The following is a 288358-nucleotide window of genomic DNA, read 5'->3' on the forward strand; positions in this document are numbered from 1 at the left end:
CAGCTGTTTGGAGCACAGGTACAGCAGATATCCATTGCAAGGAAGATGGAGCTATGGCAGAGAATCGTGGACAGGGTGAACTCCGTGGGACAGCATCCAAGAAAAAGGGACGACATCAGGAAGTGGTGGAACGACCCACGGGGAAAGGTACGTTCCGTGGCAGCAAGGCACCAGCTTGCCATAAAGAGGACTGGCGGTGGACCCCCACCTTCTTCCCCACAGCTCACAGCATGGGAGGAGCAAGTCTTGACATTACTGCATCCAGAGGGACTCACTGGAGTAGCTGGAGGACTGGACACTGGTAAGTCAACATTTACCCCCATACCTGCATGCCATCTCACACCCTCACCCTCACTCCCATCACTCCACTCCATCTCACACACTGCACCAACGCAGATGACTAACCCCATTGCCAAGCCCTGCATGCCATTTCAATGCATGGACAGCCTCCCAGCCCTGCATGGACACCCATCACCAAAACATGCACAGCATAGGGGTACTAAAAATCCCACAATACATCAACATACACATTCAAAGGTGGCAGAGCAACAGCAACAATAGAGGGGAAGATAGGGATATACAATATGTCACAGGCATGAAGAATACATCACTTACATCCCCACAGGTGCCCCAGCTAATCTCAGCGGAGAGGAGGTGCCACGACTATCCAGTCCCCCAACAGAAGATGCACCCACTGATGACAGTAGCTCTAGACTTCAGGATCTCGATCAACAACCTGGCCCATCAGGGACCACTGGTCAGTTGGTCACCCCAGCCCACACACAGTCCACCACAGAGCCTCCCCCATCAGTATCCAACACCACAGCACCCACCCACCCACACCTCCGTCCCCAGGACACGTCAATCAGCAGTGTTGCCACCTGTACAGGGACCCCAGTCCACACCTCGCCCTCAAGACAATCAGGGACTTCACTGATCAGAATTAGCTTTCACTACAGAAAAGGCTCTAAACCCCTGTCATAAGAGGCCCATGTCACAAGAGACCCCTTTTGTAACAGATCCATATCATAAGAGACCATGTCACAACACAGCCATGTCACAAGAGACCCCTTTCATATGACACCCATATCACAAGAGGCCCCTTTTGTAACAGACTAATATCATAAGAGGCCATGTCACGAGACAGCCAAGTCACAAGAGACCCCTTTCATAATACACCCATGTCACAAGAGACCTCTGTAATAAGAGACTCTTTTCATAAGAGACCATGTCACAAGAGGCTCATGTCATAAGACACCCTGGAATTAATTATAAAACACAGTGCACTCACTGGGTCGCAGTATGCACTCCAGTGAAGGAGCTTTAGTGTTCTGGCATAAAATAGGACCCAGTGCAACCTGCCCAAGTGCCACCAAAGAAAGGCGTTTGCCTGGTGTTCTGGCCAAAGGACACACCCCTCGTAAAAGGACTGGGCTGGTGCCCCACCTCTGCATCCTGTGGTTTGTGCTAGCAACAGGCACTGTCTACCTGCTGGATACAAGGAGTAGAACAGTTAAACCCAAAAGGTTGCCATAGGGTTGTGGCTACCTGGAAGAAGAAATGAACTCCTGATAATTGGTTGCTGTCAATGTTTTGGCATGAACAATGAATTAGATTGGACATTTGGAGCATGCCAACTGCCTCCTGGGACTGGATATATGGACGCCCTTGTTGTCTATCCGGTGTTGACATATTTAACTGGACCGGACACAGAATCCCTGACAGTCTTTATGGGACAAAATCCCGAAGACTGAGAAGGAGGCAGGCTGCCTTGTGTGCTTAAAACCAGTCTTGCACCACTAAACACCAGAGCCTGAGACCCCATGCTGCACTGAGGTGCATTACACTAAGTGACACCGAGACAGGATGCTGTGTTCTACGCCCTCGTCCATCTCTCACGCGAACATCACACTGACCAAGTACTGCAGGCATAAGGTGCCCTGTGAGGTAGCATGTCACCACTGTGTGCTCCTGCATCCTTTAGGCTACACTCGTTACTTCGGCATGACACTCGTTCCTTCGGGATAGAGACAATGTCACCCTGCGAAAGGCACCCTGTGATGTCTCCAGCGCTAGCCCCTGCTTCATTCAGGATAGAAACAGCATGCCACCCTCTGATGTCACCAGTGTGAGCCCCTGCATCCTTCAGGATAGAAACAGCATGCCACCCTCTGATGTCACCAGTGTGAGCCCCTGCATCCTTCAGGATAGAAACAGCATGCCACCCTCTGACGTCACCAGTGTGAGCCCCTGCATTCTTACAATACCTCAGCCTGCGAGAGGCACCCTGTGACATCCACAGCACTAGTCCCTGCATCCTTCAGGATAGAGAACAGCAGGTCACCCTGAGAGAGGTACCCTGTGACATCACCAGTATGACCCCCTGCATCCTACAGATAAAGAACAGCAGGTCACCTGCAAGAGGCACCCTAACATGTCTCCAGTGTGAGCCCCTGCAGCCTTCAGAATAGAGACAGCATGTCACTCTCTGCCGTCACCAGTGTGAGCCCTTGCATTCTTGAGGAAAGAGACAATATGTCATCCTGTGAAAGGCACCCTATGACGTCACCAGTGTAAGTCCCTTCATCTTTCAGATAGAGACACCATGTCACCTGTGCGAGGCATCCGGTGGTCCATCACTACTGTCAGCCCCTGTGACCGGTCTCGCAGCTTACCTTAGAACTGGCAACAACAAACTGATAATCAGAGACTGACTTACCACCACACCCAGGGTCATCACATCCCTCCCTTTGCAAACATGACATTCTGGTGCACGTGCGCGCGCACACACACACACACACACACATGCACGCGCACACACACACCTGCCATTTCAGAGACTAGTAAAAGCTATGAATATTCCTCTGCCTTTGAGGTGACTCCACACTCTGCCTGAATCACAACTAGACATGTACCGAGCAAACACTGATGTGAAAATAACTATTGTATATTCAGTGAATGAGAGCCAAGCTGCGTTGTGCCTCCTTGCTTGTGCGTCAGCCACTATAATGCCATTTAATGCCAGTCCTGCCACATGTTGTACACACCTTCCAACCAATCTACCTTAGGTCACTATTGCAAACAGTGGCTCTGGCTGTAACCTCAGGTGCGACAGATCACATCCTTTTAATATCTTGAGATGTGGCTTCAGTTTCTTGGAGAACAAAGTAATTTAGGAGCTGATCAACATGTTTACGAACATGTTGCTCAGCTGGCCCACTGAACTAAATATCTAGCCACATTGGTAATCATGCTTTTGCTCACTTGCCAATGTTCTTCCTCACATAAGACTATAGCCTTTCTTCAGCACCTATTAACATTGTGCTGGAGCACACCCCTACATCCACTCATTCCCCCACAGTACACACCCACTGTGCTATGTGCTGCCAGATTTTTTCTACTTTCTGCCTTCTAATAACTACAGCTCAAACAAATAAATATCACACAAATGTCTGCAGAGCAGGGTCACCGCCAATAACAATTATGAAGAGGAGGAGAACCAATCATCAGGAGAGGGAAGAAATTGAAAACGTAATGAATAAGTTACCAAATATATCAGACATTACAATGTTATAAAACACAGGGGGAGACAGGACAAAGCTTGAATGTATCTCTTACCCTGGCAGCTCCACACCCATCAGTAACATCCTTCTAAATGACTATAGCTCTTTTCTGGCAAATCATGTGCACACCAACATTTTGCTGTAAATCAAAACCTTCAGCAAGCGGGTACTCCAAAGACCTTGATAGCAACAAGTAGTTCATAAGCAGAAAGGAAAGAGAATTAAAGAGAATTAAAAAGGAAAAAAGAACCCCGAATGACCTCACCCTTCTGAAATGTTGGTGTCTAAACAATGAAGGAATTTCCTAATGACTGTGGTATTAAACACATAACTACTACTATATATATGACCCCCAGACTAACGGGCTGGCTGAGAGATTTAAGCATGTAAATAAAGATAGTATTGTGCGGGATCTGACAAAAGGGTAAGACTGGAAAAAAACATCAAGGAGCGAGAATTTGGTTGTACGCCATTACTCCTCACATTATCACAAAAGTTAGTCCATCTAGGTTGCTGAAGGGAAAGGAACATTCTTCTAGGATAGGCCTTTGGTCGTTCAAAAAAGATTAATACAGAAATGAGGAACTGAGTATTATTGTGAGAGGGGGCTGCTGGTCATATTGAACAAGGTATGATAAGACTCAGACAAGTCAATAAAAAGAATGTGTGTACAAAAGATATCACGGGTGGTCACATGCAGATTTTTTATACACATCTTTTTATTGATTTTAGTGGATTAGGCATATAACAACCACAAAAGGTCACGTGAAAGCATCTGTTGATAGTATTGACAGCAGTTACATCAAGCATCAAACCCAATCAACCCTTAGAAAAGATCAAGAAAATAAACAATGTAGCTCAAAAAAAAGAGTTGCATTGGTAAACATCTTACAGAGAGTCGGAGTCCAGAGGCCCCAGATCTTCAGGTATTTTTTGGCACAGCAATGATATTTATGTATTTCTCTTTTGACTTGTCAGCAGAAGTCCATTCCCCTGACCAACGTGGATGTGGAGGGAGGGACCTGGGACCTCTCCAGTTGGCAGTGTCTTTCCTGGAAATCGAGTAGCCTATACACATCCTTTCGTATCCATGGTTAGCCCAGCCTTCCATGATCCCCAGGAGCGCCACCTTGGGGTTCAGCTCTGCAGATGTTTGTAACAACTGTGTAATTGTGGCATGAATCGAGGTCCAGCAGTTCAGGATGGCGGGTCAGGACCATATAATGTGAGAGAAGAACCTGTTGGGCTCTCCACAGGGAATGCAGCATAGCGAGCTTGATCGGCCCATTCTACATAGCCTGTCAGTACTAATACACTCAGTGAAAGTAATGGAATTGTTCAAATCTAAGATTAGAGAGGATAGCAATGATTTCTGAGGCCACTTTTGCCTTTTCATCAAGCTCCCCCATATGAACTGCCCAACTCATTTGGGCTTTGAGAGGGGGTATGGGGCACTGATTAGAAGGGACCTATAGAGACAGGAGATCCCCTGTCGACCAAATGCCCCATAGCCAGTTTTACCTCCAGTTGGTTAAATTCGGGGACTCACTCCAGTGCCTCACCAAGGGCATGACGCACCTGGAGGTAGTCCAAGATCTGTGAGTTATGGAGGTTGTATTTGGCTTTGAGGTGTTCAAAAGAGACAAAGTAGTCTTCATCCCACAGGCCGCTCAGTGTTGACATCCCTATGAGGACCCATCCGCGAAAGCCCTTCAGTCGAACCTCCTGTCCTAACCACGTCCCCTCCCGCAAAGGAATCAGAGCCATCGGTCTCCCAATCATTTAATGTGTGTTAGGGCTGCTCACCAGCAATGCAAAGGGATCTTGGAGACCTATCAAGGAAGGTGGGGAGGCAGTTCCTATAAGTAGAAGATGAATACCCCACTGCCTTAGGATGGCCAACTCCAGGTGGCAAGAGGAATCTTGGCGGTCTCAAAATATCCAATCTCCCATGGACACCATTTGGGTGGCCAGGAAAGTGAAGGTTTGGCATGGCTAGTCCCCCCCCCACTTTTGAATTGGGGTGCTGCGCATTTAGCATAGGATACTATGGATGCCTTGTCTGTCCAGTAAATCCTTGTTGAAGCCGACTGCAAATGCAGGAAGAATGGGATGAGAAGAGAGTATGTCTGGGTAATTCTGTAGCATATATAGAAACTTGGAAAGGATTGGCAACTTACACAGAGTAACTCGTCCATGGAGATTCAAGGAAAGGGCAGCCCAAGAGTCTAGATAAACCTGCATGCGTTTCGAAAGAAAAGCCATGTTTAGCTCCCAGGCAGTCTGTGGGTCATGAGCAATAGTGATGCCCAGATATCTAAACAGCCCCTATTTGACTCACAGTCTGGCATCTGGAAAAGGTGAGGGGATAAGTTCCCTTATGTGTACGTATCAGGACTTCTCTCAGTTGACCCGTAGCCCTGCGGCATCACCATCAATGTCCAGCATCTGAGGATGGCAAAACTCACTTTCATGCGCCAACTTGCCATCCTGGAGCCACACTTGAGAAACAAAAAGTCAGCCATGAGGTAACGCGTAGTTGCCAAAATTTCACCATTTCCGCCAGTAGAACAGAATAATTTGCACACCCCTACTTAGAAAATTGTAAAAAAATCCAATCAATGCCATTGTAACCAAGAAGCACATTTCAAGATGGCCATCAAGTGGGTGGCATCTAGCCCCAAATTTTAGCACTCTACCCCAGAACAGCACAAGGTGTGGGCAGCATCCCATGCTCATTTAGGGATTTGAGTGTGCAGCCAAAGATCTAAGATAACTCTGTTTTTTTTAATAAAGAGGCGGGAACAGTGCAAAAAGCAGGGAAGGAGCTACAGAGATATAAGTATCCCCTTGTGCACTACTGTGCAGTGCCGCATGAAAGCAGTGGGAAAAAAACACGATGCAATCAAAACAAGGTGAGACTAAACCACAACAACAGGGATGAAAGCTATTCAGTCAGGAGGAAGGGAAAAAAAGGCAAGCCATCCAATCATGTGCAAGTCGCTGACCCAAACCCACCTGTATGGGAAAAAATAGATCTGGCCACAAGATGGCTAAAGCTGTTTGCAGACGATATCTAAACATATTAGCCAATGTACACTTTTTGTTAATCTGCAAGGGCCATGGAACCAGCCATGTTGCACCTCTACATCAGGGTTTAGAAGAGAGAGTTGGCATTAGATTTTCTTGGCAGTGTTTTACCTGAGAACTACATCAGTGTTATTGATGAATCCCAGTGAGTTGGCATTGGGTGAAAGTTGGTATTCAAATTCATCTAAGTTCATGTTGTGGAGACAGGTAGCTTGTTGTTCTTGGTGAATGACAAGAATTCTGTTTTGGGATTAGGGTTTGGTGGGGTTAAGCTTCAAGTAAGTGCTGAACATCCAGGGTGGATGTGGTGCAGTCAGTGCTGTAGGCATTGGATGTCTCTGACATAGAAGAATGTCAAATATAGTTGTGTGTTAGGATGTTGGTGAGTGTTGATGCTGTTGGGACTAAGTAGAGATAAGAGGCTGAGAAGATGGAACCATGGGGGGCTCTGAAGGTGACCGGCAGCTTAAGGGACCCAAAGGTGGCTAGGTGAATAAACCAACGTGTAGTAGGAGAAGCAGTTAAAGATTTTGCCAGTGAATATCATTTAATACTCCAGGGTGGGATGGTTAACAGTGTTGAGGTCAGCGGAGAAGTGCAGTAATATCAGGCAAAAGGGGTAATCTTTACCTTTGGGCATGATGGGGTTGTCTGGATTATTGGTTGGGTGTTTCCCTCCTTGATGGGATCCCCTGCATGACTATAGATAGAACACCCCTATAGGCACTATGTTTTTTTTTTTTTGTATTCCCACCTCAACCCACGTGATCATCAGGGGTGTGTGCAGAGGCCTTTCCATGATACAGAGCAGGGCTTTCAGCTTAAGAGGGCACGCCATGTGCAATTTCCTATTTACACAGTGTGACTACTGTCATCCCACCAGGCTGTACAGGACTGACATTGGTGACAGCAAAGTGATTATAATTGCAGGACACAGCTTTTTTCCTTGTTGTCTGCTTGTGAAAGCGAGTGACCGTCCTCTCCTGCTTTTTCAACTTGTTCTGCCTGACCCTCTAACCAGGTTCTTTGCATATCCATGCAGAGAGTGAATGTTGTGCGTGCACATGTTACTTGTGTGCAGATGTTGCATGTGGACGCGCTTCTTGTGTTTGGAGGATGGCTTGGATACACCTAAAAATGTATCAGAGGCCAGGAGAAAGCTTCTCCAGCTTCACGAGACAAACAGGATCCAGTTCAATTGCATTAATATCCTCCTCCATTGCAGAGGTGTGGACTGAATCCTCCTCTAGCCATTTCTATCACATGGCTGTTCTCGTAAGTCCTTTATTCCCTTGGCTGCTGAATGTGAGCAGATCAGTGCCAGAAGAGGCAAGGACGCAACGTTCACCGAACAAATTCACTCACTTCCACAAGACAACTTCAGGCTACATGTAAGGACCTCCTTCCAATATCAAATCCCTCTCAAACCCCCACGGCCACAAACAGATGGCAAAATGAACCCTGGGGTTCAAACCATTAGATAGTCTTCAGAAATGAAGAACAGATTCTTGACTTTGGGAGTTAATTTCCAGGCATCCATCTACCACGATGAGTAAACACAAAAGTAGCGCTAACTAAACTCATCCTCAACTATTCAAGATAGAGAAAGTCCTAAATAGACAACTGGCTTCAGAGTCTACTATAACACTTTGGGCCAGATGTATGAAAAATGTTTGCACTCGCAAACAGTGCAAATCCCAAAATTCGGCCGTTTGCGAGTGCAAAAAAGTGGTCTGCGATGCATGAAAGGCATTCGCAGACCACAAATAAGAAATCGCAAAAATGTCGATTTCTTGCGTTGCGACCTGGTTTTGCGAGTCGCAATTTGCATTTTGCAAAATCCACATCGTAAGGAGTTGCTGCAAAAAATTGCAAATTGCGATTTTTCGCAGAATGGCATTTTGCACATGCAAAATACCATGAAAAGAAACCAGGTGGTAACCTGGTGCAAAATTTAAAAATGCATTTAAAATGCATTTTTAAATTGAACATGTAAAGCACACATGCCCTTTTGGCATTTGTGCACCTTACATGTCCCCCAAAACATTGTTGGGGTGCAGCAGAGGGGGCCTTAAGCCCCCAGCACCCTGGGCTTTTGCATTCCCAAAATTGCAATTTCTGGTTCAGAAATCGCTATTTTGGAAATGCAAAAAAATCACACATATGGGCCAACAGGCCCATAGCTGCGAATGGGGCCGGTATCGCAATTTGCGATTCGGTAATAGCATTTGCGATTTTTAAGAAATCGCTATTACCGAATTGCAAATGTGATACATGGCACTTTGCGAGTCGGAAATAGCGATTTCTTAAAAATCGCTATTTCCGACTCACAAAGGGCTGTGATGATACATCTGGCCCTTTATCTTTTGAGAGGAGTGGTGTTGATAGAGTGCATTAACTATGACCAGAAAGGAGCAGATACAAGAAGGCTACAATACAAGATCCAATTACTGACAGATAAGCTTAAAATATACTGACAATATGAAATAATTTAATTAACTATAAAGTATTTAACCCAGTGCCTAATTTGAGCCTGTGGTTTCCAGTGCTGGGCATCGGCACTTGTTTTTCTGCCTCAAGCATTTACTGCGAGCAAAAGACACATATGGGAAAGACCGAGGAAGAGAGAAAACAAAATCTGTCACAAAGGGAGAAAGCAGAAAGCTGCAAGAGTGAGCTGAAGGGACAGTGAGTGGCTGTAAATGAATTAAAGGGGCCGAAGATGAATTCAGGATTACCCTGCCTTAGTATTCTGTGCTCGCACATTTAACTGCAGCAGCCGCATGTTTCAGAAGAGAGCTTTGGGCACTGGCACATTTTTATTTACAAATTAAGCACTGATTTAAACCCTCCTATGTCAACCTAGGCAGACTCCTTACCACACATGAGTGACTTCTACCGCTTTGATACCTCTTTACAACTCCTCCTGTAAATGTGACCAAATAGATTCTCCTTGGCCCTTTTTGCACAGTTTTTGACCAACTTACCAGCTTTAGCAGGAGAAACAGACAGCCTGTACCCCATGTATTTTCCACGACATCCCTGGAGATAGTTTGTATTGGGTAACAATCAAATCGTACACGGGATCAAGAATACATTTTATAGGAGTGTGGGTTACTGGAACACCTTTACCCAAAGGAGGAAGATACACCAGAAATCCAAATTACATTATAATAGGCTTTATTAATGTACAAAAGCCCAGTTTTAGTGCAGACTACATAAAGAATTCTGAACTGTTATGGTGAATAAAATAAAGGCAATACATGTAAATAACGAATAATATTGGTAATTTATATCATAACAGATTCAAATCTTTAGATGAAATCTCTCTGTCGGTAGCTTCAGGTAATGTCCACATTAACACCAACATTTGTTGAAAAATAGGAGCTTCCCAAATGGAAACATTCATACCTGCTTATATATTGTTATCCTGAAGCCTGTCCTGAGCCAAGGCCAAACTTCTATATTTTATTGATATTCTTACGAAAAGAAGATGGCGAGTGCCAGAGTGTGGCAGGACACAGATTGTTTGTAACAGATCCTTCCTCTGCCGTGCCTGAGGCTTCACTCTCCAGAAAGGCTCCTGTATGGACTTGATATATTATTTCTCATTATTCTGAGAATAAATGAGCTGTGTGGTGTGTGAATAGAAAGGTGTGGATTCCCTTGCACATCTGGCTACAACTAATGCCTTTCTCCCTGAATATCCCACTATATGAACATATATCAAATTAAATACTGATACACTATAGTCTGTAGGAATACAGCATCATACTGTGAATACATGTCAACAGAATGGCAAGCAGCAAATTATTACAAGCAAATTAATAAATGTGCATTGTAGGGGGCTCAGAAACAAGGCACGACATACAAGGACATAGGGGCTCGTTACTCCGCCATGACCCCAAGGCTGTCTGGTACTGTGAAACTATAAAGATTACATAAATTCTAACGGATAAGCGAGATAATCTGTGGTATCTGCTGGTTTTACAGTCTTCAGTTAGCAGTTGACAGGCAGAAACTAGTATAAGAGACTCTATCCAAAACCTACCCAATGTGTACATTTTATTTATACGCAGCGGTTTACTTGTCACTCATGGTCAACATGAAATTCCGCTAGATTTATGCAACCTCCAACCGGCATCTGTCTCTTGGTCCAGTTTCTCAAGTTGTTGCAATTCTTGTTCTGCTGCTTCCACCTTGGATTGAATGAAGGTCTGTTGTGTCTTCTGTTCTGGGGACTGCTTGCCCATGTCTGATGGTGGGAAGTGGAGTTTTGCCTCTGTTTTACATACTGTAGTGCCTTCTGTACATCTGGGGTTTTTGATAGTGACATATACATCTTTAGGACCATTACATGAGGACCTGTAGGTACAGTTTACTTCAAGGAAGCCCATGTTACCCACTGCTCACTGAATGTATCTGGGAATAACATGGTTCTTTTTCACTAATTGACAGATATGTAAGTCTTGTTTTGACATTAGGTTGATTTATTTTAAGCTGTGGCCAGTCTGTGATTTCAAATCTACATTGTGCCACAGGTCTGCTGAGTTTATTTGTTGACTGTCTTGTGTTAGGTGCTGTGAGAGAACTGTTCACAATAACGTTTACTCTTCCGTATCCTTTTATGATCTTTGCTGTCATAGCTGTAAGTATACGCACTGAACGTTGGTATATCACACAGTTTTTGTATGTTCCTCTATGTTGAATTACATTGCTTTTAAATATCTGCAGTGTTTCTGGCACTCAGAGCACTGGCAAGGCTTTTCCCCAGTGTGGATCTTCTTACGTGCCTTGGGAAAGTTTTTCTGACTGAAGCTTTTCGTACATTCAGAGCACGAATAAGGATATCCCCAGTGTTGGGTCTCTCATGGTCTTATTTAGGGCTGACATTTTTCTGGTAATCAAAGCACTGATAAGGTTTTTCCCCAGTGTGGCCAGGATACAAGTCAAACAGTGCGATATCCCCGGGCAGGATACCTCTCCACCCGATCGTGCCGGCCTGTCGTTCGTGTTTGAACGAACACCAGAACTTTTCGTTTTACCAGGAGTTAAAATCACACGAGGCTTTGACCGCAATAGCAGCAAAGCATCTGTCTCTGTACTAACATTTTTTGGCAACGTAGGAACACCTAGTGCTCCCCCGACAGGGCACCTTTCCCCCTTCCCATCCTCACAACACCCCACCCTCCACCCCTACCCAGCATCTTCCCCAACTCACGTTTACGACCTGCCTTAAATCCTCTGAACAGGGAAAACTGTGGATTCGAACCAGTGAGACCAGGTCCGTACAATTTTTCCACATTCAGTGGGGATAAGAGGGGATTAACTTGTAATTGCACGGTGTGCAGATTTTGAACCCCGCCAGTACAGTGCGACTCGTAATGAAGGCCTGTGTTTCCTCTTATGGTGAGTGAGACTAGCTCTAAAGGTGAACCTTATCTGGCATTCTGAGCATTGATAGGGTTTTTCTCCAGTGTGTGTCCTCTTATGTAGATTAAGGCTAGCTCTTAAATTGAACCTTTTCTGGCACACAGAGCACTGATAAGGTTTTTCTCCAGTGTGTGTCCTCTCGTGGGCAATGAGGTTGGGTTTTTGATTGAAGGGCTTCTGGCATACGGAGCAATGAAAGGGCGTTTCCCCAGTGTGAGTTCTCTCATGTTGGATGAGAATAGCTTTAATACGGAAACTTTTTTCGCATGCTGAACACTTATAAGGTTTCACACCAGTGTGGATCCGCTCATGTTGAATAAGATTGGACTCATGACTGAAGCTTTTCTCGCATCCGGAGCACTGATAAGGTTTTTCCCCGGTGTGGATCCTCTCGTGCTTACTGAGACTGAATTTAAGCTTAAAGCTTTTCTCACACTGGGAGCACTGATAGGGTTTCTCCTCCGAATGGGTTATGGCATGTCTAAGAAGATTGCATTTAAGACTGAAGCTTCTCTGGCATTCCGAGCACGTATAAGGTTTTTCCCCAGTGTGGGTTTTCTTGTGCTGAGTAAGGTTATATTTCGAACTGAATCCGTTCTTACATTCAGTGCACGTATAAGACTTCTTCCTAGGGACAGTGTCTCCAAGTTGTTTTTTGTCCTGCCCAGAAGCCATTGCAAGAATGAGCCTGATTTCTGTATTAGGATTGTTCAAATCAGGTTCAGCATTAGTCTCTAAAATAAAATAAGCTACCAGCGCTTTTATTACCATTTACAGTTGTATTCCTTCTGCGACAGAAGCTGTTCTTACATGTATTTATTTGGGATTTTATAAGACAATGACAAGCCTTTAACTCGGGTCTAGTAGGCAGACTTTAGGTTCATTTTTACATCCATGAAGCAGGAGAATGTTACGTTATGGCAGGATTATATTATTCCTTATTCAGCAGAAGAATTTTCTTTCATATTTAGCATGGACTGGTTGCGTAAGACCCCAGCAAGAATGTCAAAGCTGTAAATTACATGGATCTACCCCCAGCATGTAGCTGGTGGTGTAAATCGTTTACATCCTAGATGGTGATCCAGTGTCTCTCCTATGCTGGGATCTGCGAAAGACCGCTTACAATGAAATTCTTGTATACAACATGTGTCCTTTCTTCTTCAATCAGATGAGACTTCAGAATGAAGCTTGTTCTCACATACAGAGGTGACGGATTTTCCCAGGATACGTTTTCACACACTGTACAGTTTAGCTCAGGGGTAGCTGCTCCTTACCAAGCAACAGACTTAAATTCACAACAGAGGCTATTGTTGTTTGCAGTGCAGGGATGTTGTTTTTGCCAATCTGTATTTGTAAATAAATGTTAAAATGCCCGCCTCAAGTGAAAGTACTCCTCCAATTAGGACTTTCATTCTGCTTTCTGTTTCACCTTTCAAAGGACTCTTAACCCCAACAACTCAATCCTGTTACATGTTCTGGTTATTTTACTGCGGAGGTGTGTCGAGGTGTAATTTCTTTCTCCATTCCCAGTTCCACACCTCTCCAGCTCCTTTAAATTGCTTCCTTCTTGGAGCTCAGGGGCCTCTTCACTTCCACAAAATCACACCTTTGGTTGTGTTGATTTTTATTCCATGCCACTGAGCGGCATTTGGCTTCTTCTGTCCATGCTTCAGAAATCTGCAAAATTAAAATCAAAGGCTGTTAATAAATGTAAACTGGCGCAAGCATATCATTTTAATAGCAGATTCAATGCTGACTGCTTGAGAAGTGAGGGGGGAATAAAACTCCGAGTAGCTTGCTGGATGAATTTAAAAGGGTCGTGGGCATTGTATCACATATACCCTGAGACTACTGGAACATGGCTAGAGGATAACGTTGTGAGTTATGTCACAGCAGATACAAGCTACGCCTTCCTTGAGAAGCTGTGGCACAAACTCTTGGAAAGAATTATTCTGGGATGCTGGTAACTCGCTGCTTCAAACTCCACAACCTGCATATTTAGAGGTTCTGGTCTTGGCCACCAGCGTTCAGCTGTTCCATTCATTCAGATGGGAAGGTTGGCTCCAAACTAGAAGTGACAATGAGGGCACGTTGTACTCAACAAAGAGAAGGGCTCTTGTTGGACAAGCTGAGTGGTATTTTGCATTTCCCTGAGGGCTCCTTGCAAAAGAAAACAAACGGTGACCATGCAGCGCTGGTCAGTAAATAAGCCCTGCTCTTTTCCTATGGCGATACTGAGGGAGCCCTCACTGACATGGAAGCATGAGAGGATGGGAACCAATAATCATGGCTACCCAGTGTGAAACCCATGTTTGGGACCTGAGATGCTGAACTTTGCGAAACTCTTTCACTTACAGTGACACTAGAGAACGACCTGGGAACACTTTGGGCTTGATTCACAAACGGCACTTTGTGGTCTGTTTCGTAGTACTGAAAATGTATTACAAAACATACTATGAAGTGTAGGTTTCGCCTTGACTTGTAAACGCAGAGTTCTCCGCCTCAACTGCGCGGTCTCCACGCATGTAGGTAAAGATTCTAGTAGTACATGTGAGAAAGACACATAAAAGGCGCAGACGTATTACTAAAGAGGATGGAATTTGACAGGTGTAAAAGAGGTTTATGAAGGGGTTTAGGGAGGGGCGTCACGCACCCACACAAGAGTATGCTAAGTGCATTACTTTAGTGGTGGAGATATGTAACTTACACTTTTGTAGTTTCATAATCATCATAAAAAACTTTATTCATCTACTTAAAGTCATAAAAGCACACAATCAATACGTAAAAAGACATAATAATATAACAATCTCATATTAGATAAAAACAGATAAAAAAAAAAAAAAAAAGCAAAATAAAAAAAAACATGACCACCGCCTGTAACAAGGGACCACCGTTTGATCTGGGCAAATACTTCCTAATCCTGTGGGCCCCCATCAAAAAACCTGCGACATTAAAACAAATAAAATAGCTGCTTAACGTTTGCAAGTACAGCAGCGCGGGTTTGACCTGTTCAAATAAATGTTCCCTGAGCAAAGGCAAAATGTACTCATTCCGCAGAGCTCTATAGTACTCACAAAAGAAAACAAAGTGCACCGGGTCTTGTGGGCAGAAGTGATCACCAGGGCCTCTCTCTTCCACCCTATGTTCGCCCTGAGGAACCGCAAGTGACCAGTGTAAAAGATAAAATATAAAAGTCATCAATAATGAGGGATGCTGCAACAAGGGACCAGTAAACAGATAGGGATCTAGCAAGGGGGTGGTTCTTACCATAACATAAGAATGAAAAGTAAATTTAGAAGTTCTTGTGCCTCCGTTTCTGACTGCAACACCGAAATAAAATGCAGCCCTGTCCAAATCAGATCTCTCTCTGGTATAACAAGCAGGTACTCAAATAATTCAGCTTCCCAATTTCCGAGTGACATCCTTTATATATTTAAACTTAGGAATATGTAGAACCTTTCCTAATGTCAAGCAGTCCTTGACAATGGCCCGGTTAAGATCAAGCACTGGATTTCACCATACCCTAATCCCCCAAAGCAGAGGAGCAACAGCTAAGTGATCACAAATATATCCAAACCCCAGCTCCTCGTGCATGATGTACATCGGGACAGACTGTAGAACCATCAACAATTTCCTTAAGAATTTATTTCCCACTGTCTGAGTTTCCTTCATATTTAAAAAACCCCAGATGTCCCTACTGTAAGTCGTGATTGGCACACATTTGCCCTAACAGACCTTGATAAGGGCTCAAGTTGGTTTTGCACCCAGCTGCTTGGCAAAATCCAAGGTTGCTGCTGTCCCTCTTGAGAAGGCATTTATTTGTTGTCTCATTTGACGACCCCGTGACCCTTTCTCATTGAACAAAACAGGTATGAAAAGGTCAGGACACTAACCAATTCTTTACCCCTCCTTACCACCAAAAACATTTTTCTGGGGTTTCCTAGTTCTACAACCATAGTATGAGTTTTGGAGTAGTTGGTACTCAAATCAAGCGCACTCATGAAGGCCACAAACGAGACGACCAGCTGTTGCAAGCCCTTCCCGGTCCCAGCAATTAGTACTGCATCGTCCGCATAAAGAAGGGCGGGAACTAATTCTGAGTCCACCTTTGATAGGTCTTTACAATCCCACTGATTTAATAAATTACAAAAGAGGACACAATACAGCCTTGCCTAACCCGCTATTAAGATTCACAGATTCTGATAAGTGCTCCTCCTGGTCATATCTTATGCTGGGGGGAAGATCCTGGTGCAGGTCAGATAGAAAAAAAACACTACATTTCTCTCCACCCCAAAATCAATCAGCATCCCTCACAATTTTGCTCTATTTACACAATCAAACGCAGTGGTAAGGTCCATAAATGCCACATACAGCGAACACTTCCTTGACACTGTGTATTTCCTAACGATCAGTTGTAAGTTCAAACACTGATCCAGAGCACCTTTCCCGGCCACGAATCCCAGAAATCACAAGGTTTTGATCATCCCACTCCATTAACCTAGATAAAATAACTTTACCTGACCTTTTTGGGTCCGATCTTAACCCCCTCTTAAATACAGGAACGATAATGGCTTTAGACCAGGATTGCAGAACACCTTGGCTGCAAGCCGCATTACCTACACATATTAAGATTTTAGCCCAGATTTGAGGCTCTGCGTTAAACACATCAGCAGGCATCCCATCAGGAGCAGGGGCTTTCCCATTGGGAATTGTTACAATTGCTTCAAATACCTCCTCTTCACACAGTCCAAGTGTATAAGTCACTGGCCAACCACCCTGGTCCAAGAGCTGGGTGTCCTCCCCAAGTTTGTCATACATACTCTGAAAGTGCAATTAGGCAATCCATTAGGTCATTTCTACAATCCTTAAAGAAAGGTCTACTGAGCACATTCCAAAACTGCACACAGTCATTCAGTATACTAACCTGTAACAAATTCTCCCAGGCTCTTTTTTTAATCTCTGCTTTCCTGTCAACCAGAGTTTGTTTGTATATTTTTCTCCTCTTTGCAATCTCGATACCATCCGATGGGATCTTACTCAAAGCCCTCCTTAGGTCCCTATGGGCTCGTGAACATTTTCGATCAAACCACCTACACCCCTCTTTAACCCTCTTGCCCATGGTCCCACTAAGATCATTGGCCACCTGCCTACAAGCACGTTGAAACATAAATAAAACGTCCCCGGACAGATCCTGGCTTAAACAAATATTAAAATCAGAGGCATGCAATCTATAAAGATTGCTGATAACATTTTCAGGTATTATTTTATCCCACTTAGTACGGCGGCCTTGGTCCTTAAGTTGCAGCTCCTTCCCTCCACACCCCACTCCTGCTCTATCTGTGACCCCTACGTCCCAATCTAGCTCAAAGACAAAAGGGTTATGATCAATATACTGACTTTTCTTGACAGCAACATTTCTTATCCTATCATAAACATTACCAGAAGTTAAGATATTGTCAATTGTTGTTGGTACAGTCACTTCCTGTAAAGGAGGGAATAGGGACCTCCACACACTCGTTATTAAGACACTGCAAGTTACACTCACCTAGAATGACCTCAAGTAATTCCTCTTGTGAAGTGTGTTCAAAATGGGCAGACTCTAAGTGCTCAATACAATAGTCATCATAAATTACACAGCCCAAATGACATTTATGCGCAATAAAATCACCAAGAACGATCAATGATTATGGACTATAGTGCCCTTCACTATATAATTCAAGAAAATGTTTTAAGTCATCAAGATGTTCATTTGCATATATTTGCACAAAGGAATTATACAAATTAATAACTATGAGGTTAGGTGCTGTTTTAAAATCTAGCTTTACCACTAGCAGGTTCCCAGAACCTGTGTCGATTAAACTAGGGGAGCATGGGATGTTTAAAAAAAAACAGAGTAAGCAACCCCACAACATTATGGGTTCCAAGTGAACTACCAATACTGACTCTAGCCGCTTGAAAATAACCTCCTAGCTTCTTTTCCGGCCGCAAGGGAAGGCAGGATGTGGCCTCCTGCCACTAATGCTCCTGGGGGATGAGGTGCTGGTGTACAAACACAGTGTCCCGCGCAGCGGGCTAAAGAAAGTAGCTTTATGTGCGTCCAGGGGCAAGGGAAGGTGGGATGCGGCCTCTTGCCACGAATGCTCCTGGGAGATGTGTTCCTGCCTTCCCCGGGGCCCCGGCATACAAACACAGCGTCCCACGCAGCGGGGTTATGAAAGTAGCTTAATGCGCCTCTAGGTGCAAGGGAAGGCATGATGAGGCCTCCTGTCGCAAATGCTCCTGGGGTATGTGGTCCTGGGTGCCCCCGGGCTCCGGCGTACAAAAACACGGTGTGTAGTTTACACATGGAGTTTCTGAATACCGAAAGTAGTAAACTTCCTCAAAAGTGGTATAGCCATCAGACTCCTGAGAATGAACCAAGATATATGAACAGTACGCTGTCTGTCTGGTTCTGGTCTATTTGGCATATGGTTGAAAGAGCTGGTCTTGAATACCCCTACTGCCACCACCTGCCATTGTCAGACAGCCTCCGTCTCCCCACAACTTTGGATACAAAGGTGAGGAGTAGACTTCAGAGGGCTGGTCTGCTGAATCTAGGGCAGCTCCCTGTGAATGGTGTGTTCAGTAAGTTAGAGCAGATTGGGCAGGTAGACCCACCACACCTGTAACATTTTTTTACTTTAAGCACTTGTGACATAAGGCAGCATCTGCCTGGTCCAACGCTCCTCACAAACCCCATGTGCTCCCACCCCTCACCCAGCTCCTCCAGAGATCGGAATACCGAGGTTGGGCCTCTGCACTATATACAACGTGCACTATACACAACGTACACAGAAACATACACTACTACGGATCTTACGGCGCTGGAGAAGTGGAAGATGGACCTCACCCAAGACATCAATATGGAGACTTGGAAACATTGCTGTAGTCAAATTAAACCTGTCCCAATTAATTACAACCATATGCTACTGAATCTGAAATGTATTAATAAGGTTATATGGCACACCACAATATCTGCACAAGCGGGCCCAGAGCAGGTGACACAACGCCCCTGCTGCCTCCGTGACCCAGCTGGTTTGTAATACCTCGCGTGGAAATGCCAACCTGTACAACAGTACTGGACAGAGGTAGGTCACACTAGAGCAAGCATAGCAGCCACGAGCATTGAGTGCACCCCGCAGACTGTATTACTGGGATACACCAAACACGTCTAGAGTCCAACTAGATGATTGGTGGGAGGGCTGCTGCTGCTCGCCAACAAGCAACAAGCTTTCTGCTGGATGAAACCCTACCCCTGCCCTCGCTTCCATGATTGCCTACTGACTTAAAGACATCCCCCTATCACAGATACGTGCCTACAGTTATGCAGAGCTGCTGCGCCCCTAAGCCTGGGCTGGCAAACTGATAGTAACATGGCCTAGACAGACCTTGCAGTAGCTGTAGCATGCCTAACTTAGCATGACCTAGATGGACCATTATGGATCTAGACTCCACTAGAGTAAGAACTGCAGCGAGAGAAGTAGTGCCGAGACCCCAGAAGGCGGCACGGGTGCATTTAGGTCTGGGGGACAGGCGGGTCTCCTGGAGGAAGGCCACCTTAACCCCGTGACCATTGAGGTACATGAAGACCTGCCTCCCTTTCCTGAGGGTATTAAGGCCTCTAATGTCCCCTGTCATGCAGGAGAGTGTAATTGCTGTCCTCGTTAGTGTTTACAACCATAACACCAAGGAATACAATGGCATGTGTGATGGCACAAGGCTCTGGAGGACCACACAACACATTAAAGGTGCAGCTCCGCTAATCAAAAGAACAGCATAACAAGTGTCCCTACACCACACACAAAAAGTGTCCCTACACCACACACAAACGGCCAGAGAACCCTAAACGCCACAGAACAAACCAATAATACAAACACAGTGGTATACACCTTTTGGGGGGTGGGGTGACAACTCTCGGAGGAGCAAGGTTCTAATAAACGGTAAAGTCATAATTAATAGAAGGTCATCGAGTTATCTGTTGGAGAGAAAGGATGCTAATTACAAGAGGGCCATTAAACACCAGTGGAGATGGGGTGCACTAGGGTGCAGCGAGATCCTCGCGGTGGCAACCAACAGTACATCTGGGATACAAAGCACAGGTAGGTCGTGTGAGCAGTCGGAGGGTCAGGTGTGGAGTCAGTGGGGGCGCTGCTTCCAGAGGCTCCACCGGGTGTTTGCTGCTTGCAGAACTGCAGGGCATCAGCAGGGGTGTTGAAAACCGTGGTGACCATCTACCTGCACACACCTCCATAGGGTAAAGCATCCCAAATTTAAGGCCTCGCTTTTAGAGAATGTGTTTGACATCAGCAAATTTACGACATGGCACCCCAAGGGGGTGGGAGCGTGCAGGTCTCATGGGACCCATCCCGCTCAGTAACCACAGCCACCTTCCCCCTTACTGCAGTCAGATGTGGAAAATGGTTGGCAATGAAGCCGCAATCAGAGGAAGCATGCAGGTGCAGTTCAGGAATGGTCCAGGGCCCCCTAGCACTGCTCAACCCCACAGCCCAGATGTCAAAGGCTGGAGCACGTCTCAAGGGGCAGGGAGGTCTGAAGGGCGTGCACCGCAAAGCCAGGCCCAGGGAGAGCTCCCGTAGCAGTGCCGCCCCATTCTCAGGCGCAGGCTGTGGATCTCAGGGTGCCACCCCATCGAATTGGGCTACAATCGATGTGTATGCAGGGTCGTCCAGACCACTGAAGACGATGGGGATGTGATCAGTAGCCTTGCCAGTAAGCCACGCCGCACCCCACCCTCAGGCATATCCGTGGAACCTGTCCCCCTTGAGCCTCCAAAGGCGGTGTCTTGCCACGGCAGGCAGCTCACTCGGCGGCAACCATTTCGCCGGCTCATCCCGGATCGGTGGCAGCAACTGTGCACTCAGTGCGACCGTGTCATCTGGGGCGGTGCGTGGATTAGGCCTTATGGCCTGCAAATGCTCAATGAGGCAGATTTGTCAGGCGATGATTGATGGAGCTTCAATGTCATGCATCCATCTTGGTCACCGGCTTGGCCACGCCCCCCCCGACTGGACCCGCATCCTTAATCCCAGGTTGAATTGAATCCAAGGGTCAGCTGACTGACCTACTGTTCTGAGCTACACGGACATAAAAAGCCCCAGAGACTTCCCTGCATCTGCCCAGCTGACCTGCTGCCTGAACCTACTACTGGAACAGCCTGAGCCCTGCTGACCTTTGCTCTGCTGGAGCGAGTTCATGATCCCAAGAGGTTCTCCTCGAGTCCTGAACCCTTAGTGTGGTATCAGTTGAGCTCCCCTCCAAGAAAAGGAGAATTCCTGAAGTATTGAGAGCTCTACCCAACAGCAAATGGGCCCTAGGTCAACAGGCCCAGTCATGGAAAAACTTTGCTGCCCACAATGACCGCCTATGCAAAGCTCAGGTGAGACTGACTCTTCATGCTATAGCGACTGCCAACAACAACTGACAACAAGAGATCTGCACTTCACACTACAGCACTGACAGCCAATGTGGACCGCCAACACAAACCTCTAGTAGCGGCCATCTGCGACGCCCCACAGGATCTTAGCATTACAGCGATGACTGTCTATGTTGCCCAGCCTGCTCTTCACACTACAGCGACGACCATACAACATCCTCTCACTGCCCCTTGTGGCCTCTTCCACCACAAACCGAACCCTTGGAGGTGGACTCTAGAAGATGACTCTTTCGTTGGGACTAACCTGGTCCTTGTACCCAGCCCATGCTCCATTGCAGACAGCCTGAAATTGTGACTTTCTCCTGGTCCCGCATGACCAGATAACAGCAAGAGGCACTTTGTGCTTTTAGGCGCTATACTTTACTTAAATCTTTGGAAATGCAGACCTCTAGTTCTACTGATTGGATTTTTGTCATTTTGGTGTCAAATAAGTCATTACATTTTACTCTATTTTTCTATATTGGTGTGGGATTTTTCTTTTATTGTGTTTCACTTTATTACTGTTTGAAGTGCGGCATAAATACTTTACACATCAACTCTAATTAAGCCCGACTGCTTTTTTGCCAAGCAACCAGGGGGTTAAGCATATGTTAATGTGGGGTTTGCTTGTGTTTCACCCTGGCAGGAAATTGGGTGCTGCTTGAGTTGCTCTTCCACATCAATGAGTAGCCTAATTTTCTACAGCATGTTTATTAATAAACACTTTATAACACTTACCAATACTGAATACTTACATGGCACCAACGCAAACCCTTTTAAGATATCAACGCCTCAATCGCAAATGAAAAAATGCCCAACTATACCAGATGAACCGCCTCAATGGCAGCTTGCCCCCCCAAGAACCTCCAGTTGATAATGCGCATGTACAACTGCATTGTGAATGGTTTAAATGGCAGTAAATTGAATATGAAGGACAAATAGGAGCAGAATGACGACAAACACAAACTGCTGGAGATACAATCCTCCAGATGGAGACTTCTTTCATATAGTGTGGGCCGTCCTGCAGATGTACACCTACTGGCTGAGGCTCTTGGGTAAAGTCATGACTACTCAGGGAGCCTGGTGAGATAGGTAAAGGCAATACCTAACCCCTTCCAGGAATTTGTTGCCCTAGCACTCTTATTAGGTGCACAAAGAATTGCTATACGCTGGAGAGGTGGGGTGGCTCCAAGCAGTGTGAATTGGTTGAATGATCTCACCACCTGCTGCGACATCGCGGAGACATTTTTTTAAATATATTTATTAGCATTTTCAGATAGAAAGCAAAATACAGCCAGCAAGCTGTCAGGACACATTGCGATTTACAAAGAAAAACATGCATTTACAGCCAGAGTCGACAGTAACACCCACTATGCATGCAACGTTTGTTTGGCTAGAAGTTGAGACCGAAGTAGAATAGAACTATCAGCAAACTTATAAAAGTGTAAATAAGAACTCAGGTCCCCCTTCCCCTCCCTCGTACACACTTAATCCAGTGCCTTCCTGCAGCAGCGTCCATCCTTTGTAACACAAGTTTCCAGAAGTGCAGAAACAACTCTTATTTAAGGCAGCAAGGTGTTGCTATCCAAAAATCTCAAAATATTCCACTCTCCAAATCTGCACCTCAGGGGGCCAGACACTTAGCAAGTGAATTGCTATGTGTTGCTTGGCCACCACTAGGGCCAAATGCACAAGCTTGCTACTCAACTTCTTTTTGGACGTACTGGGCAAAAGGGTTTCAATCACTCACTCTGAAATAGTTGTGATGTGCGCCAGGACTGTCGACCAGTATGTTTTAATGATTAGACAGATCCACACCGCGCCAGGCCCGGTATAGGCATGTAATTAATATGCGACCCCTGGCCAAGGCCAACATGTGTTTGCACGGCCTGCATGGGTTCTGGGGCACCTAGAAATGAAAGCCAAAGTCCTTTAGCAGTAGTGGATATCTTTGCGTACTGCAAAAATTGCCCATGGCCCAGTCCGAAGGCGCCTATGGCATCTTCCATAGTTATGAACCCCCACCCCCCAGATAGAGGTCAGAGAGTAATGATCCAAAGACACAGATCTGGGACACAGGGAGCACAAGGGAATACTCGACGCACTGCTCTTTCCCATAGCCTACCTAACAGTCGGATGAGGTGTGGAAGCATATCAGGGATGCACCGTGCATTAACAAGTCACACAGTAGATATCCATCATGTGTGCCTGCAAGCAAGTCCTGTTCCCAGCTATCTTTAATATCCAGCCAATGCACTGCGCACTGGAGATGTGCCACCAAACAGTACAATTCTAAATCTGGGAGCTCCATTCCTCCCTTATCCCACGTTCTCCACAGCATTCCGAGACCTATTTTACACCTTTTACCCGCCCACGGATGTCACTCCAGGAGCTTGTCCAAGTCCTTAAACAATTTATGGGGTATTTTGTGGATAGAACTTTGTAGGACGTATAAGCATGTGGGCAAGACTACCATTTTTATTAAGGCAATCTTTCCCATAAGTGACAGACGCAATGACTTCCAGAAATTGAAAGACGTGATAAATTAGCAATCAATCGGGCCATGTTTAACTCATAGGCCCTCTGGCAATCACATGCAACATGTATACCCAGATATATAACACGGTTGGTGGTCCACGGCAGTCGCACGTCTGGCAGGTGTTCTGTAGCAACAGTTCAGAGTGACCCTTTGGGGAAGAGTACTGACTTTGAGCGGTTGACATACATTCTCCAAACTCTTCCATTAGTTTGAGGAGGATGGGTACCGAATATTCCGGTTGGCGAAGGTAGACCATGGCATCACCTGCATACATTGAGACGATGTGCTCAGTATGGCCCACCCGGATGCCCCATCCATTCATTACCCATCTAATACGGCAGGCCAAAGGCTCCATTGCAATGGCAAAGATCAGTGGTGACAGGGGGCATCCCGGTCTTGTACCATGTTGCAAAAGTATGGCCACTGAGACATATCGTCCCGACCTGACTCTTGCACCCGGACGGGTGTACAGTATTTGCACTCATTGAATAAACTCCACACCCAGTCCCATCTTTTCTAATACTTTCTAAACATAGTCCCATCCCACCGCATAAAAAGCCTGTTGTACATCAAGGAAGGTGAACACATGATGATCAATAGTTACTTTCGGGGCATTTAGTCCGTGAGTTAAACTCTGATATTGCACAGGGTATTTCTACATTCTATACATTTTTGATCGGAGTTTCCATACCCGCTGCAGAAACCTAGAGACCGCAAGTGTAGTAACTTCTCATGTTTCAGTTTTCTCAGCCTCCCAATAGTGTCTCGTACCCATAACTTTACATAATGGTAGTATCCATTCCTTCCGCGGCTGCTCGTACAAAGAAGAAAAGAAGAAGAAGTGCACTTCAGTCTCGCTTTTGTAAGAGCAATGAGAGCACTGAGCAGACATATTTATGGCTTTGTCCCATTTAACCATATAGGATCTAAGTGGCAATACCCCACATCTGAACCAGAAGTGAAGCCGCTTCGCCTGGGAGGGCAGTACTCCTGCATGGTAGGACTCAAGAGTACGGAATACATTTGTGCAATACAAACTGAGCTGATGTACTCCCTTCCTCCACTCCAGGACCACAGACTTATATGCTCCCAGTATTCTTTTTTCAGTATCTGACTGACGCCTCTTCTAATTGAGCCAGGGTCATCCCACAGTTCGCCCATATTGACTCATTTGCTTAGATTTTTAAAATGTTTTTTTAAGGGCGTTCCAATCTAACCCCACCTATTTTCATATTGCCTCTAAATGATCGATGCAGGTTTATAGCCATAAACTTTGATTTTGTTGGATTAAGCTCTAAGCCCCTTTCTATACAAAAGTCAGTGAAGGAGCCCAACTCTCGCTGAAGGCCCTTTGGCGTTCTCGATATGAGGAGAGTATCATCTCCAAATATTAGAAGTGAGACAGGTGATCCTGCAAGTTTAGGTGCATCGTGCCCACATTTTAATAGCCATTTCACTGCTCCATTTATGTAGAGGCTAAACAGTGTAGGCGTAAGAACACATCCTTGTCTAACTCCCCTATTAATGTTAGTTGTAAGATCCCTTCCCCTGTTCCATCTGACCCTGGCATAAGTAGCTTAGGTCTCCCATATGATTCTAGAACCTCCAAAAGTTTATCCCTCTGGACCAGATCAAAAGCCGCTCGGAGATCTAGAAAAGCTATGTAAAGATGATCCTGCTTCAATGTGATATATTTCCAACATAATATCATAAAACAAAAAACCTGGTCTAATGTATTAACACTTACCCTAAAGCCCACCTGGACATCTTCAAGAATTAAGTTATCGTTAAACTAGGACTGGAGCCTCACCAGTACCTGTTTACAGAATATTTTCTGGCTTGTGTCTGTTAGACGTATGGGTCTATAGTTGGTTGGTTCGTCTCTGTTCCCCTTTTTATATATGGGGATTATAACTGCTCCTTGCCAAGATGGTGGGATCCCCTCTCCCTTCAATATGGCATTGCTCGGAGTGTTTATATACGGCGCCCAAACTTCAGGCTGGGAAAGGTAAAGATGGCCAGGAATACCATCTAGCCCAGGTGCCTTTTCTATTTTTAACCTGCTTCATGGCATTATATGTTTCAGCCAGAGTAAAGCTCACTGCCCCTTTTTCTGTACCCTACAATGTGCTCCTCACTGCCCCTTTTTCTGTACACTCCAATGTGTTATCACATGGAGCTATGTCATCACTACTTTCATCCAAGCCTTTATCATGAATCGCAGGGGTTTCCCTTATTCCCTTTTCCTTCACTGTATACAGACCCTCGAAATGGATTGCCCATTTTTCAGGTGGGACAGTCAGTTCCATGTGGTTGTCGATGGTGCGACATCTCAGTGATACAAGCTTCCAGTAAGCTTTCGCATCCCCTCGATGTTCAGCATCTGCTAATTCCGCCCACTTCTCAGTTGCCCAACCTTTTTTGCCTTTAGCAGAACAGCTTTATAGTTCTTCCTGCCATTTCTTATTTGCACCTGGCCTCCCTCCTTGACTGCATTCAACAGACTGCCTTTGGTAGATCTACATTCTCTGGTATGCCAGGCAGGTGGATGTTTTCCCTTGCTATCTACTCTTTTCACTTCTTTCACAAAAAACTCGCTTAACTGTTCCATCAAATAGGTATAGAGATTCAAGAAGTTTCTCCTCATCACTCCCTCACTGACTGCTTTAGATAATATTTCCTCAAAGAGGTTATAGATGTGTGTTAAGGACATACCATCATTCATTAACAAACACAATAAGCCATAAACCAACATAAATAATTGTCACATGATCTCTGGTGGGTGCCTAGTCATCTCGCATAAACCCCAGGGGCTCACTGGCAGCGAGCATCACGAAGGAGGGAGAGTGCACAGACACTTTGTTGGCCGGGGTCGGGCCCAGTGCAGCGGCCCTCTCCTCTCCTCTCCTGGGGGGTCGCCCCTCCCTCGGCCCCCTTCCCCCTGGGGGTTGGATGCCAGGCCTCACCCTGACTCACCTCAGGGCTGGGGGTTGGAGCAACCTGGCGCGGGCTCAGAGACAGGTACACTGGACCATGTGTGGATTGCTGCACCCTCTCCCTCTCCTTCTCCCCCCCCCCCCCGGCCCTTCCCCTGCCTCCCCCCACCCCCCGCGCGTGCTCGGCCTGTTCCTGATCCTATGCTCGCTATCTTCTATTTTAATCACAATATCTCGCTTAACTGTCAGTTTTCTTTTTTTCTTATTTATCTCTGCTTGTATGATATGCTAATTTTTGTGCTCCAACGGTATATTATCCCTTCAACCTCTTCTCTCGGGTGTGTGTGGGCTCTCCAGTAGCTGCGCGTGCAGGGGAGGTGCGGATTTCGCGGGGGAATAGCAAAGGTTGCAAACAAAGGGAATTTGTATTACCCCTTACCCTGGAGCACAATTGTAACTATTTGTATCTTTTTTCTGCCTGGCTTGTTGGCTGAGATAACAATAAAAATATATAAAAAAAAAAAAAAAACATTAATTACAGGATTCAGGTTTTGGTTCTCAAAGGGTATCGATTCCATCTTAACTTAGACTTAGAGCATGATAGTCGCTATCCGTTCTTAACACAATTTCCACATCTACTAGAAAAGGCCATAAGAGCTGATCTATAAAAATATAATCTATATTATTTGTTATCGAGCCCCTTTGAAAGGTCCGGTATTAGAAAATGGCAGATTTTGTGTTGCCATTTACTGCTCTCAGGTTGTGGGCCAAAATCCAATCGGCCATTAATAAGGCTACGTCCTATGTCTTTTTTCCTTTAACCTTAAGAGGACTGGATCTTGCCACTATAGCAGGTGAGTGGGTCTCCATTCTTTCCCTTTCCATCTCCATTGTTATTGTAGTGTTACAATTCCCTGCTATTATTTTTTGCGAATTTCCATGGAGCTTATATAGCAAATTCGATAATTGCTCCACCAAGGGGGAGAAGCTACTTGGCGATACAGATCTTAGATATATATTCACAATAGCTATAATTTTTGTTTCAAAGTGGGTGGAGCTTCTTATATCAAGGCCTAATAGGTCTCTGTTCTCTGAGGCAATAACTTTAACATCAGGGAACAAATCCAGCCGCAGCCATACCAGTAGACCACCAGAAGCCTGTAGTGATGTATTGGTTTGTATGTAAAAGAAGAATGCTATGACATCAGGGGCAGTGGAATGTTGGGGCAGTGGAATGTTGGGGAAGGCTGTGACTGGGGATTGGAATGTTTTCATATGAAAGGTCAGAGTTGTGCCGGTTTGGGGATGGCAAGCTCATGTATCTCTGTCTGTACATTATAACTGGAAATAAACTTTTAAGGAAAGAACAAGAAGAGCCAGTGTACTTACTTCACATGGCGACGAGGATGGGATCGTAAAGCAGCAAGCATTGGACTGAGAAAACTGCAATTATTGGAAGGCAATGCTACAGACATCAGACTGAGGATTGGAGAGCAGCTATTTTCGGACCTGCTTTGTTAAAGGCAACTTATTTTAAGCAAGTGAGGGAAGTTTTTTTTAAAATTATTTATTTATTTTTCTCTTTCTCTAATACAGTTGCCGTTTGTTTACTTTGTTTGAGGCGCGTGTGTACTGCTCAAACGTTAGATTTTTCATCGCCTCGGTCCTCGCGTGCACCCCCGCTTTGTTACTGGTTGCCTGGACAACATAATGCTTAATAACAATGTCTTGTGAACGTGCTGGTTCTTGCGCTGGAAGTTACATGGGAGCAGGAACAGCGCCCTTTTAATGTTAATTAGTACCAAGTACATGGTATTATTTTTACTATTCTTAATTTTTTAGCAACTTCATTGTTGAAGTTTATCCGGCACAAAGGAAAACTAACAGAAATTATTATAACAGAGATACATGTCTTGCTGAAGAAGTAAGCTAAAGAGTTATATTTTACAGCTATAATTTTTAGTACACCATGTCTTCGAGTGGAGATTCTTCTGGTACAGGGACGTCGCTTTCTTTGCAGTTGAGTACACCAAAGGAATTTTTAGCGTCTCCTGGTGAACCAGCTGTACAATGGAAGGAGTGGAAGGAATATTTTTTGAATTACATCGCAAACTTAGAAGATTGCAATGGTTTAATCTCTGCTGAAAGAAAAAAAAGGATCTTAATGCACTGTTTAGGCCCTGAAGGTCTTCGTATTTACAATCAACTACAAAAACACGATAGAGGCGATGAAGATGTGTTTCAAAGTGCTATTTTGGATTTAAATGATCATTTTTCTCCTGCTGTTTGCATTGCGGTTACTCGTCACGCATTTTTCCACAGGAAACAAGAGAAACATGAGGACATAGAGAGCTACGTTTCTGCTTTAAAACATTTAGCTAGCTCATGTAGGTTTGCTGGTCTACATGATGAACTGGTACGGGACCAGATTGTAATGTATACTAAAAACAAATCTATTCAAGAGAGGTTGTGGATTGAAGGCGAATCCAGTCTAAAGGATATTATTGCTTTAGTAAAGAAAGCAGAATTATCCGAAAGATGTGCGAAAATCACTTTGGCACAGGATAAGAACTTTGAAGAAGTTGTTGCCAAAGTTAGTGATCGCAAGCACAACAAATGGTCCATGGATAAGCGGGATAATGACTTTAAAAAAGAGAAAAATCTAACTTTTGCAAAAAATCTAAAATCTAACATACCTGATCGATCCAGAAATGAGTGTTTCCTTTGCGGGAGTTCCTTTCATTCTGCAAAATTTGATGGGTGTCCAGCTAAAAATGCTAAGTGTTTGGAATGTGGAATTGTAGGCCATTTTGCTAGGGTGTGCAGGAAGAAACAACTGAAGAAGGTGATCAGTAAAGTGGCCTGCATTAAGGAAGTGGTGGAAGACTGTTCTGATGACAGTGATGAAGACGTAAAGTATAAACTGAGGGGTCACAAAACTGTGGTTTTGAACATTTCAGGACAAACGTCAAACAAACCCTTGTGTTGGATATCATTTGGGGGAGTTATGTTGCAGGTGGCAGCAGACTCTGGTTCCCCATACAGTATTGTTTCAGAATGCACATGGCAAAAGCATTTTGTACATAGTTTAGGGGAACATTTAGAAACCTCTGACATTTCGCCTGAAAGTTACACTGGTGATAGAATAGATATTATTGGTTTTAGATTGCTGGTATTCAAATTTAAGCAAAGACAAGCCGTATGTATATTATATGTGGCTAAGGATGGTCCGTCGGTATTAGGCTGGAAAGACCAAAAGAAACTGCATATTGTGCTTGATCCTAACAGTGTAGAGCAAGTCTTAGTAATGTGTGATGAAGAAGACACAAAGAAATGGGTCACACAAGAATTTCCAGGAGTGTTCAATGGGCAAGTAGGTCAACTGAAAGGCTTTATACATCAGATTAGACTAAAAAAGGATGCCAAACCAAAAATTCATAAGGTACGGAATATTCCGTTTATTGTCAGGGAAGAGGTAAAAAAAGAGTTGGACAGGTTACAAAATTCACAGATTATAGAACCAGTTGAAGCTTCTGAATGGGTTTCACCTTTGGTTGTTGCGCGTAAAGCTAATGGCAAAGTGCGTTTGTGTGTGGATTTGAGAGGTTTGAACAATAATATCATAGTAGATCAGTTTCCTTTGCCTCGTATTGATGAGATGTTGTCTGCCACGAGAGATGCTAAATGGTTTTCCACTTTGGACTTGTCGTCTGCTTACCACCAGGTTAGGTTGGACTATCATAGCAGACATCTTACAACTTTTTGTACACCATGGGGTTGTTTTCGTTTCAAACGTATGCCATTTGGTTTGGCGTCGGCGGCTGCCGTCTTTCAAAGGTTGATGGCGCAGTTATTTGGACATTTGCCTAATGTTACATTCTTTCAGGATGATATTTTAGTTATGGGAAGTAGCAAGAAACATCATGATAAGGAATTGAGGAATGTTTTGAACATCTTACAAGAAAAAGGTTTGACCGCAGAGATCAGTAAATGTAGATTTGCACAGAGAAAAGTAACGTATTTAGGACATGAGATTGATCATGAAGGCATAAGACCTAAAAAAAAGTTGGTGGAAGCTATTAAGAATGCCCCATGCCCCACATCTAAAGATGATTTGAGATCCTTTTTAGGTCTAGCCGAGTTTTATTCTAAATTTGTAGAACATTTTTCAGCTAAAACCTACCAAATGAGACTGTTACTAAAAAACAAAGTGAAATTTGAATGGAATGTAAGTTGTCAGAAGGCTTTTCAGGAAATTAAGAATGCAATTGTGAGTGCTCCAATGTTGCATGGGTACGATCCAAAAGCTTGTTCTATTATCACTACGGATGCGAGTGGTAAGGGCCTTGGTAGTGTATTAACACAAAGTGACAATGGGGGTAAAGAATATGTGGTTGCATTTGCATCCCGTTCTTTGTCTCCCACAGAAGAAAAATACTCTGTAATAGAGAGAGAAACTTTGGCATGTGTATGGGCATTAGAACACTTTCGGAAATTTGTTTGGGGGCAAAAATGCATCATACGGACGGACCATAAGCCTCTTACTAAATTGTTAACTACAGAAGGTTTATGTAGAGCATCTGCGAGAATAGCTAGACTATCTATGAGACTACAAGATTTCTTATATGAAGTGCAGTATGTTCCTGGGGTAAAAAATGTTACTGCAGATTTTTTAAGTAGAATGTCCTTACCTTTAAGAGAGTTGGATCAACATCCATGGAATGACTGGTGTGTAGCTGGTGTGTTTGATAAGAATACTTTAAGCTCATTGCAAAAAGAAGAATGGATCATGGAGTATGAGAAAGACGAAGTGTTGAAAGAAGTTAAAAACAAAGTGATGTTCGGCTGGTATAATGACAAGAAAGTCAAAAGCAGTGATATGTTAAGAGCTTTTTGGGAAGTGAGAGATGAATTGAGCATTGAAGGTGATTTTGTGTGTAGAGGTGGGAAGATTATTCCCCCCTGTGGTATGAGAAATAAACTTATTGCTATTGGACATGAAGGTCATTCAGGAATATCTCGCACCAAAAGAGGTATTAAAGTACTTTATTGGTGGCCAAAAATTGATGTAGAAATTGAGAGATATGTACGTGACTGCATGGAGTGTGAGAATAGTGACAAATCTCAAAAGACACTTAACCCGCCAATTTCTTCTTCAAGTTGTCCTAATATACCATGGGAAGAAGTTGCTTTAGACATTATGGGTCCTATTACGTGGCATGATGGGACTTCAAAGTTTATTGTGGTTTTAGTTGATTTGTTTTCAAGGTGGATTGAATTTTCTGTGTTACAAAAAATTGATACCAAGGCAGTGATTAATTTTTTGGAGGAAATATTTTTGAGGGAAGGATTTCCCAGAATTTTATTGATGGACAATGGTGTTCAATTTAAATCTGAGGAAATTAAAACTTTTGCTAAAATGACTGGTATTCAACAAAGGTTTACAGCTTTATATCATCCCAGGGGGAATGCTGTAGTGGAACGTATAAATAGGATTTTCAAGGGCATCATTCAAATTGCAAAGCATGGAAACAAAAGTAATATAGATTCTGAGTTAAGGAAAATGTTATGGGCTTATAGAGTGACACCTCATGAGACAATAGGTCAAAGTCCGTTTGATATAATGCGAGGTAGAATTCCATTTTCGAAGATTAACCCTGGTTGGATGCAAAGAAGCAGACAAGTACTTTGGAGCAAGGAACATGTAAGAAAGTGCATAAAGAATTCACAAGAAAAGAACAAGGAATATTTTAATAATAAATATGGCACTAAAGAAGCACATTTGAATGTGGGAGATTGGGTGAGAGTGAAATCCGTAAGGAAAGTGGGTAAAGGTGAGAGCAAGTTTGGCGAACCTATAAGAATTAAGAAAGTGATGAGAAATACTGTCATTTTGGATGATGGCAGTGTATGTCACATGAGTCGTGTTGCTATTGCTAAGCCTTGCAAACAACAATTTGTGCAGTATGATTTGCTGGAAGGTAATAATAACAAATATTGGTGGTTGGAGTGTGATATTGATGGTAACAAAGATTCTAGAGTTATTGGGGAATTGGGAGCTAGGGGCTGTCAGGAAGGTGTCCAGACTCGTATTAATATGGGAGAATTTGAATGTAATGTGAATGAGCGTGAACAGAATAAAAATGTAGTTTGTGGTGAAGTGAAGAAAAGTTGTTTCGGCAGGGTTTTGAGAAAACCTAAGGTATTAGAAAATTTTGTGTGTGATTAAATATATATATTTATTTATATACATATTATTATTTTATTTTTTTTCTTGTTTTTTTGGTGTTTTTTTTTAAGGGAAGGGGATGTGTAGTGATGTATTGGTTTGTATGTAAAAGAAGAATGCTATGACATCAGGGGCAGTGGAATGTTGGGGCAGTGGAATGTTGGGGCAGGCTGTGACTGGGGATTGGAATGTTTTCATATGAAAGGTCAGAGTTGTGCCGGTTTGGGGATGGCAAGCTCATGTATCTCTGTCTGTACATTATAACTGGAAATAAACTTTTAAGGAAAGAACAAGAAGAGCCAGTGTACTTACTTCAAAGCCCTCCCCACAAGTGAGAGGGTAGCTTCTTCACTATATGTTATAAACCCTGATCTGTGCACCATTTCAGTTGTCCATGTCTCCTGCAAGAGTACTACGAGGTGTTGATCTATGAAACATCCACATTCGGGGTCTGAGAGCTTAGCTCTTAGTCCGGCTACATTTCAAGACAATAGTCTTATGGGATCCCTGGATGTCATGTCCCTCTCTGGTCTTTGCAATAAGTTGTTTATAGCCTGTTCTTCCATAGTTGTTAGCCCCCCTCCGCCCCACTGGGACTTGCAAGTATTACTCTCAGGATTATCGGCTGGCCCTATCAAAGTTATCCCTTCTGTGCAATCCCGGTGTTCATCTATATTCATATTATGGAGCACTATATCCCTCCAGCTTCTCTTTAGTCAGTCTTTCTCATTCAGGTCAACTTCCTGGTCCATACGGGGGCAATTTGTACCGGGGGAGTGGGATCACACAGTTTCTAACATTGTTTGAGTATCCACTCTCATTTGGGTTGTGTAGTTTGAAACTTATTTGGGAAGGTGTAGCAGGTTGGGATCTTTGATCAAGAGATATTAAGCCTTTCACTAAATATTTCGACCTTAACCCCAGCTTTATTGTATCACAGTAATTGTTAATACTGAGGTGATTAGCAGAAACTATGGCTTATCTAATAACGGACCTAAAGTTTTTCGTGTGTCTTATCCAGTGTATTGCTTTCTTACTGCGCATGTCTTGCATTTCCCTTCTACCACTTATCAATATGGGCGCTTTAACCATAAAAATATCATATTGCTTTCTATGTATATCATTCAGGCGTCTTCCTCTATTCATAGCGACCACACTAGTTGCAGGTCCTGCTCTCTGGATCTTCAAAGTATTTGAATGGGACACGGGCTCTAGTGCTGTACACTGCTCTTGATGCCATCTATATCCTTAATTAGTCGTAGAACAGAGAGGGGGCGTTTCTACTCTTGCCTGATTAGCATTAGTAGTACAGTTGGTTACAATCACGCGAGGGGGCTGTCTTGGGGCAACAGGCTGTTGTGCACCTTCTGAGCCAGATCTTCTTTTTAATTCTTCTAGGGCGTTATTTATTACCCCTACCATTACTGCGACTTATCCAGTTTGTCGTTTAAGTCTTTAGCCAACCGCCCCATACATTCTTGAAGACTTGCAACTTAGTCCTTAAGAGAGTGCAATTGTTCACCTAAGATGTTGCTACCTTCACTAGACGGGCCATTGGATATCTGAAATACCTGAACCAATTTAGCTTCTAACACCACAGTACCCAATACTGAATATCTGTTTGAGCAACCTTCAGACTGTTCAATAGGTACAATCTCGGGCATAGGGAGAGGCTGAGTGCTAACTGCACCATATTTATTGTTAGAAGATGGAGCTCTAACCCTATTGAATTGTTTAAGGAATGGTCTAATGCCCTTATGGACATGTTCATTTGCCTTCCTTTCCATACCTTTAGCCGTCTTATCTGTATGTGTATCTGTATGGACAAGCAACCCTTAAACTTTTTCAATTAACTCATCTATTTCAGCTAGATTACAGTTCTCTGCCGAATCCCTCAGGATCTTCTTCTTGACATGCCCTGTTCCGGGGGGTCCATCTATCGCCTTTTGTTTCACCATAATGCCAACCCTCAGTAAGCCCAGAGACCTTTAACTTATTGCTACAACCTTTAGTAAAAGCCAACAAATTAAAAGAAGCCAACTAGGGATAGTAAATATGCTACAACTAGATTGTAACCGCCCAGACTACATCAACATGGAGGCCATTTATAGTTCCGGTACTCCTGATGGTTCCAAAAGGGCAAGGATATAGAAACTCATAAATTATCAGGCAGCTTTCATAGTATTACCCTTTCAGGAGTCAGTCATCAGCTCAAGCTCTTGCTTGTAAAAAAAAAAAAAGAAACCTGAATGCAACAGCTATAGCTGTCACTTAGGACAGTCTAGTCCAGATTAAATGGAGGAGGATGATAAAAGTAGAAGGAACCAAGGGGGGTGGCCCTGCCGCTTCCTGGTACTGAGGGGCAAGGAATGGGCTTGCCCTTGGCCCGGGCTTTGCCCAGGCACGGCCCGCGTGCATTCCGCACAGCGGGAGGTTAGAAGCAGCTTTATGTGCTCGATGGTGCGGACAGAATGACAGCGGCTCCTGCAACAAAGTTACCTGGGCCTTGTGGTTCCGGCCCCCTTATATCCCGCACAGCGGGAGGTTACAAGCAGCTTTATGCGCCTGATGGCGCAGAAAGAACAACAGCGGCTCCTGCCGCAAAGTTACCTGGGCCTTGAGGTCCAGGCCCCCTCGTTGTTGGTCCATTATCCCTATCCAAAGGGAGGCCTGCTTCAAGAAGAAGAGAATTATGGTTGCTCCACTGAGTTTCGATCACTGCGCTATTTGTACACACCGTAGGCACTTTTTAGAGCCAAATATATGGTCAATGATTGATCTATGGCCCCCTCCTCTATACGCTGGCTTATCTGTACAAGAACCCTGAAAATAATAACTAGGTCTACCAGGCCTTGCCGCGCCACAAGGCCCCTCAAATTCAATCCCCTCAGATCCTAAGGGGCTACTTCCGAGGCCATGCTCCTTGTACCGAACTCAATGTTGGCAATACCCATTTTAGTGTTAAAATCCCCATAGATTAAAAATCTCGGTTATGAAGTAGTGCTCTTTCCATGAGACTTTAAAGCTGCAATAAAACAAAATAAATGCTCGAAAAGATTACTATAAGTATTTGAGAAATTATTATTATAAAAATTCACTAAATATAAACTAAAAGAACGCTTACAGTCCCGGATAAACAAGGCCTGATAAGCGAGACTGCCCGTATCTATAACAGAAACATTTATTATGAGATTAAGCTTAATCCAGATGGCAAGACCTCCGCTAGCTCTCCCATATGGGGAGGCAACAGCTGGACAGGAATAGCAAGAAAAACCATTACAAACCACTGGTGTAACATCCCAGGAAATCATAGTTATCAATAAAAGAAAGCCAGTCTGGGTTGGAAATTTTACTTTTACGTCCGGCCACATTCCAACTTATCAAAGTGAATCGCTTATCCTCACTAGGACTATTGGTATACACCTCTCTTACTTGAGCCCTACCACAAGAAAGATGGAAGATGAAAAAATGCAAAGGGTATCCGGCTCAGAGATAGACACAGCAGGGTACACAACAGTGCAGAATAAGCAACAGACCTACTAAAAGGGCCCCAATTCAATTCCCTATCCCTGGTGCTTAGAGTTAGCTTCTGATAACCCATTTACTGGCAGTCTAACCAGTTAAGGTCCGATAATGGTTCAAAATGGTTATTAAACACAACAATAAAAACGTCTGGGGTATGCAATGCTGAAAGAGCTGAATAGGGAGCTATGTGCTGTCGAGAGTCAAAGGGCCCATAAAAAAAGCCAAGAGGTAAAATTCTAACATCACCACGCCTACCAAAGGTCTGAAAAACCAGGGGAAAACTTTTTTCTGCAATTTCAGGATACCTAATATTGACGATAATAAAGTCACCTGGAATACACTTGATAGAAGGTCCAACCCAGGCAACACAACAGGCCAACAAAATGTTTCAGTGATCTCACACATCAAAGTTAGAATGGTTAACTAACCAATGACACACTTTGTTACGAAGCTGAAGGGTTGACTTTTTTGGAGGCGACATCTGCTGTTCCTGGCATACTGCCAGGCTTTTCCCAACTGCTATCTCCAATTTGTCCAGTCTCTCTCTCAAAGGGATCAGACACTCTTTCAGAGAAGCTGTAAATTTTTGAAAGTCTATAAGACCAAGGGCCAGATGTAGGTAGCTAAAAAATTGCGAGTCGGAAATTGCGAGTCGTTGCGACTCGCAATTTCCGACTCGCAAAATGGTAACCAACAAGAAAAAGCGACTTCGTTTTGCGACTCGCAAATGAAGTCGCACCGCAGATTGCGAGTCCGCTGTTTGCGAGGACGCTTTTTGCGACCTCGCTAAAAACGAACACGCAAATTGCGAGTGGGTGTCGCAAATTGCGACTGTGCCGCAAATTGCATGCAGGTGCAGCAGAACACTCTGGAAAACACCTCCTGGCTCTTGATGATGACATCACAGCCAGGAAGTTTACTAATACACCTGGGAGGAGGGAGGACCACACCCATTTCCAACTGCTGAACAGCCAAAGGAGGAAAAGCAGCAAACATGGAGGAATCAGCCAGAAAGAGAAAGATCAGTTCTTTTTCAGAAAATGTGGAGGTGCTGACGGATGAATTCTGCCAGCACCATGATCAACTCTTTGGGAGAGCAGCCCTCAGTGTGCCAGAGCTGGAGAAAAGGAGGATTTGGACTGAAATCCAAGACAAAGTGAATTCAATGGGTGTGAGCCACAGGAGCATTGATGAACTTAAAAAAAGGTGGTATGACCTGCGCTCCCGGACCAAGGAGAGGGTGGCAGAGCGCCTCCGGGAGATGAGGGGCACTGGAGGAGGACCACCTATGTGAAGTTATAATCCAAAGTAGGTTGTTTTAATGGGATTTTATTAAGTCCAAAGTAATTATCTCATCCACAATAAACGATCCAGCAGCTCACAACACCTCCCACTATCTTCCTCCTCTCAACCAGTTCTCCTCCCACCTTCCAGAATCCCCACAAGACTCCAACAACCCTTTACATAATAGCATTCTACAGATAGAGATGAGATGCCCAGTACATGAAGATACCACACATCTTTCCCCCCAAAACAAACAGAATAAACAAAAACATGTAACAGCAGAAACTTTGTACAATATCATAATACTAAGATAAAAAAAAACGCATATAGAGAAGTAGAATAATAAACAAGGAAAAGATTCAACATGGAATCTTTACACACACGTTTTTTTTTTAGACACAACAATGCGATTGAAATTCCAAATTCTTCCATCACACACTTTTACAGCATTTCGAAACAACTTTATAACAGTAAATGGTCCCCAAAACCTGCTCCCACTTTTACCAAAGGTTGGTCTCTTAATCAGAACCTTGTCCCCAACTTCCACATTCACATCACAAGTACGTTTCGTCATATCAAAATAATCCTTCCTCCTATCCGCCGCCTTCTCCTCATGTATTCTACCAGACCAAGACACGGCATCATTCTTCCCTCCACCAACCCAACCAGGGACCAGCATTGTATTAGCCTTCCTTCCCCTAAACAACTCAAACGGAACAACCCCTGTGGAAGTATGTGGAGTAAAACGATAAGCCATCAAAAATCTCTTCAATCCTTCCTTCCAACATCTTCCTGCTGCCATTTCTAATTGAATACACTCTTTGACACATTTGTTAAATCTTTCAACAATTCCATTTCCCTCAGGATGATAGAGGGAACACAACTTGTGTTTAATTCCCAACTTCATGAGATACTCTTCCATTTCTTTGGAAACAAATTGTGGTCCGTTGTCCGTGAGAATAGCATTGGGAAAACCCTCCCGAGCAAAGATTTCCTCCAGAAGAACTATAACCCTCTTGGTTTCGACACTATGCACAATACCGATCTCCACCCACCTGGAGAAATGATCGACCAAAACCAAAATATAGCTAATCCCACCTCTACCATAAATAGGACCCACGATATCCATGCCAACAATATCCCACGGTCTTTTAGCCGGACTTCTGATACACATCGATGGTACTCTCATTCTATAGATCTTGTCACTGTTACAACAGTCAGGACAATCCCTGACCACCCTTTCTATACCCACATCCATTCCTGGCCACCAATAATTCAAGCGAATTCTTGATTTGGTTTTACTTATTCCTTGATGACCAGAATGTCCAAGTTGAATGATCCTATCCACCAAAGTACCAGGAACTACTAGTCTTTCACCACGTAGTAACACACCATCAGAAATTGACAATTCATCTCTTATCATCCAAAACCCTTTTAATTTTTCAGAGTTCCTTAAATTTGCAAATATCCATTTGCTCTTTATGAAATCACATACACTCTGTAGAATAGGATCATTAGCAACCTCACGTACCCATTCATCATGACTAATAACTCCCTCCGTAATGCTACACACACTAAACTTATCCTCCTGTTCCTCAGAACTGTCCTCCTCTGAAACCAACGTAAGTCTTGATAAGCAATCAGCTGTGTTATTGCATGCCCCTGGAACGTAAAATACCTTGAAATCAAAATCTTGCAAATTTACTACCCATCTACTAATCCTGGATGAAATTTGATCCAGGCCCTTTTTCATGAACACCTCAACTAATGGTTTGTGATCCGTGTACACATTGAAGGATCTTCCCCATACAAAATTTCTCAATTTCCCTATCGCCCAAGCAACACCCAGAGCTTCCTTTTCAATAGTTGAGTAATTCTGTTCTGAACCTCTTAAAGTCCTTGAACAATATGCCACAGGTTTTAAATCATGTACATCACCTTTTTGTAGAAGCACAGCACCCAAACCTTTAGTACTAGCATCAGTCATAACAACACACGGTTCATTAGGATTAAAAGATTTCAAACACCCTACCTTAGATAAGCAATTCTTAACCTCAATAAATTCCCTTTCACAACCTTCACACCAGTTGAAACTAACACCTTTCTTTAGCAATTTACGCATACTTTCAGTTTTGGCAGCAAGATTTGGAAGAAATTTCCCATGAAATTCCACCATACCAAAGAAAGCCTGAAGCTCTTCTTTGCTCTCAGGCGGTCGCAGATTCAAAATACTCTCTACCAGCTCTCTTTTGGGATACAACCCCAAAGAAGTAATTCTATGTCCCAAATATTCTATCTCCTCCTTCGCAAAATGGCATTTGTTCAGTTTCAAGGTAAGACCATGATCACCCAACACTCTAAGAACTCCCTTAACCCTCACATCATGTTCCTCTTTTGTCCGACCAAAATATCATCCTGAAAATACTTCACTCCTTCCACTGAGCCAAACAAATCATGCATCACACGTTGAAATACCGAGGAAGCTGAAACCAACCCAAAAGGCATCCTCACAAACCTGAAAGTGCCAAAAGGTGTAATAAAGGTCGTGAGATCCCTAGAATCCACATGGAGCATAATCTGATGGTATGCCGAAGCTAAATCTAATGTACTAAAATATTTAGCTCCATGCAACAAAGTTACCATCTCAGAGATATTGGGAAGAGGAAATATATCACTAACAACAGCTTTATTGAGATTCCTCAAATCCACACAGAGACGAATCTCACCAGATGGTTTACGTGCCACCACTACCGGTGAAACCCATTCCGAGGCTTCAACAGGTTTTATGATACCACACTGACACAACCTGTGCAGTTCTTTCTGAACATCCTCCCTAACAGAAATTGGTATGGGTCGCACCTTGCACACGATTGGTACTGCATTTTCTTTAAGCTTTATACGGTGTACATACTTAGTAAGGCATCCCAATGTATCAGTGAACACGCTCTTGAATTCGTTCACAAAATCTGGAAAAACACTGTCACTAACCACATCAGATATCTTACATATTCTGTTAACATCATTTTTAAAATCTTTTTTCAACATCACAGGCGTAGGATTATTAGGATCCAAAATAACTGCAAGATCCTTCTGATGTGGCCAGCTAATAACACTATCACCTTTTACTGGTACATATATTTTACCCACAATAGAATTAGATTTAAACTCTATTTTAGATTCGAAATATCCCCTCAGATCTATAGCTTGGCCACCATAACCCCCTGGAACCACATCGGGATTTTTTAGTTTCACTGAATGACTCAAATATTTATCAAATGTTTAGTTAGACATAAGAGTTAACCAAGCTCCTGAATCAAAAAGGACTTCACACATAACACCCCCCAGGTTTACAATGTCCTTAGGATATTTCTTCTCAGTGACACGATCCTCCACCATCAAGATACGGTCTTGCACCACCTTAATAGAAGTAGAAGGTAATTCCTTTGGCGATCTACAGCATTTTGCAAAGTGTCCACGTTTTCCACATAATTTGCACACAGCAGCAATTGCAGGACATTTTTTATAAGATGCAAAATGACCCAGGTTTCCACATCGAAAACATTTTGTATCTTTAAACTTAGATTTCTGTATCTGTGATAACTTAAGTTCATCCTTCTTTCCATCAACCTCTAAAATATTGTTCTCTTGTGATTCATTCTTCGGACCAATTTTATTCACAGAAGGATACTTATTTTTCTCTAATTCACCAACACACGCCAACGTGTGCTCAACACCTTTAGCAATAGTTATCACTTCATGAAGCGTAGGATCATCCTTACTCCAAAGTTCTTGTCTAATTTTGTCACTGGAGCACTTCAACATAAACTGATCCCTTATGCGTTCTTCAAGAGTCACCCCAAATTTGCAAGTTGCAGCCAATTTCCTCAAGGCTGTTATATATTCCTCTATAGACTCATTCTGTCCTTGTTCTCTCATACCAAAATGGTAGCGTTCCAAAATTGTACTAATCTTTGGAAGATAATGAAGATCCAGTTTCTTTATGCAAAGTTCAAATTCATTTAATTCTGCCCCTTCATCCTCAGGCTCAGGTAACGTTTCAAAGACTTCCAAGCCTTCACATCCCAAACAATGCATGAGGAGTGAGACTTTCCTTTCATTAGATATAGATGAACCACAAACTCTTGTGTAATGAAGAAATGACTTTTTCCATTTCGACCAAATTATAGGAGCATCTCCAGGTACAGTTAAGAAAAAAGGAGGAGGTGGTATATTCTGCATGTTTGAACTAAAATGTAAAATGTAGTCTAATGTACAGCTCCTTCACTTTATAGTCTTCCCCAAATTCAGTCTAAAATACAAGCAAACATTTAGTACCTTTGAGTCCTCAATGTGATACACAAAACGAAGAGGCTATTTTCTACGTTGAGTTTGTCTTGTTTTATGAAAATGAGGCTGTAATAAATACTCGTGAATGTATTTCTTGTGTTTATACACTGAGAAAATGCCCAAGGAACATTTTAAACATCTGCACTGAAAATCCGGGAGGCGCAGTGAATCGTAGCAGTTCGTCTTTGTTTGTTTATAAATCGGCAAGCGCACGCGATGAAGGAAGAAGCGCGTGCGCTCGTGCTCCACTTCACAAGACACACACGCGGCAGTTCCTGTTTGTTTATTTAGGAAATCGGTGAGCGCACGAGATGGAACGCAGCTTCAGAGGAAGCGCGAGCGCTCGCATCAATCACAGAACAAGGCAATTGAAAACGACGCGTGCCAGCTTCACACGGTGAGCAAAATATTCAAAAATATACCGGCGTCGTGCAGCAACTGTTGGTAAGGCTAACACATCAAGTCCATAGAGTATTATTCAACTTGATGAAATTGTACAGCAAACCTGACCTTAGTCAATTAAGCCCTCTGCATAGACTGTAAATCACAGTTATTAATTCCAAGTCATTTCTTTTATGAGACAGGGCTTAAGTCAGACAATCCAAAGAACGAATTATGGAAATAAATCCTTACAAGTCCTCCTATTTTTGCCACATACCTTGTTGTTTCAATTGTTGGATCCAAAATAAAGTCATCCAATATAAGAGCTCCTGTTCTGTGTTCAAAGTAGAAGTTCCAATATCTGTGTTGAGATAATTTCACCAACGCATCCCACCCTCGTCGCCAATGTGAAGTTATAATCCAAAGTAGGTTGTTTTAATGGGATTTTATTAAGTCCAAAGTAATTATCTCATCCACAATAAACGATCCAGCAGCTCACAACACCTCCCACTATCTTCCTCCTCTCAACCAGTTCTCCTCCCACCTTCCAGAATCCCCACAAGACTCCAACAACCCTTTACATAATAGCATTCTACAGATAGAGATGAGATGCCCAGTACATGAAGATACCACAACCTACCATACCACCACCCACACCCTTGGAGGAAAGAGTGGAAGAGACCCTGGAGCCAGAGGCAGTGCCTGGAATAGGAGAGCTGGACACGTCAGTGCCAGGACCATCAACCAGTGAGTACCATGAAACATGCATGTACACCAATATCTGCCATACCCCCACCCACCTAGTACACAGCAGCATGCATAACCAAAATAGCTCCATTTCAGAGTAGCAACCACCAGAATGGTGCATTATGGGCAATGTAGTCAAGTAGGCAGCTGATAGGCAACAGTTTATTAGGAAGCATACAACAAATGGTAGATACTGACAGTGTGTTCCCTATGTCCCAAAGGTCTCCCACAAGACACCACCTCCAGCCACACCGTCCAGGGGCCAGAGGTCAGCCACCAGGCAGCACAGGACCCAGGAGCAGCCACCACAGGGACCTGCACCACCCAACCACAGTCCCCTCCAGATGAACCAGTGGCCATAGTGGAGATAGAGGCAGCACCCGGTCCCAGCCACAGTGCCAGTGTACAGGACACAGATCCACCACCGCGTCGCAGGCGACGTGTCCTTGTCCCTACAGTGTCACAGGGAGAAGTAGGGGACGCCTCCATTTCCACCACCGAGGCTGCACTCATCCATGGTCAGCGCCTGCAGACAAGGCAAATGAGACTGATTTCAGGGGCGAATGGAAAGGAATCAAACAACAGGGCTGCAACAGGTCCACACAGAGCTACAACACCTGAACAGCAATGTAGGTGACCTTGCGCTCTCAATCAGACAACTAGTGGCTGAACTTGTCACGGAGAGAGAGGGTGCAAGGCGCCGTGACCAGCAACTAATCCACCGCCTAGACCGCATGGCTGCCTCCATCGTCCGCCTAGCTGTAAATACCACAGGGCTGTCACGCCGCACAGTCAGCCTACAGGTGGACATGGGCCACTTTGCCAGCGATGTGGCTTGTGGGCTGGGACGCATAAGCCACGCAGTGGACATGATGGAGGCACGACAGGTGGCAAGGGGTGCGGCAGACACGCCGCAAAACAGTGAGGAGGGCTCTACTATAAGTAGTGCATCTGCCACAGACACCAGGGTGTTGCGTAGTGGAAGTGCACGCCAGGGAACTGCAGACGCTCCAGGAACCAGCCATGCTGGGCGTCCCAGGCGTAGGGTGTGAGCTACGCACTGACATACTATGGAGGCACATGAGGTTAATGTGTCCTCATAGCAAGTGGACTTTTACAGCCCCTGATCAATAGTTCATTTAAATAGTTTATTGGTTCACATCTTTAAAGTTCTTGTTTGTTCCACTTCACACCTGGGCTCTTTGTGTGTGACATTCGTGTGTGTGGTGACAGTTACCACGTACCTTCCAAAGTATTGGTTTGCAATGTGGTCCCGTCTCTGTCTGCCTTGATTTGCAATGCTTCTATCCCCATGATGGCGATGTGGTAGCTCTTGCTCGTCATCCTCCGAATCTGGGTCTTCAGGGGTGAGATGTAGCCCACGTCTGGTGGCAATGTTGTGCAGTATAGCGCATGCGCCAACTATCTTGAATGCTGTTATTAGGGCATACTGGAGGGCACCTCCACTTCTGTGGAGGCATCTGAATCTTGCCTTCAACAGTCCAAAGGTCCTCTCTATAATATTTCGGGTCCTCCTATGTGCAGTGTTGTATCGCCTCTCTGTCTCATTGCTGGGTGTTAAGTACGGGTAAGTATCCATGGTCGTAGTGCATATGCACTGTCACCTGTTTGGCACAAAATTAACAATGTTAGCTGGGCATAGATGGGTTCCACATTGACCTGTGCGTATGTCTGCAAGGTGTATTCAGCTATACCTAGGAGGTATCCGTCTCCAAACTCCCCACGTTCTAGGCGTTGGTGTATCCCACTGTGCCTGAAAATGTATGAGTCATGTGTACTCCCTGGAAATTTGGCTACCATGTCAGTGATAACATAATGGGCGTCACATACCACCTGGATGTTCAGTGAGTGGGTACACTTCCGGTTGCGGAACAGATATTCCAGATTTGCAGGAGGGCATATTTGTATATGTGTCCCATCTACACACCTATTACATGCAGGAAGTTGGCAATCCTGTAGAATTCCAACTTGGTGCTGTTGATTTCTGCCTCTTTCCTGGGTAGGTATATGTATCTGGACATGTTTGTGAGTATGGCATCTAGGAATGCTCTGAAGAACCGTGAGAGTGCACTTTGAGATACCCCACCTGCCACTGCAATGACCCCCTGATAGCTACCCGAGGCCAAGAGGTGCAGTGAGCATAGCACTTGCACATGTGTGGGGATGGCGCTGCCGCGCACAGTCTGGCGTTGAAGCTGCGGATTGAGTAGATCTATTAATTCTAATATTGCTGCACTGCTGAATCTGTATTTATCATAGATCTCCTCCTCTGTTTGTTGGAAAAGTGTCTGCCTGGTTCTGTATATCTTCTCCTGTCTCTGGCTCCTCCTCCTCATCTGCTGTGCGGTGTGGACTCTCCTCCTCACTGCTATCACATATATCTCCTCCATCTTGAGTCACCCAGATGCCTTCTGGGTCTCCTTTTATACTTTGGTTCTGGTTACCACCTGCTCTGAGTTAGTGGTAAATTGGAAGTGCAAAATGGGCTTTTTGCGACTAGTCGCAATTTGCAAGTGGCTATTTCATATGGTTTGCGACTCGCAATGGGGTCACAATTTTTGCGAGTCGGTACTGGCTCGCGTCACAATTTGTGATTCGGAAATGGGGTTTTTGCATCCCATTTCCGATTTTGCGGGGTCGCAAATTGCGATTCGGGCCATTTGCGACTCGCAAAAGTTTGCTACATCTGGCCCCAAATCTCAACCCGGGTTCTGTGCAATACTCAAATTACCAGTTTAAAGGAGATAGTGGAACATCAGAAAGCCTAGTCTTCCTCTTGCGCTTGGGGGCTGGTAAGGATATGGGTAGAGCACAGGCAAGCCGCTCCTCGCTGGGCTTGGGTATAATCCTCCCGGCGATAGGCTCTCCTTGGCTAAGAGTAGAAGCGGGGCAACTCAGATCAATAGTGTCATACCCTCTGTCCTCAACTTCTGCGCTGGGAATACCAGTAATAGTAGAAGGAGAGGGGCCGGAGCAACCTAAGGACAAGCGCCTCTCCGCCAGATCAGTCTCTTTAGAGGCAACACTATCTGCTTGTGCCAGAAAAGATCAATTGTTATTGAATTACTCCCTAATGGAGCTTTGCTGCAGACTGTCTTCTTCTTGCCCGTGGTTTCTACTGTCCAAATTAAATCCCTGAGGAGATTACAGGTTAAACACAGCCCCAAATTGACCTTTGTTACATGTCCCTCACAGCATACCACTTACTATACAGAATGAGTCATCATGGAATAGTTACGAATAGTGGCATAAAGTGCTACGCCAAGAGATGGGCCCGGCCTCTTCCAGTCGCTGATGGGTGTGGATGCGCCTACCCTTGGCCCGGGCACAGCTCGCGCTGCGGGATGGCAAGAGCCTTATGACTGCATCGTCAGGGAGGCCCCGCCCCAGAGAAGACCAGTTCTGCAGCTGCGCCTCCGGACCTGCTGCACCTGGCCGGAATTGTGCTGATGTGGTCCCAGTGATCCAAGAGATCAGGCCACACAGCTGATGAACTTCATAAATGTCTGGCGCTGCAGGAATGCAAGGGTGCTTACGAGCACGTCGTCGGGGAGGGCCCCGTCCCCAGAGAAGAACAGCTCTGCAACTGTGCCTCCTGACGTGCTGCACCTTGCCGGAATTGTGCCGATGTGGTCCAAGAGGTCAGCCGATGAACTTCAAAAATGTTTCCAGTCCTCTTCCCTTACACATGGGCGTAGGAAGAGCGGGGGACGTGGGAGATGCACCCCCCCCCCCCCCCAGATTTGGGGGGGGGATACGGGGGACAAGGGGACAAAATAATTTCCCCTCTCACTGCTATGATTTGCAGGGCCATATCGTCCCAATGTATTTTGACATTTTTAGACGTGCTTTCATTCCTTCTGGGCAGCATGGGAGAGGGTTTCTGATTTTAAATTGCTGCTGGCACAGGACAAAGGTTGAAATTAAGGGGCCATCAGGTCTCCTTTTGTTTGATTATTCTAGCTGGAAGCTGTTTGGAGCCTCACACCTAGCTGCTATTTAGGAAACAAAAGCACACAGCTTGGTATTAATTCAGAGGTATCCAAGAGAGACATGGTTTTTACTTTGTTCAGTCCCTGCATATAAGAGATAGGTATGTAATGTAAGAATGTCAGATGTGCTGGTCTGCCCCAGTATTTACACAAATAACAATTGACCACTGTTTTGTTTTATTTCTTTAATAGCACTACTTAATCCAATGCAGGGTGTCCAAGCACTTTACATCATACACATTATTATTATTCCCTGAGATATACTAGGCACACAAAGATCTCTTCAGCGGAACCTAACCCCCACAAGATATTTTAAAATGCAGACTTTGCACCAATTAAGCAGAACTTATTTACTGCCACATTTCTCCCTTATGCCAATTTCTTGGTGGCAGAGCCTCTAAAAAATAGATGTATTAATTGAGGCCCAGATTTTGTGTCAAGGTTGCCTAACTTTTTTGGCACAACCCCAAAGCAAAATCTCATTTGTTAAATATAGTAAAGTGCTCAAATGTACTCCTGATAGACCTGCTAAACATGTGTCTTGAGGTGTTAAGATCTGATGCCACCTTCTTTGAGGCCATGGGTTGTGATGCCAAGTGCAATGTCACACACCATGATGTCACGCGTTGTGATGTCACTTGCATACTGCCTAACTTGGTTAGTCCCCCCACTTCTTTTTTTTTAGGACTTGTGCCCTGGGTATTGGTAGTTGCCTAGGATCACACCATTTAGTGAAACAGGGAAGGCGAGAATTTATTTTTTCACACTATACAATTTAGCTACTAGAAGGGTATCTCTTTCTAACATTTACACGTAAAGGCGATCCGCCCCAAGTGCAGAATTAAGATACTACTTGTAAATGCCCTTTGTGAATTACCCCAAATTCTAAAATTAGACATTTGGTCTAAATTTAGACTAAACGTATAAGTTGACTTTTGTGAATCAGGCCAAATGTTTTTTTATCTAAGTAATAAAGGGTTGAATTACAGGGTGTCTAACAGGGAGAAGCCACATTTCATTTTAGGCAGTTTGCCTGCGGCTATTAGTTATGTTGTTGTTATTGTCACACACTTAAGCATATTGAAGTATATTATCTTGTCTGTATTTAACATTCTCATTTGACTTGTATTATAATTCTTTTAATTAATTTTCAATTTTTATGAGTAGAGACAGAAAAATGTCAAATAAAGAATAACAGTTATATGAAGATACATTGGTGATAGGGCCACTAGAATTATGCAGCATGGGAAGGCCAAATTATGTGACAGGGTTGACTAAATTATGCAGGCAGAAGAGGCAAATTATGTGATATAATGTGATAGTATTTCATTCTTTTGTCATTTTTACACTTGTTACACTCTCTGGGCTTAGGTTTCACCTCATTAGTACCAGTTTAACACCTAAATATTGCTACAAGCAAAAGAAAGGCTAGCAGTCAATGTTTGCAAAGGGGCCTTCCACTGTGCACCAACACGTGTTGCTGCGTTTGCAAAGGAGCCTTCCACTGTGCGCCAACACGTGTTGCTGCGTTTGCAACGGGGCCTCCACTGTGCACAAACACTTGTTGCTGCGTTTGCAACGGGACCTCTACTGTGCATCAACGCATGTACCTGCGTTTGCAAAGGGCCTCCACTGTGCGCCAACACGTGTTGCTGCGTTTGCAACGGGGCCTCCACTGTGCACAAACACTTGTTGCTGCGTTTGCAACAGGGCCTTCCACTGTGCACCAACACGTGTTGCTGCGTTTGCAACAGGGCCTTCCACTGTGCACCAACACGTGTTGCTGCGTTTGCAACAGGGCCTTCCACTGTGCACCAACACGTGTTGCTGCGTTTGCAACAGGGCCTTCCACTGTGCACCAACACGTGTTGCTGCGTTTGCAACAGGGCCTTCCACTGTGCACCAACACATGTTGCTGCGTTTGCAACGGGGCCTTCACTGTGCACCAACACATGTTGTTGCGTTTGCAAAGGGCCTCCACTGTGCGCCAACACGTGTTGCTGCACTTGCAACGGGGCCTTCACTGTGCACCAACACGTGTTGCTGCACTTTTAGTAACTTTTGAACCGTTTTTGTTTAAATCTGCAGATTATGCAGCAGATGTTAGATTTTGTGGCAAATCCATAACTGTGTGAAAAAAAACTGCAGTACACAATCGCATAATTCCAGTGGCCCTGGTTATAGCCAACCGAAGCATCAGAAATACAGTGTTCATATCAATGCATTTGCATAAATCTTCACACATTTCATAATGTTACAGGACAATACAGCAGTCCTGGCCCAAAAGAGCGTGTGTAAAAGGCCCTGAATAGCAAGATACAGATTGACTGTCGCAGTCACAGAGGAGTTCCATAAAAATATATAGGAACTAGGCTGAAGGCTGAGTTCATTACTTCAAAGCTGTCTGGTTTGCTAAAGTCATTTAGAGGACATTTGGAAAGCCTCCCTGGGAATGTATTCCACCCATTACTTCCCTTTGGTTTTGCAACTTACATTTGTTTGATTCCTATTTTCTAACTGTATTTGATTTAGGCTGTCCAGCTTGAGTTTGTCCCTCCAGTAGAGCATCTCTTGTATACTGTATCCTTCCACCAGTGTTCAATGTCTGTAAACAGGCCTTTGAATATTGTTCTTATCTTGTCTTACTTGCTGTGCATTTAAAGACCAAGGTCAAATTACAGGCTCCGTCTTTCCATGGAGCTTGGCGTTTATCTTTCTTTCTCTGACTTCAAAGTGAGAAAACTTATATGACAATCATGCTAGCTACTGGGGGTGTGGCGGAGCAAGGCTTTAGGATGCTATTTTTGTCTGCCACCCAACAAACTTCAAATGGTTGTGAATGAAATGTGCTGATACTTAAAAATATAAGTGTAGTGGAAACAAATATTTTAAGATGATCGAAACAAATCAATGCACTAGGTGATGACACTTCCACACATAAAAACATCCAGCACACAAATGTTTATCAGTAAAACTGTATGTCTTTGCAAATGTAAAGGTCATTTCAGTTGAAGATGTGTTGCCTGTAATGCAATGTGCTAGCACACTATGCATACTCCACGTTATGTCACTCCACTCTACTCTGGATCACTCCATGCAACTGCAATCTACTCTGCACCACTCCATTCTGCACCTCTCTACTCTATGCCAATGCACTCTATCCCACTCTAGTCTAGGCCACTCCACTCTATACCACTGTAGACTACGTCAATGCACTCTACACCACTCTACTATACACCACTGTACTTTACTACAGCACTTTATGCCACTCTATTCTACTCTGCACCGCTGCACTCAACACCACTGCTCTCGACATCACCCTACACCACTGCACTCTATGATCCCCTTTGCACTGCAACACTGCATATTACGCCAATCTATTCTTACCGGTCCCGTGCGTGGCTACTAGAAATTTGGGAGTGATCTTGGATGACTCATTGAGCTTTAAACCACAGGTTAGTGCTATAGTCAAATCTAGTTATTGGACACTGAAACTCCTGAGAACATTTTTACCGTTTTTGAAGCAGGAGGAAAGAGACACTGTTATTCTAGCATTGATTATGTCCAGATTTGATTACTGCAACTCTTTGTTGCTGGATATCGATGAGGGTTCCTTGAGGAAACTGCAGCTAATTCAGAACAATGCAGCTCGTATGATTTTGGAACTTCCACGCTTAGCCTCAGCTTCTCATAGCTTAAAGTATCTTCATTGGCTTCCGGTTGACAAGAGGATTATTTTTAAAGCCCTCTGCCTAACCTTTAAAGCGCTATATGGGGACGGCGCTGAACAACTGGCTGATAGACTCAGGTGGTATCGTCCAGGGTGCGTCCTAAGATTGGGCAATTCCTACCTGATTCAGGTTTGTCGAACTCGTAGAGTCAGGTGGGGAGACAAAGCTTTTACAGTGGCAGCTGCCAGATATTGGAATGCTTTACCGTTAGACATCAGGAAAGAACACAACTTCATGATATTTAGGAAGCGAGTGAAAACTTGGCTGTTTCCACGGTAGGGTTACTGGTCTCGGTCGTCCCCTCTCTATTCATGTCCTTGAGCGCTTCAATGCTAAGGCCGGAACGCGCTATATAAATCTCCGTATACATACATACATACTCTGCACCACTGTACTCTAGGCCACTCTATGCGACAGCACTCTACGCCAATGCACTCTATGCCACTCTACTCTACACCACTGCCCTTTATGACACTCTGCTCTGTAACAGTGCACACTTTGCCACTGAACTCTACACCACTGTACTCTGCACCACTGCACTCTACTTGCCACCGCTCAACTCTGTGCCACTCTACTGCACTCTATTCCACTACACTCTACACCCCTCTATGCTGCATCACAGCACCCTACGCCACTCTCTTGTAGAACTCCTCTCTACCATGCACCACATCACCCTATGACACAACACTCTGCACCACTGCAATCTATGCTGTACCACTCCACTCTACAGCTGTACTCTTCACCACTAGAGTAGTGTACTATAGACCACTTTACTAAAAACCAGTGCACTCAATGCCAATCTACTCTGCACCACTTCACTCTAGACCACTCTACAACACTTCACTCTACGACATTACACTCCATAATACTCCATTCCAACACTCTACTCCATTAAACTTTACTCCACCAGGTGCCACTATATAACACTTTACTCCACTCTGTGACTCTCTACACAATTGCCTCTACACCACTCCATGCCACTTTACTCCACTCTATTCTATGACATACTACTCCACTCTATGCCACTCCATGACATTCTATTCCACTTCAATCTACGGTACTCCACTCCACTCCACTCTATGACACTCCGTGCTACTGCACTATACCACAATGTACTATGCTCAATGACACCCCATGCAACTCTCTCTATGGCACTCCACATTACTTTACTCCACTCTATGACACTGCACTCTTCTTTATTCCTCTGCACTCTACTCCTCTAACACTTCTCCACTCTATGACACTCTACTCACTCCTCGACACTCTATGCCACACCAATTGACAACACTTTATGACATGTCATTCTCATTTATGCCATGAACCTATAGCCATGCTGAGCAGCAGCCATGCTTGTTTACAACATGGCTAAAACACACTAGCAAAGCCAATAGCTCTACATAGGTGAGACCTATTGGCTTTGCCAATGCTAATTTATAAAGTATGGAACTCCAAGATGATTTTCTGTATCCTTATCATCTACGCCAAGGGGTACAATAGCCCATATAATACATGATCACACCATCAACGTACCCACAAGCCACTTGAAACCTTAGTGAAGCAGTTCCCAACCTGTGGTCAGAGGCCCCCCCCAAGGGTCCGTGACACATTCCTAGGGAATCCGCACACCTGGGCCAGAAGGAAAGGCACTTCTCCAGCTGGGGCATCTAGAAACATCTGTTTTTATATTTATTACTTCCTTTGTGCAGCAGTTTTAAAAGCACTGCAAAGTTCCTTGTACATCCAGCAGCGGCGGCTTCTCCCCTAAGCACAGTGAGCCATGAACTACCATCAAAGAGCTGCATGCAAACTGCATGGCACAAATTAGAAAGTTATATTTGGTTTTCCCAGTCTTTCATTTTTCTTATGCTGCAAATAATGGTTTGCTTGTGTAGAAATATATTCTTATTATTTAAGTCAAAGCTAACCATTGTGTTACGTTCTGAATCCCGAGTTTGTGCTTCTCCACGCCAAGCACTCTTAGAAAATGCCTACCAGTGTGGATGACATGTGAATCCTACACCTTGTAGTCCCCTGTTAAGTGCTCCAACACCTTACACTGGTATGAGAGGTGCGATTAAACAAATACATTATCCGTAATAGAGAGGCTATGGAGAGATGTGAGACCCTTAGGGTTTACTTACTTTCCCCACCACATATTTATGTGAAAAAGCCTTTTCAGATCTTACTCACCTGAAAAATAAAAACAGAAAAACAGAAATGTAGAATCTGACCTGAGGATTTAGCTTTCCTAAATAAGACCAAACATTGACAAGTTAGTCACCTGAGATACAGCGCCAAACCTTCCCAGTAACATTTTTCGATTCTTGGATATATTTTCAATATAAAATAATCAGATCTTTAGTAATTTGAGTATTTGTTTGGTGTGAACTTGCTTGTCTATATTTTGCAAATTACTGTTTTAATGTTTGAAATTTCAATTATACAAATTGCTAGGGGGTCCCCGGCTTCCATTAGTGATTCAGTGGAGGTCCTCAGGAGTCAAAAAGTTGGGAATCACTGCCTTAGTGCATAGCTTCTGTAATTTTAAGCTATTAAATAGAGCAGAAGAAAGAAAAGCAAAGTTCAATTTGTTGCTTTAAACAGCTGCTTTAATTATGTTCCATGTCCTGACCTGCCTTTCACCTTGGCTGCTGGCTCTGGCAGAAGGCAAGTCAAAACTGGACTGTAATAACCTTAGAATAGTCGAGTTCTGACGGCTTTTCTTTATAATCGATGACTTGATGCATCAGAAGTAGCCGATTATATAGAAATTAATTACTGCTGTTTATACAGGGATCACAGAATCCCATGTATTAAATAGGCTGTAACACCAAGAGTTTTTCAGTGTAAATTCTCCCTTTTTTGACTGATGTGGAGCTGACCTGCCCAAGATCGCACAGAGGAGCAGAAGTGTTATTAGAACTACGGTTTCAGAGCACAGTTTACAATTATTGTACCTGATCGCTTTTGATATCTCTAGTGCGGTTTCAATTTGCATGAGGTGAGAGGCATGATCAGTGCGGGGCACAAAAGATATGTTCTTTTTTTTCTCCCCCCTACCTTTATTTGCTTGGTGCATGAAGATGCAGGGTTAATCAACATTTTTTTTTCACATTTGGTCTAAGTACTTTATGAATGTAAATAACAATAACACATATCTTGAAACTGACAACATGCCTTCTTTTCTCCCTATTTCAGGTCCAAACTATATGATTGCGCACATTTATCAGAGCCTGCATTTCACAAACAATGGGCAGTTTGCATAGGGTCAATTGAGAAGTCCCCAAGGCTGTCGCTGCCCCCCCAAGAAATTTATTGTCTCCTACGTCCCTTCCTTCCCAGGTCAAACAGGATGACTCTAGAAGCCATCCCAGAGTGATTGGATGATCATCCAACTACTGTAGAAGTCATTTTCACATCATCAGGCATCATCAAGCTCTTGAAGTCATCAGCAGAGTTTAGAAAAGTGAGCCTGATGATTTGAGAATGACTTGAAAATGAGTGTGTGATGACTACACAAGTCGTGATTATTTGTGATGACAAGGGGATAAGCAGCTGATGACTTTTCGTGCTGAGGTTGTTGCTGATGATTTGATGATGCTTTGAAGATGATTATCTAATTACTTCATTGGCAGTAACAAGATTAAAGTGGGTCTGACGATTTGAGGAGGACCTGCTCATTGCTTTAATAGCCTTTGTCTGTTTTGGTTTCATTTTTGTTACAAAAAATATCCCTTATGGATAATTTCAGATTTATTTGCTGATTGGTGGAAAAAAACACCATTTCGTTATTTTATAAGTTTTTGTTTACATACAAATAAGCACCCAATGTTATTCTGAGACGTGTTATAAGGTCATCCACAGGATAATACTTTTCTCCTTTTCATCTAATTTCATAATGGGTAAAAACAAGCATCCAGTGTTAAAATGAGCAATACATAACATTAATAAAGATGTAAATTGAGTAGTATAGGTAGGGCCATTAGACTTGAGGGATCATCCTAGATTTCTTTCTTGCTCAAATTGTGTGATCGGAGGCAAATATTTTTTTTTCCAGAGCTTCCTGTCTGTTCATTATTGCATTCCTTCCAATACAATACTTTAGTATGTGCGCTGTACAAAAACCTCTCTTGTTCTCATTTAATAGCTTACAATGTTCCATTTGTAATAAGAATCCGGCCACATACAGGATACCCATGACCTCTGACTTCTCTCTTAGTGAAGGGGCAGAATTGTTTCTCGGTTTATGTTTTAAAACGTGCACTTTTAATTAATAACAAAAGATCTGATTTACTCGGGAGAAACGCTTGTGTGTAAAATAAATACACTTACTTGAATTTTGAAGCCACCTCATTTTATGCGCGCATTATCTTTGTTGCATGCTAACATTCAAAATATTTTCAAGACTCTGCTTGTGTACTGGCTCTTACAGTCTGAACAACCCGTAACTCAGAGCTCTTTGTTACTTTCATTGGCTCGCCTTCCTTTACATTGTATGAGGCAAGTTAGGACATCTGTTGTCGTTGCCAATGATTGATGACTGCAAGTTAATAAGGTGATAGTTTGCAGTCCCTTTTCTGTTTCCGGTATCACGCGGTATCGCCTCTGCTTTGGGCGGAAGTGGAAGTTGAGGTGCAGGCTGCAGGAACCTCTGGAGAAGGGAGGAAGTTCTGCACCGTCGAACAGTGTGCATATTCTGGGAGAGTTTACTTGAGAGGAAAAGAAGAAAGCGTTCCTCCGTTTCTGTGGTATTTTTGGCTCGGGGACCGTGGGAAGAGGCAGAAAGTGAGCGCGCTTGTTCCAAAGGCAGGAGTTCGCTACTCTTTACTATCTGGCGCCAAAATGTAGTGCTTTGTTTGTGAGAGGTGGTGGATGCAGGATTCCAGCTCTCCTCTGAGCTTTACTTATTGTGGCTTTCTTATTGGAAAGCCGGGAATAGACCCACCTGTGAGCTAGATTGCATGTTGGGGATTTGTTTGAGACAACAGCAAATGTGGGGGCGGGGGGGGGGGGGAGGGGGGGTTAACGAGGGATGTACACTCACATCTCATCGACAGTGGAGCAGACGCATTTGTATATTATGCTTTATTATTTCAAAAGTGTGTGTGGAAACCTGTCGGAATAATTGTTTGACTTGATTTTGCAAGAGGTGTCAGCCGGAATTTTATGTAATTTACCCTAATGTAATATAACTAATTGAAGCATCACAGCCGATCTCCACCCAAGCTTGATCCCAATGGCATTACTGACACTTTATTATCTTGTTATCAGCAATTCATGGTGCAGCATTTTCATCTCTACACCTTACATATTTAATTACTGACTGTTTAATAAAACATTGCTCCTCTTTTTTTCCCCTCATCTTCACTATCAGCTGTTCTTCTTCCCCTTCTCACCTCACTTTCCTTCTCGCCGTTCATGTTCTGTTCTATGTCTGTTTCCCCTTTCTCTCTGCTACCCCCTCACCAACCATTTTCAGCTTTGCGTCTGTCCCTTACACTCCTTTCATGCCCTCCCCTCTCGGACTGCTCTTCTTCTCTTGCCTCTCGCTCCTTTCTTATCCGCTTTCCACTTTTTACTCTCATGTTCCATGCCAATCTTGCACTCCTTTCTCTGTCTTCCCCAGTTCTCTTCAAATTCTTTGTCTACCTTTGCATTCAGAGTTCTTCTCCTTCCTCACTCTCCCTTTTATGTTTTTCCTTTTTGCACATATCTTTCATGGCTTCCACTTGTCTGCTTCATTCCTTCTTCACCACTCTTCTTCCCTACTCCCCCACCTTAGAAAGTGTTTACACATTGCCATCCAGTCCTGGTGCGTTAGTGCAATGAAGATACCTTCTACATTTTTGTGCAGTACTGCTATTACCAGAACTGCTTGTTGAGGACTCGGACTCCTGTCAAGGAGCAGCATGCAATCTTCTCTATGTAGTGCAAATAGGATCTGAAAGCTACCACAAATTGCCCCCACTCTGCCAGCGCTCATCCCTGGGGCTGCTTGATCACTAAACTGAAGGCCTCAGCCAGCACAGCCCAAAAACCTCAATCACTTGGCAATGGTCACAGATATACCGCAAACTGAAAGGGCTGGGTTTGAATGTTCTGAAATATAGAAAAAGAGGTGGCTTAGCTACGAGTGTTGGCACTGACGGCCTGACTTTTGGCTTTTTTTCTTTTATCATGTGTTTGTTGCAAAACGTGGTTAGGAAACCTGTCAGGCCCACATTAATCTAAAACAGTTGGTTAAAAGCAAAACTGTTCTTGGTATTAAAAAGCACGCAGTGCCATATTAGTTCCTAGCTTTTTAAGAAAATGCTTTGTGTGGATGTGTTCCTTCTCAAAGGCAAGATTGCCACCACTCAAAGCAAAGTTAACCAATGTGTGAAGGGTACTGCGCCATGGTGTATGGTGTAGTGGATTGATTAAACATGATGGACCTATGGATGTAAGTAGGTATATTGCACATACAAGTAGAGCTATGAGTCTTGGAGGCTCCGCAAGGTGCACTGAGATCATATTGTGATATGCAGGGAGTCCTATTAGAGTCAAGTACTCTGTCATGAACGCAAATGATCCTGCAGTGAGGTTCGAGGGCCCTTTTGGTACGTTTCCTAGATTAAAGTTCTGCTATCACCAAGCACGACACTTGAAGAACTGGTGGCCATCTAATCAGCTGTTCCAAAGCCTCTTCCTTAAACAAGTTTTCTGAGAGTTTGTCAGGTTTCAAAACAGCTAAATGGCATTCTGTTTACATTATTTGAAATTCCACTATAGCATTTGACTTAAAAATTATGTCACAGAAATTCACATAAAATTGGATTGACATAAAAAAAGTGAAACTGTGGCTTATGATCCAGATATTATCACATGATTTAAGTACCAATAATAAGTAACTTTTGATTATTGTGGGTGATGATCGGGGCCAGAGTGTAACAGGTGATAAGATGATTTTTATACTATTCTTCTTTTTTTATAAGCATTGACAATTAGAGTTATGTTACATTCTTTCATCATATTTCATCCACCAGTCACAGAAGGATGGAAGACTGAGTTTGCATTCAAGAGGTTTTAATTTGACCCCTCTCGATTATTAGAAGTCCATAAGAGTATTTACCTCACTGGGCCATTTTGTGGATTTCAGAAGAGAAAATTGGCAGGCCGAAGGAAAAAAAGCTGTAGGGAAAGCACAATGAGTGTGACAACAATAGAATGAAGGGATTATGACAGAAGAGGACAGGTATGAATGTCTTGGAGGAGGATGGGATTGGAGGATTTTGGTACTGAATGAATGGTGTCAGACCATAGCCTAAACAGGTGACCGCATGTATGTATATGGTATTTCTAGCCAAAAGGCTGCGTAGCACTATACATGGTCAAAGATTAGCATAAAGTCAATAAATCAGCGGGCTGTGGCATGTGAAGGTGGGAGTTTGGTGACACAGGATAAGGGGTACAAGAAGGGATGGCTAACAGGTGGAGACAAGGATGCTTTGAAAAGAAAAGTATGTTTTGCTGCCAAGATAGGATCACAGGATGGTGACGGGCTGGTGCCATGACAGGAGGGAAAAGAGATTGGCTACAAATAGGGGACAGACTGAGGTAGGAGTGGAGCCTCGCCGTAATTCTCCACCAAAAATTCTGATGGGAACACTGACACTTTATCAGAGTACCTATACTAATGACAGGAAAACATCCTTTGATGACAGAAAACCCTAGCAGCCTAGGAATTTCCTAAGAATCACTATTGCGTGCCTTGTAAAGCAGAGCTACGCATTAGGCGAGGAAGGCCCGGGAATGATACAGCCATGTCATTCTTTAGCTTTACATATTTTATTACTGTATGTATTATGAAGCAGAGATATACACACTTTCTCGCTCTCCCACACTATCTCCTTTTTTTCCTCCGCTTCTCACCTCACTCCTTTAATACTATCTAGTCTCCTTTAAAGCTCTGCTTTTGCTCTCCCCTCACTAACTGCTTTTCACTTTTCAATCTTTCCCTTCCACTCTCCTTTCTGTCCTCATTAATGCTCTTCTTTCTAGGTCCCCTTTTCTTCCTTTCCCTGCCCCTTCTCCTTTCTACTCTTCTCATTCTCATCGTGTTCCTTTCTTCCACTCCAGGCTCTGCTTTCCCCAGTTTTCTTTCCTCTTGTCATTATCTCTGACTCACCCTCCAGTCTCTTCCCCTTCCTCACTCTCCCTTTTATCAGATTTTCCTTCTCACCTATACTTGATGGTTTCCATCTATTTCTGTTTCCTTCCTTCCTTATCCACAGTTCTTCCATACTCCTTCACCTGAGAACCTGTTTGCACATTGTAATCCAGGCCTGATCTGTGAGTGCAATGATCAGAGGATAAAGCTATTGCTTTACAATGGTCACAGCTGGGCCACGAAGTGACAGGTCGGGCGGAATTTCATGTGGTCTTGCCCTGTCCTGATATTTACAAAAATCCTGTGGGAGACCTACTATCTGTGCCCAGCTCAGCCTTAACTCTGTGAGCTAGTGACAGTGTTTCTAGTATCACCCTCATTTTGATTGTTAATTATTAACATGTATCTAACTTTCTGAGTGAAGTTTGTGTTCCTGGCTGGGTTTGAATGTTCTAAAATATGAAACAGCAAGAGTAAGGCCTGACAGCCAGGCCTTCTGTCATCATGCTTCCACCACACATGAAGAAGCTCCCTTGCCAAGTATCTATTTCATGGGTTCACTCACCAGTCCCTGTAGGCAGATGTTTTGTCTATCTCAGGACTCGGGAGAAGGTGGCGACAGTTGCCAATTATTCCCTGGCTGGACACACTGATTTAGTAGCTGATTGGATACTAAGGTAGGTGTTAGTCTCACATAGCCTCTATATTGGGATCTACTAGGCCTTGCTTTTAATGTTTTCAGTGCATGAATTTCAGAATTGGCAAGGCCTGTTCTGTTCTCAAGAAAAGCATACGTTTGGAACGGTAAAATCTGTAAGCAATAGAGAAAATGAAAAGCAGTAGCCTACTGCATAAATTAGTAGATGTCACATGTACTATTTGCTGCTCGCTGAATATTGGTTTCAAATTTAAGCCAGTATTTTTGCGAACAGTAAATAATTTTTGGAACTGATCTATGCACAAATAAGTTGGTTTAAAAATTTAGATTCAGAGTGGAACGCAATCTGATCTGTTACTTCAATATTCATGATTGGAGACCATCACTGGGATGGTGGCCTACTGCAGTCAGGAGGCTACCATGTCTGGGACTGCCTTTTTTAAGCAAGCATTGGCAAAGACAATAGGTCTTGCCTTTGCAAGAGCTATTGGTTTTGCCAATTTGTTTGAGCCATATTGTAGCTTTTGCAAGTATGCACGTAGGTAGTTCAAGTGGTGATTTGCTGCAGAGGCGTGTGGTGTCCACCCCCCACCTATTGTTCTAAAGTCTACTTTAAATTGGCTATGCAACCACTGTAAGATCCAGTGATGAAAAACTGGTTTTGTTTTCCCAAAAAGTATTGCATCAGAAGTATATCAATCCTGCAACATCCTTGGTGTATACACCTTGCTCTATACACCTCCATCACTCATACCTACACAAAGCAATGCATTGTCCTTTCGTAGCAAGCCCCTATCCTCTTACCACACTCCTCTATCTCGCTGGTTCTCTTTCAGCCTACTCCCTGCATCTTTTGCACACCATTTACACCCACCACCTACGCTCCCCAGCCAATTTTATTTCTCACTGATAATGAGTCAACTTTCACAACACAAAAGTATTATCGGTGCCCATTGCAGGAAGAGTGTGAAACAGCATGATATCATTCACAGCGTCTCAATCATTACCCAATTCATCCACACACATTCCCAGTAGTTACAACACCCCTCACAGACTGAAGCGCAACCACTCACACCACACACTCAAAATGCTATAACTAACCGTGCAGTGCTTACCATGTCATGTGATGAACCACAGCCTTGTAACCTACTCAATCCACAGTTCACTTAGTACATGCTCACAATTTTACACGACACCCCTGTTCACCCACATTCACTTGAAACATTACTTGCCTAAAGTCACCCACTTACATCATCCCTCACTCACCATCACTGAAACTATTAGACTTCATTTGCGCACACCTCCAACTCAACATTTGTTCACCCTTGACACTGCTCACTGTCACCAGTTAATTGGTTATATCTCCTACATAGACTCGTAATCTACCTGTTACAACATCCATACCATTTGCTTGCCTTTCATCACTCAATACAGTTTAGAACTCACTGGCCATGCCATCTTTTCACACAGAACCACTAGTACCACAACTCTGCTTCATGTAGCACAACTAGGCAAGATTGTGTTCCCACACTACCATCAGCGCACACCTCTTTTCACAATTTTCATTTATCAGTCTTCTACAACAACCCTCCATTATAACTGTACATGCAACCACCTGTTTAAAGCATCCAGCCCCTAAAGTAATTTAGCCATGTGCAGCAAAACGCAGTCATCCACATGCTAACAGCACATTCCACTCACTTATAACACTAATCGCTCATCTCACCAAAACATCCTCACAAAGCACCATTCAATCACTTTGAATACTACGCAGCAACATCAGCAAAACTGATAACCCACGCACAGCACTGATTTACACCACTGACTCCCCATCATCTACTTACACAAGTTTGAGACACTAAACACGTACAAGATGCAAAAGCACCTTCCTCCATTACCCTTTCACTGACCCCTCACAACACACATTATGTTGCACCTAACACCATTTATCCTTTCAGAACACCACTGACACGTGCTTCTGGCACCACTTCCTACACCAGTCACTCACTCCATTCACTTCCCTTTAGGCAGTTGCAACAGCACTTTCTTTCAGCACCAATCAGTTAGACTATCACCCAAACACAGAGTAACAACTCCAACAACTATCTCATCTCCGCCACTAACTTTAACCACTCACCACACTATGATGTTCATATCCCTTGACAAAACCCCTTTCACTACACACTTCTCCAGTAGCCAGTCGCCTCTGTCACTTTACTGCTCAGTCACTACCCCCTCATCAGAAGAACCACTTGCCTTCAGCCACACGCATCAACCATTCTCGGCTAGTCTGAGACACCAGTCATTCACACCACCACCACATGCCACAATCACATGCTTTGCTCACAGCAACAGTAAACTACATCCACTCAAGCAATGTCTAACTTGCTCACACCATTCACCCATCTCAGCTATCATTCACCAATGTAATCATTCACATGAGCCACTCGGTCACATCTTACCCATAGCTCTGCGTAACCGTATTTGCCTCACATAGCATTACCAAGCCACTCACAGCTTTTTTTCACATCACAACTTGCAGTCTCATGCATGCACAATTTCACACTCAACACCACTTCTGCACTAATGGTGCTAACCCCTGCACTTACAGTGACTGTTGAACATCTTTAGTAAAAAAAAATAATAATACTTGATTAGAGTGACAAAGATCAAAATGAAATAATAGAGGTGAGACAGGATTAAAAGGAGTGAAATAATATTAGTGGTTCTCCAATTTGTGCAATAGCTTAACACACCCGTGCAATTAAGTTGATCACAAAACACTCATAAAGTGGTAATCGTCAAATTGCCCCGTAGTAACCTAAACATATCTTGAAGTCCCCATAGGTAAGGCTGGGTACATTTTCTGTGGTAAGCTGAATTGAATTCCAAGAAAAGTTGCCTTTTCCTGTTTCTTCTTCTGTTTTCTGTGCACACATAACATAGTGAACAACTAAAAATATCCCATGGTGATCCATGTAATGCTGAGGGAATACCTGCCCATTCCGCCAATCACAATCTGTAACTGGTGAGCAAGGCCAGTGCTAGGGTGAATGTCTTCCTACAGGTCAATCAGAAGAGACTAACCACATCCTTTTCTTACATTAATTCTCAATTTCTGCTTTTAGACAATCAGGATCGTTCTCTCGGGTTAGAGCCTTCTGATTGGATGCAAGGTACACGTTCAGAGTTACAAGGGGCAGTGCATGCTCCATGGAGCAGTTTCAATGGTTTTCTCGTATTCAGACTACGAGTCCACTCTCTTTTTTATTTGGGGACAGCCCATGAAGCAGTTACTTGTATTTTTTGTAGCCATGATCCGCTTTGCAGACAAAATTAATAAAAAATATGGACTTTTTAACTTCCACAGTATGTCAGACAAGGTTTAGCCATTAATATTCAAGATCATTTTAGAGCAGTGGTTCTTACCCTGTGTTCGGGAGGGGGGGGGGGGGGACCTTACTCAGGGGGACTGCAACTACTTTTAAAAAATAAAATAATATTAACAGACTAATAAAATGTATTAAAATAAAGAAGCAAAATGTACAGCTGTAAATCCTCCGATTTATTTGTGGGAGCATTGCAAGTGCATCAAATAGAATATAGTATCGTATGGACGATGAGGGACCTAAATTAATTTGGAAAAGCACCAATATTCCTATTAAAATGTTGATTTTTGTTTATTTGTGAATGAATAAAACATTTTATCATTTGTGTGTTTGTTTGATTATTGCCTGTTTCTGGCTTTGCTGTGCTTTGTTTTGCTGTTCAAATCGTAAATGCTTAGCTGTGGACCGTGGTTTCCAGTGATGACTCATCAGGGGCCCCCAGACTCCAGCAATAATGCAGTGGGTTCCCCGAGTTCCAGTAATGATTAAAAGGGGGTCCACAGAAGTAAAAAGGTTGAGAACAACTGTTGTAAAGTAATACATCCCGATCTTGAAATCATCATGGAGTAATACAGCCAGATGCTATCTTGGGGCAATACATCTCCATCATTACGGCATCATAGGGCCTCATTCTAAAGTTATCCTGGTGCCATCCTTGAGTAATGCAACCTCATTTTTATGCCATTACAACACAAATCTGTGATAATACAGCCCCATCCTGGAATACTGCTATCATCCTGAACTAATCCAGCCTAATCCTGAAATCATCCTGCAGTAGTAAATGATCATCACATGTTTTCCACTGAAGTAATCAGGAACCCATCCTTGAGTAATCCAGCCTAATCCAGAAATCATCCTGGGGTCATCCTGCAGTAGTACATGATCATCACGTTTTTCACTGAAGTAATCAGGAATCCATCCTGGAGTAGTTTCTGTAATGACTCTAGAATCATCTCATTTAAATATTTCGCCCTATAGGCATACTTCAGGATGGTTTGGGATGACTTCCCCAGATAATTACAGGAATAGCCCAGCTGAAGTCATCAGATGACTTCAGAATGACTCCAGGATGATCTTCCTTTTTGACTTGGGTTACAAGTTTACCGAACTCTTAGTTTGCAGATTTCTCACTTTTCTCTGTAATGTGAATTTTGATGTCCCAATGCATTCTGGGAGTTGTCCTGCTTTGCTTCACACGCCTTAAACTGTTTTGTAGGTGAAAGATTCACAGCTGCAGTACAGGTAAGCCTAAGAGTGTGTGGGGGGTCGGATTCAAATCACACTTTTGCAGCGCGGCTTTACCCAAACAGGCGCTGGAAACAGAGGGGTAATAGGAAAGGGAAGAAACAACGATGAGTGAATGTGTGAATGCTGCGCAGAGTGCGGGTGAGTCTTGCGTCTGAACATTCTACATAGCACAGAGCTGGCACCACCGACTGGCAGGACACAGCTGGTATCTGTCCCCGGGCACAGCGCAGCCCCTGCCTTAGAAGCCCAATGCTCGTTTTAAGGGTTTACACGGGAGGCTGCAGTGAGCTGGGCCTCTGACGCTATGGTGACGCCACAGTTTGAGTGACGTCAGTGTGCAGCTCTGAGTGTGTGACGTCACAGTGTGCCAGCTCTGGGCTTTGCTGATGTCACAGTTCGCGCGCTCTAAGGATGTGCTGACGTCACAGCGTGCGAAATCCGAGGCTGTGCTGGCGTCACAACATCTGGGCTCTCAGGTTGTGCTGACATCTCAAGGTGTGCGCTCTGACGATGTGGTGACGTCACAGTGTGTGCTCGGAGGCTGTGCTGACGCCACAGTGTATGAGGGCGGAAGCTTTGCCGACGTCACAATGTGTACTGCGCCTGTGCTGACGTCACAGTGAGTGAGCTGGGGGCTCTTCTGACGTCACAATCTGTGAGCTCGGAGGGGCCACGAATGCGTGGGGAGCTAGTAGATGGGAGAGCAGCCCCTGGAAACTAGTTCCCATATCTAAAAACTCAGTGGCGCTGTCAGGGTCACCCCCGGTGCAGGACTCACCTCATATGAATTTTTCGGAGTCACTCCTCCCCAGAGAGGACGAATGATGTCCTCTCTGGCAGGGATCCAGGTAATCCTTTCCTCTCAGGGGATCTCTGGCAGGGATCCAGGCCACATGTCAGATCCTCTGTAGATCCCGAGAGCAGAGAGAAGCAGCACTGCAGAAGTACTTCCCGAAACACGGAATCCTCCAAGTGAGGGATGTACTACTGTATACTGCGCACGCTCTAATCATTAGACACGACTCATAAACCATGTTCTGCGCATGCCCACAAAAGAAGGTGGAACTCCGCACACTCAGGAAACTAGTCTGACATCATCTATTCTGCTGCGCATGCTCAAAATCAGAGACACTATTTCCCTCTCTAGTGCCCATGCTAGTCTGACAGACACTGCTCACTTAATGCTCTACTGTTCCTGTCTGGAAGAAGAGACAGCACAGCTTACTACTGCACAGAGCAGGCATGGACGGCAATTCACTTAATTGCCGAGCGTAACGGAATTAACATCACACACCATTTGACCTCCAATTTCACTCAGATACACATATACTTATACATACACACAAATTCACATTTACATACACTCTCTCACAAACACACTCTCACCTGCAAGCATGCACAGAGCTTGCATTAAAACGCATTTTTATATACCTTAGCTGCTATGGAATGGCATATTCCAGCTAATTGTACTCTAATAGTGAATAGTATATTATTATTATTCACTTTAGTGTAATAACAAATTGACAGAAAAGAGTAGAGCCCCAACTGACATCCATAAGTGTTAGAAATGGGGTGGGGAAGGAGAACATGGGGGGCCGGCTGAGGAGCCGGGCGCGGAGGGCTCAGCAGGGCTCGGAGTAAAGAAATGTTAGAGTGACATTAGCTGCTTACCAGGGGTCGGAGGAGGCGGCGCGAAGGTGAAAGCGTTCGAGGGGTGGTTTTCTTCCTTTTTGAAGAGGCGCCGCGGTGGCGGGAGCGCGGAGCACTCGTGAGCAGAAGCGGGCAGCACCCCTGTTGAGAGATGGCCCGGAGGTTCTTCGAGGAAGGGAGGCGGTGGCAATGATTTCATTCCGGGGGAGATGTGGCAGAGTCAGCACTGGCAGCACCGGTAGAGGAAAAGGCTCAGGAGAAGGTGACAAGGCGTTTACTATACTTGTTGCTGCAAGAGTCGAGCAAGAACGCCGAAAAAGTGTTGGAGGTACCTTTTGTGCTTCAAACATTAGACTACAATTAAGGGACAGCGTTCTTTCTCTGGCATCCCCAGGTCTCATGGTGGATAAGGCAGAGGGGGTGGCTCTGAGTCGGGCCAGAAGGGGAGAGGGGAAGATAGGAGCTAGGAGTGGTAGCAGTGGGGTTGCCTATTCCCTGCACAGTGTGAAGGCGGCTAAAAAGTGGATAGAAGTAGAAACTTACGAGAATCTTCAGAATCAGATCACGGGGAGGAGTAAGGAAGAGCAAATTAATAATACCTGTGAGAGGAAAACTACTCTGAGTAATTTAGGTTCCGCCACAATTAGGAAAATAAGGGTCACCCCCTCACTAAGGACTTATTTTAGAGTGTTACCTGGAACCCCTAAAATGTCAATAGTGCAAGGGACAGAGGCAGTATTGCCCTTGCCGGGAAGCAGAGATATAACTATCCCGACAGACAATGGGGACATAACGCATCAAAGTATCTCCGGAATCTGTTTTAGGAAAGCCGGATCTGCTGAAGGAGGACAGGGGGTCCGTCAATCCGACGTGCAGGCTGCAGGGGGAATAGATCCTCTGAATGGGGGTGAGCACGCAAATCTGTCAAGTGACTCCATCACAGGTATGTTAAAGGCTTTAGCCATGGAATTGAAGGGAGGCTTTAAGACTTCTAAAACAAATCTTTCTGAAGATCTCAGCAAAAAAATAGACGATCTGGCAGGTCAGGCAGCCGTCCTGGAGGAAGAGGTTGGTGATCTGAGTGCTACTGTGGAGGAAAATAAAGAGCAGATAAGGGGTTTGAAAGCAGGAGAAGCAGGGGTGCTGGCTAAGTTGGAATCCTTGGAAAACAATCAAAGGAGAAATAACCTGAGGTTTCTCAGAGTCCCCGAGGGATTGGAGAGAGATGACTTGAAGGGATTTGTAGTAAGATTAATAAAACAAAAATTTGAGGATGCAGAGGTCGACATTGCAAAAGATATTCAAAGGGTACATAGGGTCCCTGCAAAAATGGCTCCCAATAAGGACAGGCCAAGAAAAAATGTGGTTTACTTTCATACATATGGGCTTAAGGAACGTATTTTGGAGATGGCATTGAAGAAAAAATCACTCTCGGTGGATGGCGCTTCATTTGAGGTTAGGTCGGATCTTGCATCTATTACCTTAAATAAACAATGCAAGCTGGGGAAAAGAATCAATATATTGAGAAGACCAGGGGCAACGGCCCAATTAAGGTTCCCGGCATCCTTAAGAGTAATGGCGAATAATAAGATGTATGATTTCAGTGATTGTAATGATGTTGATGACCTGATTAAGAAATTAGAGCAAGATTCTGGTGCGGTGTAGGCCTCCTCCGCTACGGTCGGCTGGTTATGGTGATAGGAGGCTCCGAGTTCTGCATGATGACCGTTCATAGGCGGCAACGCCGGTATATGAAGATAGGGAGGGTTCTCCTGGGGCTGGTATGAAGGGGATGCAAGAGGTGGAAGACACCTTTTTAAAAACTTTTTCAAGGAATTATACACAGAGGATTTAGAAGTTTCAGCAGGGTCGGTGAAGGGATGGTTAGAATGATTGGAACTGGCATCTCTAAGTGAGGAGGAGAACAAGGTGATTAATGAGCCAATTAATATGGTAGAACTCAAGCAAGCGATAAAATCAGTTAAATTAGGCAAGGTGGCAGGACCAGATGGGCTGCCTGCTGAAGTCTATAGCGTATTGGGTAGTAGTATTATGGTTTTTCTGAGAGAACTCTTACAGAATTCCTTGACTATTCTGAAGAGTTTTTTAGTGTGGTTGGCTGCTGTGTCGATGCAGGCCGTGATGACTGTTCTCTTTGGTTCCTTGATGAGCTGGTGGTAGGTGATGAGTAATGCTTTGTAAGCGGTGCTATTGGAGGGGTTCCTTGTAGAGCATCATTGTTTCTTGAGTCAGTAACAGTGGTATTTGGTGATTCTGAGCTCTGGCGTTTACCAGCTGACCTGCATTGAAGTTTTGTTGGTTTCATTGTAGCAACTCTGTCGGTACTTCTGGTGATCCATGCAGAAAAGTTCTGGATGGACTGGTTGAGGTCTGACAAAGCTTCGGGTTGGGTAGTGCTGAGGGCCTGGGTCCATTGTGTCTCCGTTACCTTGCCCAGCTGTTATGGAGCAGCTGTGATGCTTGAGGGTGGTGGTGTGCTGAGCTTCAGAGATGGTGAAGTGAATGATTGTGTGATCAATCCAGGCGAGCTTTGCTGGAGGTGAAAATTGAGTTGGATGTGTGTCCGGCCTGGTGCATGGATTCTGTCACCAGTTGGGTAAGGCTGAGGTTGTTCAGGTTTTCCAGGGGGGAGGTGGAGGTGGACTTGCTAGGGTCACTGATGTGAAAATTGAGGTAGCCGAGTAGGACGTGGTGGTGGGAGTCGATGACTAGGTGAGCAATGAGGTGGGAGATTGTATTGCAGAAAGCCAGTCAGGGATCCGGGGGTCTGTATACAAGTGTGCCTCTTATTGTGGTCTTGGTGTCGGTCTGGAGCTAGAAGTGTTCCATGGAGGTTTTGTGTCATCATTGGTGGTGATGCATAGGATGGTTTCCTTGAAGATGATGGCTGTTAGAAATGGGGTCTTTGGTTGGCATTCAGGTTACCCTCTGTCCAAGCAAGGACCCTCACTTTAGTCAGGGTAGGGGGGAAACACACCTGGTTAATCCCCTCTCACTCCCTTGGTAGCTTGGCACGAGCGGGCAGGGTTAACTCAGAAGCAATGTGTAAAGTATTTGTACCAACACACACAGTAATACATTGAAAACACGACAACATTACCACCACACAAGTTTAAAAAAATAAGTAATATTTATCTAAATCAAACAAAACCAAAAGGACAGAAAGCCAACATACACAAGTTAAAATATGAATTTTCAAAAGAATAAGAGTCTTACTTCATAGAAAACAATGGACACGATGATTGTGCACAAAGTACCTGGTTAGTGCAAAAAATAAAGCTACACAGGGGAGCGTGCGTCCAAAAAGGCAATGATGCGTCAATTCTTTACTCACAAGGGAGGTCGTGCGTCGTTTCTTCTCCGGTCGGGTCGGCGATGCATCATTTTTCTCCCTCACAAGACAGTGATGCATCGATTTGCAGACGGGGCACCTCAGACCAGCGCAGTCGGGTTGACTTTGATGCCCAGGGACGATGCATGGAAAATCCCGTTGCACGGAGTTAGAAAACCTCGCTGCATGGAGTTTGCGCCATTATCAGAAGCCGCAAGTGGGGCTTGCCAACTTTTCTCCAGCCGCGATGCGTCGTTGTCCCAGCCATGATGCAGGTGGAGCAGCTGTTTTAGCCACGAAGCCGGCAGTGCGTCGTTTATCAGCTGCGTTGCAAATGTTGCATTGAAAATTTCCCCGCACCGCGTTCGGTGCGTGGATTTTCAGCTCTTCTTCTGCCAACTTCACCTTTCAAGGGCTGAGGGACTGGATAGAACACCACTTGGCAGGGCAGGAGTCTCAGCAGAGAGTCCAGGTGCTGGCAGAGGAAATCTTTGATGGCCCTGAGACTTCTACACAGGAGACAAGCTCAATTCAAGCCCTTGGAGATTCTTCACAGGCAGGCATATACCACAAAGTTCAGTCATTGTCCCCTTTCACAGGCAGAAGCAGCAACTGCAGGATAGCCCAACAAAGCCCAGTCACTGGCAGGGGCAGCACTTCTCCTCAGCTCTTCTCCTTGGTAGAGGCTCCTCTTGGTTCCAGAAGTGATCTTGAAGAAATCTAAAGTCTGGGGTCTTGAGTCCACTACTTATACCGCTTTCTGCCTTTGATGTAGGCAAACTCCAAAGGAAAGCCTCTGTTGTTCACAAGATCCTGCCTTGCTGAGGCCAGGCCCCAGATACACACCAGGGGGTTGGAGACTGCACTGTGAGAGGGCAGGCACAGCCCCTTCAGGTGTATGTAACCACTCCTCCCTCCACAGGTGGTTCATCGGGATATGCAGGCTACACCCCAGTTCTCTTTGTCTCACTGTCTAGAGTGGATTCACAAACAGTCCAACTGTCAAACTGACCCAGACAGGGAATCCACAAACAGGCAGATTCACAGAATGGTTTAAGCAAGAAAATGTCTACTTTCTAAAAGTGGCATTTTCAAACTAACAATTCAAAAAACAACTTTACTAACAGATGTATTTTTAAATTGTGAGTTCAGAGACCCCAAACTCCATATTTCTATCTGTTTTCGAAGGGAATCTGCACTTTAATAATATTTAAAGGTAGCCCACATGTTAACCTATGAGAGAGATAGGCCTCAATTTAGCAGTATTTCACTGTCAGGGCATGTAACCCACATCAGTACATGTCCAATTGTTAACATACACTGCACCCTGCCCATGGGGCTACCTAGAGCCTACCTTAAGGATGCCTTACATGTATAAAAAGAGAAGGTTTAGGCCTGGCAAGTGGGTACACTTGCCAAGTCGAATTGGCAGTTTAAAACTGCACAAACAGACACTGCAGTGGCAGGTCTGTGCTATGTTTACAGGGATACTAATGTGGGTGGCACAACCAGTGCTGCAGGCCCACTAGTAGCATTTGATTTACAGGGTCAGGACACCTCTAGTGTACTTTACTAGGGACTTACTAGTAGATCAAATATGCCAATCATGGATAAACCAATCAACAATACAGTTTACACAGAAAGCATACGCACTTTAGCACCTGTTAGCTGTGCTAAAGTGCCCAGAGTCTTAAAGCCAACAAAAACAGGTCAGAGAAAATAGGAGAAAGGAGGCAAAAGGTTTAGGGATGGCCCTGTAAAAATGGGCCATTTCCAACAATGGCAATGCCCCCACTGTGTTTGATGGTATTGTTGTGGTGTATCCTCTTGTAGCCGTTGAGTGTTGCGGTGGGGACGTCAGGGTTCGAGGTGAGGTTGAGCCATGTTTCAGTGATGAAGGCAACGTCAGGGGAGAGGGTAGTGATGGTGTCCCAGATTTTAGTGGTGTGCTTACAGAGGGATCTGGAGTTGAATATGGTGCACTGGAGTGGTTCCGGGTTGTTTATGGTCCCCTGGGTGGGAGCAGCAGGCTGGCGGTCCTATGTTGCAGGAGAAGCGGCAATGGCAGTAGGTGAAAGGTCCTTTGGTTGAATGAGGGGATGTTGTTGTGGTGTCTGTGGTCCAGGGCCAGAAGTTTCTTAGTGCTGTAGCAGTGGGTGGCGAGAGGCCAGAGGTCTTAGCATTGAGTGCAGTCCGGGCACAGGCAGGTTTGCCTTTGATGTACTCTTGGCACGTCAGCAACACGGCCGCACTGCAGCCTCCATTAAGTAGGTCTGGGGGGGAGGTTGGGTGGTGGGAAGAATGAAGAAAGATAGAAGGCAAAAAAGAGTTGCAGGAGAGGAACAGAAAAAGCAGCAGAAAAGAGGTAGGAGGTGCAGAAAACAATCAGGAAAGGAACAAAAAAAAAGCAGAGGAACAAGCTGAAAGGAGGCAGAAGGTGCAGAAAACGAGCAGGAAAGGAACAGAAAATGCAGGGGAACAAACAGAAAAGAGGGCAGAAGGTGCAGAAAATAAGCAGGAAAGGAACAGAAAAAGCAGAGGAACGAGCAGAAAAGAGGGAGAAAGTGCAGAAAAATTAGACGAAACAACTGAAAAATGAGTGGAATCAAGCTGAAAAGAGGCAGAAAGAGCAGGAAAACAAGAAGAAATGGAACAGAAAGGCAGAGGAATGATCAGAAAAGAAGCAGAAAGCGCGCAGGGGAGTGCTAGCATAGGGCAGCTGTCCTGTGCGAGCCACTCACCTGAATTTCTGGCATTCTGAATGGGGTGATGACAATTCCCCAATCCCTGTGAAGACTAACGTGACCGCGAAAAGTACATTGCCCTATCGCAAGTCCTCAAGGGAGTTTTGGTAAGAGAAAAAGAGCAAATACCAGCTTGTGCTTCATGGACTGCAAAATCAGACTGCTGGACCCTGGACTGCGTTTCGTGTTGGGCGTCATTACTTCTGATATCTCAAAATACTGGGTTCTTGGTGTTGTAGGATTCTGGGCTGCAAAATAATTACTTCACCAATACATTGAACTTGCATAAACTATTGTATATTGCATAATGTCAGTTACTGTTGACACATTGTGCATACATTTCTATTAGGCTGAACAAGTCTCTTCCTCTTTTTACAATACTTTCAGTCTCTCTGAATCAATGTCCAAACTCAAAAACAATCAACTTGACTAAAGGGCTTCTTTGTGTTCAGCTGTAATCTCTTTCCAATAATAGTTTTGATAAACTTTTCCTATTTCCAACGTCCTCATTCTCAGGGGAGCTTGTTACAGGAAATACGTCTTTACTTAATGTCTGTTTAGTGGTATCTTGGATTCCCACCCGAACGATAAATCATGCTAGTTATTATTGTCATAAATTATTTGAAGGACGGAGCTCTGTTTTGTTTCATTTAAGCAAATAATCTTTCTTTACCTTGAAATGAAGTTACTTGCTTGAAAAGTTCAGAAGAACCCAAACTGGGCTTTTTCCCCTTTCTTATTTTCTCTCTTTTACAGGAAACATGGGATTGTCGGCAGAAAACGGAAGAGGAGAGCCAAGACTCTGCAGGACGGCAACCGGAGGGTGAGGATCACCGAAACGTGATTGGAGGCTGTCTGGAGGACGAGAAATGCTGGAACTCAACTGGAAGCTGGTTGGAGAATGAGGAACACTGGAACTCGACTGGAGGCAGACTGCAGGACAAGGAACTTGACTTGACTGGAAACAGGTGAGCAGAGCAATAGGTACGAAGCCAAGCAAGGCCTCTGACTCATAAGCATCCTTAAATAATCAAATGTTCACATGCCTTTTGGCAATTGATTGCTTGTTAAGGAAATGAGCATTTATCCTCCTGATTGTGGCACATGTTCAATACAGATCACAATGTGAAAAGCATATGTTTTGGCAGTTACAGGTGGAGAAGGTGGAATACAATATGCATAATCAACAAGCATTGGTTATAATAAATGAGACATTTAACAAGCACTGGTTATTGCAAACGTAATATTCGAGGATGTAGTGAATATACCCAAATAAGTCTGTAAGTTGCAAGCAACAGCATTTTACTGTAATTGAGCTCTTAGATGTGCTAGTGTACCCACAACAGTTCTCCCCCCAAAAGGCCAACGTGCTGGGCGTAGTTTCATAGAATTTAACAGATTAAATTGTTGCACCAAACGAGGAGCATGAACGAAAGATGCGGGTTCCCAAAAACACTCAGAAGGATCATATCCTTTCCAGTCTATCAGATAATGCAACTTACCATAGATTCGCTTAGCATCTGAAATGCGACATACCTCATATTCCTGATGCCCACTGACAATGATTGGAGGCGGTGGTGAGTCAGGTCTGGTGCTTGGGTGGTAGGGTTTCAACAGAGATATATGAAATACTAGGTGTATCATATATTAGGGAGGTAGTTGCAGCTTCGTTGTAACTGGTCCTAAGACCCGTGTGATCTTGAAGGGTCCTAGATAATGTGGTTGCAGTTTTCTGGGACCTGCTAGGGTACTGTTACGAGTAGAGAGCCATACTAAATCTCCAATTTGGTAAGTGGGTTCAGGGCTTCTGTTTGTCAGCTTGTAATTTCATTTGGGTTTTGTGTTTAGCTAGCTTGTTTTTCGCTTTCCATTGGATGTCCTGTGAAATCTATAATCGTTCAGTGACGGAGGGAACTGATGGGGTAAAGTCTGGAAGTGTTACCGGGCGATTACGGGGATGGATGCCGGTGAGCAAATAAAATGGTGAGCACCCTAACCTTGAGTGGATCGAGTTATTATATGTGAATTCTGCCAAAGGTAAGGCTTGGTCCCAAGTCCCTGTTAGTGAGGACTTGAGGCACCTGAGCATTTTTTCTAATGTCTGGTTAACTTTCTCTGTTTGACCATCTGTTTGAGGGTGGTAAGCAATGGATAGGGCTATTTCTATGCAAGTGAAGAAAAAAAGGCCTTCCAGAAAAGAATATTGATGTGATTTGACTTCCACGATCAGAGATAATTTTCGTGGGCAAGCCATGTAGTTTGACTATATTGTGAAGGAACATAGGTGGTCATTATGACCCTGGCGGTATTATAACCGCAGGGCCAAAACGACGGGAGCACCGCCAACAGGCTGGTGGTGCCTCCCGGCGTATTTTGACCGCAGCGGTAGCGCTGCGGTCGCACCGCCGGGGCCGGTGGTTTACCACCACAATGGCCCCGGCGGATGTAATCCGCCAGGGCAGCGCTGCTTGCAGCGCTGCCCAGGGGATTACGAGTCCCCGACCGCCAGCCTTTTTCTGGCGGTCTGAACCGCCAGGAAAAGGCTGGCGGTACGGGGAGTCGTGGGGCCTCTGGGGGCCCCATGCGGCTAAGCGCGACGGGTGAAACTGCACCCGTCACACGGCCGCAACACCGCTGGCTCCATTTGGAGCTGGCTCCTATGTTGCGGCCGTGATCCCCGCTGGGCCAGCGGGCGGAAACCAGGTTTCCGCCCGCCGGCCCAGCGGGGATCTCCAAATGGCCGCGGCGGGGGTGCGGCCGCATGGCGGTCAGATCTTGGCGGGCGGCTGATGCCGCCCGCCAAGGTCGTAAAGACCCCCATAGTGCTAAGTTCAGCAGCCATTGGCAATTTCTTTAGTGGCACGAAATGTGCCATTTGTGACAGGTGGTCTACTACAATTAACACAGTATTATGTTTGTTAGATTCTGGGACATCTGTAATAAAATCCATGCCGACTGTGTGACATGGTTTAGGGGGAATTGACAATGGCTGGAGAAGACTAGCGGGAGCGAGGTGTGAGGATTTATTATGAGCACAGGTTGAGCATGAATTTACAAGGACATAAACACATTGGAGCATGATTTTCCACCAAAATGTTTGTGAACAGTTTTCTAAAGTCTTTTGTATACCTGGGTATCCAGCCTGAGCGGAATCATGATTTCAGACTAGTACTTGATGTTCAATTCCTGCATTGGAATGATTTCAGATGCTAAAGAATAAAAAAAAAATCTGGAAGCCTCCACTGCGGAATTTAAATATATTAAAAAAGAAAGACAAGTTTCAGAAAGACATTAGAAAGTACAATAAAGAACATACTTATCCTTATTTGAGAAAAGACTTCTATCAACAAGGTCCAAATAATGGGGGATTCCAACACCAAAGGCTTACATTTTCTGAAAGTAGTTTGTCAGGCTCTGACAGTGATAATACTTCAGGGAATGCTACAAGCCTTGGATTAGGCACTGGTCCATTCACATCCAATCAGTCTTTTTTACCCTGGGGCCAGAGACCCCAAAGGGGCGGAGTAAAGAACACAAGACAAGGATGGTACAGGAATCAGTACACTCCGGGCCAAACACGGAACCATTAATATGAATGGTAGATGCATAGTTATCTACTTCAGGATTCTGAAATGGTAGAGGCTCAGTTTTCTATTAAAGATTCTGAAACAGTCCCCATTATCAATTTATCATCACATGATCTTAGCTGTACTGAAATTGAAGTTTTAAGTTTGGGCTTATTCTTTGTTCCTACCAGACAGAATGATCCTTTTACAACACAAATTGAATTGTATAAATTCTTCAGAGATGTGAGACTGAAATATTTTTTTCACGCTACACTGATTAATAAACATCAAGATTTTACAGGTTTGCACTGTCCTTCGGCTTTTTATCCACCAACGAACCGCATGCCTAAAGAATTGATAACCTTTGAAAATGTAGTCTTGACTGAAGTGGAACAGGTTTTGAAACAAAATAGATATGCAAAATACATTTTCTCCAAAATACAGCAAGCTACCTTGGACTCGCTGGCTTGTGAAAAAGATATCGTAAAAAAAGCCAGCAGACAAAGAGGATATTATTATTGTGCAAGATTTGAAGGATTATGATTCAGAAATAATGAGACAACTACTGAATCCTAGTCATTATCAGATATTACCTGGGAATCCTACTTCATCTATCAGAAAATAAATATTGACACTCAACTTGACAGGGTTACCTGGACACTAGTTGAGTCAAAAATAATTTGACTACTTGAATAGAGATGATTATACAATACTGGCTTTTTATACACTTCCTAAGATTCATTAAGTTGAGAAAAAAAAAAAAGAAAACCTATTGTGGTGGGCTGCCAATCTGTTCTACAAACTCTAACTGAATATGTGGATTTTTTCATTAAACTATTAGTTACATCTACAAGATTTTATACACAAGATAGCTAGGCAGTCATTACAAAAATAGAGGGACAGGAATTCGACCCTTTAAATGATATTTTGGTTACTATGGACATTGAAAGTCTTTACACCAACATTCCACAAACAGATGCTTTAGCAGTCATTACCACAACATTAGATATGAGACCATGTCCCCATAATGTGCCTACTGACTTAATCAAAAATTGTGCCAGGATGGCAAAATTTCTTTATGTTTAATGGGGAATTTTTGGGCCAGATTAAGGGTGTGCCTATGGGGCTATTTTTACCCCAGATATTGCAAACCTGTATGTAGCTGAATTTGAAGAAAACGTTATGTACAGTGGAACCAATCCTTATTTGAGCAACATAAAACACTGGCTAAGATACATAGATACATAGATGATATGTTATTAATATAGCATGGATCTATGAGCCATCTTTTGGAATTCCATAGGTGGCTTAATGTCAAGAATACTAATCTTCATTTTACAATAGATTAAAATCATTGTTCTAATAATTTTCTTGACTTGAAAATCTTTCATGAAGATGGTTATTTGTTTCTAAGTTTATATACAAAACCAACTTCAAGTAATACTCTTCTCAATACACTAGCCATCACCCTCATAATTTGAGAGATAATCCCCCATTTGGGCAGTTTTTACATATTAGACCAGTGGTTCTCAACCTTTAGACTTCTGTGGACCCCCACTTTATCATTACTGGAACCTGGGGACCCCCACTGAATCCTTATTGGAATCCTGGCACCCCCACCAATGAGTCATTACTGAACGCTAGGGACCTAATCTGTTAAGATTATATAATTTTCTAACCAGTTGCGGCCCACCTGAGAAGGCTTCACGGACTCCCAGGGTGCCCCGGACCACAAGTTGGGAACCACTGTACTAGACAGAACTGTACCAAAAAAGATTATTTCAATGAAGCACAGGTTTTGTGTTCTAAATTGCTCACTAGAGGGTATCCCTACCGATTGGTGAAAAGATCATTGAAAAGACAGTGTTATTATGACCGTGAGGCTCTACTGCAAGTGAAGGACAAACAGGTTCAGTCTAAGATCACATGTGTAACAACCTTTGGTATAGTGTTTAATATGATCAAACTAATTATCCTCAAAAATTGGCACTTGCTAAGTACAATTTAGATTTATTATGACAGGCCCTTATTTCCTTCTAAAAAAAAAGCAAGAATTTAAGGGATAGACTGGTCCGACCCCACAATGATCCTGAACCAGTTTCACTGCACCAATTATGGGGTTTGGAACCCGCTATTGAGCATTACACATGTGGTAATTGCAATGCATGTGGTAGTAGTGAAAACATATAAGATTAATGATGGTAAATGGACTATCAAACATCATTCTAATTGTGGTTCTAAAAATATGGTGTATTGTGCTAAAGGTAAGGAAACGTATTACGTAACATCAGTCGTGTATTCAATGCAAAGTACAGAGTGTTCCCCTTGTTGAACACTATTTGAAAATGTCCCATGCATCGAATGCAATGCAAAGGTTTTTGTCAGAAGTTGTGAAATGTCCTAAACGCAGACATGAGTGTATTTGTGGAATCTGGTTAATGGATTGTCATTTATTTTGTCTTCATGTAGATTACATCGGCCTTTCTTTATATTGGAGTAACTGACTAGCGGTAAGCATGGTCCTTTGGGAGTCCTGGTACTGTAGATTGGATGTTAGAACTTTACTCTTGATTTGGTATATTTTTGTTTAGTTGGATGTGCTGGACGAAAAGGATTAAGCAGTGCTTTTCTAGCAAGTTGATGTTGAAGCAAGTATTAATATGCTGTGTTGCTTTATTTTTGGAATTGGTTTTGGGCATTAGTTGGTACACTTTGCTTGGGGGTATTTAACTTTTGTCAGTTATTTGAGGAGCACTGGTGGGTTATTTTATTTTGATATAATATACGTAGCAGTGACTCCACATAGTCAGAAGTCAGATCAATGACTGGATAGGCAGACGGATTCATGGAGCAGAAGTGCGCAGAAGCCTCATGTGCAGGATCGCTGGTGAAGGTAACATCATGGAGCTAAATAGTTGACCAGAGGTGGCCCATAAGGGGCTTCGTGACTCAGCCTCAGTCTCATGGGGCACGACCGTGAATGAACCCTCATCCGGAATATCTGCAATTTCTTGTCCACAGGAGGCACTGGCAGAACAGCAAGGCACACCTCTAGTAGACACTCGAAGAGGCACCAGGTGCAATAAAATACAGGTTGCACACACCAGAGGATTGGCCGGAATGAAGTGACCAATCATGCTCCAATTTCTCCAGCAAAAGAGCACCAAGGAACTGCACCATGCGATCAAGGCACAGCTGGGCTGGTGGTAGTAGCTTCATCACTCCGCTTAGCTGAGAAGGCACAATCACTGCATATTAGGAACATCAGCAGCAGTATTCCGCCAATCAATGCCAAAGTCACAGGAAAGCTGCCAAACAAACTTCAAAAGAGTGAATGGATAGCTGATGGAATGACTCTGAAGACAGTCTGGAAGATGGAAATTAATCCAGACCTAACAGCCCTAAAGAAGTGCGCAATCTCCATTGTGCTTGATGTGCTAAATATTCTGGAAACCAGCTCTCCTCTGCTTGGGGAAGTTGGTATTTAAAAGGGATTGTATCTCGGTTGATGATCTCCCTATCTGGAGAGCATACGTCTCTCTAGCCAATGCCAACGCTACTTGATTTTGGAACAGTAGCACCTTTAGTCTGCTAAGCTTGTCATAATTTGCATTAGTAGTATCAATGTGAGGCCACATTTCTGCTACTCTTATCTCATGTGTGGGGGGGGAACAGAACATGTCCACAATAAGTTACAATTTGAGAGACTTAAATTGCGTAGGCAATTCCTGGTCTCATCTCGCATCAGCTATGTTCATTCAGGATCACTTAACTTCCATTTGAAAGTAAATACAATACCGGACCAATCAAAGGAGTACCCTTCAAAAAATCAGGCCAAGTTTGCGACCCATGCATTGCAAAGCCCATGAAGGGAAATTGGCAGATTTATACGAGCCATACTGTTGATGATGTTTCTGCTTCAGTGAAAGGCAGCTTTTCTTAATTTTCAATATTGAGCATTGTGTAACTTGCTTCCTTTTTTAGCCATTATCTGTGGTTCCCTGGATAAATTAAAAGCAGCAAACAAGTCACTGCTGTTTATGTATTTCCAGGGGACACGGCCATTTTTCAGAATCAGTAATGTCCAACCTAACTGCACGATGGAACGCAGTTGATTTTGTCCATGGTGTAGAAGGGACATGTCATTCTGAATGATGTCAATTACAGATGACACTATGTTAGACAGAGTATTCATTCCATTATCGACAACAGCTACAGCCTTTTCCAATGTTCCATATCTATCTGCATTAAATGTGCTATTGCTTCCATTTGCAAAAGATTCTAGATCTCATTGTATACGGCACACAGGAATCTCTTAGAGCGGGGCTTTCTGGGACCTAGCTAGAAAGCTCGTAAGTCTATGTCGTCAGATAGCATATTCAGATGTTCTTTAACTGCTGCTAAGGTGTTAGTCTGTAACCATTGTTCACACTGTATGTGGTAACTATACCACTGCTGACCTGAGACAAAATGAGGGTCCGGCCAGCTAATCTTGAAACTCCCCTGAGGAATTAACAAAATGCGCCTGACACCCAGTCATGTCTTTTGGCCACAATAACCATCCACTGGGACTGGAAAGTGATGAATTATAGTTACCATCCTGAACCTTAGCATTTAATTCTTCCCTGGTGACATTGAGGAATAATTGCCAATTGGTGAATTTGCCTGGTGTAGGGATACTGGGCTCATTCAGTTATTTTATTTTTGCTAATGCTAGACAGAATGTCTGTTGAACTGTGTCATTTAAAAAGATCCTTTGGAAAGGAATAAGGCATGCTCTAAACAAATATTCTGTACTCTGAATTTGCCAATCTTGTGTTCCCCAACCACTCTACACATGAATAGTGCTTTTCCACTACTCATAACCTTCAACAGCAAGTCAGGAAACAAATGAATCTGAAAAGATCAATTTGGTGTCAGTTAGCAAAACCCTTTGTGGCTTTGAAGGTGGTAATTTGAAATAATATGACTCTGCATTTGTAGTGTTATGCACAGAAAAATATGCAAATGTGCCTATGTTTTGGGGCTCCCTACTGGAGGTGTTGAACATTGTTCCCACTGTGTATAGTTAAATATTGATCGATGTCTAGCTGCTCTGTGCAGGTAGTAATGTACCCAATGATTATTACAGAACGTTTTCCCATAATTTGCTGTGTTAATGTACACATCATCACTTTCAAATACAGTGTAACCTTGCAGCTCAGCAAGCATTGGATCAACTGTTTGAACATTCCAGTCAAGAGAAACAACACCAGGTGTAATTACATCAGTCATTTAAATTTTTAATACATATAGAATTTGGATAACCTCAAGAGGCCAGTATATATCAAACGGAACTTTATCTCAAACAATCCCATCTGGAATTTGTGCTATTGAAATGGTCACAGGGGACAAGTCTCTTCGGACCTTATGTGAGGAAAGATAAGGTGTTAAAACTGCATCTACTGGCTCGACAGAGGAGCGTTCAGGAAGATAATGACCATTTATCAAGAAAAAGAATACAGTCACAAAACCAATCCACAATAGAAAGGCTAGCAATGTCAATAATATCCACAGATAATATCATGGATAGACACAATGGTTATTTGTAAGCCATATTTACAGCTTGTGTGTCTTTGAAACTGTTTCAGTAGCAGGTGCAGATGAAGATGAAAAAAAGTCAGTCCCTACAAACACAGGAGCCGGTGCATTACTGGTAGATAGAAGACAGCCACATCTTAGACAGTACTTTCTGTGAAGTTGTAGCAGAAATAAGCAGAAGCAATAAGCATAAGACCCTCCCCATGCTCTAGGAGGAATTTGTAGCATTGTTATACATGCTGACATGTTCAGAAGTGTTGTCGTTTCTTCTTTGGAGAGGTATGACCTGTTGGGTAGTGAAAGGGAACCCGGGGACTACCCAAGGGACCACTGGGTCTACTGTGCTGGAACTCCCACATGGTGTACTTTGAAGTTGTCAATTGAGACAGATCTGTTTACTTTAGAACCTGCCAGCAGTGGTAGAATGATAGTTCTGGTGCTTTGTATTCCCAGGACTGGAATTGGTGCTCTGTAGGATGGGCCAAATTCCTTCTTCACAGCAATCTTCTCACGAACCAAATTCCCAACTTTAAGAATCCATCCTGAGAAGTTGTTGGCAAATCCCTTATTCCCAAGGTGGCAGTATTGATGGATGAATTATCATCGCAAAATTGCTGAAGCTCCTATAAGATAGTTAGACGCTCATTTATGTCAAAAGGTGTGTCTGCCGTCACCATACCAGGGCCATCTGTATCTGGGACATACATAGGTATCCCAAAGTGGCCCTCATAAGGAGTGCATCCTCCCAAGGACTGTCTTGGTAGATTATTCTGTGCTCTCTGGACACCATATAGGTAATGAAGCCAACTGCAGCATGAACCTAATACTCTAGCTGTTAAGGAATGCTTCAGATCACGGTTCCTTCCGTCCACAACCGAATTACCCTCAGGATGGTAGGGTGAGGAGTAATGGGGGTGCAACTCCATTATCCTCATGGTGTCCCTGAATGCCTTAGAGGCAAAAGCAAAGCCCTGGTCCGAGTGGAATGCTGCAACTGCATATATACCAATAACAATCAGCAGGTCTTTTATAATAGTTTGAGCATCAGTCAATGGCTGTGGCCATACCCACAGGAATCTAGAACAAGAATCAACAGTGACTAAGATGCATTTGTATGCACCATCAGGTTGTAAAGGACCGCAGTAGTCCAGGTACACACATTGTAGTCGCCTGTTGGACACTAAGAGGGATATCTGCAAGGGGCGTTTGATGTTTGAGCCCTTGATTTGCTGGCAAATGTCACAGCAAAGGACACATTGCTTGGTCTGCTTGTATAGAACTATCCACCTGAAGCATTTCTGCAAGAGTGTTATTGCAGCCGCAACACCAGCATGGGTAGATGCAACCCCATCAAGCACTGCTTTGATGAGATCTAATCTCTGGTCTTGGTTGGGCATCACTTGATCTCCAACCACAGGAATTGTTGCATAGGCAACATTCTGTGCACTGATATGGTAGGAATATTTAGTAGGGTATGCTTTTGGAAGAGGCTTGCCCTCAGCCAAAGTTTTCACTGCAGCCTGAATTTCATTATCCAATCTCATGTGGGAACAAGTCACTGTAGCAACAGAATATTGCAGATTTTGCCGCTTCATCAGCCAAGGTGTTACCAATAACGTGTACACGTTGGTGGCCCAATGTATGTACTACATGAGCATCTGGCAGCTTATCCTTAAGATGATTCACCCTCATCCACAGGGATTTGTGTTTGATGGTGTTCCCCTTTGAGGCTCTGAACCCGTTCAACCGCCAATGATTGAGGTAATCATTGTAGGACTGGACACAGTAGTATGAATCACACTATCAATGTGAAGTGTCTTGGATCCGTACATATGCCAAGATGAGACCTTCAAGCTCAGCCAATTATGATGTGCAGTCCCCTAGGGCTGCGTGTCGGTATTGTGAGGGTGGACTACACCATCCTTCATCACTCCTCTTATGGCTGCGTATCCCAGGAAAATGACAGAACAAGCCCATCAGATTGTACAGTCCTCTAAACATGTTTACTGCGCTACCAAACATCAGTCCATCTAATGCTTTACAACAATTCTCCACAAACTCCCCCTAAGACTGGTTAGACAGTCTCCTACTGACCCTGAATCTCAACCTATACTCTTCAGGGGTGACTCCCTAATAAGCAATCAGGGCTTCCTTCAGGGGGGTGTAACTCTTCCTGTCTCTCCCGTCTAGGGCCAATAAGGAACCCCTCCCATCATCAGGAATATAACTCCCCAGGGCACTTCCCCAATCTTCCTCAGGGACTGCACTGTCAGAATCATCTCATACTCCTGCAGCCATGGACGTATGTCATTCCCCCTCCTTGAAGCTACCTCAAGTCTACCATAAGTCTGTGGGTACGTGGATGGTGTTCTTAACACTAAACTCCAAATTGTTGCCACCACTGGACTGCACCTGCAGCAACAGTGAGTCCAGAACTCTACAACTCTGCTCAAGGGTCAGCTTCCTTTCCCCAAAGGCAAGCTTTTCCCATTCAAAGGCCCTTTCAACCTCTGCCATTTTCTACTGAGGTAAAACCTTCTCCGCCTCTACCCTTCTGTGCTCCACAGTCAGCCTCAACCTCAGGTCCCTCTCAGTCTGCCTATCCTTGAGTTCCTCAGGGGGAGGGGATGGTAGGCGACACTGCTCCTGGTGTCTATGGGGTCCTCACTCTCTACTGGCGTCCCTGTCTGGTCATTTTCTCCCTCCTCATCTTTTATCAGGTCACTGCCCTTTGGGGCTGTGGATGGGGAACTCTTTAACTCAGAGTCCTCACCATTCTCTGGGTCCTCCACAGGGTCTCCCTCAGAACCATCCCCCCTCCTGGTCCTCTTCCTCAGCTGCTTTTCCACCGCCAATTTCAAAATAATACAGGGTTTTCAAAGGTCCCTACCCACTGGTAGTCTCCTCTCCCTGTAGAAAACCTTTAACTCCCCCTCAGTCTAATACAACAGGTGGTCTAGGTGAAATATTAACCCCATTTTTGTAAGGTAACAACACTGGTATAAGCAACAGGAGTCCTAAATGCAAGGAAACAGAGCAGGAGTAAACAGTAAAGTAACAAATATGAAAGAACAGGAAAATCACAAAACAAGTAATGGTCTAAGTGCAGAGTTTGTGGTGCAACACTGAGTCACTAAGGTGTCACGCAAACATAAGTCCTATCCTTACTGTTAAACACCAATGTTAGAAATGTGGTTTCTGGTTGGCTAGGGAATGCACCTAAGCAAGGCAACCCATCACCCCCTGGTAGCTTGGCACAGAGCAGTCAGGCTTATCTCCAGAGGTAATTACTGTAGCACGGCTCAATCCTGATAATGCCAAAGCCATAAGGTCACACGCTATCCTGAAGGTGTAGGAATCAAAAACAATAACTCAGGACATGAGGGCATGAAATACAGCAGTAATGCTAATGAGTCCTCACGTTAGATCGCAAATCAGGTTATGAGAATGTACATGAATTACCAACGGTCATCATAATTCACCAATACCAGCTAACTTACTGTGAGCTTATCAGTAATGGACACCCAGTAGCCCAGCGCACATACCATCATGGAATTCTAGGGCATGGCGTGCCTGTGCTCCTATCACAGGGATGTGTAATTCCTATAGCCCGATAACAGGGACATATTGTTTGGGGTCAAGGGCAACAAGTTTCATGTTTATTTTGTCCTTTGCACAAGTAGGCCCACCCCCTGCAGCACAAACGCTTTGGCTGTCAGTTTACAGAGAAGGTAACTGTCTGCTGTTGAGGGAATATGTGTGTCCATATGTTAATGCTGTTCGAATTTGTATTTATAGTTCATTATTGAAAAGTCTTCATTATTAGGGTGAGCACTGTAAATAAAAGTTTTAAGGTCACACTGCACTAATGACAGTAGTTCCAGTAAAAATAAAAGTAGACACACATTTGAAAAGTTTTACAATATGAGGCTAAATATATTGCTCCCAGATTGCTCTCTGATTAAATGTTTGCAGAAGCTTGTAAGCAAGAGTGATGATTCTTTGCTTTTAATAGTAGTTGAAGCGTCAGTTAGTAAAATGTGTTGATGCATGCTAGTATTTCCAAAAAATATTCCTAATGGAAAATCAGTGTAACCATTTTAAACAAGATTATGGGAAGCATGAAAATAAACAAGCATGGCAAAGCCAACCTGTAAGGAAATGCCTCCTTGGCATGGTTGCCCCCTGACTTTTTGCCTTTGCTGATGCTATGTTTACAATTGAAAGTGTGCTGAGGCCTGCTAACCAGGCCCCAGCACCAGTGTTCTTTCCCTAACCTGTACTTTTGTATCCACAATTGGCAGACCCTGGCATCCAGATAAGTCCCTTGTAACTGGTACTTCTAGTACCAAGGGCCCTGGTGCCAAGGAAGGTCTCTAAGGGCTGCAGCATGTCTTATGCCACCCTGGAGACCTCTCACTCAGCACAGACACACTGCTTGCCAGCTTGTGTGTGCTAGTGAGAACAAAACGAGTAAGTCGACATGGCACTCCCCTCAGGGTGCCATGCCAGCCTCTCACTGCCTATGCAAGTATAGGTCAGTCACCCCTCTAGCAGGCCTTACAGCCCCAAGGCAGGGTGCACTATACCATAGGTGAGGGTACCAGTGCATGAGCATGGTACCCCCTACAGTGTCTAAACAAAACCTTAGACATTGTAAGTGCAGGGTAGCCATAAGAGTATATGGTCTGGGAGTCTGTCAAACACGAACTCCACAGCACCATAATGGCTACACTGAAAACTGGGAAGTTTGGTATCAAACTTCTCAGCACAATAAATGCACACTGATGCCAGTGTACATTTTATTGCAAAATACACCCCAGAGGGCACCTTAGAGGTGCCCCCTGAAACTTAACCGACTGTCTGTGTAGGCTGACTAGTTCCAGCAGCCTGCCACACTAGAGACATGTTGCTGGCCCCATGGGGAGAGTGCCTTTGTCACTCTGAGGCCAGTAACAAAGCCTGCACTGGGTGGAGATGCTAACACCTCCCCCAGGCAGGAGCTGTGACACCTGGCGGTGAGCCTCAAAGGCTCACCCCTTTGTCACAGCCCAGCAGGGCACTCCAGCTTAGTGGAGTTGCCCGCCCCCTCCGGCCACGGCCCCCACTTTTGGCGGCAAGGCTGGAGGGAACAAAGAAAGCAACAAGGAGGAGTCACTGGCCAGTCAGGACAGCCCCTAAGGTGTCCTGAGCTGAAGTGACTCTGACTTTTAGAAATCCTCCATCTTGCAGATGGAGGATTCCCCCAATAGGGTTAGGATTGTGACCCCCTCCCCTTGGGAGGAGGCACAAAGAGGGTGTACCCACCCTCAGGGCTAGTAGCCATTGGCTACTAACCCCCCAGACCTAAACACGCCCTTAAATTTAGTATTTAAGGGCTACCCTGAACCCTAGAAAATGAGATTCCTGCAAACTACAAGAAGAAGGACTGCCTAGCTGAAAACCCCTGCAGAGGAAGACCAGAAGACGACAACTGCCTTGGCTCCAGAAACTCACCGGCCTGTCTCCTGCCTTCCAAAGAACTCTGCTCCAGCGACGCCTTCCAAGGGACCAGCGACCTCTGAATCCTCTGAGGACTGCCCTGCTTCAAAAAAGACAAGAAACTCCCGAGGACAGCGGACCTGCTCCAAAAAGACTGCTACTTTGTTTCAAGGAGCAGCTTTAAAGACCCTGCAATCTCCCCGCAAGAAGCGTGAGACTTGCAACACTGCACCCGGCGACCCCGACTCGGCTGGTGGAGAACCAACACCTCAGGGAGGACCCCCGGACTACTCTACGACTGTGAGTACCAAAACCTGTCCCCCCTGAGCCCCCACAGCGCCGCCTGCAGAGGGAATCCCGAGGCTTCCCCTGACCGCGACTCTCTGAAACCTAAGTCCCGACGCCTGGAAAAGACCCTGCACCCGCAGCCCCCAGGACCTGAAGGACCGAACTTTCACTGGAGAAGTGACCCCCAGGAGTCCCTCTCCCTTGCCCAAGTGGAGGTTTCCCCGAGGAAGCCCCCCCTTGCCTGCCTGCAGCGCTGAAGAGATCCGTTGATCTCTCATAGACTAACATTGCAAACCCGACGCTTGTTTCTACACTGCACCCGGCCCCCCCCGCGCTGCTGAGGGTGACATTTCTGTGTGGGCTTGTGTCCCCCCCGGTGCCCTACAAAACCCCCCTGGTCTGCCCTCCGAAGACGCGGGTACTTACCTGCAAGCAGACCGGAACCGGGGCACCCCCTTCTCTCCATTCTAGCCTATGCGTTTTGGGCACCACTTTGAACTCTGCACCTGACCGGCCCTGAGCTGCTGGTGTGGTGACTTTGGGGTTGCTCTGAACCCCCAACGGTGGGCTACCTTGGACCAAGAACTGAACCCTGTAAGTGTCTTACTTACCTGGTAAAACTAACAAAAACTTACCTCCCCCAGGAACTGTGAAAATTGCACTAAGTGTCCACTTTTAAAGTAGCTATTTGTCAATAACTTGAAAAGTATACATGCAATTGAAATGATTCAAAGTTCCTAATGTACTTACCTGCAATTCCTTTCAAACAAGATATTACATGTTAAATTTGAACATGTGGTTCTTAAAATAAACTAAGAAAAGATATTTTTCTATAACAAAACCTATTGGCTGGATTTGTCTCTGAGTGTGTGTACCTCATTTATTGTCTATGTGTATGTACAACAAATGCTTAACACTACTCCTTGGATAAGCCTACTGCTCGACCACACTACCACAAAATAGAGCATTAGTATTATCTATTTTTACCACTATTTTACCTCTAAGGGGAACCCTTGGACTCTGTGCATGCTATTCCTTACTTTGAAATAGCACATACAGAGCCAACTTCCTACACAACCGATCCAACATTTTTTGTGAGTCTTTTGGTTTTGTGAATGCGTATCTTGTATTGACATGGCTTTTGTAACACTTTATTGTTGTGGGAGTTGCCAGGCTCTCACCATTGTAACAAACACTGGCAAAAAGAAAAAAAAAAATTGGCCTCAAAAAGCACACCTTACCACCAGTGGTGTAACAAAGGCCCCGCAGCACCCCACCAGTGGCGTAACAAAGGCCCTGCATCATCTGCCCTGAGTGAATCTGTGAATATCAGTGAATTGTATTTTAGCATAAGGAAATATGCATGTGTAGATTTGCTCATGTGAAAATCTATTGAGCGTTTTACAACCCTGGAAGACCACCTACTTCTGCCATAGTCAGGGGTAAATTTCTAACCTTTCTCATTATGTGGAAAGATTAGAGAGGAGGTGGTGAAAATCCTTAAAACATGCAAGTTAGTAGGTTTGCAGACTCAAAGGCATTCCAGTCCCAGAACTATTGCTTACTGCTTCCTCCAGCCCCAGTATGGAGATCTGCGGAAAGGTGGCACATTAAAGAAATTGCTATAGTAGGGATTGAAATTACAAGTATTCAAGACCTACTACAGTAGTAGCCCTGGCATAATCAGAGAGGTTTTTATCAAAGCTCTTACATAATGAGATTGCTGCCATGATATGTCACCGCACTACATGGCACCAAAGGGACAAGTAGATGTTTTTACAGAACAAGTAGATATAAGAAGCAACCTGTCTCATGGACAAGTTTATTTTATTAAATTCCACACCCCTGTATCAGATTGAGAAATCAGTAGTAGGATGTGCCACGTAGGGCACTGGAAATGAACTTAGCACATCACAGGCATGAACCTCTGCAAGACTGCAGAGCACACTGTACCTGCGCTCTTACTAGAGATGATACAATACTCAAGGATCCCATATAGGCTCAGAGGCACCTGCACACCTATAAAAGGTATTATGGTGCTTCCACTCGAGTCCATGAGTGGTGTTACTCCTAGATACGATGCCATGGTGTTCTCGGAGTCTTCTTTTCAGGGGCCTCACCCCAGTTTCCCCGGAAGGGACCATGCCCTTAAGATAACCACCAAAATGCCAGGGCTGCTAGTGTAATGCTGCTGTGCTCCCTTTAGCAAGAACATAATAAAGTTCCTCAGTGGTGTGCAGGGTGTGAGTTCCAGTCTGGGAATTCTGTTGTGGCTGTACGCCGCCAGCGGGAGACACTACAGACAGTGGGGACACCAGCGGACCTGGTGGGGCCCAACACAGCCACACAGCACTTCTCTCTCAAGGCAGCCGTTGTGCCCCCGTGGTCAGACACCACTGGTGAGGGGGCTATCGGGTGTCCACTCCAGAAAGGCACAGATGAGTCGACGGTGGAATAGCCAAAGCACTCCAAACACACTTGTCACAGTGGGTTGGGTGCATGGAGCTCAACTGGCATATGTGCTCACCCAGTTTTGGGGGAGGGAGTCAAGGGGAGCAAATAACAGCACTCGTCCCGTGCTGTCCGGGCAGCCATGGAGGTGCACAGAACGAGCTGGTCAGCATGATTTGGAGCAGTACAAATTACGAAAGTGCTCACCAGGTGCTAGTGATGGGCAGACAGGGTGTGTGGAACTGCAGTTCCTGGAGAACACTTGTGGTACAGGGACCAGCAGGCACACAGGCCAGCACACAGTCGCTTGCCAAAATAGCAGTTCCTCCAGGAATATAGCCCGAAGCAGGTGAGCCCAACAAAGCAAGTTCTTCAAAATGGAGGTTCCTCCTGGCAGCCCAATAGAACCTAGGGACACCATGTTCAGGGTGCAGCTGGCAGCAGGGCAACAAGCAGAAAAGCAATCCAGTGAGTCCTTTATACCATCCAGCAGGCATCAGGGTACAAACAGAAGAGCAGTCCAGATGAGTCTTTTGTGCATTCCAGCAGTCTTTCCGACAGAGGTTCAGTCCCAGTTCCAAAAGTGCTCTAACATTGTGGAGTCAGAGCCCGTGTACTTATACTCAAAAATGTCTTTGTTCAGGGGGTGACTAAAAAGGAACCATTTTCAAGTGAAACACAACCCTCTTTTAACCCAGCCCTGTCTCCAGACATCAGTAGGAGGTAATCAGCCCATTGTGTGAGGGCAGGACACAGCTTTTTGCCACGTAAGGAGTAAATAGCCCTCCATCACCCTAGCTCACGATGACTATCAATATGTATGCCTCTTCTGTCACACCTAGCCCCTCCTGGGTTATGGCTGTCTGGAAAGTATGCACCAAGTGTAGCTCTCACTGTGCCCTAGACGTGGATCGGAGTCAGGCTGCAAAGCACTAGAGTTATAAGCACAGAGAAATGCCCACTTTCTAAAAGCGGCATTTCTAACACAGTAATGTACAATCTACCTATACCAGCAGGATTTCTCACTACCACTCCCAAACATATGCATGCTACTCCTCACAGATAAAAAAAATACTACTTAGACATATATAGGGAATTCCTAATGCAAACCTATGAGAGGAGGAACACTCACAGTAGTGAAAAACAAAATAGACTGTCACTACTAGGACTTGTAACACATAAAAGCATATGCCCTACCTTTTACATACACAGCACCCGGCCTACCCTACGGGTGACTTAGGTGTAGTGAAAAGGGAGTTTAGGCCATGGCAATTAGTTTGACTTGCAAAGTCAGTGTCGCAGTAAAATGCATATGCAGGCACTGCAGTGAGAGCCCTGACACAAGTTTGAAAGGCTCCTTTTGAGGGTGGTGCAATAAGCACTGCAGGCCCACCAGTAGCATTAAATTACAGGCTCTGGGTATATGGTATACCTCTTTATAAGGGTCTTACAGGTAAATTAATTATGCCAAACAGGTGAAGGTCAATTACACCAAGTATTAGGATAGACAGCACATGTATTTTAGCACTGATTAGCAGTGGTAAAGTGCTCAGAGTCCTAAACCCAACAAAAAGAGGGTCAGAAAAATAGGAGGAGGAAAGCAAAAGGTTTAGGGATAACTCTGCAGGAAGGGCGATTTCCAACAATAAACAACTAATCTAACCATAAAGCATTTACATAGTCAGTGGTGAGACAACAAATCTTCCAAGGACCCAGCTCGATGTTAGACACCTCTGTGGTAGTGCGACTATGGTTTGAGCATTTACAGATGCAAGTGATGATGGAAAAGAGCTTCATTTCTCCTCTGTCAGGGCCTCAGAAGTCAATGCCAAGCATTAACTCAGAGTTACAGGTATGATGTTCCTACTTTTACTTCTGCTGCCTTCGAACATTGTTCTTTAGCAGCTGTCACTAAACTATCTATGTTGTACAAAACGATCAAACACCAAAATCATCTATAAATATTCTCCAGCCTGTGTTTGTTAAATAGATTCAAGTGTGTTGTGATTATAGGTTTTACCACAAATCCCTAAAGGTTGCTGAAAATCCTTTCCACAATTACTTCCACATTAACTCCAAAGGTATGGTTTCTCCCCTGTATGTATTTGATGATGTCTTCGTAGGACCGATAATCGACAAAAGCTCTTCATACATTCTGTGCACTTGAATGGCTTTTCCCCTGTGTGTGTTCGCTGATGACTTTGCAGGCTTGATAAATGACTGAAGCTCTTCACACATTCAGTGCAACGGTATGGTTTTTCCCCTGAGTGTGTTTGCTGATGATCCCTTAAGGTCCAAGAGTAACTAAAACTACTTCCACATTCACTGCAATGGTATGGTTTTTCCCCTGTGTGAGTGCGCTGATGTCTTTGGAGAGCTGATAATTGACTAAAGCTCTTGACACATTCAGTGCAATGATGTCGTTTCTCCCCGGAGTGTATTCGTTGATGACGCTCTAATTTTGAGGGGTGACTAAAATTACTTCCACATGCACTACAATGGTATGGTTTTATCCTCGTGTGTGTTCGCTGATGAGTCCTTAATGCTGAGGAGTACCTAAAACTACTACCACATTCGCTGCAATGGTAAGGTTTTTCCCCTGTGTGCGAACGCTGATGTTTTTGGAGATCTGATAACCGACTGAAGCTCTTCACACAGTTATTACAGTGGTATGGTTTTTCCCCAGTGTGTGTTCGCTGATGTAATTGTAAGGTTGATAATTGACTAAAGCTCTTCACACATTCACTGCAATGATATGGTTTTTCCCCTGTGTGTGTTCGCTGATGACTATGGAGGCTTGATAATTGACTGAAGCTCTTCACACATTCAGTGCAATAGTATGGTTTTTCCCCAGTGTGTGTTCGCTGATGTTTTTGTAAGATTGATAAGCGACTAAAGCTCTTCACACATTCACCGCAATGGTATGGTTTTTCCCCTGTGTGTGTACGCTTATGTCTTTGGAAATCTGATAAGTAACTAAAGCTCTTCACACATTCAGTGCAATTGTATGGTTTTTCCCCTGTGTGTGTTCGCTGATGTTTTTGTAGGATTGATAAGTGACTAAAGCTCTTCACACATTCACTGCAGTGATATGGTTTTTCCCCTGTATGTGTACGCTGATGTGTCCGGAGAGCTGATAACTGACTAAAGCTCTTCAAACATTCAGTGCAATGATATGGTTTTTCCCCAGTGTGTGTTCGTTGATGTACTTGGAGGTGTGATAACCAACTGAAGCTCTTCACACATTCACTGCAATTATATGGTTTTTCCTCCATGTGTGTTTGCTGATGCTCTTTTAGGAGTGCTAACTGATTAAACTTCTTCACACATTCAGTGCAATTGCATGTTTTTTCTCCTGTGTGTGTTTGCTGATGGGGCTTTAGTAAAGATGACAAATTAAAGCTCTCATTGAATGTGTATGATTTTTCTTTCTTGTTTAGCATCTGTGAGTGGAGTATATATTTGTCTTCATCCCATGACTGTGTTTCCTGATGGGCCAACATGGCTGAGACAGCACGTTTGTTATTCTCACAATATCTGACTGTGTGTGGTATTGGGCGCTTGATTTACAATTTCACAATAAAATACAAGACTTACTGAATACCTGCCATTCATAATATGAGTAAGGCTCCTTTGTAGAGGACTGTGTCCTTAGATTGGATAATAGTTTTGTATGCTTGCAGGCAAAGATTGGTCTTCCTTCTGGTTGGTGCAAATTGGGACAGTATTCTGTATTTTAGACAGCTCCGTTGTATTATTCTCTGGTTCCTGTGGTTTGGCCATAAAGACTGTACACTACACATACAGCACTGAATGATGGTTGTTATCAATTTGGGAAGCAGAGCACTGCTGTAACCACATCATGCCGATCTCATGATCAACCCTGGTGTTGGTCACCTGTTTACATTGGAGGTGGTTTGTCAGTGTTGTTGCCTTAATTTTCTAGAGGTCATTTCTTCGTCTTGTTCCGTGGGGGTGCACAGCTCAGACTCTTACATTCATTGAATTATTCTTGACTGCATCTTCGTGAATCTGTCAATTTACGTTCAGGTTGCTCTGTTTCAGAATGCACTGAGGTTTTCCGCAATATTGGAGCTCATTATTTCTGACATTGTTTTTGCAGATTTATAGTATTATTGTCATTATTCATAATCATTTTGTGCATCCAAGGCTTGTTTCCTGTTGGATTTAAAGAGATTTAAAATCAATTAATCGAAATGTAACAGAATGTGAAATCACAATATTTAACTGGTTGTAGAATACATTTCTTCTTTACCATATTTGTAAGTTACCAAGTGATGTTTCACGATACACAGATATTTAACTAAACATTCTGATGAACATTACATCTTAGTTACTTCAGAAAAGGCGTGATTTACCAGTGTTTACCGAGTAACTTAGTAAAGAAAGGGCTCTCACGCAGCACCCACATGCTAGAGGTACAGCTTTAGGAAGATACATATGGTTAAGAGTTCATATAAACAAGAACGGACTGTGGAAAAAAAGAGATGGATCAGGATGTGCTGCTGTTACTTCAATTTCAGGATGTGTATAACAAAGGTAACTCTTCAGGAAGTACAAAATAAAGCTAACTCTTCAGGAAGTATATAACAAAGGTAACTCTTCAAGAAGTACATAACAAAGGTAACTCCTCAGGAATTATATATATATATATAAAAGCTAACTCTTCAGGGTGTATGCAACAGGGTAACTCCATTCACACTCTTTTTCACATTATTTTTCTTTTCACACTGGATTAGCTGAAGCTCCAACTCCTATCTTTACCTTGCCGTTCGTTAAGTTATCTTTGCCACTTTCCACAACCTTCCTGGGGCTGGTTCAAGCATTTTGTGGAAGATTGGTGTATTATCATGGGTGGTGGTTGATGTTCTCTTGCAGTACTATTTGTGTCCCTAACACTAGGGCAACTTGCAGGGTGTGGCCCTGATACTTAAACAAGAGACTCTTTCCTTCTTCCTAAAGTTAATAAGGTTTGGATCCTGATGCAATTTAAGCTACAACTCCTTCCAGGTCTTGTATGTAAAAGAGAATAAGAGGTTCACCATAATGGCCCGTCCTTACAGTCTGCGAGCTAATAAGGCAAATAAATGTTGATTCATATAATTTAATATTCAACGATATAAGCCATTTAGTCCTTATTACAGATAATCTATCACAAACAATAATTTACCGGACATATCCCCGCAGCCAGCACAGATCTGTGCATAGTATTCATTTTCTTGGTTGTTCTCCCTCACAATGGTATCTGACTTAATGTTGGCAGTTTGGTGGCAGGACACTATGTTGTGGCAAGATGGGGCATTGCAGGGTGGGTCGAGGTGTCTACTGCTTGCAGATGAGTGCAGTATTTACACTTTTGAGCATTTCTTAAATCCAGGTTTACCTCATTTCCTGTTCATCATTTCCCCTACTCCCCTTATGTCTGCGTACTTGATCTACAGGGTTCATTGCTAACTAAAGCAGGGGAGTGACTTGTTACATGCACACAGCAGAAATCAGGTAATGGTCTGATAGTCCATGGTTGGCAGTACAAGGATCACAAGCGTCATTAGAGAAGCTCACCTGGGACATATACGAACAGAGTAGGTGCACAGGTAGCTACTTATGAGGTACAAACACAAAAAGGTGAACATGTAGGTAAGCTAACCTTTCTGGGTCTGGTTCAGGACTTCATTGGGCTGGGTACTGGTGTACACTGTATCTTACATTATACACACAACACATTATAGATGATGAGGGCAACCACACAATCTTGAAGGGCAGTCTAGATGGGGGAGACCTTATACTGGCAAGTATCTATGCACTCAATGCTACTCAGACACAGTTATATGAGACATTGACTCTGAAAGTGATACAACACTGAGCTCTGCCAAGCTTATGGAAAGGCGACTATAAGGCATTACAGTTATACACATGAAAAGGTCAAGCCCACTACTGCAGGGACCTGCTGTCTTGACAGTATTGCAAAAATTCTTCTCTTGGGTAGGACTGTGTTGCTTATTAGATATATGGAGAGAACAACACCCAGGAACAACAGAATACTCCTTTTATCTCCCTTTCCATGGGCTGCACACAAGACTAGCTGAGTGCCAAATAGACAAGGGAACGGTAGACTGGGTGGGACATACTAAATATTTAGGACATACTATTTTGGACCCTTAACCACTTTGGATGAAAGTGGACTGGGGTAGGCGACTCTTGGTGATACCGACTTTGAGACTTCCAGTGGATGCACTGGAGGACACGATCTGTCAGACCACAGTGAGCGAACAACAGATGATTACTTGAAGGTAAATGACGATACAGCACAAAATGAAGCTAATGAATGGAACATCTTTAAGGTGGTCATTTAAGGGGTGTGTCTAAAACTCACATATGCTATGTTAAGTTATGTGTATTTGTACAGCACACGTCTCACCCAGGGGGTATCCTGGTGCTGAAAGCAGGAGCTGCCTGGACAGACAGGGCCGGGGCTAGGTAAAGAGCCAGGACTTCAGTTTCTGTTTTTGACAGGCCTCAGTGTACACACACATTTGATGTGTGTGCTTACTAGGGCATTCAAAACACTGCTGGTTGCCGTGGTGAAGTCGATGGAGGGGTGCATGCTCTTCAAAGCCTTGCAGGAGATCTCTCTCCATCCCAACAGAAATATTATTACATATGTTGTTGACAGTTACTAACATGAGGACTCCTGCAGTAAGGACCCCACTCATGCTACTGTTCCAGATCCCACTCTTTAGAGAGGCCAGGCTCTACACCCAATGTAAGGAGGACAGACCTGGTGAGGCCAAACTCTGCACTCTGAGAGATGGTGTAGAATCCAAGGGAGGCCAGGCCTGCCCTCTCTGTGAAAGGGTGAAGAGACATGGACAGGCCAGGCACTGTATCCAGGGTGACAGAAGGCCTTAGAAAGGACAGGATCTTCCCCAAGTTTAACAGAGGAGAGACCTGAAGAGACCAAGCTCTACAGTCTGTGTGACGGTGGAGAGGACAAGAGATTTCAGGCTCTGCATCCAGTGCGATAGAAGAGGAAATGAAAGAGGTCCAGCTTTGCATTCAGTAAGAGTTCAGAAAGACCAGGCTCTTCACTTAGCAGAAAAATAGGAGCAAAGAGAAATTTTCTCTGTGACTGCACATGGTACTCTGATATCAAAGAACATACTTTCTGAAAGTGTGAGAGCAGTTAGAAGACTTGGCAAGAAGATGTGCAGAAATACTGCACCTCTTCACAGGAGAAAAGTGAGATATGTAAGATATATTATGTCATCTGACTCGGTTTGATATGTGCCCCTTTTCACTCATTATTACCCTTCTGTTCCACGGAGTGCGGAGGGGTATAGGTCCATGTCACCAGCAGAGACACAGCACTTGACACAACCTGCGATAGTAAAGAGATTCCAAGGTGTGAATAGTGTACAGTGTTCCAAGTGAGGTGCACCCCAACAATAAGTGATGGTTCCAACTGGTGTTTTAACCATCCAGACCTGCACAAAAAAATCTGATTCTTTATTAAGAGATAAGCAAAGACATGTAGGGTGTGTATAGGGTCGAAGGTCATTGCACCTGTGGCCATGTGACAGCCTGTATTCTAGCAGACAGTCAAGGATATCCTGAAAAGTGCCCTATTTGATGCTAGCCTGTTGTTCACCGGCAGAGTTTAGGCTCTGGGCAGTAGTTTGGGTGCACTCAAAGCGGTACTCCTCTTAAACACCAGTGACACCGGTGATAACTGTTCCCATCACCAGGCCAAGACATAACAGATGGTTGGTGGCAGCTGTTGATAGTAGTGGGGTACAGCCCTTTGTACATGAACCCTGGCATGGAGATTGCCTCTTGGCATGGTGGGATAAAATAGAAGTCTGCTGTCAAACAGATTTCCTCCTGCAAATCTAAACATTGCTTCTAGCGCAGTTAAAAAACAGCACAGTGTGCAGATCACCTTTTCTGTAAGACTCTCTCATAATGCAGTAAAGAATAAGATTATCTCTTCTGAAATCGCTCCACATAGTGTAGTAAAAAGCAGAGCGTAATGGACAGAACACAGATTTCTCAGAGTCAGTAAAAAGTAGTGAAGCAGTCACAGATTTTCTCTTGTACTGTTGTACAAACGTAATGCAGTAGTGCAGAGTTCCTATGTGATGTAAACACCCATTTTACTGTAATAAAAAAGCAGTGCTGTGGACACATTTCTTCTTCTGACAATGCCCATTACAGAGTAGGAGAAAGCAGTGCAGGGTACAGATTACTGGGTAAATGTTTCACACAGTGTAGTACACAGCAGTGCAGTGGCACAGACACCTCATAGTACAGTAAGACGCAGTGCAGTGCCCATAGATTTCTCGCACTGCTGTAAGATGCAGTACAGTGTGCAGATTCCTCCTAGTGCAGTAAGACGCATAGCAGCATGCACAGACACCTCATAGTACAGTAAGACGCAGTGCAGTGCCCATAGATTTCTCTCACTGCTGTAAGATGCAGTGCAGTGTGCACAGATTCCTCCTAGTGCAGTAAGACGCATAGCAGCATGCACAGACACCTCACAGTATAGTAAGGCGTAGTGCAGCGCCCACAGTAAAATGCAATACGCACAGATTCATCAAAGTGCAGTAGGTTGCAGTGAAGTGTGGAAACATGTCTCATGGTGCAGGAAGGTGCAGTGCAGTGTACAGATATTTCTCATAGTGCAATGAGATACTGTGCAGCATGTACGGATCCCATCTAACACAAATGATGACAACAAACACAGCCTGGGCTGGTAGGAAAGCCCCCCCAGAGGTTCCCAGATAGAGGAGCCTAGCTCAATCCGGCTCCTGGCAGAGATTTCCTCCAGGATTATTCAACCCTGCCATGTGCCTCGCTTCTTGGGTTCGATCAAATCATGTTAGTAATTTTCTTGCAACTCCGCAGGGACCTGAGATTGTCATGCAGTGTTGCACTTGGCAGGGCTGAACTAGATGAAGAAATTAATTTAACCATAGCACATGTCCTGCTCTGGTTTTGACAGGTATGTAAAACTGTGGTGGGGCCCTGTTAATACATGAACTTGTGGCATGATTATCTCCCTCCCAGCACTTAATTCCTGCAGTTGCTTTTGTCAGTGGTTGAGCTGCCTGCAGGACCTTCTCTATGCATTTTAATGTAATCTTACTACCCCCTTGAGCTGCACAGCCCACCTACCCCTCAACAGACTTCAGTGGTGAAGCTACATTTAATGGACAAATTTTGAACCGAGCACAGCGTCTGCAAGCATGAACCCAACACTGCAGTGTTTGAATAATTAAAAAACCGTAAGGTTTCACCAACAGTTCTATAGTTGCAAAAACACAAACATTTCACCTTGTCTTTACTATATATTTTTTTCAACCTATCTACTTGGTCCTACCTTGTCCAATGTGAAGTGTTATTAAATTTAACCACACACAGTTAGGCCACAGGATCTCACTCAAGGCACTTGGTGTCAGAGTAGGATCCCGGACATTTCATGACAAATTTGAAGCAGCAGCTTTGTGAAATTGAAATAGTCTCGTCTTCCCGAGCCCCAGACTCAACCTGCACATTTGTGATACTTGGCTCAGCTGTGTACATTCTTATCAAGCGCCTAGAATCTCAGACACCTGGAGATCCCTGGTCAGCAACTGGACACAGACTGGACATGGCAAAGAAGCATCAGTTCAGGCCAGGAGAGCTCTCGGCCAGTCTCAGAGTGGAGCAGTACAATGCAGGCCCAAGAGGAGAGGAGTCACCGGGAACCCCCCTCTGTACTGGAGAATGAATGTGGGTGTTAGGGAGGGGCCATCCCTGGGGGGGGGGGGCACAGCTCACTCCAGTGGAAACAGCAGAGGTACGGGCACAGGACACACCTGCACCACTCGTGATAAAGTGTCAAATCTAAGTCACTGAAATGTCACACAAATTGACAATGAGCACAAAAATGTCACACAATGAGGACTTGGCAGGGAAGCTCCAGGATTATTCAGTCTATTTCTACAAACACAGCAGCAGGTGCTGACAATCTCCTACCTGAGCAGAAACCGGTGCAGACATTTCCAGGCTCCCTCCTCCTCCTGGAGTTTGGGGTGGGGGGGGGGGGGCGCAAGCTGCAGATTTTGGGTCTGGGGGGGTCTGAAGATGGAGATAACTGCACAGGCAGACAGGGGATCCGTCTTCTTCAGCAGCAAGCTGCACACGGAAGGAGAGACAGGAAATGATAACAGCATCCACTGCTGGGCTGTCTCTGCCGCCGCTGACCCGGAAGAGGAAACTTTTTTTCTTTCCATATAAATGTGTTGCTCAGTATAGTTCATCAGTTTGAGAGGAGCGCCCTCTGATGGCCGCTGAGGAGTCGTTGGAAATGACTTGTATTTAACTAAACACATTAAACTGTAGGCAGCTGCTGCAATTAAACTGGGCAGTGTCTTACTAACGTTCCTGTGAGTTTTTCTTTATACTTAAGCCTCAAACAACACTCTGCCGTTTTGGCTTGAATTAGATTTTGCTTTTTTTGGTTTTAGGGCATAATTGCTTCGTTAAACATTAGGGCAGACTAAGCAACCAAAAGGCACGTCTTGGAAAATGATGCAGCGTCACTTCATATGAGCAACTTCCAACTACTGATCTGGAGGATAAGAGAGTATTTACAGAAAGGTGTCAATTGGAAGTAAACGTTTTGTAGTCCATTAAATATATGAAAATGTAGTCAACCGCTACATTTAAACTGGAGAAATGTTTTTCTCATTTTCCTGTTTCTGTGGGATATTCTTTATAATTAAAACTGGTTACTTTCAAACAATACTCTGAAGTTTTGGCTTAAATTAAGTTCTGAATTGCGGGTTAAAGATCATTATTTCCTCTTAAAGTATTAATCTAGAGGCCTCTGTCAGGCTTTGATACCGGGTACTTTCGACCTTTGTTTGATCCTCTGTTGATCACACTCCTCTCCCAAGAAAAACATTGGTTAAAAACAAGGAAATATGTTGCAGGCGCAATATATTCATAGAACACTCACTCAATTGTAATCCCCGTAGACTTGACAAGTCAGGACCTCAGTCAGGGTGGCGATCTCACTATAGTAATACATACAGAATTTTTTAAAAAAAGTGTATTAAAGTTTATAATAAATTGGCAAAACATGTTGTATGTTAACTATTGATGTAAATTAGTTTTATAAGTTCATATTAAATGTAGAACAAAATAAAAAGTGCTATAGCACTAGTAATTTAATTTGCAGTTAAATCTTCAAACAATTTAAAATATGTTAAATTAACCAAAAACATATTTTAAGATTAATTAAAAATATGTATTCCCACCTAAAATATTATGCAACTATAATTAACTGTGATGTATAGAATTAAAAGTAATGTAATCATATTTTATTTAAAATATTGTTACATAAACGTACACATTCAAAACAAGTTGTTATAGTAAATTTTAATTAAATAATAAGTTATATGTTTTGATAATACATTATATATTTTTTCATATTTTTTACAATTTTAGATAATTAAATTTAACATTATGTTCTGTACTGTTTTATTTTCAGTCCAGCCTCCATTATTTTCTATGTGCGAGTGTTGCAGTGTCAGTGGTTGGCTATGTGTGGTACTGGGCTTACTACGGTTTCTTTTTTCACACTTTTTTCACATACACTTTTTAATTTGGCTCCACTCCCTTCAGTGGGGCTGGACACATGTACGTCTACACTTTTGAGTATGTTTACACTCAGATTTTGTGAATAGCCAAAAGTGGGAGAGTAAATTACACATGTAAATTACTTGCAAGTGTAAGTTAGCTTCGTGAATATCCTGGACAGACTCCTGAACTGACAAAAGATCTGGTTCTGATGTAGTGTCTTTGATGAACACAATGTCTTAAATTAAATCCTGACACAGTGGAAGTTCTCGTCTTCACCTCTCTGAAAGAAGTCTGGTCACACAGCGGTGGCCAAATAAGTTGGGTCAACAGTCCTGGCATCTATTCAGACAATTCCCTCATGTGCAATCTGTAAGTCAATCAGGTTAGGTCCCCCTGTTTTTCCCCCTAAGATATCCTCTCTGCTGTCTTTTGCCTCTCACAAGCTTATCTTCCAAGCCCCATTAATGTTGAGATCAGACTATTGCAATGGCTGCTACCCTGGTTGCCATAAGGTATTGATCTCTAGGCTACCGTTGATTCAGAACTTGGCTGTAAGACAGTGCTTTGTGTCCATGCAGAAGAAAGCACATTTCCCTCATATAGATGTCAATGACACAGACCCTACCCTGCTCAGACCTTACCAACTAGAAAACCTACCAGCACATCTACTTACTGGCATCCCCCAGGCCCTAACCACCCACTTCATCCCAAAACACGACCTGCCCAGATGCAACCATGTTCAGACCCTACCCTCACAGATGTCCTACTTACTAGTACCCACCCCAGGCCATACCTCTCAACAACCACCCTATGCTCTACCTACTAACATCCCCAGATCCTACCTAGCACCTATTGCAGACCTTATTGACTAACAGTTACATAGACCATACACACTAACACTTTTTTCTGAGGCTACCCACTTACACCCCCAGACCCTACACACTAGCATCCGCCTTGGACACTGCACAGTTGCACCCACTGAAAGCACTATCCACCTCAGACCCTACCCTATTTAGACTAAACTGGGAATTCAAAACTCCCATAGTTGTGACCAGGCAAGGCAGGGTTTGCCAAGCTCAGCTCATTACTAAAGGTTTTACTGATTAACCCCCTAGCAGGTGTCCATGTCCTTTTGGGTTCTTGGTGGAAGACGCCACAGGTGGTGACGAGAATGTACCATGGACCCCAGGTTTCAGGCGTGCGATACTAGAAGCACCTTCTATTGGAAGAATTGGCACAGGCAGAGCCGTGGCAGCTGGCAGTTTGGAGCCCCTCAAAGCAGCATGGCCCTGCCTGCATGCCAGCGTTTCTGCATGCTTATGAGTATAGAGAGGTCTGCCATTCCGGTGCCAAGCAGGAAGTGCCCAAGAAGTCGCTGAGCACTCCAGCGGCCTGCGCAGGAAAGCCAAACCACCCGGAAGCACCCCAGAAGACTTGCCACGATGCATGGCTGCCTCTGGCCACTCAGGAAGGCAGACAGGAGGCCTACGAATACCTCACCAGTGAGACAGCCAGTGGCTGCAGTAAACGGCTAGTACCTGCACTGCACACAATTCACAAGTGGTGCCATCTTAGATTGAGAAGCTGCTGATCCAGCAAAGCAACCCAGCGGTCATCTTGAACATTGAACTAGGCAAGGAGATTCAAGGTGATAACCAGGTGCACCAAATCATAAGGTACTGCCAGTTTTCAACACCCACAGTAGCTGTGAATACTGCTGGCTCCCATCACAAGGAATAAGTACTGGCAGTGAGGAGCAGCCACAAGCCAGCCATTATCATCACAAGTCCTCTCCCAAGCAGCCAACAAAAATGTGCCACAGATGCGGGATGTCATTTCCCTATGAATGAAGGTGCCCAGCACTGGGGCAAATATGCAAAGGGTGCAGGAAAGGGAATCATTTCAAAGCAGTCTGCCGAACGAAAGACATGAAAGGAAAGCACGACCGCCTCTTGGGATGAGTCAGTCCTTCAGAAACCAGTGCAGCCGGTTACAAGACAAAAGAAAACATCAAATGAGAAACATTGAGTCCACTCTTAAATGGCGGCCACCCCGTCACCGTCCGCGGGTCATCAGTAGCAGCATCTAGTGAAAGTGAAGACGACAAAGTCCTCATGATGAAGGAGGTGGACGCATCTGAGATGCCAGTGGGCACAATCCACGTAAAGTTGGGGGACCAATTAGTCCCATTCAATGTAGACAGTGGAGCATCTGCTGTGGGGAAAGAAGAAGTACCCCGCATGCCACACCTGATTAAATTAAAGGAATCCAGATGGAAAAATTACACAAACTCAAGATGACCTTACAATGCGAGGGTCGAGAGATACTCACAACCATCTACGTGGGTGCAAATGCCTTCTCCCAAAATCCTGTGCCTCGACACAGCAGCAAAGTTGGGTATCTCTAGTTTCCAAAACTTGGTGACAGGGTAGAAGAAGAGTTGAAAGCATGTCACATCTGCATGTGCCTATCCTCAACAGACAAACAACACCCCCTATAATGTCTGACCTACCTAAGAATGCGTGGGAGCGCATAGCTGTCGACTTCTTTGGTTCCCTCACCACTGACCAATATTTCTTAGTGGATGAGCACTCTTGTTTTCCGTTGGTCAAAATACTCCATCAAGGTTGAGAAAGTAATCCATGCATTAGATGACATATATACAAAAACACTGAAATCAGACAACAGCCCTCCATTCACCAGCAAAGTGTTCATACATGTTCTAAAGCAGTCAGATATCGACAACCTTCGGATCACACCACTGTGAGCCCAAGCCAATGGGCATCCTGGAAAGAACTGAACAGAGGGTGACAGCTGAATAAATAACAATCGACCAGGCACTGAGTGCCTACAGAACAACACCACACTCGACCATGGGAGAAAGCCCCGCACTATCATGCTTGGAAGTGCCCTCAGGACCAGACTTCCCCCATGGACTGCAAAGTAAGAAGCGGATCCCCTCCGTCTTCAGGCCACTGATAAGATGAAAAAAGAAAAGATGAAGAGGTATGCCGAGAGTGTCGGGCGCAGGAGGCCATACCCAACAAGGGAGACCACAATGCAAGGCAGACACTCCATTTAACCCAGAGTTTCAGGTGCTCAACGAAAAGGAAGCATGGCCACCCCAACTTGTGGTGGGAAATCCATCACCCAGAATGTGTCTCATGTCAGCAGATTATGACTGTCTCAAGGGATGAGCAGCCTGAGGGAGACACCCACCAGACCGGAATCTGCTCATGACACAATCAGGGCAGAAGGAGGTTCCAAGTTGACCCCTTAGTCGGGTGAACAGATGTGCCAACCTAGTGACTGCTGAAGGAGATGTAAGCACTGGAGCAGAATCTGAGATGTGTTCCAAAAGGGGGATTGGGCACTAGGGCCCTGACTGGAAGTGGTGAGCCCTGGGGTAAGGTAAGGACCGTGGGGCTGGGGCCCGAAGTCAGTGGTGCGTAGTTCCAAGGGCGTACGAGTAAGAGGGGCAGGCCAGGGTTTGTTAAGCACCGCTCGGTGTAGGAAACTACCATCTTGCCTGGCATGTTACCCCCATATTTCACTGTATATATGTTGTTTTAGTTGTATGTGTCACTGGGACCCTTCCAGCCAGGGCCCCAGTGCTCCTAAGTGTGCCCTGTATGTGTTCCCTGTGTTATGACTAACTGTCTCACTGAGGCTCTGCTAATCAGAACCTCAGTGGTTATGCTCTCTCATTTCTTTCCAAATTGTCACTAACAGGCTAGTGACCAATTTTACCAATTTACATTGGCATACTGGAACACCCTTATAATTCCCTAGTATATGGTACTGAGGTACTGTAGGAGGCTGGACTGGCTTGTAGTGAGTACCAAGGGGTACTTACACCTTGCACCAGGCCCAGGTATCCCTTATTAGTGTATAGGGTGTCTAGCAGCTTAGGCTGATAGAAAAGGTAGCTTAGCAGAGCAGCTTAGGCTGAACTAGGAGACGAGTGAAACTCCTACAGTACCACTAGTGTCATATGCACAATATCATAAGAAACACAATACACAGATATACTAAAAATAAAGGTACTTTATTTTTATGACAATATGCCAAAAGTATCTCAGTGAGTACCCTCAGTATGAGGATAGCAAATATACACAAGATATATGTACACAATACCAAAAATATGCAGTATAGTATTAGAAAACAGTGCAAACAATGTATAGTTACAATAGGATGCAATGGGGACACATAGGGATAGGGGCAACACAAACCATATACTCCAAAAGTGGAATGCGAACCACAAATGAACCCCAAACCTATGTGACCTTGTAGAGGGTCGCTGGGACTGTAAGAAAACAGTTAGGGTTAGAAAAATAGCCCACCCCAAGACCCTGAAAAGTGAGTGCAAAGTGCACTAAAGTTCCCCAAAGGACATAGAAGTCGTGATAGGGGATTTCTGCAGGAAAGACACAAATCAGCAATGCAACAACGATGGATTTCCAAACGAGGGTACCTGTGGAATAAGGGGACCAAGTCCAAAAGTCACAAGCAAGTCGGAGATGGGCAGATGCCCAGGAAATGCCAGCTGTGGGTGCAAAGAAGCTGCTACTGGACAGTAGAAGCTGAAGATTCTGCAGGAACGGCAAGGGCTAGGAACTTACCCTTTGGAGGACGGATCCCTCACGCCGTGGACAGTCGTGCAGAAGTGTTTTCCTGAAGAAAGACCGCCAACAAGCCTTGCTAGCTGCAAATCGTGCGGTTATGGTTTTTGGATGCTGCTGTGGCCCAGGAGGGACCAGGATGTCGTCAATTGCGTCTGGGGACAGAGGGGCGTCGAGCAAGACAAGGAGCCCTCTCAGAAGCAGGCAGCACCCGCAGAAGTGCCGGAACAGGCACGACGAAGTGGAGTGAAACGGTGCTCACCCGAAGTTGCACAAAGGAGTCCCACGCCGCCAGAGGACAACTTAGGAGGTCGTGCAATGCAGGTTAGAGTGCCGTGGACCCAGGCTGGACTGTGCACAAAGGATTTCCGCCGGAAGTGCATGGAGGCCGGAGTAGCTGCAAAAGTCGCGGTTCCCAGCAATGCAGTCTGGCGTGGGGAGGCAAGGACTTACCTCCACCAAACTTGGACTGAAGAGTCACTGGACTGTGGGAGTCACTTGGACAGAGTTGCTGGATTCAAGGGCCCTCGCTCGTCGTGCTGAGAGGAGACCCAGGGTACCGGTGATGCAGTTCTTTGGTGCCTGCGGTTGCAGGGGGACGATTCCGTCGACCCACGGGAGATTTCTTCGGAGCTTCTAGTGCAGAGAGGAGGCAGACTACCCCCACAGCATGCACCACCAGGAAAGCAGTCGAGAAGGCGGCAGGATCAGCGTTACAGAGTTGCAGTAGTCGTCTTTGCTACTTTGTTGCCGTTTTGCAGGCTTCCAGCGCGGTCAGCAGTCGATTCCTTGGCAGAAGGTGAAGAGAGAGATGCAGAGGAACTCGGATGAGCTCTTGCATTCGTTATCTAAGGAATTCCCCAAAGCAGAGACCCTAAATAGCCAGAAAAGAGGGTTTGGCTACCTAGGCGAGAGGATAGGCTAGCAACACCTGAAGGAGCCTATCAGAAGGAGTCTCTGACGTCACCTGCTGGCACTGGCCACTCAGAGCAGTCCAGTGTGCCAGCAGCACCTCTGTTTCCAAGATGGCAGAGGTCTGGAGCACACTGGAGGAGCTCTGGGCACCTCCCAGGGGAGGTGCAGGTCAGGGGAGTGGTCACTCCCCTTTCCTTTGTCCAGTTTCGCGCCAGAGCAGGGCTGAGGGGTCCCTGAACCGGTGTAGACTGGCTTATGCAGAAATGGGCACCATGTGTGCCCATGAAAGCATTTCCAGAGGCTGGGGGAGGCTACTCCTCCCCTGCCTTCACACCATTTTCCAAAGGGAGAGGGTGTAACACCCTCTCTCTGAGGAAGTCCTTTGTTCTGCCATCCTGGGCCAAGCCTGGCTGGACCCCAGGAGGGCAGAAACCTGTCTGAGGGGTTGGCAGCAGCAGCAGCTGCAGTGAAACCCCTGAAAAGGCAGTTTGGCAGTACCCGGGTCTGTGCTACAGACCCGTGGGATCATGGGATTGTACCAACAATGCCAGGATGGCATAGAGGGGGCAATTCCATGATCTTAGACATGTTACATGGCCATATTCGGAGTTACCATTGTGAAGCCACACATAGGTAGTGACCTATATGTAGTGCACGCATGTAATGGTGTCTCCGCACTCACAAAGTCCGGGGAATTGGCCCTGAACAATGTGGGGGCACCTTGGCTAGTGCCAGGGTGCCCACACACTAAGTAACTTAGCACCCAACCTTTAGAAGGTAAAGGTTAGACATATAGGTGACTTATAAGTTACTTAAGTGCAGTGTAAAATGGCTGTGAAATAACGTGGACGTTATTTCACTCAGGCTGCAGTGGCAGGCCTGTGTAAGAATTGTCAGAGCTCCCTATGGGTGGCAAAAGAAATGCTGCAGCCTATAGGGATCTCCTGGAACCCCACGCCAGCCAGAGGAAGGGTCCAGCACACAACAGCCAGAGGAAGGGTCCAGCACACGCCAGACAGAGGAAGGGTCCAGCACACGCCAGCCAGAGGAAGGCTCCGGAACACACCAGCCAGAGGAAGGCTCCGGAACACGCCAGCCAGAGGAAGGGTCCAACACACACCAGCCAGAGAAAGGGTCCAACAGAACTAGCCAGAGAAAGGCTCCAGCACACGCCAGCCAGAGGAAGAGTCCAGCACACGCCAGCCACAGGAAGGCTCCAGCACACGCCAGCCAGAGGAAGAGTCCAGCACACGCCAGCCAGAGGAAGGCTCCAGCACACGCCAGCCAGAGGAAGGCTCCAGCACACGCCAGCCAGAGGAAGGCTCCAGCACACGCCAGCCAGAGGAAGTGTCCAACACACACCAGCCAGAGAAAGGGTCCAACTCAACCAGCCAGAGAAAGGCTCCAGCACATGCCAGCCAGAGACAGGGTCCAACTCAACCAGCCAGAGAAAGGCTCCAGCACACGCCAGCCAGAGGAAGGGTCCAACACACACCAGCCAGACAAAGGGTCCAACACACACCAGCCAGACAAAGGGTCCAACACACACCAGCCAGACAAAGGCTCCAGCACACGCCAGCCAGAGGAAGGGTCCAACACACACCAGCCAGAGAAAGGCTCCAACACACGCCAGCCAGAGGAAGGCTCCAGCACACGCCAGCCAGAGGAAGGGTCCAACACACGCCAGCCAGAGAAAGGCTCCAGCACACGCCAGCCAGAGGAAGGCTCCAGCACACGCCAGCCAGAGGAAGGCTCCAGCACACGCCAGCCAGAGGAAGGCTCCAGCACATGCCAGCCAGAGGAAGGGTCCAACACACAACAGCCAGAGGAAGGGTCCAGCACACGCCAGCCAGAGGAAGGGTCCAGCACACAACAGCCAGAGGAAGGGTCCAGCACACGCCACCAGAGGAAGGCTCCAGCACACGCTGCCAGAGGAAGGCTGCAGCACACGCCAGCCAGAGGAAGGCTCCAGCACACGCCAGCCAGAGGAAGGCTCCTGCACACGCTGCCAGAGGAAGGCTCCAGCACACGCCAGCCAGAGGAAGGCTCCAGCACACGCCAGCCAGAGTAAGGCTGCAGCTGACAGATTGGAAATTACACCCTGAGGTTCTGAAGTGAGACCAGGTGATATAATACCAGCATGTAAAAGACGGAGCCCCAGTTAACTGGGCTGGAGATGAAAAGGGAAATACATCACACATGTAGAGAATGGAACCATAGCTACCTCAGCTGGGAAGAAAGGAAAATAAAAGACAATCTCATTCATTTCTTTTTTGTCTTTTATGTTAATCATATATAGTTTTTTGAAGGAGTAGCTTCCTAAAGCAATCTCTTCATCCATTAATCAATGTGTTATGTTGGTTTTGGTAGGTGCACCATCTGTGGTACATAACCTTGGGGTAAAGGTCGATAACAGAATGTCCTTTGGTCCCCAGGTGGACAGTGTGGTGAACGTCTATTTTGGTCTACTGAGATCTTTGAAGAAGTTCTGTTTTTGCTACTCATGCACAGCCAGAGGCTGATGATATATGCCCTCATCACTTCTCAGTTTGATTAAACCAATTTGCTGTATTGGGACTTACCAGTTTATCAACTTAGAAGACTCCAGCTGGTACAGAATGCCGCAGCTCGGCTTCTGTTAAAAATCCGGAGAGGGCACCATATCTGCAATTATCTTAAAGAGCTGCACTGGCTGCAGGTAAACGAGAGAGTGCAGTTCAAAGGACTTATGCTGGCCCACAGAGCCTTCCACCAGACTGGGCCACGTTATCTGGCTAGAAGTCTTTCACCCTGCCTTCCTGCAAGAATCCGGCATTCCTCAGATGTCATGCCGGTGGCTGTTCCTAAAATTAAAAGGAAAACATGGGGTGGCTCTTCCTTCACGTTTCCTGCTGCCACTGCATGGAGTGCTCTTCCCTTTCATCTGTGGGCCATGAAGGACGAGGGCTCCTGGGACATTCCTGGAGAAGCCATGCGCTCAATAAAACCTTAATTGATCGATTGATCTGAAGGTGACTGCAGATATATGCTTTTTTGTAGAGAACTATGAAGGGTGAATGTATGTTTAAAAAATAACTTTCCGATTTGCTTGTTTGGGGGCATCCACCAATGGACTTCAGGCCCACTGTGATACTGTCTGCTGGTCACACATCGGTCTCCCACAGGACCTGTTGGGGAGGGAGTAGGATAGGTTGGGTTTGTGATGTTATACGGTTCCTACAAATTAAGTAGGACTGTGTATTAGGCCAATATGAACTTGCCCTAATTTTGTAGAGGTAATTTCTTAGTCTTGTGGAGTGGATGTTTACAGCACAGACTCTTTTGTTCACTGAATTGCTCTTTTCTGTGTCTTCCAGGATCTGTCAGTTTACATTCAGGTTCCTCTGTCTCCAACAGCTCTGATGTTTTCCTGAATAATGGAGCTCAATTTTTCATTTTTATTTTTGCTGATTTACAATAGCATGTTCAATATCCATAATCATTTCATGGATCCAAGGTTTATTCTCTTTTGGATGTAAAGAGATATAAAATTACTAAATATAAACACGAGGAAATGTCACTACACATTTTTTGCTCGTTGTAAAGTAGATCTCTTCTGTACCGTATCTGAAACTTAGCAACGGATATTTCACCACATGCAGATATTTAAGTAGAAGCTCTGTTGAACACCTCACACCTAATTTACTTCAGAAAAAGAAGTGATTTACCAGTGTTCACAGAGTAACTTAGTAAAGAAAGTGAGCTCATAGAGCACCCACATGCTAGAGGTAAAGCTTTAGGAAGATGCATATGGTCAGGATTGCATTTAAGCAAGAACAGATTGTAGAAAAAGGGATGAAGCAGGAGGCGCTGCTGATACTGACGTTTCCGGAAGTGTATAACAAAGCTAACTCTTCAGGAAGTACATAACAAAACTAAATCTTCAGGAAATGTATAACAAAGGTAACTCACTGTGCATTGTTAGCCAAAGCAGTGGAGCGACTCAGTGCATGCTCTGTCTAGCAGTTACATTTACTTGAGGGAACCAATGCACTTTTGACTCAGGAAGGGACGGTCATTTGAACCCTAACCCTTTACTCAAGCATATTTTGATCACTTTTGTAAGACCCCTCCTTGATATCACTACATTACCTTGTGAACATGTGCAAGGAGGCTGTACTTTGGCACTTTTGTTTTCTCAGTCCCCCCACATCTTGCACTTTGCACATTTTGCACTTAAATTTATTGCGCAAAGAACAGTTGATACTAGATGCTGGCATGTCATTCCATTTCCAGCCAATTTGTTTTTACTAATGTGCTTTGTACTTTTATGCAGTGACCCGGTTTTAGCTTGTCTAGCTGCTGCAACTACTTGAAGGAACCAGTGCACTATTTTAATTGATGTGTAGTCTTGGTTTTACTGCTTGAGGTATCTTATTGCAATGGTTTTCAGTAACTATGAAAATAAAATAAACTTGAAAGCCATGGATGCACACAGGAGAAGCCAGGTAACTGCCTAACAGTCAAGCGGCCCTGGGTTGCAGCACAGGTGTCACAAGCGTCATTACAGAAGCTCCCCTTATAGGTAAAAACAGAGGCGGTACAAAGGTAGGTGCGCAGGAAGTATAAACAGAGGAGGTGCACAGGTAGGTGCTTATGAGGTACAAACAGAGGAGGTGCGCAGGTAGGTGCTTATGAGGTACAAATAGGGGAGTGCACAGGTAGGTGCTTATGAGGTACAAATAGGGGAGTGCACAGGTAGGTGCATGTTACTTTCTTGGTCTGTTACATCTGTACTATGCAGGGTATTGGTGTAAATTGTGTCCTATTCCAACTGCCTCAAAATGGCACTTCCTGCGTGGGTGTTGCCACTTTGACCCTTTTCTTGAGGGAAGAAAAGCATCAGAAAACACAACACATGGACGCTGCTTCCCTTAAGGGGGAGATCCAAATTAGGGTCCAGGTTTTGGACAAGAGCTTGGGAGACAAAAGAATCCTAAGAAATACTGTTTCTCAGGGCGTTACCACAGCAGATTCAAGTGTTCATTTGCTATCAGTCCACTCTCTCAAACTCAGATTCCTTTGGTAGTGCCTCTGGTACTACACCTGCCTCTAGGCCCTGTAATACTGATTCATTCTCCTTCTATGAAAGACTGTTGCAGACTTGAGGCCTGATTTAGGGTTTGTCAGACAGGTAACTCCTTCACAAATTTGACACATATCCCGTCTGCTCATCATATTACAACTGCCACGTGACATAATGAACTTTTAATCAGGCGGGCGGGATATCTGTCATGTTTTGTGACCAAGTAACCGGTCTGCCAAACTCTAAATCAGGCTCTTGGTGCACATTCTGTCTGGTGTTTTTCCAGTGTCAGAAAGTCTCAAGTTTATAAAACATACAGTATTATCTGACCACGGCTGTGAGTTGTAGTCATAATGCCACTCCTGCTGTGTTTCTTTTTTCTTCTCTCAGCTCCAGTCACCTATGCTCATGAACTGTCCAGAGACTAGTTTACTATTGGTTCACTCTGATGTTTCCAGTGATGGACGCTCTTCACTTTGCTGAATGTGCATCGAAAGAGAAGAGGACCAGCTGCAAGCGTGGGAGACTTAACTGTAATCAAGAGACCTAGGAAAGAAGACTTCTGTTTTCATGCATTCCAATGGGTTCTGGGAATTGCAGTCTTTTTGTGACTGCATTTAACTAGGCTGCTGTATGGATAAGGCAAAGAAAGTAATGCATAATGCTCTGCTCTCTACACTGAATAAAGTTGAGACATTCCGACAGTTTACATTTAGGAAACTCTAAACTCTGAGCATGCTTCCAACATATCTCATTAGAAGTGTATATTGGGACAAGAACATAATCAGAGGACAGAGAAGACAGGAAGTGAGATGAGAAAAGGCGGAAGGAAGGAAAAGAACCCAGAATATCTAAGGTGTCAACTTAAAAAAAAAAAAAAAAAAAAAAACTTAGTTCAGAGCTCTTATGAGCTCTAATCTGAACACTTTTAGGGAGGGAGCGGATCTGATATGAACTGGTACTGGGTTCCAAATATCTATGGCATTGCCGCATGAGGGCCTATTGAGGGTAGATGTTTGTCAAATGAGGGTACTTGAGATTAAGACCCACTTTCGATAGTTTTCTTCTTCATCGATAGCCCAAGCCTTCAATTTAATGCATCAAAATTGTTTCACTGCATTCAAAGGTATTTATTAAAAGTGAAAGTAAACCCACTGAGTTGCTGATACGCCAATGGTTTATAGATTGTGCTGCTACCCTTTTTCTCACCGCATCAATGAACTTGCTTTCTTTGTTAGGCGGAGGGGTGTTGCCTCTAACTTGTGAATGATCACACTTAGAGCAGTGGTGATCACTAGCAAATCTAGTGGTACTTGTCCCCTAATGTATATGGGAGCTGATGCAGAGGCCCTATATTTTTTTTAATCGGACCTGGGTGTTATTATGCTACCCCGAACATGGTCCTTGAAAATGTCCTCAGTATGGCGTAACATGAGTGGCCTTATGGGTAGATGACAGGGTCTCAAAGAGGAAATCTTCTTCTAAGGGTTCTTTATGAAAAGTAGCAGCCCTACCTATTAGCTCCTGATATGCAGTAGAATTGTCATGAGGGGATGGACGGACAGGAAATAAATCTGGACCAGAGTCCCCTCATGGGTCTATATCATAACAGTCCCAGGCGTAAGTGTGTAGTGGTGTTCCAAAGGTGTCATCCCCTGCACCATGTCCACTTGTAACATTATCCGGGGATCCCTGAGGTGAGATATCTAGGGGATCTTCAAAAGACTGTGGTGGAGATGGGGAGTCCGTTGCGGTGATTATGGTGGTAGAAGAAGCAAAGGACTGGTGACCTTGTCCATTTCCTTCTTTTTAAGTGGAGTGGGTAAGTCAAATGGCTCTTGGAAAGACAGCGGTCTTTTTGATGGTGGCGGAATTGGAGCTGAAGGCTTTGTCAGGGCATGTCAGGTATGAGGCTGAATGAGGCTCTGCTTTTGTCAAGCGTCCAGCTTTTCCTTCAGTTTATGGAAGATAGGCTCCACTGACTTTCCAGTATCTGCTTTCGGAGCCAGCTTTGAAGATTTTGGTTCCAAGCCGTGCTTGTGTTTCAACACCAATGTTCCATTCTGTGTCAAAGTGGTGGATGTGGATGGTCGGCTCAGCAGCAAAGGGCGGCGAGGTATTGGGGTGGTTGACACTGACGTTTTCGGCTTTGGCTGGTGTTTTTTGCTGGTGCCATGCCAAAGGGAGAAGAATCCTGACCAGTCACTCGGTGCCAACCGTGGACAAGAGGCAGTAGTGGACTGCGGGCCTCTTGTTCAAGAGGGGCTGTGTGTTTTCTGCCATGTTCAACGAGGGGTTGAGGGTCAGGGGGTACCGTACTCACATGAGGTGCCAGTAAAACATCCGTCATCTCGAAGTTGAGTTCGGGTTCAGAGGGGCAACTGCCCTTAATTGAGAACACCACTTCTTCTGCTATAGAAGCTTCAGGGTGTTCTTTTTCACCACGTCTTTATGCCCCACGATGTTGGGAGTGTCCTCAAAACTCCTATGCTGCATTTCGAGCTGACGTGCTTAACAGTCTTGGAGGGTCTTCTGCAAGTGGGAAAAGCAGCCGGCCTCGAAATACACTTCCCCTGTGTTTCGGTGGCAAACACAGGTTATAGACCTGATGTGAGTCAGTCCATGGATATTCCGCGTGGCAGCGAAGGCAGAAAATAAATGGCGTCCGTTCCATAACCAGCAGGGCATTCTCTGGAGAACCTGGTGGAGACTGAGTATGATGGCCATGAAGGGTGAGGCCCTGTAGGAGCCGCGGTTAAAGCGTATCAACTCTATGAGCAATGAAGACCTCGATATGCAAGATAGCAAAGCGCTATCAAAACATTACCGAAGAGGGTTAGTGTATCAGGAACCAAAGAGAGCATTCTAATGGTCCAGGAGCACAAGCACAAACATCCAAACCCCACAGAGGAAAGAAAACAATCTAACAATGCCCATGAGCATTATCACCAAGAGGAGTCACTCAAACTCGTGACTCCAAAGACTTCTTTGAAGAAAAACAACTTGCACACTTCCAGATCCAACAGAAGATGGCAGGAATATGCAAAGCATGTGTAGCTACAGCTACACATGGCTCAAACATATAGGCCCTCATTATGACCTTGGTGGTAAATCCCACTTACCGCCATGCTGACTGCCGCCAACATACTGCCGCGCAGCAGATTACCGCTACCAATATTATGACCCACACATAGTAATCCGTCACTATACAGCCACGCACACAAATCCGCCAGCCCAAAGGTCAGTGATAAACTGGCGGTACCAAAACCCACACCGTTACGCCAACAGAACTACGCCCACAGCATTATGACCCACGAATCACCGCGGCGGACATTCAATGGTGCTAAACCGTTAGCGGTACATACCGCAGCGCTCAAAATACACACACACATACAAAACACCACCACATTGGACAATTCAAACTACACACACCTGACACACATGCACACACCACACCCACATCACTATAAAACACACACACATTACCCACAACCCTTTACCGTTACAACCAAGTGCCACAAGAGAGATAGCAAAACCACAGGCAAGACCACAGACACACACCATTCACGCACCCCAACACAGCACCCCACACACCCTCACCCACACCACTCACACTACACCCATGGCACTGCAACGACACCCCAGGTTCTCTGAGGAGGAGCTAAGGGTCATGGTGGAGGAAATCATCCGGGTAGAGCCACAGCTATTCGGATCACAGGTGCAGCAGACGTTCATTGCAAGGAAGATGGAGCTATGGCGGAGAATCGTGGACAGGGTCAACTCCGTGGGACAGCACCCCAGAACAAGGGATGACATCAGGAAGAGGTGGAACGACCTACGGGGGAAGGTACGTTCCACATCAGCAAGATACCAAATAGCTGTACAGAGGTTTGGCGGAGGACCCCCACCTCCTCCCCCACAACTAGCAACATGGGAGGAGCAAGTCTTGGCGATCATGCATCCTGAGGGCCTGGCAGGAGTAGGAGGAAGACTGGACTCTGGTAAGTCAAATCTCTATTACTATCACCCCCCCCCCCACCTGCATGCCATCACAAACCCCTACCTTTACCATCACTCCACCACCTCACACACAACCCACCATCGCAACCCACATCTCCCAATACCAAGCCCTGCATGTAACACCAATGCATGGACCCCCATCACAGACCTGCATGGACACCCATTTCTAAAGCATGCACACTAGAGTGAATCACCTAGCCCACAAAATCACTACTCACACAAGGCAAACCTGCCAGGGCAATAACAACCATACAGGGCAACACACCCATGCACAAGATGGCACAAACAGAAACAATAACACTGCATTTACATCCGCACAGGTCCCCCACCCAACGTCACCAGAGAGGAGGTGCCAGCAACTTCCAGTCCACCCCCAGAAGAGGCCCACAGTGATGACAGCAGCTCTGGACACCTGGATCTGGTTGACCAACCTGGACCATCAGGGATCTCCGGACAGTCGGTTACCCAAGCACAGTCCCATACCACCACAGAGCCTCCCCACTCAGGAAACACCAGCACAGTACCCACCCAGCGGGCCCATACCTCTGCCCCCAGGACACGTCAATCAGCAGTGTGTCCACCACTACAGGGACCCCAGGCCACTCCACAAACAAAGGACGATCAGGGACCTGGGGTCAGTGGCAGTGGGCACATGGTTCAGGGGACAGAGGCACAGGACAACAGGAAAGCTGGGAGGACTGCTGTGCGACAGGGGGAGTACATGCCCAGGGAACCGACTCTCTAGGACAGTGTTTTTCAACCACTGTTCCGCGGCACACTAGTGTGCCGCGAGAGGTTGCCTGGTGTGCCGTGGGAGGGGGCGCCGGACTGTAGGACATTGTGAACGGGTCGTTACGACCACGTCCACGCCAGCGCCAGCGCCAACCAGCTTCTCGCCAGGAAAGTCAGTTGCGCGTTCCCATGTCTCCATGGGAACGCTCCGGGCGTCGATGACGCGTTTCCCTGTTTCCAGGGAAACGCTTGAGGAATTCCGGGGCAGCGATGGTGAAAAGGCGCCAGAGCCGAAAGACGCGGAGAGGGAGAGCGCGACGAGGTCAGGGATTGATTTTTCTGGCTATCCAGTTTGGAGTGCACCAGTACTGTGATCCTGTGACACCAGTGGTAAGTGACATGAGCCACAAAGGGTAATATCCTTTAATCTCTGACTGTCCCAGGGCCATAAGCCCTGCAACTAATGGTACAGCTGGTCCTGCTTGTGGTTGAGGCAGTATTGTTTTAAAGATGATTAAGAAATCATTATGTTGAAGAATAGCTTCAATGTTCCATGTAATCACTGCCCAGTTGTTGACCTCCCTGAATGTTACTATAACTTCCCCCATGTAAATCTGGTTTCGAAGCATGTGTGAAGTTTTAGGGAAATATGTGTACCCAACCGAAGTCAGACATTGTAGCATTTACCAAGGAGGAACAGCCGAAGTCGTATGTCGTGGCCATTATTTTGCTGGTTTTGTCTGAGGCAAGAACCCTTGGGGCTTTTCCCACTAGCGCACTTTACAAATTCTTTGATTGATTGATTGACTACTAGTCTGTTTCTGTATGGGATGCTCTGCTTGGGTCTGTGCCGATGCTCCTGTCTGGGGAAGTTCTCCTTTCAGCAACCATTTTAGTGTCTCTGTGCCCAAGCCTGTCACACCTTTGTATTGTGCATTGTGAAAGAAATGGTATTACAGGTGATGGAAGGTTACACATATCTGTGGTCTAGTCGGAACTGGTTACTAAAATTTTTGAATCCCACCACTGATGTTAAGGACTATAAATAGCTCCGGTGTCACTGTTACACTAACAGGAGGAGGACAGGAGGAGACATCGCCGATGAGCAGAAGAGCGCCAATGGATCTGGATTTGGAGGAAACATGAGCAGAAGAGCAGAAGAGCGCTGACTGATGGATCTGGATGGAGACATACGCAGAAGAGTGCTGAGTGTGACGGACAGCGGCTATCTGGAGGAGACAAGCGCAGTAAGTACTGAGTGACAGTGAGATACTGCAGTGATGGACAAGTTTTTGAAAAGGAAAGAACTGGACTCTGAACAAAATTTGGAGCCAGATGAGAGCCCAAGTACGAGTGGGGATCAAAAGAAAGCAAAGATGGTTAGCTCAAGCAAATTCTCTGGCACAAGGCAATATAGCGAAAGCTATATTTCATTTGGATTTACTTTCACCGGAGATGCAAACAAACCAACTCCACTGTGCGTGGTGTGTGGTGAAAAGCTAGCTAACAGTGCTATGGTCCCAAGCAAACTTAAACGCCATCTCCAAACGAAACACCCTTCGCTTCAAAACAAGAATGCGGACTATTTTGTTCGCCTGCGTCAAAACACGGAGAAAGAGGCAACTTTCATGAGAAAAACCACAAAGGTAAATGAAAGAGCTCTTAAAGCTAGCTATCAAGTTGCTGAACTTATAGCCAAGTCAAAAAAGTCGCACACTGTGGCAGAGACATTAATACTTCCCGCCTGCAAAGCTATTGTAGAGGAGATGCTCGGACCTGAAGCAGCTAAGGAAATAGCCAAAGTCCCTCTCTCAGACAACACAATTTCCAGACGTATTAATGACATGTCTGCAGACATCGAAAGTGTGGTTTTGGAAAAGATCCGTATCAGTGAGAAATTTGCATTGCAACTTGACGAGTCTACTGATATCAGTGGACATGCTCAACTCTTGGCCAATGTGCGTTTTGTTGATGGTGATGCAATTAGAGAAAACTTCTTTTTTTGCAAGGCATTGCCAGAAAAAACTACAGGAGAAGAAATTTTTCGGGTCACATCAGAATACCTTGAACAAGGAGGACTTAAGTGGGAAAACTGCACAAGTGTCTGCACCGATGGAGCTGCAGCCATGGTCGGGCGCACCAAAGGCTTTGTAAGCAGAGTGAAGGAAAGAAATCCAGATGTTATTGTTACGCATTGTTTTTTACACCGTGAGGCCCTCGTAGCCAAGACTTTACCAGCAGACCTAGTTCATGTGTTGGATGATGTTGTGCGCATGGTAAACTTTGTAAAGTCACGACCCATGAAAACTCGCATATTTGCAGCTTTGTGTGAGGAGATCGGAGCGAAGCATAAAACCTTGCTGTTTCATACGGAGGTCCGGTGGTTGTCGCGTGGCAAGGTCTTGGTTCGTGTGTATGAGCTGCGGGAGGAACTTAAAGTGTTTCTGACAAATGAGAGGTCAGATTACGCAAAGCTGCTTGCAAGTGATGAGTGGTGTGCAAGGCTGGCATACCTGGCAGATATATTTCATCATCTGAATGAACTGAACACACGAATGCAAGGCCGAAATGAAAACCTGCTTACAAGTACAGATAAAATAAATGGATTCCGTTCAAAGGTGCAACTCTGGCATCAACACGTGGAAAGTGGCAATCTTGAAATGTTCACACTCACCAAGCAATGGCAAGGTGTTCACACTGCTGCACTGTGTGAGATAATAGTTAAACATTTAAAAACTCTCGAGGAGAAGTTGTCATTTTATTTCTCTTCAGTCTCCACTGAATGCCTTGACTGGGTTAGGGACCCTTATAGCTCAGTATCAGTTGGTGGAAAGGACATGACTTTACAGGAGCAGGAGGAACTAACTGAACTGAGACAAAATCGTGGTTTCAAGCTAAGATTTGCTGATCTACCTTTGGACAGTTTTTGGTTGGATACTGCCAAGGAGTTCCCCCTTCTGGCAAACAAAGCTATTTTGACATTGCTCCCATTTTCCACTACATATCTGTGTGAGATGAGCTTTTCAAGCATGATTGCTATAAAAACTAAATACAGAGAGAGACTGAGAGCCGTTGACGAAGAGCTACGTGTGTGTCTTTCTTCGATTCCAGCCAGAATATCAGCTTTGTGTTCAGCCAAACAGGCCCAGGTTGCGCACTGAATAAAGTATTTTATAATTTTTCATATTTCTGTTTACTTACTATTTCATAATAAAGTAATTATAAAATACTTTCTTTGTGTTTATTTGATTCCTATTCAAGAGAATTACTTTATATATAGTCAATATAGGCACAGAGTTAAATTTTTTAACATTTTCTAATGGTGGTGTGCCTCGTGATTTTTTTCATGAAACAAGTGTGCCTTTGCCCAAAAAAGGTTGAAAAACACTGCTCTAGGAGGCACTTACCAACAGTCCCTGCGATCCAGGCAGAAGCCAGAGAACATTGCCAAGACCCCCGCCAGGAAATAAGACTCTCCTGTATGTCACCCTTGTGTCCCACTCTGTCACCATGTTTACCTTGAACTGCCAATGCACCTGTGATACAAATAGACTGGACTCTATCCTGGACTTTCCTCCATCATCACCCCAGCCCATTGCATATCGCCCTCTAATCATTAGCACTTAAATAAACACCATTTGAAAAAATACATGTATTGAGTCTGTCAAATCATTTAACCATGTATTCGTTTAACAAGCTTTAAACACTGCAATATAACTGTACAGTATTGTATACATAGGAATGACCTGTAGTTGGCTGCACAACACACCAGGAGCGACAGTGGGGCACAAATATCTGAAATTAGGAGATGCCAAAGGGTACAGTAAGTGGGCATAGAAGTTGGAAAATCAGCCTGACAAAGACAATGTCGAATACAAAACTGTCAATGTAAAGTGTAATTACAGTGTCTTACCTGTGTGTCATTGGAAGTACTGTCTTATAATAGCACTTCTGTTGTCCTCATCCTCATCCTCTGCCTCCTCATCTTCACTGTCCACAGGGTCCACTGCTGCCACACGGGCATCTCCATCCTCATCCTCCTGTAGAAAAGGCACCTGGCGACGTAAGGCAAGGTTGTGCAACATACAGCATGCCACGATGATCTGGCACACCTTCTTGGGTGAGTAGTACAGGGATCCACCTGTTAGATGGAGGCAACGGAACCTGGCCTTCGGGAGGCCAAATGTCCTTTCTATTATTCTTCTTGTTCGCCCTTGTGCCTCATTGTAACGTTCCTCTGCCCTTGTCCTGGGATTCCTCACTGGGGTCAGTAGCCATGAGAGGTTGGGGTAACCAGAGTCATCTGCAAATATCGAGGGACAACTGTTAGACACACACTAACCCTTAGGGCCCACCCCATACCCATACACCAACATCCACTGGATGGAACCAGGGCTCACCTATTAGCCACACCGGGTGCCTCTGGAGTTGAGCCATCACATATGGGGTGCTGCTATTCCTCAGGATAAAGGCATCAAGTACAGACCCAGGATACTTTGCATTGACATGGGAGATGTACTGGTCCGCCAGGCACACTATCTGCACATTCATGGACTGAAAGCTCTTTCGATTTCTGAACACCTGTTCATTTCTCCGGGGAGTGGGGGAAACAAATGCAACATGTGTACCATCAATGGCCCCAATAATGTTGGGGATATTTCCCATTGCATAGAAATCAGCTTTCACTGTGGCCAAATCCTCCACCTGGGGGAAAATGATGTAGCTATGCATGTGTTTGATCAGGGCAGACAACACTCTGGTCAGCACTATTGAGAACATTGGCTGAGACATTCCTGCTGCCAAGCCCACTGTCACTTGGAAGGAGCCACTTGCCAGGAAATGGAGCACAGATAGGACTTGCTCAAGAGGGGGGATCCCGGTGGGCTGACGGATAGCAGATATCAGATCAGGCTCCAACTGGGCACACAGCTCTGTGATTGTGGCCCTGTCCAGTCTAGAGGTGAGGATAATGTGCCTGTCCTCCATTGTTGCCAAGTCCACCAGGGGCCTGTACACGGGGGATGTCTCCATCTCCGATTCATCTGCAGTGGTTGCAATCTAGGGGGCAAACGGCGAGTAGCTGGTCAGTATCCCATATTTCAAAACACTACACTGCATTGCATGTTGTGACTGTAACACAAGATTGTTGTATAGGCCCAAATGGTGCATCTGTGTACTGTGATGCAGTTAGGTGCCACGGCCTGCCCTCCCCCCTGAAATGGTGTCCGCCTGTCCTGTATGGAGGGACATGTGGAAATGAGGTCATTCCGCTGACGTGCGCCGTTGCGGGAGGCGGTCGAAAACCGCTGTGCAACTCCTCATTGGGTCCCATTGGGCCCTATGGGTTACAGTGGCCAATGGTGATGTACGCCGGCAGTGACGGTATGCACCGCCGTGGACGTGACCGCCATTTTCTATCTGTTAACCCACTTGCTACCTGACCTTCAATAGGAGAGGACTTACACTGCAAGCGCTGCTGTGACCTGTGTCTGGGACCAACCATGGCTCGTGTGACTGGGGAAAAGGCCCCTGCTTTCACCGCTGCGGAGTTGGAGAGACTGGTGGATAGGGTCCTACCCCAGTACCGAATGCTGTATGGGCCTCCAGACCAACAGGTAAGTACACTGTGAGCATGATGCATGGAGTGCTGTGTGTGAGGGCCTTGTGTAAGGGGGGGTTGGTGGACGGGTCCTGGGCAGCGTGCTGCATGTATGGTGTGCAATGTCTGTGCGTAAGGCGATGGTGGGACATGAGTGTAACAGGCTGGACGGTCTGACTGATACCTTTTTTCTTTGTGTATTTTTCGGCAGGTCAGCGCTTATCAGAAAAAGGGTATATGGCGTGCCATCGCCAAGGACGTGCGGACCCTGGGAGTCTATGGCAGGCGGAGCACCCACTGTCGGAAACGGTGGGAGTACCTGAGACGCTGGGCAAGGAAGACAGTGGAGGCCCAGCTGGGGATGGCCTCCCAGCGAGGAAGGGGTGCCCGTCGAACCCTGAACCACCTGATTGCCCACATACTGGCAGTGGCCTATCAGGAGCTGGATGGGCGCTTGGGGGCATCACAGCAGCCACAAGGGGGTGAGTACATTTTCCAAATATACTACTTGCGCGTGGTGGGGTGGTCTCCGGGTGGGGTATGTGGGCCTGTGGGTGCCCCTAGGCCAGGCCGGACATTGCAGCGTAGGTCCCATGTTGGGCAGGGTATGATGTGAACCACCTCCAACCAAGCTAGTAGGCATCCACTACTGGGCAGGGGGTCTGTGGGTCTCAGGTATGCTGTTAGTGGCGTTAGGTATTACTGTCCATGGGCTGGTGACTAGCATTGTGACTGCATTGCCTAATGTGTAGGGCTGTTCCCTGTGTGTGTGTCGTGTACGCCAACAGTGGTGTTGTAGCAGCCACTGACCAAGTGTATCCTTTGTCTCCCCCCCCCCCTTTTTGTTTTGTCACCATGTCCTTCTGTGCATTAGCATCATCTGGCGGAGGAGCTGAGGCACGGGCGACGGAGGGAACTGCATCCCACTGGGCCGGGAGGCGAATCCACAGATGGTGAGGGCACCAGTGGGACGGAGGGTGAGGGGAGCACCACGGCCGAGACAGGAGTGGACAGTTCCGACAGTGATAACTCCTCCGATAGAAGCTCCCTGGTGGTGGCGGACACCTCTGTGGCCACCCCAACTACAGGTACAACCGCCACCCCCGTACCAGCACTGCCCTCCCAGAAGCCCCTCAGTGAGTTTCCCGTGCCCGCTCACCCAGGAGGGTGGGTATCTCCTTTGCCCTAGGCACCTCAGGCCCTTCCCCAGTTGCCCAGCTGCCCTGAGTGAGGAGGCTATCGACCTCCTGCGATCCATCTCTGTTGGGCAGTCAACCATTGTGAATGCCATACAGGGGCTGGCAGCCCATTTGCAACAAACAAATCCATTCCTGGAGGGCATTTACTCTGGCATGGCGGCCCAACAGAGATCAATCCAGGCTCTGTCCTCCTCTCTGATGGCAGCCTTTGTCCCTGTTTCTATCCTCCCCCCTCCAACTTCCTCTACCCAGTCCCATTCCCCTCAACCTATCCCAAGCACACAGGCAGACCAGCATGCACCCAGGACAACACACAGGAGTGGTTCAGGCAAACACAAGCACCACACATCATCCCACAGGCACTCACACAAACACCATCCAGATGCAGACATGCCAACATCCACTGCCTCCAGTGTGTCCCCCTCCTCCTCCTCCTCGTCCATCTACCTCCCAGTAGCGTCTACACACACAACTGCATGCCTCCTCCATCACCAGCACCCCTATCACTACACGCCCCTCACTTGCAATCACCACCCCCACATCCATGCACACGTCCCCTGTGTCTTCTCCCACTGTGTCTGCCCCCCTCCTCCCAAAGTACACAAACGCAAGCACTCAGACACCCAACAGCAATCCACCTCACAACAGCATCCAGCCCACGCACCCAAACACAGCAGACAGACACCTCCTACAACCACTTCCTCTTTCTCCACTCCTAAACCTTCACCCTCATCCCGCCCCAATGTCCCTAAGAAGCTTTTCCTCTCCACCGTTGACCTCTTTCCTACCCCTTCCCTCCCCTTTCCCCCCAATCCTTCACGTCGGGCCAGGGTGGTCAGAACCCAGGCGAGCACCTCAGCCACCCAGTCTACGGCCACAGTAGTGTCAACAGCTACTGCAGGTGAGAAAGGATCCTGGGAACCACCCAACAGTACTGGAAATGTGCATGCACCAGGTGCATCAACAAAGGGCAAGGAGGCACCACCAGCTGCGAAAGGAAGGGCAAGGAGGCACCACCAGCTGCGAAAGGGAAGGGCAAGGAGGCACCACCAGCTGCGAAAGGGAAGGGCAAGGAGGCACCACCAGCTGCGAAAGGGAAGGGCAAGGAGGCACCACCATCTGCAAAAGTGAAGGGCAAGGGGCCAGCACCAGCAGGCAGGAAGGACAGGAGGCCTGGTGCTGGGACTCATTTGGAGCCCCCACCACCAACCATGGCGGTTCAGCCGTCCGAGGCTACAGGGGATGGGCTGGAGCCTCCCCCCACCACTGCCAGCACCGCCACCAGCACCACTGCCAGCAGCAGCAGCCCCTGTGGGCAGCCGTCCGAGGCTGCAGGGGATGGGCTGGAGCCTCCCCCCACCACTGCCAGCACTGCCACCAGCACCACTACTAACAGCAGCAGCCCCAGCAGGCAGCCGTCCGAGGCTGCAGGGGATGGCTGGAGCCTCCCCCCACCACTGCCAACACCGCCGCCAGCACCACTGCCACCACTGAGCAGCCGTCACTGCCGGCGGGCAGTGTGTAGTCCTGCCTCCATGGGCTGTAGTGCGTCCTGGACCCTGCTAATCCTGTAGGTGTGACACCCAGGTGAGAGACTGTGACCTTGAACTCCACAAGATCTGCATCACATGGCACAATGCCCCCTCCAGAACCAGTGGAAGAAGCCATCCACTCACCCCATCCCTCCCAGGATGAAGCACACTGGGCACAATGCCCCCTCCAGAACCAGTGGAAGAAGCCATCCACTCCCCCCATCCTTCCCGGGATGAAGCACACTGGGCACAATGCCCCCTCCAGGACCAGTGGAAAAAGCCATCCACTCACCCCATCCATTCCAGGATGAAGCAAACTGGGCACAAGGCCCCATCCAGAACCAGTCGGTAATCCACCCACTTGAGAGGATGTGGCCTTGCACTCCCCAGGACCAAGCAGTGGGTAATCCACCCACTTGAGAGACTATGGCCTTGCACTCCCCAGGACCAAGCAGTGGGCAATCCACCCACTTGAGAGAATGTGGCCTTGCACTCCCCAGGACCAAGCAGTGGGCAATCCACCCACTTGAGAGACTGTGGCCTTGCACTCCCCAGGACCAAGCAGTGGGCAATCCACCCACCTGAGAGACTGTGGCCTTGCACTCCCCAGGACCAAGCAGTGGGCAATCCATCCACTTGAGAGACTGTGGCCTTGCACTCCCCAGGACCAAGCAGTGGGAAAATAACCCACTTGAGAGACTGTGGCCTTGCACTCCCCAGGACCAAGCAGTGGGCAAATCACCCACTTGAGAGACTGTGGCCTTACACTCCCCAGGACAGCGCACAGGGCATGTAGCCCCCTCCAGGACCATTGGCATTGTACCATCTTCCGGCTGAGGTGCCCCCCCCATCCCCTGTCCCCCTGAAGTGCCTGTTTATTATTGACCTGATGCCCCTGCAGTGTTATCTCCGTGTTGTTGCAGGAGTGAGGTGGGGCCTTGGCCTATGTGTTATGGCCCACGGACATTGAGGACTGGGCAGTGTCCCTCCATTTGTAAATATGTATATACGTGTTAGAAATGGGGTCTTTGGTTGACGGTCAGGTTACCCCCTGTTCAAGCAAGGACCCTCACTCTAGTCAGGGTAAAAGAGAATCACCCTCAGCTAACCCCTGCTTACCCCCTTGGTAGCTTGGCAGAGCAGTAGGCTTAACTTCAGAGTGCTAGGTGTAAAGTATTTGTACCAACACACACAGTAACTTAAGGAAAACACTACAAAATGACACAACACCGGTTTAGAAAAATAGGAAATATTTATCTAAACAAAACAAGACCAAAACGACAAAAATCCGACATACACAAGTCAAGTTATGAATTTTTAAAGATTAAACTAAAAAATAGCGCTTAGAAACAAAAATGCTTCGATGAGATGTTAACACGGCGTCGTGACGGAGTCGTTACCAACAAGCCAACACCAGCGGCGCCGGACACAGAGTCGTGTAGACCCCCAAGTACAGTACCTTTGGTGAAGAGTGAAAACAAGCCGATGCGCGAAGTCGGGGATCGCGGCGTCTGTGCGAAACGTTGAATCCGTGCACTTCGAGCGGCGTCGGTCACGACGTGGTGCGGCGACTTCCACGGAGTCGCGGACTTCAGCTGGGCTGCAGCGGCGTCGGGCCTGCGAAGAGCGTCGTGTTCCAGTGAAGGTCACGGCGTCGGGTGAAGGCGGCGTCACCGGATTCAGCAGCGGCGTCGGTCCGGAGTCGTCCGAAGTCGATTTCCTTGGATTTCCACCAGCTTTCCTTTCAAGGGCCCAGGGACTGGATAGGGCACCACTTGTCAGAGCAGGAGTCTCTCCAGAGACTCCAGGTGCTGGCAGAGAGAAGTCTTTGCTGTCCCTGACACTTCAAACAACAGGAGGCAAGCTCTAACTCAAGCCCTTGGAGATTTCTTCACAAGATGGAAGGCACACAAAGTCCAGTCTTTGCCCTCTTACTCTGGCAGAAGCAGCACTGCAGGAAAGCTCCACAAAGCACAGTCACAGGCAGGGCAGCACTTCTTCCTCAGCTATCAGCTCTTCTCCAGGCAGAGGTTCCTCTTGGTTCCAGAAGTGTTTCTAAACTCTGTAGATTTGGGTGCCCTTCTTGTACCCATTTTAGTCTTTGAAGTCACCTTTCTTCAAAGGGGACTCACACCTACTTGTGAAATCCTGCCTTGCCCAGGCAAGGCCTCAGACACACACCAGGGGGTTGGAGTCTGCATTGTCAGAGGCAAGAACAGTCCTTTCAGATGAGAGTGACCACTCCACCCCTCCCTCCTAGCAGAGATGGCTAATCAGGAAATGCAGGTTACACCCCAGCTCCCTTTGTGTCACTGTCTAGTATGAGGTGAAAAACAACCCAACTGTCAAACTGACCTAGACAGGGAATCCACAAACAAGGCAGAGTCACAGAATGGTTTAAGCAAGAAAATGCTCACTTTCTAAAAGTGGCATTTTCAAACGCACAATCTTAAAATCAACTTTACTAAAAGATGTATTTTTAAATTGTGAGTTCAGGGACCCCAAACTCCACTTGTCCATCTACTCTCTAGGGGAATCTATACTTTAATCATATTTAAAGGTAGCCCCATATTATCCTATGAGAGAGACAGGCCTTGCAACAGTGAAAAACGAAGTTGGCCGTATTTCACTGTCAGGACATATAAACCACATTACTATATGTCCTACCTTATCCATACACTGCACCCTGCCCTTGGGGCTACCTAGGGCCTACCTTAGGGGTGCCTTACATGTAAGAAAAGGGAAGGTTTAGGCCTAGCAAGTGGGTACACTTGCCAAGTCGAATTTACAGTGTAAAAATACACACACAGACACTGCAGTGGCAGGTCTGAGACATGATTACAGAGCTACTTATGTGGGTGGCAAAACCAGTGCTGCAGGCCCACTAGTAGCATTTGATTTACAGGCCCTGGCACCTCTAGTGCACCTTACTAGGGACTTACTAGTAAATCAAATATGCCAATCATGGATAAACCAATTACATACAATTTATACGGAGAGCATATGCACTTTAGCACTGGTTAGCAATGGTAAAGTGCTCAGAGTTGAAAAGCCAACAGCAACAGGTCAGAAAAAAATAGGAGGCAGGAGGCAAAAAGACTGGGGATGACCCTGCATAAGCAAAGTCCAACACGTTTGTATTTTGATGCACTTATGTTATTTTATCGTATTACGCTCACTTTCTTCCAATCTTTTTGTCCTTGCATTATTCCTGTGGGGTAGGGGGTGAATATGTAATGTTACTGCATCTGGTTGTGTGTATGGTGTTGGGGGTGGGAGTGGGGGTGTTGCGTGTGTGTGTGTGTCACTCTTTTTCCTCCCCCATCCCTTGTGTGCTAGTCGGCAGTACTCACCGTTGTCGTCTTCGCCGGCGTTAATGTTCGTAGTGCAGGAAGAGGTAGACGAGCATTGGGAAAATGTGCAACTCGGGCTCCATGGCATCGTGGTTGTTCCTTGAGTGTCCAGAGGTGAGTCCTTTGACTTCTGTGTTCTGTGTCCACCGTGCTTTTGATGTAGTTGGTACCGCCCCGGAAAAGGTGGCGGATAGGCCTGTCTTAATACAGTGGGTGGTACATTGTCTTCCGCCTGGCTGTTGGCGGTTACCGCTGTGCAGCTTGTTGCTACCGCCATGGCAGTCAGTGTGTTAAAGTGGCTGTCTGTCTGAGCAGTTTCTGCCGTGGTCATATTTCCTTTTTTTTTTTTTACTGCCGGCCTGTTAGCGGTATTACCGCGCTTTATCACCGACCGCCAGAGTTGTAATGAGGGCCAATAGTATCTCGATCTTTCCAAGTAAGATCACCCAGTTACAGAATCAAATTTCAGGATCCTCTCTTAAATTAGGGAAATCTTTGGTAAAAGTGTATACATTATTGTCCATGGAGTATACACATAATAAAACTATTTGGGACTCTCTCCCAGGACTTCCTTCATAGAATGTATATGACTCATCATGGGGATCCCTCTGGGTTCCCCGTGATCCATAGAAAATGTAATTCTTGTCCCAGTAGAAGTAAAAGTAAGAGTGGTGGAATGCTTTGGACCACCCTCCTTAGTTTTGTCTAACGCAGTTTGTCACTGTGTCATTTTATCAATCCAGAGCTCTTTCAGCTTTAAAATCTTTCTAATAAATAACTTTTTTCCAAAGAGAACTGCATGTGATCTGCGTCTTTGGTCACATTTTCTAAGTCAGCAGGCCAGTCATCCTTCTCAAAAAGTTGTATGGGGGGGATGGTCCTGTGCCATAGTTGATTAGATATTTCCACACAAATGGAGACTGAATTCATACACAATTTTGTTAATCAGTTTCTGATCTGTAATTTGCTCTGTCTCGGTTAAATTGCCACTTACAAATCTTTCAAGAAGTTGATTAGCTGGTTGTAATTGTGAATGAAAAATACTGAGTCTCTGCCACACCTTTCTCTGTTATGTCACTTCCATCTGTCCTTCCCACACCTACTGTACATGGAGTATAAGGGGGTGGTTTCCCTTCTAAAATTTGAATAACCTCATTCACTTTCCCTTCTACCAGCGGAGCTGACTGCCATGCTTCAAAAGCCCTACTTTCACACCAGCATTCCTTACTCTTCTGCAAACTCTGAGCCTGTCTAGATTCCTCTTGTTTCTTTGTATTACACACTATCCCTTTCATTTGTGTTGCACACTTTAACTGCCGGGCATGTCTCCCATTCGTTCAGACGACAAACTGTGGCATCTAATCTTCTGGTTCCGAAGTCTTTTCACCATACCGTGTCTTAAAATGGTATGATTTCACTAAATCAAAAGTTCCCTCCAAGGGAAATCTTTGCTGTTATTTCATGGGCTGGAGACCCTTTGGATGGCAAAAGATGACTTTGGTCTAACCAGTTATATTTACTAAATGTCTTACCCATTATTGAAAGTTATCTTTAGCCACTCTGAAAATTCTAGCAAACCCTGGGAACTGCAAATATCCTAACATGGGGGACCCACCCTCCTGATCTGAGGAAGAACCAGCTTCCCCAGGGAAACCAATCCCCTGTGTTATCTTTACCTGTGCCTCTCTTTCTCCTTTATCATTCCTGACACCCTTACCCAATGATTGACCTCTCAACAGCTCTTTGGGATGATGCAGGGGTCACCCACCTTGTGTTAGGGTGGCACATCAAGTGTACCACAAATGCTGAAATCAGTCCCGTTATTGAGGTGCACACTTTGGGATAAGTAGGGGTCTACACTGGCCCCTTCACCATGGTGCTGGAAACTGACTGGAGTGGCCCCTATTCATCCCTGTACAGGCCACCAATTGTTAAAAGCTGAATTGAAAAGAACTTAAAATTAAGGAGGAGTCTGTCATGTGGGATCGCCACTATTGTTTAGTGAGCTCTGCTGCAGCAGGGATCTCAGAGCATTTGTCATAGAATCTGCTTTATTTTACAGACAGCTCAGCTCATAAGCTTTAGTAACCATATAAAAAATAATGAAAAACAATGATATCAGCAGAAAATCATCAAGAAGTATGAAGGGCCTTGAATGAGTGCAGTTGTAACAGAGAGGTTCCAGACAGTTTACCGCCTATTGTTGCCAACAGTTGATTGATTTCTTTCCTTACTCATCACTTCTGGATAAACTTTAAACAAACCATTATCGCTAACCTTGACAACAGGATAGGGAGTTAAAATACCTATGGTTAATCTCATGAGAACGGCTGCAAAAGGCCAACTCCATTAACAGTTCTTGAGCCCTGATAATGTGCACAACTTAACACAAGATAAACGCTTCCCTCAGTGATCTTTGACATGTAAAGGGAATATTCTGAAGTTAAAGATTTTCTTTGGATATTTGGATATGTAATGCCACTGCCACTGACCTAAACCCAAACTAATAAACATGTTCATCACAGAAAAATGTAGAAGAACAATATGGCAAGAACAAAGGTAAACATAAAATGCTCTCAATCAGCACTGGCTGTTTGTCAGAGACTGTCAGCTGTCCTGCTCAGCATCAGGAACGAGAGCTACCTAAAACCAAAGCTGATCCCTGCACCTCTGCGGGCAGTGACACCTTAGAGGCATGGGTGGGAAACCACATATTACAAGCAAGAGCAAAATTGAGGGTACCGATAAAGACAAACCCGCACCTGCAGCTAAAAAAAGAAGAATGGGAGAGGGAGGGAGGAAGGGAGAGAGGGAGAGAGAGAGACTCTGATGAAAGGAGGACAGAGAGAGTTAGTCAAAGTGATTAGAGGCAACTATACACAACAGAAGGGAGAATCATGACGAAGTACTTAGGTCAGTGTAAAAAAAGAAGAAAAGGGACCTGACTCTAAAACACATGTAAAGAAGACAAAAGGAGCCGGAATTTCAAAAAAGCAGTGCAGGAGAAGTAACAATATTCCAATCAGACTCTAAAGAATCCCAACAGGCTGAAACCCTGGACAGACCTATAAACCCCAGTGATAGAGTTAATAATGAAGAAATATAAATAGGAGACATTCCATGCACAATGAAACCAGGCTTCTGGTTGCATACCTATGATATAATCTTGGCAGATGAGGACTGGGCGTTAGTCTTTATTAGGTAAGCACCCTGGGGAGAGGAAGTGATTAAAGTAGTCTTTTCATCCGTAGTACCTGAGGAGATCAGGAAAACCTATGCCAGGGAATGGGCTTTAAAACTTGCTCCAGTGCTATATAAAAACAAAGTGAGGTGGGACAAAGATTCAATCCCTCATGTCACTCCCTTAAGAAATGAGCCTCAATTTCAGGCACAATAGCTAATAAAACAGGAAGAAAAGTTTGACATAAATGCAATTTTAACACAGTTACAATGTCAAGGCACAATAGCACCCTGCAGTTCACTAAGCAATACCCATCTTTGTCCCGTATTCAAACCAGATGGGACACATCGTACAGTTTTAGATTGTACAAATTCAGGGACATTTCTGTCAAAATATAGCACCTGAAAGCCACTATCTCACCGCATTTACCAGCTTTGGAGGTCAGTACTTTTTTCAACAGCTCCCTATGGGGTAAGAATAGTCCAGGTCTATTTTCAGCCCACATTATAGAAATTTACAACCCGATCCTGAATTCTCATCCTATATTGATGATATCCACATCATATATGACAATTTAAGCACACAATTAACACAAGTAGACCAGATAGTGACCATATTGTCCCCACAGTTACAAAGCAAACTTCAAAAAATCTAAAATAGCTACCTAAACGTAATCCAATTCCAATAGCATATAATGGGATCGTAATACGGCAGATGGGATATTCGTCACGTTTGTGATGGTGTAACTCCATCCGCCAAACTGTAAATCAGGCCTTAAGTTTTGAGGATCATACCAAGCTCCTGTGATTACGGCTGTGTAATATACAATGTGGGACAGACAGTTCCCATAGCATAGGAAGCACATGTATTTGAATGAAGAATTACACTTTGCATCCACTGAGAACATTCTTGCAGCTACTTAATTCATCATACCTGCATAAGCTTTCTGCAAAGTGGATCGCGTGACAGACAGTCCATCAATAAGTGGAGAAAAAAGAGGGAACACAAGCAGCAAAATAGAATATAAACAAATGCAAAAAGCTGGACCATGAGAAAAAATACAATGGCAAAGTGCAAAAATAGAATGGAAAATACAAAGGACGGTTCCTGCCCGGCCCTTCTTCATTGTTAGTGAAAGGACACTGCAGCAGAAAGGATCAGTAGTTACTGCCCTCCCCTGTTCCACTCTCAGTGATGGAATGCAGTAGTTACCGTCCGCCCTATGGTCAGTGATGGAATGCTCCTGAAGGCAGGATCTGTGGTTATTGCCCTGCCCAGCTTCTCGGTCAGGGAGTGACTTCTGCATGAGACAGGATCAGTTGTTACCACCTTCTCATTCTCCATTGTCATTGATGGATTGTAGCAGAAGGGAGGATTTGTGGTTACCACCCTCTCCTGCTTTAATGTCTGTGATGGACTGCTGCAGTTTAGTAACAAGCAATACAGTGCACATTTTGCATTTTGTTTCCAATGTGCATCATCAGAGAAGCGGACTGGCTGCATCAAGAGAGCCACTGATAGCGCATCTGGTTTAGTCTTTTGTTGTCATGAATTCCAATGGTGCTGGGAACTGCAGTCTTTTTGTAACTGCATTTAACTCGGCTCCTGTACAGACAAAGAAGTAAAGTAATGCATAGCACTCGCTTCAGTGCTTTTAATAAAGTTGAGATTTTCCAACACTCAGGAAAATCTAAACACAGAGCATGCATACAAGATATGTCATGGAATGCGCTTACAGAGTCGAGAACATAATCAGGTTGCAAAAAAGAAAAGAGATGGAGAAGAAAAAATGCAGAACGGGCACCTTCCTGCACAAATCTTGAGAGGTGTTTCCTCTTTCTGTGTGTGCTCAGAGTGCAGCACCTATGGGAAGTGGAAACAACGAGGAGAAATACAAATATCTCTCCTCATTGCGCCACCCCTGCGAGCTGTAAATACCCGCTTACTAAACTTTGTGTGATCAGTTACTTATCTCAGTCTCAAATGCCCTTAAGTCTCACTGATGCTAAGCTCCATAGAGGTGCCACTCCCGGGCTCGGTCAGACGTGCAATACGTCTCGCTTTTGACAGCCGGGCTTTCTGCTGTGTCAGTCTCATGAACAAAGACGGTTTGCAACCTGGGAGTCAACGAGAACGTGTTGGAAAATTGTCCCATGTATCTCCCCACATTCTCTTTGCTGCTCTTGTCCACTCAGGGGAATGCTGTATCCATTCCACAGATGCATCCTTTATGAAAATATGCAGAAAGAGGATCAGGAAGAGGCTTGCTGTTTGCTTCATATTACTCTGCAATAGCATAATGTTCACTGTGCTATTGCTACAGAAGTAAGGCTTCAGCATGGAAAATCCTTTGTGGTTCCTGTGTATCACCTGTGTCCACCGCATAGTTCATATTAGACACCTTCTGCACTACCTTCTATGGTCCACACTACTTGTCCTCCAAAGCTTTGGGAGATATGGGTTTCAGCACCAACAACGCCAGACCTTCCTAATACCCAATAATCATTGCTTTCTTGCAATATTGCTCCTTTATTAGCTCCTGACCAGCCTGAAGGTGTTTCATTGCCTGATCCAAGTATTGCCCCCTCTTCTGAGGCCGAACACAGTTGACCACATCATTTTGTGCGGTCATGGAAGTTCCTTCCACTCTTTGCCGATCAACCTGAGTGGGCCACACAGTTGGCCCCCTCACAGGAGTTCAAAGTAACCGAAAACCATGCTTTTGACTGGAATCTCCTAACAAGCAAACAAGAAATATGGCAAGAGACGATCCGACTTGGTCCTGAGATTCTCGGATAAAGATCACATTATACTTTTAAAGGTCTTGTTAAACCTCTCTGAGAATTTGGGTGTACTATCTGATATGGCTAGGAGGCCTTATTGTGCAGTACACTCTCAAATAAAGTCTTGGGTCCAATCAGGTTCTCTTACCTAGCCTTAAGCTCAACCCCGAGTATGGCAGACAGGGCACTCCATCAAAACCCTATCAGCCATATCATAAGTTTAGGATCGGGAGGACTGTCAGCTTTCCATCAGAGATCCCACTGGGTCTGTCAATGGAAAATGTCTTCCGATGGACAAAGGGTTCTCAGAGAAAAGCCATCAGACATAAGTAGATAAATTAGTACTAAATAAGAACCTTAAAAGAAATTCAAGTGAACTTTGTATTTGCCAAAGCAAGTTTAAATCCCTTGTATGGCAGACTGCTTTCAAGAGCTCAACATTTCATGGCATTTATACGGAGTATTACAATAGGAGTGCCAGGACGCAGGCTTATTTTTAGCTCTCCTAAATAAATCTGGTATTTATTAGGTAAAAACTACTGACTTAATGTAGGAGGCTGCCCTGGTTTGTAGTGGGTACCTAAGGTACTTACACCTTATAGGTACTTTATTTTAGTGACACAAGGCCAAAAATACTTTGGAGACTATACTCCCTTAGGAGGTAAGTAAATTACACAATATATACACTAGTAACCAAAAACAGGTAAGTAAACAGTCAGAAAATAGTGGAAATCACCATAGGTTGCAATGGGCCTAGGGGGAACACAAGCCATATATTAAAATAGTGAAAGGCGAAATTCGGTTTCCCACCTAGGCAAGTGTAGTGTGTAGAGGGGCACTGGGAGTGTAAGAAAACACCAAAGGTAAGTAAAATACCCCACCCCAGAGCCCAGGAAAGCAGGAGTAAAACACACCAAGTTTCCTAAAAAACACACTAGAAGTTCCTGGACTTGAAGAACTGTGGAAGAAGAGGACCAAGTCCAAGAAGCACTGAAGAGTCCAGGGAGAACAGGAGCCCCTGCTAACCCGGATGAAGGTGCAAAAGGAGAACCACCGGTGAGAAGACAAAGTCAATATTGCACCAAAGAAAATAGATGCGGGTTCCTGGTTGGTGCAGAAGATGTCCCATTCCGGATGGATGAATGCAGTCTGGTTTGCATCACTGGATTTCGCCAACAATCCTTGGTAAATGCAAAAATCGCGTTTTGCAAAACATGGAGCTGGCCAGGACCAGATAAACTCTACCCAGGAGGGGCAGACAGAGAGGGAACTCAGCAACTCAGAGAGCCCTCAGAATACCAGGCAGTGTGCACAGGAGTCCCATAGCACGGGGACAAAAGGAGTTGCAAATGGTGGTCGCCGCAGCACTACACAAAGGGATCCCACGCCACCGTAGAACAACTCAGGGAGCTGAGCATCGCAGGATAGAGTGCTGGGTACCTGGGCTAGGCTGTGCACAAAGGGATTCTTCGAAAAGCACACAGAAGTCCTAGGAGCTGCAAAACATGCGGTGCACAGGGGTACTGTCTGGCACGGGGAGGAAAGCTCTTACCTCCACCAAATTTAACAGCTGGACCTTTGGACAGTAAGGGTCACTTTAGTCCACCACCTGTGTTCCAGGATCCACGTTCGTTGTCAGGAGAGGGGACCCAAAGTACCGGTCGTCGATGCAGAGAGGTGTCTGCTGAAGCAGGGAAGGGACTCTGTCACTCCACAGGAGATTCCTTTGGTTCTTCTGGTGCAGGGTGAAGACAGGCAGTCCTCGGAGCGTGCACAGCCTGGAAACTGTTGCAGTTGCTGGCAGAAGCTGAAGTTACAAGGTCACAGAAATCATCTTTGCTTTTCTGTTGCAGTTTTGTAGAGTTCCTGGAGCAGTCAGCGGTTGATCTGTCGGTAGAAGATGAAGTAAAGGATGCAGAGGATTTCTGCTGGAGTCTTGCAATCCGAATCTAAAGAAACACCCAGAGGAGAGACCATAAATGACCCTGAGAGGGGGACTGGTCACCTAACCAGGTAAGCACCTATCAGGAGGGGTCTCTGACGTCACCTGCTGCCACTGGCCACTCAGATGCTCCCAGAGTTCCCTGACCATCCTGACAACAAGATGGCAGAATCCAGGGACACTCTGGAGGAGCTCTGGGCACCACCTCTGGGGTGGTGATGGACAGGGGAGTGGCCACTCGCCCTTCCTTTGTCCAGTTTCGTGCCAGAGCAGGGACTGGGGGTCCCTGAACCGGTGTAGACTGGATTATGCACGGAGGGCACCATCTCTGCCCTTCAAATCATTTCCAGAGGCTCTGAGAGGATAACCCTCCGATGCCTGTATGTAGCAAAGTACCATCTTGCCTGGCATGTTACCCCCATTGTCACTGTATGTATGTATGTTTTAGCCCCTGTGTCACTGGGATCCTGCTAGGTAGGACCCCAGTGCTCATAGTATGTGCCCTGTATGTGTTCCCTATGTGGTGCCTAGCTGTATCACTGAGGCTCTGCTAACCAGAACCTCAGTGTTTATGCTCTCTCTGCTTTCTAAATTTGTCTCTGCAGGCTAATGACTAAATTTACCAATTCTAATTGGCACACTGGTACACCCATATAATTCCCTTGCATATGGTACTTAGGTACCCAGGGTATTGGGGTTCCAGGAGATCCCTATGGGCTGCAGCATTTCTTCTGCCACCCATAGGGAGCTCAGACAATTCTTACACAGGCCTGACACTGCAGCCTGGGTGAAATAACGTTCACGTTATTTCACAGCCATTTTTCACTGCACATAAGTAACCTATAAGTCACCAACATGTCTAACCTTCACCTGGTGAAGGTTGGGGGCCAAGGTATTTAGTGTGTGGGCACCCTGGCACTAGCCAAGGTGCCCGAACTGTGTGAGTGCGGGGACACCATTACACGTGTGCACTATACATAGGTCGCTACCTATGTATAGCGTCACAATGGTAACTCCGAACATGGCCATGTAACATGTCTAAGATCGTGGAATTGTCACCCCAATACCATCCTGGTACCATCCTGGTATTGGGGTGACAATTCCATGATCCCCCCGGGGTCTCTAGCACAGAAACCGGGTACTGCCAAACTGCCTTTCCGGGGTTTCCACTGCAGCTTCTGCCAACCCCTCAGACAGGATTCTGCCCTCCTGGGGTCCAGGCAGCCCTGGCCCAGGAAGGCAGAACAAAGGATTTCCTCTGAGAGAGGGTGTTACACCCTCTCCCTTTGGAAATAGGTGTGAAGGGCTGGGGAGGAGTAGCCTTCCCCAGCCTCTGGAAATTCATTGAAGGGCACAGATGGTGCCCATCTCTGCATAAGCCAGTCTACACCGGTTAAGTGATCCCCCAGCCCTGCTCTGGCGCGAAACTGGACAAAGGAAAGGGGAGTGACCACTCCCCTGACCAGTACCTCCCAGGGGAGGTGCCCAGAGCTCCTCCAGTGTGTCCCAGACCTCTGCCATCTTGGAAACAGAGGTGTTGGGGGCACACTGGACTGCTCTAAGAGGCCAGTGCCAGCAGGTGACGTCAGAGACCCCGTCTGATAGGCTCTTACCTCTCTTGGTAGCCAATCCTCCTTTCTTGGTAGCCAAACCTCCTTTTCTGGCTATTTAGGGCCTCTCCTCTGGGGAATTCTTCAGATAACGAATGCAAGAGCTCACTAGAGTTCCTCTGCACTTCCCTCTTTGACTTCTGCCAAGGATCGACCGCTGACTGCTCCAGGACGCCTGCAAAACCGCAACAAAGTAGCAAGACGGCTACGAGCAACATTGTAGCGCCTCATCCTGCTGGCTTTCTCTATGGTTTCCTGGTGGTGCATGCTCTGGGGGTCATCTGCCTTCACCCTGCACTGGAAGCCAAGAAGAAATCTGCAGTGGGTCGACGGAATCTTCCCCCTGCTAACGCAGGCACCAAAAGACTGCATCACCGGTCCTCTGGGTCCCCTCTCATCCTGAAGAGCGTGGTCCCTGGAACACAGGAACTCTATCCAAGTGACTACCACAGTCCAGTGATCCTTCAGTCCAAGTTTGGTGGAGGTAAGTCCTTGCCTCCCCACGCTAGACTGCAAACCTGTGTACTGCGTGATTTGCAGCTGCTCCAGCTCCTGTGCACTCTTCCAGGATTTCCTTCATAAACAGCCTAGCCTGGGTCCCCAGCACTCCGTCGTGCAGTGCTCAACCCTCTGAGCTGACCTCCGGCGTCGTGGGACCCTCCTTTGTGACTCTGAGCCAGCTCCGGTTCACAAATCTAAGTGCCTGTTCGGGTACTTCAGCGGGTGCTGCCTGCTTCTGTGGGGGCTCTCTGAGTTGCTGAGCGCCCCCTCTGTCTCCTCCTCCAAGGGGCAACATCCTGGTCCTTCCTGGTCCCCAGCAGCACCCAAAAACCTCTACCGTGACCCTTGCAGCTAGCAAGGCTTGTTTGCGATATTTCTGCGTGGGAACACTTCTGCAACCTTCATCGCGACGTGGGACATCTTTCACCAGAGGAGAAGTTCCTAGTCCTCTTCGTTGTTGCAGAATTCCAAGCTTCTTCCATCTGGAGGCAGCTTCCTTGCACCTTCATCCGGGGTTTTCTGGCCTCCTGCCCCCCCTGGACACTATCGCAGCTCTTGGACTTGGACCCCTTGCCTTGCAGGTCCACAGGTCCAGGAATCCATCTTCAGTGCTTTGCTGGTGTTTGTGGTTCTTGCAGAATCTCCCTATCACGACTATTGTGTCAGTTTGGGGCAGTAGGTGTACTTTACTCCAACTTTTCAGGATCTTGGTCTGGGGTATCTTGGACACCCTGACTGTTTCCTTACAGTCCCAGCGACCCTCTACAAGCTCCCATAGGTCCGGGGTCCATTCGAGATTCGCATTCCACTTTTGGAGTATATGGTTTATGTTGCCCCTAGACCTATGTTCACCTATTGTAATTCTACACTGTTTGCATTACTTGTCTGACTCTTACTTACCTGTTTTGGGTTTGTGTACATATAACTTTGTATATTACTTACCTTCTTACTGAGGGTACTCACTGAGATACCTGTGGCATATTGTCATAAAAATAAAGTACCTTTATTTTTAATAACTCTGAGTATTGAGTTTTCTTATGATATTGTGCATATGATATAAGTGGTACTGTAGGAGCTTTGTATGTCTCCTAGTTCAGCCTAAGCTGCTTTGCCATAGCTACCTTCTATCAGCCTAAGCTGCTAGAAACAGCTCTATTCTACTAATAAGGGATAACTGGACCTGGCACAGGGTGTAAGTACCACAGGGTACCCACTATAAGCCAGGCCAGCCTCCTACACTGTAACACCTATTTCCAAAGGAAAAGGGTGTAACACCCCTGTTCCAAAAGAAATGCTTTGTTCTGCCTTCCTGTGATTGGGTTGCTCAAGCCCCAGGAGGGCAGAAGCCTGCCTCTGAGGTGGCAGCAGCTGGGGCTGCAGTGGAAACCTCAAAGTGCTATTTTGGCAGTACTGGGGGTCCATAGTGGAGTGGAGCCCCCAGGGTGCATGGAATTGGCCCCCCAATACCAGAATCAGATTGGGGGTACAATTTCCAGTTCCTAGACACCTCACATGGCCATATTCGGAGTTACCATTGTGAAGCTAGATATATGTATTGACCTATATGTAGTGCACACTTATAATGGCGTCCTCGCACTCACAAAGTCTGGTAAAATGGGCCTGGATGACGTGGGGACAACTCTGCTAGTGCAGGGGTGCCCTCACACACAGGTACTATGCACCTTACCTTCACGGTCTGAAGGTTAGACATATAATAGTGCTTATACTATTTCACTCAGGCTGCACTGGCAGTCCTGAAGAAGTGTTTGTATGAGCTCCTTATGGGTGGCAAAAGAAATGCTGCAGCCCATAAGGATCTCCTGGAAACCCAATGCCCTGGTTATCTAGGTACCATATACTAGGGACTTATAAGGGGGGTGCAGTATGCCAATTTGGAGTGGAATACTGGGTTATCAGTATGTAAGTACACATTTGGAACCATAGAGAGCATAAGCACTGGAGTTCTGGTTAGCAGGACTTCAGTGACACAGTTAAGCATACTGACAAAACAGTAAAACATACTGACATGTAGGCCACAAACTATGAGTACTGGGGTCCTGACTAGCAGGATCCCAGTGAAACAGTAAAAACACACTGACAAACAGGCCATAAAATTGGGGTAACCATGCTGGAAAGAGGCTACTTTCTCACACTTAACTTCCAACAACATGACTGATGGCCAGATCTCACTATCAGTAGTTGCACTTCTGTGCTTAACACATAAGGAGAGGTAGTACCATCTCAAGCAAAGAACTTCTTCTCATTCCGAGAGCCCGGCACACTGGTGAGAATGGTCCCCTCTAATACCACCTGCGTCAGACTCCCTGCTGAAAGCAGTCATGCTATCTAGACTTCACCCCCCTATCGCCAAATAAACTAGATTCTTTACTGACATCGCAAAATATCTTTATAGTTTAGGACAGAAATCTCATTTAACATCTCTTTCTAAACAATAGGCAGTCAAATAACATTATTTCAAATTTATTTTTGTTTTGTTACATATAAAAAAAACTACATTTCATGATAATTTGTAAAATCTAGTCATCATTGTGTACTTTTTATAGCATCATGATTGGTTCTCACTGTATCATATTTTAGTTCATGTTAATGTTAAAGTAAATTGAGTTAGATTCTGGTACACTACTCTGGAGTGTGTTTTTTAAAGGTTCTTGGTTGTCCATACATGTGTGGTGTTCGGATGTTTGGTTGTGTATCATTTTACAGATATAATTTCCCTTTCAGAAGACACATCGATCACACCATCGACCTTCCTAGTATGCATGTCCAACATAACATACTTGATGAAAAGATCCCGCCTCATGTTAAATGCCGACAAAACAGAAGGGGTACTGTTCAGCAAGCACACCTCTCTCTGGACCCTGGCCAGGTACCCCAACCCCCCAGGCCCAACAGCCATCCCAACCACAACAGCAGGAACTTGAGTATCATGATCGATAGCCAAACCTCCATGGCCAGCCAAGGCAACACAGTAAAAGCTATATGCTGTCACACTCGCAAGATGCTCAGAAAACTATTCAAATGGATCTCACTAGACACCTGCAGGCCTATCACACAAGCACTCTTCGCCAGTAGACTAGACCCTCTACGTAAGCATCACCACCAAGCTCACTAACAAATTTCAGTAGTTCAAAACATAGCTGTTTCAATCGCTATCCACGAACACACATCACCTTCGCTGACTCCACATCCAGAAGCGTACCACCTTCAAACTACCCATGCCCAGCTAGAAAAGAACTCCACAGCAGCTCAACAACCACATTTACTTCCACCCCATAACAGGTACCTAGGATTGGCTGGACGACTCATCCACACATTGCTCCAAGACTGGAACAAGCTCCCCCTTCCCATCCACCGGAGCCTCCAGCTCTCTCCTTGAATTCAAAAGGAAACTGAAAACCTGTTTTTTCACCTGGGCACCTGAATACCCTCCCGCGTGATTGGCACGCCTTTCAAATCCAGTTAACATAACATAGCTGAAAGCATTAACTCTGAGAGTTACATCTAATATTTGCCTACTTTCACAGCTGCTTTTAAACACGGTTCTCTGGCTGCTGTCACAAAATCATCAATGCTCTACAAAAAGACACAACACCACAATCGGCTATGAATATTCACCAGTATGTGCTTGTTAAGTTGGTTTGAGTGTGTTGTATTTATGGGCTTAATCACTAATCCCTTAAATTAGCTTTTAAATTACCCTTTTTGGTCCAAGCATTGTTTACAGTATTGCTTTCACAGGTAGCATGATGTGCTGTACTTGTATATTTTTATTTCTAACTCTACTTCACTGAATAAAAAACAATGTTTCTTTACTTTTATACCAAATTGTGCTAGTCTCCCAGTGTGTTTCCTGGTATTTTGTGTTTTTAATTGTAATTGTATTATTTTAAGTAATTCCTTCATCTCACAATAACTGCACTTTTTTTGCTCCTCTGTATGTCCACAGATGGGTTGTTGATGTACTTAAATGTTTGCCAGATTTGCTGCATCTCTAGGATTATTTCTATGCGAGTAAATGAAGGTGTGGTTTTGCTTATAGCATTATAGGTTTGATAACAGAATAAAGGTCTTCACATGTAATGTACTTGAATATTTTCCCTGTGTGTTTACACATGGCTTATGTAGTTGTGATGACCGACTAAAGCTCTTCACACATTCACTGCACTTGAATAGTTTTTCCAGTTTGAATTCACTGGTGTCTTTGTAGGTGTGATAATCGTCAAAAGCTCTTCAAACATTTACTGCACTTGAATGGATTTTGCTCTGTGTGTGTTTACTGATGTCTTTCTAGGTTTGATAACTGACTAAAGATCCTCTCACATTGACTGCACTTGGCTTTTCCTCTCTGTGTGTTCTCTGATGATTCACTAACATTGAGGATTTACTAAAACTACTTCCACATTCACTGCACAGATATTGTCTTTCTCCAGTGTGTATTCTCTCATGCTGTTTTAGGTTTGATGATTGACTGAAACTCTTCTCACATTCACGGCACTTGAATGGTTTTTCCCCTGTATGTGTTCGCTGATGATATCTTAATGTTGACGAGTCACTGAAACTACTTCCACATTCACTGCACTGATATGGTTTTTCCCCAGTGTGAGTTCTCTGATGCTGTTTTAGGTGTGCTGATTGACTAAAACTCTTCTCACATTCACTGCACTTGAATGGCTTTTCCCCTGTGTGCTTTCTCTGATGAATCCTGAGATTTGAGGAATCCCTAAAACTACTTCCACATTCATTGCAATGGTATGGTTTTTCCCCTGTGTGGGTTCGCTGATGGCTTTGTAGGTGTGATAACTGACTAAAGCACTTTGCACATTCGGTGCACTTGAATGGCTTTTCCCCTGTGTGCTTTCTCTGATGAATCTTTAGCTTTGAGAAGTCCCTAAACCTACTTCCACATTCATTGCAATGGTATGGTTTTTCCTCTGTGTGTGTTCGCTGGTGATTTATTAGGGTCGTGGATTCACTAAAACTACAACCACAATCAGTGCATTTAAATGGTTTTTCCCCTGTGTGCATTCGCTGATGAATCCTGAGTTTTGACGAGTCTCTAAAATCTCTTCCACATTCATTACAATGGTATTGTTTTTCACCTGTGTGAGTTTGTTGATGGCTTAGTAGGTGTGGTAACTGACTGAAGCTCTTCAAACATTCAATGCATACGAAAGGTTTTTCTCCTGTGTGTGTTCGCTGATGTTTCCTTAATGTTGACAACTGACTAAAACTACTTCCACATTCATGGCAGTGGTATGGTTTTTCCCCTGTGTGTGTTCTCTGATGCTGTTTTAGGGTTGATGACTTACTAAATCTCTTTTCACATTCATTGCACTTGAATGGTTTTTCCTCCGTGTGAATTCTCTGATGAATCCTTAGGTTTGAGGAGTCACTAAAGCTGCTTCCACTTTCACTGCAACGGTAACATTTTTCCATCATGTGTGTTCTCTGATTTCTTTGTAAGTCTGATAATTGAAAAAAGGTATTCACACATTCAGTGCATTTGAATTGTTTATCGTCTACGTGCTTTTGCTGATGGCATTTCAGTACTGATGACAAACTAAAGCTCTCGGTGCATGCATATGGTTTTATTTTTTTGGTTAGTGTTTGTGGGTCAGGTATATATTTGTATTCATCCCATGACTGTGTTTCCTGATGGACCAACATGGCTGGTGAAGTACTTGTGTTATTCTCACATACCCTGTAGGTGTGTGCTATTTCAGACATTTGCTTTCTGATTTAACAGTAAAGTACAATTATCACCAAACACTTGCTACACTCAAAATATGTGTAAAGCTTCTTAGTAGGTAATTTATTTTGTCTTAAGAATATCTAATGGTTTTGCATGTCTGTGAGAAAAGATGAATCCTCCTTCTGGTCAGTGCAAATTGGGACAAAGTTTGTATTTTAGACAGCAGAACTCATCTTTCCTTCACCCTTCACTTGTCTGGTTCCATTCTATTCTGCTGTTCTCTGGGTGTTATGGTTTAGCCAGAAAGAGCAAACAATCACCCTGCAGCACTGAATGGTGGGTTGTAATCACTTTGGACAGCAGAGCACTGCTGTAACCACATCATACAGATCCCTTGATCAGAGCTGGTGTTGGTCACCTGTTTACACTGGAGGTGGTTTGTCAGTCTTGTTGCCTTAATTTTCTAGAGGTCATTCTTTAGTCATGTGGTGTGGAGATGCACAGCTCAGACTCTTACAGTCACTGAATTGTCCTTAGTTGCTTCTTCCAGGCTCTGTCAGTTTATGTTCATAGTCCTCTGTCTCGGACGTGGATGATTTCTTGAATACTGGAGCTTATTTTCACTCACTATTTTGCAGTTTTACAGCATTCTCTTCTTTATTCATAAACATTTTGTGCATTCAAGGCTTGTTTTCTGTTGAATGTAAAGAAATTTAAGATTAGTAAATAGAGACATAATGGAATGTGAATACACAATATTTAACTGGCAGTGAAAACATCTCTTCTTTACCATCTTTAATCTTGTCAATGTTATTTCACCATAAACAGATATTTAAATAAATGTTCTGTTGAACATATCATAACTTATTTATTTCTAAAGCACGGCTAATCACCCTTAGGGTCTCAAGGTGCTGTTTGCGGGTGTGCTGCTCTATCAAAGAGCCAGGTCTTGAGGTCCTTCCTGAACTGCTTCAGTGATGTGGTCTGCCCGAGTTTGAGAGGTTGCGTGTTCCATGTCCCGGCTGCAAGGTAGGAGAAAGATCTTCCTCCTGCTGTGCTTTTCCAGATCTTGGGAACGGCTGTGAGGGAGATGGCTGTTGGATACGTGGAAGGCGAGCTGTGGTTGAGATATGCCGGTCCTATATTGTGTACTGCCTTGTAGATGTGGATCAGGAGTTTGTATGTGATGTGCTTGTTGACTGGGAGCCAATGTAGGTCTCTGAGGTGGGAGGGGATGTGGCTGTGTTGGAGGATGTCCAGGATGAGTTTGGCTACTGCATTCTGGATTCTTTGTAGTCTTGATTGTAGTTTCTTTGTGATGCCGGCATAGAGTGCGTTGCTGTAGTCCAGTTTGGTAGTGACGAGTGTGTGGGAGACTGTCAGAGGGGATCCACTGGAAAATATTTTGAAGGAGTCGGAGGGTATGGAAGCATGACAATGAGACGGCGTTGACTTGGTGGGTCATGGATAGAGAGGAGTCCAGAATGATGTCAGGTTGCGTGTGTGGTCTATGGGAGCGGGGGTGTTTCCCAGTGTGGTGTGGTCACCAGAAGTCATTCCGGGCAGAAGGGGTGGAGCCAATTACGAGGATCTCCATCTTGTCCGAGTTGAGTTAGAGACAGCGGCTTCCATCCAGGCAGCGACTGCTCTCATCCCGTTGTGGAAATTTCTCTTGGCCTTTGCAGGGCCATCGGACAGGGAGAAGATCAACTGGGTATCGTTGGCATAGGAGACTATGTTTAGCCCGTGTTGTTTGATGATCTTGGCTAGCGGGGCCATGTAGATGCTGAAAAGCGTCAGGCTGAGTGATGATCCTTAGGGCACTCTGCAGCATGTGTCTTTGGGTTCTGACATGAAAGGTGGTAGTCTGACACTCTGTGTTCTTCCGGTGAGAAAGGACCTGGTAGTATATAGGGCCCGAGAGGTCTGCAATTTAGTACTGCTTCTAACTTTATGGCATTCTTGCACTGTTTCTGGGCAAGTTACTTTATGGTACGTAGTAGTACTTTCCGTGTTGCCTGTGGAAACTAATTAAAATACAAGGGAGAAAGCTGATGATAAGTTACATGATGAGTGGCTAACGACAGCAGCTCTCCAACGCAGAATGCATTGAGCAACATCAGCCTGATGAAAGCTCAGACTTGCTTTTGTTAACGTTATCTTTATTCTTCACACTCCAACAATTGCTTCCAGTTCTATATTTATTTATGTCAAAAATATTTAATTGATTTTTCTAAAGGACCCCATCTTCCACATAGGAATGGGATTAATTCCCCAGGATGTACTAAGAATGCAATTGTGAAGGTACGGCTTGGACAGTAATGAAGATGACGGCTTAAAAAGAAAGCTCCTTTTCTAGTCAGCCCAGTGTCATGTAAGCAGCATGGTGGAGAAAAGAACATGGTGGGTCACTGATCCATTGGATCCTCAATAAAAAGTTGGGAAAGAGATGCAGTTAGACACCTCTTTGAGGACATGCTAAGCAGAAACGAAGGCCACACACAGAACAAACCTGCGACTCTGGACATGGCCAGGTCATTGGAAAAAAACTGCTGAGATGCAGACGAAGAGGGAGATCTGCCCAAAAGACAACCTGATGGAAAGGGTGAAGGCCAAAATCTGGTCTGGAACATTTATTTGAACAGACCTGCTGAGAAGTGTGGCTCATCTGCTGGCAGCTTGGTCAACACAACCACAGATGCTGTGCACGGGCTGCTACGGTGGGTTCCCAAAGTTGTGAAAAACATGGAATATTTTGCATGCGATTTTACCAATGCAACTTATCTGCACGTGGAAAGATGTGTAATTAGATGGTGTGAAATGAACACTTCAAACGATGCAGTAATTATACTCCATCTCACTCGTAATTTGGGCCACTGTAAATTGAGCAGTGCTTACAGATTTCATAACATGGCTGTAAATGCCTACTCATAAAGCGAGGAGGGAGTACAGCAGTATGCACAATTTTTCTCTCTTGCAAATGCCCCTCATAGTGCAGTTAAAAGCAGTGTAATGTGCAAAGCTTTCTTCTTGGAATCATATAACCCTCAACTGATGTTGTCAGACCATTGTTAAGCTATAAGAAATATGCTAATTGGATCACTTCAAATTCTGATAAAATTGCCCGACATTTCGCAGAAAGATTAATACTAAACAAAAAACAAGCATTTGCAATGCAATAGGTCTCGCATTTGCGAGAGTTAGAGCTATTGGTGTTGTAAATGCATAACTAGACTTTTCTTGCCACATAAATCATTCATCCCTGCCACATAATTTGCTCCTCTCTGCCACATAATTCCAGTGGTCCTGCATATAACTAAAGCACATCCATTCAACTTCTTCATCTATCTGCAGCAAAAAATGAAAATATTGCCATTTAGCATCCTAATTTAAATCTGCCACACTAATTAGAATAGAATACCACTTTCACCGCCCTACCATCAGAGTTGCTGGCTGACTAACAGAAATGCTGGGGGAAGGCTAGGAGAAGAAATATTAACAAGTGATCATGTAGATTACATTGTCACTATTATTAGAGGTCATGTGTGTTCTTGACTCTTACAGGTTTTTCAATGCCTATGTCAACCTCTTTTGTGGTTATTGTAAATAGATCTGCATGTTGTTTGTTCACAGCCTTGACTCATCATAAATACTTTAGAGGGTTAGTGTGCATATCACTTGTGCTGGTTTTTTCATCTCTGTTTTCTCCTTTTATCACTGTTCCCTGTCTTCCTTTTCCTCTTTTCTGTCTCTTGAGCCAAGTCAAATTCTAATTAAGAAAATTAAGTCGGGACCTGAAAGATGAGTGCTGATTCCCTGCACTGGCACAAATTCACTGGTAGTACCCCGAGTGTGCGATCACCTCAATTCTAGCAGATCACAGTAAGGCAGAATTTGTTGATTTGGAATCAGGAATCCCCTGGCTTAAATGAAGGAAAGATGCACTAGCACGTGGGAGTGGGGGGTGGGATAGTCTGAAGAAGTTCCTTCGCAAGCCTGTAAAAGAAGAAGAACTATTTTGGCAACTCAAGTATTGAAAAATGCACATTCACATAATGTGTTTACAGCAAGAAGAGGGTGCTCATACACCAAAACACATTGTTGCCATGATGTGTGATGCCATATTGCTATAAGCAAACTGGTAGCATGAACTAAGTGAACATAAGATTAGTGGAGCACACCAAAACAATCCATATATCCATAATTTAAAGAACAAAAATTATCTTGTAAATCAAGTTTACAGAAAACCAGCATAAATTACATCAATAAAATATTTCTCATAATGGTGTTGGTATTTCTATCGTATAGAACAGACAAGACCAACAAACAAATAAAGCAAAATATGTGAAAACACAACAACATCCAAACATAAATTTAATAAACATGGAATTATCACAAAGATAAAAACTGTAATACAAAAAATACATATATGGATACAAAACACAAGAAACATCAGCCGACACGTGTTTCGTCCACACTGGACTTCTTCAAGGCTTTCGTCGTCCAATTAGCACTCAAACTTGTGCCCACCCTTGAAACTGATTTTCACAACAAGAAGATCCATCTCTTAATATCTTCAAATTGCATCCCTTATAGTATTAGTAGAAAATTCCTTTCATCTCTTCAATGCGAACTTTAATGATCATCGATGTCTAAATACTGGGATAATCCCCGCTTCCAACATGGCGCCAAGTCATATGTCTGAGTAACCCTTCGCAAGCCTGTGCCTGCTAGTCAACAAAGTTAGTGGTGCCAGCAATGGGCACTGCAGCGACAGGCAGACTCCAGGTTTTGGCTTCCCAGCTGTCACCTCCTGGAGTGAATGAATGGATGAATGAATGAAAATACTTGCACAGGGCCACCCGACAAACCGCGGTGCCTAGAGGAGCGAAGTGCACTTCTGAAAACATTTGTATGCATCGGTTCAGAAACAAGTGCCGAATACACACGCAGGACAGCTAAATCGTGACCACTGACAATGCTCTCATAGTTTCCGAAGCATTGAACGTTGCCTGACGAAAATGCACGTGGTCTATGTTAGGAAAACAAAAAAGCGATTGGTGAAATACTTTCGTGCTTGGTATTTGAAATTCATGGGACCCAGGACTTTTCTGAACAGAATGCACATTCTGAAAAAATTTCCCTTGTCATATAGAGAACCTATGCTGTGGCAAGCACACCTTGTGCTCATTATCTGCCTTCTCCCAAGCGAACTTCAGCCAGCCGATGCCTCCCTGCATTGGGTAGCCCATGTTCTCCCATTTGCTGACTTTATCCCTGATAAAGAGGGGAACAGTAATCTTCTTGAAACGGATACACTCTCATCAAACAGCTGTGAAAATGATCACAACTCTAAGCGCTTTGAGCATCGCAAAAGAGAAAAAGAAACAAATAATTACGTGCTTATTTACTGAAGAGAAGTAAAACTGAGCAAGTATTTGGAGCACAGCCATGTTTCACTTCTTGGCTCTGCTGCTTACTGCTGTGGCAAGCTGAGCATTTTTAAGTGCCTTTCTTGCACTCGATTATTTAAGAGGCTGCTCATGTTTCCCTTTCTCTAGCGATGCGCCCCTTGGGGGAGGAGAGCAGAGCTTAAAATAGAAACCCAGTCGCTCCGAGGACGGTGTGCTAACAAAAGCAAACATGCAGACGGACACGCGCCCAGGGTGTAAAGAACACAGAAAAGCACAAACACAATTACTCAAAGGTTTATAAACTCACCACACATAAACACGGAGATGAAAACAGACAAACACATATACAAACACCTGCAATACCTCTGCGCGAGTTCGCAGTGCATGAAGCTTGAAAGCAACATGGAGTGTGACGCTAAGGGGAGTTGGGACTTTGTGCTTCAAACTGCCATGGCCACGGAAGGTGAAAGACAAAAGAGAACAAGCATTTGAAATGCAATAGTCTTGTGTTTGCTCGAGTTAGAGTTCAGAGCAGCACTGATCGGCGAAGAGTTGAATGTGCTGCTCCCTCTGTCCAGCCCTCCTCCCTGTGATTCTGCTGGGCCTCTTAAATGGTGACATGCTGCGAATGGGTAGCGGGAGAGACCAGCTGTTTCATGTTTCTCGGGTCAATTTGCGAGACGTGTATCCAGCCGAGGATTTGTTTTTTAAATCCAGGACATGTTTTAGCTCATAAAAGCACGAAGACATGTCCCCGGATGCCAAACAAAAACAAGCATTTGAACTGAAATGGGTTTCGCGTTCGCTCGAGTTAGAGCTATTAGCGTTTTCCTGCCACACAAACTGAAAATAAAAAGTAAAACAGTTGACATAAGCGGCCGGTTCAAAGCGACGCCGTGAGCTCGCAGAGACAGACAAAAGGAACAAGCATTTGAAATGCAAGAACAGAAAATGCGCGAGGGAGAGTAAGGAATGGAGTAAACAAAGTCACACATGACTGCAGATGAAAATAAGTAATAGACTAGAGCCCTGTAAACAGAAACAGCCTGGAGCCACTGAAACATCCAGCGCTCTGGTCAAATGTTATTAGCCTTTGAAAAAAGTAATCCCTAAGCACATACTACATAGGCACAAGTGGAAGGGTAAAAGTACTAGGGCCATGCTTCAGGGGAGTGTACAGCTGTGGAAAAGGTGGGACACAGAGCAAGGATTGACCTCTAGCAAGTAAGGATTTTCTAAGGGCATCGAAACAACCCAGTGAAAAAGCAGAGACCCCACAAAGAAGTATAGAAGTATATACTAAAGTATACACAACAGGTCTCGAATGCTCGACCTAAAAATCACCATGATTCAACCTCAAACTCAAAGCCAAAAAGACAGAGCACAAATGTCCTACGTACCAGAGGATAAACGGTTATACAAAATTAAACTCTTTCATTACAAAAAAACAAAAGTCTTGCTCATAAGAAATATTACTCTGCCCGGCATCTAAATGCTTCTAACAAACAATAGGAAAATGTAAGGATTATAAATCCTATTTTCACTAACCCAGATTCCATTCCTCAGTCTATATGCAAGTTTGTAAGAAAGTCTCCCACTTTTTGAGCAAATAATTATTTTATTTGAGAATCTGTTCAGTGAGATCCTGTTTCACGCATTACAATCCAATCCCATATGCAATATGAATCTTTTCTACTTACTACAGTCCCTAATACTGACTCCTCTGCTGCCATGGACTGTAAATCCCACTGCCCCCTAAATCTGATGTAACAAACTCATCTCTCCGCTCCTTCAGACAATTCATGTGTCCGTCAAATGACCATCTCCTCAAGTTGATGCGGCCTTGTTGCATAAACTAGGGCTCAAGACTAGTTGTCCAAGGTTTGGATTCTCAACCCATGGGTGCAGAGACCCTGAGTTCAGTACACCAACGGTGAGTAGTGAATTCCAGGTTACTGTAGCCCCACACAACCTACTAAGCATACCTGCTTATGTGGGCTGGTGCTTTCTGGGTTACAAGCAGGGAGGCAGTGGTAATCCAAAACATCATTCATTATTAAGTTAGGCACTCAAGGATCACTAGAAACGAAATATGCATTTCAACATATTTATTTTATACTCCTGAATCTAGCACAAACAATAGTGCTCGGTAACATCACAGTAGATACAAATTAAAAGCAGTTAAGCAGTTCATGAACAGTAAAAACAACAGGGAAAAATTGTAACATCATGATCTGTAGCCCTTAACACTTTCACTGTGTCCTTCTCTAGGGGCTCTGGTAATTCTAGCACATGACTAAAGAATAAGCCAATTTCTTGAGTTTCAGAAGTGATGCGCATACCTAGAACAGCAGGATTTGTTGCTTATTTGGAATAGATTGTCAGTTATTGCCAGCACAAGGATAAGAAGATTGTGTCTGTGCAAAAACCCAATCCTGGCACCAGTCAGTGAAAGCAAAGTGCTTCTCAGAAAGTCTTGCTGGAGCCTTCTTTGGTTATGGTAAAATTTGGTACTGTGCCCATCTGGATCCGGGTCCAAATCTGCACCCTGGAGGAAGTTTCTTTCTCACCTAGTGGTCAATTTCCAGGGTTTATAAAGGGTGTTGACCACTAACTTTTAGCCTACATTGCGGGCCTTTCTATTTAATCCAAGATATAACCAATATAAACCAGCATGATGAAAATTCATCACCTCTCTAAAAAGCTCTTAAGCATTTGCGTCAACTTTAGCTCATGTTTACTTTAAGTGTCTACTTTGAAAATCTTTAGCTGTAGATATCACGTAACTTGTAGCAGACATGTGTCGGCTTATGTGTTAGAAAAGTCATTCTTTAGAGGAACTGACAGTTTAATTAATTCTTTGAAATATAAGGACATGCTAATTGAGGCCAAAGTTCCAACTAAAATGGAAACTGCAGCTAAAATGGAACTGTAGGAGGCTGGCCTGGCTTATAGTGGGTACCTGATGGTTCTTACACCTTGTGACAGGTCCAGTTATCCCTTATTAGTAGATTATTAGTGTTCTAGCAGCTTTAGCTGATAGAGGTAGCTATAGCAGAGCAGCTTAGGCTGAACTAGGAGACATGCAATGCTCCTACTATACCACTTATATCATATAGGTACTATATCATAAGAAACACAATACTCAAAGTTACTAAAAATAAAGGTACTTTATTTTAGTGACAATGTGCCAAAAATATCTCAGAGGATATACTCCCTTAGGAGGTAAGTAAAATACACAAAATATACACACAAACCAAAATCAGGTGAATAAAACAGTCAGAAAGTAGTGCAAACACTGTAGAATACAATAGGATGCAATAGGCCTAGGGGCAACACAAACCATATACTAAGAAAGTGGAATGCGAACCTCGAATGGACCCCTAGGCTAGTGTAGTGTGTAGAGGGTCGCTGGGAGTGTAAGAAACACTAGGGGCCTCATTACAACCCTGGCGGTCAAAGACCGCCAGGGCTGTTTCGACGATTGCACCGCCAACAGGCTGGGAGTGCATTCTTTGGAATTACGACCGCGGCGGAAGAGCCGCGGCGGAAGAGCCGCGGTCGCACTGCCGGGACCGGCGGTTTTCTGCCACGTTGGTCCCGGCGGTTTTAATCCTCCAGGGCAGCGCTGCTTGAGGGGATTACGAGTCCCCCTCCTGCCAGCCTTTTCATGGCAGTAGGAACTGCCATGAAAAGGCTGGCGGAAAGGGGTGTCACGGGCCCCTGGGGGCCCCTGCACTGCCCATGACTTTAGCATGGGCAGTGCAGGGGTCCCCTGGCACAGCCCCATGAAGCTTTTCACTGTCCGCATAGCAGACGGTGAAAAGCGTGACGGGTGCAACTGCACCCGTCGCACTGCCGCAACACCGCCGTCTCCATTTGGAGATGGCTTCCATGTTGCGGCCGAGATCCCCGCCGGCCCAGCGGGGATGTCGAAATGGCCACCGCGGGAGTGAGGCCGCATTGGCGGCCACACGGCGGTTACAACCGCCGCCCGTCCGCCAATGTTGTAATGAGGGCCTAAAGGTGTCCAAGATACCCCACCCCAAGACCCTGAAAAGTAGGAGTAAAATGCTACACTTCCCCAGAAATACATTAAACTCGTGATAGAGGATTTTGCAAAGACCACAGCAGACTGCAAAGCACTGAAGACGGATTCCTAGACCTGAGGACCTGCAAAGGAAGGGGACCAAGTCCAAGAGTCGTGAAAGTGTCCAGGGGGGGCAGGAGCCCACTAAACCCCAGATGAAGGTGCAAAATGACTGCCACCGGATGGAAGAAGCTGAAGATTCTGCAACAACGAAAGGTGCTAGGAACTTCTCCTTCCTGTAGAAGATGCCCCACGGAGTGCTGGAAGATGCAGAGTTGTTTCCTTGGCAAAAGACTGCAAACAACCCTTGCTAGCTACAAAGGTCGCGGTTGAAGAAAAAGGGTGCTGCCCAGGAAGGACCAGAAGGTTGCCACTTGGGAGAGGAGACAGAGAGGGCCCTCAGCAACGTAGAGAGCCCACGCACAAGAAGGTAGCACCCGCAGAAGTCCTTGAACACGGGTTCAAGAAGACTGAGCATGGCGGTTGTCTTAACACTACAAAAGAGGGTCCCACGAAGCCGGAGGTCAACTCAGGGAGCTGAGCATTGCAGGACGGAGTGCTGGGGATCTGGGCTAGGCTGTGCACAAAGGATTCCTTGGAAATGTGCCCTAGCAGCTGCAGTTCACGCGGTGCATAGGATTACTGTCTGGAAAGGGGAGGCAAGGACTTGTCTCCTCCAAATTTGGACAGTTGGCCAACTGGACAGTCTGGGTCACTTGGGTCCACCACTTGTGTTTCAGGGGCCACGCTCGTCAGGATGAGAGGGGTCCCAGAATACCGGTGACGCTGAAGTTTGGTGCCTGCTGGAGCAGGGGGAAGATTCCGTCGACCCACAGGAGATTTCTTTGTGGCTTCCAGTGCAGGATGAAGGCAGGCAGCCCCCAAAGCATGCACCACCAGGAAGCAGTCGAGAAAGCCGGCAGGATTAGGCGCTACAATGTTGCTAGTAGTCTTCTTGCTACTTTGTTGCAGTTTTGCAGGCATCCTGGAGCAGTCAGCGGTCGATCCTTGGCAGAAGTCGAAGAGGGAGATGCAGAGGAACTCTGATGAATTCTTGCAAGTCGTTATCTGAGGAAAAGCCCACTGGAGAGACCCTAAATAACCCTCAGAGGAGGACTGGCCACCTAGTCAGGAAAGCACCTATCAGGAGGGGTCTCTGACGTCACCTGCTGGCACTGGCCACTCAGGGGCCTCCAGAGTGCCCTCACACCTCTGCATTCAAGATGGCAGAGGTCTGGGACACAGTGGAGGAGCTCTGGGCACTACCCCTGGGGTGGTGATGGACAGGGGAGTGGACACTCCCCTTTCCTTTGTCCAGTTTCGCACCAGAGCAGAGACTGGGGGTTCCCTAAACCGGTGTAGACTGGTTTATGCAAGGAGGGCACCATCTGTGCCCTTCAAAGCATTGCCAGAGGCTGGGAGAGGCTACCCCTCCCCAGGCTTTAAAACCTATTTCCAAAGGGAGAGGGTGTGACACCCACACTCAGAGGAAATTCTTTGTTCTGCCTTCCTGGGACTGGGCTGCCCAGACCCCAGGAGGGCAGAATCCTGTCTGTGGGTTGGCAGCAGCTGTAGCTGCAGAGAAAACCCCAAAGAGCTGGTTTGGCAGTACCCGGGGTCCATAGTGAAGCCCCGGGGGTGCATGGAATTGGCTCCCCAATACCAGATTTGAATTAGGGGGACAATTCTATGATCTTAGACATGTTACATGGCCATGTTCGGAGTTACCATTGTGAAGCTACATATAGGTATTGACCTATATGTAGTGCACGCGTGTAATGGTGTCCTCGCACTCATAAAGTCCGGGGAAATTGCCCTGAACTATGTGGGGGCACCGCTGCTAGTGCAAGGGTGCCTTCACACTTAGTAACTTTGCACCTAACCTTCAACAAGTGAAGGTTAGACATATAAGTGACTTATAAGTTACTTAAGTGCAGTGAAAATGGCTGTGAAATAACGTGTGTGTCATTTCACTCAGGCTGCAATGGCAGTCCTGTGTAAAGGTTTGTCTGAGCTCCCTCTGGGCGGCAAAAGATTTGCTGCAGCCCATAGGGATCTCCTGGAACCCCAATACCCTGGGTACCTAGGTACCATATACTAGGGAATTATAAGGGTGTTCCAGTGTGCCAATTAAAATTGGTAAAAGTGGTCACTAACCTATAGTGACACATTTAAAGGCAGAGAGAGCATAAGCACTGGGGTTCTGGTTAGCAGAGCCTCAGTGACACAGTTAGTCACTACACAGGTATACACATTCAGGCCACAAACTATGAGCACTGGGGTCCTGGCTAGCAGGATCCCAGTGAGACAGGCAAAAACAAACTGACATACATGTAAAAATGGGAGTTACATGCCAGGCAAGATGGTACTTTCCTACAGGAACCTGTCCTTTATTGCTTCTTTATTGCTTCCTAAAATCAAGTCATTAAAAGAAATAACATAATATAATTATGAAGGGGGAACAGTCATAATGTTTATGACATTCCTGGAATAACTTCTAAACTAAACAATCCCTGAATGTGTTTTGCACGGTCTTGCTTATCACAACTTCATGACACATCTACAAAACAGAAGCAAACACTAGAAATGTGCTTTTGATTGAATGGCAGTTCATCACTTATTGCATGTTCAATAACATGTTTCAAAACTGAAATGAAAGTGGTCTCTGCACTGCAAGACATAACTTTAAGACGGCTTGTATATCTGGAACACTCTTTGAAAAGTTTGCATAAGGATATTCCAAGAACTACCCTGATTCTTTATGAAATCAAGGACACATCACTAACTTGGGGTACAGTTCCCTTAGAACTTAAACATGGTTTAGTAAGCATCTATTAACTAACCATCGAACTACTGACCCACTATCCATTTCCTGCTATGATCAAGATCATTGTAAGCATAGTCACCAGTCAATTTTCTAGGTATCTGGATATCTCTGCAATCTCAGACAACGTTCAGTCGGGTTTAGCTCCAACCCAGTCCAAACTTAGGGCGTTCTCTGACGACCTTCAAATGGCTGCCAACAACAACTGCACTAGTTCATCGCTCCTCTTAGATCTGTTGGCAGTATTCAACACTGCAGACTTACACTGACTAATATCAAGACTATCAGGATTTTGCCTGAATGTCCTTCAAGAGAAGCTGGAGTTCCTCGAGGATCTTCTCTTTTGCCTAGCTCGTTTAACATTTCTATCCTTCCTCTAACCAAATTAGGAAAGTTGGGTGCAATTTTTGTACTTACCCTGATGATCTACAGTCAGTTTTTTGGATTTCCAACCATTGCTCTCAATACAAAGGTCTCATGGAATGCTTACAATGAATAAACACCTGGATGGACTCTACTTGGCTGAAATTAAATATGGAGAAACATAGCTACTAATTGTATGAAAGAATACTGATGGGTGGTGTGCCTTGCATTGGCCTCTATCTCTAGGCCCTTGTACATCCCCTAAAACACACATATTGCATGTGGGTTGTATTATTAAACAGCAAGCTAGGAATGGACACTCGAGTATTCTCAGTTGCTTCATCGTGCTCTTTTTACCCAAGAAAAAGGCACCCCATTCTCCTCATTGCCTGAAGACTGTTGCAAACTAGATGTGCCTGTTATTATAGGGCCCAGGATTTATTATTGTAATTCTCTATACCTAGGAATGGCAAAGAACCAACTGCATAGACTTCCACTTATCCAAAACCAAGCTGCCAGATCTGAGACTTTTGCTCTGCTTTATACAAAGCTAAGAGGATCTCCTTCAAAGTTCTTTGCATAGTGCATACGTTGTTGTTTGATTCCTCCCCTACATGTCTTAAGAATAAACTGAGTAACTACACTTGTCGTCTGTTGCATTCTGTCTCTAACCTTCTCTCTATTCCCTATTTTTGCTAAGCTGTTATTAGATATTGGTCGTTTTAACTACTGGACCCTTAACTTTTGGAAGGAACTGCCAACAGATCTAAAATCCACCTTCTCCTATCTGCATTTTCTTAAGAACTTTAGGCCCCACCTCTTCTTGTCTCCATTTTTTGCTCTGTTCAGGACGGATCCTTCTTTAGCACCAAGAGACCTTCAGATATTAAAATGCTCTATAAATATGCATTTCATAGTGTAGTAAAAGGCAGGGCAGGGCTGCATGCAGTGATTTCCTCATTAAATGTCCCTCAAAATGTGAATAAAAAGAAGTGCCATGTGCACAGACTACCTCCTTTGTAAACTACCCATATAAGGTGAGTAAAGAACAGTGCACTGTGATTACCTTTTCTGTAAAACAACTCTCACAGTGGGAAACAAGGAATGCAGCAAGAACACAGTTATTTGTCTGTAAATGCCTCTATTGTTGTAAAATGCAGTGAACTGTGCACAAACGTCTTCTGTAAATTCCCCCCAATGGTGCAGGTAAAAGCAGTGCAGTGTGCACAGATTTTGAACAGTATGGCAAAACGCAACACAATGGCACAACTTTCTCATAGTGTAGTGAAAAGCAGTGCATTGTGCACAGATTTCTCATAGTGTGGTAAAAAGCAGTGCAGTGTACACATTTGCTTTGTGAATGCCCTTGTGGTGTAGTAAAAGCAGCCTTGTGTAGATACATTCCTCATAGTGTATTAAAAAGCAGTGCAGTGTGGAAAGATTTCTCACAGTGTGGTAAAAAGCAGTACAGTGCACAGAGATTTCTCATAGTGTGGTACAAGCAGTACAGTGTGCACAGATTTCCTCTTTAAGTTGTAAATATCCGTCACAGTGCAGTGAAAAGCAATGTAATGTGCACATATTCTTCACAGTGAAGTAAAAACATGTACAATGTTCATAGATTTCTCACAGTATAGTAAAAAACAATACTGTGTGCACACATTTCTAATAGTGTACTAGAAAACCAGGTCTCTTGTACCGCAGGAAAACTCAGAGCAGGACGAACAGAGTTTTCATAGTATATTAGACAGCAGTGTATGATGCATGCACATTTGCTTTGTGAAAGCCCCTTGAAGTGTAGTAAAAAGCAGCTGTGTGGACATTTACCACACAGTGTAGTAAAAAGCAATACAGTGTGCCAAGGTTTCTCACAGTGTGGTAAAAAGCAGTACAGTGCACATAGATTTCTCATAGTGTAGTGTGCACAGATTTTCCTTGTTAAGTTGTAAATACCTCATACTGTAGTAAAAAGCTATTTAAAATGCAAAGATTTCCCTTAGTGCAGTAAAAAAACAGCACAGTATGTACAGATTGTCACATAATAAAGTAAAAACAGTTTACCATGCAGAGACTGCTCACAGTACAGTAAACAGAGGTGCAGTACACACTGATTTCGCCTAGTGTAGTACAAAGCAGTGTAGTGCGCAATAAGTTCTCATAGTGCAGTGTACAGAAGCGCAGCATGCAATTATTTCTCACAAGTGCAGTTACCAGGTAGGTTCAATGCTATATCACAATAGTTTGGTGTGAACAGATGTCACAGACTGAAGCATAAAGTAGTGCAATGTGTGCATAGGTTTATCATAGTGCACACATTACTCACAGATTAGTAGAAAGCAGATTTGCCAGTGTAGTAAAAAGCAGTGAAATGCATATATTTTTCATAGGACAGTAAAAAGCAGTGGAGCATGCACTGATTTCTCAGAGTGTGGTAAGATGCAGTGATCAGAGATTTATCATAGCGTACTGCAAAGCAGTGCAGTGTATGGATGTGTCACTGTGCCGTAAAAAGCAGCGCATTGCAGATTCCTCGGAGTGCAGTAAAAACAATGCAGACTGTACAGATTTCTCATGGTGCAGTAAACATCAGCACACACAGCTTTCTCATATTACAGTAAAAAGCAGTGCAGTGTACAGATTCCTCACAGTGCAGTAATATGCAGTGCAGTGTGCACAGATTCCTTAGTGCAGTAAGCTATAGTACAGTGTACAGATTACTCACAGTACATTAAGATGCAGTGCAGCATGCAGATTTCTCACAGTGCAGTGTGCACAGATTGCTTGGTGTGTAGTAAGATGCTTTGCAGCACGCACAGCTTCCTCACAGTGCAGTAGGATGTAGTGCAGCATACACAGATTTCTCATAGTGCAGTGCAATACAGTGCACAGATTCCTGATAGTGAAATAAAATGCAGTGCACACAGATTCCTCCTAGTGCAGTAAGATGCAGCGCATAAACTCCTCATAGTGCAGTAAGATCAAGAGTAGAGTGCACAGATTTCTCACAGTACAGTAATATGCAGTGCATCACACGCATTACTCACAGAGCAGCAGGATGAAGTGCAGTCACAGATCCCCTCTTTAACAAAAATGATCACAACAGCCCCCAGTTCCAGAAAGAAAGGCAACACCACCTTACATTCCCAAACCCAAAAGGTCCCAGGATAGAACAGATCAGCTCAGCCCGGCTCCTGGCAGAGATTTCCTCCAGGATTATTCAGTCTATTTCTACAAACACAGCAGAAGGTGCTGACAATCTCCTACCTGAGCAGGAACCTGTGCAGACATTTCCAGGCTCCCTCCTCCTCCTGGGGCTGGTGCAGATTTGAGGTATGAGGGGGTCTGTGAGGGTCTGAAGATGAAGATAACTGCACAGACAGACAGGAGGTCCTCCCTCCTCAGCAGCAGGCTGGACACGGAGGGAGAGGCCGGAAGTGATGTCAGCGTCCGCTGCTGATGCTGGCTCTGCCGCCGCTGACTCGGAAATGAAAGCTCTTATCCTCACAGACAATGTACTAACCTAATCTGAAACTGGGCGCACACAATTTGAAGCCATAAGTATGGGCATACGCTGCTGCTCTCGCTCCCATCGCCCACCCGGAAGCCATGTCTCACACTGTGCTCCTTGCGCATGCGCAGACTGCCCAGTCACTTGAAGTGGTTGAATACTGCCCTCCTGCACATGCGCAAACTGCCCGGTCACTTGAAGTGGTTGAATACTGCCCTCCTGCACATGCGCAAACTGCCCGGTCACTTGAACTTGTTGAATACTGCCCTCCTGCACATGCGCAAACTGCCCGGTCACTTGAACTTGAATACTTCCACTTCACCGCAGGTGGACGGAAACTGCTTCACTGCACTTGCACAGACCGACCTAGTCACAGGATAATGAAAATTAGCTTTTGTCTGGGCTTCTCTTAAACGAGGCAGAGGCGTGCAGAAAACTAGCAAAAATACTTTATGAATCAGAAATTGTGATATTTCACCAGAAATCTACATTCTGCAATTCATGTCAAAGGCGCAAACACAAGATGGTGTGGAGTAACAGCCGGAGCTGCCGTGCTTGGAGCTGGGGACTGGGTTCGAGTCTCGGCATCTTCAGCTTCAGTCTTAAATACGACGGAAGGGGGCTCGGGGGCGATGCAGCCAGTGCTCCCCCAAAAGGAAAAGAAGCAGAAAACACACGAAAAATAAAAAAAACACGAGTATAACACATCTATTATTTACACAAAATAACAAATATGGCCGACAGGCTTCGGGTCCAGCACCAGAATTCAAAGGACCTGCAACATTCTCGGTATAATTCAATGCCTCCCTTACTACACTGACTTACTGCACTGCCACTGCCTCTCCTCCTGCACTTACTCATTCCATGCACTGCCTCCCACTCACTCCTTTATGCACTGTCCATCAATTCCTGAACTTCTCACTCCCTGTACTGCCACTCACTCACTTCCTTTATGCAGTCATTCACTTCCTGAACTACATCTCTCCATGCCCTGCCACTCACTCCCTGCACTGCCAGTCACTGACTCACTACACAGCCCTGCCAATGACTCCTTGTACTTTCTCTCACTCCTTGCCTCTCACTCTCTGCACTGCCACTCACTCTCTCTGCTGCTCACTGACTCCCTCCACTACCCCTCACTCCCTACACTGCCACTCACTGCCTTCCTTCACTACCTCTCACTCCATGCACTCCAATGACTCCTTTCCTTCACTACTACTGACTCCCTGCACTGTCACTGATCTACTACACTGCCAGTGACTCCCTTCCTGCACTGTCACTCCCTCCCTGCACTGCAACTTACTCCTATCCTACACTGCTACTCCCTTTCTGCAGTGCCACTGACTCCCTTCTTGCACTGCCTCTCTCTCAGCGCTCTCACTACCCCACTTCCTGCATTGCCACTAACTCCCTGCACTGCTACTCACTCCTTTCTTGCACTGCCACTCCCTACACTGCCAATGTCCCTTTCTGCACTGACATCCTTTCAATTCTTTCACTATTACTCACTCCTTTCCTGCACTGTCACACCCTTCCTTCACTGCCACTCCCTGCTCCTCACTCTGAACTGTCACCCACTCAGTCACTGCACTGCCTGTCACTCCCTGCACTGCCATTCACTCTCTCACTGCACTGCCACTCACTCAGTCTCTGCAATACCACTCACTCCTTCCTGTATTGCAACTCACTCCCTGTACAGCCACTCACTCCCTTTATAGACTGTCTCTCACTTCCTTTACTGCTGCTAACTCCATTCTTGCTCTGTCACTCATTCCTTTGCTTCAATGCCACTCAGTCCCACCCTGCACGGTCACTCCCTGCACGGTGGCAGATTCAGAAAAGCATACAACTCACTGATTTTTGAGCCTACAATCACTAAAGAGATGATGTATTCCATGCCCTCTTACCTGACCTCCTCTTCCTCGGTTACTATATCACCCAAGGTGGATAAGGCTATGATCAGGGGATGGGCTTTGGAATTGGGGCGGGTGAGGGGGGGATTGTCTTTATTGGAGAATTCAGATTTTCCTAGCTTTAGTGAAGGAAAGTCTAGATTTTATTAAAGACACGGATGCGTGGAATTTTATTACAAGAACGGAGGCTTCTATAATGCTTGTTTAAAGCATGTTAATAACAGAATCGGCCACAGAAGAAATTGGTTTACAATAAAAAGTTCTAAAAGTGGAAACATTAGACCAATCTGCTGATCTAAAAATGTCCTCCAAACGAGCTCCGTCCCAAAGGGCCTTAGACGCCATAGCACCTCTGGCGGAATGAGCTCCAAAGGAACTGGTGTCAATACCCGCAAGGGTCATAACCCATTTAACCCATCGAGCAAGGGTAGGGGAAGAGACAGGTTTATGAGGTTTAGAGAAAGAAATAAGCAACTGGGGAGAGGAGGACATTCTTAAATCTGCGTTTTTTGCAATGTAAACCTTTAAACAGTTACCAACAGAGTTTAGGATGCAAAGGAAAATAGGGGTAATGAATCACAGAAATATTTGTCTTTGTCCTTCTATGAAATCTGAAAGACACATTAGTAGGAGAAAACTGGATGGAGGATACATCTAAAGCTCTAACATCGGAAACACGTTTCAAAGAAACTAAGCATAGCAACATAGTTAACTTTGCTGAAAGGCATTTCAGAGAGAGCAATTCGTTATCGAGCCAAGAGTTAAACAAATTTAAAAACAAATTCACATCCCATAAATGATTATATCTAGAAGCAGGGGGATTGGAAAATCTTACTCCCTTCAAAAGACGGCACACCAAAGGATGTTCACCAACAGGTTTCCCATCAATTTGAATATGTTCGGCAGAAATAGCAGATCTATAAGTATTCACTGTTCTGTATGCTTTTCCCTGGGAGGCTAGAGACGCTAAAACATTAATGATTAAAGTCACATCGGCTGAAAAGGGATCTGAATTCCTGTCCAAGCACCAGCCACACCAAAGCAACCAGGCGGACTTGTAAGCCTTAGTCGTTCCTGGAGCCCAAGAGTGGCAGATGTATTGGGCAGCTTCCTCCGAAATTCCGGGGGTTCTCCAGGCTGACCCGAAATCTTCCATGCTACCAGAGTTAAAGTGTGGTTGAGAATCATATTTTGAGGACGACCCTCCGGATCGAGAAGGAGCTCGGGAAAGGGTGGGATCAGGACCGGAAAATCGATTGACAGCTTCAGAACCGAAGGGAAGCAAGGCTGGGTTTGCCAAAAGGGAGTCACTAACACCAGGGAGGCTCGTTGACGACGAACCTGTGCCAGGACTCTGGCTATCATCATGAAAGGAGGAATGGCATAGTTGAGATGGAAAGACCAATCCTGGAGAAAAGCGTCCGTAGCGAGAGCTTGAGGATCCGGTCTCCAGCTGTAAAACTTTGGGAGGTGAGAGTTCAATCGAGAAGCGAACAGATCAATCGTCATGGCACCGAATTTCAAAGAAAGTTTGTTGAATACTAAAGGATGAAGACGCCAATCACTGGAATCTTTTAGATGGCGTGAACACCAATCCACAATTGTGTTCATCTTGCCCGGTACATATTGTGCCCTGACCGACAATTTCCGAAGAAGGCAAAACTCCCAAAAGCTTTTGGCTAAATCCGCAAGAGGTTTGGATTTCGTTCCTCCTAGATGATTGATATACTTTACTGCAGAAATATTGTCCATCTTTAAAAGAACAGAGCAACTTACCTTGTCCTTTGCGAAAGTCTTTAGTGCAAAGGAGCCTGCAAGCATCTCTAAACAATTGATGTGCAGTGCAGACTCCTTCTCTGACCATACGCCCCCATTTGAGACGTTGCCACATCTTGCGTCCCAATCTGTCCGACTTGCATCGGATTCTAATACTAGATCTGGGGCCGAAGAGAAAATTGCTCTTCCGTTCCATGCTTCCAAATGATCGAGCCACCTCTGTATCTTTGCTCGAGAGTCCTGATCCAACTGAATTATATCCGAGTACCGAAGACCTCTGCGGAGATGTCGAATCTTTAGCCTCTGAAGGGCTCTGTAATGTAAAGGACCTGGAAATATGGCCTGAATGGATGAGGCCAAGAGGCTTACAATTCTTGCCAAAGATTGAAGAGAGAGAACGGAATGATTGAGGACTTGCCAAAGTTCGTGTTTTATTCGACTCACTTTCTGTTGGGATAGAGACAGGGATGTTGTTTTGGAATCTATAAAGAACCCCAAAAATCCCACATGATTCGAGGGAACAAGAGAAGACTTTTCCATGTTCACCAGAAAACCTAGGGACTGCAAAAGAGGCAAATATGTAAATGCTCCAACAGAGTGTCCTTGTTCTGAGCCATAATGAGGAAATCGTCTATCAATCTTATTCCCAGAGCTCTTAGATAAGCTACCACTGGCTTCATCACTTTTGTGAAACACCAGGGAGCGGAAGTGAGGCCGAAAGGGAGAGCCGTGAACTGGAAAATCAAACCTTCCCACTGGAATTGTAGGAATTTCCTGTAAAAAGGAGATCTAGGCGAACAAACCAATCGCCTTCCATCAAGATGTCTCTGAGATGAAGAATAGTCTCCATTTTGAAATGATTGTAAACAACATAGTTGTTGAACAATTTCAGATTTATCACTGGACAAAACTTTTTGTTTTTCTTTTGGACCAGAAAAATAGTATTGAGAAAACCCGAGGGGTGAAAGCACGTTTCTTCTATTACGTTTTATTAAATGAAAGACAGAATCTCTAATTTTATTAAACGTGATTGTTCCTGGGAAAACCTTAGTGAGGGAGGAGGACAAGATTGGCTGGGAACTTGATACAGGTCTATGCAATACCCTTGAATGGTCTGAAGAACCCAAGGATCCGCAGTAATTTGATACCAGTTTGAAAGAAAATGCACCAATCGACCTCCCACAGGAAGAGGGCCAAAATTTAAATTTCTTACCTGAGGCTTGTCCTCCACTTTGACGGTAACCTCTGCTTCTGAACCCCCTCCCTCTTTGAGGGTAGAACTGAGCTCGGAATTCAGGGGAGTAGACAAGGAGCCTCTGAAGGAACTGCGGGAGTTGAAGCGGCCGGTAAAGCGGCTCCTCCCTTTACCGGCCCTGCCAAAAACCCAGGAGCTGAAAATCTTCTTCAATGAGACCTGAGCCTTATCCAGGGTCGCAAAGGTAGAAACGTATTTACTGAGTTCCTTTATAAACGAGTCCCCAAAAAGAAGACCATTAGCTTGCTGTCCTTCTTCTCTGGAAGCCAGGCTGCCCAATTTAGGATCCATTTTAAGCAAAAGACTCTCCTGAGAAATAGCGGTGTTCGCATTGCCCAAAATGCAAACCGCCCGTTGGGCCCAGTTAGAAAGGGTAGCAGGGTCAATTTGTGAGCCTTCCAACCTGGCCTCTTCAGCCAAATCAAGAATTCTGGTCAGAGGACCAACCAGGTCTAAAAGTCTGTCCTGGCAAACGGACCACGCCCTATCAACCCCTTTCTTAGGATCTTTACCATATTTGGAGAAAAATAAAACCATATTAGGATCTATGACAGGAGTGGAAGTGATGTTGTGAGGAAGGGAGGGATGGGGACATTCAGAGCGCAATTTGTTTCTTGTGGATTTGTGCAAAGAGTGTCTTAAATGAAGCAAAACATATTCCGCCACATGTTCAGACGGGAACCATTCAGTAGAATTTGGATGGTGCATCAAAGTAGGATCAAACATTGGTTCTCCCAAAGCATCAAAAACAGTAAAATAATTTATATTTGAAGATAGGTCCGAATCAGAAAGATAATTTTTTTGCCTTTTCTCTAGAGGCCCTTGCCAGGGATCATCAAAACCCTGAGTATCATCGTTTTCCCCATCATCATACTCCATATCATCATCTGTGTCCCTCAACTGCGTAATATTAAAAGGAGAGGGACCCTTTTCCACCGTATGAATCTCCTTACGGGGGGAAGGACCAGCAAATTGGGGAGACTCCTCAGCGCTCGACCTAGCCTGTACCTTGGAAAAGGTACGCTTTTTCCTTTTAATTGGCTCAGAAACATTAGCATTTTGGGTAGCCAATTTTTTAAAAGATAGTTCCAGTTTTTTAGACATATGCAACATAGATGTTGACACAGCCTGCTGAACAGTATCTTGAATAAAAGTATTCAAATCAGCACGAAAATTATCAATGTCAACATTATTAGTATCTCGAGAAACATTCTTTGACATTTTCTGGAAATATTAAATAAAACCTGGGCAGAAAAGCTCACAAATTGAAAAAAGGTAGGAAAAGAATAAATACATTATATACTAAAAACCAAACCAGTGAAGAAAGGGGTCAAAAATGGGCTGTGGGCTATGGGCGTATGCAGGGGGAGTGTAAAGAATGAAAGACACTCCCCCAAAACCAAAAAAGGCTTGAGGAGGCATGACTCGCTCCTCAACTCCGCCCGAAGCAGGAACTGCCTGCTGGTGACGGACGTCCAAGAAACGCGATCGTGGAGCCAGAGAGAAAGACGCCTTTGAAGACGCCGGAACTCCAAAGAAAGTGCTTGCTGAGACACGCTGCCGGTGCGCACTGCAGGCTCTTCTGAGGTAAGCGCTCGAGTGAGACGCGTACCTCAGAAGTGTGAGGCGGGAGAGGCGAACGTTTTGAAGAGCGTTCGGCTCCTCAAGCGTCACGCGAACAAAGCGTTCGCTTTAGGATTTAGAAACTCAACAGGAAAAACAATAAGCCAGTTAAAACACAACAGATTACACATACCAGGATATAAAATACTTAAATTAAGAGAACAACAGCAATATAATATGTAAGGAGTAAAATAGAACTTATCTTGACTGCGAGCAGCAAGAAAAGAGGACTTGTTGCTCGCAGTTAAGACAGTTATTAGGGTTGGGCGCTTTCTATTGGTTATTTGTTTATGACTTCATGCATGATGTCTATTTTTCTTGATTCATGGGATATGTAGTTCTTGTTTGCGTGTTTTTTTATCTTGACTGCTGTTGAGAATAAAGCAAGAAAAGGAAGCATAATAGGAGCCTCCGTGCTTGTAATAATTTTTTTTTCTAAAACACACAGTTCCATTAAGAGGTGGCAAAAAGACATTGGTCAAAAACCCCATTAACTTCTCCAGCCTCTGAACACTTTTTGGATGGTTCCCAAGGATGGTTCTTTTATCTATATGTCTTTATGGGTTGTATATATGTTTCAAGGCTCTTTTAGCAGCGTTCCTAAGCCAACTTTCGACAAGACAACACATAAACAAATTAGAATTCTCACTGAATGAACACAGCTTGCATAGCTTTCTTTTTGTATAAATGTCTCTTCTATTACTTACAGGATAAATCTGATTGCACACCCTCCATTGTTAATGCTTCACTAGAAATGGGACACTTTCTGATGGCTCTGTTCGCCCTTTACACAGGTTGAGTTAAGTTCACAATGAGAGTTCTGCTCTGCAGTTCATCTTGCAAGGCTCTGTAGTATTTTCTTCACCAGAATCTACCTTCTTGTTGAAGCGATGCTGCTCAATACTGTTCAGTTCTCTCACCTTGTTCTCTAGAGGTGCAACTTTGCCCGATTCAGCATCAGTATCTTTCAACCTTCCTGACTTTTTAATCCAGCTTACTTTGATTTTTTTATCTTGACTTTGCCTAAACTGTATAAGTTTACCAATGAATGATACCGAAAGATTATCAAGTTTCCTGAGGCTTTGCAAAATGACATATCCAAGGGCGATCGCCAACCGTAGGGATAGAATCTGACCCCCAGTCTGTACTCAACCATACTCACCTGTGAGACTATGGGTTCAGGTGGTCTCTCTGGGGGCGCCGACTTCTGTTTTCACTTTTGGCAACATCAGGAACGCGAGGTAGGCTGCGACCTTAAAGGGGTAATATGGATGTGTACGAAAAGTATGACAAACCAAGCTTAACTACTCCAGGCCTACCTACCTCATTCATCATACCCACAGAAGGTTTCTGAAAAGTGGATTGTATGACAGACAGTCCATCAATAAGTGGAGATAAAAGGGGGAACAGAAGCAGCAAAACAGAATACAAACTGGACCACGAGAAAAAATACAATGGCAAATTGCTAAACTATCATGGAAAATTCTAAGGACGGTTCCTATCCGGCCCTTATCTAGTGACAGTGATGGAACACTGCAGGAGGCAGGATCAGTGGTTACTGCCCTCCCCTGCTCCACTGTCAGTGATGGACTCCTGCAGGAGGCAGCATCTGTGGTTACCACTCTCTCATTCACCGCTGTCATTGATGGATTGCAGGCAGAGGTAAGGTTTGTGTTTACCACCCTCTCCTGCTTCTCTGTCAGTGATAGAATACAGTGGTTACAACTCTCTCCTTCTCCGTTGTTTGTGATGGAATACTACATGAGGAAGGATCAGTGGTTACCACTCTCTCCTGATTCTCTGTCAGTGATGGACTGTGGCAGGAGTAAGGATCAGTGGTTACCACTCTCTCATTCACCCTTGTTATTGACGGATTGCAGCAGGAGGTAGGATCTTTGGTTACCTCCCTCTCTAGCTTCTCTGTTTGTGATGGACTACTTCAGGAGGCAGGACGTGTGGTGACTGGCTTCTCCTGCTCCACTGTCCACACTGCTGTGTCACAGGAGGAAGGATCAGTGTTTTCTGCCCTATACTGTTCCAAAGTCAGCGATGGAAGTTTCATCGCATCAACCACTTGAAGGGGAATAGAAAGGAAAGGCGGGGCACCTCAATAGTCACACCCGGAACAGAACCTGCGCCTCCCAGAGTGAGGGTCTGTGACCGCCACACCACGGACCCTTCAGCCACTAGGATAAAAAAGTAAATGTGGGGTACATCTACAGACATACCTGGACCAGAACCCTTGCTTCTCACTGTGAGGGTCTGTGACATTGACCACTACGTCATGATTAATTCTGCCTAAAATGCAAAAGGCAGAGCCACTGAAAAAGTGGGGAACATCTACAGGCAGACCTGGATCAGAACCCTTGCATCTCTGGTTGAGGTCTGTGACCGTGACCACCACGCCACATGTAAAGCGGTATGAACACAGGCTGCTGGGCACATGATACCAGGCTGCGACCACCACCACAGCTCACAGATTAAGAAAAAATATAGGCCGCCAAGCGGTACTCACCCCCTTTGCACCACAAGGACAGAAGTCCAGAACCTACGCCTCCCAGAGTGAACGAAGAAGGAAGGCACCACCAGCCGAGTCAAAAACCACACCTCCCGCCGATGCTCAGCAACAAATGTATTCCAAGGAGGAAGTTAGGCAAGCCCCAGGTTTCCTGCTTCCTCCGCACGGCTCCCAGCTGCCCAGCTGACCTGGAGACGTGCAAACCAGACCGCCTCTGCACACCGGTGAAACAAGGGCCCGCCCGGTGGTCACAGCAAGGGAAACAGCAGTGCTACCCCAGCAAGCCCAGCAGACTGGACCAGTCTTCTGTATATTTGAAAATTACTGCTTAGTATTAAGGTGTGTGTGTGTGTGTAGGGGGGTGGGGTTATCATAAATGTACTTTTCATTTTCTTAAGAAAAACACTGGACAAACATTTATTGAGTGTTTTTATTGTTTGTCAGTGAATAGTCATTACAAGCCCACACCATCTCACCTGAATAGGACTTGGACTGCTCTGCTTTGCTACCCTAAGAAAGTGAAGCACTACAATGGGATGTTTCATTCCCAGTGAAGGGGTGAATTTGAACCCATTACTTGTGCAGGCCACACAACTAATAGACCGCATCCTTACAACCCTTGTTTGAGCTTTTGCACCCTGAAATTCCTGGAACCACAGCGACCCTGTCCAACTGAAAGAGTTGTTTGTGGCTATGACCTAATCTTTGGGTCTGCTGACCACTCTAAAGCCTTGGACCCCATGGGTTTAAACGGTGCCCTGACGTGATTTCCGCTGGCAGGTTCACCCTCAGCGCCAGTCAGGCCTGTTGGATCCAGACCAACCCTTGTCATGAATCCATGGCCTTCACTGCGGTCCGCCCAGTGAGCCATCGACCCCACTGACATGGAGCCACAACATCATTGTCAGATGTCAACCCACCGGAACAATATGCTCTGGGTCGGAGACCGTGCCTCCTTTTTCTGATAAGCCCTGTGAGGACAATACTTGGGGTAGATCTGAGTACCCTTCTGAGGACTCTTATGGTTATTCTGACCCTCTTGAGGAACCCCTGGCTGAGGATAACTAGTATAGGGAACTGGCTGATGCTAGGGGTCTGGACACCTCACCAGGCACTGGGCTAGTCCCTCCTAGTGTGGCTATGGAGGAAGAGGCTTCCTTTGCCATGATTGTGTGGAGAGCAGCTGAGGTCCTGGACCTGACACTGCCCTCAGTTGATGCCAATTTCCAGTATTACATTATAGAGCAGGGAAAGTTATTGTCTGCAATTGAGGTAATACTTGTGTCTATATGTTAATGCTGTTTGAACTTGCATTTATGTTTCATTAATGCAAAGCCTTTATTATTAGGATGAGTTCTCTAAATAAATGTTGTAAGCTTGGACTGCCCTGCTGACAGTGGTTCCAGTAAAAAGAAGGTGTACACACGTTTGCAAAGTTTAACAATATGATGCTACATATAATGCTCTCAGAATGCTCTCTGACTAGATGCAAATATTTGCAGAAGCTTGAAAGTAAGAATGATGATTCTTTGCTCTCAGAATAAAATGTTCAGAAAAACGTTTTCACTACTGTGAAATTTTAGGTACCATTTCTTTGAAGCATCATTTAGTAAAATGCGTATGCCGTGGGTCTCCTAAAACTTTATTTTTGTGGAAGTTGCTCAGCCCTCACTATTGTAGCAAACATTGTCAAAAAGCAGAAATATTTTTCATCTCAAAAAGCGCAATTTGCCGTAGTAGTTCCTGGCACTGAACAAAACTACTTTGTCTGCCAATATGCTCCTTGTGAAAGAGCAGGCTGCAATCACTCACGGTGAAGCCAGCCGATAGCTTGACAGAGAGAGAGAGAAAGAATTTTAATACAAATAAAGGATCTCGGTTAACACTAGGCCTGATTTGGGGCCCAATTTTTAAAGAAAGTCACAAAAGTGCACCCATGGTATATATCTTTGCATTAGTATAGAGTTACATACTACTAGAAAATATTTGTGTACTGTATTCCAACATGAGCAAAAATGCATGTGAAAAATCTGTTGCATGTTTACAAGTTTACTTTCACTCAAAGCACCTTTTCCCAACCCTGGAAGAAGTTTTTGTTCTGACCCTTGTCAGGAGTAAATCTGCAACCTTTATTATAATGGGAAAAGATTAGAGAAGAGATGGAGAAAACCCTTAAAACATGCAAATTAGTAGGTTTGCACAGACTCAAAAGGGCATTCCAACCCTGGAATTATTGCTTACTGCTGCCTCCTGACCCAGTATGTAGCTCTGTGGACAAGTGGCAAAATAAGGTAATTGCTAGTTTTCAAGCCCTGCTATGGTATTAGCCCTGGCATAATCAGGGAAGCTATTATTATAGCTCTTAAGTAATGAGATTGCTGCCATAATTTGTTGCCGCACTACTTGGCACCAAATGGACAAGTAGATTTTTTAACAATACAAGTAGATTCTTGAAGCAGTAGATATTTTATTAAATTCCACAACCCTGTGTTTCAACCTGTGGTGTCCCATACAGAACATCTCTTCCGCCTTAAAGAAACCCTCATTGATGTCATGATTGGGCCCAGGGCCAGGCCCTGCACAGGTGCTCTTCTGCACAGGAAGATCACCCGCCGCTACTGCCCCACTCCTGGGGATCTAGCTTTCCTCACCCTGCACCAGACTCAAGAAAGAGTAGTCATCCAGGCCTCCACGTCCAAGGTTAAACCTTGTGTTCGCTACCACACCACTGGATAGGCAATCCAAAAGGCTAGACACCCTTGGGAAGAGGATATTTACTTCTGCCAGCCCTACACTGCGGTCTGTGAACACTATGGGCCTCATTACGACCTCGGCGGTCTTTTTCAAAGACCGCCGAGGTACCGCCGTGCTGAAGACCGCCACTGCAGGCGGTTTTCCGCACAGCGTATTATGACTGCTGGCAGCCCTCCGTCCCTTTTTGGACAGAGAGCCCCAAGCAGCCATACTAGCAGTCGGCGGGAAAGTGGAGGCTGCTCAACCTCCACGCCCTGTCATCAGAACACCGCCCACCAAATCACGTCCCATGATTCGGTGTGGCGGTGTTCTGGTGACTGGGTGCTGGTGGCGGAGCAGCCCCCATGAATTCCGTCCCCTCCCGGAGGATCAACGGACAAGGTAAGTTGATCATCCGTTAGGGGAGGGGGGTGGGGGGTTGTTGTGTGTTGTCTGTTGTGTGCGTGCATGGGGGTGTGCGTGGGAGTGTGTAGAGGGGGTGTGTAAGTGCATGCGGGGTGGTGTTGTGTGTGTGGGAAATGTGTGCGGGTCGGTCTGTGTGCATGTCTGTTTGTATGTGTGCGGATATGTGTTGTAGTGTATGTGTGCGTGTAGGGGTGTGTGTATGTGCATGTTGGGGGTGGGGGTGGGGAGGGAGGTCCTGCCACCTTTGGGGGGAGGTAGGGGGATAGGGGATGTAGGAGGAGGACTCGGGATGGGGGAGGGGGTTAAGGGAGACCCCTATCAGTGCCAGGGAAGGAATTCCCTGTCACTGATAGTGCCTACCGCCATGGATTTTGTGGCAGTTCCAAACCACCCGAAATCCATGGTGGTATGCAGGGTCCTGATACCGCCGGCGGTCTGGTGACGGCCGCCCAGCTGGAGACCGAAGTCTCCAGCCCAGCGGTCGTCACCGCCCTGGCGGTCAGAGTGGAGAAGTGGTAACCGCCATGGTCATGATTCAATTTTTTTTCCCGCCAGCCTGTTGGTGGTATTACCGCCGCTTTAACACCGACCGCCAGGGTTGTAATGAGGGCCTATGTGCCTTTTTTGTGCCAGTATACCCTCAAAGTGTGGGACTCGGTTGTGCAAGTATTGCCCATGGTTTCAGAGGAGGCCTGAGCTATCCTGACCCAGACTATTGCCAATGACAGGGGCACAGAAAAGTTCACAATACACTGTGGACTAGACAAAACAGACTTGCTAGGCAGAACAATTGCTTTGTTGATGGCGCTTCGTTGTCATGGCTAGCTTAGGTCAACTAGCTTCTTGGAGGATGTCCAGGCATCCCTTATGGACATACCCTTCAATGGCAACTGCCTTTTTGGCGATAAGGCAGATTCAGCACCCAAGCTCTTCAAAGACGGTAGGTCCAGGGCAGTTTGTTGGGACGCATCATGGCCCCACGCCTTCCTCATTCCGCCTTCCGCTCATGCAATGGCCACAGTAGGGGCAACGAGCCACGTCCATTTTCACCCAGCCACCACGCACCCCAGTCCTTTCGCGGATGCACCTCCCACAGGCTTCATGGTACCCCGAAGCCAGAGATCTGCCAAGTCCATCACACCTTCTGACAGTCACAGCCTTCAAACCCATTTAATATGCTCTTGTAACATCACAAGCAAATGGTTGACGGAAGGATCAGGCACCACCTGCCCCACAGGCAAGTCATAAGTTTGGACAAGTGGGTGCTCCAAATTGTCCAGTGGGGTTACGCCCTTCCATTTACAGAAACCCAGCCCATGTCGCCATCCTCAGATTGGCTGATGGAGGACCATCACTCCCTGCTGCATCAGGAACTACAGGCTCTTTTGCCAAAAGGAGTCATCAAGAGAGTGCTGACATCAGATTGTGGTTGCTATTATGACTACTTTCTGGTGCTGAAGAATAATAGAGGCCTCCGTCCTATACTGTACCTTCTCACCTACTTCCTAAAAAATGAGCAATTCAAGATGCTCACATTGGCTCAGGTCCAGTCTGCCCTAGATCCTGGAGCCTGGATGGTTGCTTAGGACTTGCAGGACACATATTTCCACATCACCGTCCCACAGAGGTTATCTGTGGTTCAATGTGGACCTTGAACATTTTTAGCTCTCTGGGGCCCCCTATGGTCTTACCAACATTCCCTGGGTGTTCACAAAAGTGATTGCAGTTGGTGCAGCCCATTTGCGAAGGTCAGGGTTCTTGGTCTTTCCCTACCTCAACGACTGGCTGATAAATGTGGGCACACCTCAGGCAGTCGTCATCCACCTCCAAACTAAGGCAGATCTCTTGCAGTCACTGGGGTTCACTATAAATATGCCAGAGTCACACCTGACTCCCTCTCAGATGCTCCCTTTCATCAGAGCCATTCTGGACAACATGCGCTTCCACGCCTATCCTACGGAGTGGTAAGTTCAGTGCTTAGCTTGTTAAAAAATAAGTGCTAGGATCCTCATCAGGAGGCCACTGCCGCTTGCACTGTCCAGTGCACTGACCAGTGCTGCTAATGAGAGTATCAACACAACTACCAACCATCACACAACTACAAATGTAACAATTTTGACAATTCCAGACCCCCAAAGCTATAGGAATAGCTTTGGCAGCAGGTAGTAGTCATTTGTAATGTGTATTGAATCAATAAACAACTGCTGTTATGTTGATTTCTAAATTAGACAAACAGCGCCACCATGTGGCAGACTGTCATTAGTGCTAATGTTGGCAGTTAATTGCCTGTACAGAACATTGGAAACACCTAGCTCAAATTAAGCTCCCGGGGAGGTCCAGAATATTCGGGCTATAATTTTTATGTTTCAGCCTCTATCCTGGATTTCGGTGAGACCGACTCTGAGGCTGCTGGGTCTCATGGCCTTCTGCATCCTGCTGGAAAAGCATGTCCACTGGCATATCCTTGGCTCTGCAGTGGGACTAAAGTCCCAGTGGGCATAGCATCAGTGGAATCTCTCTGACCTGCTCCAGATATCAGAGGGAACTGCATAATACCTGCTGTGGTGGCTGACGTACCCCGATTGAGTCAGCGGCAGACCATTTTCCTTCCTCACCCGGATCCCACAGTATTGACAGATGTGTCCCAATATTATCCAATGCGAGAGGTAGGCCTTACAATAATTAAATACAAATGTCGAAAATTTTCACTACTAGGATATGTAAAACATATCACTTGACCTACTTTTTAAACACAATGAGTCCTGCTCTGTGGCTGTTTAGGGCTTGCCTTAGGGGTCACTTGTATGTATTAAAAAGGAAGGTTAGGTCTGGCAAAGGGGTAAACTGGCAGTTTAAAACTGCATACAGGTTGCAATGACACACCTGAGATATTTTAAAGGGCTACTTTAGTAGGTGGCACAATAAGTGTTACAGGCCCAGTAGTAGCATTTAATTTGCAGGCCCTGGGTACATGTAGTACCACTTTATTAAAGACTTAAAAGTAAATTTAATGTGCCAATTGAGTGTGAGCCAATATAATAATGTTTTAAGGAGCGAATACAAGGAATTTAGCACTTGTTAACAGTCTTAATGCCAACAAAAACGAATTTGGCAATACAGGAAGGGAAAATGTAAAATAATTTGGCTGACAAACTGAGATTGGGTCTGCGGCAGACTCCTCTATCTTCCTCACCCAGATTTCACATTATTGACAGATGCTTCCCAATGTTATCCTATGAAAGAGTATGCCTTACAGTAGTGAAAAATGAATTTAGGAGTTTTTCACTTCTAGGATATGCAAAACATGTCACATTAACTACTTTTCAAACACAATGCACCCCACTCTGTGGGCTATTTAGGACCCACCTTAGGGGTGACTTGTATGCATTTAAAAGGAAGGTTAGGCCTGGCAAAAGAGTTATTTTATCAGGTTGAATTGGCTGTTTAAAACTGCACACAGGTTGCAATGACAAACCTGAGACATATTTTAAAGGGCTATTTTAGATGGTGACATAATATGTGCTGGAGGACCACCGGCAGCATTTTATTTACAGGCCCGAGTACATGTGGTACCACTTTACTAGGGACTTAAAAGTAAATTATATATGCTAATCGGGTGTGAGCCAATTTAATCACGTTTTAAGGAGTGAGCACAAGCACTTTAGCTCTGGTTAGCAGGCCTAGTGCAAACAAAAACAAATTTCAGAATACAAGAAGGGACAATGCAAAAGATTTGGGGGAATACCACACCATGGATGTCCGGTCCACAATGGACCCCATATCCTTTCTAAAATCAGCCCCAGGAAGGTGGCGGTCCTTCGGGCTATGGGGGGGCCTGGGTGCCCCCCACATTGGATTTAGAACATATGCCCCAGTGAGGTGGCGGTGCCTGGGGCTGCAGGGGGGCTGAGCAGCCCCCCTGCATTCCTTTGCACAGTGTGCCCCGGGGAGGTGGCAGTCCCTAGGGTTGCAGGGGGGCCCGGCAGCCCCATGCATTTTTTTTTCACAATCTGCCCCGGGTAGGTGGTGGTCCCAGGGGGGAAAGGGGGGACTGGGTGGCCGCCGCCTTTTTTTTCAGAATCTGCCCCGGGAGGTGGTAAACCACAATCACAAGTTTGGCTGTCCATCGACTGCCATGGCAGCGGCGGCAGTTTCACCGTCATCAGGTTGGTGGTCGGACTGTCAGATTATGAGTCATGTGGGCATATGAAGCAAAGACTGCTGCAGTTCCGCTGGCACCGCCAGGCAGCACAGACCACCACGGTCAAGAAGCCAGCGGAGACAGTGTTTCCACCGGACACATTATGAGGTTGCACACTGCCAATGTGACCGTGGTGGTCCCTCCACCACATCTCAGCAGGTGGAAATAGGGAGTATAAAGGGAGACACTCACCTGCAGGCAGCCTCACATGTCCAGTACCGCCATGGAGCCCATCACACATGTCCTGCCGCTGTTGTTGATCATCGATGGAGCATTAAATCCACTGACCCATGGGTGCAACCGACCACAAGTACACACACCTACTAGTGTCATTAACTGTAACAACAGATCGTTGCGCCGTCATCCACATGATATGGGAGTCACGCTACGCCCACCAAGTACACGTCTCATCCTGTACACAGTCGGAATCATACATTAAGAGGGATATACATAAAGAGGGACACATTCACAGTCACAATATTTCCCCTTTGGGCAGCACACTCATACTGCACTGCAACACTACACAAAAAGACACACCCATTCATCTCAAGCACAGTGATAGTGAAGGCTACACAACACTGTCTCACACAACACTAACAGCATCACATATACAAATACAACTCACACACTCACATTCCTCACAGGCCTCACATACAACACACATATGAGAACAATGGCATTCACAATAGACAGAGAGACAAATAGACAAAGATCACTATGCAAACATCACCTGCACAATTGGAATAGGGGCATCAGAAGCACTCAGGAAAGGAGGCTGCACTGGGACATATATCACTTTGCACAGGCCCCTTAAGCAACATTTGTACAAGAAATAGCCCTACATGTGTCTCAGGGACAAACAGTGCTAGACCCAAATGACATGCCTATCTGCACAATGTGGAAGTGCAAGTCAACAAAGCACACACATCTCCAACTGCATGGGACATACCACTACATGAAGTATCTGCAAGGTACACCCAGCTAAATGGACACATGCACAGTCAAATGCAAACAAAGCTAGCACAACTAAACACATTCCATGTCTGCACAAACGCAAAAACAAAACTCAAGCTAACACACATGAGATGAATCCATAAACCTTATCAGTTGGACAACTCTAACACCATACATGCTCACATTGGACAACACAAGATGAAATACTTACCAAAACAAACAGTACACAATGCCATGACACCACCATTACATTTACACCCACATATCCATACACTGAGCATATATCTTTGTCGTGGGGGACACCAGCACTTCCCACAAAGTCAGATACTGCAAGCAACAGCAAATGGATCAGCAAGCAGGCTGAAACACACACAACTGTAGGCAGATAACACAAGTCACTCAGGAACAACATAAAGGTAGGAAAGGAATTGCAGGACAAATGTGTACCCAAAACAATACAATTCTTTAGATTTATTAAATAGGGGATTTAAAAAGTCGAGGGCCATTGGCCAGTCCATTAAATTGCCCACAAAACCCCAAAATAGCACAGTCTTGTGCCAAAACGTGACTCCTGAATGCCAGGGAACCTCCACAGGAAGGGGCATCATGGGGTCAGACAGGCACCTCAAGGATCAACCTTGGGGTTTGGTCGGAGTTGGGAGGGGCAGTCTGCTTTTAAGGAGGGGCAGGCTTCTTTTTTGGGGGGAGGGTATGGGTGCTTGCAGGGGGGTGGGAGGCAGGGAGGCCTTGGAGGTGGAAGGGAGGGGCTGGGTGGGGGCCTCTTGGGTTTGGGACAGGGGTAGAGGGAACAGGAGAAAGGTCCAGGTCAAACAAAAAAACTTTCTTAGGGACACGGGGACGGTCGTCAGAAGGGGGTCAGGATTTGGAGGTTGAGGGAGAGGTTGTCTGCTGTACGGGTGTGGTTGTCGTGGTTGTGTGCTTCTGGGAGGTATGCTCGTGTGTGTGTTGTGTCTGTTGGGTGGGTAAGTGACTATGTTTGTGTGTCTTGGGGGTCTGGGAGGTGGAGGTGCTGGAGGATGGAGTGGTGGTTGTGTGTGTGTCTGTTGTGGTAGTGACTGCAGGTATGCTGGATGTGGTGGATGTCTGTGTGTCTGTAGCTGTGGTATCTGCAGGTATGGTGCTTGTGGTATATGTCTAGGGATCTGCTGGGGTGGTGTCTGCCGGTATGATGAGTGTGGTGGGTGTGTCACTGACTGTTGGTCTGGTGCTTGTGAGTATACTGGTGGTTGTGTGTGTAATGCTGGGAGTGGTGGGGATGTCTAGGGAAGTTGTGCCTGTTGTTTGCTTGTGTGCCGGTGTGTTTTGAAGTGCTTGTGTTTGTGTGTGTTAGTTCGTGCTCCTCTTGTGTGGTGATGTGAATGCATGCGGATCTGTCTGTGTGCTTAGGTATGTAGGGGAAGGGGGGATTTGGATTGAGAAGAAGGAGGTGGAGGGGAGACGGAAGGTGGGGGGTGACTGGCTGCCTTCAGTGAGGAGGCCAGAGCCTGAAAAGATCTCTGTAGGCCAACCATTGCACCATGAATAGCTTCCAGGAATGCATTTGTCTGTTGTAGCTGAGTTGCCAATCCCTGGATGGCATTTACAATGGCTGACTGACCCACAGAGATTATTCTCAGGGGATTAATAACCTCTTCACTGAGGGCAGCAGGGGTAACAGGGGCTGGGGCAGAGGTGCCTACGGCAAAGGAGAAGCCCACCCTCTTGGATAAGTGGGTACAGCGAACTGGGTGGGGAGCAACAGGGAGGATGGCGATAGAATAGGGTGTGGTGGACAAAGATGGGACAGGGGGATGCCCCGATGGGCCCACCACCACTTGGGAGTGCCCACTGGATGAAGAATCTGATGATGATGATGATGATGTACCGGTATCCCCGTGGCACTCCCCTTGCCATCCAGGCCACTGGGTCCCTCTGTGTAGGTGGTGTCTTGACCAGAGGTTCCATGGCCAGATGCTTCCCCACTCGGCTGTGCCCCGTCTCGTTTGCCTGCTGGTGCAGATTCTGCAAATATCAAGAGAAATAGGGTGATCACACTTGAGCAACAGCTCTGAGTAACACACATTACCATGATGTCAAGTAGGCCCCAGCAAAAACTCCACCAAAGTGGCACATACATGCGCCACACCATATGCATGTATGCCATATGAACTCTGAACAGGTGCCCACAGGAAATTCTGCATCTCAGACAACTACAATTGCATGGTTGAAGCTGTGCAATCACAATACCCATTCAACAAGTAGGAGACACCATCACCCTCAAACCTTTGACCCATGGAAAAGACTTCAGTTACCTGTTGGCATACAATAGTAGGCCAATGCCAAATGAATTTCCACAGATCCCACACAAGATTATGCACACAACTATTTGTCTTATACATGATGACACAAAAATAAGAAATGATGCTACTAAATCATGCCATGTTGATGACAACAGTACAATATCCTAGAAAAGGTGACATGGAAATACCCATGTCACGCTGGAAACATCAACAATGCACACTCCATCAAGTGATATTTGTCCAAATTGAGTCATGGATGTGGTTTTAATGTTGCTTAGATCGGTGGCATGGAAATGGACACCTACATCATGTGGAATATGTCAGGGAACGATGTTCCCAAAATACACAATACAAGGACTCAGCAAGTCCCAGGGCAATCAACAATAATGACTTGCATCCCTTACAATAACAGAATCTGAGTACATCAGTAGAAGCCATTAGTCCCTTGGATGTTGGAGAGGGCTGAGATTTGCAAGTACATGTAGAAGGCCCTTTACATATTGCCCAATGGGAAGCTACATCACTGTCTCCAGTTTGGTCCTACAAACCCACATGTCTGTGGATGAATGGATGTATCCAAACACATATGATTTCAACATAACTTTCAAATCACTCCATTATGCTGGCCAACAATCAGGGCACACACCTTACCCATTACACATGTGTAGTGCACTTTTCTTCCCGATGCCACATTAAGGGCAAAGATATTCACATTGTGGCTTAAACTCTAGGCCTTCCTGTCATGTCCCTGATTGCTAATGCAGTTGTAAAGACCAAATGACATGCTATGACAGGTGAGGGTATGTGTCAGCAAATAAACAATGGTGACACTCTCCTGTCTGTGGCACAACATGAGATGTGTAGCCATTGAAAATGTACTATTCCACAAGAAGTTTGCTATGCATATAAAGGTGATGGAATACAGGCATCATCTCATCAACACAGGTAGACCTGGCATGAAACTGCAGCCTACAAATGTTTTTCAAAAGATAAAGGGACACCTGCTGACATGTAGGCACAAGGAATGTTGGCAACAGTCATGAACTAGCTTCTGTGTGGCAGATCCCTATATTAACATTTACCCAGGCACATGGAAAGGACAGAGATCCATCCCCCACTTACCTCTGGCCTGGAACATTTAGGAGCAGTACGTGATTTATAAATGTACCCAGCCATATGTCGTAACTGCAGAGCAAGTGGTTTCTGGATTCGACCCAGTTGGGTCCTAAGTCCCTGGTCCAATATGCAAAGCAAATCATTATGCAACACATGACATGTCTACAGAAACAACACCTCATCTACTGTGTGACACATGGCTCATCCCTAATTGTCATGGGGAACTATCAAAACCTAACTCATTCCCTTGGCAATGGGACAGGTACTCACCCTTTTGGGGCTGCTGTGCTGCCTTCAAACGCCCATCAAGCTCTGGATAGGCCACCGCTAGAATGCAGGTCATTAGGGGGGGTCATGATCTGTTGGGCACCCCGCCCCCATTGGGAGGACATCCCCAGCTGGACCTCTGTGATCTTCAGGGCCCAGAGTCTCAGGTACTCCCACCTTTTTCTGCATTGGGCACTCTGCCGGTGGACCCCCAGGGTAGGCACCTTCTTGGCTATTGCTCTCCACAATCGCTTCTATTAATGGGCGTTGACCTGCATGGGGGCAGAAGACAAATCAAAAGATCATGATCACAAGTTTCATCACAATGGTAGAGTCACATACATGTCAGTAACATCAAGCTAGAACTTCTATTGCTTCCCCAAGTGTGAAACATGCAAGTCAAGGAGTACAGTGACATGACTACAGACATACATTTCTCCAAGCAACCTGACGGAGATGTGAGCCATTATGAAACACATCACACCTCTGTGGCTTCTGAAGGGTAAACGCCTTAGGCATGAATGGATCAACACATTCACACTCTCTGCTATGTGACCAAACTACTAAGTCCCATGTCATGGCCTCCCAGGAACAAACCCACTGTCTGCACTGTGGGACTGTCCTTTATGCAATAAGCCTTTACAGGACGAATATGACTTCTGTGAAAGTGACAACAGGGCTGTAGGAGTAAGGGACCTGTCATGAGTCAAACACACACATTGAAAACGATGCTAAGTGCACATATGGACTAGATCAATGACTTACATTGTTATCCATTCCTAATCTAAGCAAATGAGTGAGGCATTCTGGGCAGGTTTTTACACCACAGCCTCAAATTGCTCACATGACAGGATCTCCTAGGGGTACAGTGAGTGGGCACAGTGTCACAGTTGCATAGCCACAGTGACTCCACCCAAACCTAGACTAGGACCCATACTGGAAGGTACATTTGGCAGGCCCTAGTCTCTACAGGCTGATCAGACGGAACCTACGTGACACTCCATTCCCATCAGTTCCATGCATGACAGTACATCACGTAGCCAATAGCAATTTAGCATGTGGTGTGTGTGTGGCAACCTAAAGTGCAGAGTGAGTTATGATATGCCTTCCAAACAACAGTTTAGCAAGGGCAGATGTATTTAGAAATCTCTGTGGCACCATACACATTACTCACATTACTCTCAACTGACTCATACAACGTGCTTATTCAGCTCATGCTGTCGTGCACATACCTGTTGCCTGGCATTTACAAAAATCATGAAGAAGGAGATGTCAGTGGATGGCAGTAATGTCTCCTCACCTATTTCTGTGCATTCAACAAGGAGGATCTAGATACCCAAAAACCTCACACAACACAATGTGACTGAACTTTACATATGGCACTGGTCATCAACACTGCACATTGTACATCCCATTAATGCCACACAGACTAAAACAACAGGCACATGTGTAGTCAACCTGGCACACATGGATACATTCTAGCCAATGATGGGGAAGTGCAGAGAAAACTGTGCACATGAGGTACTTAGCAGCTCCTCTGGTGCACCATAAAGTTGTCCATTCAGGGGTAGGGCCCCATTCACTAGCCTCTCCAGCTCCTCTGGACAGAAGACTGGGGCCCTATCACTTGCTGGACATGGCATAATTGCTCCCAGAGGTGGTACATAGCACCTCAGTATGTGGAGGTCTTGCTGGCAGCAGTGTCAGGAATAAAGTGAGCGAATTTGCAGAACATGGCGGTTACGTTCGCCACATACCCGGTCATACAGCCATTGGCCCGCGACTGCCACTGGCAACAATGGTAGCCTATGGCACTGTGGCTATGTCGCCGCTGTTGCAACCGCCTAACGCCATAATGACTTCGGCTGGTGGTCGCAGGCGGTTTCCAATGTCCAGTGGAGTAGGTCAGGCAGCTGACATTTTAGAGGCCTGAAGGTTGTCATTGGGCTTCAAAAACTGCATCAGACCTCCGAAAATGTTGTTTTGAGCTCACAAACATGCTTAACCTGCTTTGTCATATAGGTCCTACTACTCAAACACCATTGTAGTATGTTGCAGGGCACAGATGGCATTTAACAGTGGGGCATAGTCCGGCCCCACCGAAGGTCATTTTTGCGGTCAGGATATCCAGTCAAAGTTCGAGGGGCGATTGTGATGCACATTTTTTAGTTTGGTCCAGATACTTGTTGTGGACACATGTGGAAAACCATGGGGTCATATGTAACCCTTGTGTTATTAGCAGTTGTACTGGTTGCCATGTCTATCCCTTCTAAAATGCCTTGTAACATGCTATCACTGACATGCATCATGTATGTTGCTGGGGACACAATGAATAATGTTAGAACTCATTTCGGTTTCTTGTCGTACAAAGATACCCAAGGAGAGGGAGGATGTGACAACCACCTATATACCGTCCATAGAAGAACACCATATCATCCTCCTGTGCTGTCTGAATCGACAAACAATGGTGGACGTATGTCATCAGTTGGAGCCAGATTTGATGTCAGCTATTAGTTATCCAACCAGTATACCACCCATTGTACAAGTCATGTCAGTATTGCACTTCCTAGCCACAGGGTCCTTCCAACATATAGTGGCCCTGTCAGCTGGCATGTCCCAACCTATGTTCAGTCTGGTGTTGAAGGTTGTCCTCTCAGCTGTGTTGAAACACATGGACAGCTACACCCAGTCTTCCTGACATCAGCCCATGTTTAGCGTGAGGGCAGGATTTTATGGTTCTGCACTGATGGCACACATGTTGGCTTGGTCCCACCGCATGCCAATGAACAAGTATACCACAACAGAAAGAATTTCCATTCCATCAACGTGCAAGTTGTCTGTCTGTCAGATCTCTACAGTTCACAGTGTACCTAGAGAGGGCCTGGCTAGTTGGTAAGTCACATCTGTCCTGGATGTGTGTGTGCAAGGTCTGGTGCTACAATCCTGAAAAAAGGGACTCATTGTTGCACATATGTCCCGTTCCTTAACAGGAGACTCTGCATATCCAAAACATCCTTGGTTGTTTACACCAATAAGGAATTCAACTACGCCAGGGGAAGTCAGCTTCAATGAGGCCCATGGAAGATCGCCGTGCCTTGTGGAGCAGGCTTTTGGGCTCCTGAAGGCCAGATTTAGGTGTCTGGACCGTACAGGTGGAGCCCTCTTCTCCTCACCCGAAAAAGTGTGTCAGATCACTGAGGCACGCTGCGTGCTCCACAACATTGCCCTGCGGAGGAGTATCCCATACATACCGGAGAAGGGGGAGCCTGCAGTGCCACCGGGTGAGACTCATGAAATGTCAAGTGAGGATGACAGTGGTGAAGAGGAAGGAGCTGACTTGCAGGAAGATCTCATCAATTGCTACTTTTCATGATAGTAAGTATGCCATGTGATGTAATGACTGTGACTGTACGAAGAAACTGTAGTTGTTAGACTGTGTGCTGTAGAGTGTTTCGGCAACTACTAGTGAGGTTATACTATGCAATATTCAGCCAAAGGGTGCATGAAGGGTTACATTTTGACATATCCTCACCTTGATCTAGCTACTTGGTTTGTGTCAGTCTCATAGAAATGTATTTTCTTTTCCAGATGCTTGCCTTATGATTTGTGTAATAGATATTCTTTTTCAAGTCTATACTCCTTGTTTTCTCTTTGTACAGGTACCTTCACCATGGCATCCTCATGTAGGCATTTCAGAGTTGTAATTGCAATTGTAATTGTACTTATATAGCGCTTACTAACCCTGACAAGGCGCTGAAGCGCTTTTCGGCGAGTAGCACATTATTCCGGAACCCAAAAGGATTAGTGGTGGATTACTTTAGGGAAATATGAGTACAGTATTAGTATGAGTTAATTTGAGCAGAGGATATGTGAGTTTGTTAGTAGGTTTGAATAGAATAATGGAGGGATACAGGAGGGAAGAATCCAGAAGTGCTAATTGGGAGTTTATAGTAATAGGATGAGGCTTGGGATGAATAAAGGAGAGATGGTCTGTAGAAAAGGGGTTAAGGACATCATAGTAGTAGGAGGGGTTGAATGAGTCAAAGGTGAGATAAGTGAGGGAGAATTTAGTAGGGTTGTTTGAGAGATCATAATAGTAAACTGAGGTTTGGGCTGAGCCAGGAACGGCAGAGGAGGGAAGAGCTTAGGAAGGGTCATTTTGGAGATCATAGTAGTAAAATGGGTTTGGGATGAGTCAGAGAGTGCAGGTGGAGGATAGATTGATAGAGGTATAGGGTGATGGGGAGACAGAGTAAAGCTTACTAGAGAGTAATACATTTTTTTTTCCTCTTGTACAGTAGGACTAACGTAATAAACGTAATAAATAAATAGATACGTAAATACATAGTAAGGGAATATGGCCCTCATTACAACCCTGGCGGTTGGTGATAAAGCGGCGGTACAACAGCTAACAGGCTGGCCGTAAGAAAAATGGAATTTTGCCCACGGCGGAAACCGCCAACACATACAGCCACTTTAACACTCGGTAGCAACAAGCACCGCGGCGGTAACCGCCAACAGCCAGGCGGAAGACAATGTACCGCCCACTGTATTATGACACACCAATCCGCGACCTTTTCTGGGGCGGTACCAACACCATCAAAAGCACAGCGGAAACAGAACACAGAAGGGAAAATGACTCACCTCTTGACACTCAAGGAAGAACCATGACGCCATGGAGCCCGAACTGCACATATTTCCAATGCTGGTCTACCTCCTCCTACACCAGGAACACGAACGGCGGCGAAGATGACCACAGTGAGTACCACACCTAGCACACAAGAGAGTGAGGGGAGGAAAAAGAGAGTGACACACACACGCAACACCCCCACCCCCACCCCCACCCACACCCCCAAAACTATATACAAAAACAGATGCAAAAACATCACATATACACCCCGTAACCCTCAGGAATAACGCAAGGACAAATGGAATTGATTAAAGTGAGTGTAATATTAAACATTTAGATAAATACGTCGTTAAAGCACTAAACAGTATGTATAATATATACAAATGGAGGGACAATGCCCACTCCAAAATGTCCGTGGCCCACAGGGCCATAACACATAGGCCAAGGCCACACTTGACGCCTGCCTCAATACGGAGAAAACAGTGCAGGGGCATCAGGTCGAAAACACAGGCACCTCAGGGGGCTGGGGAATGGGGGGGGCACCTCAGCCGGAAGATGGTACAATGCCACTGCTCCTGGAGGGGGCTACATGCCCTCTGCGATGTCCTGGGGAATGCAAAGCCACAGTCTCTCTAGTGGGTGGTTTGCCCACTGCTTGGTCCTGGGGAGTGCAAGACCACAGTCTTTCAAGTATGTGGTTTGCCCACTGCTTGGTCCTGCGGAGTACAAAGCCAAAGTCTCTCAAGTGGGTGGTTTGCCCACTGCTTGGTCCTGGGGAGTGCAAGGCCACAGTCTCTCAAGTGGATGGCTTCTCCACTGGTTCTGGAGGGGGCCTTGTGCCCAGTGTGCTTCATCCTGGCAAGGAGGGGTCAGTGGAGGCCTTCTTCTACTGGTTCTGGAGGGGGCCTTGTGCCCTGTGATGCTGATCCTGGATGGTGCAAGGTCACAGTCTCTCACCTGGGTGTCACACCTACAGATGGTGCAGGGGCCAGGATGCACTTTAGCCCATATAGTCACTCAGTGGATGGCAGTTGCGGGGCTGACAGCAGTGTTGTCAGTGGTGGGGGGAGGCTCGAGCCCTTCCCCTGCAGCCTTGGATGCCTGCCCACTGGGGCTGCTGCTGCTGGCAGTGGTGCTGCTGGCGGTGCAGGTGGCGATGCTGGTGGCGGTGCTGTCAGTGGTGGGGGGAGGCATCAGCCCTTCCCCTGCAGCCTGGGACAGCTGCCCACTGGGGCTGGTGCTGCTGGCAGTGGTGCTGCTGGCGGTGCTGGAAGCGGTGCAGGTTGCGGTGCTCTCAGTGGTGGGGGAGGCTCCAGCCCTTCCCCTGCAGCCTCGGACGGCTGAAGTGCCATGTCTGGTGTTTGCCTAGATGCTGCTCCAGCCCCAGGCACCAGATCCATCCTGCCTGCGGAGTCTGTTCCTTTTACATTGACCTTGCCAGCTGTTGTCCCCTTTCTGCACTTGGCAGATGGTGGTGCCTCCTTGCTTTTGCCAGCTGGTGGTCCCTTCCTGCCCATGCTGGCTCCTGTTCTCTCCCTCCCCTTGCCGGCTGGTTGTGCCTCCTTCCCCTTGCTGGCTGGTGTTCCCTCCTTCCCCTTGCTGGCTGGTGGTGCCTCCTTCCCCTTGCTGGCTGGTGGTGCCTCCTTCCCCTTGCTGGCTGGTAGTGCCTCCTTCCCCTTGCTGGCTGGTGTTCTCCTTCCTGCCCTTGCTAGCTGGTGGCCCCTTCTTGCCCTTGGCAGGTGGTGCAGGCACACTGGCTATGCTGACGGGTGCCTCCTTGGAGCCTCTCACACCTGCAGTAGCTGCAGAAACCACAGTGGCTGTGGAATGGGTGGCTGAGGTGGTGGGCTGGGTTCTGCCCACCCTGGCCCGAAGTGATCATGGTGGTGTTGAGAGCCTGCAAGCCCTCCCTAATCTCCTGATTGTGTTCCTCCTGCAGCCGCTTGTTCTCCTGCATGTTGTTAAGATCTGGACCATCGTGTCCTGGGATTGTTGGTAGGCCCACAGGACATTGGTGAGTGGCTCCTGGAGAATCGGTTCCCTGGGCCTGTCTCCCCCTGGCGCACAGCAGTCCTCCCTGTGTTCCTGTTGCCCTGTTCATGTGACCACTGCCACTGACCCCCAGGTCCCTGATTGTCTTAAGTGTGAGGTGTGGGCTGGGGGCCCTGTACAGGTGGGCAAACTGCTGATTGACGAGTCCTGGGGACAGAGGTGTGGGGACGCTGGGTGGGTGCTGTGGTGTTGGATACTGATGGGGGAGGCGCTGTGGTTGACTGGGAGTGGGCTGGGGTGACCGACTGACCAGTGGTCCCTGATGGGTCAGGTAGTTACTGTCAACACTGGGGGCATCTTCTGTTGGGGGACTGGTTAGTCGTGGCACCTCCTCTCCGCATTATGCTACATGTCTGTGACATATTGTACATCCCTAGCTTCCCCTCTATCGTTGCTGTTGCCCTGCCACATTTGTTTGTGTACGGTGATGTATTGTGGGATTGTAAATTCTCCATGCTGTGCATGCTTTTTTGATGGGCGTCCATGCAGGGCTGGGAGGGCTGTCCATGCATTGGTATTGCATGAAGGGCTTGGCATTGGGGTTAGTCATATGTGTAGGTGTAGTGTGTGGGGTGAGGTGGAGTGATGGGAGTGAGGGTGAGGGTGTAAGATGGCATGCAGGTATGGGGGTTGGTAAGTAGTAAATGTTGACTCACCAGTGTCCAGTCCTCCGGCAACTTCAGTGAGTCCCTCAGGATGCAATAATGCCAAGACTTGCTCCTCACATGCTGTGAGCAGTGGGGGAGTAGGTAGGGGTCCACCGCCAGTCCTCTGTATGGCAAGCTGGTGCTTTGCTGCCACGGAACGTACCTTCCCCCGTAGGTCGTTCCACCTCTTTCTGATGTCATCCCTTGTTCTTGGATGCTGTCCCACGGCGTTCACCCTGTCCACGATTCTCCGCCATAACTCCATCTTCCTGGTAATGGATATTTTCTCTACCTGTGGCTCTACCCTGACTATTTCCTCCACCATGACCTGAAAGTCATCATCTGTGAAACGGGGTGCCTTTGTGGGGACATGGGTGTTGTGTGATGTGTGTAAGTGTGTGGGTGATGGGTAGTGTGAAGTGCTGTGCGTGAGGGATGTATGGATGTATGTGGTGTGTGTGTCTTGTTGCAGTGGTCTTGGTGTCAGTCTGGTGGCAATAATTTGTATTCGTAAAGGGTTGTGGGTAATGTGGGTGTGTGTTTTATAGTGCTGTGGGTGGTTGGGTGTGGTGTGTGTATCAGTATCAGGTGTGTGTATTTGGTATTGTTCAATGTTGTGTAGTTTAGTATTTGGGTGTCCATTCAGAGCGTGCCGGTGTGTACCTCCAATGGTTTACGGCCATTGAATGTCCGCTGTGGTGATTCATGGGTCATGATGTGTTGGGCGTTGTTCTGTTGGCGCAACAGTATGGTTGTTGGTACCGCCACTTTAGCACTGACCTTTGGGCTGGGGGATCTGTGTATGTGGCAGTATTCTGTCGGATTGGTGTGTGTGTGTTATACTAGGGAGAACAGATATCCGCCACCGTGGCGGTGGTATGTTGGCGGCCATCACCGCGGCAGTAAGCAGGATTTACTGCCAATGTCGTAATGAGGGCCTGAATGTTCCATATGAATTAAAGGAGGTGAGGGGAAAATATTGGGATTGAAAGGTAAGCATCTTTTAAGTCAAGGCAAACCATCCAGTCGCCTTCTCTGAGAACGTCCCTGAGGAGGTGAATCCCTTCCATTTTAAAATGTCGATATAGAATCCAACTGTTGAATTCTTTCAGATTGATCACCAAACCAGAGAAGTCTCCCTTTTTGTTCATTACAAATATGTTGCTGCAAAACCCGAGGGGCCTGCTCCTCAAGGAAAAATCGCATCTTTGGATAAGGGTTTGTCTCTTCCTTGCTGAATAAAGGTTTGATCTAGTAGGGTAAAATGGATGGGGTGTTGGGGTAGTGTTTGGTGCGGGGTCCCCAAAAATTCCGTCTTGAACCCTGTTATTGTTTCCTGAACCCAAGTATTGCAGGTCAATGAGGACCAGTGGTCAAATAATGTTTGGTTCTGCTTCTCAGTACCACTTATGAGGGCTGGATCAGCCTTACCTTAAGAATTGGAGCCGGAGGTGTAGGAGCACAGGGAGCAGAAGTCCTCTCTGTTGAGTCAGTTACGTCCTCCGCAAGCCCTGGCTGGGTAAAAGGTATCCCTGTTTTGGGAAACATACCCTCTACCTATGGCCCTGGAACTGGTCTAAGGGCTTAGTGAAGAAGCTCGGCCAGCCCTTGCAAGATGGTGTTGGTGGAAAACCTTATTTTGAAGGTGTACAAAACTTTTCCTTGATCATTTACAAATCTGTCACCAATTAGTAGACCATTGGCTAGAGGGCCCTGTTCTGCATTGGCCAGTTCTGGCAGTTTAGGGTCAATCCTAAGCAGAATGGAACATCTCCTCTCGATGGATATTGGACAACTGACATTGCTCAATAAGCATAAGGCGCCTTGTGCCCAACCTGCTAGGGTACCAGGGTCAATGGCAGAGCCACTTTCTTTCACAGAAATTGCTATTTATGCAGAATTTTACACAGTGGACCTGCGAGGTAAAGGACCTTGTCTTGGCAGGACTCCAAGCCTTGTTGATCCCCCTTCTGGGGTCCTTGGAGGACCATTTGAGGAAAGTGGCTAGGGTTGGCATCTAGTTCTGGAGTCAGGGCTACCTTGTCTGGAATGTTGAGGCAGAGACACTCAGAGTGGAGACAGTTTCTGACGTCTTTGTCGAAGCTCCTTCTAAGTTTGTCACAGGCGTAGTCTGATACTGCATGGAGTGGGGTCCAGTCTGATGACCTAGGGTATATGATAGCGTCCAGGTCAAAAGACAGTGTAGAATGGGGGTTGGAGACCTCCCTGGAGAAGTGGCAGGCCATTGTTTGTCAGTGGCGCAGCAGCTTTGTTTCTGGAGGAGTGGGGATTCATCGTCTGAGTCAGATGGGGGGAGCATTAGCCATCAGAGGTGTTGCCTGGGGGTGGGGTAACGTTGGCCTGAGCACTGGTGGAAGGCTATGCAGTGTAATCATGGTCTGCGGAAAGGGACTGAGATAAACGGCTCATGGTAGCTGTGTGGGCCTGTGTGGGGCTGAGGGGATTGGCCCTCTCTAGGGGGTAATGGCATGGGAGTAGTCAGTCCATAGGTGGGGACTGTCAGGGTGTATGTACCCTTTTAATTGTCTGGCGATGGGTTGTAGAGCCACTGCTAGGGCTCTCTTGACTGAGTGGGCGACAGAGGCGTTGAGGGCATGCACTATGTCCTCTGGCATGTCCTAGTAGAATGAGTCATTAGGCAACTGTCTGCCTTCCACGTTAGAATATTTGTGAGGTAGAGTAGGAGTTCTTTAAAGTTCTTTTATGCTCCTAATGCTGGGGGGGAGGCATCCCAGAATCAACAGGGGGCCCATCAAGGGAGCCAATGGTATATAAAATAGATAGCAACTTGTTGCAGTAAGGACTCTTTTTCATTGTTAGACCCTCAGGACAAGGCTCTGTTAGCCAGTTATACAACTCAGGCAGTGGGCGTGGGGGAGGCGATATGCTCAACCGCTTAAAAATCCCAGTTGGAGCGGACTCACACTTACCAAGTCTAGACGTGGACTTGCGGGTTCGATACCAGTTGGATAATGAGCCTGCAGTGCGAATGGGCGCACAAACAGAAAACCTGAAAGAGGACTGCAGTTTTGCACCAATGAGCTGCATCTCCCGGCCTCCTGGCAACCAGTCTGATGCATCAAAGTATAATACGTATAATTGTCTTCATTGCTTGATTTTGATCGCAATAAAGTGCCCCTTATAATCGATGAATGTCACTCATAATTAAACTGAAATAATGAAAATGTCACACAAAAGCAACCTGAAACCTTAGCAGCTATGCATGATATTGTCTTGAGAAGAGGAGACAATCTTTTCTAAGGCAAAAGTTAAACTTATGTTGCCAACAGGAAGTGTTTACAAGCCTTCTGTGAGACATACCACTACAAGGTCCATGTGTCTGGTGATTCTGCTGCAGTGAGAACTGCCCTTGGATTTAAATAAAGTGAGGCATGAAGGCTCATGTGAGATGGGTTTTACTGAGAGGCACATTCGAAATTGACTCTATCGGTGTTGTTGTGTAGCCATTTTAGTTATAGCTCCATGCACGTTATTTTAGCATTTTAGCTGTTTTTGCCTAGGCCAGCACTACGTTCTCAAACAAGACATTCTTGCTCACTCTGTGCTTCTTTCAAGGCTGTAGGTAGATAGGTTGCCATTGAACGCGGCACAAGTTTTGTCTCTGACATTCGTAGAAAAACACACATCCTTAGGTAGGGACATTTTCTCAGAACATCAGCTGTTTTATTATAAAAACACTTCCCTGTCCCTTACACGTTAGAGGGAGATTCCAGCCAGAGAACCACGACTGTATGCTGATTGCTGAACGCTTCGGTACAGCTGCTTATGTATGCTGATTGCTGAACGCTTCGCTACAGCTGCTTATGCAGACTTCAGGCCTTTGCTCAGGTATGGGGGATGATGTCTTTCCCAGGGGAACCTGAAGGGCAGGATTAGAGCTTAACATGCTGTGCTCTATTATAGCCTAGGTAGGAATTACTCTATTGACTCTAGTGACAATATGGTAGCGTTATTTCTATGCATTACTCTCCTTGTCACCATTTTAATCTTGTCATGCTGTATCGTTCTGGTTATTGCAGCACATGCTTTGCTATCTAAGATGCAGTCGCTTTATTAAAATCTTATTGAAACATATACTGCCTCTGTTTGTCATTGTGTATGTGAGAGAAACGGATGAGACCTGAGTGAGCACGGTTTCCCTGAGAAATCATTATGTCATGCGCTCGGCTGCCCAATCATTCCTGCCTTTGGGTAGAGATGAGGCACTGCTAGTTAGCTGGAGCAAAACCCAGACTGGGGCAACAGGTGTCACCTGTAGTGGGTCAGACTCAGTCTCCCACACTGCAGGCGATTCTGCCACTCAAAATCCATTAGTCTCATTAGAATAATGAGAGCCTACGCAACAGTGTTATGTATGAAATATGAAGGGTTCCTGCTCCACTGTGCTAGGTCTAACACACAAGAAATTGCCTTTGAACTTCCTTCAGCTGACACTGACACATACAAAAGTCTGAAAGGATGTCTGATGAAATATTGTTATCCTAAAAAGAACAATACATATTCTCCTCAATGAGGCAAAGTTCTTGAGAATCAATTGATGCCTTCACCACCAGAATAATGGCACCTGTGAAGGACTGTGAACTTGGCATACACAGCTCTGAAGAGCTCATAGTGAGATTTGAAACCTCCAGTTCAGGGAGGCATCAAAGACTCTTGAACATCAGACATAAATGGGGATAGCGATTGCTCCTGCTGTAGAATAAGTCTTCCTGATGCCCAGCGCTTCAGGGGCAATGAAATGCATGTAGCAAAAGAGATCATTTATGAAAGGTCTGGAAGTTCAGTTTTTCTGCACAATCTAAAGCACCTAAAAGAGAAAAGAAACTAAACTAGTCATGAAACACACACCACCAATGAGAGAAATGACGACTTAGGAGGGGCCACCACCAGATCCCATACTGGGTCAGGACCCCATTACTGCTTTTTAAAGATTACTACAACAAAGAGCTGGTACTGGAGGTCATTGCTGATATATATATTTTTTTTCTCAATTGATACAGTACCCATGTTCTCTCTGAAGCCCACCATGGTCCAGGTTGATGTCTATGACTCACATACGCCCTTATCTTCAGTGGGCTTTTTCAGACTACATTCTCTTATAATGGCAGAAAAGATGCAATTGACATATTCCTGACTGTATTCTGAAACTGCCAGAGCAGATCTTGTGTCAATTAACTGTGTACATTGAGATGCTTGAGTGCAGAGATGCCACCAGATTAAATCCTGACCTATTCTGTGGACTAGGTAAACTTAAAAGAAAGCATATGTGACCACACATACGTGTGAATGTCAAGGCTGTGGCTTAAAACTTCAAAGGAATACATTTTAACACCCAGAAACATGTTGAGGTCCAAATGAACATCTTTCTTGAACAAGACATAATTGATCCTATTCCAAGACCAAACCAATGGGTGTCCATGATTGTCCTGGCTCCCACAACAGTCGGGGTGGGGGTGTGATGTGCATCTGTGTTGATATGCGACAACCAAACAAAGCAATTCAAAGGAAGCAATCCTCGGGCTCCAGTGCATGATTCATCTGCAGAATGGTGCACAGATTTTCTCTGAGCTCTGCTTTAACAAGGGACATTATTTTCTTGATCTGAGGGTTCTCAGTTGGATATGTTCAAATACAAGTCTTAAAGTGGTTTGAGTACCTGCCTTATCAGGTGTGCAGCTGTTTCTCTCAAGCCAGTGGACAGGCAATTATCATGTCCAAGCTACTGGGCTGCAACTTCATTGCACTCGACAGCACACGGACCACTTCACCTCTCCTTCCAGGCATGTTACACTCCAATGCCTGTGGGAGCCCTACCATTTTACCACTTTACTATATGGGCATGCACCTGCCGATGAAGCAAGGAATTACACGACTGCTTGGCAATCATCGGGCATGCCCCAAACATGGTGGCTCCCTGTACATGAATAAGCTCTCCTCTGTAGCAGTCACATTCTGCAGTTCGGTTGATAACAAGAGAGAGTTAAATCATTACCTGGCGATTTTCATTGATGAAGTAAGTCATGTGGGGTGTGTGTAATATGGGGAGCTTCCCTTCCTTGGTTGGATCTTTTTAGATACAAATGAGTTTCATGTTACTCCATATCATGACACTACATTTTGGAGTGTTGTGGTTTATACTGTATGAATACCTTTACAGTGTGTGATTACGGGAGTCGCCGCCCCTGCTCAGACTAGAAGGGCATGGACACACCAGACTGCGTAAAGTGCTTCATGGTGACTAGAATGATGTATGGTTGCGCCACTTGTGTGTTCACTCCAGTTTCAGCATGCTGTGCCTGTTGTGCTGTCTGTTGTGCCCCACGTGCCATTACATGGTTTATTTAAAATGCAACAGTGGATCTTCCAGCAGCAGTCTTACTTTGTTTTTAACAATTTACTATTTTACCTTTCTGCCCTAGGAAATCCATTTAAGGACCCATAAGGGAGGTCCTGATCCTATTTAATTATTTACTTACTCCTTTACCTTTAGATGGGTTTAGTGTGGGGATCCCTAATTAGCCTCCACGAATGCCCTAGACTGTGATAGGCTACAGAGAGGCACAACATGAGGGGCGCCAGGGTCATTTTATCCAAGAGCACCCCTAACTTTAATTTTCAGGAATTTTTATCCATGCTGAAGGTACCACCAAATTAAGTAATGCTTTGTGGCTTACCTGAAGGAATTTTCAATATTTCTCAACTAGATCCCTTGCACATTATCCAGAAGAATTATATTCTAAGACTCCTTCAAGTTTGAGTTTGCCCTGGTAGTACCACCTTATTAGGGTGGAGTGAGGAGGCAGATGATGAAGGATGCTGCATTACGTGGGGGAGACCACTTCATTCAATAACTTTTATGCTCCTAACAAGTTGCTACCTAGGGCATATCACTGAATTTGCAAGGATGAGGTACAGTGTGTCCCTCTCCATCTTGAGTCACACCATCTTTTTGGTGGTAGTATCAATGGCAGAGGCAAACTAGTGACCTTGAAGATTCTTTTTCACCCCCTGTGATTACCTGTTTTTTGGTAGCCAATACGTCAGCATGAAGAATTCGTGAACTTTCAGCTTAACTTTGTCGTCCTCCTTTTTTGAGATTTTTTGATGAGGGATTCATTCTTTGATTAGACCTATCCTTTATTCCTAAAGTCAACTCTTCTCCAGGGGTGATCCTTCCTGCTTTCTCCCCCCCCCCTTCTAAGGAGGAAACACCTTGGCGTACTCTGGATGTTAAGACAGCAGTGTCTATTTATTTTAACAGATCTCAAGGGTTCAGAAAATCAGAATGTTTGTTAATTATGGTCAATAAGGAAGAGGATATGAAGCTACAAAGATGACTGAGCAGGTGGATTAAATCCACAATCATCCAGGGGACTAAGACTGCTTCTGACCCCAGCATAGTACAATGCAGGTCTACAAGGGATTTGGCGGTCTCTTGGGCAGAGTTACGAGGGGTCGTGCTTCAAGAGATTTGTAGAACTGCGACCTGGTCACCAGACAATACCTTTATTAAGCATTATAGACTGAATAATGTTTAGGATAATCATGCAAATTTTAGCCTTAGAGTTTTGTCATCCGTTTCGCATTAACTTGTTCTCAATCTCATGTCATTGAGCAAATGTTTTTGTTTCTTGTTCACGGTTCATGGTGCATTCAATGTTTGGATGTGCATTAGAACTGCATTGGTGAACTGCAATTTTCTGTGCAAGTCAATGGCTTATTTATTGTGCATACCTCAAAATGTAATGACTAGACCAGCACGAGGAACATAAAAGTAATGTCTTGAAAACGTACAGATAATCTTCATTACACCTAGTCCTACTCATCCTTGTTAAAGTCATTACAAATCCCTCCCGCCATCCCACCGCCTTTGACACAGGCTTGAAGCAAAAGGAGGATTCTGGTAAAGCTAGACTAACACCCAGGAGATGAGGCGGCTTCACTTCAGAATTCTCCTACGTTCCTTTTCCTGTGTTGGAGGCAGGTTCACCTGAAAATGTAATGTCTGTGATGAGGAAAAGTAGGGCTAGGAGTAATGAAGTTTACCGGTAAGTAATTGAGGCATTAATGATCCTTCACTCTTCTGTAACAATGATTGTGCTCGCCTGGCTCTCACACACTGTGAAGCCGGATGAATTTGAGCAGTTACTGTTCTACCTGCCTCAGATCCATTTAAACTCAAACTTTGTCTACGGTCTTTGTAAAGGCAACCAACATTATATCAGGATAAGGTAATGTCACACATGAACATAATATTCCTGACAATATGTAACAAAATTAGTATGTCATTTAGAACCTTAGTTGCTGACATTGCAAACTTGACACACGTGCAAACTTGAGACCCAAATCGAATGATCATGGGAAAATCCTTTTATCTCTTGTTGCCTCAATCTGTAAATAGGTGCAATATTTATGTGTAAAATGTAATTAAAAAATTAAAAATAATGTTACAGTGCATCTATACAGTATGATCTCAAGTACTTCCTCCACTATGGAACATGTGAATCTGATCACGGGCATTGTTTCAGCAGATATCACTCGACTGTCCCAGTCTGATCCTGCCATTGTGGAACTCTGTCCTAACAAAAACTCCAATTTGGTAGCAATCGACATCGAACTGGCTCTCACCGTTAGCCGTTAGCTGTGGGTTTCAGGTAGCCCTTGCAGTGCATGCTGGTCAATGTGTTCCATTTCTTGCAAAGTTGCAGTTCTGACAGTAAAGCAAAACTTGGTAGCTATTAATTTCTTCAATTTCTTTCAGTTTTTTTAGCCTGATAACTATTCATTTCTCCCAAACTAAAGATTCCCTGTTCAAACTATGCCTAACCCAGTAACTTCTGTAGACTAAACGGTGCATGCTCTGTTAAAAGTTTAGGATATGAAATGTGTTTACCTTACCTCCTCCCCCATCTTCAAACTCACCATCCTACCCCTACCTTCACCCGTTCTACTATCTCTTACCCCTACCCTGCCCTCCTTTACCCCTCACCATACCAACCCTAAATTCTTCCTTTTTCTTCACCTTTGAGGCAGTACCCCTGTTGCATATACCTTTTCACATCTACGACAACTTTATTAGTTCTTTGTAGGACCTTGAGTCGCAGTTTATGGTTGACACGTAAAGCGCATCCATACCTTGGGCGGCTAGGCGCTACAGAAATGTCCTAAATCAATAGCTCAATAAATGCAGTCGTAAATGTCATTCATCTGCACAATGACTGCAAACAACTGACACCTGGTGGGTGCAGCATCTACACCTCGGGCATTTCTTATCTCACTGTTTACTTCCCAGCTTATCAGTCCCCCTCTTGTATGCACTGTGCCTCGAGTGTTCATCTTTAGTGAAAGCAGGGGGAGAGACTCTATGCCTGTACACAGCTGAAGTCGGGTAATGACCTGTTAGTCAAGGAGTCATGATTGGCAGACACTTGCCTGAGTGGTGCATACGAGGTGCCCAGGGAGGTGGTTGTGAAGTATAAACAGAGGAGGTGCTGAGTTAGGTGCTTATGAGGTAAAAACAGAGGAGGTGCTGAGTTAGGTGCTTATGAGGTACAAACAGAGGAGATGCCCAGGGTGGTTTTTGTGAGGTATAAACAGGGGAGGTGCACAGGTAGGTGAGTGTTCCTGTCCGTGGCTACTTTCATCCATGCTGTGTATTGGTGTACCCTGAGTCCTATTTCCGTACCCTCTCATGGACTCATGTTGGGTGGGTGTTAACGCTTTGACCCTTTACCAGTGGAAAGCAGAGCCACAGAAAGCACAGTGCCTAGAGACTGCCCGCCCCCAGGGGACAGGAACATGCTAAGGTGTCAAGCACAGGAAATAAATGCTAAGACACTCTTTGCTTCTCGGGGGTTCCCACAACAGGCCTAAGGGTTCATTTGCTATCAGTCAACTCTCTCAAACTCGGATGTCTTTCCCAGCACCTTCAGTAATACAACTGCCTCCAGGCCTCCTTCCTGACATGCTAAATAAAAAGGGAGGGACAATGAATATAAAAAAAAAAAAAGAGTCAAACTGCTATCCGCAGAATTAAAGATAGTCAACTAAGTGTCTTTAATGAAATTATGAATCGTTTATAATTAAAACTGGGAAAATCTGGATTTTATTGCAAGACTGGCGATTACCATTCTGCTATTCTAAAGATGCGTAATAACAGAAGAAGCATGCACAATTGGTTTGCAATGGAAAGTTTTAAAAGTGGAATCAGAAACCAATTAGCTGCGCTCAGAATGTTCTCTTATTGCAAAAGCTTAGGAAGCCAGAGCACCCCCCCCCCCCAGAAGAATGACCACATGAAACAGGTTATATAAATTCCAGATTGCTACATGTTATTCTCAAATAAGAATTTGAGAATCAAGTGTTCTGAGACCCGATGCTCAAGCTTCCTATTCTTTGCAACATCTAGATACACACAGATTTGGACTCTTGGGAAAGGCAGGATAATCCACCGGTGATAAGATGTTTTGTACCGCTGGAAATTGAGAATAGAACTCCAGGAGAACACTGTCTAGCTGCAAGATCCAAAGCCTTGCTGTCTAAAATGCAAAAGCAGGGTCAATTCTGCTGAGAGACCCATCAGAGAGATTCTCAGGCCAGGTAGTTAACATAATAACGGCGACATTATCATATCATTACATTTGATATTTGGGGTCTACTTATCTTTATTCCTTTGATAATAGTCAAATTAATGGATGCTTCCCCAGAGGTTTGCCATCAATAGCGCGTGGTGTAGACAATGGTCGATCTTAGGATATTTGACACAATAGTGACCGAGCCTCAGGATTTAATTGAGATTGTCAGTTTGACTGAATTGCAACTGGTCATTGTGATCTGTAACATTTTAATAACAACGCACTATTGTGTTATATAAATTCGCTCCTAGCTTCAATGAGATATATACAGGTTTTTCTGCTACACTGCATCCCATGAGAATGTGCTATATTCAAATACTCATGATGAAATAAAACGTGTTACACCGCGATTCATCCAGAACATGTTCCAAGCTCCAAACATTGTTCACTTTCACCTAGGAAAGTCAATGGAGTAACTTGTGCAACAGTGGTCATAAGCTTCCACTCAGCTGCCATGAAATGTTCTCAGTCACTACATAAGACAACACACTGCTATTGCCAGAAGGTGAACATTGCTCTGCTGTGTTGCAATGCACAGGCTCAAAGAAAGGAAGGCAGTAAACTGGATACAATGAGCACCACTACACCACTGGTTGTTTTTGTAAAATGTGAAGAGCATCGGTGGACAGCGTTTGGAATATTTGCAAGGTTGCAGCGTCATTTTTACAGCACACATTTTAGAAAGACATCAGAATTATGAATGCAGAATATACATTCAAAATTAAACATCATTTCTATAGAAGTCATGCAGTGTAATTGTGCGTGTAAATCCTTTTCTGCACGTACCCTTGTAATTGTCAAAGACAGATATTAAGTAGTTAATAAGGTGATTTACTATATTCTCAAGCAGTGCCCTGGTACAGACAGATAGCAGAGTATTGTATGTCACAAGACAGAAGCAGCAGGGGCAGCAAGCAAACCTGAGGTGAAGTATTGGAAAGTGTTTACCAGTGTAAAATAGTATTCAATGTGAGGTAGCGTGACAGCTGATACACTCATGTGCTCATGTGTGAGATGTTTGTGAAACATCTTTGGGTGCAGGAAGGCATCACTGCAGTCCTTATGCCGTTCTCTCTGCAGCACCTGCATCTTATAACGATGGCAGCAAACAGATGGGATCCCAGGTAGAAGGTGGACTCTATGACGTCGCAGTCAGCAGGATGTGTATTGGGACACAATGCTTTTACACAAGTCCCTATGCAGCCAAAGAGAGCAGCACACTGCTTTTACACACCATCTGATTCAACAGCACAGCCTCGGAGGGTGGCACACTGCTCTTACACAGCATTCGATGCGACAAAGCAGCCTTGGAACATGGCACACTGGTTTTACACAACATTCGATGCAACAAAGCAGCCTTGGAACATGGCACACTGGTTTTACACAACACCTGAGATAATGCTACAAACTTCCAATCAAGTTCTCTAAGACAAAATCTCCACTTTCGACCATTTTGAGAAATTCAAAGAAACTGTTTGAATAAAGCTCTCTTATAAAACAACAGGAATCCTTGGAGAATAAATTGTTTGGAAGAGGTTATTCCAGAAGGACTGTGAAGCAGGTGAAAAAGTGGCTGAGAATTATAGAGACAACCTCCTGATGCCTAATGCATGGGTAAGTGAGGAAAGCATGACCATAGTTGTCATTTATAATCCATTAGCAAATTTTGTATCAAATATATTATAAAAATAAATTGGGGAGCTTTGAAAGTTAATGAGAAGATTCTATCACTGTTCTCTTCTGTTTGAAGAGACCGGTCAGAACCTCATGAACCCTTACAAAGATGACCTGAGACACCTGGGACCGATGGTTGAAGTACATCAGCCCTTCAGCCCTACTTATGGTAGGCATTCTAAATTACTGTTTTCTGTTCAGGAACACTATGAAAAGACTGGCAGTCCAAAACAAAAAAAGTAAAAAATGACCCAGACTTATAGAAAACTCTCACACCATCAAGTTCATTGTTTTTTGTTTTACAAAAATCAAACTTTCACTTTAGGAGTAAACAGTTTGCTGAGCGCCCGTGTGAAACATGGCAGCCACTCAGCAAACTTTAGGTGCCTTTAGAGGAGTTCCTGTGGTGGAGGTTGGTGGAGGTGGCTAAATATGGTGAACGGTAGTCCACCAGGGTAGTGGAGGGTATTACGCCTGCTCCTCTGGCAAGTCGTGGGCCACCTGGAAAACCATAACTTAGGGGGACATGGGTCCCGGGCTCACTCTGCCACTGTATTCAAGCTAGCCTGGCTGATGAAGGCTGATACCCTGAAACCAGTCCCAGGATGCTTGTTTCCGGTCCAAGGAGGACTTAGCCTGGCAGTTCGGGCTGGACTATTCCCATGGGGAACAGGGTCAAGACTGATTTGCATATTGCTGGGTCCAAACTGGGGTGGCATGGTAAGCAAAAGAATTGATGGATTAAATCCAGATCTGTGACTGGGGGTGAATGTTTGATTGGTTTCACATTCCGTCCATCATTTGTGTTTGTTTGCTTTTGTCGCCATAAGTGCCCTGGGTATGCCTAGACGTGGGTCCTGGGCTCACTGTGCCACTGGATTCAAGCTAGCCTGGTTGATGAAGGGCGATACCCTGACCCCGTTCCTAGGATGCTTGTTTCCAGTCCAGGGAGGACCTGGCCTGGCAGTTCAGGCTGGACTGTTCCCATGGGAAACAGGGTCAAGACTGATTTGCATATGGCTGGGTCCAAACTGGGGTGGCATGGTGAGCCAAAGAATTGATGGATTAATCCCAGATCTGTGACTGGGGGTGAATGTTTGATTGTTTTTGCATTCCGTCCATCATTTGTGCTTGTTCACTTTCTAAAAGATGCATTTCTAAAACAGTAATGTAAAATCCACCTACACCTGTAAGCAGGATTTCTCACTACCATTCCAAACATACCAAACATGCTCACACTACTTCTCACAGATCAGAAATGAACACTTACACATATATAATGCAAACCTATCAGAGGAGAAGCACTCACAGTAGTGAAAAATGAAAGAGTCTGTTTGTCACTACTAGGACAGGTAACACATAAAAGCATATGTCCCACCGTTTGCATACACAGCACCCTGCCTATATGGCTATCTAGGGCCTACGTTAGGGGCGACATAGGTTTAGTAAAAAGTGAGTTTCGGCCTTGGCAATTAATTTGACTTGCCAAGTCAGTGTGGCAGTAAGCTGCGCACAGAGGCAGTGCAGTGGTAAGCCTGAGACAAGTTTGAAAGGCTATTTCTGGGGTGGCACAATCAGCGCTGCAGGCACACTAGTAGCATTTAATTTACAGGCCCTAGGTACATGGTATACCACTTTAGAAGGATTTACAGGTAAATTAATTATGCCAAACAGGTGTAAGCCAATTATACCCAGTTTTAGGGGAGAGGGCACATGCCCTTTAGCACTGATTAGCAGTGTTAAAGTGCTCTGAGTCCAAAAGCCAATAACAAGCATTTGCCAAGCAACAGGTCTAGCATTTGGTTGATTTAAAGCTATTGTTATTGTAAATTCATAACTAGACTTTCCTTGCCACATAAATTGGTCAACCCTGCCTCATAATTTCAATTTGTCCTGCCATATAATTCCAGTAGCCCTTCATATAACTAAAGCACTTTCAATTACCGTTTTCCTCTATCTGCAGCAAAAAATGAAAATGTTGGCATTTAGCATCCTCATTTAAATCTGCCATTCTAATTCCAATAGACTACCACTTTTACCACACCACCATCCCAGTTGCTGGCTGCCTAACACAACCCCCACCCCCAAACTTCCCCCCCAAAAATCCCACAACACAGCCATAGAGGAGAAATAAACTAGAAGGGCCACCCAAACATATCAAGAATGATCAAAAAGTCATACTGTAATCAAGGGGTTTAGTTAGCCTTAATTATGGTCATAATTGTAATAAGGAGAGATTTATTAAAACATATACATATTATCACAATTATCATATAAACCTTTATCAGAAACAAACTTTTGACATTACACTGTAATGCTCAAAACAGCCCCTAGAGGGCACCATACCAAAAATATCATTTGTAAGAAACATGCTCATGTAACCATATTGTTAGTCCCTAGAGGAGATAACCCCCTAAAAAAACAGATAAATTAATGGAGTGTAACCATACACTTAGACCCTAGAGGGTATTTTTCTAGGGCTAGCAGGCCTACTGCAATGATATTACAAACAAGGCCTTTAAAACAAAACCAGCTTTTAAACAAAATTTCTAGCCATGAGAAAGCATAATAGACACTGAATGGTGGGTGGGGTTATTATTTTGGGGTACAGACTAACCAAGTGCGGGACCCAAATCTGATGTGAACAGAAAAAGCATGTTGTTGTGAAGGTTTTGGTGGTGGTCCCATTGTCCTAGGACTACCACAAGCTGAGTTATGGGCAAGTATGTTGTGAAAAAGAATGCTTGCAAAGCATTATGGGTCGGGACTCCCAAGTGCAGTGAATATTGTAGTATTGGCTCACCTGCTTCCCTTTGTGGATTTCTGTTTTACTGTAAAGCATTTACCAATTTCAAGTGTTTTAAGGGGAAAGCCCCAAGAAATGACTCTGATTAGGTAACTGTGAACAATGTGACCAGCGCTCCAATACTACTGCTCGAGTTCACAAAGTTGTGCCTGTTCATGCTGTGGTTACCATGGCTGCCATGCAGCACGAAGGGGAGAGATAAAAAAAATTGTTTGTCCACGCTGAAGTATATTGGCAATCGTGCAACAATCCATGTAACAGGGTCGTCCTCAAGGTGGTAACAAAACCGCCCCAAGGCGGGACACACGTAAAGCATTTACCAATGACACCAAGGGTTTTTTGAAAGGCAAGCCCATGAACAAGTGAACCTGGTGGGCATGACATGGGTGTGGTTAAAAGCCCACAATGCTTACAACAGGTCAAAGGGCTTGGTGCTCGACCTAAAAAGAGGGTCTGAAAAATAGGAGGAGCAAAGCAAAACGTTTGGGGATAACCCTGCAGAAAGGGTCATTTCTAACAATAACCAACTAATCTAGCCATAAATTATGTACATAGTCTTTGGTGACCCAACAAATCTCCCAAGGTTTCAGCTCAATGTTGGACATCTCTAAGGAAGTGCGAATACGGTTGGTACATTTACAGATGAACATGATAATGGAAAAGAGCATAATTTCTCCTGTGTCAGGGCTTCAGACATCAATGTTGTGCATTGCAAACATTAACTCAGAGCTACAGTACACATTTTCCGACTTTTAGTTTGTTGTTCTTTGGCAGCTGTCACTGAACTATCATTGTTGTACCAAATGACCAAAATCAGATATAAATATTCTCCAGCTTGGGCTTGTTAAATTGATTCAAGTGTGTTGTGTTTATAGGTTTTATCACAAATCCATAAAATTAGTTGAAAATCCCTTCCACAACTACTTCCACATTAACTCCAATGGTTTTGTTTCTCCCCTCGATATGTTTGCTAATGTCTTCATAGGATTGATAATTGACAAAAGCTCTTCACACATAAGAGCACTTGAATGGCTTTTCCCCTGAATGTGTTCGCTAATGATCCCTTAATGTCCAAGAGTAACTAAAACTACTTCCACACTCATTGCAATGGTATGGTTTTTTCCCCTGTGTGGGTACGATGATGTCTTTGTAGGACTGACAATTGACAAAAGCTCTTCACACATTCACTGCACTTAAATGGTTTTTCCCCTGTGTGTGTACGATGATGTCTTTGAAGAGCTGATAACCGACTGAAGCTCTTCACACATTCAGTGCAATGATGTGGTTTTTCCCCAGTGTGTGTCTGCTGATGTTTTTGTAGGGTTGATAATTGACAAAAGCTCTTCACACATTCAGTGCACTTAAATGGTTTTTCCCCTGTGTGTGTTCTTTGATGACTTTGGAGGTTTGATAATCGATTAAAGCTCTTCACACATTCAGTGCAATGGTATGGTTTTTCCATAGTATGTGTTCGCTGATGACTTCGGAGGCTTGATGAATGACTGAAGCTCTTCACACATTCAGTGCAATGGTATGGTTTTTCCTCTGTGTGGGTTCGATGATGTTTTCGTAGGACTGATAATTGACAAAAGCTCTTCACACAGTCACTGCAATGGTATGGTTTTTCCCCAGTGTGTGCTCGCTGATGACTTCGGAGGCTTGATAAATGACTGAAGCTCTTCACACATTCAGTGCAATGGTATGGTTTTTCCCCCGTGTGTGTTCGCTGATGACCCTTTAAGGTGCAAGAGTAACTAAAACTACTTCCACATTCATTGCAATTGTATGGTTTTTCTCCTGTGTGGGTTCGATGATGTATTTGTAGGACTGATAATCGGCAAAAGCTCTTCACACATTCACTGCAATGGTATAGTTTTTCTCCTGTGTGTGTACGATGATGTCTTTGGAGATCTGATAACCGACTGAAGCTTTTCAAACATTCAGTGCAATGATATGGTTTTTCCCCAGTGTGTGTCTGCTGATGTTTTTGTAGGGTTGATAATTGACTAAAGCTCTTCATACATTCACTGCAAATGTATGGTTTTTCCCCTGTGTGTGTACGCTGATGTGTTCGGAGAACTGATAGCTCACTAAAGCTCTTCACACATTCAGTGCAACAGTATGGTTTTTCCCCTGTGTGTGTACGCTGATGTATTCGGAGATATGACACCTGACTAAAGCTCTTCACACATTCAGTGCAATGGTATGGTTTTTCCCCTGTGTGTGTACGCTGATGTATTCGGAGATATGACACCTGCCTAAAACTCTTCACACATTCACTGCATTGGTATGTTTTTTTCTCTGTGTGAGTTTGCTGATGCTCTTTTAGGAGTGCTAACTGATTAAAGTTCTTCACACATTCAGTGCAATTGTAAATTTTTTCCCCTGTGTGTGTTTGCTGATAGTGCTTTAGTAAAGGTGACAAACTAAAGCCCTCGCTGCATGTGTATGATTTCTCTTTCTTGGGTAGTGTCTCTGGGTTGGGTATATATTTGTCTTTATCCCATGACCTTGTTTCCTGATGGGCCAGCATGGCTGAGACAGCACTTTTGTTATTCTCACAATCTCTGTATGTGTGTGGTATTGGATGCTTGATTTACAAATTAATAATAAAATACAATACTCACTAAATACCTGCCACATCCATATATGAGTAAGGTTTCTTTGTAGATGATTGTATCCTTAGATCAGATAATAGTTTTGCATGCGTGTGGGCACAAATTTGTCTTCCTTCTGGTCGATGCAAATTGGGACAGTATTCTGTATTTTAAACAGCACAACCCCCTTTCCTTCTCCCTTCAGTTGTCTGACTCTATTTCTCCTTTCTCTGGTACCTGTAGTTTGGCCAGAAAGAGTTTACAATAAACCTAGAGCACTTAAAGATGGTTGTTATCATTATAGTAAGCAGAGCACTGCTGTAAACACATCATGATGATCTCATGATCAAACCTGGTGTTGGACACCTGTTTACACTGGAGGTGGCTTGTCAGTGTTGTTGCCTTCACTTTCTAGAGATCATATCTTCATCTTGTTCCGTGGCGTGCACAGCTCAGACTCTTACATTCACTGAATTGCTCTTGAATGCTTCTTTCTGAATCTGTCAATTTATGTTCAAGTTCCTCTGTCTGAGGATGCACTGATATTTTTCTGAATATTGGAGCTCATTATTTCTGAGCGTTGTTTGCAGATTTACAGTATTATTGTCATTATTCATAATAATATTGTGTATTCGAGGCTTCTTTCCTGTAAAAAGATGTAAAGAGATTTAAAATCACTTAATGGAAATGTAACAGAATGTGAAATCACAATATTTAACTTGCTGTAAAAGACATTTCTTCTTTACCATCTTTGAAAGTTACCAAGGGATATTTTATCATATACAGATAAAAAGTTATGTTGAACATGTTACATCTTAGTTACTTCAGAAAAGAAGGCGATTTACCAGTGTTCACAGAGTAATTTAGTGAAGAAAGGGTGTAGATTACTGACGGTGTATTAGGAAGAGATGGTGATACAGCTTAGACAGGTGATGAATATACGGCTTGAGGTGCTGATACAACACTGCCTACTGAGTTTGTGGTGGCTCCTCATGGTTGACCACTGGGCGGCCAATACTTGCAGTATCTGACTGCTGGGATATGGCAAGCTAGGTTTGCAGTCCAGTAAGGGCATCCAGTGCATCTTGTAGCTTGAGCATATATGTGCTCCATCCCATAAGATTCCTCCTCCACCTCCTCCCCTTATATGTAAGTCATGTGTCACAGCATCAGCCTCAGCAGTTTCCTACTTCAGGGCAATCCACAGCCAGCTATCAATCGACAGCGGCTGTGATGACTTCAAAGCCATGGCTATAAGTTGCTTTGGAGAGGACCACAGCCAAATCAGACAGTTTTAAGTAGTACTTAGTACATTTCATATGCTTAGTAACTCCAAGGAGCAGAACAAGGGGTCTAGCGGGAACTGCACGTCAATCACAGTCAACACATGGTCCATGACTTGTGCTCATATCATCGCCAACGAGGGCCAGTCCCACACCATGTGGAGGAAGGTCGCATTGTGATGGCCACACTGGGGGGGGGGGCACACTAACGCCACCCCCGGAACCATCTCAAGCAACCAGTGTGGTGTAAGGTAAGCATGATGCAAATTGTTGAATTGGGTGAACTTCAGGCGAGCGTTGCGGGACACCTGTTTTACCTGTTCGAGTGCCATTCCCCACTGCTTGACCATCAGAACTGTCCACAGATATGTGCCCCAGCAGGGCATGCTGAGTAATGCAAGGTGTGTGTCAGCGGTCTATAATGGCGCATACAGTACTGTAACAGCCTTACGCCCTAGGCCATGTGTTAATATACAGTGAAGCCCATGGTGTAGGGCTGGAGTCTCCTGACCTACCATTCATATGTTTCGGATCTTCAGTTTAAGGGCACTGCAAGTCAGAAATTGATCAGCTCCCAAGTCATGAACATCCTGCATATCGTCAAACAGACTCAGTTCCCCATCAATGTATAGGGCCCCCATATAGGGCAACCAAAGTTATGGGTTGTGGGCCTCCAACAGAGCCCTCATCCAAGGTATATTCCACAGTGGTAGTTGTGGAGCAAAAGGCAGCATACCACACCGAGGTTGGATATATCTGTTCCCTCAGTATTTGGCTGTACGCGCTAGTCTACCCATCCCATGGGAAGGTCTCCCAAGTGCTAACACTCCCAAGCCACTCAGGCCCTTTCTAATCAATCTGCCTTTACCCATTGTTTAGCCCGTCAGCACATGAGCAATTGCAGCTGCGCAGCTCCAAAATAAAGTTTTAGATCAAGCACAACCAGGCCCTCTTCCGTCAATGATCGTTGGAGTGTCCGTACTGACACTCACTTACAAGCTGCGCCCCAAGTTAAGTCAGAAATTAGTCTCCGTAGGTCATTAAAGAAGGCCCTGGTGGGGATCACCTTCACTGCTGCAGAGAAATAAAGAAGTGTGGCAGTATCAGCATCTTTGCTATGGATGATCGGCCCAAAGGGGACAAGGGCAAACACATCCAGAAGCCCAGAGGCTGCCGCAGGGATGTCAGTGTCCTGCCATGGTTGCAGTAGTAAACGTTCACCCCAAGATAGCGAAACATCTCATATTGCCAAGGTAGGCAGTCAACCTCTAATTCCTCTGTAGCTATGCGTTCTAATCTCATCAGGGGAAAGAATCAGGACTTTACCCTGTTCACTCATGTCATGGTTCCAAATTGACCTAAGAGTGCAAAAAGATAAGGCAGCCTTTGTCATCTGCATAAAGCGAGACTATGTGCCAGTCAGGACCCACTGACATGTCCCAAGCAGGGCCTCTCACTCATAACTAGGTGGCCAAGCACTCCACAGCCAGCCCAAATACAACAGGGGAGAGGGAGAAACCCTCGCTGGTGCCCCTGCCAATGTCACATTGCTGCAAGATTTGACAACCCCTACACACCCTTGCCTGCAGGGCCTTGTACAGCAATGGGACCCATTTCATGAATTTGGGACCCATCCCCAAGGCCTCGAGGACCAGCAGTAAATAGGACCAGCCAAGGATTTCCAAAGCTTTCTCAAAGTCCAGATACACTGCTACTGGGTGCTCTTTAGACCCCATACATCCATAATGTGCCACAACCTGCGCATCTTGGACAAGGTGGCCTTATGGGGAATGAACCCACATTGGTTGGGATGTACCAATGTTTGGAAGATCCGGAGCAGCCGTTTCGCCGGCACTATGCTCAGGAGTTTGTAGTCGATATTCAGCATCGATAAAGGGTGATATTAGCTTACTTCCAGGGGTTCCTGCCACCTTTGGGAAGTACTACTACAGCAATCGAAAAATGAACTCGGCCACTCGCTATCGCGAGTTTTATTTTATGAGGTCCAGCTATTTTTAGATACTATTCGCCTCTTCTGGGGAGTGGACTAAGAACAGGTGTTCTGTTCAGTCAGAAACTGAATTAGCAATTAAGATGTCTTTAAATCTTATTCTTGTCACGTTTGCTCTGTGTTCAGAGACAGAGGTCAAAAGTCAGTTTGTCTTCTTGCAATGCAAATACTTTTTCTTGTGACAGCAGAGTTCCAGGATTTTGTAAGGTGAACTGTCTGCCCTATGTGAAATGGAAGGCTGTTGGTATCAGGTTGTTCCTAACACACAACATTTATATAACCAAGTCAACTTTATAACCGTTTCGAAATATATTTCAGTAGCTGTGAAAGACCATTTGTTGTACTTTTGTGTGATAAAAAAATACTTTAAAGGATGAAAAAAGATCAGAACAGTTTATTCGGCGATGTGCAAATGATAAATGTTTTCTGAAACTCAATTTTCACAGATTATTGTTAATACACTATAGGGGTCATTATGACCCCAGAGGTCAGCGTTAATGTGGCGGAAGTACTGCCAACAGGCTGGTGGTACTTACCGCCACATTATGGCACAATGTACCATTCCAACCCCCAAGGCGGTAGCAGCCCCTAGGCTGGAGATAACCATCTCCAGCCTGGCGGCCGCCATTGTGCCACCGGCGGGATTATGACCCTGCCTACCACCATGGTTTTCATGGCGTTCATAATGCCACGAAAACCATGGTGGTAGGCCCTATCAGTGACAGGGAGTTCCTTCCCTGTCACTGATAGAAGGCCCCCACCCCCCCACCTCTCCAGACACCCCCCCACCCCTCCAGACTAATCCCCCCACCCACCCTACATCCACGCTCCCCCAATCACACACACACACATGCAGACACACACTCATTCACACATACAACATGCATGCATTCTTCCATTCACACACATCCGCACACACTTCAAAACATGCACGCAGACATGCATTCCAGTTTCCATACATATACGCACTCACACTTCCATACATTCATGCACGCAATCAACACTAAACACACACACGCATTCAAGCACACACTCACACATACATGCACACACCCCCACACACACACACACACAGCCCCCCTCCCCTGACGGAGACCCGACTTACCTGAATCCAGGGGGTCTTCCGGCAGGAGACGGGATGGGGCACTGCTACCGCCAGCAGAACACCGCCAGGCTGTATTAGTTTTCATAATACGGTTGGGGGCGGTCTACTGGTGTGGCGCTGCTGGTGGTAGCAGCGCCACCTTACCGCCATCCGCCAGTATGTCCACAGCCGGATTTCCGCCCTTCTTGTGGCGGAAATCCGGCTGTGGTCATATTATGGCGGACGGATGGTAGCCACGGCGACAGTCTTTTGGTGGCCGTCGCTGCGGCGGTTTTTACCGCCAATGTTATAATGAGGGCCTATATAGTTTTATCAGTAAAGCTGCAAGTTAGTGGGAAGGTTTTTGGACATTTCTTGGAAATGTACTGTCTGTAAATGACAGAGCGCAACCACATCATGCTTTAGTAATATATTTATTAAAAGTGAGTGTTTAAACATAAACTGAGAAACACTCCTGCCCTGATAGTAAAGCTATTAGTAAACTAAGAGGCAAGTCATGCATGGATCATGTGTGCCCTATATGTGGGATAGATTTCTTATTCAAGGAGCAAATGTTTAGTGTATCGAATCAAACAAAAGAGGATTTTTTTTTTTTTACAGCAGAAATGCTGAACTCACATATTTGAAGGTGCGCTCATATGTGAGAATGAAGAAAAAGGCGACTGTAAAATACAATATTTGCCTAGGATCACGCAATTTGAGACCCGTTTCCGGGTCAAGTACATTACAATTAGGTCAAGTAGATTATTCAAGCTACGCGACCTGCAGGTCTAGTAAACTTTTTATGATCTTTTGCAGCCTGTACTATAAGGGGCTCGCATAGAAAGTAAGGCAGCCATCCACACTGATGATCCTCTTGATACATCACAAGCAATTTGAGTGTCAAAGTGGCCCTATATAATGTGTAATATTCTATGGGGAACCCGTCCGTCCCCGGGACCTTATTGCGGGCCATCTGGCGTATCGCTGCCTGTATCTCTGCCAGCTGTAGAGGTTGCTCAAGCTCCTGGAGCTGTAGGGGGTCAATCCGGGGAGTACAGCCCCAGCAATATACTCTCGGAGACAACCTGGGAAAGGATCATAAGGAGGGAATATAACGTCTCATAATATTAGGCAAAGGCCTGTGAGTTCACAATGCGCAGGAGTGCAGGAGTGCAAATCACCCTAATGATAGTCCTGGGCACCTCGGAACGCAGTAACCACACCAGCATGCGGCCCAGCTTGTCCCCATCTGTGTGCTGCCTACCCAGAGATGCTTTATAATCAATATTATGAAGGCGGTGGACTTCGTCTCTGTATTGACTCGTTAAGCCTGCAGTCGCACACACGCCTCAATTGAAGTTATGGCCTCTAGTTCTCTGGCGCACAGTTATGCCTCTAATGCCAACACCCTATGAAGAAGGGATGCCCACTCCGACATGCAGTTTTAATGCAGTGTACCCTCATGACCACCTTCATAGCGTCCCGCTCAACACCCTTGGATCTTGCGGAGCCCTCGTTCTTCTCCAAGTAGTGGAGTAAGTGGGTTTGAATAGTGTCTCTATATAACGCATCAAGGAGGACCTCTGTCTGCAAGCACCAGGTCAGTATCGGCGCACTGTCCTCTCCCCACTGAAGGGTCACCTTGAGGGGGCTATGATCTGATATCATTTGCCACAGATATTCTGAGCTTTGCACCCGGGGCCACAGCTCTGCATTACAAAAGATGTAATCTAGCTTAGTGTGTACTTGGTGACCCTGTCCATAGTAAGGGTATTCTGCATCCCCTGAGTGACCCATTCACCAAACATCATGTAATCGTGTCATGTCTGTCCAGTGCCTAAAGTGCTTGGTCACCTGAAAGCCTAGTTTACTGGATCTGGAGGGGGTGAGGGGAAGGGCGGTAAACCAACTCATCTAGATCAGTGTTGTGTACACTATTAAAATCCCCACCCCAGAGACTAGAAGCCTGACAATTCCCATTTAACGCCTGAGATAGGGCACACAGGAAGGCTCCCTGGAGTGTGTTGGGAGCACAGAGCAACACTTTCCTGAATGCATGCCTGTATTTTACGTTATTTCACAGCCATTTACCACTGCACTTAAGTAACTTATAAGTCACCTATATGTCTAACCTTCACCTGGTGAAGGTTGGGTGCAAAGTTACTTAGTGTGTGGGCACCCTGGCACTAGCCAAGGTGCCACCACATCGTTCAGGGCAAATTCCCCGGACTTTGTGAGTGCGGGGACACCATTACACGTGTGCACTATACATACTACCTATGTATAGCGTCACAATGGTAACTCCGAACATGGCCATGTAACATGTCTAAGATCATGGAATTGTCACCCCAATGCCATTCTGGCATTGGGGAGACAATTCCATGATCCCCCGGGTCTCTAGCACAGAACCCGGGTACTGCCAAACTGCCTTTCTGGGGTCTCCACTGCAGCAAAGTAGCAAAGACGACTACTAGCAACCTTGTATCACTCATCCTGACGTCTTTCTCGCCTGTTTCCTGGTGGTGCATGCTCTGGGGGTAGCCTGCCTCCTTCTTGCACCAGGAGCTCTGAAGAAATCTCCCGTGAGTCGACGGAATCTTACCCCTGCAACTGCAGGCAACAAAAGACTGCATCACCGGTCCTCTGGGTCCCCTCTCAGCAGGACGAGCATGGTCCCTGGAACTCAGCAACTCTGTCCAAGTGACTCCCACAGTCCAGTGACTCTTCAGTCCAAGTTTGGTGGAGGTAAGTCCTTGCCTCCCCACGCTAGACTGCATTGCTGGGTACCGCGTGATTTGCAGCTGCTCCGGCTCCTGTGCACTATTCCAGGATTTCCTTCGTACACAGCCAAGCCTGGGTCCCCGACACTCTAACCTGCAGTGCACAACCTTCTGAGTTGTCCTCCGGCGTCGTGGGACTCCCTTTTCTGACTTCGGGTGGACTCCGGTTCACTCCTCTTCTAAGTGCCTGTTCCGGTACTTCTGCGGGTGCTGCCTGCTTCTGTGAGGGCTCCCTGACTTGCTGGGCGCCCCTCTGTCTCCTCATCCAAGTGGCGACATCCTGGTCCCTCCTGGGCCACAGCAGCATCCAAAAACCCTAACCGCGACCCTTGCAGCTAGCAAGGCTTGTTTGCGGTCTTTCTGCGTGGGAACAGCTCTGCAAGCTTCTTCACGACGTGGGACATCCATCCTCCAAAGGGGAAGTTCCTAGTCCTCTTCGTTCTTACAAAACACCAAGCTTCTTCCATCCGGTGGCAGCTTCCTTGCACCCTCAGCTGGCATTTCCTGGGCTCCTGGCCACTCTCGACACTGTCGCGACTCTTGGACTTGGTCCCATTATCTTACAGGTACTCAGGTCCGGAAATCCACTGTTGTTGCATTGCTGGTGTTGGTTTTCCTTGCAGAATCCCCCTATCACGACTTCTGTGCTCTCTGGGGGTTGTAGGTGCACTTTACACCTACCTTACAGAGTCTTGGGGTGGGCTATTTTTCTAACCCTCACTGTTTTCTTACAGCGCCAGCGACCCTCTACAAGCTCACATAGGTTTGGGGTCCATTCGTGGTTCGCATTCCACTTTTGGAGTATATGGTTTGTGTTGCCCCTATACCTATGTGCTCCTATTGCAATCTATTGTAACTTTACACTGCTTGCATTACTTCCTTTTGCTATTACTGCATATTTTTGGTATTGTGTACATATATCTTGTGTATATTTGGCATCCTCATACTGAGGGTACTCACTGAGATACGTTTGGCATATTGTCATAAAAATAAAGTACCTTTATTTTTTTAGTATATCTGTGTATTGTGTTTTCTTATGATATTGTGCATATGACACCAGTGGTATAGTAGGAGCTTTGCATGTCTCCTAGTTCAGCCTAAGCTGCTCTGCTATAGCTACCTTCTATCAGCCTAAGCTGCTAGAAACACCTCTTCTACACTAATAAGGGATAACTGGACCTGGCACAAGGTGTAAGTACCTCTGGTACCCAGTACAAGCCAGGCCAGCCTCCTACATTGGTTGTGTAGCAGTGGGATAAGTACTTGTAACTACTTACCACTTTGTCATATTGTACTTTTCATAAGAGAAAAATATACAAAACAAATTCAGTGTATGTACACCTAACCAAAAAGTTTTGCTTTTCTTCTCTTACACTTTCTGCTAGGTGCTGAAAAGTACTCCTAAACTTTCAAAAAGTTTGAAAACGTTTTTTTTCCTGTTCTTTAAAAAGTCCTGAAACTTGTTCTCTCTTCTCGCTGTCTCTAAACCTCCTTCTATCATGTCTGATGTAGGTACTGCTCTTAAATTAGTCAATACAGCTTATGACAATTTAAACTTCAAGAGCCTAAGGAGTCTCTGCATTGATAGAGTTTTAGTGGTAGGAAAGAACCCTTCTACCAAATTTCTGTATAACATGCTCATTGAGAATGATAAGTCCCTAGGTGGCACTTCATCTGAGAAGTTAGTAGATAGCTCACACTCTGACTCAGGGGAACCCCTTGAGGGAGGTGTACAGGGTTCTCTTCCAAATCTGCCCCTTAGCAGACCTCCTAGCAATGCTGGTAGTAATAGAAGCTCTCATCATAGTAGGGATGCTTTTATTCCTGGAGGCCAGGTTGTTAGAGTCCAAACTGTTAGGGACAGATCTCCCTCTGTTGGTTCCAATATATCCTCAGTGTCTAAACATTCCCAACCCACCCACCCTGAAGACAACATGTTAGAAAGGGAGCTCAAAAAGTTGAGAGTGGAAGAGACCAGACTGAAGCTTAAACAGCAACAGCTGGCTCTAGACAGGGAATCCCTAGACCTGGAGAAGGAGAGACAGAGATTGGGGTTAGGACCCCATGGTGGCAGCAGCAGTATTTCCTGATAGCAATCCGGTGAGAGAGCATGGTTCCAGGAATCTGCACAAGATAGTTCCCCCTTACAAGGAGGGGGATGACATTAACAAGTGGTTTGCTGCACTTGAGAGGGCCTGTTTGGTACAGGGGGTCCCTCAAAGGCAGTGGGCTGCTATTCTATGGCTATCTTTCAATGGAAAGGGTAGGGATAGGCTCCTTACTGTTAGAGAAAGTGATGCCAATAATTTTGCAGTTTTGAAGGATGCACTCTTAGATGGATTTGGTTTAACCACTGAACAATACAGGATTAAGTTCAGAGACACCAGAAAAGAGTCCTCACAAGACTGGATAGACTTTGTTGACTGTTCAGTGAAGGCCTTGGAGGGGTGGTTACATGGCAGTAAAGTTTCTGACTATGAAAGCCTATATAATCTTATTCTGAGAGAGCATATTCTGAATAACTGTGTGTCTGACTTGTTACACCAATATCTAGTGGACTCAGATCTGACCTCTCCCCAAGAATTGGGAAAGGCAGACAAATGGGTCAGAACAAGAGTGAACAGAAAAGTTCATACAGGGGGTGACAAGGATGGCAAGAAGAAGGATGGTAAGTCTTCTGACAAGGGCGGGACAAATCTAAAAATTAGTCTTCATCAGGCCCACAAAAACACTCTGGTGGGGGTGGTGGGTCCAAATCCTCTTCAAATCAAGTAAAAAAGCCTTGGTGTTATTTATGTAAAGTAAAAGGCCATTGGACAACTGATGCCAGTTGTCCAAAGAAAAACACCAAACTTCCCACTACCACAACCCCTACTGCAACCTCTAGTGCCCCTAGTAATAGCAGTGGTGGTGGGAGCAAACCTACTAATAGCCAATCTAAGGGAGTAGCTGGGCTCACTTTTGGTAACTTAGTTGGGGTTGGTCTTGTTAGGGAGACCACAGAGGCTGTGTTAGTCTCTGAAGGTGCCATTGATTTGGCCACCTTAGTTGCTTGTCCCCTTAATATGGATAAGTACAAGCAACTTCCCCTAATCAATGGTGTTGAGGTTCAGGCCTACAGGGACACAGGTGCCAGTGTTACCATGGTAATAGAGAAACTGGTACACCCTGAACAACACCTACTTGGTCACCAGTACCAAGTGACAGACGCTCATAACAAGACTCTTAGCCACCCCATGGCTGTTGTGAATCTCAACTGGGGGGGGGGGGGGGGGGGGGGGTTACTGGTCCAAAGAAAGTTGTGGTTGCCTCAGATTTACCTGTAGACTGTCTATTGGAAATGATTTAGAGACATCAGCTTGGGCAGAAGTGGAGTTGGAGGCTCATGCAGCAATGCTGGGCATTCCTGGGCATATTTTTGCTTTGACAAGGGCTCAGGCCAAAAAGCAAAAAGGACATGGTGACTTGGATCCTGGAACAATGGACCAAGTGCTCCCTAAAGCTAGGGGTAGCAAGGGTAAATCCCTACCCACTATCCCTCCCTCTACAGATGATTCTCCTTCTGAGGAAGAAGAATTTCCTCCCTGTGCAGAACCTTCACCAGATGAGCTGGCAGCAGACACTGCTGAGCTTTTGGGTGGAGGGGGCCTGTCAGGGAAGAGCTGAGTGTGGCACAGCAATCCTGTCCCACATTAGAGGGTCTCAGACAGCAAGCTGTCAAGCAGCAAAATGGGGATGTCAGTGACTCACATAGAGTTTACTGGGAGGACAACCTCTTGTACACAGAGGCAAGGGACCCAAAACCTGGAGCAGCCAGGGGATTGGTCATTCCCCTGCAGTACAGAGAGTTCCTCCTAACTCTGGCACATGACATTCCTTTGGCTGGACATTTGGGTCAGATTAAAACATGGGAAAGGCTTGTCCCCCTGTTTCACTGGCCTAGGATGTCAGAGGACACAAAAGATTTTTGTAAGTCTTGTGTGACCTGCCAAGCCAGTGGCAAGACTGGTGGCACTCCAAAGGCTCCCCTTATTCCACTACCTGTGGTTGGGGTTCCCTTTGAAAAGGTAGGGGTTGACATAGTTGGCCCCCTTGACCCTCCTACTGCTCCAGGAAATAGGTTTATCTTGGTGGTAGTGGACCATGCCACAAGATATCCTGAAGCAATTCCTCTAAGGACCACTACAGCACCTGCAGTGGCAAAAGCCCTCCTGGGAATCTTTTCCAGGTTTTTTTTTCCAAAATAGGTTGTATCAGACAGGGGTAGCAACTTTATGTCTGCATACTTGAAGGCCATGTGGAAGGAATGTGGTGTAACATACAAATTCACCACACCTTATCATCCACAAACAAATGGACTGGTAGAGAGGTTTAATAAAACTCTCAAAGGAATGATAATGGGACTCCCTGAAAAACTCAGGAGGAGATGGGATGTCCTGTTACCTTGCCTCCTTTTTGCTTACAGGGAGGTACCCCAGAAAGGAGTGGGCTTCAGTGCTCTCTGGGGGTTGTAGGTGCACTTTACACCTACCTTACAGAGTCTTGGGGTGGGCTATTTTTCTAACCCTCACTGTTTTCTTACAGCCCCAGTGACCCTCTACAAGCTCACATAGGTTTGGGGTCCATTCGTGGTTCGCATTCCACTTTTGGAGTATATGGTTTGTGTTGCCCCTATACCTATGTGCTCCTATTGAAATCTATTGTAACTTTACACTGCTTGCATTACTTCCTTTTGCTATTACTGCATATTTTTGGCATTGTGTACATATATCTTGTGTATATTTGGCATCCTCATACTGAAGGTACTCACTGAGATACGTTTGGCATATTGTCATAAAAATAAAGTACCTTTATTTTTAGTATATCTGTATATTGTGTTTTCTTATGATATTGTGCATATGACACCAGTGGTATAGTAGGAGCTTTGCATGTCTCCTAGTTCAGCCTAAGCTGCTCTGCTATAGCTACCTTCTATCAGCCCAAGCTGCTAGAAACACCTCTTCTACACTAATAAGGGATAACTGGACCTGGCACAAGGTGTAAGTACCTCTGGTACCCACTACAAGCCATGCCAGCCTCCTACAATGTCCAGCTGGTGCACCCTCCACCAGCACAAACAATCCCCTAGGTTCCACTGGTGTTGTGCTGTGTACTAATGGGACTCCTGGAGCAAACCAGATCAGGACCCCTCTAGCAAATGCAGAATACATAGTGGCAAACACCTGCCCAATCCAGCACCTAGACACTTTGGCCCTCATTACTACTCTGGCGGTCCATAGACCGCCAGACTTGTGGTGGTGGTCAGACCGCTGCCATAGTGGCTGTTCGACCTTGGTGGAGTCACCACGGTCTGACTGCCGGCACCACCAGGTTGCCGCCAGTCGACAGCCTGTCGGTCCCGGCGGTCATAATCCACCAGGGCAGCACTGCAAGCAGCACTGCCATCTGGATTACAAGTCCTGTTTCTGCCAGCCTTTGCATGGCAGTCGGACCACCATGAAAAGGCTGGTGGAAAGGGGGTTTCGGGGGCAGTGCAGGGGACCCCATGGACAGCCCCTTCATGCTTTTCACTGCCAGATTTATGGGCAGTGAAAAATGCGACGGGTGCTGTCGCACCCGATACACCGCAACATTGCCGGCGGCTCGATTACAAGCTGGCGTTAACTTTGTGGTGAGTTTCCTTCTGCACCAGCGGTCGGAAAAGCTGTGGGAAACTCATAATAGGTACAGCAGGGGGACGGCCGCATTGGCGGTTACGCCCTCCAATGTCATAATAGGGACCTTTGTCTAACTTGGGGGTGGTGAGGTGCGTCTTCTGTAGGCACGCTGGGTATAATAGTCTACACCTAAGGTACGTTTAAATTCTGTGACAACTGATAGGCGTCACCATAACCCTTATGTTCCATGTCAAGGTATTGTAAGTGGTAGCCATACTGGATATAAGGTGCCACATCTCCTGAGCTTGTCAGTATATGCACACACCCCAAGAAACCCATAAACTCCATCTGCTTCCCATCTTCCCCATCCTGTCCCAGCAAAAAACAAACAAATCATAACAATAATACCCAATCTCTTGGCTTCGACAAGAACAAGCATTGTGCCACTATATCCCCGACAGAGCATTCAGTGCCTAAAACTTGACATTATTACTAAACAGTGCTTGTGGAAAACCTTTAATTTCGGGCCATTCGATTGGAGAAAAAAGGACGTAAGTGGGCCCTCCATTAGTCCGGGCCCCTGAAATATGACACGTACACCCCAAAGAGTGACCCCAGTTTAATATGAACCCCAGGTGTCAATGGGGGTAGTCTTCTGTCCATCCAACGTCCCCCAACAGAGGCCTGGTGCAGTTCACTAAACAGTAGGGGTAAAGTCACTTTTCAGGCATCTCTCAGCACAGTGATTTCAATGAAGCAATGGTAGAGTCCCCATCAGAGGCCACTGAACCAGGCCCCAACTCACACAGATTCCTGGTCAGTGTCTGGTGCCAGCACCGATTAGTTCCAGGAAGCGAGACCTCCGCCACAACCTGTGCTAGCCCTTCTGCAGCTTGTTCCTCAGAGGGTTGTGATCGGGGTCTACGCAGGTGGCTATGCCATCTGGGCCTCCCATTCGACCAGCCAGGGAGGTCTTCATCCCTATACACCAACAAGTCCTGAACACCCTTGGAGTGTAGGCCTCATCTGGGGAGGAGAAGAAGTGGGTTGTTTCGGCTTCCACCACCTTGAGCCTAGCAGAGAAAAGCAAGGCATACTTCAATCACAGATTCTGCAGTTACTCTTTTGTGGCAGCATGTGTTGCTTTCCTCTGGGACTTCCATAGTATAGTCAGGATATGTCATCACGGTCTGGCCATCGAAGTCCTGGGACCCTTCACCCGGTAAAGCTGTAAAAGGAGGTCTCTGTCTCTGTAGTTAAGCAAAAGCGCAATCACCGTGCACGAAGGGGCACCCGGGGGCCGGTGGGCAGCCACAAATACGGTGCACTTTGACCACCGAGAAGAACTTGGGTACACAGTTGGCCAGGACCATCTGTAATAGCAAGTCTTCAAAAAGAGTTCCATGTTGGGGCCCTCCACCCTTTCAGGAAAACCCAGAAGACGACATTATTGCATCTGAAAAGCCCTTCTGCATCTTCAGCTCTCACCTTCAGTTCACAAACCTCAGCTTGCAGGATTTTAAGTTGGTCTTGTACCATCACCAGGAAGGGTCGCATGGAAGTCAGCACAGACTCTGTACCATCCACTTTTTCTCCAAGCTTGGCATGGTCTGCCTGCAAAAGCCCAATTTCCATCTGGATAGCACCAAGTAAGGACTCTACGCATCTCTGAGTTTTGGATGGCTAGTAGTACTTTGTCAAACATGCCGGTGTGCTTTTCAAGAGTAATTTCCAATTGGCAGATCAGGTCCACTGGTGCCGGGGAAGATGCTAGCATGGCTTTTATTGCCTTTTGGAGGCTTAACCATGCCCAAACCACAGCCGCCTGGGGCCTCGGGGGGCCAGAACATAGAATTACACTTGCTGGTGTCTAGAGCCAAAGTAGTGAAAGTCAACCAAGTAGGCAAGACGGGGAAGATACCCACACTACTCCCCTCACCCACCTCGCAAGTGTACAGGTGCACCCGTAGCCAACCTCAGCTGAGTAATGTTCTTCAGGGGGGCATGTAGGTAGCCCCGCAGGCAGGAGAGACAAGGATCTAAAATAGGATCAAGAACGCTATCCTTCCTCGGCATCAGGAAATGGAAGAAGTAACAACACATCCCTATCTCCGAGCCTGGAACCCTCTCTATTTCCCCTTTATAAAGTAGAGCTCACCCCTCTTTCACCAAGATGGAAAGATTCTCCCGAAAGCCTCTCTGATGTGGGAGGAAGCTGCAATGAGTCGGAGAGGAATAGAAAGGCATAACCCTCCTGAACGATCTGGAGGACCAATCTGTCAGATGTGAAGGTTTGCCAACCTGGCAGAAAGTGCCACTAAGAACAAACTAAAGCGGCTTGGCAGATGATGCATTTGGTGAGTGGGGCTCGGAAGATCAGTGTCTTTGGGGTAAGGCGTGAAGGGGAAGGAGTGCCTTCCGGATCTCCTCCCAAGGCTATGAAAGGACTGAGCTGACTACTGTGAAACCAGAAGGGCCTTGTGCTTCTTGTACGCCAACTCTCCTGTGTAACCTAGGTAACGCCGAAACAGGTCGGGAAACTGTCTGGCATGGTTCTAAGATGGAGTCAGGTTTTTCCCCAAATAGGTGGGATCTATCAAAAGTCATCTTCATAAGGGATGCCTACACGTCTCCAGATAAACTTGTGGACTGTATTTACACATGGCAATGGAGCATCACACTGATGTTGACTGCTCATCTCAAGCAGTTGGTAGTGTCCAGACCAGCACAAATCAAGTATATGGCAGCATCCTGACTATCCCAAATGGTTTGAATCAGGGAGGCCATACATTCTTTCAGCACTGCTAGCAATATCTCGCTGGCTGTGTCCCAGAGGACATGCTTATATCAGCCTAGTAGGCAAACCACATTGACTGAACTCAAGGGTAAGCTGGACAAAGAACAAATTTATTTCCTGAAGGCCTCAATCCACTCTGATTCTCTGCCTAGGGGTCGTAAGGAATGAACTGTAGTTCACCTTGCTGGTGGAAACTTGCACCCCCAGAAAATCAGGGTCACCGATCTATGGCATCTGGCCTGTTCACCAGTGGGCAAGAGCAAGGCTTACAAAAGGTGTCCATCATCAGTTAGGGCTTTATTTAGTGAGAGTAAGGGCTCGAGGGAAGCAGGCAGTCTGTGGAACTTCCATAAGGACGTATGTTTCACACTCAACAGGCAAGAAGGACCATATGTACAAAAATACTCACAAGGAAAACCAGAGCATGGGCACAACTTGTAACCAAAAATACATCCGGAATAACAGAGCACGAACTGAAGGAGTGGCAAAAAGAGACTGGCCGAAACAGGAGTCATATGTATAAAATGACTCCCAGTAAAAAAAAAAAAACAACTGAGAACACACGCAGTAAACAATCAAAACTACTGCAACACCAACAGAGCATGTTCGAAAGAAACAGCAATCAAAACCAATAGAACAAACATATACAGAAGAGACAGAGTGAAAAAAGGACTTATGATAGCAGCCATGAGAGAAATACAACCTACCTATGAAAATCATATGGAGTTTTAATACGCACAAAGAAGTTGGTATATAACAATGAGATTAACAATCGTGAATTTACTTGATTTATTCTGTCAGGATTACACTTCTTACTTCATTACACTTTCCTTGCTCAATTGTCTTTCTGCAAAGTCTTGAAACACTGCAAGTTAAATCTTGTGATCTACTCCACAAGTTCATCATGAAACTTAAAGTGATGATGTCCACATTGCGCTTGCAATTCCCATCTCTTATAATCAATTCTATTTCATCGCCTGACATCATGACTAGGGTAGTCCTAATCTCCGCGGGTGACGCTAACCAAAGTGATGGGACTGCAGTCATTTCCTCAACGCCTGCCAGCTAACATTTTAAGATGAATGTTTCCAGAAATGTACAATTATGTTTCTTTTCCTTAGAATAAAAGTGCCACTAACTACTCCACCAGGGACTAAACTACTAAAGGCAGAAAGCACATAGTCCGGGCACTAGGTACCACACCTGCATTGATTATGGGCCCAATTCAGACATCATTTTCATGAAGTGTGACTTATTCCTGGCTTAGGTATGACTTGCTGGTACATTTAGCTGAGTAATTCCCTCCACCTCACAGTTTTGACCCCAGAATGGAGAATATGAGACTGGTCTCAGGAGTACTTTTGTGTATGGTTTCCCCATTTGTCAGGCTCGGCGGGACACAGAGGGCCTCATTAGGACCCTGGCGGCCAGCGGTAAGCTGGTGGTAACATCGCCAACAGGCTGGCGGGGTTCCGTCAGCTATTATGACCGTGGCGCAATACCCACAGCCATACCGCTGACCCCTTCACTATACCGCCAGGCTTTTTCCTGGTGGTCATAATCCCCAGGGCAGCGGTGCAAGCAAGAATTTCGGGCAGTGAAATGTGCGATGGGTGCTACTGCACCCGCTGCATATCAGCATTGCCGCCGGCTCTATTACAAGCCGGCAGCAATGTGGATGTGACTTTTCCGCTGGCCCAGCAGAAAAGTCAAAATAGGGAGCCAGAAATACTGCCAGCACTGTGCTACACATATAAAAGACCTGGAGTGGGCAGGGTCGCTCTCTAAAGAAAGGCCTAGAGAGACCAGTCTCTGCATATAGTGTAATGAGAAATATCAGGCACTGCACCCAGCGTAACAGAGGAGAGACCAAGTCTCTGCCGCCATGTGACAGGGGAGGGACGGTTTAGTTGGTTTACCTGTTCTCTGTAGTTCTACTCTTCTCTTATTTCCACACAGACTGGTCCAGTTAGGGACTTTGTAACAAGTGTGGGTAAGAAGGCAGGGAGGAGTTTGAAGATTCTCCTCAAGAGTAACGCAGAACACAAGCATAAAGGCAATGGAAGCTTCCCGTTACCTACCTGTTAACTTTTGGGGGGGGGCAGAAACCCATCCCAAAGAACAATGGACCAGAATGGGTCAGGAGGGCTCACTAGCTTTAAAAGGGTGCCTCTTGCTCCTTACTTAACACTCCTCGGTTTCACCCACTAAAATGTTCTGGGACGAAGCCTCCATCATAGATACCATTAAGGAGTGGCTGATACAAAATTAAACCCAGTGTGTCCGCAGCCGCGTGTTGTGAGGAAGGGCCTCTTTATGACATGGTTTGCCCCCACTTTTTGCCTGATGTATGATGTAGTCTAGAAATTGTAGTGCCCGGGGCCCCTGCTAGCCAGGTTCCCTGAGCCAGAGGTCTTTCCCTAAAACTGTTGTGATGCATTGGCACAATTGATACACCTTTAGCTAGCACTACAAGTCCCTAGTAAAAAGTACTTAGGTACCCAGGGCATGGGGTACTAAGGGTGGGTCCCTGAGGGCAGCAGCACTAATTGGGCCACTCTCTAGGGCCATGCACCCAGATACACCCAGTCCTACCATTGTAGGCAGGGTGCTCTGGGGCAAACCTAAAACACAAACTCAACATGGCACACTGCCTGGATGCCCTGCCCACCAAACACTGCATACACTATGGATAAGACACCCTCTGGCAGGCCTTCCAGCCCTAAGGCAGGGGGCACCATACTATATGTAAAGGCACAGCTGCATGAGCAATATGTCCCCATTGTGTCCTTTCCAAACTTGGGACATAGTGAGTGAACAGAGCAGCCATTTTAATACATGTGCTCGACACTGGTCAAAATGAGTTTCACAGCTACATGATGGCCACTCTGAACCCTGGTATCAAACAACTCAGTATTGGATTCATCCCTAAATGTACCCAGGGGTCACCTTAGAGGTGCAAGCTGCAAAAGCTAACTACCCTGTCATGGTAGCTAACTGGTCCTATCCAGCCTGCCACTGCCAGACATCCAATCTACAACCTTGGGGGAGAGATCCATCTTTCTGGATTGTAGAACAATGCCCTTTTTGGGTGGAGCTGCTAACACCCTCTCCCTCAGGAATGTGCACTGCCATGGCGGCGAGCTTCAAAGGGCTAACCGCCTTTGAACCTCGACCCCCAGGCCTGCTGCTAGCAGCAGATGGTCACCCCCCTTGTAAGCCCCTGATTTTGGCGGGAGCAACGGTGGGAAAATACACAAAGGGTAGGAGGAGTGGCCCCACCTTGCATGCACCACCCCTAAGGTGTTGCCTGCGAGGTGGGCACTCTATTTCACTTTCTTCCATCTTGGATGGAGGGAAAATAGCCAACCAGCTATAGGGAAGTGATCCCTCCCCACAGGAAGTGGTCACTTAGTGGGTGTAGCCACCCTAAGGTAGATGACCCTTTGGTCATTACCAGGTTCCCCCTAAAACGCCCACTAAATACAGTATTTAGTGGGCGTCCCTAGACCAGAAACTCAGATTCGATGGACAAAAGAAGACCAGCACCAAGAAGATACAAGGTACGAGAACTGTGGACCTGCTGCAACAAAGAAAAGCTGGCAAACCCTGCCTCCTGCACCCAGGACACGGTTGAGGAGCTGCTGGATAACTGGAAAAACTCTAAAGAACCCCAGAGGACCTCCAGGCTTCGGAAATCGCCATAGAACTCCCTCCAGAGTGGATGTACCACTCTACAACAGCAAGTAACCAGCAAACCAGTGACAGTCACTTCACTCACCAGCCACTAACTCCCGAACCAAGAACGCAGCTGGACCAAACTACACATCGATGACCGTGAGGACAAACCATGCTAGTGTGCTATGTTTGGTGGCACTGCATCCTCCAGTGGTCAAACCGTGCCAATATCCTGGGTGTTGGTCAGCCAACGTCAGACACCGAGAAAACCAGCCCGCCCGGGGATGAAAAAGGACCAGGAGGAAGCCCCAGTCAAGGAACTTCCAAAACTCCCCGGACCCCCTGCCAGAGTGCCCCCGTTGTCCTGCAAATGACCCCTGAACCAACTTACCTCCTGCTTCTGAGGGCATCCTTGCGCACAGCTCCTGGCTCACCGATTCGCTCTGCACCCGGCCGCCCTGTGCCCTTTACCGAACAACCTTTGTGTCCTAAGGGTCTCCCACTCCTTGCAAACTCAACACTCCAAGGGGACTCCAAGGAACCATGTTTAAGCTTAGCTGTGCAGTGCTTTTCCAAATGGTCCACCGCAGTGGCCCTGCAGCAGCTCCAGAGACGTTTCCTTGTTGCTCCAGCCAGAAACGGGAGCCGCCAGAACTTCTACAGCTGGCACAGAGTGCCCACCGACGACCTTGACCAATCTGCAAAAGGAGAACTTGGTACACCAACTGTACGATTTTATATGTATTTTCTTTCATTGATTCGTATGGTGCGTAATTATGCACAATAATACTATTTTTATTAAAACTTCAAAAATTCATATCTTGAAAAGTACTTAACCAATTTTGATAATCTTGGTCTTAAAAAATTACATAAAAGTCTGAAGTATTTTTATAAATTGGTCTTGAGTTATTCCTTTGAGTGTGTGAGTTGCAAGATGGATACTGTGAGCACAAAAAATGCTTTGCACTTCTCCAAGTTTTGCCTAACTGCTCGACCAAGCTACTTTACCAATTAGAGCATTAGGTGATCTAGTTTTACGCTTGTAAACCAAAATGTGGTTGCCTGGACCCCCTGCACAGTATGCCTAGCTTTGCACACTACACAGAAGGCCAGCCTCCTACATGTGTCATATGGTTAACCTCCACCTACTTGGACATACACTATAACCAAAGACAACTCCTCACAAAATACAAAATACAATAATGTCTCTGAGGAGTCGAGAGCCTGTTTGGTTTAAACATGCACCAGTTGAAGATGATCCTTCGACCTACGTTTTGCCTATCTATTCAACTGTAATCTTCCATATAATGGACAAACTCCCTCCTCAAGTTTGACACTTCAGGCCACATACCCTTAAAGTAAATACTGATTATACTTAACTTATTTGTTTTAAAGCGCTTTGATACTTGAACTCCTAATGGACCTTGTTTGTGCTATATAAAACTGAAAATAAATAAATATGCTCTCCAGATGCATCCGCTAAACACACAATTAACAATCACATCCGTGTCCCACACTGAGGTACGAAGGATCCAGGTGCAGGGAGCCGGCAGAACATTAAAAAAACACAAGAGAGGCAGCCACTGCCAGACATCTCCAGCCTGGTAGGGGGACAGTAATCACACCCATCAAAAGGAGGGTGCACTTGTTCTGTCTTTCTGACCACATAGACCCACTGTAGGTCTCATTCCTGTTTTTGAAAGCCCTCGTTGTGCACACACGTTTGACGTATGTGCTGTCCAGGGCGGTCACAACACTGCTAGTTGCTATGGTGAATTTGAGGGAGGGGTGCATTCTCTTCAAACCTGTGCAGAAGATCTCTCTCCAGCCCAACAGACACATTATTACTGGTAATTATTACATATGTTGTTGAAAGTTATTAAAATGAGGACTCCTGCAGTCAGGAACCTGCTGATGCTACTGTTCCAGGTCCCACTCTTCAGAGAGGCCAGGCTCTACACCCAATGTAAGGAGGAAAGACCTGAAGAGTCTGAGCTCTGCACTCTGTGTGATGGTAGAGAGACCAAGAGAGGCCAGGCCCTGCACTCAGTTTGAAAGGGTGAAGAGACCTGGAGAGGACAGGCTCTACATCGAATGTGACAGAGGAGAGTCCTGTAGAGGACAGGGTCTCCACTCCATGTGACGGTAGAGAGGCCAGGCCCTGCACTCAGTGTGACAGGGTGAAGAGACCTGGACAGGCCAGGCACTGTATCCAGTGTGACAGAGGACAACAGAAAGGCCAGGATCTGCACCAAGTTTGAAAGGGTGAAGAGACCTGGAGAGGGCAGGCTCTGCATCGAATGTGACAGAGGAGAGATCTGTCGAGGGCAGGGTCTCCACTCCATGTGACAGTAGAGAGGCCAGGCCCTGCACCCGGTGTGACAGGGTGAAGAGACCTGGACAGGCCAGGCACTGTATCCAGTGTGACAGAGGACAACAGAAAGGCCAGGATCTGCACCAAGTTTAACAGAGGAGAGACCTTGAGGGAGCTGGCTCTGTCCTCTGTGTAAAGAGGATAAGAGAGTTAAGCTCTGCACCCAGTGTGACAGAAAAGGGACAGAATGAGGCTCAGCTCTGCATTCACTAAGAGTGCAGAAAGACCAGGTTCTACACCAAGCAGAGAAATAGGAACAGAGAAACATTTCATATAAAAAAAACTTTCTGAAAGTGTGAGGGAAGTTAGAAGACTTGGCAAGAAAACGTGCAGAAATACTGTGCCTCTTCACAGGAGAAGAGTGAGATATGTCAGATATATTATGTCCTGCAACTAGGTTTGATATGTGCCCCTTAACACTCATTATTACCCCTCTGTCCCACGGAATGTGGAGGAACATAGGTCCATGCCACCAGCAGAGAGACAGCACTTGAGACAACCTATAATAGTAAACAGATTCCACGGTGTGAATAGTGTGCAGTGCTCCTGCACACACAAATCAGACTCTTAATTAACAGATGAGCACAGACATGTAGGGTATGTTTGGGGTCGAAGGTCAATGGGCATGTGGGCATGTGGCCATGTGAAAGCCTGTATCTTTTGTTATCATTCTAGTGGACACACAATGTTATTTTGTGCATGTGACCCCAGTCACGGACATCCTGAAAAGTACACTATCTATGCTACCCTGTTGTTCACCGGCAGAGTTTAGGCTCTGGGCAGTAGTTTGGGTGCACCCAAAGCAGGTACTCCTCTCAAACACCAGTGAGTGCTATTAGACACCGGTGACAACTGATCCCATGACCAGGCCCAGACATGACTTATGGTAGCAGCTGTTGATAGTAGTGGGGTATATATCATTGTACCTGAACCCCAGCGTGAAGACTGCTTCTCGGCTTGGTGGGGTAAATCAAAGGTCTGTTGTAAGACAGATTTCCTCCTGCAGATGTAAACATTGCTTCAAGTACAGTTGAAGAAAACAACACAGTGTGCAGATCACCTTTTCTGTAAAACCCTCTCATAATTTAGTAAAGAATAAGATTTTCTCTTCTGAAACGCTCCTCATAGTGTAGTAAAAAGCTTTCAGTGTCAGTAAGAGGTAGTGAAGTATGTACCGATTTTCTCTCGTAGTGTTGTAAGGGTAGTGCAGACTTCCTATGTGATGTAAATACCCCTTTTATTGTAGTAGAAAAAGCAGTGTAGTGGACACAGATTTCTTCTTCTGATAATGCCCGTCACAGAGTAGGAGAAAGCAGTGCAGGGTACAATTTACTCTGTAAACGCTTCACACAGTGTAGTAAACAGCAGTGCAGTGGCACAGAAACCTCATAGTAAAGTAAGGCACATTGCAGCACCCACAAATCTTTCGCACTGCAATAAGATTCAGTGCAGTATGCAGGGATTCCTCATACTACAGTAAAACGCACAGCAGCATGCACAGACACCTCACAGTACAGTAAGGTGCAGCGCCCACAGTAAGATGCAGTGTGCAAAGATTCCTCATAGTGCAGTAGGTCACAGAAAGATGCCTCATGGTGCAGTAAGAGGCAGTGCAGTGTACAGATATTTCTCACAGTGCAATAGAATACAGTGCAGCATGTACAGATCCCCTCTTTAACACAAAAGATGACAATAAACACCCCCGGCCTGTTAGGAAACACCCCCAGAGGTTCCCAGATAGAACAGCCAAGCTTTTCTCCAGGATTTTTACAGCCCTGCCAAGTGCCTCACTTCTAGGGTTAGACCAAATCATGTTAGTAATTTTTGTTGAATCACCACAGGGACCTGAGATTGCCATGCAATGTTGCACTTTGCAGGGCTGAACTAGGTGAAGAAATGTATTTAACCATAGCACATGCCCTCCTCTGGTTTTGACAGATGTATACAAGTGAGCTGGGGCCCTGGTCATACAGGAACTTATAGCATGATGCTCTCACTCCCAGCCCTTAATTCCTGCAGTTGGTTTTGTCAGTGGTTGGTCTGAGGGCTGTCCCTCTGCTAGTGACATGGACCTATGCTCCGCCACACTAAATAGGACAAAGGGGGCCCTTGGCATCTTCTCTATTCACTTTAATGTCATGTTACTGCATCCTTGTGCTGCGCAGCCCACATACCCCTCAACAGACTTTAATGTTAAAGATAAGTTTCATGTACAAATGTAGAACCGAACATAACGCCTGCTGCATGAAACCAACACTGTAGTGTTTGAATCATCAAAAAACATCAGGTTTCGCCAACAGTTCTAGAGTTGCAAAACACAAACATTTCACCTTTTCTTTACTAAATTATTTTTTGTCAACTTGGCTCCTTAGTCCTAGTTTGTGCAATATGACGTGAATGTGAAGCACTTGGTGTCAGCGTAGGATCCCGTACATTTCATGACAAATTTGAAGCAGCAGCTTTGTGAAATAGGCTTGTCTTCCAAAGCCCCAAACGTGACCTTCACATATGTGATACTTGGCTCAGAAGTGCAAATTCTTATCAAGCACTTAGGATCTCAGACATCTGGAGATCCCGGGCAGCAACAGGACACAGACTGGACATAGCAAAGAAGCATCAGTTCAGCCCAGGGGAGCACTCTCGGCCAGTCTCAGAGTTCAACAGTACAATACAGGCCCAAGAAGATAGGAGTCACTGTGAAACCCCCTCTGTACTGGAGAATTAATGTGGCTATTAGGAAGGGGCCATCCCTGGGGGAGGAGAGGCACAGCTCACCCCAGTGGAAACAGAAGATATATGGACACAGGAAGCACCTGCACTACTCGTGATAACGGCCCTAGACCGCCATATAAATAACCAGGGAAGACCGCCACAGGCGGTTCTCCGCCACCGCCAGGCTGACGTCGACAGCCAGCCTGATGATGGCGGATTATATTAGCTGCCCTCCGGATAATGTACCCTGTTCCCCCAGCCTTTCCCTGGTGGGTTCCCCCGCCAACAGAAGGCTGGCGGAAGGGGTGTTCTGGGGCCCCCCTGGGGGCCGCTGCACTGTCGCGCAGGTCACTTCCAGATTTACGGGCAGTGAGCTGCGCGACGGGTGCTGCTGCACCCGCCGCACACGAACATTAGCCGCTGTCCATGTTAAGGCCCAGCAGGGAAAACATTATACGGCCGGCAGGGGTCCGTCGCGCTGACGGTCTTCTGTTGACCGCCAGCGCTGATCTCGGCGGTCTTTACCGCCAAGATCATAATGAGGGCCAAAGTGTCACATCTAAGTCACTGAAATGTCACACAATGAGGAATTGGCAGGGATGCTCCAGGATTATTCAATCTATTTCTACAAACACAGCAAAAGGTGCTGACAATCTTCTACCTGAGTAGAAACCTGTGCAGACATTTCCAGGCTCTCTCCTCCTCCTGGAGCTTGGGTGGGGCAGGTGCAGATTTGGAGTCTGATGGGGGCTCTGAAGATGAAGATAACTGCACAAACAGATATCGGTGAGGAGCCTTCCTCCTCTGCAGCAGGCCGGACACATAAAAAGAGACCAGAAGTGATGTCAGTATCCGAGGCTAGTGCTGCCTCTGCCACCACTAACCCGGAAGAGGAAACACTTCTCCCTTTCATCCAATAAGCTCAGTGGATTTTGCCAGCAGGCGAAGAGCGCCCTCTGGTGGCCGCTGGCAGAACTGCCGTCTCCAGGAGTGAATTAACAGCTTCACTTCACTGAGCATCTTCCGAATTAAATATATTAAAATATATTTCCATCTACAATTGAAAATTATTATGCAATAATAATTTACAGTGATGTAGTGAATTAAAAGTAATGTAGTTATCTTTTAATAAAAATATTGTTACATTAAGTTACACATTTAAAAAAGTTGTTAAAATATATTTTAATTAAATAAGTTATATGTTTTAATATTAACTTATGTGTATTTAGATTTTAACTAGTTTAAATTATTTAATTTAACATTATTTTCTAAAGTGTTTTATTTTCAGTCCATGCCTCCATTATTTTCTATGCGTGTTTTGCAGTGTCAGTAGTTGGCCATGTGTGATACTGGGCTTACTACGGTTTCTTTTTCCACAGTAGTTACACTGGTGAATTTGGCTCCACTCCCTTTCCTGGGGCTGGACACATGTAAGCCTACACCTTTGAGTATGTTTACACTCGGATTAGTAGTAAAGTTACTTAAAAGTGCAAGAGTAAATTACACATGTAAATTACTTAAAAGCGTAAGTTAGCTTCCTGAATATCCTGGACAGACTCCTGAACTGACAAAAGAACTGGTTCTGATGTCGAGTCTTCTATTAACACAATGCCTTAAATTGAATACTGACACAGTAGAAGTTCTTGTCTTCTCCTCTCTGAAAGAAGTACGGCCACACAGCTGGTGGCCAAATAAGCTGGATCAACAGTCACGGCTTCTAATGAGACAAGGCCCTCATGTACAATTTGCAGGTCAGTCAGGTTACGTCCTCTGTTTTTTTTTCTAAAATATCCTCTCTGTTGCTTTTTGCCTCTTAGTCCTAGTTTGCTTATCTTCCAAGCCCCATTAATGCTAACATCAGACTATTGCAATGGCCAGTACCTCGGTTGCCATAAGGAATTGTTCTCTAGACTACCGTTGATTCAGAACTTGGCTGTAACTCACTGCTTTGGATCCATGCAAAAGGAAGCTCATTTTCCTCATATAGATGTCAACGACACAGATCCTACCCTGCTCAGACCTTATCAAACAGAAAACCTACCAGAACATCTATTCACTAGCACCTCCCATACCCTAACCACCCACATGAACCCAAAATACGACCTGGCCCAAACAAAACCATCTTCAGACCCTACCCTCACAGAGACCCTACTTACTAGGAAGATTACTAGTACCCACCCCTGACCATACCACCCAACAACCACCATAGGCCCTACATACTAACATCTCCAGACCCTACCTAGAACCTATTGCAGACCCTATTGACTAACATGTACACAGACCATACACGCTAATGCTTACACCTGAGGCTACCCACTTACACCCCCAGACCCTACACACTAACATCCACCTTGGGCACTGCACAGTTGCACCCACTCAAAGCAGTATCCATCTCAGACCCTACCTTATTTAGAAAAAAATGGGAATTCAAAATTCCCTATTTGTGACCAGGCAAGGCAGGGTTTGCCAAGCTCACCTCAGTATTAAAGGTATTACTGATTAACCCCTACCAGATGTCCATGTCCTTTTGGGTTCTTGGTGGAAGACACCAAAGGTGGTTACGAGAAGGTACCATGGACCTGGGGTTGCAATAACAGTAGCATCTTCTATTGTAAGAATTGGCACAGGCAGAACCATGCGGCTGGCGGTTTAGAGCCCCTCAAAGCAGCATGGACCTGCCTGCTCCGCTGCATTCCTGCGTGAATGTGGAGAGGTCTGCCATCCAGGTGCCAAGTGGAAAGTGTTGCCAAAGTCACTGAGTACTCCAGCGACCTGCACGGGAAAGCCAAACCACCAGGGAGCGCCCCAGAAGGTTTGCCAGGATGCATGGGTTCCTTGGGCCATTCAGGAAGACGGACAGGAGTGCCCAAGGCCTACAAATACCTCACCAGTGAGACAACAAGTGCCTGTAGACAAGGGCTAGTACCTGCGCTGCACACAGCTCATAAGTGGTGGCCATCTTAGATCGGGAAGCTGCTGATCCAGCAAAGCAACCCAGAGGCCATCTTGAACTGGGCAAGGAGAGTCAAGGTGATAACCAGCTGCAACAGGTCATAGAGTACTGCCAGTGTTCAACACCCACAACAGCAGCGAATCCTGTGTCTCACTCAAGTGGACCCTGTGCACAAACAGCTGCATATCTGTGTACCATGTCGCAGGACAGATCAGTTCGCAACAGAGCTAAAGATGATACAGCAGTCTTCTTGATACCACCTCCACCTTTTGACACTACAACAAAGCCAAACACTGTGGCCATATGGGCCGAGTGGATCGAAAGGGTTGACAATTTCATTGAGGCTCTAGAGGAAATGTACGACATAAAGATAATGAAATACCTCATGAATCTCCCTGGAGATGGAGTGAATACCAGCCACATATCAGAGAATCAAGGAAGCACTGGTCAAGAAGTTCAGCCAGGCTCACAATGTTGACTATAACAGATGCAGCTTTCACAAGCCACGTCAACAACCAGAAGAAAACATGGATGACTGTTCAACAGCTGGAAACACTTCTCATGCTCTGCAAATTCAATGTTGTCAATGATGAAGAAGATATGCAACTCAGGATATTCGATGGATGCAACTCTGACTCCTTTCGCAGACGAATGCTCCAAGAAACACACTCCCTAGACAAGATGTTGGCAGCGGGCCTGCCACTGCAGAGCCTGTGTGTGCAGTTTCATTTCCACTTCGACTTAGCATTTAAAAGCCCTTGCCAAGCCTTAAATTGCCCTTTGATTACGTATAAGTCACCCATAAGGTAGGCCCAAGGTAGCCATTGGACAGGGTCTATGTAAGTTAAAGGCAGGATGTGTACTTGTACATTTTAAATGCCTGGTAGTGAAAAACTCTGAAAGTCGTTTTATACTACTGGGAGGCCTACTCCTCTCATAGGCAGCATTGGGAATTCCTTAATATGCTTTAAAGCTGTAATTCCTGATCAGTTTAATTTCATTCGAATGGTAATGATAAATCCTCTTTACTGGTAAAGTCAGATTTACCATTACTATTTTTTTAAATGGCACTTTTATAAAGTGGGCATGCCTCTCCTCTTACAGCTCTGTGTGCCTGCAGCCTGTCTCCAATACACGTATGGGGTGGGTCACAGCTACACTTTGCGCATTCTCTCTAGACAGCCACAAACACAGGACGATTATGTGTGTTTGAGCACTCATCTGCATTCATCTGCGTTCTGATGACTCTTCCAGTGCAGGGAGTGCCTGGCCCCACACAAAGGGCTGATAACCCTCAACTGATAGTCTAGAGCCAGGCCGGAGGATGAAAAGACATCTGTGCACTTCAAAGACCCTTCTTTGATGTCCCACTTCACAGGCACATTTGGGTATAAGAACGGCATCTATGAACCTACTAATTCAGTACACTATTGGACTGTGAAGAACTCTGCCAGGAGTAAGGACTGCTGTGCAACAAGTAGAACCACTCTGCTGGACTGCTTTACAAGAAAGACTGCTCTCTGCTTTTATGAGTTTCCCTGCTGATCTCTGCCCTTCTGAGGACTGACTGAGCCACTCTCATCTGAGGCCACAATGATTCCAATGGTGTGTTGGCTTACCCCCTGTTCTCCTGCAGTCTCAGGGACATCAAACACTGTCTGAAACTTGCAACCAACACCTGGACTCTGCTGTGAGTCCTGCTCTGCCAAGTGGTGCCATTCCAGTCTTGAGCTTTTGGAAGCATCTGTGCTGTAACTCAAGAAAATGCATGCATCAATGATGTTGCAGGGATAGGAACTGGCACATTTCCTCTCGACATTAATGCACTGCAGCTGCTTCTCGAATTGCAGAAACCACATTGCCACATCGTACCCGGATTCCGACGCATCTTCGATCATGTGTGGCTCAGCGCCGACGCATTGCTCTAACCCAGTGGCTTGATAATCATGCATCACTTCAATGCCTAACACTACCTAATCTTCGATGAGGCTTTGATACGGCTCAGAACAGATGCATTGCCTACATCTCCTCGATCGACAGCGACACAGCTCCTCCTCTGCTCCAAGCATCGAGCCCAAAAGGTCAATGCTTCTTCTATCCAAGGTACTTTTTCAGCAGGCCCTGCATGGGTTCTGTAGCATCTATCTTCCATTGTGGTCAGCCAGAACTTTGAATTTACCCCAGTCTAGTGTGAATTTAATTAACCTTTTAGTTATATTGACTTCTAAGCACTATGTTTGGTTTATTCTTTAAAAATCCATATCTCAACTTCTATTGATTGTCATTTTGGATTTGATTTACTCATAAAATTACTGTCCGTTTTTCTAACCCTGTGTGGAGTCGTTTTGTGGTGTTTTCATTGTGTTACTGTGTATGTGTGTTGCACAAATACTTAACACATTGCTTCTTTAGATAAGCCTGACTACTCTGTGCCAGGCTACCAGAGGGTGAGCACATGTTATTAAACTAAGGGGCAGATTTATAAAAAGTGGTGCTGCACCAAGTGCAGCACCACTTTTCCTGCGCCCCTTAGCGCCCCCCCAACGCCACCATGTGCGCGCCGTATTTAAAATATGGCACACCATGGCGGTAGTCAGGGTGACTAGCGTCATAATTTTTTACGCTAGTACAGCGCTTTGCAGGATTCGCGTAAAAAATTATGAGGCTAATCCTGCAAAGCAACCAGCGGCCTATTGAAAACAATGGGAGCCTCCTTTTCATGCCTGCTCTTAGAAGGCATTAAAAAATGCCAATAAAAATTATACAATGCAGCATTTTCACACACCCCTTAGCACCGGAACGCCCCCTTGCATACATTATGCCTGGCGCAGCCATAACGTGGCGCAAGGGGTTACAAAGTGGTGCAATGCAAGCATCGAGCCACTTTGTAAATATGGCGCAGCGTTTTTTGGCCTTCCAGCGCCACAATAGCATAAAACAATTACGCTAATGTGACACTGGAATGACACTAAGTCCACATAAATCTGGGTCTCAGTGTGTATCTAGCTTACCCTGACTAGAAGTGGTGTTTCCTGCTTGTACAGGGTACATACTCTGACAACCAGAACCCCCTGTGCTAACACATGTGCTGCAAGGGAAGGCCTCTGGTGTATGCCTCCTCAATTTTGCAACAACAGTAAAAATGGGACTCATCTCTATTAACTATCATGTACAAACCAACCAAGGGATAGCTCAGAGGTTTTCCCATACTGTTTTATGGGCCTTGTAAATTAAAAGATGTCAGGGTCCAGTGACACATCAATGAAGACATCCGTCAGTTGCATAGAAGGGTTGCTTTTCACCTCCAGGATGCATTGGAGAAAAAAATCACCAATTTGCTAAACTGGACATCATTGAGGCCATCAAAGTAGTTCTGTAAAAAGATAAAACAGGAGAGGTACGGATCTGCATTGACACGAGGCTTCCAAACAAGGTACTGAGCAAAAAAGAGATACCCTGGACAACACATAGAAGATATAATCACCCAGCTGAATGGTGCCAAACTCTTATCTATACCTGATCTCAACGAGAAGTACCATTAAATAGAACTAGAGGAAGGCTGTTGGTACATCAGAATATTCTACAAACATGTAGGACTCCTGAACAAGTGGCTAAGTTTCGGCATATCATCATCAGCCGAGATCTTTCAGAATGCCATTGAAAGAGTCATGCACTCGGTGCCCAATGCCTTCAACTATAACAATGAAGTTCTAATATTATAAATCACCCAAGATGCCCATGACAAAGCTCTTCACAAAGCGTGTCATCTACTGGAAAAGGCAGGACTACGCTCAATACAGTGAAATGTGAATTCCACAAAACCAAACTGAAAGTTTTTGGACATGTATTTTCCAAGGAAGGCATGGCCCCAGAAAAGGTGATGGCTCTCTCCACCACTAATCCTCCACAAGATGTAAGTCTACTACATTCCTTGTTGGTCATGGTGAGCTGCTGTGCCGGCTACTTCAGAGACTATGCCACCACTAGTGCACCATTACGCAATCTTACAAAACAGAACATAGACATCCATTGGTCTTAATGTGAGCAGAGTTTTCAGAGAATCAAATCAGCCATAGAAAAGGCAGCTGTCATGGCATAGTTTAACTCCAAACTACACATTGAAGTGACTAGAGGTGCTAGTCTGGTAGGAGTGGGGGCCATACCGGCACAACACACAGGATACCCAGATGCTCAGCTGCACATTGTACACAAAAGAAACAGCAGAGCCAACACTGTGATTAACTTGGAAAAAACTATTATTTACATTGAGAAGGCAAACCAATTACCTCTCCCTAGCAATAATACCTAACATTTATCCAGAACAACTATAATTGAATAACATTTATCGCACACAGAAGAACAAATACAAAAGTGAGCAATTACCTCATATATATATTTCTTTTTTAGGCACTGCACACACATTACTTACATCAAAAACATATGACAATAATACAAATTCAAGAACAAAAACTGACAAAAAAATTAATGCACCTAAAATTCAGGTTCTGCACCAACTTGAAAGAGAGGGAACTCGGAGCCTAACTCATTTGCAAAATTTTAAGGCTCCTCCTTAAAGAGCAGAAAGGCGTGGAGGCGCTAATTGTAAGTCTTTGTGGTAGCTCAAATAGGAATGATGTGCATTACAAGACAATGCTTTGAATTCTCTCTGAAGGCCTAATCTTCTTTAATAGCGCTCACCGCTGCTCCCTATTTTTGACGCATTTCAAACCCACTATATTCAAGGGTTCTCTTCAGGACACAGAACACCAAAACACAACTGGTCAGAAGGAACTGCCATTTTGTGAATGGCTTACCACCAAAGCAGGGGTCTCACAATTCTAGTAGAGAAAGAAACACTCCTCAACTTGCAGCACTGAAGTATAAATCACTTTAATTGCTTGTCCTTCTGCTTGCTCACAATGCATTCAGACCGATGTTTTTTTTGGTTTCTTTTTGCTGGATTAACAGTGTTTCTTTCTCTACTAGAATTGTGAGACTGAAAAGTCAAAGATTAAAATGATGTTATAATGTGAAAATGTCAGTTAAAACATACCCTGTAAACTAACAAAACCACTGAAATTCACAAGTTATAGTTATCTCAAGTAACTATTAAATTTTGTCCTAAATTGACAATAACTTTATATATGTTCTCTGAAAAGAAACAAAAGAGGCATTCTAGTTAGGTAACCCACTGAAATTCACCAGTTATAGTTCAGTGAACTCACTAAAACGTGCCAATGCCGTTCAATGCTTCTTCCCTCACATACCACATCACTAATGATGCTTTCCATTGTGTGTGTGTGACCCTGCATCTGGCCAGGCCCATTGTGCTACTAGTACTCACCCTGGCCTGCCCTCTGTAGTCAGCTTGCTACCCCTGCCCTCCTTCCCCCTGACTCCATTCTCCATCTGTGGGCCCCTGCCCCATTTGTCATCTGTGGTCAGTGTAGGAAGCTGGCCTGATGTGTGGTGGACACCTATGGTATTGGCACCTTATACCAGGTCCAGACAACCCATTTTACTGAAGTGTAGGCAGTGTCTAGGAAGCCAGGGCTCTCTCTCTAGAGGTAGCTGTGGATGAGCAGCCAAGACTTATCTAGGAGACCTGCAAAGCTTATACAATACCACTGTAGTCACACAGTACTCAGAAAATACTAAGTGTTACAAAAATAAAGGTGCTTTATTATAGTAACACATACTAGATTACTTATATGCAGTACCCCCCAATTGGAGGTAAGTACACACTAGTTATATACACAATAGCATAGAAACAACAAGTATTGGCAATGTTTAGTGACAATAGTAAGGGCCCTAGGGGAGGGCCAAACCATATACTAAGAAAGCGGCATGGGAAGTGAAGTACCCCACACCCAAGGATGTGGAGTTGGTAGAGGGGAGCTGGAAGAATTAGGAACCCTAAAAGGTGAGTACCTGAATGACCCCTGAGGACCAGGAGAGCAGAGGTAAGTGTCTAGTCTTCCCAAGGACTAACAGGAGGACTTAGAAAAGGGATTGTCCAAGAACAGGACCAGTTTAGAAGAAACCAACTGTCGATTCTGAAAGAAGAGGACTTGCAAAAGAAGGGGGCAGAGTCCAGTCCATGATGGAGTGTCCAATGGGGGCAGGAGCTACTACCCACCCTTCTGGGGATGAAGAACCAGGTCAAGAAGAAGCCCAGCTGTGGAGCCCAGGAGCTGAAGAGGAGTCCTTGAAGTGGTACAGATGGTGTCCCACATCAGTTGTTGGGTTGCAGATGGTCAGTGATGTTGAAGGACCACCAATGAGCCTTGGCAAATGCAAGAGGAGCAAAAGAAGAGTTGCAAAGCTGAAGAGGACTAGAAAGCCCCAGGAGACTCGACTTTTGGAGAGGAGTCCAGGGTGACCCTTGGCAGTCGGGAGAGCCAACTGAAGCAGTCGCAGCCCCCACTGGCAGCAGGCACAGTAAGTCGCAGTGAGACCCAGTCAGCACACCTGAAGAGGAGTCCCACATCGCTAGAGCAGCAGAGAGGAGACTACGCTTGGCAGGAAGTGGTGCTCAAGACCCACACTTTCTGCCCTGGTTGGTACTGAACCAAAACAGCCTTCTGATCATGCCATTGCTTCTGGAGCTCTTGGCTGGCCTGAAGGTTTTTACTGGCCTTTTTCATGTACTCAGCCATCCTTGATCTGAGGCCAAGTACATAATCCACAATATCCTGCTTAGGAGCTTTTAAAGGTTGTTCCCAACCCTCCTTTACAAGTGTGAGTGGACCCCTAACAGGGTGTCCAAAAAGAAGTTCAAAGGGGCTGAAGCCCACTCCTTTCTGGGGTACCTCCCTGTAGGCAAAAAGGAGGCATGGTAGAAGGATATCCCATCTCCTGCGGAGTTTTTCAGGGAGACCCATAATCATGCCTTTGAGAGTTTTATTAAATCTCTCCACCAGTCCATTTGTTTGTGGATGATAGGGTGTTGTGAACTTGTACGTTACACCACACTCCTTCCACATGGCCTTTAAGTATGCAGACATGAAATTGCTTCCCCTGTCTGATACTACTTCCTTTGGGAAGCCCACCCTGGAAAATATTCCCAGGAGGGCCTTTGCCACTGCAGGTGCTGTAGTGGTCCTTAAAGGAATAGCTTCAGGATATCTTGTGGCATGGTCCACTACCACTAAGATGAATCTATTGCCTGAAGCAGTAGGAGGGTCAAGGGGGCCAACTATGTCAACCCCTACCCTTTCAAAGGGAACCCCAACCACAGGCAGTGGAATAAGGGGTGCTTTTGGGGTGCCACCTGTCTTGCCACTGGCTTGACAGGTTTCACAGGACTTACAAAATTCCTTTGTGTCCTCAGACATCCTAGGCCAATGAAACAATGGAACCAATCTGTCCCAAGTTTTCATTTGACCCAGGTGTCCAGCTAGGGGAATGTCATGTGCCAGGGTTAGGAGGAACTTTCTGTACTCCTGAGGAATCACTAATCTCCTGGCAGCTCCAGGTTTAGGATCCCTATGCTCAGTGTACAAGAGGTTGTCCTCCCAGTAAACTCTGTGAGAGTCACTGACATCCCCATTAGCCTGTTTGACAGCTTGCTGTCTGAGACCCTCTAATGTGGGACAGGTTTGCTGTGCCACATTCAGCTCCTCTCTGGCAGGCCCCCCTTCACCCAAAAGCTCAGCAGTGTCTGCTTCCAGCTCCTCTGGTGTAGGTTCTGCACAGGGAGGGAATTCTTCTTCCTCAGAAGTTGAATCCACTGTAGAGGGAGGGATAGTAAGAAGTGGTTTGCTTCTACTAGCCCTAGCTTTAGGGAGCACTTGGTCCATTGTTCCAGGATCCAAGCTTCCCTGTCCTTTTTGCTTTTTGGCCTGAGCCCTTGTCAAAGCAAAAATATGCCCTGGGATGCCCAGCATTGCTGCATGGGCCTCCAACTCCACATCTGACCAAGCTGATGTCTCCAAATCATTTCCTAGTAGACAGTCTACAGGTAAATCTGTGGCTACCACAACTTTCTTTGGACCAGTAACCCCCCCCCCAGTTGAGATTAACAACAGCCATGGGGTGGCTAAGTGTGTTGTTGTGAGCATCGGTTACTTGGTACTGGTGACCAAGTAGGTGTTGTTCAGGGTGGACCAGTTTCTCTATGACCATAGTCACACTGGCTCCAGTGTCCCTGTAGGCCTGAACCTCAACACCATTTATTAGGGGTAGCTGCTTGTACTTATCCATATTAAGGGGACAAGCAACTAAGGTGGCTAAATCAATAGCCCCCTCAGAGACTAACACAGCCTCTGTGGCATCCCTAACAAGGCCAACCCCAACTAAGTTACCAATAGTGAGCCCAGCTACTCCCTTGGATTGGCTATTAGTAGGTTTGCTCCCACCACCACTGCTATTAGTAGGGACACTAGGTGTAGCAGTAGGGGTTGTAGTGGTAGGAGGCTTGGTGCCTTTCTTTGGACAACTGGGATCTGTTGTCCAATGGCCTTTTATTTTATATAAATAGCACCATGGTTTCTTTTCCTTGTTCTGATTAAAAGAGGATTTGGGCCCACCACCCCCACCAGAGTGTTTTTGTGGGCCTGATGAAGACTCATTTTTAGATTTGTCCCCACCCTTGTCAGAAGACTTACCATCCTTCTTTTTGTTGCCATCTTTGTCACCCCCTGTATGAACTTTTCTGTTCACCCTTGTTCTGACCCATTTGTCTGCCTTCTTTCCCAATTCTTGAGGAGAGGTCAGATCAGAGTCCACCAAGTACTGGTGCAACAAATCAGACACACAATTATTAAGAATATGCTCTCTCAGGATCAAGTTATACAGGCTGTCATAATCAGTAACTTTACTGCCATGTAACCACCCCTCCAAGGCCTTCACTGAATGGTCAATGAAATCAACCCAGTCTTGTGAAGACTCCTTTTTGGTCTCTCTGAACTTTATCCTGTATTGTTCAGTGGTTAAGCCATAACCATCCAGGAGTGCATTCTTAAGAACTTGGAAATTATTAGCATAATTTTCTTTCACAGTAAGGAGCCTATCCCTACCTTTTCCACTAAATGATAGCCATAGGATAGCAGCCCACTGCCTTTGAGGGACATCCTGTACAACACAGGCCCTCTCAAGTGCAGCAAACCACTTGTTAATGTCATCCCCCTCCTTATAAGGGGGAACTATCTTGTGCAGATTCCTGGACTCATGCTCTTTTGCAGGATGACTATGGGGAATACTGCTGCTGCCACCATGGGTTTCTAAACCCAGTTTCTGTCTCTCCTTCTCTACTTCTAAAGTCTGTCTATCCAAATCCAGCTGTTGCTTCTTGAGCTTCAGTCTGGTTTGTTCCACTCTCAATCTATTGAGCTCCCTTTCTAACAATCTGTCATCAGGGTGGGTGGGAGGGACATGCCTTGAAACAGAAGTATGGTGAGAATGGACAGAAGGAGACCTGTCCCTTACAGAAGCCACCCTAACAGCTTGGCTAACAGAAACATCACTACCAGTATGGTGAGAATAAATGCTTTTGCTATGATGTGAGACAACACTATTTATATGGTGTGGCTCATCATCATTACCAACTATGCTAGACTGTCTAGTAATGGGCAGGCTAGGAAGTTTCTTTCCTGAATCTTTTCCTGGGGGAGTCCCTGGATCAGATTGAGAACCATTAGCTACTTTTTCAACAGATGGGGCACTTCTAGCCTTATCCTGTTCTCTAAGCATGTTAAGTAACAGTTCCAAGGAAGGATTCTTCCCTACACTCAAACCTCTCTCTACACAGAGACTCCTTGCTCCTTTCCAGCTAAGGTGGTCATATGCAAGTTTGGACAGATCAACATTTTGGCCTGTGCCAGACATTTTTAGAGAGAGTTAAAGTGATAGTAAAAGATAAAAAGTTTGTCAGAGCTTTTAGAAAGACAGAGAAAAAAAACTTTTAAAACTTTTTAGAACTTTTTGGAAAGTTAGAAGTACTTTTCAGCACTTAGAAAAGAGTGAAAAGAGGAAATGCAAAACTTTTTGGCTATGTGTATATACACTGACCTTGTTTTGTATATTTTTCTCTTATGAAAAGTACAATGACAAGAGTGGTAAGTAGTCTCAAAGCACATATCCCACTGCTGCACAACCAATGTAGGAGGCTGGACTGGCTTGTAGTGAGTACCAAGGGGTACTTGTACCTTGCACCAGGCCCAGTTATCCCTTATTAGTGTATAGGGTGTCTAGCAGCTTAGGCTGATAGATAATGGTAGCTTAGCAGAGCAGCTTAGGCTGAACTAGGAGACGTGTGAAGCTACTACAGTACCACAAGTGTCACTTGCACAATATCATAAGAAAACACAATACACAGTTATACTAAAAATAAAGGTACTTTATTTTTATGACAATATGCCAAAGTATCTCAGAGTGTACCCTCAGAGTGAGGATAGCAAATATACACAAGTTATATGTACACAGTACTAAAAATATGCAGTATAGTCTTAGAAAACAGTGCAAACAATGTATAGTTACAATTGGATGCAATGGAGACACATAGGGATAGGGGCAACACAAACCATATACTCCAAAAGTGGAATGCGAACCACGAATGGACCCCAAACCTATGTGACCTTGTAGAGGGTCGCTGGGACTATTAGAAAATAGTGAGAGTTAGAAAATTAGCCCTCCCCAAGACCCTGAAAAGTGAGTGCAAAGTGCACTAAAGATCCCCAGAAGACAAAGAAGTCGTGATAGAGGAATAATGCAGGAAAGACACAAACCAACAATGCAACACCGATGGATTTCCAATCTAGGGTACCTGTGGAACAAGGGGACCAAGTCCAAAAGTCACAAGCAAGTCGGAGATGGGCAAATGCCCAGGAAATGCCAGCTGTGGGTGCAAAGGAGCTTCTACTGGACAGAAGAAGCAAAGGTTTCTGCAGAAACGAAAAGGGCTAGAGACTTCCCCTTTGGTGGACGGATCCCTCTCGCCTTGGAGAGTCGTGCAGAAGTATTTTCCCGCCGAAAGAACGCCAACAAGCCTTGCTAGCTGCAAATCGTGCGGTTAGCGTTTTTGGACGCTGCTGTGGGCCAGGAGGGACCAGGAGGTCGCAAATTGGACCAGGAGGAAGAGGGGACGTCGAGCAAGACAAGGAGCCCTCTCAGCAGCAGGTAGCACCCGGAGAAGTGCCAGGAACAGGCACTACGAGGATGCGTGAAACGGTGCTCGCCGAAGTTGCACAAAGGAGTCCCACGTCGCCGGAGACCAACTTAGAAAGTCGTGCAATGCAGGTTAGAGTGCCGTGGACCCAGGCTTGGCTGTGCACAATGGATTTCCGCCGGAAGTGCACAGGGGCCGGAGAAGTTGCAAAAGTCGCGGTTACCAACAATGCAGTCTGGAGTGGGGAGGCAAGGACTTACCTCCACCAAACTTGGACTGAAGAGTCACTGGACTGTGGGAGTCACTTGGACAGAGTTGCTGGATTCAAGGGACCTCGCTCGTCGTGCTGAGAAGAGACCCAAGGGACCGGTAATGCAGCTTTTTGGTGCCTGCGGTTGCAGGGGGAAGATTCCGTCGACCCACAGGAGATTTCTTCGGAGCTTCTGGTGCAGAGAGGAGGCAGACTACCCCCACAGCATGCACAAGCAGGAAAACAGTCGAGAAGGCGGCAGGATCAGCGTTACAGAGTTGCAGTAGTCGTCTTTGCTACTATGTTGCAGGTTTGCAGACTTCCAGCGCGGTCAGCAGTCGATTCCTTGTCAGAAGGTGAAGAGAGAGATGCAGAGGAACTCGGATGAGCTCTTGCATTCGTTATCTAAAGTTTCCCCAGAGACAGAGACCCTAAATAGCCAGAAAAGAGGGTTTGGCTACCTAGGAGAGAGGATAGGCTACTAACACCTGAAGGAGCCTATCAGAAGGAGTCTCTGACGTCACCTGGTGGCACTGGCCACTCAGAGCAGTCCAGTGTGCCAGCAGCACCTCTGTTTCCAAGATGGCAGAGGTCTGGAGCACACTGGAGGAGCTCTGGACACCTCCCAGGGGAGGTGCAGGTCAGGGGAGTGGTCACTCCCCTTTCCTTTGTCCAGTTTCACGCCAGAGCAGGGGCTAAGGGGTCCCTGAACCGGTGTAGACTGGCTTATGCAGAATTGGGCACATCTGTGCCCAAGAAAGCATTTCCAGAGGCTGGGGGAGGCTACTCCTCCCCTGCCTTCACACCATTTTCCAAAAGGGAGAGGGTGTCACACCCTCTCTCAGAGGAAGTTCTTTGTTCTGCCATCCTGGGCCATGCCTGGCTGGACCCCAGGAGGGCAGATGCCTGTCTGAGGGGTTGGCAGCAGCAGCAGCTGCAGTGAAACCCCAGGAAGGGCAGTTTGGCAGTACCAGGGTCTGTGCTACAGACCACTGGGATCATGGGATTGTGCCAACTATGCCAGGATGGTATAGAGGGGGCAATTCCATGATCATAGACATGTTACATGGCCATATTCGGAGTTACCATTGTGAAGCTACATATAGGTAGTGACCTATATGTAGTGCACGCGTGTAATGGTGTCCCCGCACTCACAAAGTTCAGGGAATTGGCTCTGAACAATGTGGGGGCACCTTGGCTAGTGCCAGGGTGCCCTCACACTAAGTAACTTTGCACCTAACCTTTACCAGGTAAAGGTTAGACATATAGGTGACTTATAAGTTACTTAAGTGCAGTGTAAAATGGCTGTGAAATAACGTGGACGTTATTTCACTCAGGCTGCAGTGGCAGGCCTGTGTAAGAATTGTCAGAGCTCCCTATGGGTGGCAAAAGAAATGCTGCAGCCCATAGGGATCTCCTGGAACCCCAATACCCTGGGTACCTCAGTACCATATACTAGGGAATTCTAAGGGTGTTCCAGTAAGCCAATGTAAATTGGTAAAAATGGTCACTAGCCTGTTAGTGACAATTTGGAAAGAAATGAGAGAGCATAACCACTGAGGTTCTGATTAGCAGAGCCTCAGTGAGACAGTTAGTCACTACACAGGTAACACATTCAGGCACACTTATGAGCACTGGGGCCCTGGGTTACCAGGGTCCCAGTGACACATACAACTAAAACAACATATATACAGTGAAAAATGGGGGGTAACATGCCAGGCAAGATGGTACTTTCCTACAAGGGCTACTCGGAGCCTGAGGATCCCTTGAAGTAGGAGATAACAAGCCCTGGTAGCTGCAAGAGTTGCGGTGCACAGGGGTACTGTCCTGAAAGGAAAGGCAAGGACTCACCGTCTCCCAAGGTGGACAGCGGCCAGACAGTAGCAAGGGACCACTCCAGACCACCACCTGTGATGCAGGATCCATGCAGTTCCATAGGAGACCAGATCCACTCAGCCAGATGTTGTTGCCGTTGGTGCCTGCAGATGCAGGGGAGTGACTCCTTCACTCCAAGGGAGATTCCTTCTTGCTTCTTGGTGCAAGCTGAAGTCTCATCAACCCCAGAGGATGCACAGCCGGGGAAAGGTTGCAGTTGCGGGAAGAAGCTGGAGAAACAATGTTGCAAAGCAAAGTCGTCGCCGGTGATCCAGTCTTGTCGGTTCCTGAAGAGTCCAGTTGTGGTTCCAGTAGCCAGAAGTGGAAGAACATGATGCAGAGGAGTCCTGGTGGAGTCTTTCATGCCGTATCTGGGGACCCACCAGCAAGGGAATCTTTTGTTCTGACTTCCCATGCTTGAGCTGGCCAAGCAGCAGGAGGGCAGAAACCTGTCTGAAGGGTGGCAGCAGATCAGGCAGTCCGGAAAACCCCAGAAGACTGGTAGGAGCAATACTGTGGGGTCCTCTAAGGAGCCCCCAGAGTGCATGAAATCATACAACCAATATTGACAACAGTATTGGGGTAGGATTCCGACATGTTTGATTCCAAACTTGCCCAGGTTCAGAGTCACCATTATGTAGCTGACACAGGTACACACAGGTGTCTAGTACACGGATAAAATGGCTTACCCGCACTAGCGAAGTCCAGAGTAATGGAACTGGAGCTCGCAGGGGCACCTCTGCTCATGCAGGGGTGCCGTCACACACAGGGACCTGCACCCTGCCCTCTGGGCCTACCAAAGGGGTAACTTACAGTGAGCTAGTGCAATGACCTGTGGTGAAAGCGTGCATGCACCTTTTCACGCACGCTGCAATGGCAGGCCTGCAAACACATTTTGAATGAGCTCCCATGGGTTGCACAAAACAGGTGCAGCCCATGGGGAACCCCTGGTGCCCCAATGCCCTGGGTACCTAAGTACCATATACTAGGGATTTATAAGGCTGCACCAGTATGCCAATTGTGGAGTGCATAAAGGTCCCATGCAACCAAATTTAGAGGGAGAGAGCACAATCACTGGGTCCTGGTTAGCAGGATCCCAATGACAAACAGTCTAAGCATACTGATAGCAGGCAAAACGTGGGGGTAACCATGCCAAAAAGAGGCTACTTTCCTACAGTCAGCATGCTTCCCTTGGTCTCCGTTCTTCTTTAGCATGCCCCCTCTCACCTGGCCTCCATCATCAATTGAGCTGTCCAAGCCCATACTGTGCACTTGCTGTGCTCAGTTGCCCCTGCCAAATTCCTCAGCCCTCCATTGTCTGTGTGCTTGCTCCTACCCCATGCCTCATAACCATGGCCACTGGAATTATGCGACATGAGAGGGCCAAATTATGCAGCAGAGGTAAGTAAATTATGCAGCAGGAAAAGGCAAATGATGCGCCATAATGTAGCACATTTTGTGATAATATTACTTCATTATTTCAATATTAACAAGCTTCATAACACTCTCTGAGTATTGGTTGCACCTCGTTAGTCCCATTTTCATACCCAAACATAGCAATAAGCAACAAAAACATGACCAGTCCAGTTTTGCAAAGGACCTTTCACTGCGAGGCAACACGTGTCACTGCACCTTTAGTAACTTTTGAACCATTTGAGCTAGAAACAATTATTTTTTTTAATCTGCAGATTATGCTGCAGATGATGAATTATGTGGCAAATGCGGCAAATCCGTAAGTATGTGAAAATCGCCACACAGTCACATAATTCCAGTGGCCCTGCTCATACCTTGCCTGGCCCATTGTGCTGTGACTGCCCCGGCCCTACCTGGTCAGCTTCCTGCCCTGCCCTCCTTCCCCTGCTCCCTGTTGACCGAGTGCATGCCCTGTCTCGTCATTTGTTCTGGCCCTGCTCATGCCGCACACTTGCTGTGGTCAGCTGCCCCTGCCAAGTCCCCTGCCCTCTGTTGTCTGCGTGCTTGTCCCTGGCCCCTGCCTCATGCCTTGTCTGATCCGTTGTGCTGAGACTGCCCCTATTGCCTGCCCGAACTGGTCAGGTTACTGCCCTGCCCTCCTCCCTGAGCTCTCTGTAGTCAGTGTACATGCCCCTGCCCCCTCCTTCCGGCCCTCCAAGGAATGTTGTACAGTCACTGCCTCTGCCACGTGCCCTGCCTGGTCAGTTTGCTGCCTCTGCCCTCTCCCTCTTCTGCCTACTATTGTGCTTGTGCATGCCCTGGCCCCTCCCTCCTGCTCTCTGGTATCAGCTGTGCTACCAATGACCCTACCACCTAGCCTGCGTGGTCAGCCTGATGGCCATGCCCTACCACCTCACCCCCTGCCCTCTGTTCTTGATATGCTTGCCCTTCACCCTCCAACCTGCCCCCCATAGTCCTTTGTGCTGTCCCTGCCTAAGCCGCCTGCCCTCGATGGTCAGCTTGTTTCTCCTGCCCATGGGAGCCTTCCCTCTGTGGTCAGCTTGTCAATTATTAACCTGTTTTCCTGAGCACGTGTATGTAAGAATAAAATATTCTAAGTAATGATTAGGTTTTTAGGAGCTGAACACTGTAGATTTGAAAAAGTACACATGGATTTATGTAAGTCCACAAGGAATTTCAGGCTGAATTATTTTTTCTCAAAATCATTAAATACATATATACCATTGGCGTCAAAACATTCTTCATTGGATCATTCAATTTTGGATGTGTGTGTTATACAGATGTTACAATCCCTAGATGATTCATGTGATGAACACAATATACCTGGGGCATATTTATGAAAAGTCACTTTTATTGCACCCCTTAGCGCCCCCCTAATGCCACCATGTGTGCACCGTATTTAAAATACGGAGCACCATGGCAGTAGTTAGGAGGATAAGCGTCAAACGTGGACGCTAGTCCAGCGCTTTGCAGGACTATTGTCAAAAATGTTGACGCTAGTCCTGCAAAGCACCCAGAGTCCCATTGATAATAATGGGAGCCTCTTTTTAACGCCTGCAAAGAGTAGGTGTTAAAAACTTTGATAAAAATGGTTAAAAGGAATCTCATAGATTCCTTTGCGCCATTTTTATTGCCCCCTAAGCGCCGGAATGCCCCCTTTGCATACATTATGCCTGCTGCAGGCATAATGTGGCGCAAGGCGCAATGCATGCACTTTGTAAATACGGTGCAAGGAAAATGCCACGTTAGCGCTGCCTTAACGTAAAAAGAATTACGCTACAGAGGCACTAAGGTGGCGCTAGGGGGCTCTTAAATATGCCCCCTAGTATATTACATGAGTTGCAAATAGAAGAAGACACTATTGACAGTGGTCTCAAAACAAAATCTCTATTTATGACTGCGGCATCCACAGATCCACTTATTGATGAATTCCTTAAGAATGTCTCTTCTGATCTATGGAAATTAGAGAATAAATCTATTATACCTTCCATTGTGAAAAAATGTAACACCACCAAAAATGAAATGGGGGTTAAATGGCCTTAAAATATGTTTACACTATTGTCATAAGGGAGGTGAATAAAGACGATAATATTGTCTTAATTGACAAATGTGACTAAAATACTGGAATCATGAGGCTAGTAGGGGCCATTTAATGATATGAGAAACTAAGTGTAACCCAATATGTTTGATTCTGCTGCTGTTAATATTTTTTCTGGATAAACATGCTATGCAGAACTTTTTTTTTGATCCTGTAAAGCAATTTTATAAGAATCATTACCCAACGCAGTCCTTTTTAATCTCATGAACTGTCAATATGGGAAGTACTATTTCAGGTTGCTTCGACGAAAACTGCAGTAATGAAGGCCATCGTTCCTATTGGTTGTTTCCCTATATACATTGGTGAGAACGGATGTACCTTCAATCCTCACCGACACATCTGAAAAAGTGATTTGATGCTTCTCAACATGGTGTGTGAACTGATCGTATAGATTCTTGGTGTTAATATCGCTGATATTATTGTGTAACTTGTAGAAAGAATTGTTACACAAGATAAAATGTCATCAATGTAGCACAGATAAAGTAGCAATCCTTCCTTCCATACATTGTTGTCTAAAATGTATTCATGTTTGAACTAAGCCATAAATATATTAGCATAGCTGGGGGCTCCTGTGAAACCCATGGACGTACCATTAAGTTGTAAATAGAATTGGCTATGCCAGTGAAAATGTAGTAATTCCAGCAAAAAATATTTTGTTGGCTCCAATTTCACCTTGCTTTAAAGTGCCCATCTACAGCCTCAACTCTCTCAGGGTGAGGTATTGATGTTTATCATGAATTGACATCAGTGGTACGGAGCCAAAGTTCTTGATGAGCATCAATATTAAACACTTCCATTTCTTTTTTTAGAAAATCATTCGTGTCCTTAATGTATGAATTTACTTCTCACACAATGGGCTGCTCAAATTGGCTAAGGTATTTTCCGAAAGATGCATGGATGGACCCACAAGTTTAAACTATGGGTTGAAAAGGAGGATTAGAAAGGCCCCCATGAATTTTCAGTAACATGTATAATTTTGGTCTGCGAGGAAATGGAGTTCATAGCATTTTTTTGTTTTATCATTAATACAATCCAAATGTGCTGCTCTACTGAGAATGGATTCAAGGGTGGCCTGAACAATAGTGGTAGGATCTGGTCATTGTCGACGTGCTGGAACTTGATTCATGTTAAAGTCTTTGTTCATGATTAATGGGGCAGCACATTTCTCAACCAATTGGAAATTAATTTTAAGGTGGTTCTTTAATGATGTTAAGATGTCCTACACTTTTTTGTTTACATTTTTGTTCCTTTCTTTCTTGTAATTTAGTAATTCCAAATCCTTTTTTATGAACATTTCAAAATTATTTAAGGTTTGTGGAGGAAGAAAAGAGTAGTTTCATTGAAAGCCCTCATAAATTTAGGTTTAAGATCTGGCCAGCGGGAAGTTACCAGTTGAATGAACATGGGCTAATAAAGTACAGGTGGGTAATAGCAAAGAAGGGTGAAGTGGGGAAGGGAGGAAGAAAGGGGAGTAGACACCAGTTCCAGCTGTATTGTGTGGGGACTGCGTAGGGCTAGAAAGCTTAGCAGGCAGTGTATATATGGAGGGCGCCTTAGTCTGGGTAGGTCAGTCAGAAGATCCGTGGGTATAGCGGGCAGGACAATTCTTGGAACTCGTCCTAGTGGTGGCAAATGTAAGATTTCTAGGTTTTATGAACTAGCGTTGAGTGGGTCGCTTCAACCATCAGTTTTCCCATTCCTAATAGCTCCCATAACATATGCTGCCAGTCCAATTGTGTGGGGGTTTCACATGTGCCCCATTTAGAAAGGAGAACCCGTTTGGTGGCTCCCAGTGTCAAGGTGACTGCCCGCCCCTTGTTGATTTCAGGGGATATGTCAGAAGATTATGGAGGCCCAGGAGAGCATAGCTGGGGAATCTAGGAATGTCTGTCTCAAACCTGCCATTGACCGCGGCCAGCCCTGCATCCCAGAAGGATTCAAGTTTAGGGCATTGCCATAGAATGTGGGTAAGAGTGCCCATCTACCAGCAATGTCGCCAACATGCTCTATCTTTATTTGTGTTCCATCAAGTAACTTTATCTAGCGTAAAATACCAGTAAAGGGCCATCTTTAAGAACATCTCTTTGCTTGTAGTGTTACGGGCTGAGGCACGGGTGCGGTGAATGATATTGCTCCATTCTCTGTCAGTAAAGGTCCGTTCACACTCACCATCCCACGTACGCCTTATGGGGAACTTCAGTGGCTTCTGGGGGGTTGTGAGGAAAGTGTGCATATTGGAAAGAGTATGCTAATCAGACAAGCGTATAAGGTGCCACTTCTCGAAGGGCATGAGGGGTCGGCTTGCATGTGGGCACAACCAGGACTGTGTCAGCCAGTGGGAGATAGCCATATATTGCCAGCAGGCTGTAGATGGAACCACAAATGCTGATTGAATCTGTGGGAAGTCCATGAGGCCATTCTCATCAAATAGGTCCCTTATCCGTTTGTAATTGGCCTACTGCCAGACGATGAACGCCAAGCCATGTTGTGCCAGGGGAAGTCTGGATTTCCTATTATCGGTGTCTGCGGGACAGAGGTGTGGAGAGCCCATGTCAAAGTTGCACCCTGTCCCACACTCCCACCGTGGCTTGCACCATCAGAGAAATATACACTCGCACAGGCAGTTTTGGCAGCCATGGCACTGTCCAGATCAGAGTGCCCACCACCGTTTGATCACTAAAGCACCAGTATCTTTCAGTGCTGGGCCGAGACCGCTCCACCATATAGCATAACCGCGCCTGATAGTAACACTGTAAATCAGGGATATCCAGTCCTCCCTCTGCCTGTGAAAGATATGCTTGCGATTTAGCCATCCATTCTTGCTTGGCTTCCCAAATAAAGTCCCAGATAAAGGATTGCAACCTGTCGAGTGTCTGTGGTGGAGGTTGAAGCGGCACCGTTTGCATCACATATAAGATTTTCGGTAGGAGAGTCATCTTGACCACCGCTAGGCAGCCGAGATAGGAGAGGCCATGATTTTTCCATATGGAGAGGACGGACCGCACAGTCATCAAGAGGCTGTCGTAATTACAAGCCAGTGTGCAGTGAAGTGTAGGATATATGCAGAGGCCTAAGTAGGTAATCCCTTCTGTGACCCATGTACAGGGAAGGTCTGAGGCACGTTGCACTTAGGTAGTCTCAGGTAGGGTCAAGTTGAGTTTGGAGGACTTTTGAGGGTTAGCCTTAAAACCAGATGCTCTCCCAAAGGGGGCCAACTCTTTAGTCACCGCCATAGAGATGTATGAGGGTCAGATAATGTCAGGAGGACATCATCAGCGTATAACATAATTTTATGGTCCCTGCCCCCCATGCGGATACCCGCAATTTGTGGATGATTGCGTATTCATTCCACAAATGGTTCCATATAAAAGGTAAATAATACGGGTGACAGGGGGCAACCCTACCTGGTTCTCTGGGTAATGGAAAAGGGGCCTAGACAGGATCCCTTTAACCTGTACTCTGGCTTTTGGTGAAGTATAACAGGACTGGACCCACTGGTGAAACCGCAGCCCCTTTGCGCGTCAAGACAGCACAAAGATAGGGCCAGTGGGCCCAATCAAAGGTCTTCTCCCTGTCAATAGACAGAAGTATAGAGAGGATGCTGGGGCATTGCATTTTGTCCAACTTGTTTTGTGTTATCACTGCACCCCCTCTCTGGATTAAATCCAGGATGGTCAGGATCCACCATGCCTTGCATATAGGGAGCTAGTCTATGTGCCAGGTTACCTGTAAAAATATTAGCATCAACGTTTCATAATGGAATCCGGGCATAGGATGCACAGTGCTTAGGGTCCCTGTCTTGTGAATCACTGTAATGGTGGAAAGTTGCATTGAGTCTGTCAGTGCACAGGGGCAGCAGTGAACTAAGGCCCGTATTTATATTTATTTAGCTCTGCATTTGCGTCATTTTTTTATGCAAAAGCGGCACAAACTTACAAAATATCATTGTATTTTGTAAGTTTGTGCCGCTTTTGCATCAAACAATGACTCAAATGCAGCGCTAAAATAGTATAAATACGGGCCTAAATGTTTCATAGAATTCTGCACAGTATCCGTATTTCCCAGGAGCTTTATTCAGTTGTAGGTGCTGTATGGCCATAAGAACCTTATTAGGAGAGGTGTCTCTGTCCAAGACAGCCCGTGGTATGCCAGTCAGCAAGACTGCGGACAGATAGGTAGTAATATCGTCGTCTTGAAAGGCCTCGGCAAAGTAGAGAGCAGTATAAAACCACTGAAACTCCTGTGCAATACACTCATCATGGCACAATGGGGTACCATCTGAGCCCATTAAATTCATTCACCCTGTGGTCCACTGTCTGAACACATAGGTGATGAGCCAGTAGACATCATGCCCTGTTCCACCCGCATAATATCTCTGTTTAATCCGGAGGAGTGCATACTCCGCTTTATCAGTGTCCAACGCTTTCATTTGTTTCCTAGCAGCAGTCAACTGATGACGGATCGCCAACGAGCCAGAGTGTTTGTAAGAATCTCTCAACTCATGCACCTTAGCTTTTTGTTGGATGTGCAAGGTGTGTCGATCAGTGATAAAGCGAGTGGCAATGGCAATGAACTGGCCCCGCAGGACTGCCTTCAGGGTCTCCCACAAAAGTGAGATGTATGTGGTCAGTGTGTTGTTAGTTAGTTAGTGTTGTTGTTAGTCTCTAAGAATGTGGAAATCTTGGCCGAACTTTCAATAATGATGAAGTCATAAGTGAGATGTCTCATGTTAAGGCGCCAAGTCTGTGCTGTTGGGAGGACAGTAGGGAAGCATCCTCGGAGGCAGTGTATTGTCTCTGTTTTTCCTATCTTATGTAATATGGTTCTCGAGTGATAGGATTTATGTAGAATTCTAAGTTGCTCAAGCCTGCTATTTCCCACGGTAATTGAAACGAACTTGGATAGGCATTTGGGATGGAAGATGTTGAGGATAAGATCTTCAAGAAATAAGTCAACGCTGGACCCTTCGACCCCTTTGAGGACCCCAACCACCCTGATGTTGTTCCTGTGGTCTCTTCATTCTTGGTCTTCCAGTTTGGCTGCCATAGCTGCTTGTTGCTATGTGAGATGGTAGACCTGTTCCTCCAGTTTCTTGGACTTGGACTGCAGCAGGTGAATGTGTGATTCGGCCTCTGTTACTTTTTCTGAGATTTTTTAAAATCTGCTCTGAGGAGGTTAATATCGACAGTCCCTGTGTCTAGTTTTGGGTCAATAGTACTTTTAGATCACTGATGGCTGCCATTAGTGTGCTGAGGGAGGGCTCCATTACATCCACCGCCTGCAACTCTCATCCGGTCACCCCTGGGGTTAGGTTAGGTGATGTGTAATTGTCCATCTTGATAGTTTGGGTGGCCACCGATCCCTTCGTCCACACCACATCGTTTGGGGGTCCCCCCAGGGAGCACCCTGGGCAGTTCGCTCATCTGTCTTCTAGCAGTCCGGGGATGATAAGTATATCAAGACAGGCACATACAGCTAGATCTCAGCCCCTCTCAAGCTCACTGGGGGCCTTTGGATCGCATCCACTTTCTGCAGCTATCGTCCTGACCACGTCCGCCTTGCCACACCATAGCGAGTGTATGCTGCTCCTCAGCTCCTGTATTTGTGCCCGGTTCCTGGGTAGCTGTAGATTAGCCACCCTGAAGCGGTGTCCTCCAGGATCTGTATGGAATCTGGTCTAAGCTTGTTTGTATCATTTAATATCAGGACTGGAGAACTCTGTGCTTCAGGTTCTGGATCCTTGGTCCTGGAATGCAGGTCACGTCTTGTGGCTTCTTCAGCTGGCCAGTCCACCAACATCAGGTGGCGCCTCTATCTGTAGTAGGCCCTTATGACCAGCGCCCACAGCAGGAAAACTCCATTTGGGGGCACCGTCACTCCCCTCGCTCCACCTCACTAGGTGTCAGCCACCCCAGCAGTGCTGTAGTGTGTATTTCACCCCACCTCAGACGCTCGTTAATGTATGAAGGCACTGGCTCCTGAGTTGCAGCTTTGCGCATAGATCATGGGGAGGACCCTGTAATGCCATTATGGGCAGCCTGGCAGCAGGTTTGTGTCTGCCTTTGACACAGCGTGTCCAGATTGCCTGGTGTGTGACGTTAGGTGCTTCTCGGTCCGAGTGTTAGTGCTCTCTGTCTCCCAGCACAGACCCTACTCCATTGCTCCCCCAGCAGGCGTGTCCCTCAGCAGCAGGCCCAAGCGGTCGCCTCGGAGCATCCCAGCGACTGGCGCCTCGGGCCGCCACACAAAAGGAGGGAGAGAGTGAAGCCCCACAGCGAGGTTCTGCCTGTTTGTCCACCCCTCCTCCAACAGAGACTCTTCTTTGCAGATGTGGGGTTACGAGCTCGGTCACACTTTTCTGGTCCCTCCGCCGGCTCCCCACGGCCCTTGCAGTGAGCCCTCCCCTATTAGTAGCAGATCTTGCAGGCCTCAGTGAGGTCTTGAGAGAGCTGTGCCTGGTCACAGCATGTTCTGGTGTGGGTTTAAGTAAGTGCTAGTGTGGATTGATGGTTGGATGCTAGGGATGGTATGGTGAGCCACTCCGACCCTCACTAGTGTGCGGCCATCTTGGAGATTGCCAAACCCCACCCCCTCCAGTTAGACTTAAGCAAGTGCATCTCTTGTAGGAGACAGATGTCACATTTTGCGTCCCTGAGAAAGGACAAAAGTGCCAGACACTTCTCCAGAGCATTAAGGCCCCTAACATTAAGGCTGAGGTTAGTAATCATCTACATCTATGTGTAAGCTTGGGGAGCCAATGTGGGCCATGGTCGGCCACGTGTTTTTTTAGCCGGTGCCTCGTGGAACAAGTCCTTTAACATGGAATCTTTTTTAATATTACGTTGAGAAGACATCGGAAAATGAGTCTGAGCTGAGCAACATGCAAGACAGGAGCCTCAAATCCCACCAGATGGCCCCCCATCAATTGAGGTACAGTGACTGTCAAGAACACACATGTGCCAGGGGATCTCTGGCATGCGGAGTCCATCCTGCAGTTTTGAGAGTAGTCCAGTAGACCTGCTGCACTCAACCTGGAGGGACTCTGAGGAGGAGTTGAAAGGAGAGGGAGGGGGCATTAAATCGTTTTGTTAGGCAGAGATCCAAATATATGATCTTGGACATGCAAAGCGGGCCCTTTCAGCCTGGGTTACCAATTAGGCTCGGGGGTCCACAGCCACAAAGAGATTCGGCTTGCCCTCAGGGAGAGCGGCATGTCAGAGAGGTAACATTGGATGCCATTCATTGAGGGCGGGTCCACTAAGGCATATGTGCTTGTTATGGGGACTCACCAAGGGGAGGTTGAAGAGATAGCCAGGATGGCCCAGTCCAACCCCACAAAGGGCCGCAGAAGATCCTCTACAGAAAAGCCCTCATCCTATGCCGCTCCTCTGGGTACTGCAGCAGCTCCCAAAGTGGGCAGGGGGACTGGGGCAGAGTAGTAAGTATGGGGCATCTGCATCCCTAGTATGTTCAAACAGCTGGATACAGGCCTCAGTGGCCTCCAGGTATGTAGTTGTCAACAGGGAGGCCTCAATAAAGGAAAAAAAAGAAGGGTGGCCATAAAGCAGACAGGACAGACCAGCCCCTGAACCCAAGGAGGCCGCAGAAGGTCCACTACTGTTAGACCCTCACCCCCCCACTTGCCCCCCACCCATGTCTCGGCTTCAGGTGCAGGCTGCAGATGGAGATCAAACTCCTCCAGCTGCTGCCATGGCTCTGAAATCTTAACGGGGGTCACCTGGGGTCACAGAGTAGTGGCACCAGCAATCGCAACCTACCAGGCGCCCCCAAGTGCCAAAAAGTAATGTGGGCTTACGCGCAGTGCATAATTTGTGCATGTTGTTTCCGGTGCGGAGCACTGGCACTTATTTTTGAGGGCCGGGGCTTAATTTTTTGCCTCAAGCATTTATTGCGAGCAAAAGACACATTTGAGAAAGACGGAGGAAAATAAAAACGAAAAAGCGTCACAAAGGAGAGAACAGAAATCTGCAGGAGTGAGCTAAAGGGGCAGGGAAGGGCTGTAAATGGCTTGAAGAGGCTGGAGATGGCTTTCAGGATTGCACTGCCTCAGTATTACGTTCGCACATTTAATTGAGGCAGTCGCGTCTTTAAGAGGAGAGCCTTGGGCACCGGCACGTTTTTATTTACAAATTAAGCACTGCTTACGCGGTTTAGTCTGCAGCACAGTCAAGGACTGCGGCTTGTGGCACCCACCATCTTGTCACAATAGGCACATTTGCTCCAGGCATCCACTGCCATTATGGGCTGCTGTGCGGCATCGAGCAGCCCCCAGTCTCAGCCTGTGTTCCGAGGCTGTAAGGTTGGCGAGAGCAAATATCTGTCCATAAAAGTAATAATGCTCCAGGACACTTAAATCCGCTTTTCAAGTGGAGTAGGTTTATTGGTATAAAATGGGACCCGCGACAGCGAGAGCACAACCATCGGTGTCAAGAGGGACTCCCCAACTGAGAGCCCAGGTGGAACACTCGACACGACTGTAAGCCTCGCCACAGTAGTTCCAGAACACAGAACCAAAAGAAAACAGTACACGGGATAATAACAAGGGGGACGGGGAAACAATAAATTATCTTAGTTGATTTGCCGGTAGGTAGTACTCCTATCTTATCGGTTCTGTCTTCTGAGTCAGTTTTCTGCGATCTCAAACTTAAGTTTCCTAAAGTATTTCAGGACAGAGTTGGAAACGTAAGAGGTTTCGAACACAATATTAAACTAAAGCAGGGAGCATCGCCGCAGTAGTTCCAGAACACAGAACCAAAAGAAAACAGTACACGCGATAACAACAAGGGGGACGGGAAACAATAAAAGAAAGGACATTTGAAAGCACAGCATATTACAGGTCCTGTCCCCGTGCAGATGATGGCAGAGATGGGCCTGAACAAGGTCGGCGTCCGTCCCGAATGGAAATCGCTCGCAAACGAGGCCATAGGGTGCCATCATGTTTCTGCTTGGCTTGATCAACAGTTATTGACAAAGAAAGTGCCTTTATTCAGCATATCGATTTGCTTTTCAGTGAGGAATGTAGATAAAATATTTAAAATGTCAGTGTGGCTTTGCGAGCTCATTCTTCCTGTTTCTCTTTCCATTTCAACGTCCTTGGTTTTTTTTGTTGATGTCCCTGGTGCATTGCTTGCTGCTGGACGTATAGACAAAAACATTGCCTTATTGGAGTTTAGAACCATAGACATTTTTGAAACGTTGGTAAATAAGGATTTGGAATCACTAAATTAAAAGGAAAAAAGTAGGAAAATGTAACGAAAAAAGAGTGGGGCATTAAGAAACCACACTAAAATTCTCATGATTTTACAGACTAATTGGGAAAGAATTGTGTTGACCAACCAGTAAGCAGATCACAGCTGTGATAAGTCAAAAAGCTATTTAGATATATGTGATGTTCACTGCTTTATGCAGTTAATTATGATCATGTGATTAGAGTGCAATATGTACAGAGAGAGAGAGAGAGAAAGAGAGAAAGTGTGGGGGGGGGGCTCCCGGTGGCTGTCAGTGCTGATTGCTGGTGACTGGCCTTAAAAGGCGCACCAAGTGCTCAGTAGCACTCGGAGGGAGGCTTGCTGCTGTGCTGCTGAACATGGCCAGACTGCTCTGAGATTAGATGGAGTCCTAGCTGAGGCTGGTGGCCGCTGGTGCTTTTGACAGTGTGGCAACTTGCTGGAACTCCCCCCTCACCTCCCCCCCTCACAAGCGCCTTGAGACCCTCACTGGTGAGTAGCACGCTCTATACATTTTATTGATTGATTGGATTGGATGGGGAAAGGCCCCTCTATGTGAGATCCAAACGAATTACGAATTGGTGTTTTACCGACTCCAAATAGTCATTCACTGTTAAGCAATCGTTAATAGCGATTTCTATTCTCATTTAATCGCATTTTCAAATAGCGATTGGTCACAGAAACAATATTTTTCAAATGCAAACTACTACCAACTCAAATCAGGCGGTAATTGTGCACAAACTATAAAAGTTGGCCCAGAATGCATCAACATTTTCCAAAATGGCTGCTTTGCATGTGATGACAAGGAAAATGCATATTCTTTCCAGTTTTCAGTGAAGGTGGAGAAGACAGGAGAGGATCCTCAGACTGATGATTACATTATTTGACCAATCTGAGGAAGAGATGTATACAAACCACAGGCTTAGTAGCGCTGTTATTCTGGAGCTCAGAGATGATTTAAAGCCTCACCCTTTTAGACACACCTTGTACAGTAAGTCCATCCCCATCCATGGGAGACTGTGTCAAAGGCCACAGAGACGAGGGCTGCAGTTTCTCCTTTGTCAAGGATAATCTGGATTTTGGCAGTTGCTGTGATGAGGGTTGTCTCTGTACTGTCATTTGGTCTGAATCATGATTGCGTGGTGTTGAGGAACTGAAGGTTGGCAAGGTGGTCAGTCAGGTGACTGTTGATTTCTTTCTGAGAATCTTAGCTGGGTATGGTGCAAGGCAGATCAGTGGGTAGTGTGCATGCTTGGCTTCTTCAGGAGGACGTTCTCGGCTAAGTTTTTCCTAGCTACTGGGAAGCTGGCTGTGTTGAAGGTTTTGAAGATGAGGGTTCAACCTTTGCTGAGTAGGGTAAAATCCTTGTTGAAGGGGCACAGGTTGGGTAGGTGGCCTCCATGATTTTTACGGTTTCATACATGATGATGAAGTTCCATATAGTCAAAGTGTTTCATTTGTCTGATATGAGTAGACTTATTGCAAGGATACTGGGATCTGGTTGCTGGGTGGGACGTAAGCGGACAATTTATTGTCAACTCATTCCCAAGTTATCGCTTGCCATGAGCCATCATGGTCTTCATAGCTACAGTGCATAGTTTAATACATTCTCGGAACTCATCCAATCATCCTGCCCACTAAGCTTACCAGGCTTTAGGACAGTGGCATCTGAATGAGACAATAGCAACAGAATTGATAATTTATTGGAGCTCCAAGCCTGGGGATGCTGTTCCGCTCAATTCAGTTCCTATAGATGGGTTCCTGAAACAGGCTGTTGGAGTCATTTCTAAACAAATAGAGCTAGCAGAGTGCCACTTATCACTTTTGTTCTCACCCAGCCCCCATCCCAATATCCATCCCAGCCACTCATTACCCCCTTTAGGATTTGAAATTCCCAACTCATTAGTCCTAATAGTTACCGTAAAGGGCATGCCTCCCTGTGACTCTACATCCTCCTATAGCAGCCCCAAGTGAGCCTTCACCTGTTTTGCCCCTAAGGGATCCACCAATCGTCCTCAGGAGCAAGCCGGTTAAAAGAAAAGGTCCATCAGTCCGCATGAAGCCCAAGAGACCGCACACCACAACCACGATTACTACCACCTCTGCTATCATGACACATGCCTCATGACTTGATTTGGGTGACTTAAAAATCTTCCTGATAGACCTATTAACTAGTAAACCGTAACCTATCTATGTCCGATTGGGTGAGATTGAGGAAAAACGATCTAAACTAGCCACACTGGCTCATCCCCTAAACCCTCCCTTCCCCTGGTAAAATATTAGGGGACCCTCTAACCGCTAGAGTCAGGGGTCGAGGGGATGAGGGCTCACCCTCTTGGTCCTCTCTGCTTCCCCTGCTCCTGAGGTGAAACTGACAGGCCACACAGCAGGACATGTGGCAGAGCGCAGTCAGGTGGCTATCCCTGACAGTGCTCAGAAACAACCAGGCCCAAACCCAGAGATTCAACGATCTTGACTGCTCCAGCCCGCTACCAAAGGGTGCGTTACAATGAAGCAGAGCATCAACTAAAGACAAGCTACTCATGGCGCGGTCCAAAGACCTCGAATAACATCCCCCAAAAGCAGGGTAGTTCTCCCTGTCCGTATCCACAACTTCCCCAGGAGTGTACCCCTTACACCCATGTGTTGAAAAATGTACCAACCCTTTCTAGCTCATGTTACAAGGACTTTCACTCTTTAAAGAAGAAAGGCTGGCAGGTGTCACAACCTCCCTGCGGAAATATTGATGGTTAGAAGAAACCCTGGGTTGGGCCCTGGCACCAAGGAGTTGAAGGGGGATTGTATGATAATACATTTTAAATATCCCACGTGGTAAAATCACTTCTACTTTTGAAAAAAATGTTTTCAGCCACCGGGCTGCATCCAGGTTGAACCTCTGGGATACTTTTACAGACCATCTACCCTCTCTCAGGTCACCACCCCACCATAATAAATTCAAGGTTTAGCATTCCCCCCAGGAATACCTTTGATGCTTTAGCCAACTTAGAAACACTGATTGACGCCACCTTAATCTGCCCATCTCCGTTAAGACCAGGGAATCTTTAAGTGCACTTTCGGAATCTTCTTCATCTTTCCTATCTGTGAACCTTGTGGCCCCCCAATCGCCCAATCATGATATTAACTGCACCCCTACCTGCAAATCCACCAGTGTCTCTACCCCTGAGCTCTGTCCCCTTATCTAGTTTCTAAGCACTAACATAACACACCAGAAATGCACTTCTGAGGTCAAAGAAGACTTTTATTGTTGTTAATTCTTCCCCAACCACAATATTTATGAATGACGAATTAGTAGCTTTCAAGCCCGCGTTAATCAAACAAAATATATCAGTTTGCAATATACACAGCAGGTTATATTTATAAGATATTGAATGCAAAGCAAAACAAATACTTCACCGTGTGGGAAACTATTTACAGCTTCATCTTTCTAAGGTCTGCAAGCTGATGACCCCTTGTCAGCCGCGAGAAAGAGATTCATCTACCCACACGGGATTGCTGGCAGCTGGCGCCAAGCTCCAGCACGAGGTCCGGCAGATTAGAATCTGACTCTCTGCAGCCTGTTACATTCGTTACAAAGGTGTGCCCCCTCCTCTCAGACCTGGGAAACTGAGCAAGCCTTTTGGAGACTGGCCAGGTCTCCAAGACTACTCCTGTTCCCAAGCTCAAGCGAAGAAAAACAACACCCATGTACCCTCTCTTATCAGGTCTAGTCTACTGTGAGAAAAACATCTTGGTTCTCTGGTGCAAAAACACAGCTTGGAAAAATACAGCTTGGATTCTCAACTGCAATGTCTAACTCCACGTTAAAGGCAATGGGCAGCTAACCTAAATATCAAATGCAATGTCTAGTGTCATGTCAAAGCCAATAAGCATCTAAGCTGAATACAAAATGCAATGTCTTATATCATGTCAAAGCCCATAGGCAGCTGAGCTGAATACAAAATGCAATGTATAATATCATGTCAAAGCCAATAGGCAGCTGAGCTGAATATAAAATGCAATGTATAATATCATGTCAAAGCCAATAGGCAGCGGAGCTGAATACAAAGTGTAATGTATGATATCATGTCAAAGCCAATAGGCAGAATATCTAATAGCATGTCAAAGTCAATAGGCAGCTAAACTGAATACATCATGTCAAAGTCAATAGGCATGCAATGTCAAAGCCAATAGGCGGCTAGACTGGATACAGCATGTCAAAGCCAATAGGCAGAATACAGAATGTAATGGCTAATGCAATGTCAAAGCCCATAGGCAGCTCAACTGAATACAGAAAGTAATGGCTAATGCCATGTCAAAGCCAATAGGCAGAATACAGAATGTAATGACTAATGCAATGTCAAAGCCCATAGGCGGCTAAACTGAACAAAACATACCATGTGCTACTGGTGAACATTGAGCAACTAATATGCGCAGTGGTGAAACACAAAGTCATTGGTCAAAACAAAATTTAACAAATGGCAGTACATTCCACCCTTTGACCAATGAATTTTTGTTTCACATATCTCTTGTTTCAAACAAAAACAAAAAAACATCAGCACAAACAAAAAAAAACATTATCAGCAAGTCAGATTTGAATGATCAAAGCAATCCCTGTAAAGCAATAGAAGTGAATTAACACATTGGTTTCATAACCTTTCACATCAGATACATCTACATAGAAAAGACTGAGCAATTTGTACTCTGAATGAGTCTCTAATTCAACAGTGTTAGCAATTTGATGTGGCATGAGTTCTACTCATGTAAAGGTGCACGGTCCACCTGAAAGGTTTGCTGGAAGATAAGCAAAAGTCAGAGTTCCATACGAGAGGGAAAAAAAAAAAAACACAGCTTAGTTCCAGTGGAAGAATGCAATCAAACAAGTTGAACTTGAACTGAAGGCGCAGTTTGCGCAAAATGGATCCATGGTGCTGGCACTTTACTCAGCCAGGTTCAGGTTGGGGGTTCGGTCCCTTCCCCGACCCCACACGCACACACCGGAAGGGGGACCACACAGCACACTCAGGGACAGTGGCGAAACGTGGTAGGATCTGCAAAAGAAACAAGTATGACTTTTCTTGCAAATAACATTTTTCATTTAAACTGCACCCTTCCTCTTTCTTTCCCTGTTTTATAATCAGCAGGACGTTTTTGAGGCCCTTTGTTATATTTTCTGCAGGTTCTGGAGGATCACTTGGGGCTTCAGCCCACACATCAGCACTGAGGTTTTTATCTGCTGCGCCACAGCTTCCCTTTTCTTGCACTGTCAGAAGGGCTGGGGCAGACTCCTTCTTTACCAAACCTCCATTCACTGCATTTTTGCCAATTTGGGCCATTCTGTCTCCAATTTGTATGAATGAATCAGATTATTTTCTAGGTATCAGCATAATTTCGATTTTTCCTTGGTAATTTGCAGCAATCACTCTCTCTAAAACCTGATCACTTTGCCATTCCTGTCCTGGTAACGTTCCTCTCCCCAACTGCTCTGTGACTGCTTGCATGACAGATTGCTTTTGTGCGTGCTGCACAGTTTTTATCAAATCTAGGGGAATGTGCATCTCTCTCATCTCTGCCCACCTGTAAGTGGCTTTTTCTCTCAGCTGTTCACATTTCTGGGGCACCCACTTAGCCATCCCCACTAAGGCAGAATTCTGGGTGTACACTTCTCTCTCTGAATTTTTCTCATTAACATCTGCAAGGTAATTGAACCAGTTAGGTGCTAAAACATTAGCAATAAACCAAAAATCAGCGTAAAAATGACACATCTCACGTAGCTCTTGCTTTAAAATCTGACACACATTATACAACTCCATTCCTTCTCCTGTGCCAGAAAACAACATTTCAGTCAATGAATCATTAGTAAAACAAACATGCTTTTTATCTTCAGTGGACACGAGTTCAAATGGTGCACACAATTTAATTGGTAACTCTTCTACCTGTGGCACTCTAGCCCTGTCTTGCAAGTACCAGATCCATTGTATGATTCTAGCTAGGGGCACTATTTTCTTCCCTTGTTCTTGAATTACATGTACATAAGTATTTCCTTCTTGCACTGCGCAGAAACCTAAAGTCTGCATTATTTCATTTGCCAAATCACAAGCGCGCAACTGCATATAATTTTTCACAGTGACCATATACAAAAGTGTTAGGATTTCTCTCAAATGAGGGCTATTCTTTTTCCAAAAATCAAACAAGCTAATGAAAGTCGGCTCTTGCTCTAAAATCTTTGGTTTTACTTGTGCATTTTGCAACGGTAACTCGTAAATCACATTCTGGTCTCTCTCGTCCATGTTATCAGTTAAGGAATGCATTTTGTCTGCCAAAAACCCTGGCTCACACAGTGCAGCTCGGAGCTGTCTTAACCCCCTCATTACTGGAATGGGACAAGAAAGATTCTTCTAAAACAGCCTTTTTATAACTTTCAGTCGGGCTAATTTGCTCACGTAAATTCCTATTTTCATGTTCCAACTTCCTACATTTCTCCTGCATTTCTCTGTAAGCAGATAAAGGTATCCAGACCTTCCTGTCATCATTACTTCCAAAAGACACTTTTTCTACATATGTACAACAGAAATTATTTCTCAAAACACTATCAGGCATTTTAGCTACACATGCATTTTCAGACATGGTCTGTCGTGCTTCTGTAATTCCCCAAACAGAAAACAATTCACAGTTTTTCCGAGCACCATCGGGCAGTTTAACAACAGATGCATTCTCAGACATGGTCTGCCGTGCTACTGTGATTCTCCAAACAAAAAAAACAATTTCTGTAATTCTCCAAACAACAAAAAAACAATTACACTTTTAAAGTGTACACTTAGAAATCTACCAACTCGTCAACACCCTCTTAATCACCTCTTAATGACCGACCCCACTCCTGGTACCAATTGTAGTGCTTTCCTCTTATCTAGTTTCTAAGCACTAACATAACACACCAGAAATGCACTTCTGAGGTCAAAGAAGACTTTTATTGTTGTTAATTCTTCCCCAACCACAATTTTTATGTATGACGAATTAGTAGCTTTCAAGCCCGCGTTAATCAAACAAAATATATCAGTTTGCAATATACACAGCAGGTTATATTTATAAGATATTGAATGCAAAGCAAAACAAATACTTCACCGTGTGGGAAACTATTTACAGCTTCATCTTTCTAAGGTCTGCAAGCTGATGACCCCTTGTCAGCCGCGAGAAAGAGATTCATCTACCCACACGGGATTGCTGGCAGCTGGCGCCAAGCTCCAGCACGAGGTCCGGCAGATTCGAATCTGACTCTCTGCAGCCTGTTACATTCGTTACAAAGGTGTGCCCCCTCCTCTCAGACCTGGGAAACTGAGCAAGCCTTTTGGAGACTGGCCAGGTCTCCAAGACTACTCCTGTTCCCAAGCTCAAGCGAAGAAAAACAACACCCATCTACCCTCTCTTATCAGGTCTAGTCTACTGTGAGAAAAACATCTTGGTTCTCTGGTGCAAAAACACAGCTTGGAAAAATACAGCTTGGATTCTCAACTGCAATGTCTAACTCCACGTTAAAGGCAATGGGCAGCTAACCTAAATATCAAATGCAATGTCTAGTGTCATGTCAAAGCCAATAAGCATCTAAGCTGAATACAAAATGCAATGTCTTATATCATGTCAAAGCCCATAGGCAGCTGAGCTGAATACAAAATGCAATGTATAATATCATGTCAAAGCCAATAGGCAGCTGAGCTGAATATAAAATGCAATGTATAATATCATGTCAAAGCCAATAGGCAGCGGAGCTGAATACAAAGTGTAATGTATGATATCATGTCAAAGCCAATAGGCAGAATATCTAATAGCATGTCAAAGTCAATAGGCAGCTAAACTGAATACATCATGTCAAAGTCAATAGGCATGCAATGTCAAAGCCAATAGGCGGCTAGACTGGATACAGCATGTCAAAGCCAATAGGCAGAATACAGAATGTAATGGCTAATGCAATGTCAAAGCCCATAGGCGGCTCAACTGAATACAGAAAGTAATGGCTAATGCCATGTCAAAGCCAATAGGCAGAATACAGAATGTAATGACTAATGCAATGTCAAAGCCCATAGGCGGCTAAACTGAACAAAACATACCATGTGCTACTGGTGAACATTGAGCAACTAATATGCGCAGTGGTGAAACACAAAGTCATTGGTCAAAACAAAATTTAACAAATGGCAGTACACCCTGACTATCCCTACTTGGAAGCAGGCTCTCGGTCTACCTATTCCCAAAGGCACTCGTAAAACTCAGTTAGCCTAATCTCCTGGAACATTGCTGGGGCTTGCACTAAATGTTCAAACCCGGACTGGATTAAAGTCATAAGCCAGTACGAAATTCTATGTTGTCAAGAAACTTGGTCAGTATCCAATTTCCACATATATGATCTCTATGCTTTGTCTGAACCTACACTACCCTCTAGATAAGGCAGAGCTCGAGGTGGCTGTAGTGTTGCGGCAGTGACATAACTGGTCACGGGGCACTACCATTGTTCTTGAAGGTGCAATGAGTGGGGAGCTGGAGCGAGTCCCCTCCGAGTTTGTGTTTATGTGTTTGACCCGCGGGTCACGTGGGAGAGTATATAAAATAAAGTGTGGCCAGTGGGCGGGAGCAGTATAGAGTACAAGGCGATGATCCTAATCTGCTGACGCCACGTCAATAAGCACACCATGCGGCAATTTATTATTTAAGCGCTAGTGACCGCGCAACCATCATAGTGCGCTGACACTACATTTTGGCGACAAGGGATCGCACCCTTACCATGCTTCCTCATGCCATGGCGGCCGCAGCTCATGCACAGTGCTAGTGCCGTGTGCGTTCCAGTGCCGTCGTCTCCAAAGTCTGTCTGCCGGTGGAGGCCTTCGAACTCCTGTCGGCCCGCCTACAACTCTCAGAGTCATCCCGGAAGATCAGAGCAAGATATTTCAGCGCGTGCTCATGCATGCTCATCACCCTCTAAGGACCCGCCTCTCCCCTAGTCGAGACGGAGACATGATGCCACATGATGCTGGCCCGTGAGACAAGCGTGTCTGAAACTGGAGGTTCTTCTAGGGCAGCTCTAATTTCTTCATCCTGCTCCATGTGCTCCACCCAGAAGGTACTGTGCCCATGCAAAATGACACATGAAATACACAAATAAAAGAATAGAAGGAACTAGCTTTCATTGCTACAATTCAACTCCCATTGGGCTGTGAAATAATAAAGAAAAGGGACTTTGGTTAAAACAAAAACAAAAAAAACTTATGTGATAAAAAGAACACCAGATACTTAATATACAGCTAAATACTACATAGACATCATTCAGAGGGTGCATCACAATGGGACAAGTAGTACTCGTTTTCAAAGTGCGAGTAGTATGCGTTTGAGCAAATCTCCCTACCTCTTTGCTGCAAACTAGTGATAATCATGTCATCCATTGCCTGTGCTTAACTCAACATGTCTGCTATCCCTCCAATTGAGTGTTTTGTTGTCGAAGGGGCCCTGTCTCCGCACAAGCCCCGTGATGGAAGGACTGGGTTGAGAGAGTCCTACTGTTTTTTGAGGCCACCAAAGTCGAAGATGCACAGAAAAGAGCTATGATCTTACACCTCAGGGGAAAAGACATCTACAAAATATCCCAAAACCTCATCGAGGCCACCCCCAGAATGCACTTAACCCTGATAGCTGCCCTAAATATGCATTTCGAACCAATGGCAAACACAGACTATGAACAATTTGTGTTCAGGCAAGCCAGACAGCAAGCAGAAGAATCGATCGATTGATTCCACATGAGGCTCAAAGACCTGGCAGGCACTTGTGGGTTTGCAGATGAGACTGAAGAGATCAGGGGCCAAGTGATTCATGGGTGCGTATAAGCAAAGCTGCGAGAAAGAATCCTTGCGGAACAGGGAAGGTCTTTGCCTGACATCCTCACGATGGGACGCACCAAGGAGCTATCCAAGGCCTGTGCCTCACATATGGAGGCGGCACTCCAAAGACCAATCAAGGAAGAACCTGTCAACACAGTGACATTACCTCCTAACAAAGCAAGATCCCAAAAAAGCAGGCCTCCATCAAGGCAGTCTGGGTATTGTGGTGGACTATCACACCGACCAATTGACTGGCCCGCCCGAGGAAAGAAATGCGCAGGCTGTGGAAAACGTAATCACTTCATGAAAGTAAGCAGATCGAGCAAACCACGAGCAGGGAACGCCTCTGTCAATGCCACCGAAAGAGGCAGTGACATGGATGACGATGACGCTGAAGAACATGTCATCCACTCCTTGTTCACCGTAGGCAATGCAGCCCAATCGTCCAAGAAACTGCCACAGTGACAGATCAAGTAAGGCGCCCATCCAACCCTGGCTGTCGTTGACACTGGTGCCTCCATAAACATTTTGGCAGCCAATATATATCACCAGATGGTTCTGGCACCCGCCTTAAAGGCAGCGTAGCTGAAAGTGTATGTGTATGCTCAGACTACGCCACTCGATCTCAAAGGCAGATTCCAGATAGCCATCGCAAATGGGTCACGGTCGGTCAACACACGAGTATATGTGGCTGAAGAAGGGCATGGGATGCTATTAGGATGCCAAACAGCAGAAGACCTGGGCCCGTCACCTTTGCTTTTTGGCATACATCAAGAGTCGGTGACTGAGCTCCTTCACCAATTCTGTGACGGGTTTGAGGGCATAGGCTGTCTGCGTCACAGAGAAATAAAACTACACATTGATAGGACCATCCAGCCAGTGGTGATCCGGCACTGTCGCGTTGAATTCCACCTTAGACCACAGGTGGAGAAAGAGCTGGACAAGTTTGAAGCAGCTGGCATCATAGAGCGAGTCACAGAACCCACACCGTGGGTGTCTCCGATAGTGGTCGCGCAGAAGCCCAAACAGCCGGGAGAAGTATGCATATGCGTAGACATGCATCTCCCTAATGTTGCTATCAAGCGTGAAAGACATCTAACCCCTACAACAGATGACTTGATAGGTGAACTAAGCAGATCCTGCTGGTTTTCCAAGCTGGACTTGCACTCAGGTTACCACTAGTTGGTGCTGGCAAAGGAGTCACTCTATATAACAAAGTTTTCAACGCATGTAGGATTAAGGCGTTACACAAGATTGAATTTCAGCATCTTTAGTGCTGCCGAGGTTTTCCAAAATGTCATCCACAAACTTCTAGCAGATTTGCCTGGCACTATCAACGTTAGTGATGACATCTTAATCCATGCAGCGACCATCCTAGAGCATAATGCCAGGCTCAAGAGCGTGTTACACCGAATCAAAGAATCTGGCCTAACTCTTCACTGTTGAAAGTGTGAGTTTCTTACAGATAAGATCCATTTCTTTGGATATGTGTTCTCAGCGGATGGTGTGGCACCAGATCCTGAGAAGGTGCAAGACATTAAGAACGCGTCCCCACCCACCAATGTGACTGAAATCCTGAGTTTTCTCGGAATGGTCAACTACTGTGGCCGTTTCATTAAGGACCTTTCCACATTGACACAGCCACTCAGGAACTTGGCGAAATCCTCAGAGCCTTGGGTGTGGGAGTTAGCACAGCAAACTGGGTTTGAGGCCACCAAGGATGCCTTATCCATTGACACCATTTTACGGTACTTTGATCCCTGCAAGAACGCCAAAATAGCAGTTGGCTCGGGCCCAAAGGGTCTTGGGTCCCTGTTGCTCCAAAAGCAGGACAATGATGAGTGGTCACCCGTGGCATTTGCAAGCCGGTCATTGACTGACACCGAGCAACGGTACTCACAGATTGAGAAGGAGGCCTTAGCTGTGCACTGGGGCTGCAAACATTTTCACCTTTACGTATATGGTCAACCGTTCCTCATTACCACCGACCATAGGCCGCTCATTCCCCTCTTCAATGGGACCGCGTCAAAACCCCCACCGTGCATAGAAAAATGGATGCTTCAGTTGCAAGACTATAGATGTCGGTTTGAATACCGGCCAGGGTCGGATAACCCAGCTAACTATTTGTCTCGCAATCCGCGAGCTGCCACCACTAGCAAAATCCTAGAAGCTCGTGAAGCTGAGGAGTATGTAAGGTATGTGTCTGACAGGACTCGACCATTACCTGTCTCAACCGACATGATAATTCAAGCCACAATGCATGATGACTGCCTTCAGAAAGCATTGCAGGTGATCTGCTCCAATTAGTGGCACGCTGTGAGGAAGCACCTACCATCAGTCAATCCCACCACCAAACGAAGAGCTTATACCACGTTCGAGGTGAACTATCTGTGGACCCCGATGGGTGCCTGTTGCGGGGTTACCGCTTAGTGATTTCGTCCTCCCTCACTGACCGGGTGGTACAGTTGGCACACAGTGGACACCAAGGCATGGTGAAAACTAAAAGCTGACTGCGGATGAAGGTGAGGTTTCCCCTTATGGATGAGCAGGTTGAGAATATGGTGCGGTCCTGCCCACCCATGGCCTTATCTCTGAGATAAGAACTGACAACGGACCTCCATTTCAGAGTAAAGATCTTACCTCTTACTTTGAGACTACTTGCACCTGGCACCGACGGATCACACCGCGATGGAACGGGGAAGTCAAACGATTTATGCGAACACTAAACAAAGTTATCTGAATCGCTGCAGCCAGTGGACAATCGAGTGAATATGCCATATATTCATTCTTACTGAACTATCAACAGACTCCCCATTCTACAACTGTCCAGGCTCCTGGGCATAACTCCTTAGGCTGAGCAGTGGTGGATTCTATTCCTTATCACTGGCAATGGACACCTGGAGCAATGGATGATTGTCAGGTCCACCAGAGGTGTACCAGAGTAAATTGAAAGGCCAGCAGTAAACGTTGTGCACGAGCCTCAGACTTATGCGTTGGAGATGCAGTGTTGATCAAGTTCCGTCTGCCAGTTGACAAAAATCCATGGACCGTTGTGCGCAGATGTGGCTCCATGGTCATTGCCCGGTGAGGTACCGCCACTGTCACCAGGAACATTTCCATGTTCAAGAGATTTCCTCCCCCACCAGGTGGAGAAGACCCTGATGTTGATCAGATGTCCGTGCCTGACTTCGATGATGGTCTCTCAACCTCTCAGTCAGTGTCCAGTCCAAACCCTGAACCAGTTGCAGCCAGTTCGACACCCGCTGTTGTGTCAGAATGAAACCCAGAGGCAGACCAATCTACTCACACTAAATACAGTTTGCATGAGAATCCCACTCCATCTCTGAGATTGCGTGACCATTTGGTGTGAACTGATGCCTCACCTAGTCTGTGATTCTCAGTTGCCTCATGTTGTTTGTTTTGGAGGAATGTAATGTCGTGCCAGTGATGTAACTGGTCGCAGGGCACTACCATTGTTCTTGAAGGTGCAAACAGAGGGGAGCTGGAGCGACTTCCCTCCGAGTTTATGTTTATGTGTTTGACCCGTGGGTCACGTGGGAGAGTGTATAAAATAACGTGTGGCCAGTGCGCGGGGAGCAGTATAGAGCACAAGGAGATGATCCTAAACTGCTGACGCCACGTTAATAAGCACACCGTTCGTCAGTATATTATTTAAGCGCTAGCGACCACACAACCATCATAGTGCGCCGACACTACAGTGGCCTTGCCAGTTTTTTCTCTGAAAGTGAAGGATGTCAAAGCCCGAAAATGCTAGTCTTCTCCCTACTTTTGGCTGCTCTGTTGTCACTCCCTGTTGACTTTGACATTTTATTAATAAACTTCTATTATAACATATTCAATCAAGCAAATAGGGTCCCCATAGACAAACTGGATGATTTTATGCAGGTTTTTTATCAAAAATCCTCCCAGACTATACACATTGTTTAGGTTGGGGATTTTAATACTACTGTGATAGACAGTATCACTTTTGTGGTGGTCTAGGTATGCTCTTAGTTTTTCTCATTTTCCACAGGTCATTAATGTCCCTAACATTCCAGGATAGAAATGATACATGGTTACTTCTCGCGTCCATTCCTGTTGCCATGTGTCGATGAAAGAATACGTAAGGGATATATGTGCACCCTATTCCTAATTTGAGTGTTGTGAAATACTGCGTGGGTACATACATGCTTGTATGATAACATATATTAGTGTTGTGATGTCTTGTTAAACAACCCATAGCCTTTTCCCCAGCCCCTTCCAGATCTGCACCCCAATTATGTCAATGACATTCCCTTAGTAACTAAACATAAAAAAAATCTAGAAGTGACAGCAATGTCTGGAATCCAGAGAGTTATGAGAATTTGTGTAGTCCAGAGTTGGTTCTAGTCTGACACCTCCCAATGTGAGAATCATTTTTGGGGTTCACCCATTGGGACGAATAGAATACCTGTGGACACTCTGCAGCAGCAGGGCTGGCAGGACGTATGGTATGGGATATCATGGGTAATTCCAGTCTCCTAGTCTATTTCTTGGTGGGGTGAGTAGTTGTGTCTAAAGCGTAGACATACTGTTGTTTTAGTTCAAGTCGCTGTGTTGTGGTGAGTTCTTTTCTCAGTAGACTGGCAGCTTTCTTAGGGTCCTAGAAAATATGTTCCTTGCTCTCTAGGGAAAATTTTAGCCTAGCATTATGGGCCATATTTATACTTTTCGACGCAAAACTGCGCTAACGCAGTTTTGCGTCAAAAGATTTAGCGCCGTCTAACGCCATTCTGAAGCGCCATGCGGGCGCCGTATTTATTGAATGCCGTTAGCCGACCGGCGCTGCCTGGTGTGCGTGAAAAAAAACGACGTACACCAGGCAGCGCCGGCGTAGGGGAAAATGGCGTTTGGGCGTCCAAAAATGGGGCAAGTCAGGCTGAGGCAAAAAAATCGCCTTAACCCGATTTGCGCCATTTGTTTTCCACGCCCAACCCCCATTAACATGACTCCTGTCTTAGCAAAGACAGGAGTCATGCCCCCTTGCCCAATGGCCATGCCCAGGGGACTTATGTCCCCTGGGCATGGTCATTGGGCATACTGGCATGTAGGGGGGCACAATTCAGGTCCCCCTATGCCACCCCAAAAAAAAAAAAAAATACTTACCTGAACTTACCTTAATGTCCCTGGGGTGGGTCCCTCCATCCTTGGGCGTCCTCCTGGGGTGGGCAAGGGTGGCAGGGGGTGTCCCTGGGGGCAGGGGAGGGCACCTCTGGGCTCATTCTGAGCCCACAGGTCCCTTAACGCCTGCCCTGACCCAGGCGTTAAAATCCGGCGCAAATGCAGGTTTTTTTGCCCCGCCCACTCCCGGGCGTCATTTTTGCCCGGGAGTATAAATACCACGCACATGCCTGGGAGTCATTTTTTAAGACGGGAACGCCTACCTTGCATCTCATTAACGCAAGGAAGGTGTTCACGCAAAAAAATGACGCTAACTCCATGAACTTTGGCGCTAGACGCATCTAATGCCAAAGTATAAATATGGAGTTAGTTTTGCGTCGAATTTGCGTAAAAAAAAACGACGCAAATTCGGCGCAAACGGAGTATATATATGCCCCTATATATTCTGTACCAGACTGCTGTAGCAATTTTTTCACTTACAGGGACTCATGTTGCATCTCCTACACGAAACATGAAGTCGAGAAAAAATGTAATGGTGTTGCCTTTATGGGTTAAGGCTTCCTTTTTCCCTGTGCTAAGTAAAGGGCCATGTCTGTCACAACAATTCATGAGATGTGCTATTATTGGTTGGACATTGGCCCCTGGCGGGGGCCCTGGGGCCAATAATCAATGTGCTCTTTCTGTCATGCATAGACTTTGAGCCATGTGATTCATTTTGATGGTGAGCGCGATTAGACTTTGCTCCATGGTGTGCAGTGGTGCTTTTAGGTCTGGGGTAACATCCTGCAGGCCATCTGAACTGGCAGGCTCAGCATGGTCCTGTCACCTATGTTCTGCCATCTGAGATCCCTGCTAAGATTCAAAGTCCAGTTTTGACTGCTGTGGTCAAATTTCCTCATATTAGCAAAATTGCCCTGCAGGTCCCTGTCAGTGTTGAGTTCTATGTGACAAGGCCCAGATTGATATGACACTGTTTTTAGACCTTTCACGGTGTCAGCAGTGTTGTTGAGGCAGGTGGCACAGGGGGCAGGGAGCACCAGTAACCAGTTGATTGGCCTCGCCTCCACTCCAGCAAGGCGCTTGTACCCTTGTTTCAGTGGTGTGGGTCCCACCTTCATTCTCAAGAACTCAACTGGAGAGGCACGAGCACACTTAAGCGCTCAAAGCTGAGGCTCTTTTGGGTACACTGTAGCTAGTACCATTATGTGGTGCCAGCGCTCGTCTCAGACTATTACATGGTGCTGTTTGTGTGGTTTTAAGGGCATCAGCAGTGTCTCCATAGCAAGAGGCAGGTTGCAGTGAGCACCAACGATCAGTTTGTTCATCTCGACACACACTGCAGTATTAACATCCATGCCTTTGCAGAAGCGTTGTGGGTCCCGCCTTCCTCCTCAAACACCCAGGTGGAAGGACGGGGGCATTCGGGTTTGCATCGTAGCTAGTTTCTGTAAGCAGTGTGAGCCCTCGGGTCCCATTGTGGCTCCTGGTCCCTTATGTCTGGAACGGGACCAGGTTCAGGGCCGGGTCGCAGCCCGCGATGTGCACCTCAAGGCCGCAGGCCAACCCGCAGACCCAAGCGAACCACTCCATATTGGCTTACTGCCACTATGTTTAAGATGGCTGTATGATGTCACCAAGCGGGCTGTGTGCCATTCTGTTTCTCACCCGACAAGCTCCACTCCATGCTGTCTTTTCACCAGTTCCTGGCTTTAGCCCAGGCCACAGTCCCCCTCGTGTAGATTCCAGGCGCTGCCCGCCAGCAGGCCGCCAGCGAGGCAGGGCTGAAATGGCTCCTACCATTTCCAGCCTTCCCTCAGATATCTTCACCCGGTGTGCTCAGCCACCACCAATAAGTAGATTGCAGTGTCTCACCAAGATGTCCATGTTCAGGGGGCCGGGCCAACGATGTGTGTGCTACTGTTGGATATCAATCCTGACCGCCGGAGCCACGCTGCAATGCAGCCAAGTCTGCTGCTGGCTAGCTAGTGCCTTTGTATAGCGTGATCCTCTCCAAATCAGGCTTGTATGCGGTTTGGAACACCCACAGAGGTACAAAGAGCTGTGAGCTTTCTGGACCTGGTTATCAATAGCTACACTGAACAGTGATCAGGAAACAGACAAAAGGCTGGCCTCCCATAACGGATCCTTTACACTCCGACCAACAGAAACTGTAGCCCCACCCTTCACCACCACTGTTTAATAAATGGCAGTGTTCAGGAAGACTCATCAGCAACCTCTCACAGCAAAGATAGCTAATCAAATGTCTAAAACGAGAACTGGTCCCTTTCACCTCATCTCAGTGTCTGGGCCTTCAGCTACAAGAACATCAGCAATGCACTTCCACCGTCTGGAAAAGCAAGGTGTTAGAAATTGGGTCTCTAGTAGGTAGGGGTTTACACCCTGTCCAAGTACGGACCACAGTCTTAGGGTAAGCCAGTTACACTCCATAAATTAACCTGTGCTCACTCCCTGGTAGCTTGGCATACAGCAGTCATGCGTAACTAAAGAGGCAATGTGTAAAATATTTGTGCAACACTTAGTTACAGTAATACAATGAAAGACACCACAAAAAGACTCAACACCATGTTAGAAAAATAGATAATATTTATCTTATTAAAACAAGACCAAAAACGACAAAAATCCTATTAACCAATCAAGGGTTATGCCATTGGGAATAATTTAGATCACGGATAGAATAAGTCTCAATGTCACTAAACCTTTCGCCAATTCTGAGCTAACTTCCTGAGATGTCAGAGGAGTGTGTTTAATCTCATAATGCCCAAACTGGCAGTGCTAGTGTGAAAAGACGCATCTCCATCAGTGAAACGATGTGCTATTCTTAGAAACAGGCTTTTATAAGTAACTATGCAGGTGCTTCCTTTACAGGAGTTACAGAAATGTTCACAGGTGGCTGGGCAAGGCTACAGAGTGAAGTTGTGAACTTCCCAATTGTCCCATATCTTCCCTGGAGTCAAGAGCAGTCTGTCCAGCTTGAAGATCGCAGGACCTCCTGGAGGAAGGCAACGGCCAGGGGAGCAGCCTTCAGCACAATCCTTGCAGGTAGGGGCAGTGGCCTCACACACAGGGCCGGCATCTCCAGAGAGAGAGTTGCACTGCTGAGTAGCTCCTGAGGCTGCGGGCAGGGATGATGCTAGGTGTCTTTGGTTTTGGCAGGCCCCGGGTGGCCCGCATCCCGGTGCTGAGTGGTGCTGGTGACTGGCTTCCTCCGAAGTAGGTGTGGTTGGTAGGGCTCGCACTTAGGTTTGTTTGTGGAGGCTGCAGGTCTCACTGCCGTGGTGATCTCCTTGAAGCCTGCACACTGGAAGGAGTTTCAAACAATACTTCAACAATGGCAGACACTCTAAACCGCACCTCCTTTATAGTTCCATCAGTCAACACTGTGCGCACTTCCCCAGCACCAGCCGTTGATTGGTGCTGCTGCAGCCATAAAACACAACTACATGTACACAAGATGGAATGGTGCACTCTAATATCAAAAAAGTCCAATGTCATATTTTAGAATGCTCAATTTCTTTATTCCATCATCTCAGCATAAAAACAGCCAACATGTTTCGTTCACTTTACTAGCACTTCCTCAGGGCTTTCAGCACAAGTACATTTTTGCATTTTCCAAAAAACAGCAGTCAACTTATATGTGTGCCAAGCGGCATGGACAAACGATTCTCTCCCCACTGTAGAAACTATTACCAAAAAGTCCAGCATCTGCCTTCACGGTAAATTCAGAACAGATCAGCAAAAAAAAGGCCAGGACTTTGCAATCCTGGCGATCCCTTGGAGAAAGATTAATGGCACAATCCAAGCCCCAGTCAGGCACGGCACAGTCCCAAAGTTTGTAGGTGCAGGGTAGAACTCAAATGAAGCCCTGCACTGGACTTCTCCCGACATCATCTGGGTTGCTCATAGACTTGAAGCACACAGTCAGCAGAAGTAGTGACTTGAGGTCCTTGATGTCCCGGGGACCTCACAGGAAAACCAGGGGCAAGCCAACAAGCCCCTGGAGTTCTGGGGGGTAGTAGAATGTAGAAGGTAGGATCCTTCCTCCCTCAATGCAGAGGCAGCAGGGCAGCACAACAAACTTCAATGCAGAGTGGCAGTCCCTCCTAGCAACACAGCAATCAGCTTGTAGCAGACTAACACAGACAAGAAAAGGCTAAGTGGCAGTCCCTCCTTCCAGCACAGCTCTTCTTAGGTGCAGAGCCTCCTCAGGCCCCCAACATGAACTGTTAGTTTTTTAAAGTTTGGGGTCCACCATTTATACTTTGGTGCCAGCCCCTTTCCTACCCTCCCTGGCTCCAGACAGGGGGTTATGCAGCTCTTTGTGTGAGGAGAGGCGATCAATCAATCAATCAGTGAATTTATAAAGTGCGCTATGTACCCGACAGGGTTTCGAGGCGCTGGGAAGGGGGGTGCTGCTAGCGTTCGAAGAGCCATGTCTTGAGGAGTCTCCTGAAGGTGAGGAGGTCCTGGGTCTGGCGTAGTGAGGTGGGGAGAGAGTTCCAGGTCTTGGCGGCGAGGAAGGAGAAGGATCTGCCGCCAGAGGTCTTGCGCTGGATTCGGGGGACGATGGCGAGGGCGAGGTTGGCAGAGCGGAGTTGACGTGTGGGAACATAGAAGTTGAGTCTGGTGTTCAGGTAGGTGGGTCCGGTGTTGTGTAGTGCCTTGTGTGCGTGGGTGAGGAGTTTGAAGGTGATCCTTTTTTCCACGGGGAGCCAGTGGAGGTCCTTCAGGTGGGGGGAGATGTGACATCGGCAGGGTATGTCGAGGATCAGGCGGTCGGATGCGTTCTGGATGCGTTGGAGTCGTTTGATGTCTTTCGTTGGGATGCCTGTGTAGAGTGCGTTGCCGTAGTCAAGTCTGCTACTGACGAGGGCTTGAGTCACCGTCTTCCTGGTTCCTGTTGGAATCCACTTGAAGATCCTGCGGAGCATGCGGAGGGTGTTGAAACAAGAAGAGGAGACGGCGTTGATCTGTTTGGACATGGTGAGAGCAGAGTCGAGGACGAAGCCGAGGTTTCGTGCGTGGCTGGCTGGGGTGGGTAGGGGTCCGAGGGCGGTGGGCCACCAGGAGTCGTTCCAGGCCGAGGGGGTGCGTCCGAGGATGAGGACTTCTGTCTTGTCGGAGTTGAGCTTCAGGCGGCTGTTGCTCATCCACTCGGCGATGGATTTTAGTCCATCGTGGAGGTTGGTTTTGGCGGTGAGCGGATCTTTGGTCAGGGAGAGGACGAGCTGGGTGTCGTCGGCGTAGGAGATGATGCTAAGGTTGTGTTGACGGGCCAGTTGTGCGAGGGGGGCCATGTAGACGTTGAACAACGTTGGGCTAAGAGAGGAGCCTTGGGGGACGCCGCAGATGAGGTTGGTGGCTTTGGAGCGGAAGAGTGAGAGTCGGACTCTCTGGGTTCTGTCGGAGTGGAAGGATGAGATCCAGTTGAGGGCTTTGTCTTGGATGCCGGCTTCGTGGAGACGGGTTAGCAGGGTGCGGTGGCAGACTGTGTCGAAAGCGGCTGATAGGTCGAGGAGGATGAGGGCTGAGGTTTCGCCGTTGTCTGATGTCATCTGTGGCAGCGAGGAGTGCGGTCTCAGTGCTGTGGTTTCATCTGAATCCAGATTGTGAGGGGTCTAGGATGGAGTTGTCTTCTAGGAAGTGGGCGAGCTGTGCGTTGACAATCTTCTCGATGACTTTCGCTGGAAAAGGGAGGAGAGAGATCGGTCGGACGTTTTTGAGATCGTTGGGGTCAGCCTTGGGTTTCTTGAGGCGAAGCTCTTTTTAGAAGTGTCAGCTCCTCCCTCCCACCCAGCCCAGGAAGACCATCACTCTGGCGATGGGCCATCAATATAAGAGGCTCCCTTTGTGTGACTGTTTAGTGGGAATGCACAAGAGGCAGCTGCCATCTACTCTAGACGTGTATTCAGAAACAAGCAAAGGCACAGAATGGTTAAAGTGAGAAAATGCCAACTTTCTAAAAGTGGCATTTTAAGACTTCAAAATTAAAAATAAGACTTCACCATGAATTGTGATTTCAAATTGTGAGTCCAAGGACACCAAACTCCAAGTACCTATCGCTTCCCCTTTGGAAATTACATCTAAAAGATGTTTTGGGTTAATCCCAATGCCAGCCTGTGGGAGATAAAGGCCCTCATCATGAACATGGCGGTACGGACTGCCATGCCGGCGGTGGCGGAAATTACCTCCACCGGCATGGCAGTCCGGACCGCCATATAATGAACACAGGGAGACCGCCACAAGCGGAACTCCGCCACCGCCAGGCTACTGCCACCAGGCAGCCTGACGATGGCAGAGTTCCTTATCACTGCCTGCTGAATAAAGAACCTGTGGTCACCCAGCCTTTCCCTGGCGGTTTCCCCCACCAGGGAAAGGCTGGCAGAATGGGTGCCCCCCCCCCCCCTGGGGGTCCCTGCACTTGGCATGGGCAGTGCAGGGGCCCCAGTGCACAGCCCAGTCACGTATGTCGGGCAGTGATATGCGAGACGGGTGTTGCTGCACCCACCGCACTGCTACATTGACGACAGCTCCATGTGGAGCCATCGGCAATGTACAGGCCCAGCATTGTGCTGGGCCGGCTGGCGGAAACACTGTTTCCGCCCACCGGCCCAGCGGAATGTTGTTCATATGGCCAGCGGGGTCTTCAACGTGCTGGCAGTCAATGTTCCAACTGCCAGTACGGAACTCGGCAGGATTTCCTGCCGAGTTCGTAATGAGGGCCATAGTCCCTGCAATAGTGAACAAGCATTTGCAATGCAATAGGTCTTGCATATTTCAAACAAGTTAATTGTCATCTTTTGACAACAGCGCCCATGAGCAAAAACTAAAGAAAACATGAGTGGAAACTGAGAAAAGACAACAAAATAAAAAAGTTAGTTTTAAAAAATAAAACTCTGCAATTTGTTTTAACTGCTGGGCATGTTTTTGCCAATCACAAGCCTTCTGTTTGCGGGGCACTGCAAGTAAACAAACAAAATAATACCGCAATCACATCGGGAGCAGCAGACAGGCACTAATTAAGTTGAAATCAATTAGTGCTTGATCCTGGTTCCACACAGAAGAACTGAAATGGTGCCAGGCGTGCCTTGACGATTTACGAGGCTGTAAAGAAGAGTGCGACGCAAACCAACAAATGGTGAGCGACAAGCGGGCTCCAAGCCCTTTATTGAACACAATAGTTTCTCGCATGCGCTAGTGCATGCAATCGCCAGCTTAACCCTATAAACGAATTTCAGAGTTTTTCTGGACATTTTAAGTTTAAAAGTATACGTTCAACTTTTTAAATAAACACTGCACTTGGGGCTAACTAGGGCCTACCTTAGGGGTGACTTACATGTAATAAAAAAGAAGGGTTGGGCCTGGCAAGTGGCAGTGGCAGGTTCAAGCTGAGTTACAAGTAAATTAGATAAGCCAATTGTGGAGAAGCCAATGCAACCATGTTTTAGAGGACAAAGCACCTTCGCTTTAGCACTGGACAGGAGAGGTAAAGTGCACAGATTCATAAAGGCCAGCAAAAATGAGTCAGAAAAACAGGAGGTCAGGGGCAGAAAGTTAGGGGAAACCACACCAAGGATGCCAGGTCTAAAACAAGTGTAACTCCATCTTGTGCACATGGACAGTGCAGGGACTTCAAAATGGAACGTACATGCCTAGAATACTCTGGTTCACTCATACATATAATAATGTATGCACAACACAGGCTACATACACACACACACACACACACACACACACACACACACACACACACACACACACACACACACACACACACACACACACACACACACACACACTGTGGGGAAAAGGGGTGTTTTGTATGGTGTGGTTGTGCAACCTCAGCATGTTTACCAACCCTTTTAGGGCCTACTAGCTTTTGTTTGTCAAACCTTCTGCTCAACCCGGGGTAGCTGTGGGTCTGAGAAGCAAGGCTTACACAAAGGAATAAGTGTATAGAATTTAAACAGAAGAAGAAATCAACAAGACACTCAAGAAATCCAACATAAGCTTATAAAAATATACTGTGTTTTTATGTTTTTTTAAGAAAAAGATCCACAGACAGGTTCTGGAGATATAGCATTTAAAAGGTACAGTAAATTAAAGCATTTCACTCAACTGCAAACAAGCACTGGCAAATTCAACAAATTTGACACTTGGAAACTGTTAGAAATGGGGTCTCCAGTTGGTAGTCGGTTTGCACCCTGTCCAAGTAGGGACCCTCACTCTAGTCCGGATAAGGGAGATACCCACTCAGATAACCCCTGCTCACCCCCTTGGTAGCTTGGCATGAGCAGTCAGGCTTATCTCAGAAGCAACGTGTAAAGCATTTGCACACAACACACAACACACAGTAATACACAGTAATACAGTGAAAACACTACAAAAGGACACCACACCAATGTTAGAAAAATAGGCAATATTGATCTACATAAAGCAAGAAAAAATATAATAAAAGTCCCACATAAAATAAATAACATATGAATTTTGCAAGAATTACTTAAAAAGACAGTTCATTGAAGTCAATAGCTCCATCTGGGGCTATCATGGTGTTGTGAACAACAAATCCAACAGTTCAGGCCAGCTGTGACGTCGCAGGCCAGCCACAGTGTCGGGTAGACCCGCAAACAATACCTTGGAAAATCAGGGCATTGTGACCCTCGCGATGAGGTCTGGAGGGAGGCGTCACTGGTGTCACAGTGTCAGTTCCAGAGGTCGGTGTGTGGGTCGTCGGGTCCTTGAAATCACGTGTTGCAGATTGAAGTCCAGGCTGATGAAGCCAGGAGCGCTGGCATGGATGGCTTTCCGGCTGCAGTGCAAAGTGGGACGATGCAAGATGCGGTGCCCACAGGTCACGGTGCAGGGAGCGGATCAATCACAGCATCCAGCGGCGGTGGTGAGACCAGGGCTGCAGTGTTAAGTGGGACGGTGCAACGTGTGGTGTCACCAGGTCACGGTGCAGACAGCAGTGTCGTCGTTGCTGAAGTGCTGTCTTTGGTAGGTCCAAGTCAGCGGTGGACTCCATGCAGCGTCTATGGGCCACAGTGCAGACAGGGATGCCTGGTGATGACACTGGAGTTGATGGTGCTGGTGTCGGTGGACTGGGTCTGTGGTGCTTGACGGTGTTTCATGTATCTCACAAGCAGTGTCAGCAGGCCACGATGCTGGCAGCGGCACCTGTGTCAGCAGTCATGGCATCGTCGGCGATGCCCAGGCTTTGGTGTGAGCAGATGATGCTGGAGTGCGGGCCCACAGGTCACGGCGCAAGCAGCGGCTCAGAGGTGTCGTCGGTAAGATCACGGTTGCAGTGTGAAGCGGGGCGATGCGGCTCCATGTGGTGGCGGCAGGTCACGGTGCAGGCCAGTGGCATCGTTGGCGGCATCACAGTGTTTTTTCTTCTTGAACAGCATAGAACACATTTCCCAGTGCTGTAGGCAGATAAAGCTGAAGTCTTTTATATTACTGAGACGTCCAACAGGTGGCAAGTTCTACTCCAAGCCCTTAGAGAACTCTCCCAAGTAAGCTAAGCTAAGTTCTCCCTTTGGTCTCTTTTAAGGCAGAAGCAGCAACTGCAGGCCAACCCAGCAAAGCACACACAGCAAAGGGGAAGTACTCCTCCTCCAGCTCTTCTCCTTTGCATAGGTTCCTCTTGATCCAGAAAGATTCTACAGGTCTGTGGTTTTGGGTCCACTACATATACCCCTTTCTACCTTTGAGGAAATACTTCAAAGGAAAGTCTTGGTTGTTCACAAGATCCTGCCTTGTCCAAGCCTGGCCATAGACACACTCCAGGGGGTTGGAGACTGCATTGTGTGAGGGCAGGCACAGCCCTTTCAGTTGTAAGTGACCACTCCTCCCTCCACTCTAGCCCAGATGGGTCATAAGGATATGCAGGCTACACCCCAGCTCCCTTTATGTCACTGTCTAGAGGGAATTCACATAAGCCCAAATGTCAGTCTGACCCAGACGTGAAATACACAAGCAGGCAGAGGCACAGAATGGTTTAGGCAAGAAAATGCCCACTTTCCAAAAGTGGCATTTTCAAACTAACAATCTAAAAGATTTATTTTTAAATTGTGAGTTCAGCAACCCCAAACTCCCCATTTCTATCTGCTCTCAAAGGGAAACTGCACTTTAAGAATATTTAAAGGCAGCCCCTGTGTTAACCTATGAGAGAGATAGGCCTTGCAACAGTGTAAACCAAATTTGGCAGTATTTCACTGGTAGGACACGTAAGCAGTCTCTAGGAACCTCAAACGATGGCTCAACGAGTACGCTAACTCCCTCGCTCCACTCAAAAAACCCAGCAACACCCGCATCAACAAGACAGCTCCCTGGTTCACCGCAGAACTTCAAACTTCCAAACGAGAATGCCGGAAAACTGAGAAAGCCTGGTGCCAAGAACCATCAGTGAGCAACTTCTCCGCCCACAAATCAGCCATGCGCAAACACCACCAGCTCATCCGGACCACCAAAAATCCTTCTACAAAGAAGAACGCATAGACAACAACGCACACAACAGCAAAGAACTCTTCACCATCATCAAAGAACTCACCAAACCCAAAGCCTGTGCCATCAACCCTCCGCAATCGCAAGACCTCTGCAACTCCCTCTCCAGCTACTTCCACTGCAAGATCGCAGACATACACAAAAGCTTCATAACGCCGCCACCCACCATCACCACCACCAATGCAGCCAACCCCACAGCACCCTGCCGCACCAACGTACTGAGCATCTGGACCCCCGCAACCGATGAAGAAACCAGCAAAACTATGAGCTCCATCCACTCTGGCTTTCCAACGGATCCCTGCCCCAACCACGTCTTCAACAAGGCCAGACAAACCATCGCTCCCCAGCTCCAGTCCGTCATCAACAGCTCCTTCGCGACCGCCACCTTCCCATATATTTGGAAATAGGCCGAAGTCAACGCCTTGCTCAAAAAACCCAAAGCAGACCCCGAAGACCTCACAAACAACCTACTCCCCTTCCCGGTGAAGGTCATAGAGAAGATAGTCAACAAACAACTGTCCCGATTCCTGGGAGACAACATTCTCGACGTCTCCCAGTCTGGATTCCACAAAAACCACAGCACCAAGACCGCCCTCATCGCCTGCACTGACGACATCAGGACCAGATTTGACAAAGGTGAAACCGTTGCCCTCATCCTTCTCGACCTCTCTGTAGCCTTCGACACCGTATGCCACAAAACCCTTCGCACACGCCACTTCGACACCGGAATCCGCCACAAAGCCCTGGACTGGCTCACTTCCTTCCTCTCCGAAAGAACCCAAAGAGTTCGCCTCCCTCCATTCCGGTCTAAAGCCACCAAGACCATATGTGGAGTCCCCCAAGGATCCTCACTCAGTCCCACCATCTTCAATATCTACATGGCTCCGCTCGCCAGGATCGCCCGCCCCCATGGCCTCAACATCATCTCCTACGCCGACAATACACAGCTCATCCTCTCCCTCATGCGAAACCCCTCTACCGCCAAGAACAACCTCCACGCCGGACTCCTTGCCATCGCCAACTGGATGACAGCAAGCTGAACTCAGGAAAAGCTGAGATCATCATCTTCGGACCCAACAAGACAGCATGAAACGACACATGGTGGCCTGCCACCCTAGGACCACCCCCAACACCCACCACCCATGCACACAATCACGGCTTCATACTTGACTCGTCCCTTTCCATGACTCAGCAAGTCAACACCATATCATCCTCTTGCTTCAACATCCCCTGCATGCTACGCAAGACCTTCAAGTGGATTCCGATAGAAACGAGAAGAACGGTCACCCACACCCTCGTCAGCAGCAAACTGGACTACGGTAACGCTCTCTAAGTGGGGACCACAGTCAAGCTTCAGAAAAAACTCCAGCGCATCCAGAACGCTGCCGCACGTCTTATCCTCAACCTCCCTCGCCATGAGCACATCTCCATCCACCTCAGATGCCTACACTGGCTGCCCATCAACAAAAGGATTATCTTCAAAATCCTTATCCATGCTCCCAAAGCCCTCCACATCACCGGTCCGGCCTACCTCAACAAACAACTTAACTTCCACATCCTGACCCGCCAGCTCCGTCCTGCCGACCTCACCCTCGCAACAGTCCCCCGCATCCAACGCACCACCTCCGGAAGATCCTTCTCGTACCTCACCGCCAAAACCTGGAACTCCCTCCCCACCAACCTATGCAAGACCCAGGACCTCCCAGCCTTCAGAAAGCGCCTCAAAACATGGCTCTTCGAGCAGTAGCACCCCACCCCCAGCACCTTGAGACCCTATCGGGTGAGTAGTGCGCTTAACAAATTATTGATTGATTGTTTAGGAAGTGTCAGGTACTTTATTCCCCTTTAGAATGGATTCCTATGTAAGTGGTCCTGATGCAAGGGATGAAGGATGCTGAAGATGCTCAAGGGGTGGACACAATGCCATAGACGGGCATCTTTCTGTAGCTACTCCTCAGTCCGCAAGGGAGGTGAGATGGTCCTGGTCACAAGGGTGACACATTTCAAAGTTCCATCAGTGCCAGTGGACTGCCAGTTCCCTGGTGTTGTGGCCACTGGGTGATAAATCATCTTTGGACAGCCAAGCTACTCCTACAACTCTCCTGAGTTCAGCAAACCCCGGTGCAACATTGAGCACTGGGTCATAGTCCCTGGTGCTGTGCAGCAGTGGTTGATGGCGTCTTGTTACCAACTATCCCCAGCAGGCTTCTTAGCTGTGCTTTGAACAGGTCAGCCAACTGACCTTTGGGGTCTCTGTGATTTGAAAGGACTCTGGAGACAACTTATCCTTGAACAGGGCACAGCGAGCACAGTCCCTCTTCTTTGCTAGCCACTGGGTTTAGCTTGTGCAGTCCATTCCGCTACAGCCTCTCTTTACTGGTTCCACGGTGCAGCAGGGCAGTCCTTTTTTGAGTCCACTCCAGATAGGGGTACCAGGGGTGGCCTATTTATGTTGAAATGTCCTCAGGGTAAGATCTGGTTGGTGACTATTGGGCTAAGAGGTTCCCTTCCTCCTGACAACCACTTCGTGGCATTTGGCTGTCCCACGGTGCACCATTCTGCCCAGATGGCAGAACCCCTCTCTTGGCGTCCAGAGCTCCCTAGCCCAACCTAGAGGTTTGGCTACCAAAGGGGCTACTGTAGGAGGCTGGGCTGGCTTGTAGTGAGTACCAAGGGGTACTTGCACCTTGCACCAGGCCCAGTTATCCCTTATTAGTGTATAGGGTGTCTAGCAGCTTAGGCTGATAGATAATGGTAGCTTAGCAGAGCAGCTTAGGCTGAACTAGGAGACGTGTGAAGCTACTACAGTACCACCTAGTGTCATATGCACAATATCATAAGAAAA

The 288358-nt window shown here is 45.8% G+C and overlaps 2 protein-coding genes and 1 pseudogene across 3 annotated transcripts; all 3 read right to left on the reverse strand.

Moving 5' to 3' along the window:
• Positions 1 to 9816: 9816 nt before the first annotated feature.
• Positions 9817 to 100068, reverse strand: LOC138287366 (zinc finger protein 501-like). Of its 2 annotated transcripts, XM_069227741.1 has the most exons (3): positions 99888 to 100068; positions 93451 to 94025; positions 9817 to 13763 (listed from the first exon to the last, which is right to left on the reverse strand). In XM_069227741.1, the coding sequence occupies exon 3, from the start codon at positions 12855 to 12857 to the stop codon at positions 11979 to 11981; it is 879 nt and encodes a 292-aa protein (XP_069083842.1). In that variant the 5' UTR covers positions 12858 to 13763; positions 93451 to 94025; positions 99888 to 100068; the 3' UTR covers positions 9817 to 11978. The 2 variants fall into 2 exon arrangements, with proteins under 2 accessions (XP_069083842.1, XP_069083841.1); XM_069227740.1 differs by lacking the exons at positions 93451 to 94025; positions 99888 to 100068 and adding an exon at positions 65513 to 65726.
• Positions 88782 to 160559, reverse strand: LOC138286971 (zinc finger protein 850-like). The gene is made up of 3 exons (XM_069227340.1): positions 160221 to 160559; positions 142864 to 144959; positions 88782 to 93412 (listed from the first exon to the last, which is right to left on the reverse strand). The coding sequence occupies exons 2-3, from the start codon at positions 144298 to 144300 to the stop codon at positions 91916 to 91918; spliced, it is 2934 nt and encodes a 977-aa protein (XP_069083441.1). The 5' UTR covers positions 144301 to 144959; positions 160221 to 160559; the 3' UTR covers positions 88782 to 91915.
• Positions 160560 to 203503: 42944 nt separating this feature from the next.
• LOC138287362 (zinc finger protein 135-like) lies at positions 203504 to 231803 on the reverse strand (annotated as a pseudogene).
• Between the last annotated feature and the right edge of the window lie 56555 nt (positions 231804 to 288358).

The sequence above is a fragment of the Pleurodeles waltl genome, chromosome 4_1 (assembly GCF_031143425.1).
Source record: "Pleurodeles waltl isolate 20211129_DDA chromosome 4_1, aPleWal1.hap1.20221129, whole genome shotgun sequence".
Classification (NCBI taxonomy): Eukaryota; Metazoa; Chordata; class Amphibia; order Caudata; family Salamandridae; genus Pleurodeles; species Pleurodeles waltl.

Bases quoted from the DNA above. Each gene is read 5' to 3' on its own strand.
- LOC138287366 (XM_069227741.1), bottom strand. From the start codon at position 12,857: ATGGTAATAAAAGCGCTGGTAGCTTATTTTATTTTAGAGACTAATGCT.
- LOC138286971 (XM_069227340.1), bottom strand. From the start codon at position 144,300: ATGTCTGAAATAGCACACACCTACAGGGTATGTGAGAATAACACAAGT. The intron at 93,413-142,863 runs TAGAAAGACATC...GTGAAATTGTAA, and splicing joins CTTTAGTCAGTTATCAAACC to ATCAAGCGCCCAATACCACA.